Below are 288,358 nucleotides of genomic sequence, written 5' to 3' on the forward strand. Positions count from 1 at the left end.
GGAAAACACACTTCAAGATATTATCCAGGAGAATGTCCCCAACCTAATAAGACAGGCCAACATTCAAATTCAGGAAATACAGAGAACACCACTAGGATACTCTTCAAGAAGAGAAACCCCAAGATACATAATTGTCAGATTCTCCAAGGTTGAAATGAAGGAAATAACGTTAAGGGCAGCTAGAGAAAAAGGTCAGGTTACCTCCAAAGGGAAGCCCATCAGACTAACAGCGAATCTCTCTGCAGAAACCCTACAAGCCAGAAGAGAGTGGGGGCCAATATTCAACATTCTTAAAGAAAAGAATTTTCAACCCAGAATTTCATATCCGGCCAAACTAAGCTTCATAAGTGAAGGAGAAATAAAATCACCTACAGACAAGCAAATGCTGAGAGATTTTGTCACCACCAGGCCTGCCTTACAAGATCTCCTGAAGGAAGCACTAAATATGGAAAGGGAAAACCAGTGCCAGCCACTAGAAAAACATACCAAAATATAAAGACCCACAACACTATGAAGAAACTGTACGAACAAATGTGCAAAATAAACAGCATCATGATGACAGGATTAAATTTACACATAACAATATTAACCTTAAATGTAAATGGGCTAAATGGCCCAATTAAAGGACACAAATAGGCAATTTGGATAGCGTCAACGCCCATCTGTCTTGACCCATCTCACATGCATCAGGAGACCCATCTCACTTGCAAAGACACACATAGGCTCAAAATAAAGGGATGGAGGAATATTTACCAAGCAAATGGAAAGGAAAAAAAAAAAGCAGGGGTTGCAATCCTAGTCTCTGATAGAACAGACTTTAAACCAACAAAGATCAAAAAAGACAAGAGCATTACATAATGGTAAAGAGATCAATGCAACAAGAAGAGCTAACTATCCTAAATGTATATTCACCCAATACAGGAGCACCCAGATTCATAAAACAAGTTCTTAGAGATCTACAAAGAGACTTAGACCCCCAAACAACAATAGCGAGATACTTTAACAGCCCACTATCAATATTAGACAGATCAACGAGACAGGAAATTAACAACTATATTCAGGACTTGAACTCTTATCTGGACCAAGTGGACCTAATAGACATCTACAGAACTTTCCACCCCAAATCAGTGGATTATACATTCTTCCCAGCACATGGCACTTATTCTAAAATAGACTACCTAGTTGTAGGTAAAACACTCTCAGCAAATGCAAAAGACGGAAATCATAACAAACTGTTTCTTAGACCACAGTGCAATCAAATTAGACTTCAGGATTAAGAAACTCACTCAAAACCACACAACTACATGGAAACTGAACAGCCTGCTCCTGGATGACTACTGGGTAAATAACAAAATTAAAGCAGAAATAAACAAATTCTTTGAAACCAATGAAAACAAAGACACAATGTACCACAATCTCTGGGACACAGCTAAAACAGTGTTAAGAGTGAAATGTATAGCATGTTAAATATATAAATATAGATATACATAATATATATAAATATAAATATAGCACTAAATTTATAGCACATCAGAAAGTGGGAAAGATCTAACATCGACACCCTAACATCACAATTAAAAGAACTAGAGAAGGAAGACCAAAGAAATTAAAAAGCTAGCAGAAGACAAGAAATAACTAAGATCAGAGCAAAATTAAAGGAGACAGAGACACAAAAAACCCTTCAAAAAAAATCAATGAATCCAGGAGGTAGTTTTTTGAAAAGATTAACAAAATAGGCCACTAGCCAGACTAATAAAGAAGAAAAGAGAGAAGAATCAAATAGACACAATAAAAATTGATAAAGGGGATATCACCACTGATCCCACAGAAATACAGACTACCATCAGAGAATACTATAAACACCTCTACGCAAATAAACTAGAAAATCTAGAGGAAATGGATAAGTTCCTGGACACATACACCCTCCCAAGACTAAACTGGGAAGATGTTGAATGAATCCCTGAATAGACCAATAACAAGTTCTGAAATTGAGACAGTAATTAATAGCCTGCCAACCAAAAAAAAAAAAAAAAAGCCGAGGACCAGATGGATTCCCAGCCAAATTCTACCAGAGGTACAAAGAGAAGCTGGTACCATTCCTTCTGAAAGTATTTCAAACAATAGAAAAAGAAGGACTCCTCCCTAATTCATTTTATGAGGCCAGCATAATCCTGATACCAACCTGGCAGAGACACAACAAAAAAGGAAAATTTCAGGCCAGTATCCCTTATGAACATCAATGTGAAAATCCTTGATAAAATACTGGCAAACTGAATCCAGCAGCACATCAAAAAGCTTATCTGCCACAATCAAGTCGGCTTCATCCCTGGGATACAAGGTTGGTTCAACATACGCAAATCAATAAACGTAATCCATCACGTAAACAGAACCAATGACAAAAACCACATGATTATCTCAATAGATGCAGAAAAGGCCTTTGATAAAATTCAACACCGCTTCATGCTAAAAACACTCAATAAACTAGGTATTGATGGAACGTATCTCAAAATAATAAGAGCTATTTATGAAAAACCTACATAGCCAATATCATACTGAATGGGCAAAAGCTGAAAACATTCCCTTTGAAAACCAGCACAAGACAAGGATGCCCTCTCTTACCACCCCTATTCACCATAGTATTGAATTTCTGGCCAGGGCCATCAGGCAAGAGAAAGAAACAAAGGGTATTCAGATAGGAAGAGAGGAAGTCGAATCGTCTCTGTGTGCAGATGACATGATTATAAATTTAGAAAACCCCATCTTCTCAGCCCAAGGACTCCTTGAGCTGATAAACAACTTCAGCAAAGTTTTGGGATACAAAATCAGTGTGCAAAAATCACAAGCATTCCTATACACCAATAATAGACAAGACAGAGAGCCAAATCATGAGTGAACTCCCATTCACAATTGCTACAAAGAAAATAAAATACCTAGGAATACAACTTACAAGGGACGTGAAGAACCTCTTCAAGGAGAACTACAAACCACTGCTCAAGGAAATAAGAGAGGGCTCAAAAAAACTGGAAAAACATTCTATACTTATGGATACGAAGAATCAATATCATGAAATGGCCATATGCCCAAAGTAATTTATAGATTCAATGCTATTCCCATCAAGCTACCATTGACTTTCTTCACAGAACTAGAAAAAACTACTTTAAATTTCATTTGGAACCAAAAAAGAGCCCCTATAGCCAAGACAATCCTAAGCAAAAAGAACAAAGCTGGAGGCATCATGTTACCTGACTTCAAACTATATTACAAGGCTACAGTAACCAAAACAGCATGGTACTGATATCAAAACAGAGATATAGACCAATGGAACAGAACAGAGCCCTCAGAAACACCACACATCTACAACCATCTAATCTTTGACAAACCTGACAAAAACCAGCAATGGGGAAAGGATTCCCTATTTAAACAATGATGCTGGGAAAACTGGCTAGCCATATGCAGAAAACAGAAACTGGACCCCTTCCTTACAACTTGTACAAAAATTAACTAGAGATGGATTAGGATTTCAACATAAAACCTAAAACCATAAAAATCCTAGAAGAAAACTTAGGCAATACCATTCAGGACATAGGCATGGACAAAGACTTCATGACTAAAACACCAAAAGCAATGGCAACAAAAGCCAAAATTGACAAATAGTATCTAATTAAACTAAAGAGCTTCTGCACAGTAAAAGAAACTGTCATCATAGTGAACAAGCAACCTACAGAATGGGAGAAAATTCAATCTATACATCTTACAAAGGTCTAATATCCAGAATCTACTAAGAACTTACACAAATTTACAAGAAAAAAACAACCCCATCAAAAGGTGGGTGAAGTATATGAATAGACACTTCTCGAAAGAAGACATTTATGTGGCCAACAAACATAAAAAAACGCTCATCATCACTGGTCATTAGAGAAATGCAAATCAAAACATAATGAGATACCATCTCACACCAGTTAGAATGGCAGTCATTAAAAAGTCAGGAAACAACAGATGCTGGAAAGGATGTGGAGAAATAGGAATGCTTTTACACTGTTGGTGGGAGTGTAAATTGGTTCAACCATTGTGGAAGACACTGTGGTAATTCCTCAAGGATCTAGAACCAGAAATACGATTTGACCCAGAAATCCCATTACTGGGTATATACCCAAAGGATTATAAATCATTCTACTATAAAGACACATGCACACGTATGTTTATTGCAGCACTGTTCACAATAGCAAAGACTTGGAACCAACCCAAATGTCCATCAATGATAGACTAGATAAAGAAAATATGGCACATATACTCCATGGAATACTGTGCAGCCATAAAAAAGAATGAGTTCATGTCCTTTGCAGGGACATGGATGAAGCTGGAAACCATCATTCTCAGCAAATTAACACAGGAACAGAGGACCAAACACCACATGTTCTCACGGATAAGTGGGAGTTGAACAACGAGAATATGTGGACACAGGGAGGGGAACCTCACACACCAGGGCCTGCTGAGGGGTTGGGGACAAGGGGAGGGAGAGCATTAGGACAAATACCTAAGGCATGTGGGGCTTAAAACCTAGATGATGGGTTGATGGGTGCAGCAAACCACCATGGCACATGCCTGTTAGAATGGCTTTTATAAAAAAGATAGGGAATAATAGATGCTGATGAGATGTGGAGAAAGAACCTTTTATACCATTGGTGGGAATATAAATCAGTATAGCCATTATGGAAAACAGGATGGAAGTTCTTGAAGAAACTACAAATGGAACTACCATATGATTCAGTGATACCACCATTGAGTATATATCCAAAAGAAGGGAAATAAATGTATCAAAAAATATCTGCTACCCTGTTTATTTCAGCACTATTCACAATAGCCAAAATACGGAATCAACCTAAGTGTCTATGAACAGATGAATGGATAAAGAAAATGGATCTGGAGATCATCATACTAAGTGAAATGAGCAAAGAACAGAAGGAAATATTGCATTTTCTTACTCATATGTGGGAGCTGAAAAAGTGGGTCTCATGGGGTAGAGAGTAGATTGGTGGTTACCAGATGCTAGAAGGGAAGAGGGAAGTAGGGAATGAAGAGAGGTTGATTCATGAGTACATATGTACAATTAGATAGAAGAAATAAGACCTGATGTTCAATAGATCAGTAGGTTGACTATAGTTAACATTAATAGAATGCATATTTCAAAACAGCTAAAAAGAAATAATTTGAATGCCCTAGAATAAAGAAAGGTTATTCTATTTAAGATGATGGATATCTCAGTTATTCTGATTTGGTTATATGAGTGTAGCAAATTGTTACATGTATGACTAAAATAGGTACAGCTATTATGTATAAAGAAAAAAGATGTGTACTTGAATATGGCGGGCCTTAAAATTCAGTGATTTATTTCCAAATTGTTATTCAGACAGTATCAAGGAGTCTATATTTGTCAGGATAATCTAGAGTTAGATCCCATTTTAGAGTTTAATTAGAGGCTGAAACGTGAGCTTCCTGATGACATATGCACAGCCTTGAAGGGCAGAGTAGAGGAAAATCACCTTTCGCAGGTTCCTATCATCTGCCACAAATTCCTAAGAATTGGATGCTCTTCTATAGTATTGGTATCCTTTTTCCTCTCATAGTTATAATACCAAAATCACTGCATAGATGGAAGTTATACCTTGTCAGGAGAAACCCTTTGTATATTGTCTTAAAAGTCTATAAAATTAATGTGAGCTTTACTTGATTCACTATGTTAATTATGATAATTGTTTTGTGCCTCTAGAAATCGTTTTTACTCTCTGAAAAATAATGTTTCGAAACGAAAATGGACCTTGAATGATTTTATCTTTCAAATCCTTCATTTTGTAAACGAGAATTCGATGTTCAACAAAGTTAAATAATTAGCTCAAGGTGTTAGCAATTTTATTAGACTAACAGTATTTCTGGTTTTCTGAAAGAGTGATTGAGAAACAGTAGCTTAGGAAGTTTGAAAAATTAAGTAAATGTTTTTGATCTAGTTTTACATATACTTACAACTCATGAAAAAATATGAACAGTTTTAGTAGTGTTTATCTTTGGGCTTCTCATTTCCTACTATGTAAATTTCAGTCTTGTTTTGTTACAACAATCAAGACTAATTTCTATTTCAGAAATATCTTTTGCAATCTCTTTGAATGTTTTAAAATAAAACCTCTACTGCTTAATAAGATTAACTTCTTTTAACTATAATTGTTCACAGATAATTAATGTTTTTTATTTATTAATTCAAATGGTAAGAAAGAATTGAGTAACATCAAATATGCTAATAGTGTGTGCGGTATACTATAGGCTGAATGTTTATTGCTAATAGCATTTGCCATATTCTATAGACGGAATGTTTATATCTCTCACGAATTCATATATTGAAATCCTAACCTCCCATATGATGGTATCTGGGGGTGGATCTTAGGGAGGTGATTAGGTATGATAGCAGAGCCCTCATGAGTAAGATTAGTGTCCCTATAAAAGTGCCCAAACATCTCCCTCACTCCTGTCATGTGTGGACTCAGTAAGAAGACCATTGTCTACGAACAAGGAAATAGGCCTTCACGAGACATCAGATCTTCTGTGGCCTTGATCATGTGCTTCCAGCCTCCAGAACTTTAAGAAATAAATTTCTGTTGTTTTTAAGCCACCCAGTCTATGGTATTTGTCGTAGCAATCTGAATGAACTAAGGCAGAAATTGATACCAAAAAGTGGGAGTGCTGTTGTAATAAATACCTAAAAATGTGGAAGCAGTGTTGGAACTGGGTAATGGGTGAAGGAGGCTGGAAGAGTTTTAAGGTGCATGCTATAAAAAAGTCTACATTACTGTGAAAAGGGAATGTCATAAAATTCTAAGACATACCTGACTAGTTTCATACTAAATTTAATACTATTAATGCCTAATGAATTTTATTGTAGCAAATCATAACATATAATAAATAGAAGAAGCTCTGCTGTAATAATGTCATTCCTCATTCTCTTCTCTGAGAGAAATATTCCTAGATACTTTAACCATTCCCCATAAATCCTATTATCACCTTCTTACATATTTATACATTCACAATCTTATGATTACTACATTTTGCTCTAGCATTTCACCTGTCTCAGGTTATCAATCAGTATAACTCAATAGACGTTTCCCTTAGGTAGGGCAAATGGCTGCACTTATGACTAAGTCTGATCAAAGGCACAATCTGTTTGCCTTTAGAAATTTTTGTTTTCCATGACTGCAAGAAATACTGCTGAACAAGACATTTCTTCATCATCCTTGATGAAAGATGAACATTAATAATGCAGATAGAAATCAGGCCAAGTAATGTTGAAGAGAAAACAAGGTCCAGTAGCACTACTTCCTTTTAGAAGATAAGAATAAACAAATTTAAAATGGCAAGCTCAATAATTTCACCCTAACAAAAAATGAGGTGAGTACTTAATAACCCTTGAATTCTAAAGAGTTTAAAACCAATTTATGTACTCGTATCTTGAAAATATTTGTGTATAAACATATCTATACTTATCTACATCTATGTCTGTTTCTTTATAGGTAACAGGTATGGTATGCACTGTTATGCATGTAACATATGCTCTTTTAAATATGAGTCATATGTATCCAATATGACTGAAATATACCAAGGTCAATTTTCATTTGTAAGTTTTGTGATATCTTATTCTTTTATGTATCTTATATATAATGGAAGCCCTCTGATATTCTGTATAAGTAAAGAAAAAAGATTTTAGAGGCATAAAAACTTAAAAAAATAACTATTTAAAGCAATACTAAAATTTAATTCAATTGCTCATTTACTAAATACTTACTCATCATTTTGTGTATGCCAAGTACTATAGAAGTTCATTTCTGCCTATCAGGCAGATGGTATATATTTTCTTGTGATAGCATAGAAGTAAGGGTGATAAAAGGGAGAAACCTACATTCCAAAATACACATAATGGTGGATTAGTAACCCTCTGTCCTGATACGCCTGTAAGAGTCCTAGATTGTGCCTGTTTTAGCACAATGATTAATATTGTCCCCTTTCACTCTCAAAAGTGTTTGGGTTTGAGTATCTGGGTACATGTCCAAACCCTGACACTTTTGAATGAATCCCACAGAGATTCACAGGAGAAAAAATTCTTTTCCAGTAATAAGAAACAAAGAAGCTGTCTCCGAATCCTGAAGAATGGGCTTGCTTTCACTGGGTAGAAAGAAAGAAGATATTCAAGGCTTATGTCTCATCATTGCTTGTGTTTTCCCAGTAGCTTCCTAAACTTTGTCCCTGATTTCTGTTTCTTTTGTCTTTTTGTTTTCAGCAGTTGCTTGTTATTTATTTTATTTATTTATTATTTCCATTGCTTTAGTGGTACAAGTTTTTTGTTGTTGTTGTTGCATGGGTGAACTGTATAGTGGTGAAGTCTGAGCTTTTAGTGTAGTGATGTAGTGATGAATAGTGTACATTGTACCCAATAGGTGATTTTTTTATTCCTCATCTCCCTCTCCCCCTCCCTACTTCTGAATCTCCAGTGTCCATTATAGCACTCTTTATGGCTTTGCATACCCGTGGCTTAGCTCCCACTTGTAAGGGAGAACATGTGGTATTTGGTTTTCTATTCCTGAGTTACTTCACTTAGGATAATGACCAGTTCGTTCCATCCTAGTTGCTGCAAAACATGTTTCATTCATTTTTATGGCTGAGTAGTATTCTGCCATAAATACTACTATTTAGTCTTCAAGCTTGTCCCGCCTAACTTTATTGTTCTTGTTGTTCTGTTTTGTTTTGTTTTAGACTTTAGCAGCCTGAGGCCATGACTTTTAGTTTCTGTCCCTAGTGATAAGCGGAAAAGGGAGATGAGCAAGGGGCTTTACTGACCCAAGCAGAAATAGAAACTAAGAACCCATGACTGTATTGTCTACCTTGGACACCCCTGATTTTCTTTATCCACTCTTCAGTTGACGGACACTTATGTAGATTCCATATCTTTGCAATTGTGAACTGGGCTGTGATAAACTTGCAAATACAGGTGTCTTTTTGATATAATAACTTACTCTCCTTTAAGTAGATACCCAGTAGGGGGATTCCTAGATAGAATGTTTAGATCTCTTTTAGTTCTTTGAGAAATCTCCATACTGTTTTCCAAAGAGGAAACATAAATTGTACATAAATAGTACGTAAGTTGTACTAATTTATGTTCCCACCAACAGTGTATAAGCCTTTCCTTTTCACTGTACCTCACCAACATTTATTGTTTTTTTACCAATGTCATTTTTCCCAGAATTAGAAAAAACAATTATAAAATTCACATTGAATGTTTCCTTTGTCTTGAAGTCAAAATCTGCTCTCACCAACTTTTGCTTCTTTTACAAATTTCTAAATGGGTCTTCATCACCAAGGCCCCCACCCTGCATTTAAGGCCCTTTATCATCTGAGTCCTGCTTGTCTCTCAGTCACTGTCATTGCTCACTTTTCACATTAGCAACAGTGAACTCTTGAAAATGCTCTGAACTGTCCATGTGTTTCTTATTTTCACATGTGTCTTTGATTGTCATCATTAGAACAAAGACTTATGTAGTAATTATATGCCTGGAACTGTTGATCTGAAAGCTTTACTTCCGTTAACTCATTTAGTCCTCATAAGAATTATTATTACCATTTTTACAGATGATGAAATTGAGGCAATGAGAGGCTAAGAAACTTTTGTAATATCAGTATAGCTGATATTTGAATCCAGGCAATCCGACTCTAGAGCCTGTGGTTTTGGCCATTGGTCTGATATTTTTGCTGTCCTGGCTGTCTTACACCCTTATTCTTCAAAACCCAGATCAGATGTTATCCCATTATAGGCTCGGCATGGTGGCTCACGCCTGTAATCACAGCACTTTGGGGGGCCGAAGCGGGTGGATTACTTGAGGTCAGGAGTTAGAGGCTAGCCCGGCCAACATGGTGAAACTCCATCTCCACCAAAAACACAAAAATTGGCCAGGTGTGGTGGTGGGCGCCTGTAATCCCAGCTACTTGGGAGACTGAGGCAGGAGAATCGCTTGAACCCGGGGAGTGGAAGCTGCAGTGACCCGATATTGCGCCACTGCACTCCAGCCTGGGTGACAGAGGGAAACTCTGTTTCCAAAAAAAAAAAAAAAAGTTTTCCTATTATATAACCTTTCCCTGTATCCTCACATAGCATTACTCATTTGTTCTTCAATATATCCTGTAATTGTACTTATTTCTTTTGCTGAATTAGAAAGATAAGTTGAACAATAACAGATATGGGGAAAGCTGCTTGACTTCTGGCTAGTTTTGTTGATGGCTGATAGGGATAGACTATAAAGGGACTAATTTTGGACATATTAAGTTGAAGGTGATAGCTGAATATGCAAGTACAAAAGTCCAACAGACGTGTGGAGATGCAGCACCAACTCAGCAAAAAGGCTGTTGCTGCAGTACAAATCTAAAAGGGGAGAAAATATTGATAGAGAGTAAAAGCAAAGAATCAAAGATACAGGCCAGGCGCAGTGACTTAACGCCTGTAATCCCAGTACTTTGGGAGGCGGGGCGGGTGGATCATGAGGTCAGGAGATCGAGACCATCCTGGCCAAAATGGTGAAACCCCATTTCTATCAAAAAATACAAAAAATTAGCTGGGTGTGGTGGCGTGAGCCTGTAGTCCCAGCTACTCAGGAGGCTGAGGCAGGGGAATCGCTTGAACCAGAGAGATGGAGGTCACAGTGAGAGGAGGCTGTGCCACTGCACTCCAGCCTGGCAACAGAGTGAGACTCCATCTCAACAACAACAACAAAAAAAAATAAAAAAAGAAAAAAAAAGAAAAGAAAAAGAATCAAAGATACATTAAGAGGCCTAGGGTACTCTAGTTTTATGGAAGACACAGTAAGATGCAATTTAAAGAGGGAGGTGATGATCATCATCACCATTGAGTTCTAAAAAATCTGCCAGATACGATGAAGACTGAATAAAGATCAAATTTAGCTAATTTAGAGTGATAAAAGTAGGAGCCAGGTTTGAGACCATGAAGGAGAGAGAGAAGGTGCTCTTGAAGAATAAGATTCAGCATTGGGCTGGTATTTGAATTTGTTTGAGTCACAATTTATTTCAAACAGCTTGAAGAAGAAAAATAAGACTTGTATCTCAATGGTTTCCAACAAAATATACACATAATAATGGCAAGTTTAATTAACACCCCGGTAGTCAGTTCATAACAACTTAGAGGAAAACTTAAACTTTCTATAACAATATTTTTTATGATGAATTTATCCTTAAAATTTTTTTTTTACAAATTTATTTTAGGGACTTTCTGGTCTCCATATTCTCATAAATAAAAGTTGCATTCTGTGAGGAGAAAACAAAAAAACTCACCACAGTGAACAATTGAATTGCTCTGTGGACATCATGCCTTTCTAAGCAAGCATTGAATATAGGAGATGTATTTGTGATAACCAGAGACAGAGTATGTATAGCTTGGCTCCATAGGGGTAATGTTCTCGGTTCCTATATCTACCTTTTGTATTTTCCAGCCCTTCCCTCATAATGTTACTGGGAAAGTTAACAGCTAGCATAACATTTTGAAAACCTAAAGTGTTTAAATCAACAAGATTATTCACAGTCAAATTTTCTCATAAATATCACTGGAACCTATATTTCTTTTAATTTTAACCAAGAGTGAAGGTGGTGAGTATAGAGCTCTGGTTTTAGAAACTAACCTTTAAAAATAAAGAGATAATGACACAGTGAATAAAGATGCATCAGGGTTGAGCAAAGTTTTTTTTAAGATTAGAAAAACTGATTTTGAAAATGCAAAGGCAGACAAAAAGGATCAGTCAAGAGGGAAAGAATAAAGATACAAGAGAAGTAGAACAAGTCATGGAGCAAGGTATCTGAGAATGTAGAAATGAATGGGAAAAACTGATCTCTGAAAAGATATAAAAGGACGGATTGAAAGAAGGAAGGAAGGAGAGGGAGACAGGAAGGAAGGGAGAGAGGGAGGAAGGGAGAGAGGAAGGGAGAAAGGGAAAGGTAGGAGGGGGAGGTAAAGTAAGAAAAAGGAAGGAAAAAGGAAGAGAATGGAAGGAAAGAAAAGGGAAGGGAAGGAAAAGGGAAGGGAAAAGGGACTTAGATATTTTTCACTGGATAGGAAAGAAATTGAGGAAGTTTATAATGATGTCCTCTTGTTTCTTGCTGAGGTGAGGGGATAAGTTATCTGCAAATATGAGGAGTGTTCTAACGGAATGATAAAGGACTCAAGCAGTTGAGTAAAATCAATTGATATTGCAAATTATCCACTTGTGATTTTAAGAATTTCTTGGTGATGCAATTTTCCCATCTATACTTGATTGTCTAGAGTATTTTCCTCCTCTAGTGCCTTTGCTGCCACACTGATTAAATCAATATTGATTGACAACCTCAGTGGGATATTTCCATGTGCCAGGAAGAATAGTACTATCAGCTGTACCCAATTCATGGTGATTTAGAAACACATTTATTTTCTTATATAATAAGAAATTCCAGTGCACACATGAAGACTATGCAATTACCAGACATATTTGCTGTCTTCAGTGCGACAAGTTTATATAGTTCGAGTGTCTGGGCTTTGTGATACATATATACAAACATACAAACTTATGCAGTAGAGTTGTCTATCCCAATGGTTACTAGACTTTTGAATTTCATGCACCAGTAAAATACAAATGGGAGGACCGACACCAGGTTGCCAATTTTCCATTTGGCTAAATAAAATATTAAAACCAATAACCCATTATCACGTATTCTCACCATCATTTCAAAAGAATATTTAAACATTAAATGGTATTAGTCTTTAGAAAATAATCTAAAAGACACAATTTCAGGATAAAGGTCTTTAACTTGGATATGTTCAGCTTTATAAATATTTATGGCATTATTCTTAATTTTCTGGCTTAACTATAGACACGTGAAAACGTTGTCATAAGAATGCTGCTCTGTGGAGCTGTGTTTGGAATTACTGTTTATACCCACAGTGTCTGGTCCCCAGCTTAGACAGCAAAGCGCCACCTTCTGTTATCCAAATCAGATCTGTTTAGCATCAAATACTGGGGTCTTAACCACTATGCCACAGATCTTTTCTAAAATATTCTTATTTTAATTAAACAGTGATTATTATGAAGAACAAGGAATGTAATCATTTCTGTGACTTTTCAGGAAGATTACTGCTAGGAAATGAGAATAGTAGTTAAAAAACCAGTATACAATGAATTAATTACAAAGTGTAGATCTAATTTTGAAGAAAGAAATTATAAAGTCCACGGCATATAAAATATGATAGTGTGAACATGCAGACATAGGCACTTCAATAACACACAGCAAAAAAAAAAAAAAAAAAAAAAATCCTCCCCTTTCTAAAGACACACACACATCTATACTTTTATCTATGTCTGTTTACATACATACATATATATATAAATGTAACTCATTTTTCTTTGAACTGATTCAAGAATGAGCTACAGACATTGTTGCATTCACCCCTAAATACTTTAGCATGCATTTTCAGAGAACAAGAACATTTTCTATTTTCATGGAATAGGCACACTAGTCTTAACAAAATTAGGAAAATTAACACTATTATAACACTAATAACTAATAAACAGTCCATATTCAAATTTATTCAGCTTTCCCAATAATGTTATTTGTCTGTTATTTTTTAATTTGATATTCCATCCTGAATTGTGTTTAGTTGTCATAGTTCTTTGACCTCATGGAATTCTTTAGCCTTTCTTTGTCTTTTATGACATTGACATTTTTAAAGAGTTCGGTCCAGTTATTTTATAGAGTGTCCTCAATTTGGTTTTCCTCGTAGTTAAATTCTGGTCTTAAAATTTTGACTGCGTACCAAGAAGTAATGTGGCCCTTTCAGTATATCTTATCAGGAGGCACATAGTATCAGTTGGTCTCATAATTGATGATATCTTTGAAGGTATTGTCTGCTGTGTTTCTCCAAAGTATACTTTCTTCTTTTTAAATTTTCTACTTAATAGAGAAGAGATACTTTAAGATGATACAAATATCCTATTCTTCATCAAACTTTCACCCATGAGTTTTAATACTCATTGATGATTCTTGTATGAATCAATTGTCATTAGAGTGATTGCCAAATAGTGATTTTCTAACTCCATTATTTCTTCTACAATTGTTAATTAACATTCAACTGCAAGAAACAGATTTGTATTTTTCCTTATTTACTTACATCAGTATGTATTTGCTGATTCTTATTTTATTCAATGAATTATAATCTTTTACTATCATTTATTTTGATGCTCAACTTGCCCCAGATTTGGCCAGTAGGAAGCCTCTTCTGGTTGGTTCCTGTGTCTTACTGACATGACCTCATCATTCTTTGAAGAATAATTACTTTTCAGCACAGAAAATATCATGCCAAATATGTCAAAATGAATATGGAGATTTATATGATTATGTTTTACCAGTTCTCTTTGTATTTGGAACGGTAACAGTGAGTAATGGCATGGATGGGTAGTATAAAAAGTCTGCAGGGTTTATCCTATAATTCTGACCTACCTTAGTTGGAAATGGGAATTTTTTTCATCTACTAATATATCAGAATTAATTGTTGTGTTGTTTTAGGATTGTGATGTTATGAAGAGGCAAAGTCAGTCCATTGTATAAGGATGGGAAAAGCACTTTTAATTACTGTCCCTTTTCTGATTGAGGCTATATTCCCTCTTCTGGCTTCACCTGATGACAAGGGAAGGCTTCTCATTCCTCAGAAATTTAGATAGATTAATTTAGACTGTTAATTTTACTATCTGGACCACCCGAGTAACCTTTCCATGATATCTGTGAATTCTGCACTGGACTTCATTGTGGTTCCCCCAGTAACTGTTTTCCTTTATTTGCAAAAGTTAGCAAGATTAAGACCCCAAGCTGAAGCAAGGCACATCTTTGCTTCCTGCTGACTTTCATGAGCTATTGAATCACCTTGTATCAGCCAGGCAGGAGACAGATGGCATGCTGAAATGAGGCATATGGAAGAATTTCATGAAGGGGACATTTACAAAAGTGTCAGGCAATGTTAGGAGAAAGCTACAAGGAATACAAAAGCACTCTCAATGCAGCAGCAGACCTGAAGGAGCAAGGGGAGGAGTGATTACCAGACCCCAGAGAAAGTAGCTTCAGTTGTATGAGGGGCAGTCTGATTGGAGTATGACTTTTGGGGGAAGAATGAGTCCAGTGCCAACCCAGGGCAACCCAGCAAAGAAGGAATTGGAGAAGAAATATTCCTATGTCAATCTTCTCTCTCTGGTGTTTTCCCACTGGTGCTTCTCATTGGCCAAACCAATTGGGAGCTCAAAGCTAGGAGAGCCCATTTTTGCAATGTGTAGAAGTCACCCTTCTGGGACACACAGAATGATGCAGAAGCATAGAGAGTGGCTCTGGAGGAGCAAACACAGTATCCTACACACATGGCAATTCTAAATTTTTAAATGATGATTTAAGGGTTTCTTTTCATAGCTCAAGGGGTCATCCACCATCACTCTGGCTCCCATACTTCTTCTCTTCCTCCTAGAATCACTAGCTATCCTCTGACACCAGTTCTTCCTCCTAACAGAGAACACACCTGCTGTTTGTAATTCTGGGAGATCATTACACCCTACCTCCAGTGACATATCTACCCTAGGTTTTCTTGTCAACCTGGGTATGCCTCTGTGGGGTGTGTGTGTGTGTGTGTGTGTGTGTGTGTGTGTGTGTGTGTGTGTGTGTGTGTGTGTGTGTGTGTGTGTGTGTGTGTGTGTGTGTGTGTGTGTGTGTGTGTGTGTGTGTGTGTGTGTGTGTGTGTGTGTGCGTGCGCGCTCCCCTTCTCCCCCAATTTGTAATGTAAAAAATCTCCATATCATTAGAATATTCTGTTAACAAAAAGTGACTGGGCAAACAATAAAATAAAAAATGTAATCTTTATTAGTTTTGCACATTTTAAATGTTGGTTAGCATTATTTAGCATAATAGTAGCATTTTCCAGCATGCAGTTCACGAATACAGTTTATCTAAGTAGTTTTAAGAAAAAGAGGAGCCTATGGTTTGCTTCTGTAAGAAACACAAAATGTCCTGATGTAATTGACTATATAAGTTGACTACTCAGTTTTTGTGGAAAAAAAAATTATGAAGCCCACATTATATTTAGAACAATCTAGAGCAGCATTACTCCAAAGAAATGAAAACATAAACCGAAGTCAGAAAAAAAGAACAAAAATAACATAAGCACTACCTTCAATTCAGTTAGTACAGGTACTACCAGAAATATAAATAAAATTTTAAACCCTTTTCCAATTGCAAAGCATAATTTGGATATGAATCATGAACCTATTTTGCTCCTTAAAATTGTGAAATAATCTAAAATTAGCAAATGTAATTAAAAAAGCAGAAATCTACAACTACCCAGTCTTGTTTTCATGTCTTATTTAGCAAATTTCTTTCATGAAAAAGTACTATGGACAGAAAGTAAGAAAAGTGATTGTGATATCAACCTGAAGATAATTTCCTCTTCATATTTATGTACATAATGCTGAAAAATAAAATAAAATGACTTTTTACAGTATTTATATTTGCTTATAAAATTCTAAACACATTTTTAACAGGTTAAGCAGTGTGTTTTTTTAAACGTGTCTGTACAGTCTGGCTATATACCATATGTTATCCACTTAAAATGTAAAAATAACCAAAAAGCTGTTAAAGTGCTGCAAACTATTGCTTAATGACTTAAATAAATGAGATCTGTTGAACAATTTCCTTGACTTTACCACTGACATACGGTTTCTCATAAATGAGATTCTGAGCAGTGAGAGAAACCAGATACAGCAGCATCGTAATATAAACATGCATTGATAGCATCCAAACTATCTATAAATGGTACAGAATACATTTTATTACCTGTGTAAAGCTTGCACTCTACATTTCTTGTGGTACATATTTGATGCAATAAATACTGTGCTTAGGTCATTATTTGTTTGCTCAAACGTGCACCACAGGGTAAAATGACTATTTACATAATAAATAGCATTTCATTAACATATACAGTGTCAACCTTGCTGAGAGCCGAAGATGGCTAAACAAAGTGCAGGATAAAGCAGAAATTTATAAAGAGTAATTTTGGTCAATTCAGTTTTCTGGCGGTGGAGGGTGAGGGGCAATATTCACTATTCAGGTTTTTTTTTTTTTTAAATACAACAAAAAGAAACATAACATTTATGACTCCAGACATTTGAATGAAGTTTGCACCTGCTAAGATTTACTGGCCTACCCACAAACAATCTACTTGGTCTAGGGGCTGGATTTCACAAAACAAGATCAACAAAGCACCTCCACTTATCACCCAATTACCCCTCCCAGAAATATGGTGAAATTTAAGAACCTGTTTTTCTTGTGACTTTTTCTCATGCATGATCTCTAAGTGCAGCATGCCCTCATGCAAACCACGACTTTGTGTAGCTGGGAGGGCCATGTGGTTGCCATACCCTCCAGGTGGCATACCTGTTATAGAGGTCCTTAGCCTATTTCTCAACAGAAACTTCGTTTACAAAAATAGTCACATATAATAAACACATGGATTAACAAAAAGATGAATCCACTAACAGATTCCGTAAAAATGTGACAAATGTGGCAGTTGAAATGCAAACAGTGGATACAATTACTACACTAAAGTGTTTCATGTTAAACAACCCCAAAATTATAGGTTTGCACCCCTTGAAACTGGTCCCTACAGTCTGACTAGCCATTGTGTATCTTATCTTCAGCAGTGTCAGCTGGTAGTGAGAACAGTAACCTCCTGTCAAGGTCGTCTCCCCTTTACACAGAGTCACAGTTTGCTGACAAGGGGTCACTGTCTTATTGTAGGCACTGACCTTAAGGAGATTTGTGTAAAAACAGTCAGTTTGGCATTGACCTCCTAAAGGAGTCCTGTTGATAAAAATACATCACCTTCACAGGCTGTAAACAATTTGTCACCCAATTATTTTTATTTATTTTCATTTATTTCCCTTTGGCTTTTTCATCTTTGCCTTCTTGCTCATGTTTTTCCACAATTGGCTTTGTCACCCGGTCATAGGAAGGTGGACAAACTGCAGTGGACATGGTCAGATCAGTTTTTTCTGTAATAGAGTTTTCATTTATTCTGTCAATTATCATGTCTTCTTTTATAAGAAGATTAGCCCCACCTTTGATTTTGTTTTTATTGTACGTAAAGGAAGCTTGTTTTACAGTTCGCTTTAAAAGGTGGCGTCTGTAAGCACGCTGAATAATAACAGCAGATACTTCCTCTTGTTTTCGTTTTAAAGTAGTAGTGATTGGCTGATAGGAGACCTTGGAAGGATTGGAAGCCATGAATCGCTCTTCCATCTGTATTCGTAGAGCATCCATCTCTCCACTCTCTCCTAGAACCCGCTTTGTAAAAGCAAATAAGATATCAAGACAGTGGATCCGGTCACCACTCACCATGGGCAAATCCATGGCAATGAGCTGGAGTTTGTTTGGTTGCGGCAGATTGAGAGGCGGTTCAAGCGCAGCTGCAAACTGAGATAATTTTTCAAATTCCATGAACTGAGTTGCATCGGGATCAAACTTCTCCCAAACCTCATAGAACATCTCAAAGTCATCCTCACTCAGAGGCTCTGCACTTTCTTCAGTAGCAACACTGAAGTTCTCCAGGATTACCGCGATGTACATGTTCACCACAACCAGGAAGGATATGATGATGTAACTGACAAAAAAGAAAATTCCAACAGATGGGTTCCCACAATCTCCCTTAACTGAGCTTCCAGGGTTAACTTTATTAGGGTCACAGTCGGGTGGCTTACTGTTGAGAATGGGTGCTAACAATCCATCCCAGCCAGCAGAGGTTGTAATTTGGAACAGGCAGATCATGCTGTTGCCAAAGGTCTCAAAGTTGAACATGTCATCGATCCCAACTTCCCTCTTAACATAGGCAAAGTTGGACATCCCAAAGATGGCGTAGATGAACATGACCAGGAAGAGCAGGAGGCCGATGTTAAACAACGCAGGAAGGGACATCATCAAAGCAAAGAGCAGCGTGCGGATCCCCTTTGCTCCTTTGATCAGACGTAGGATTCGGCCAATCCTAGCAAGACGGATCACTCGGAACAGGGTAGGGGACACGAAATACTTTTCTATCAGCTCGGCAAGAAACATACCTATGAATAAACAATGAGAATAAACAGTGAAGAAATCATGCATTAAAATAAACATATGTTTCTTCTAAAGCTTCAAGGTGTAAGGTTCAGAGTCCTGAACCCAGTTATATTATCTTAAATATGACAGCTGTATATGATATATATATATATATAAAATTGTACATGATATATTATAAATAAATCTTAACTTTGAAATTCAGCAATAATTTCAACTATAAGGATTATAGTACTTTTTTATCTTTAAGAGATGTTTATAAACTACTTTTAGTTTATGTAAAGTCCCAAGTCAGAATTTAAAAAGAAAATAAGTTAAAAATGCACATTTGGCCAAATAGTAGCAGCCCAGCAGTATAGGTACAAGTTTATATGTATACAGTGACTTTTCTGAAATTGCCATATTCTAAATTCTCTATTTACTCCTTTTCCATCTGAAAGTATTGGCAGCTTTTGATGCTACTTTCATCTCCCCATGATCTTGGTACTTAGTTAAGTTCCACTCTAATATTTTTATATTCTTATTTCTGTATGTTCTGGTGCATTTCTAAAAGGATCCCAGGTTGATGCTCTTTTTAGTATCCTGTACTTAATGTTGTATTTCAATTCTTTTTGGTCTCCTGTACCTGACACTGTAATCTCAGTCTTCTTATTTTCAGCTTCTCTCTCCATTTGCTTTTTAGATAAAAACAATACTTGTAAAGTTAAGAAGAAGAGCTCAAGAAACTAAATGCCTTCAAGTTTAAATGCCTCATTCTGAAAAAGACGAAGTGTAAGAGTGTGTGTGTGTGTGTGTGTGTGTGTGTGTGTAAGAGAGAGAGAAGGAGACGTGTGAGAATACAACTTTTATACCTTGGCCACGCTAGTTATAACCAAGGATTCTAATTAGTGGGAATCAAAGGCTATATACAATGAGTTGGATATAAGGCCAGTTTCTTCAGAGTGGGGAGTAGCATGAAAATCTGTCCAACAGAGGTGCCTCATTTTGGATAGTAAAATATTGACCCAATCATATCATCCTGTTTAGGGAAGAATGAATAGTTTAGGCCCAAGAGACAGATGCTTTTCACTTTACTAGAGCTTTAGTTTTGTCTAATGAAATGAGCTATTGCTCATGAGACTAGTTATATGTTCCAGGCTTGGAAGTATAGTACTGATGATGTCCCATGCCACCTTATTTCCCTTGTGCATCATTATGATAAACCCATTTTTAAGGTAGTCTAGAAAATCTCTACATGACACTTGCAGAGAACCTACTGTATGCATTTGCTAATGTTCAGTCCTTGTCTTTATTCTCTTTTTATGCAATACTTTTCCTTATCTTGAAACCACTTTCCACTAATATCTATATGCTGGTGACTCCATGTCTATTCTCTAAAGCAATTTTCCTGAGTACCAGACTACATTTCTAGTCTTGTTAACAGAACCATCTAGATACTGTATTGTTCTTCAATCTCAACATGTCAAAAACATTTTTATTTTAGTTAATAGCACAGTTCTAGTTCAAATGAATGAGGTTTTACTACATTTACACTAAGTATATTATTCTAAATGGATAGAATAAGAAACAATACTGACATATAGTAGGAGACATTTTGTTAAAAAACCAAACACACATGGATAAAATGTATCAAAATATTTACAGTTGATTATCTCTGATTGCTGGGATGATCTTGAATCTAATCTTGATTGTTTCAACTTTCACTTTTATTTAACTGAATTTAAGAACTTTAAATATTTCTTACCTACAATGGAGAGAATGACAACCACAAAATCAAAAATATTCCAGCCAATGGTAAAATAATAATGGCGTAGAGAGATGAGTTTCAGTACACACTCTCCAGTAAACAGCACAATGAACACCAGATTGATTCGTGACAAAATGGTAGTCACATATTCACTCTGGTCATCTGTTTCCACCATCATTGTGACCATGTTAAGACAGATGAGAATCATGATGCTTATGTCAAAAACTTGTCTGGTTACGAAGTCAAAGACCATTGCTTGAAATTTGTTCTGTAGAGAAATAGAAATGCTTTTAACAAAGGAGTTTTCTCATGTGCATTAGCATTAAGTACTTTCTGCATTAATTGACTTTCTAGTTTCTTGCAAAGTAGTCATTGGCCCTGATTTTTGTAAGAATGATTTATAGCATATTAATTGTTAAAATTTAGTTATTTAAATTGCCATTTACTAATGTGTATTTCTCAGAATAACAATCCCTTGTCCAAAGAGGGTTTCTGATAAAAACAAAAAACAAACAAAAGAAACATTCAACACTGTATACTTCTTCCAGAGGTATGCAACGCATATCAACATTTTAAGATTATGAAAAGGTAAGAAACCCATTTAATTTTTTTTCAAGACTTTCCAATGATCAGCTGGACCATACATCCATTTTAAAATATAGTACTATTAATATTTCACTTGTTGTATTCTCAAATAATTGTTAAGGAGAATTTGGAATTTCCAGGACACATCTATAACATTATGCATTTAAATACCACATATGGCAATATTCATATTCTTCTACCAAATAGCCTTGGCTAACATTGTCAGACACAGAATGCTGAAACTGCACAAGGATAATGAGACCAGAATGACATTTCCTATATGTTTATGTCAAAAAAAAATTCACGTTCTTTGTCATTGATCTGTGATTCTGCTTCCCATTTCTGCCACTGCTAGTCACTGAAGGCCATCTGCAGGCTTATTTCTTTGAGCCACTGAGGAATTCTGAGGGCATTTTGCAACTTATATTTTTCCTACAAATTGTTGGTTCATTTCTACTCTTAGTGCTAAATTTTAATGGAGAAAGTACATATTTCTCATCATTCTCAGGAAGGGAATATTCAATCATCACAATATGAATATTTGCTAGTATTTTCTTCCTTGATGCACCCTAGGAATTACTGAAACCTCTCAGATCATCATAAAAATATTTATAATGTGGGATAATAGCTGTCCATTTTCATAGCAGTTTGTTTGTTTCATCATGGAAGCATGAGTACTGTTATTTATCATCATAAACTGTAATTACTGACCCTGACTTCTGCAGACATTAGTAATATCTAACTCTATAGCCATACATATGAATAGTAGATACTGGAATTCTTTCCTCCTTTAAAACACTTAGTATCTCTAGTGAAAAATAAAATAGAAGGTGTTATTTCACTCAACACTTCATCCATTTCTTAAAATATTAGGAAATTGCATTTCTTATAGCCCCATCCCAAGGTTTACTTCTTTCCCTGATATTACTTGGCAACCGTTCTTGAGTTGTGTGATTAACCTTCTCCTGTGCACATCACATTGTCTATGTGTCCATTGGCCAATTAATATGGATTCTAATGGGGTGCTTCTGAGTCTCTTGAAGTCAAGGGTGTATCTTCTATTTCTTCGTGTTCTTTTTTGGTCTTTATTTTTTTTTTTTTGTTACCATTACCATAAAAGATACAAACTAATGATGCTCTAAAAGTGAAAGAAATTTTTTCTACTGGAAATGTTAGCTACTTTCTTTTTTGTGAGACAAGCATGCTAGTTTTTGTTTTTATATTTTTCCCCCATATCATTTGGTATTTCTTACTCCTGGTCGAGGTATAGGCTTTTGCGGTTTTTTCGATCCTAATTTTTTCATTGCATTATAGTATTTCTTCTGTTCTTCTGTCATAAAGATGTCTTGACCTCCAAAGTATAGAAAAGAAAAATCAAACTGGTTAAAACTGTGTCCTTTTGCAGATTTTTTTCAATGTTAAAATAGAAAATGGATGGCTAAAAAAAGAAATACAAAATTCAACTGATTAGCATAATTATATCTGGGATTTAAAATGTAAAAAATTAATTGTACTCTTTAGGTATGATAATATTTAATTCCCTAAATAATTCAAAATTGACTTTATTATTATTATCTTATGAAGACAAACACCCCCAAATCTCAAAAAGGTTAAGTATTTTACCCAAGACCTTATGCTTAGTGAGTAGCGAAATTTGGTTCACTGAGATAATAAATACTTGGTACCTTATACTATACATACTACCTTTATGATGTTAAAGGCAATAATTTTCTTATTTAAATGTAGCAAAGAGTTAGAGTATGTATACTGCAAGACAGTTTGGAGTTACTCATTTAAAAAGTCACTCTAACTCTGTCAAGAATTGGAGCAAAGGGATAAAAAGAAAACTGGATGAGTTAGTGAGAGATTTAGGGGATAAATCAGAACTCATAGCATAGTAAGTATGGGACAGACCAGTAAGGATAGAAGATTGGAACACTGGCAAGTAAGTGAAATGGAGTAGCCTGATATTGACTACAGAATACTACTGGTAATAAGAAAAGGGAATTGAGGGGAGAATGTTCTGTAGTGAAAGAAAGCACTCATTCATTATACAAAAAGCAAACATACTGAGCAAGTGAGATGAAGCAACAGTACATAAAGGAAGAAATACAAATGGCCAACGAGCATTTAAGAACATGTTCGAATGTAATAAAATACATAAAAGTCATAACAATTAAGGTGATAAAAGTCATAAAAATTAAAATTAAATACAGTTTTCACCTATTAAATACCAAATATTCAAAAACAGAATGTTTGGTGACAGTGAGGGAACAGTGGCATGGGTGTTCCATACACTGTTATTGGGAGTTTGAGTAGTTATATTACTCTAGGGGAGTAAAATACTTCATTGTGGGAATTTATTCTAAGGAAATAATTAAAGCCTTATTTTCTCTGCCTCTCTCTTTTTTTTTGTACGAAGACTTTCAACAAGGTACTATTTAAATCATTAAAGATTAAAAACAATCTAAATTATCAACCTACTGGGGAATGAATAAGTAAGTTATGATAATGCATATATGAAGACTTAACAAAATGAGAAAATACTTATGTTAAGTCAAAAGTGGAATTTATAATTATAGATAAAAAGTACAACAATAAGAGTATGTGTGGAAATAGTCTGAACAGAAAAACAAAATGTGAATGGCAGCAGTTACTTCCAAGTGATGATATTTATTTACTTTCCATATGTTCTATAATGTACATAGGTAATTGGGACAATCAAATGAACCTTATAAATGATAAATAATAGTCATACAATTCAAGACTGAAAGGGATAGCTTATAATTAAATATCTTGGAGAAAGAAGTGGGAATATATAAAAGAAATCAATGAAAGAAAAAAGCATAACAATAAACACTGGAGGAAGCTTACATCCAGTGCCTAATTTATTGCAACGAATTAGTTGGAAAATATATTTTCAAGGGGGAGTGGGTAGTTGTAGGGATAAAATAACAAGTTGCTTTTGGGAAAGATGCATATTCGGTTGCTTTCTAGTTTTATTCTAATTATTATTTTTTAAAAGATAGAAAATGTTTCTTGATAATGAATAAGAGGAGGAAAAACTTTATGAAACTATGAACAAGAGTGTGGAACACAGTTATTCTTAGCTTTCTATAGCCGGAAATATATGGATAGTGAATGACAGAGGAAGAGGAAGGAAAAATCAGTTATAATATATACTCCCATTTTGTTTCTAAATTCAAGTACTCATTTGGCAGAGAAAACACTCCAAGGAATAATTTTCTATCTCAGTGGGAGAGAAAATGTTAGAAATACTTATCTTCTTTTTCTGCTGGTTGAAATTATCTATGATGACACCAATAAACAGGTTCAAGGTGAAGAAGGACCCAAAGATGATGAAAATAACAAAGTAAAGATACATGTACAGACTTTCTTCATACTTAGGCTGGAGTTCCACCTACCAAAGGGGAATATTTTGTAAAATATTACCATACATTTTAGTGCTGGAAATGTCATTGGTGCTTTTTCATAACAATAGAAAAAATTATTCTTACTAATATGTCAGCATTTTTTTTTCTGAATCAACTACCTCTAAAAAACATCCCTGAAATTAGCCTTCAGGGATGTCTTCATGTGAAAAATATGGCTACTATGACATTCTAAAATCTATTTTTACAACTATAAATACAAATAATATTCTTCCATTTGAACAGTAATGTGCTAAATTTGCAAGCCTAGGTACTGAATTTTAGTAATTTTAAAATTATTAATAAAAAATTTAAAACTGTAAATATCTATAGGCTAGGTTTAGAAACAGTCATTCATGTATACACGAAATAATGTAGCAAATAAGAAATGAGTTGTTCATTCAGATGTTTGGCACTATACCCTAAAGTAACAGTCATTGAATTTTTCAGATTAAGTAGACATAAACGGACAGTCCATTTTATAAATCCTCAGTTGATTATTTAATTCCTAGATTGTGCTTAAAACAAATGGGCTATTACTTATAATTTAGTAATGGACTGAAAGGGTTACTATAGTTTTTTAACAGATTCATGTCCTTCTAAAGGCAACAAAGTTAAAAAACAACTAAACACACAAAACAAAATATAAGTGACAAAGTGAAATAAAACAACTCTGGAGGTTATCAAAACGATATTCAACATAAAACTGAAGCTATTTGAAATGCACTTCAAGAAAGATAACACCAAACTCTATCAGGTTGAAGACTGCAGGGACAGAGGTTATTCTTTATGATGATAAACAGATGGGACTTCAGAATAGAAAGATGAAGGTTGATAGAAAATACTACATCTTACAAAGTTTTGAAGAGCAAAGTTGGAATGAGCATGAATTTCAGTTTAGGTCATGGAGCCTGAAAGAGGCTGAAATCAAATAAAATAGGTTTATACTTTGGTGATATACACTTAAAGGAATCTGTTGGCCGCAGAAGTGATTGCAACATTAGTAAAGATTCCAGTCAATTTATGAATGCTAAAATCATATAAAAACATTATTTTATATGGTTTAAAATATGATTATTTGAAAGAAATCATCACAGTGATCTAAGGCTGACAGAACAATATCCATAACTTTTCATGCTGTCTAATATGGAGGGTGACTATACATTTCAACTAATGATAGAAATCATATATTTCTTCAAATTTGGTCCTGCACACTAAAATTACTACTAATTATATAATGTGTGGATAAATAGGAAACAAAATAGAAAATATTTAAAAGAAAAATATTTATAATATTCAAAATAATTCATGTGTTGAATTATCTTAGTAAGATCTTTCTGATAAACATTGCTATGCTTGAATATTTACCTGTCACACTTTTTCCCAAATATTTTAAATCAAGATAGAATCATTTCATTTGGTCGTTTATGCTTTATTCGATTAATTTTACCACCTGATCAATATTGTAAAAAGACTTAGAACACAAGGAATACTTACATTTCTGGAATCAACTGCTGCATACATTATATCCATCCATCCTTTGAATGTGGCCTATTAAGAAGGACATGCATGTTTTACTTTGGAGTAAAAATAATTTAGACCTGATGTTTAATAAATATTCTTACTGATATAATTTTCAAAAGGGAATATTTTTGAAAGACATTTCAAAACAAATTTTACATAGATTTTGGACCAAGACAGTATCTTAGTATGGCTTTTCATTTCTAGAACACATATTGAACAAAATGGCCATTTGGTATATCCTCCCCCTTGATAACCAACTCACAAGCACTTTTCAATTCTTTAGAGTTCATGGTATCATGATATTTAAAGCAGTATTAAAATTTGCTGGAGCACTTTTTAGAATGTCTTACAAATGCCAACACATGTGTCAATAGCTCTGTCAGCCAAATAATTACAACTTAGATCTAAGGATCATCTGCTAAAATATATCTGCAGGGTGATCAAAGTGATTGAAAATTTAAGGTTTCTCTTTATTGTAACAATGTAAGGATGGTACCGGGATACATAAAGGCAGGGTTGCAACTATCCTTTTAAGAATTTTGCAGCAAAACATTTAGAAATACAATCCTTTGAAGAATTTTGGATCAAAACATTTAGAAATAACCACCTATTCTATTTTCTTTCTGAAATTCTTGAAGACAATAAGTTAATATGAATAAATGTGAACAATAGTACAGCAGACACTTGGCACTCACAGGATGAAGGATACTCCGGCTAATAACTTACAGTAATTTGTTATTTGTCCTGGGGCATGAATTTTGAGTCCTGTGGGCCTAAAAGGATTATCCCTTAGCTAGTGAGGGAGGCTAGCAAAGCCTTTAGCATCTGTATCACAATATATCTTTGTTTTGATAACACTAACCCTTGTGAAGTGGTGGATATCATGAGACAAAAGCTAAGCAAGGGTGTGGGTGACAGCAGTGAAAAGAAAGTAATGACTCCTTGCTAGAAAGTACAAGGCTTTTGTATATGAAAGAGAGATGTGTTAAATATGTCAGTGGCTTAGGTCAATGATAGAACAATTCCATTATACACTTGGTATAGAAACAAAAAAGTGATTCAAGGGACCATTTCAATGACTTACTAATCAATAGAGAGGTGATTCTATAAAAGCCAAATGTGAAGCAGTATTTTAGAGGGTTTTTTTTTTTTTTTTTTGGTGGCAGAATTTATTTAATAGCTTTGTGCAGGACCATCACTATATTTTCAGAATTGCTTACATTTTAAAGGATTGCTTAAAATTTTTAATTTTTCTTTCCTCAAATTTATGGAGGAAGTGGTTGCTTTAGTGATATTTACAAGTATGGTAATTAGTTAAGGGTTAGAATAAGTGCCCAAATAAATATCATCATGTGTCGACAATTTTTAAAGAAAGCATTCTTGCTAGATATTTTTAACTTTTATTTTTATTTGTCTGTAGAGACAGGGTCTCACTATGTTGCCTCCACTGGTCTAGATCTCCTGGCTTCAAGCAATCCTCCAGCCTTGGCCTCCCAAAGAGCTGGGATTACAGGCATGAGCCACCATGCCCCACCCGTTCTTACCAGATTTTAAAAATCTCTATTTTAATTGCATGAATATTATTCAGAGTAGGTCAAAAATGTTAAGAAGAGAAATAAGAATTTCCAACAAAAAGATGGGAAGAATTTGTAAAGTAATCATAGTAGACACCTCTGGAAAAGCTGCAAAAGGGTTTTGACCAGTGTTGGTTTGTTTGCTTGGTTAGTCTTCTGGTTGAACAGTTGAAACCTTGGTGAGCAAAAATTGATTTCTGCCCTAAAGACACTGTAGAACCACAAGGCAAGAAATAAATTGTACAGTCTTTTTTTTTTAAGCTGAGTTTTCAAATAATCTGGACTCTATTTTATTCCCTGCTTTGTTGTGGTGCTGCTGCAGCTAGAAGCAGAATCAAATGAAAATGTTTAAAGGGCTACCTTTTTTTTATATAAATTATAAACTATTTTTCTTGGAGACCCAGTCTTAGAGACCTAATAGTGAAAACATTAATATTTAGGATAAAATAGACTTAAAATAATGGTGCTGAAAGGTCATTTGAGATAAGACAACAGCTGCTTGCGCATCATTTTTGTTTCTAGTTGCTTCCAGGTATTATTTCCATTTCACTATGGGGATCTAATTCTCTTTTTTTGTTGTTTTTTGTTTTTTTTTTTAGATGGAGTTTTGCTCTTTGTTGCCCAGGCTGGAGTGCAGTGGCACCCACCACTATGCCCGATTCTAATTCTAAAACCTAAATGTCATTCCCCAAACTTTGATCCAAATAATAGAACTCAGCAGCAGTTAATCCCTACCAATTAATTACAATCCAATTAGGTGTATTAAGTGTATGTGTTTTGGAAGATGATCTATCTGTTAAGTGTATTCTGTTTTGGTAGCTGATCAGTGAAACAAGCCTTCTAATCACAATAAAAAATGGCAAAGTTACTGATTTATTAATTTACTTGTTTACATAGAAAGAAAGAGCAATACGGAAACAAAGAAAATACAAGAAAAAAGACAAAGAGGTCTTTGTTTGGCCTGGTCAATACTGACTATATCTGCAGTCCTTACATGTAATAAAGTTTTCACCCATCTGGGCTCATAAACGTGTACTAACAAATTGAAATTTTTTAAATAGAAAGAAATATATACTTTTTTTAGGAACTAAATAATAGATGTATGTCATTATTTTGTTATTATTGCAAACAATAAAAATATTCAGAGAAAATAGTGTTCACTTACAACTTGAAGCAAAGAGAGATACCCAAATCCTACATTATCAAAGTTTACTTTCACATTTTTCCATCGAGCAGTCTCATTTCTTTCTATTAGTTTTAGGCAATCAGTATGATTATTCACGTCTTCGATGTCAAACCTGTCACCAGTTGTGGTATTAATACAGTGGTAGAATTTGCCAGCAAACAAATTTACGCCCATGATGCTGAAAATTAGCCAGAATATAAGACAAACCAGAAGCACATTCATGATGGATGGAATTGCTCCTAAAAGGGCATTCACAACCACCTAATACACAAATGGAAAAAAAGAAATGTCAGAATTCTTATCTGTTAATAAAGAAAAAAAAATTCCCCTAGTAATCTCTGGTCTTTCCATTTTTTTTTTCTATCAAGGCTATTTATTCTAGGATATGTAAAAGCAAGGTTTAAAAAAAAATCTTAAAATTCATTTTTTTCTTAAGCAATACACTTAGGAAAACAACTATAGGCAATATAACCAAGAAATGAAACGAAAATGTTTTTTAAAAAAAGGGAGGGAGAAGCAGTAAAAGGTTAAAAGAAAAGGAAAATCAGAGGAACTTGCTGCCAGATGAAGTCAGAATTGTGTTGTTTATCAGAAAAAAGAAAAGTTAAAAAGCCTATACAGAAGTTTAACTCATTTTAAAAAGGCAATATATTAAAGAACAAAACTAAAACATTTGGACCTGAGTTGATTTGACCAATATATTTTTAAAATAACTTAAAAATTCAGATGATAAATATAAAAAATATTATTAAATACCTAATATAATTGTCTTTAATTATTCATGCATTGCTATGACTAATAATTTTTGCATAAGAAGCAAGACAATTTGCATTATGTATTTCATTAGATCATCACATCGTTTATTTCAAGCTCCAGTCATGTCAGTTGTTTCATTTACTGAGTTTAATTCAAAAAACTTATTTCAAATGAAACATAATAGAAATCATTTCTTAGGAAAATAAGAAAAAGAGGGATGCCATACATAGTTTTCAAATCTGTTGTGATCACATGAAGTTCTGTGTTCAATTATTATCTACTTTTTTTTTTTTTTCTATAGAAGGATGTTTTCCCCCTCTTTATTTCCGGACCACTAGTTAAAAATCTGAGTGTTCATGTTTGGAAACAACATAGGGATGGCTTCCTTGCTTTCTCCTCCATACCTCCCACTGGAGCTGCACAGGAGTGGCTAAGAGGGAAGGTAAAAACAGACCCTAAAATGCTTATAAGGGGCGGCTCCCTCAAACTTGGACATTAATAGCTAAGTTTAATTCCACTTATGTGCTTGTATTATTCTTGTCAGTCTGATCCAAAGGAAGTAGTCGTCAAAACATCTTCTATTTGCCATTTGATGCCAGTGTATTTTTAGAACAATTTTTTTTTTAACTGCCTGTCTGAAAAAAAAATACATGAGCCAATTTCTTATACTTCTGAGCCCTGTTTAAAGTCTGTAAAGAACTCTAGGCCTTCTGGGGAACATAAAACAGTGTGATAAGTGGCCAAAGAAAATAAGAATACCAGTAATGACAAAGGTGGAGGGGATAAGTATGAAAAATTAATTTGGTTGAGTTATCCAGGCAGAACCAAATGATGTGGGCCTATGCAACTACCAAGCTGACACGTGACACTTTGCCTTATCTCATCTGACTGTCTGCAACAATACAGTGGACTTCATAAATTCTCGTTTTATAATTTATTTTAAATGGATGAATAGAATTAGATTTCTTTTAGGTTAGAGATTTGGAAATTGAAATCAAGTTACTATTTATTTCCTTTCTTTTCTGAATATTTTGTCCGCTATCCAGATTACAATGCTGTTTCTAGTGTGTATACACAGAGTACTAATTAAAATATGTATTTTGCCTTCAACACTCAATTTAGAGTATGAGCAGAACATTGATTATCTATACCTATTTCTTGATTTTCTTTTCACATTACCTGTCTCACATTTTTTCTTCGAAACATTTCTCAGCTTTGTCACCTCTTTTCCATTCTCACAGTCACCACCTAGAACTGCCCTCTGTTATTTCATACTTGCACTATCATCTGTCTCCTAACCTTCTCCTTCATTTAATCTATGTAAGATGAATTAATCTTCCCCAAGTCCCACTTGAAAGTTATTTATTGGCTCTCTGGTAACTACCAAATATTTTTCTTACCTTGGTATTCACATCACTCCACAATCTATATTTCCAGTTTTAACTTCCCTGGTCATCTATACTTCATGCCACTTCAATTAATGTAATAACCATATGCTAATATAATTGCCAGATAATTGAGGTGCCATTTACGTTGAAATTCCTTGTCTAATAGCTCCTTTTCTGAAATACTCTCCCCTCTCAAAGGCTTTAGTTCAAATAGCACTTCTTTCATGGAGCCTAACTTTGCCCCCCAGTTTAGCCTCCTAAATAAAGAGGAATGTTTTCCCCTTTGAATTCAAGAATCAGAATTCTAGTACTGAACAGAACTGTACAGATAATTCAGTATTGTGTTCTCATTTGGCATATGAGAAAAATGAGGTTAAAACAAGTTAAGTTCAGAAAGTAGCCTATAAATAGCGTTTAGTGCTGTTTCCAGTCTATGTGGAAGAGTTGCTCCCCTTATCTGGTACCCATATTACTCTGTACTAGAGTTCAGTGTAATCCTGACAGATGGTAAGATTTTCTAAAAATTTAAGATGCAAAAATATGTTCGTGAATCTTCCAGGGCCTTGAGTGTCTTGAATATAAGAACATACCAGAGAGCTTTGAATATAGGAATAAAATAATGGTTGACAAAAATGAATGGATTAATGAAGCAAAGTTTAGCTTAGTATTTATTGCTCAAAGCATAATTTTTAAATGTTATTTCTGAATATGGGATGAGAATAATTAAGGAACTGAGCACAGGGAGAAGTTTGTGCTTAGGAAATATGTTTGAGAGGTTTACTTTGAAACTGGGGATTGATTTAGAGTTAAAACGAACTCTATGGAATTTATGATGCAAGCATGTACTCTGCAGCAGTGCACTCAGGATATGATTTGCAAAGTTGGCATACATTTGGCCCAGAGAAAAGTTTTATTTTTTTTGTGAAAATAAAAGAACCTTATCTTAGAAAACATCTGGCACAGTATTGGGGAGTTTATTATACAAAGCTATAGTCATATTTATGATGTATTAAATTAGACAGTGAAAGATCATAGAAAAGATTTCCTTTTCCCAAGAGTTCCAAGCCATTCCTTGGTTCAGCAGAGAAGGAGGTGTATTAACTTTTTTCAGTCTCAATAAAGCTGCAGTAATTGGTTCTCATGGGGGGAAGAAAGTAGGCAGAATTAGTCTGAATAAATTGGAAAGAACAAATTGAACTTTCAGGCTACATGAAAGGAGATGTCTGAGAAAGGAACTATCTTAATGAATTAATACTGTACTAGAGGTTGTTTCTTCTCAGAAGCTTTTTTTCAAAACAAACATCATCAAATAAAGTTTCTCTACTCTAGCACAACCAATTCTATTTCTGGTTCACTACCTGCGTTTTTAAAAATAAGTCTACACTAAATGAAGGATTGATAATTAAATATGCAAATTCACATTAGAAATTTTCATATATGCAGAAATGTCTTTTTATCTGAATTAATTACTTTGAACTTCAAATCAACATTATTCATGAATTCTAGTGCTTCTCTAATAGAAATAAAATCCATGTGAATAAAAATAAAAGTGGGCAAAGTAGGCATCATCCATTTTTAAGTATGAAGAAGAATAATAGAATCTTTCTTAAAAATCTAAAAAAATTATGTTGTGGGTTTTAATTAAGACAATTATTTTTGTAAGCTATGATATATTGGTGATCCAAACAAAAATTCTGACTTTTTCTGTCTCTCAAGTATAAAAGCTCTTCTTCTGGTATAATACACTTAAACTTTAAGAATGAATAAAATGTAGAGTTATGTTTATGTATGTTTTCACTGTGATATCTTTTAAAATCCTAGAAAGTTAGTTGGGAGTTACTTATTCTAAGAAGTGAGTTTATGCCTTAAATTTTATCTTAATAGTCATGATAAATGTTTTTGTTTTATTTCTAGGTATGTATTCTATTCTGCATAATTCAAATAAGTGGATTCTTTTACATTAACTTTTTGTTTACAACACAATTCACATGTGCTTAAGCATTCAACTATTTCTTAATATATTTTTGCCTTGTTAACATTTTGAAAATAACCCCATATGAACTTACACAATAAAAAATGAGAATGGTCACAATCAATACCAGTCTTATGAAACCTGAAATATTGCACCCTCATATCTGTTCATACATATCAATAATCAACTGATGGTATCTAACTGGTAATTTTCAGGACCCACACCAATGTACTAAACAGCAGGGGCTGTATGCCTCAAACAGTATCATGAGCTTAACAAGTTAAATTGTTTTTTCACATAATCATTCTACACCAGGGTCCCCCGCCGTCACCAATCCAGTAATCTCCCCAAAAATGGATAACTCCATATACACATAACTAAATCATATTCAATGAAACTTAATAATGATATCAACCATTGGGGTTAAAATCCACAGAGGGTAAATTCATAAAGGTTTTTTTTTTTATTTTTCAAATGAAATTTAAGACAATTGAAAAGAGGGGATTAAGATGTAAATACTGTATTTTCCCTACTGTGGTGCAATAATAGAACCCTTCCCAATCCCTCCCTCACCCCACTACACATAAGTCACAGTGCAAGGATTAAAGGTAGCAAAAGGGGTAATACAGTACCCATAATAAAGGGCTCAGGGGAGGAACCAGCGCTCCACCCCATCCAAGTTGGAGCAAGATTATCCTATACAAAATAGAAATATATAGTTTGTTATTAGTTAGAAATCTGATATGACAGAACATTTGGTGTTACTTTTGTTCATGATGCTCTCCGTCTGTTTCCCTATCCATTAAGACTTGAGTTCTTTTGAAAAAGAAGGTATTTAAGATTTCCTAGGTTAGGAAATTAAAAATACAAATTTAAACACAAATTTTATTTTACCCTAGATATTCACGACATCAATTCACTCAGTTTAATTTTACAAGTTGAAAAATTTGGACTGGAAATTTGAAATACAATAAATGTTTAAAAGCTGTCAGCCAGAAATGTGCATAAAACATGCAAAACACAAAGTGCAACGTGATGATAATTTATTCGTTACTTTCTAACTTCTTATCAAGCACTGTACAACATGCTTTATTCAGTAATGTTGCATAAAAGCACATGCTTTGAAAAAGTAACAGAACAACAAAAATAAAATGAGTGCCTGAGTTACGCTTTGACGCAGCTATTGTGATTTTATGCTGCTAGGGCAAAGAATTAAATGAGAGTTTCTGAGTATGTTCAAATCTCACTTCCCAATCATAATCATCATTCTTATATCCAACCTCACCATCATTCATGATTATATTTTTACAAAGTAAAACATCCAAACACTAGAAGTATAAAAAATAGAATCAATTATAAGGTTATTTTGACTCTACAATGCCAAACAGGTATTGAAGAGATTAGTCATTTTAGTGCTGTGTGTATGCTGTCATTATGAGGAATAGAGCTATATTCATAAATCTGACCATTTAAATTATTAGTTTTATCACTATCAGCATTTATAAGGATTTTATGTCTAAAACTCCAAGTTTCAAAAGCTAACCTCTTTTAATATAAAAGGCATTAATGATTAATAATTATAGATATGGTTATTTCTGAGAAAATTAAAAGTATACCCACAAGATCAACTTTTTTATAGAAATGAAGTGTAATGTATGGAGATATCTGAGCACTTGACCAATGAATTTAATAAACTTCCAAATGGTCAAATGTAAAAGGTTTATAATATTTTCAAATGTTTAGCATTGTTCAGATTTCACAAGCCATATAAAATATATTATTTTGATTCAGGCAACATGTTTTCAAGTAGAATGTACAGAAATGACATTTTTTCTCCAGAACTGAAACTGCCAGTCTGAAACAAAACAAAGTGACATTTAATTGGAAAACAGACTTAATTTTTATATACCCCAGAGAAAATTTCTGATAACATTTTGGTGAAAATTTGAGGCTCTCTGTGAGAAATAAAAGAGGACTACTTGTATTATATTGAGTTGTTGATAATGAGGACAAAGTTTTCATATATGTTAGGGAAATCGAAGACAAGTCCTACGTTCTTACAAAGTGACATTTATAATAAGATTTGATAAGAGAACATAAGGCTATAAACAATCTACAAAGTGCAAATGGAAGTCTGCAATACAGCTTAGTTTCCATAAAAGTAACTAAACCTTAGGAGGTGAAAGAGCAATGTTTTCCTATTGGAATCACGCAATTCAGTGTTTTGTTTTGATAATAATTTTTTTTAAAAAAGCAGAACTAATTTTTTATATTATACATCTATAAACTAATGCTTTAAAAAAAGGCATGGAAAATAACAAGTCTATAATGGCAAAATTTCTAATCTGTTATGAATGATGGAAAATGATTATTGGGTCTTTAAAAAGGATAAAATAACATTTTGTGTGACTCTGACCAATAAGATGCAAGTTAAGGTTAATTTATAAATTACCTATAGTAATGAGTCAAAATTATATTTTCTGTTCATTATAAGTGTTTTACTTTATTGTTATAAAAATGATGTGGATTTGTATGTAATCTTTAAGTTAGTATTACTACTTTCATAAATTCAGTCAACACTTAATATCTAACCATCTAACCTTGAATATATTCAAATAATGCAAACTTTGGCATTATACAGACAAAAGTTTTAACAACTCCTTTCATTTTTTTCTTAACACTCATACTTAGGCACATGTGTGATTCACATTATTTTCAGGAAAACTCATTAAGTACAGTATATCATCACAAAGAATAAGTACCTGATATAGAATTTACTTTAGATTACTATTATATCATTACACATAGTACTTTAATAATGCATCTGCTTTTTTTTGTATATAGATTTGTAAGGAAACTCCCAAGATGGATTAGGAAATAAAGTCATTTAAATAAGCACAGCAGATAAATGATATTATATCATTTCAAGAGAGGCCTATTTCTCTTGCATATCACCTAGAAGTAAATATGCAACAGATAAAACAATAAAGTAGCAATTTTGCAAGAATTTGCCATTCCTTTTGCATGCATGGATTTTCCTTTTTCTAAATTTAATTTAGTTTAATTTTGGCTATATGCAATACTTCAGGTTCTTTCATTTTTCTTACCCTCATCCCTTCAAATCGAGATAAGGCTCTTAGAGGTCTCAGAGCTCTTAGTGTCCTGAGAGATTTGATGGCTCCAAGTTCTGAGTAACCCAAGGCATTTGCTGTTAAACTGACCAATGAAACCTGCACACACAAAAATAATAACAGTTAATAAATAGAATTATCATTCAATGTGTAGTTGCTGTATAATATAACAAGTATAATTTTTGCTTATAATTATTCAGAAGATAAATGTTCAGACATTTTCAGTAAACCTTTAAAAAATTAAATATTTTCAGTTTGATGTAAAGGATGTAATTTTTGGACATTAATTAAAAGCTAGTTGAAAAAAAATCCTTAAATGTCATATAATTTATCAACTGAATAATTAGAAAAAAAAGTAAAAGTTAGTAAAAGAAAAGAAGGAATCAAGGTGGAAAAAAATTCATTGGCTATTCTTCCTTTATTTTATTAAGTTGCTGTTGAATTTAAGGCTTTTCTTGTAGCTAGTTATAAAATACAAAAACTGCTGTTGTACTAAAAAAAGCAAGAAGTTTCTACCGTGCATCAGTATATTCAACTGATCATAATTGGTATTCTCAGAAATTAATGAACCACATCACTTTTGAAGGTGATATTTTGTCTTGGTAATACCTTGCATTTTCACTTGTTTATTCTTACATAAGTAACTTAGAAAGAAATTCCATTACAAAACTTCCTAAAAATTTTTTATACTAATTTATGGCTTCTGCCATGATATCTGGCCCCAAATGGCCAATGAATGAATATTTACCAAATACACACAGCAATAAATTTACTTCATTTGTATTCATTTGTAGGTAATATACATGACTAAAGGAAAAATCTTATGTCTCTAATTCTCTAAATAAGGAATTTACCAAAACTTTGTATTCAAGGAAGATTACAATTTATTTGGCTAGAAAGAGGCTAGTATTGGACAATTCCACATATACTGGACACTATTTTTGTAAACTTTTCTTTTTTAAAATGTATTAATTGTATCATATTTAATATACTTCTTACATTATTTGAGATGTGCTGTAATTAGTCTTTTTATAGAGTGCTATACTGATCTTCATTAAAGAATTAGAACAGAATTATTGTTACAAACTACAAAATTCTCTATAAAATTATTTTCTTAAAATGTTTCAAAAATGACACTAAAAAACTTCCACCAAAAAGCTGATGTGTAATAAACATAATAGAAAAAAAACCTCAGGAAGTTTTAAAGGGTTAAATTACATTTAGATTTAAATTATAGTGTAAACAATTCTGAAATTGAAATATAATGTAACTTCTAATGCTTGAAACCTCAATATTAGAAACTTTCTCCCTTATTGATGTGATAAAGCAATTCTTCCTTTGAGATTTCTCTCAATTGGCTCATTTCACAGTAACATTGTTAAGTTTTTCAAATAGCTTAGCTTTGCCTTTGTTCAGAATCAAGGAGATATGATGCATGCATGATTCTTAGCTCAAGAAACACTTTCCACAAGAAACCCTCATAGTCTTGCTGGGTTAGTATCTTTTTGGGGTAAAACTACTCAATATGAAGTCAGGATAGTTTTGCTATAGCTTTCTAAAGCTGAAACTTTGCCAACTTGATAATAGAAAACATGATGCTTAACTTTAACACATCTTGAAGTCAGTCACTTGTTTTCAGTAAATGCAGTATTAATCATTGGGGATACAAATTCTACAAAGGGCTGTTTGGGCTTGCCCTAGAATGTAAACTAGATTTACATTCTAGGAAAACTTTCACTGCTGCATAAAGTAGACTTATCTTTCCCTACACTCTGCATACCTTACTCCCTATAATGAAGTCATAATCCATATAATCTACTATTTAAATCTACTCTTTAAAAAGTTTGAGTAAATCAAAGAGAATTTTTTTAAATGACTGTAGCACCCAACAGTATCACTGTTTTTATTGATTGCCTTTAATACTGTACAAGTTTGGGGTCAAGAGTTTGGGGCCAAGGAACTAACTCAGTGGCACAAAGTCAACAAGTGATGGTCCTGGGATACAAACTTGAGTCTGTCTGACTCACAACATAAAGGATTTAAGCAACATACCTTTTAAGTTCCCTGTTTCACTACTTTCCCTACAAACTGCTGATGTGTTGTTTTTTCTTTAGCTTTCTCAGATAACTAGAGAACTACCGTAGATTCCATCCCCCAATGCTATTTTAAATCAGAATTAAATTAGCCCTTGTCTTTCAGAAATGACACTCTCATTGAGTATATGCGTTTAGTGGTTATTATAGTCTGTCAACATAACATAGTGGTCTGAGACTCACTATTGTAGAATTTGAATATACATAAGACAAGCTACCTTGAACAGAGACAAAAATAGGAATGATACCTACATCAACAATTAAGAAGTCCAGCCAACACCAGGCATTGGTGAAATATGTTTGATAGCCATATGCCACCCATTTTAGAAGCATTTCCAGAATGAAAATGTAAGTGAAAACCTTGTCAGCATATTCCAACATCGTCTTAATCGTCTTTCGCTGATCAATATATATATCTTCAAATGCCTATAAAGAAAATGTTACACATTATTAGCTTTCAAAAATAATTATACTCTATAAGCTATTTTAAAAATCTAATCATATATGCATATGACATTTCATTGGAATAGGAGGGCAGAGAAACAGTAGTTACTGTTACTTTTTTTTTTTCCACTCAAAGGTCTTTTACTTATTAGAGACTATTGGTGAAATAAATAGGGGAAAGACTATTGGTGGAAGAAAAAGAAAAGTATGATTCCAATGAATTAATTTGACTTAGCAAATAGTTCCTGATGTTGTATCCTGATGTGGCCATCCCAACTTGAAGTTATATATTCCTTTTGTTTCATTTATTTTGCTTCCTTCTATTGGCTTTTTTTTTTTTTTTTTTTTTTTTTTTTTGCTATAGAAAGGAGGTTGAAGAAATAATGAAAGCTTATGCTTTTGTAAAGCAGAAATTGTGATTGATCTTCGCAGTCTCCAATTTGACTGAATAGTTGGGTTCATCTGCTTTTTTGTTGTTGTTTGTTACTTTTTAATAGTTTGTTTCTCAACAGACATACAGCGTGACAATGATTAAATGAAATTACTTTTCATTTAGATTCTAATATATATTCTTCTATTATGAACCTCTTGATGTTTCACTTCTAAGTATGCATTCCTTTCAACGGTGAAAGACTTCTAAAGTAGCATGTAGAAAATATTTCTTTCTTCAGAAAAATTACAGGTAAATATATGTCTGTGTTAGAATTATAAAAAGTTAAAGAAACTATAACACAGTTGCATTTCAATCAGGCAAACTCTGTTTCTCTCTCTTTCTCTCTCTTTTTCTTTCTATGGTATTTCCTTTGTGTTAGTGTTTCCCTAAAATGCTATCTGTATGTTTTATTTATATTTTTATAAATAATTTTCCTATAACAGTAAATTTATTCTGATGAAATGAACACGTTGTTATAAAGATAAACCCATCCTTAAATGAATCTCTTGGGCATGCTGCCCAATATTTATTGTTACCAACTTTCATTATTTCCTGAGTAGCACAAAAATAGTGAGCACACAATTGGAAAAAGACAGAGAAGTGGTCCCTAAGGACTTACTACTGTTCATCAAAAGATAATAATAATAAATACTATTTAGAAACAAAATTTATCAGAACTCAGAGAATATATATTCCCATCCCAGGGCTTCCAATAACTTTTTTTTTATTAAATAATTAGTAATTGAATATTCACGTCCTTTGGTGTTAATGAATAAGCTGAAGGGCTACACTTTCTGGGCTATTTAATAATAAGCAAAAATTAATTATTAGCTTCTTAAAATTATATTTACATACATAGTAAAAGTAAATCCAGAAATACAGAGTTATAGAGTAAATCTATAGTCTAGAAGATACAAGGTGGGATAATTAAAAATGCATTGGATACTAAGACAATGAAACAGAAAGGATTAATAAGTCATCAGTATTAGAATGTTCTAAAAATTAGTGCTGTATCACCTTTTCTTAAGCTCACTCACCAGAGCACCACTACTAAGGAGAATCATGAAAACAATGAAGGTCTCAAACCAGTTATGTTCAACTATTCGGAAACACGTCCTTCTCAAGTTCCACCATTGTTTTCCTCTGCCTTCTTCCACATTGATTTGACAACACTTGAATCTTTGTACACAGCCTGCAGAAATAGTGTTGAAATAAAAGTAGATAAAATATCTCTGCTTCCATAATATCCTTTAGCAATGTCCTTGTCTTGTCTTTTTATTACTATGCTCATCTTTATCTTGCTAGCATAGCTCTCTAAGCCTAGAATAGTAAGAGCACATTCATTAGCTGTGTGAAGTTGTGGAAACATTCAGCCTCTTTAAATGGTGCCCTAGCAGACAGTATTTGCTTTGTCTGCCTCACAGTGTTATTGTCCAAGAGAAACTTTGTAAATTACAAATAAATGTGAGATAGCTTTTCCTTGTACCATATCATCCTGTTGCACTCTGTTGAAGTCACTCCAGAAAAGAACTTTAAATTGGACATTAATAATGATAAGCAGAAAACTTCCCTTTTATAAAGGATATAGAGTAAAAATGTAGATCTCTTTCAACAATGCTGCATTTGTTACCATTTAGGAGTTTTTGTGATGTGCCTAGAAGGTCTTATGTAATTTGCATAATTAATTTAGTTCACTAAAATCTAATTTGTATGGTTTGGCTTTGACTTGTCATTGCCTTCCTCACACACTGCTTTCACTTAGTCTAAATGAAATCAACAGGTACTTCTGAGTACCATTGTAAGCACACACAAAAAGGCATAGAACATGTACCTTACTCCCAAGAACCTTACCAAAAAAAATCTGGTTTAAAAAAAAAAAAAGGTATAAATACAGGATCCCTGCTCCAAGGCAAAAAAAAAAAAAAAAAAAAGAAAAAAAAGGAAGGAAAGATACGTTTGAAGAAAAAGGAGAAAGGGAATGAAAAAAGGAGGGAAAGATACGTTTGAAGAAAAAGGAGAAAGGGAATGAATGGAGAAAAAGAGGAAGAAAAGAAGGGAAGGAGGAAAGAAGGAACTAAGGAGTGAAGGAATGGAGGAAAAAAAGAGAAAAAAGATAGTAAAGCAACATATAACAGTTCAAAAAGAAAGAGTTTTTGTAGGATAATATATGTTCTCAGGTAAATTAAATGGAAATATTTGTTACAGCCATTCAGAGGAACAAGCTGCTGTTCCACCATGGTCAGATGAGGGTAATTTTGAAAAGGACATTAAGTGACATGCATGATTTGTATAGGGAATAGAAGAAGACTGAAGGTATACTAGGCCTATGAAAAAAATAACATCAAATAGAAAGTATGCATATTTCCAAACCTCAAATTCCCAGGGATATCAGACCACAGGAAATATTAGTTGTAGGAAAAACATCTCTCTTCTATCTATTGCCCATACTGCACCAGGCTCAACTAGTGACTGTTTAGGTATAGAGTTTCAAGGGCAGTATTTATTCCCCATTTCATCCAACAATTATTGGAAACTGATGTTTTTATTAAAGAAACACAATTTAGCACTAGCAATCCATTTAGTTTTAGCAGTCAGAAAGTTACTTTTTAGGCAAATTCTGTGTAGGATCATTTTCACTAGTGTCTAAGATGCCAACTTATTGTGAAATCACTACTTAATTTAAAAATAGAAGTTTTGATGGTATTAAAACATTTTTCCTCCATGTTCTTAATCTCTTCCACATATTGGGCAGATATAATCAAAGCACAACACTAGACTTTAAGTATTTTGTCTGTCAGCATATTAGAGGTAATTGAATTATATCTATTACAAAGTGCCATTTTATTATATGTGATTTATTTTAGCTGACCAACAGCTAAACAAGCTGCACTCCAAATGAAAGATTAACATTAGGATTCTTTTCTTTACCTTCAGTGAAACAAGCTTCCGGTTCAAGGGTTTCTTCAGGTTCCACTACGGGCTGTTCTTCTGCAGGTGCGCCGATGTCCACAGTGCTACCTTCTGATGAGCTACTGCTTTCATTCAGTTTCTGTAAGTGAGATGGATATAGAAAGTAAAGTCCTTTAATTTTGGTAATAAATTGCCTGTCAAGAAAGGATTATTACTATGAATTTGTTTTTTATTCTTCTTGAGGTAGAGATATTTTTAGAGAAAGAGATTGAATAAGAGGAAGAAATAAGAAAATCATTGTCTATGCTAACCCTTTTACCATAATTCACAATGTAAACATGAAATCAGATTGCTATGTTATGAGGTTACAAAAGGCCATCAGTCACATGTACTGAGCAAAACACTGCCCTGTGGATTAGAGAATCAAGGGACAGAGGGAAGAGAAAAGGGAGGAAGAGAAAAAGGAGGAAGAGAAAGGGAAAAAGAACAAGAGAGTAAGGGAAAAGGAACAGGAGAGAAAGAGAAACCTTACCTTAGAAGAAAATAATGTCGTTAGGTTATTCTGCAGTTTAATGTTTGACTTTACATATTTCTTTAACAATGTCTTACCTGTGTGTACAAATACTACCTGTTATTTTCACTCATGTTACTAAGATTCATGGTTAAGGTGTTCAGAGTTATTTACTATAAACGTGCTCGTTTGGAGAGAAATTGTTATAAAATGTCAAAAATTACATCAATAAACAATCTTAGAGATATTAAATAGACATCTTCAATTTCTGGCAAATATTTTAGAGCCTGAAGTGTTGTAAAATGAGATAAATATTGTGTGGGAAAATTCAGTTTCCTCTGACAAATCATGTTTATGTTAATATGCCATGTGAAGCTGAAAGAACAAAATCTAGTTAAACAACAACAACAATAACAATATCCTTCATATTTTGACAATAGTGATGGGATACACATTTCTCTTTCTAGAGTTTCGGAAGACAAAGATGGCAGAGATAATAGAAAAGATTAACTAACATATTAAGATAGGAAAAACTCATGACACTCTTTCTGAAGACCAGCAAACTGGCTTATAAGTTTTTGGCAAGTGTAATTGATTCATTAATTTATTCAACTAATATTTTTTGAACACCAACAATATGCTACCAGCTGAGTATTCACTGATAACTGAAATATCTATTATCCTTATTGGAGTATCAAATCTAGTACAGTATTTTCCAAACTTTAGGCTTATGTAGACCCGACAATAGGCATTTAAGTGCACACAGCAACAAGCCATTCAACCCGTTATCGCAATATTGTAAATAGTAAAAATTAAACACAATATTAAAATTATTAATATGAATTTCACATACATAGGAGAGTGTTGATATTTCAGAAAAAGTTTCACCAAAATATTTGTATTTGCTTGAAGGATAGCTTATATGTCTGGGTCCATATCTAGTTGCCTTCTTTCCTTTCCTTTTAATTTCTTAAAATAGAAAAACTTACCTGACAATTACAGAAAATTAGGACCTATAATGGCATGTAGCTCTGTCATAGCTCTGTGAATTCAGGTTGAAGATGATCGTTGAAATTACAAAATATTTCTCACTGAAGACTAATTTCAACATTCTAACACATATTAAACAGGCCTGCATACTATGCTCAGAAGCTGAAAAGTTGATTGTTCAACATGATAGACAGTAGTAAATAGATTATAATCTACTTTTGGGTTGCATTTAGCTTTGACTATCTTTGTGTTCTGTTCTAGCATTTGCACTGAATTAAAAACATATCCAGGAATAAGTCATTGGTTTCTTCCTCTGACAAACGAAGAGAATCACCTAGTGGCAGGCGTTAGTCACAGTCTATCAAACTACTCATAACATCACATGATCTTCTGAAGAAATTCTTATGTCTTATCCTCAACATTACACAGATTCATCATTTGGCCATAAAGTGATAGGCCTAGGCTGAGACTTGTCACTTCAACAAGTGCCTTCATATTTTAAAAATGACCTTGATTGGCACTATCCGGGACATAATGAAATTCATTACATATTTTATAAAAAACATGTGAGCAACATTTCATCACCCATTGTTCTTCACTGTAGAAAAGCAAATGCCCATTCTTCATGAAACAATTAGAGAATGGAATTTGAGAATTTTAACAATTTTCACCAAAATTAATTAAGAACTAGAAAGGATATTATTTCCTGTGAATAAATTTGTGTGGAGAGGCATTCAGGTACAAAGAATTATAATAGCAAATCTACCTTCTATATATATAACTGTTATCTGCTAGGTCTGATCCCCACATAGTTTTCCAGTCTATATCAAGACTCACAAAATAATAGAATATTAGCATAGAAATCTACTCTTCATCAGTATAGGTTGTCAGTAATAAGCAGAACAAAAAGTTGCTGAGTAATTAATCTTCATGTAAGTGCCACACATAAATGACTGATTCTTTGCACATAAGTGTTTTATCCAATTGTAAGGTGAATTAGATCCTGGCATGAACATGTACATAAAAATTGTTCTTCCTTGATTACAATGGTTATTGCATGATATTAAAGTATACTGATACAGTGATAATAAAGTATTGCCAATAACTAGTTTTGCTTTCTTACCAACCATATTTGTTTTCTTATGAGGAATACTACTTTTAATGATACCTCTGAAGCATTGATTTTTATTCTGCCTTTAAGTGAAACCACTTATTCATTTTATGAATTAAAGCATTGTTTTTTACTTTTTCTAAGACAAAGACTTATCTGACTTACCTAAGTTGTGACTATTTTCTGTGAAAATTACAAGAACCGAAAAGACCTTATGTTACTTTTTGACACATTTTCAAAATGGCATTCTCTGAAGAAGACAAATAGATCAACAGTTCAATAAGCTTTAATATTCAGATATTTATCTTATATTTCTTATTTAGACATTTATTTTTAGGATGCTTACTTAAGATGGTCACTCTTACAGAATTACTTTTTAAAAATACATGTAGACTTATAGTTTTTCTGATGTTTTTGCATTAGAGTCTCAATTCACAAAAAAAGCTGAGTTTTAAGTTTATATGATTTCCATTCCTACTTTATCCCTTTGAGTTACTCAACCAAGATAGTGTAATGATGATGTAACACAATACGAGAATAACATCAAAATGGAAAATTGAACAGTGTAAGAGTTGGCATGCAATTGGACATACACGAACTCTACCCTGTCTACTAAATGTTAGGAAAGTAAAAGTTACTACTAATTTTAAGTACATGAGCAAGTGCTTGTAAGTACTCACAGTACATTGGTAACTCTAGAAGAATGTAGTGGATATTAATAACATAAGATTGTATGAACTGTATGATTGTATGAACATTACAAGATAATATGAACTCTAAATTAGCTTATATTTAAAATATGTTAAATGTTTCTGAATAACTTTGCTATTTCATGAGGACTACTTTATAAACAAACTGGGACCATGGGTGGGCTGTAGATCCAGGAATTGGTGAATAGTGTTACTTCTCCAAATTGTAAAACATTAATGGCAAAGCCAAAGATAGTCACAATGGATGGATACGATATACTTCTAAGTGTGCTTTCTTTTTTTAATGCATAGAGCTTGGAGTCACTCCATATTTCAGAAATTTTAAGGTGATTTAAAAGATGATCAAATGCCCTTATTAGCATTCCATTGGAATATCTGCACTTGGAAAGTTCGCAGGTCTAGACAAGTGATTGTCTACATGTTTACAAATTAATTTTAAAACATTTTTTAAGCAATATAAGTATGTTCTACAGTCTGTCTGAACTACTGTAGGAAAGTGGAGGTGTGCCTAATAATACTCAAATTTAGTATGCTCTCAATCTAAGTAATGACTTTTTAAACAGTCTTAAACATACTTCTTTAACCAAATTCCTGATTCTGCAATATCACTCTTTCAGCACCCAGACTCAAATTTTTTTTTTACTTTTACTTATTTCAAACATTGGCAGTAATCAAAAGTCAGTTTTCCTTGTTTTATCTCTGAAATAACTATTTGCTCAGCCAGATTCCAAATTCCTATGAAATTTCTGTTTATTCTTGTTACCTTTTCTTTGTTTAACTATAAATAAAAATGGCCATCCTCATTCTAGCCTCATGTGACTTAGACCTTTGTGGTCCACAAAGCTTAGTTTATGTATGGTGAATGACTAACAAACATTTGGTGAATGAGTGAATAGATGAATACCTCTGTTTCAGATATTAGTGATGGATGAAGTTTTTGTTTTCAACTTAGAGTTCCAACCAAATCTTCCAAATTTGTCTTTCACAGATAGAAGCTGTATGTTAATCAAGGCGAACTTCTTTTTTTTTTGTTGAAACGGAGTCTCGCTCTGTCGTCCAGGCTGGAGTGCAGTGGTGCAATCTCGGCTCACTGCAAGCTCCGCCTCCTGGGCTCATGCCACTCTCCTGCCTCAGCCTCCCAAGTAGCTGGGACTACAGGCGCCCGCCACCATGCCCGGCTAATTTTTTGTATTTTTAGTAGAGACAGGGTTTCACTGTGTTAGCCAGGATGGTCTCGATCTCCTGATCTTGTGATCCACCCGTCTTGGCCTCCCAAAGTGCTGGGATTACAGGCGTGATCCACCGCGCCCGGCCCAAGGTGAACTTCTTAATGTTCTCTGACTTTTTGTCATAGTGATTTTTCCTCCCATCATTGTGGAAGAGTAATAATTGCTCTCTTATTTAAACCCCTTTCAACACTTTACAGGCACTACTTTGGGCACATATTGCTTTTTTATTATAACTTCTCTTCATTCTAATGGACTTACAAAATTAATGACACTTGCAGTTTTCTCAGTAAAATACAATAACTGATGACCTTGATGTGTAAAAATTGCTCAGGTAGTTGGCTACTGCCTAGGATATCTGCACATTTCTCTTTTCACCAGCTGAATAGTATGCTTATCAAGAATAAGTTATGTTTATTTTCAAATCAACTTACACTATTCTAAAATACTGTAAGTGTGTAATTTAATCTTGTAGAATTTGAAAAATGCATTTAAAAAGTGTTGTATTTATAAAAACTAAGTCAGAATCATTGAATAAATGTAATACAGGTAAATCCCCCACATGGATACATGTACATTAAAAAACCATAAAATTAGGTGTGAATAATTACTTTTTAAATAGTTACAAATATAAATTTCTGGGAAGATACTAAATTCAGGTTGCTTTATATGATTCGTTAAGATATTTGTCTTCTGGGGGAAAAAAAAACTAAACAGAAATAATAGATGATGAATTACAAGTGCAGCTCATGCTAAAGCATTGGTGTAGCACTCCAAACAATGAACCCATGCTAGAACAAGGCACCTAAAGTGACATTTTTATATGTCATTTTTATTTTGTAAATAAATGGAGCAGTTGAATGTTTGGGGTCCAGAGAAGTGTATACATCTTTCAGGAACAATATATGATTAAAAATTAGATTTAAAAAATGGTATTCATATTTGGCTTAAGCTCTACTTCCCAAGTCAGCATTTTGCAAAGGGAGGCTGGTAAGCCACATCATGGCTAACCCTTATGATAGACCCTGATTCTCATAATAGTAAGAAGAATTTTCCCCTACTTTCAAATCATAATAACATCAGAAAAAGTGACATGTGACTATTAGAAAGATTAAACACTAAGCAATGGGGCTTATGTCAATGAATTACTCTAGATAAATTATGATAACCTGAGAGAAGTGTTAGTGCTTTTTCTAGAAATTTATATATAATGTAAATAAATGAGCATTCGTGTAAGAAAGGAAAGAAAAACAAACAAAATAAAATAAGTTCACAAGTGACTGAACTAAACTGTTTTTAGCCAAAACATGGGGAACAACAAGAGTTTTGATTGGCATGTTAAATAAGGAATACAATACAGAAATTAAAATTAAATTAAACAAATAGTAAAGCTTTTACATAGTCAATAGATTAAAATAAATAAAAACATTAATATAAAAGTCATCCAGACCTTTTCAAAGATGATAGTAAGTTTATAAAAACAAGAAAGGCATTAAGCTTAAACACATAATTTGTATAAATTATTTCTAAAATGCTATATGCTTAGTCTTTAATGTACTTTAGAACTTAGAGAAAGTCTATCATCTGCAGATAATAAATTGTACAGCTAAATTTCAATCAACAACTATACCAACATTCAGTATGTATGTTGCAATGAAAGGCATCTGTCCTACTAATATTACAGAAGAGGTGTTTCCAGCCAATGTTTTCCAGAGATCTCACTCCAGCCTTAAGTGGCTAAAGGCTTTAATTCGAGCAGGGAAGTTCCACTTTCATCTAATTTATGCATGATACATGAAAAAATTTGATTAAAATATTATTTAAAAGATTGGAAAACTCCCTATAGTCCCAACTACTTGAGAGGCTGAGGCAGGAGAATTGCTTGAACTTACAAGTTTGGGAACAATTTCAGCATTATAGCTGGATCCCATTTCTAAAATAAATAAATACATAAATGAAAATTTAAAAAATTTTGAAAATGTATAGGAAAGCCATAATTGAATCAAAATTTGGGGAAATGCATACCCAAATTTAAAAAGAGGATATTAAATGAAAGAAAAAAATATGTGTGGTGAATATAGGGGAAACTATGTGGAATTTAGTATCATGAATTTCAGTGGAAAAAAAGTGATAAAATGAAAAAAATCTGCAAGATTTAGCAATTTCAGATGAAACAACTTGGCACTAAGCTAATGCAAAGAGCCATTATTTTAAAAAGGCTCTTAAAGTTTAGAATTTGTCACCAACACCACTAGTAACTGGGTGGGGGGTGGGGTTATACCAAGTGAAGAGACAGTATCTTTGTAGGTATTTAAAAAGTTATTTCAGGGGTTTAATCTATAAACTTGAAGAAGAATTGACAGTATGTTGAATGACATGTAAGAATCTCTTCTTTATGTCTGCAAACATGCTTTCTTCATGACAGTCTGTAGTAAGAATTCTAAGATGGTCTCCAAAATTTCTGGCCACTGTTGTCATGCCGTTGTATAATCCCCTGCCCTTATGTATGGGCAGGACCTGTGACTTGTTTCTAGCCAATACAATGTGGCAAAAGTAATGGGATGTCACTCTGGTGATCATGTCACACTGAATCATTTTAGAAAAGTTATAATGTTTTCTTTTTTCTCCAAGAAATAAATAATTAGTAGTTCTGACTTTTTAATGCTAAGTACCAACAACCAGGCTTACAGAAGCAGCAAAATGTGAAAGCTTTGCTACGTGAAAACATATACTACCAATCAGGTAAACTTGACAAATTATACTCAGGTGTTTTGCTAGAAGCTGAGAGGGGTTGGAATTGAACATGACCTCAGAAAACTACAATATTCAGATTGGTAAAGTAGACCTGGATAGTGTAATTGATTTGGCAAAAAACACACAATAGGTTAAAAAAAAAAACACTAGGATGCAAAACTCTCGACTTTAAAGCTCTTTTTAAATTGAACATGGTGCCTCTATGAATATTTTATAACTATACCTCATAACAATAAGTATGCATATTGGTCATTTCATTTGCATATATGCAGAATATGTGCATACATTATCATGTGGTAAAATGATCCATATACGGAGTAAGTAGATGATATAAATTACTTTATACAGCCACTGTCACTCACCATTTCTGAACTGACTATTCCAAGAACTTTCAAAACAAGTGATGGCCTCCAGTGGAGCCAACAACCTTATTTTTTCACCCTTCTCCTGGCCCAGGCCCCAGGAGTGGAAAGAAAGCCACCAACAATGAATTGGAAAGAAACCCAGACCTGGTTTGACCTCTCACTTTCTGTGTGGCTTTGCTCAAATAATTCTTCCTTTAGCCCATTTTTTTTAATATGTAAGATGAAGAGATGATCTTTAAAGTTCCAGCTTTAATTTTCTATGACTTTGTAGTGTTTCAGAATTTGAAATGATACATTTGGACAGTCTTAAATCCAAGAGAGATGTGAAGTGAGGACTGATGAGAAGGTGATGAGGGAGCAAACCTTGACTCAGGAGGAGAAAAGGATGAGGAAGTTCATAGTGGGTATGGCTGCTGGGCCTGCACAGTCTGGGTAACATGCTGGGACTGTGGCTAAAAAAGTCCTGTGATCAGCCTGGTCAACATAGTGAGATCCTGCTGTCCCTACTAAAAAAAAGAAAGAAAAAAAATGGTGATTTTTTTTGATATGGAGTTTCGCTCTTGTTGCTCAGGCTGGAGTGCAATGGCGTAATCTCAGCTCACTGTGACCTCTGCCTCCTGGGCTCAAGTGATTCCCCTGCCTCAGCCTCCCAAGTAGCTGGGATTACAGGTGCCCGCCACCATGCCTGGCTAATTATTTATATTTTTAGTAAAGACAGGGTTTCACCATGTTGGACAGGCTGGTCTCGAACTCCTGACCTCAGGTGATCCACCTACCTCGGCCTCCCAGAGTGCTGGGATTACAGCATGAGACACCACGCTTGGCCAAAAATTTTTTTAAATAGCTGGATGTGGTGGTGCATGCTACTTTGGAGGCTGAGGTGGGAGGATGGCTTGAGCCCAGGAGGTTGAGGCTGCAGTGAGCTGTGGTTGTGCCACTGCACTCCAGCGTGGATGACAGAGTGAGGCCCTGTCTCAAAAAACAAACAAACAAACAAACAACAAATAAATAAAAAGAAAAATCCTGTGATCATCTCTGACCAAGGAGAAACAAATAGCTGTTCCCACCTTAGAGACAAAGAAACCATCCACATATAGCTGGGCTTTTAATTTCACTATTAGCTGTATATGAAATATTCAATTACTAAACATTTATTGAAAGGTACCATGTTCTGAGATTTGTGTTAAGTATCTGTCTCATGGATCTCCTTCATCAGCATAATGCATTATTTACCTGGGTTTTTGTTTTGTTTTCCTTTTCATGTGTTGCTTTTGTTTCTTCTTTTTTATTGGCCAAATTGAAAAGTAGAAATTACACTACCATTGTTTTGATATTAACTTATTTGATAACAATTAGGAGTAATATTTCTTAAGGTTTGTCTTCCAGTTATATTTTTTATGACTTGTTTCTTTTGACTATTATTTGTTTGTTTATTTGAGACAGGTCTCGTTCTGTCACCCAGGCTGGAGTGCAGTGATGCAGTCACAGCTCACTGCAGCCTCTACCACCCAGGTTCAAGCAATTCTGCCTCAGCCTCCCAAGTAACTGGGACTACAGGTGCATGCCACAACACCCAGCTAATTTTTGTATTTTTTGTAGAGACAGCATCTGATCCTCAGGCTGGTCTTGAACTCCGGAGCTCAAGCAATTCACCCACCTTGGCCTCCCAAAGTGCTGTGACTACAGGAGTGAGCCACGGTGCCTGGTCTTTTGCCTATTTTTCTATTGGAGTATTAGTGTTCTTGTTTGATTGCAGTTGCTCTTTATACATAGAAAATCATTTGAATTTTCGTAACAAGGATTATTTGCCAAATGTATTTGTTTTCTGTGTCTGTGTAACAAATGAGCATGCACCCAGCATCTTAAAATAACATAATATTCACCAACTCACAGTTTCTGTAGGTTGGAAGTCTGGCACTGCCTAGCTGGATTCTCTGCTCAGGGTCTCATTGGGATGATGTCAAGGTGTTGGCTGGAAATCCAGTTCTTTTCCAGGGCTCAGGATCTTCTTCCAAGTTTACTGTCGTTGGCAGAGTTCATTTCTCATAATTATAAGACTGGGCTTCCTACTTTCCTGCTGGCTCATGGCCCAGAACCACTCTCAGCAACTAGAGGCCACCCATAGTCTCTGGCCACATGGCTGCTGTATGCAGTTTACAGTATGGGTGTTTGCTTTTTTCTGGGCCAGGCAGAGCATATCTTTTCAGCTTCCTCTATGTGATAGCAGGAGAAATCACTGTGCATTTAAAGAGTTTGCCTGGCCTGATTAGGTCAGGCCCACCCAGCATCATCCCCCTTTTTGTCATAAATGTAATGTAGTTAAAGGGTGATACCATATCCACAAGTTCCAACCGCACTCATGGAGTGGGGATTATACAAGGGCAAGTGTATTGAGATCATCTTAGAATTCTGCCTGATACACCAAAGTTTGTGTGTCTTACTGATTTTTTTTTCCTAAGAACCACAACCTGTTATACCAATATTGTCTGCTACATTGATAATTCACTATTTTTTCTCTTTATGTATATCTTCTTTCTTTTTTGTTCCTTTTCTAATTTCTCAAAGATATTTGTCCCTTCTTAATCATATTGGTAATATTAAGACATATTAATGACTACTTGGTCTTCTTACACAAATTTTGACATAAAATGCTCTTATTTTTGAAATAGCTATTTAGGTATTTTATTACTCTTTTATTCGGTATTTGTTTAGGAGGAAATTTCTTAATTTTCAAATGGTTGGAATTCTTTCTATCAATTTATTATTAATTTCAGGCTTAACTACATTGTGACTGGATAACCCTATATGCCAGCTATTTTAAATTTATTGAGCTTTGCTTTGAACTCCAGTATATGGTTACTTTTATAGAAATATTCCATGAACCCTTGAAAATAAAAATTTTCTGTAAATATGTTTTTTGAGATAATATACAGTCATAATATATTTACTTTTGCTATTAATATTATCCAAATTCTAAATGTTGTCATCTATTTTTTAAAATATTTTACCATAGGCTAAAAAAGTTGTATTAAAACCTTCATAACCAGTATATTTGCATCAATATATTCTTATAATGGTTGAGATAAAAGATGAAGTGGTCCAATTCTTTATTTGATTGGGATAATAACACTATTATTATTAAATACTCAAAAAGGGAAGGAAAAGCTCCTCTTCAGATGTGTAGGAAAAGTCCACCTCTATGTTAGCACATGAAATACGAATTCAGATAAAATACTAAAGAAATTCAATAACGGCAAAACTAAAATATTCTCAAAGAAGTATTTTTACAGATTTAAAAATCAGTAAGGCCAATTAATTTTTCCTTTTTTGTTCTTAGATTGAAATTTAATTTCATTTTGAAATTTGCTATTCACTAATAAAGCAATTTGTTCTCACTGTTTTAGAGATTAATGGAATATTTCTCTTTTTTTTTTTTTTTTTTTTGAGACTGAGTCTTGCTCTGTCGCTTAGGCTGGAGTGCAGTGGCGTGATCTCAGATCACTGCAAGCTCCGCCTCCTGGGTTCGCGTCATTCTCCTGTCTTAGCCTCCCAAGTAGCTGGGACTACAGATGCCCACCACCGCGCCCAGCTAATTTTTTGTATTTTTAGTAGAGACGGGGTTTCACCGTGTTAGCCAGGGTGGTCTCGATCTCCTGACCTCGTGATTCACCTGCCTCGGCCTCCCAGAATATTTCTTAAAATCCATTTTAATATTTATTAAACCATGAATCAACCTTAAATTTTACTAATTTCTAAATAGGCTAGTTCATTTGAGAATATGTATATTTTCACACATGAATCTTAATAGCTAAATTATACACTTATACACTGACTTGTATCATCCGTGTATTTTTGGCAGGCTGACTTAATATGTGAGCTGACAGAATGCAGAGACGACCACGTTGTATGTGAAGCATCCACTTTGCCTTGTACACCAGGGCATTCAATAACCACTTAATAACTACAACCCTGATGGTAAAAGCATTTTTCCTCCGCAGCGGATTTATGCAAATTTCTTGTTTTTTAAAAATGTTCTTTACTATAGCAAATGATTTTGACCTTGAGGGTAAGGCAAAACAAAGCAAGGCAAAGAAAACTTTCTTCAATATTCTCTGAGAGTAAGTGATTAAATGCTTTTTTTCTTGTTCTCTGACTTGATCCTACAATGTTTATGTTTTTATTTTTAAACTTGGTTTGTTATAGGGAGCTTATTTATAGAGTTTAGTAGGAGTTCAAATTATAATAAGTAATATAAATAAATCTGGAATTTAAGGGTCAAACGCATACTTAATATGTGGTCATGCGATGTCTATATATTTGTATATGTATATATGTGTGTACACGTATATATTTAATATATATATTTAACATACACATATATATTTAAATGTAACATATGAAGAATATTACCCAAAGTACTTATTTTTAAAGCTGGACAGGTACTATTTTAATGCTGGGTACTTTTACTATTGTGACACATGTATCTCCTAAGTCATGCTAAAATGAGGTTCTCTACCACCTCAGAAATATTAGTATTAATATTTCATTGTGTACGCTGTGCACTAGTAAATATTTCTGTTGTACACTATGCATATTAAAAATTAAAATGACCGCTATTAAAGACTCTCAACAAAGGAACAATATAATATCAATGGAAAAGACACTGTAATGAGACTCAACATTTCCACAGGGCAGCTAGAAAACTCAAATATTAACTCATTAATTCCCACATTATTCCCAGTTGATTTCTTCATCAAATTGTATGTTGAAAGGACAATCTTCAGTGATTCTTCATATTTATAAAATGTCAATTGTTTCTATTCTTTAGTCAAACACTTGCCCAGTATAAAAGTGAAAGTGGAGGAATATGGCTCTATACACTGCTCTGAATTTTGCTTTCGATATGTCACACATAAACTTTTGTATCAATAATTAAATATAAGGGAACAAAAGCAACACATTTCAGACATATTCAGTCAATAGAAAATCATGGTAATACAAAAAAATTGGAAAGAAAACAAAAAAATTCTGAAAAATTGCATTTATAATCCCCAAGCTAGAAACCAAAATGCAAATCAAATGAGTAATTTTCATTGTTAAATTCATTTTGCCAAATTGAGCACAGAGTTTCTATAAAGTTATTTTGACATTGATTTTTAATGTTAAATTATAACATACTTAATAAGTGTCTACTGGGCAAATAAACTATATATCTATATAATGAAAGAGTTGAAAGTACTGCTGTTCTGAGGATCAGAGAAACTTGAGTTTGAATCACAGTCACTAGTTTTATGGACTTTAACCAATTATCCCGACCTCCTTAGGCTTTAGGTTTCTAATTTGTAAAATGGTTCTTACTTCACATCCTTGTTATAAGGACTGAACAAGATAACAAATAACGTTTGGCGTATGCTTATTTGATAAATGGTAACAATTTCCATCGCAGTATTGTGTTGTTTGTAATAGGTGTGATTATTGATATTTGAACTTTTTGACTACCAAAAATGTGCCAGGCATCAAAACTAGGACTTGAAAAATAAAATAGTGAACATAATAGACTCAGTATCTGCCCTCGTCGGTTCACAATCAGATGGAAGATACAGAGAAGCAATTGCCACACACTCTGATAGGAGTAGTATAGAGTATATTGAGAACACCACCTAGCTCAGTCTAGGAAGGACGGGGTAGAATAAAGTTACATTTGGGACAAGAAGGATGTGGTGGGTGAGGATGAGTCAGGTGAATCAGGATGGAGTAAGAGAGTATTCCTGTCAGAGAGAAAAGGTATAAAGATGAGAACTGATAAAGCATAGGGAATTCCATTGAATGAAAGATTAGTGTAGCTGGGTGGGGAGGTGTGAGGTGTACTATTCCATGATACTGAAGGAGTCAGCGGTGGTCAGTTTTACAGGGACTTGTAGCCGTGTTAAGTAGTATAGACTCCATACTGTGAGCAATGGGCAACTCCTGAAAGGTTAGAGAGGACAGAACTGTTACGGGATTTGCATTTTAGAAAGACCATCTATTGTTTTGTCAAGACTACACTAGTGAGAGGATACCCGTTTGGAGGCTGTAGCAGTAAAACTGGAAGATGATGGAGGTCTGACACTGGGTAAAGGCCTTGGGGATGCAGAGAGGTGGACAAAGATAGGTAGCTTTGGCAGTCCCTAGTGATCAATTAGAAGTAATGGAGATAGTACTCTTGGGTTCCATGGATAGTACTCTTCACAGAGAGTAGTTGCCATCTCTTAGAGACTATGTGCTTAGGTTGGAGATTATTGTATGTTCCTTAACCCATATAATGTAAGATAAAAGTATTAAATGGAAAAATATCAGCAAAGCAACAAGTATATTTAAAATGCATATATATCAGTGATATAATTGGGAAAAAATGGAAATCTAGAAGTAACTGCCCATCACCTATTTATTAATTCATTTAATAAATATGTTGTATGTGCTGTGGACTTAAGGGAAGACAGGGTTAGTGTTTTTCCTGTTCTCAGACCTCATAAGCTAATGATGCATCATAGAAGTTCTTCCTAATGATTTGGAAGACTCTTCGAGCAGCTTTAAACTCAGAAGGGGATGCTCCTTAAGCACAACTATCACACTCTGGGAGACTAAGTGCTCTCTAAGTAGAATTAGACCACCACAGGTCAGTGTGGGATGCAGAAGCAGATCAGCCTAAAGTGCAGGCCAGTACCAGAGGAACAGGACCTTTCAGGACTAAGCAGGAGGACTCTGAAACACTCCAGACTATGCCGTTAACCTATGCCCAATGTGCAGTGATTGGAAGTTAACACCAAATCTATAGTTGACACCTGTACCTAGTTCTTCAATAAATAGTATTATTTATTTCAGAACTGTGCCAAAGAAGTACATTTTCAGACACTATTAAGATTTAGTGTAGTGGTTAAGAGCGTGACTATGGAGCAGGCTATGGAGCAGACTGCCAGGACCAACCACTTACTATTTGTGTAACTTTGGCAAGTTTTCCTTTGTTTAAAATATGTTTATTTTTCTCATCTTAAGGCTGGAATAACAGTGTATCTTACGGCATGAAGACTGAATGAGACAATATATGCCCTCCAATAGTACTTTGTCCATGGCGAACATTTAAACAACAGCTGTTATTAACATAACTTGAATTACAGGGACTTAACTGACATTTTTACTCATTATTCTAGAGCTCACTCATCGTAAAAACAAGTGTATTTCTTTTATAATTACTTTAGTAATGTGCCTTTTTTGTTCCCAAAAGGTATAACTTTAATAACTCAATTTATTTAAAATTTTTATTTAAATGGAATTACAGTAGTAATTTTCTTGACATCACCTTACACTTTTGAACATTTTTAACTTCCAAATAGCTTTTAGATCTTCATAACATTTCTATAAGCATCATAGGACAGATATCTCATTTAATAAATTAGGAAACAGGATAATATAGATTTAGCGATTTGCTCATAGTAGAGTTAAGGCTTATAAGCTCTTAATCTAGTATCCATATTAATCAACCAAAATGCAAAAAATTATTGGGCAACTGTTATGCACCCAGCATTGTGGTAGGTGCTTCAGAGGATAGAAATGTTATAAAATACTATCCAAAACCAAAATAAATTTACTTTCTATTTGGGGAGATAAGATTTTGTATTGTCTTTTGCATAGTCTTGGTAGTTTTGCCCAGCCTTCAAAGCTCTCTCAGATCTGTCCAAGTCACCATTCTTTATTATTAATGTTCAATAAAAGTTCATGTTTCTAGCTTATCATTATTCCTACTATGGCATGAGTCAAGAAATTTTCTGAGGTTTTAAAAACCAATTCCTCAAATTACTTGAATGTACTTTGAAGGTTGAAGTCTCTTAGGACTTAAAGAGAGGACAAAATGTGACTCATGCTATTCCCTTTCTTCTTTTGGAGACCAATAGAAGGAAGATGTAGAAAAAACAGCCCTTAGTTTGCTCTGGAATGGAGGATAGTTAGATGTGAATTCACCACAGATGTAAGAGGCAAAATAAATGTGAGGTGCCAGTTCACCATATCTCTTCATACCAGTCTATTCTTGCTTCCTAGAAACCAAGACTCCTTACCTACATCTCATCCTCAGCTCCTGTGATTTACGCCCCAGGAATTCCAAACTACTAATTGTCTCCAAATACATCCTCTTGCTTCCTGTCTTTAGGTTTCTGCATGTTTGTATTTCCTGATTGGAATGCCCCTTAGAAAAGTAATTTTCTTAAATATTTTAAGGAGCTTACCAATATCAAGAATGTAATCAAAACAATTTAAAAATAAACAGAAAATATAAAATGTATCACCATCCCCAGATAAACTTATAAAACAATTTATTACAGAGGACAAAAGGCAAACAACAAAAAAAGACAAATAGTGGAATATGTTAGCAGGAGTAATTCTTGTAAGAAAACTTACTGGAACAGTGTGGAATGCAACTGGTAATAATAATAATGATGATTTATCAAATATTCTATATTAGGCACTGTGCTAAGTACTTCACATTTATTATCTCATTTAATACTCTGCCCCAGAAATGCAGTAACATTATGCACATTTTTGAGATGAGGAAACTGATTATTAGATAGGTAAAGTCACACAGTAAGAGGCTAAAATGAAAATTATATAACCCAGTATCTGGCTCCAGAGCATAACCATTTACCAACTTTATAACTGTGGCCTCACATGTCTAAAAACAAATATTTAGTGTATGAATAATAAACAGTGGGCACTTGTAATTTTAACACAAGGCATTAATATAATTTTGGAGGTATACTAATGATGCATTGTAGATAAGTCATTACTGGAATTCAGGAATGGAAACAATAACATGTTCAAATGAAACTAGTCTAATAGAGGCCATGAAAGGTAACATTTTTGCATCAGTAACATATGTCTCAATATGAAAATTCATACTTAAAGGTTGAAAGTCATACACACACACATACACACACACACACAGATGCTCCTCAACTTACGATGGAGCTAACTCATGATAAACCCATTATAAAGTCGAATCATTAAGTCAAACCATTGTAAGTCAGGGTCCAACTGTAAATACACAGAGAGAGAGAGAGAGAGAGAAAATCATTCCTTATAGGTTATTAGTATACTCCTTTATCTAGTCTCCCTGGCATATGATAACTGATAAATAAATGAAAATAGGCAAAAAGAATAAAGGCTAAAACAAAAACAACCAAAATGATGAGATTAATATACTACAGGCAGCATTCCTAATGTAGAACAAAGACTCTCCATCTATTGGGGCATCTGCTGTCAGCTTAATTCCTCTAAAAGCAGAATATCTCATAATTTGTGCCTTACTTTGATGAACAGAATACAGTATGAGACTGATGAAGCAATGAGGGCAAACAATATTGTGTGGGTTTATTTCTGACCAAGAAGAAAGGAATTGTGAAGTAAAAGTGCCAGGAAATTTGATACAATATGGTAATCTGTGAAAGAATATAAAAAGAAAGCCAGATTCAAAAATGAATAAAAGAAATTGAAATGTATCATTAGGGGATAAATAGAAGTTTCAGTATTTAATTACAAAATTTCATCTGGATGAGATACAACTGCATTTCAACAGCAATTCATGTGGAAAAGATGAGAGATTATTACTTTCTTAGAAGGGTGGTGTAAAATGACAAGGTAACATGGCTAACAAAAACAAAAACAACAAAATCTAATTCAAGTGAATCTTGAATCTAGAGAAAAAATTGGTCCAAAATAATTGGAATTAAAATGACAATCTCAAGTATGCTCTAATCAGAGAAAGTATTTATGAGAGCCCTTCAAAATGGTTTTATTAAGAAGAGTTGAATGAGCTGGAAAAGTTTGATCTGAGTGTCTACTTTGTACCAAAGATGTTTAAGTAGGTCACCACATAAAAGGAGAGACATGCACGCATATAAGTAGTTATCCTAAAATATGATAGTACTTTGTAAGATGCATGAGTCAAGAAGATGCATTATTTATTACTATGCTCTATGCCTTATATCTCTGGGAACCAAAAAAGAAAGCAATCTGTTCTGCCTAAGGTTGGGAAGGCTTCGTTACCACTACCTTCAAAAAGCTGAAACAGTCTTTCTGAAGCTTAAGAACTCCTGGACTTCAGACACTGTGCCCATGAACCAAGTGGGTGCATTCTAATTAGACAAGCAACACATTAAAGTTCAGCACAGGTGGCAAAAGCTTCATTTACCAGGACTTCTCCCTCTGATTGAAATGTACTTTAACGTTATTCTATTCTATTTCATTGGCTGGGTGCAGTAGCTCACACCTGTAATCCCAGCACTTTGGGAGGCCGAGGTGGGTGGATCACTATTTCATTAAAATTAAAAAACAAACAAAAAAAAAACAAAAAAAAGTGGCGTATTAAAGGGATTTCTCAAGTCTAACTAAACTATGACTCACAATTTGAGAAGCACCACATTAAATTATCTCTAAAGTTTCTATTACCCTAACATTTAAAATTTCAATTAATGCAATGTTCCAAGATATAAAATACCACAAAGTAGAAAGAAACAGAACTACCTCTAGTGCTTCAGTGGATAGTTGCTTTATAAATGGTTAGTGTTTCTTTTAGCCTTGATCAATATACAAAAACAATAAGAGTATGAATCATGTCAGATTTTTACAGAAAATGTATATCTTATGGATGGTCTTTGTAAAATAGTCTTTTTCCTTTTTAATATAATATAGCATATGGTAGCCATTAGGCCTCATCAAATGCTAAATGTAGGTCTAAAGATTCAAGACAAAGGAAGCTAGACTAGGCTATTACTAAATTTATTTTAACAGAAGTTCAGAATCAATTTTATAAATATAAAGACAACAATTTTTCAAAAAATTGGCCTTCATCTGATTCCGTAGGAAAACTCAAATAAACAAAGTCTGAACTGACATAATATCCAAATTAAAATTTCTGTAAAAAAGTCCACAATATTTGCTAAAAACAGTCTATTTTTTTTTGTCCTGAATCTATTTCTATAGACATGGAAATGTGACAGTATCTATCTACTATTACATCTCTGCACTGTATTTCTTTCCCTTCTCTCATCAAACAAATATGAATTAACTAAGCAGCTCTAATGCTAGAGTCAAGGCAGCTGCTTCCAGCTCCAATATTAGCCCCCTACTCCTAAAAGTGGAGGTTGACCTAGATTATTCAGAGACTCATTATAAATACTTGAAGCATCTTTTAAGGGATATAGTCACTAAATCAAAAGAATGTCACATACCTGTGGTATATTCCATGGACAACTATCAAAATGCAATGGACATGATGATATCTAATAGAATTGTATCTCTAATAAAATGTCTTTAATGTATTCAATCCTTTAAAATATTTAGACTATACAGCCTAAAAGATGGGCACCCTGCTGTTTTTGAGATTTCCAAACACTAAATGGGAAGTAAAGGTGCTTTGTCCTAGACTCCTTGTTAATTATCTTATATATCCATTAGACTTTTAACTTAATATTTTAAAGTAGGTTGCTATGGATTAAGTTTTGTCTCCACAAAATTCATATGCTGAAGCTCTAACCCTCAATATGACTGTATTTGGGGATAGGGCCTGAAGGTGGTGATAAAGGTTAAATGAGGTCATACAGGTTGGACTTTATTCTGATAGGGCTGGTGCACTTATAAGAAGAAGAATAGACACCAGAGTTCTCTCTCTTTCCATGTACATGCCTTGAGGACAGGCCATGTGAGGACGCAGCAAGGAGGTGGCTGTCTGCAACCCAAGGAGTGAGCCCTCACTAGACATTGACGCTGCTGGTATCTTGATCTTGGACTTTCCAGTTTCTGGACTATGAGAAAATAAATTTTGGTTGTTTAAGCCACCCAGTTATGGTATAGTGTTATGGCAGTCCAAACAGGCTAATGCATAGGGCGGTGTAATTTTAGTTGAAGGAGCTACAAGAATATTTCTTGTTAAGTTCTCTTCAATGTACATGAGCCAATGTGATGCAAAAAACAATAAACAGAACTTGTAAACAAGGGCTCTAAGTTCAACTCTCGGCACTCCCCCCACTAGTTATGTGACCTAATGCTCCCTAAGCTAATTTTCTTATCTGAAAAGTTAATAACACATTTCTTTCCAGGTTATTGTAAGGATTAAATCTGATGATGTTTGTCTATTTGTTGGATCGTTCATTCATTCATCTAACAAATATCCATTACTAAGGATGAGAAAACTCACACATATACTATATTACCCTTTAATTTATCAATCATTTCCGAGTTAAATCTTTTGTTCCTCAGTGAAATAAAATTTTACATGATGTCAAAAAAATCTATATGGAAAATATATAATAATAAATACAGGCAAAATAATGCATGTATTGTAAATGTTCCTCAATTTACAATGAGGTTAGCTCCTGATAAACTCATTGTGAGTTGAAAATATTGTACATCAAAACTTATTTAATACACCTAATTACCAAACTTTATAGCTTGTAGCTTACCCTAGTCTACTTTAAACATGCTCAGGACATTTAGATTAGCCTACAGTTGGGCAAAATCATCTAAAAGAAAGCATGATTTATAATAAACTGTTGGATAACTCAGGTAATTTCCTGAATACAGTACACTGTACGGTAAATATTGGTTGTTTATCCTTGTAATCACGTGGTTGACTGGGAGCTGCAGCTTGCTGCCCCTGCCCAGCATAATGAGGGTATATTGTACCACAAATTGCTAGCCTGGGAAAAGATCAAAATGCAAAATTTAAAGCAGGGTTTCTAGTGAATGGCAATTGCTTTTGTATTATCATAAAGTAAAAAAAAAATCTTAAGTCAAAACATCATTAAGCTGAAGATCATCTGTATGTGTGTTTATGTATATATGTATATGTATTCATACCTTCCCACACCTATAGAATCTTACCTCTTTGCTTTCTTCCAGATCCGATTCACTACTAAAGTCTTCCGTGTTTAAATTTTCAAAGTCAGATTCTCCTACAGCAATTGGTACAGTCACAGTAAGACTAGGATTGTTTATGAATGACATGTAATCACTTTCATCAATAATGTATTTTTCAACACTGCTGCCAGTTCCTATACCACTTGTAGTTCCATTTACATCTTTAAGATAGTCAAGATCTTTCCCAATTTCTGTTGTATGATTGGACATACAACTGTTTTTCTTGTTGTTTAGATCATCAAGTGGTTTAATTTCATCTAAAATCTTTTGTTTCCTAACGAAGGACTGTTGAATAAATTCATATATTTTTCTTTTCACATAAGCTACTCCTTTGTGCATCCTATCCACAGCAATTTGGAGATTATTCATTTCATTATCATCATCAGTGGCTGCAAGGTTGTCTGCACTAAATGAGCTCAGAAGCAAGGCCAGAAAGAGATTCAGGACCTTAAAAACAACAAAAACATGATTATAATTTTATACCGATGTAGGGAAGAGCAGATTACAGTCACTTATTCTTTTAAGTGTGGAAGAAACTCTAAGTTCTAAAACTTGATGAGAAGGAAACACCACAGCATAGTGATTAGAAGATGGGTGATCTGAATTTGTGACTGGCTCAATAGCACATCCTTGGACAAAGACATGATTTCTATTGCTCTCAAGTTCTCCCATTCGTAAAGTGAAATTGAATGAGCTAATCTAAGGTTTTGTTAACTCTAAAATTGTCTGAGTAAAAGAAAACAGATTTATATGTGTACTATACGAGAATTCTTAAAAATCACTAATGTTTCCAAGTATGCATTTAAATGCATTCTATAATTTTTTGATAAACAAAGATATTAAATTGGATGTCAATTGAAAAATAACCATTATGACTCAGAATGAAGATTAGGAGCTTAACATAGGCATTGACACTTGTTTTCTTAATCTGTTATATTTCTCATACTTCATTGTTGACTAAGTAGAGCTGTTTATGAATAATCTCTCATATTTCCATGAGACTGGCACATGAATGTACATACCTTTAGAATATTTTATATATTACTATACTATAAACAGTAACACTCCAAATTTAAGAGAGATAAAGATTGATCAGTTAGTCCATTAGGGTAATCTCAGGCATCATTAGCCATTCGAGAACTGACGAACTCAGGTTGGCTAGTGCATCTGCCATATGACATAGAGTGATTGAATATCATATGCTGCAATGGGGTAAAGAAATGGCACAAGCATTACGAACTCTTAAAGACACCACTTTTTAGTCCTAGTCTGGATGGTAATTTTGCACTTTCTCTCTACTTTTTTTAGACTTCTCTCTTCCTTGGCTCTGAATTTATAAAATGGTCCCAGCACATCCTTTTAGGCTCATCTTCAGTATGATACTCTATTGTAATTCACATTAAAAAATGTGATAAAGTGACTGACAAAATAGAATTTGGTATAAAAAATTCAGGGGCACTGCTGTATTGCTGTGTTGTTAAAGTGATAATATATCCAAGGTAATGGATTTTAAACCAGTAATCATAGTTTGTTTTTCTTTTTGACAGAACAGTCAGCATTACATTATACTCTTAATGTATTTCCAAAATGCATATCTTAAGTGGGTACATACCACTAGGTTTCCAATCACCATGACCATCATGAAGACAGTAAGGCACATGGCTTGACCAGCGACCTCCATACAGTCCCACATGGTTTCTATCCACTCCCCACACAGCACGCGGAACACGATCAGGAAGGAGTGGAAGAAGTCATTCATGTGCCAGCGTGGGAGTTGACAATCACTGGCGATCTTGCAGACACAATCTTTGTAGCTTTTACCAAAGAGCTGCATGCCGACCACGGCAAAAATGAAGACGATGATAGCCAAGACAAGGGTTAAATTTCCCAGAGCCCCCACGGAATTGCCGATGATCTTTATTAGCATATTTAATGTTGGCCAAGATTTTGCCAACTTGAAAACTCGCAGCTGGAAAATGAAAGATTAATATATATTTGTATGATTCTTAAAAGCATTATGTGTGTTGAGCTTTACCTAGAAATGGTAATTAGAATTCAATATCTTACAATATCTGATCTGCCCTAACCCTCTCAGGCTCATGGCTAATTTTTGGACTCCCTAGGAAAAGCTGGATTTTCCATATTTTAACCATGTAGATCATTTTATATGATGGTGAATTATTTTTCTTTCCTTTTCTTTTTTCTTTTGTCACCCAGGCGGGAGTGCAGAGGAGTGATCTCGGCTCACTGCAACCTCTGCCTCCCAGGTTAAAGTGATCCTCCTGCCCCAGCCTCCCAAGTAGCTGGGACTACAGGCACGTGCCACCACACCTGGTTAAATATATATATAGTGGAGATGGAGTTTCACCATGTTGGCCAGGCTGGTCTCGAACTCCTGACCTCAAGTGATCCAACTGCCTCAGTCTCCCGAAGTGCTAGGATTACAGGCATGAGCCATCAAGCCAGGCCTCTTATAGTGAATTTTTAATGAGTACTTGGAATCCAACTGTTCTTAATTTGTTTTATAAAGGTGATTCTAAGGCCGGACATTATAATATTAACATCTGAATCTGAAATATCTCTGCTGAAAGATATTAATTTGCCAATAGTGTGCAAAGTAACATCATACTGAGCCCTGATTATAAGTAGAGAAAAGTGTTCATTATTCATTAATGCTCCTTAAGGGTATTCATGTAGTTACATGCACCTGCATTGAAAAACTTGGAATATTTCCTATGATTCTACAATTATTTTCCTGACTTGTAAGGATATATGTGTGAATTAATGGGCATGCTTAGTCATCCTACAGACTTTCTCTCCTTTGACTCTTGCAAGATGCATATTTTCCAGAGACAGAATTAGAAAAAGTTTCTGCATGCACATCTTACATCTGATTTTCATCCACTGCTACAAAGGGCTATATATATTTTCAAGTTACTATTAAAAGGTGATGCATTTTCATTAAAAATATTTTCTTAGGTCTAGAAATTTAACTGTAGTAGTCTCTAGAAGCAATACTTAGTGAAAATAGCAACTGAGTAATACGTTAACCTTTATGTAACTATGTTCTTTGAAATAAAGGTTTTCGTAAATAATTGAGAATTTTTTTCCACGTAGGAAAAGTTTTTGACAATGCAAATGTTACAGAAAAACTTACAATGCTAATGGTTGTGTGGCAAAAAAACTATGACATTGCTGTGCAAGAACCCTGATTGTTAGAAAGGTTTTTGAATTTGGTGCTTTTTTTTTTTTTACCAATCGAAATGAACGGAGAACAGATAATCCTTCCACATTGGCGAGTCCAAGTTCTACCAGGCTAAGCGTCACAATAAAACCATCAAAGATATTCCAGCCTTCTTGGAAATAATAGTAAGGGTCCATGGCAATAATTTTCAGAAACATTTCTGCTGTAAAGATCCCAGTGAAAACCTAAGATCAAAACAAAATTAATCTAATTCCACCAGATAATGATAACATACATGACATAAGATTTGCTCTTAGAACATAATGCTTATGCTATTTTCCCACAATGATTCTATTACTTACTTAAATTTGTATGGCAATTTGTAGTTGATGAAAGACTCTCATATACATTATTTAATTTTATCCTTGTGGAAACGCTAAGTAGATAATATACAATTATTACTTTACAGATAAGGAAACTAAGATCTTCAGATGGGTGAGATGACTTGCTTGATATCATACAGCAAGAAAATGCCAAAACTAGGATTTGAGTACAAGTCATCTTTTTTTTTTTTTTTTTTTTTGAGACGGAGTGTCAGTCTGTCGCCCAGGCTGGAGTGCAGTGGCGCAATCTCGGCTCACTGCAAGCTCCGCCTCCCGGGTTCACGCCATTCTCCTGCCTCAGCCTCCTGAGTAGCTGGGACTACAGGCTCCTGCCACCACGCCCGGCTTATTTTTTGTATTTTTCGTAGAAACGGGGTTTCACCGTGTTAGCCAGGATGGTCTCGGTCTCCTGACCTCGTGATCCGTCCGCCTCGGCCTCCCAAAGTGCTGGGATTACAGGCGTGAGCCACTGCGCCCAGCCCAAGTCGTCTATATTTAACAGTGCTCTTTCCATTATACCAAACTACCTTTTTCTCCAGACTTTATATAACACAAGTACTGACAACATTTTGCCCATGAGCACTTTTATTTATCTATGAGCTTATTCCTATTTCCCTCAAATCAGAGTTATACATTCTTATCTGTTATTATACTAGGTGCATTACTATTGTCATTGTTTGTTATGCACATGAAAAAATAAATTTACTTCTGTAGTATAAATAGTAGAACTTCAAAAATATAACTAATAAAGTGCAGGTTGTTATGCATGATGCTTTTGCTTTCTACCATCAAAAATCCTAAACTTCAAATATTACAGGAAATGTATACATTACTTTAGATAGCTCTTTCCTTCAGCAAATAAAAGCTAATATTCCTAAGTTAAGTTGACTGGCAAACACTTTAATAATTTATGTTTTTGAAGCACAAAAAGGAAAAATTAAGTGGCAACTTTCACCAAAAATGACCTTCGTAATCATATAACACACAAAATGTACTGGAGGTTTTCAGTAGTTCATGGTTTTGATATAGAATAGATGGATAAACAATACATGTACTACTTAGATCCTGGAAGAAGAAAAGCTGGAGACATTTTTGAGTTGTTAAATTATTTCTTGCAATGATGGTGACTAAGAAGGATAAAAGAGATCCACAATTTTATTTTAGTCTTCTACAGTAAGGGAAATTGTAATAATATCTCAAAAAGTATGTTCTTAATATGAGCTACTTCTGGATCTTGGAAAGTTATAAATATTGCTGTTGACTTTTCAAGTAGTGCTGTAGGCCTATGCCTTTCTCAGTTTTTGTGAGCACATTAAGGGTCATTATTTTTGGCAAAAAGTAGAGTATAGCCAGCTAAATATAATTGTGATTTTGTGGGGGCCAGGAAGCATGAAGGGTGGTTGAAAGACTGCTATACACAATTAAATATAAACAGTTTCTCAAGCAGAAAATTTGAAGACTAAACACATTTACCTTCCAATATGCTTACCAAGTTTCCTACTGTAAGCACATTATTGAAATGGTCTGTCATTGGATAGTGCTCCATGGCCATGAAAAGAGTATTTAAGACAATACAGATGGTGATAGCCAGGTCAACAAATGGGTCCATCACGACCAGGTTGACAACATGTTTCACTTTTAACCAATATGGAGAACAGTCCCAGATTAAGAATATGTTGGAAAATTTATACCAACAGGGTGGGCATTTCTGCCTGGATTCTTCAAGTTCTAGATTAAGAAAAAAAAAAAAGAACCACCAAAAGGTGTATTTTATACACACACATTTATTTCATATCCACTAAACTTATTTTCAGTAATCAGCACATTTTTGTTACAGTGACAACCATTTTTGTACTTGTTAAAAAAATTAGTTTACTCTAAACCTCCCAAAGATATTTCATCAGACACACACATAGAGCCCAGGTAACGATGGGTAGTTTTTTGTCTTATACACTGACATTGTGGCTCAGTGCTTGACCTCAAGTTAAATGAGTGGTCTTTCATGTGACGTCTCAATGGGAACATGGTTTGGGGTGGTGTAGATATTGTGTGTGCAACCCTGTGTGAGTGACTCTACATTGTCAACCTCAGACTATGAGAGCTAGAATAGGGATTGATGTGAGCCAAGAATCATCTTTTTAGCTCCTTTTTATTTTGTGAAAATGACCTGCTCTTCCTCTACAATCTTGAGAGTACTTAGGATGAGGCTGAAAAGGGCTGTACTGCTGAAGTCTTAAACTAATGGAACAAAAAGAGGGTCACTATGACTAATGAGATTAGAAACCCCTAACAGAAATGCTTTGTTCTGCATTTTCAAAGAGTTGCTACACGGTTAGGAAAACATTCTTAGTCCCAGTATCACTCATTTTAAAATAAATTGTTAAGGCTTCTAGAATATCTGAGTAGATATAAGAAATAACAGCTCTTGAATTAGACTTACTGTCTTTTCATTAGAATGCACAACTCACAGATATATTTGTTTGAAATGAGACAATATAAGTTTGGTGAAAGGAAACGAAAATGGAATTTGTTACCAACCTTCTACTGTATTTGTTAGAATGCTGGCTATACTCATTGCTCGTTGCCTTTGGGAAGGATCTTCTAGAAAGTCCATGGAAATGTGGAAAGAACTTGACCTTCTCTTTCTCATTTCAGTTTCAGTGGTTGTTCCCTGTAAAAAAAAATGCTAATGCATTAAACAATTAATTTGAGCAATATGACAAGCAAACAACCAAATGGTGACAGTGAATTTCATGAAACACATGCATCATGCACTTTCATATTCAATTGGTGATGGCAGATATTTCTGACTTATTGTATCATTAGCCTGGAATGTTCAAACTGTTAACCATTTAGACATACAGCAAAAACCAAGATTTTAACTTCCTGATTTCATAATTTTATAAAATATGAAATAATTTTAATATAGTTGATAAAACTCTTAAGAGATATATTTAACAGTTATTACCCTTATTTCTGAACTAATAATAAAAGCCTAGTAACTTAAAAGTCCTACAAGTGATCAAGGCACTTGATTTTTGAGAAGGTAGCTATTTAATTTTAAGGAAGTATAAATGATTGCAATACACTTAGCTGCCATCTTATTTTCTGGACACAAGATGTAGATGGTCATTGACAACACAAACTCTATGTTAAAAAGAACACACACATGCTGCATGGACAACAGTTTCATCCAGGGTACCAAAGCAATAAGTCATCTAATTCTGACTTAGTCATGCCTCCTCATGCTGATATATTTCCAAGTGAGTAAACAGTGTAAGAAGAGGCAGCATCTGTTTAGAAATTCCTCATCTGTGTATACATCCACAAACACATAACATACCTTTGTACACAGACAATTATTTTATCTGTCTGTATTAATAATGTATTTGTGTCTCTTCATTTAGATTAATTTTGAGAAGACCTATATCAGCACTTTTTAGTAAGAAAAATATGAGTACTAGGAGTATTAAGGTAACAATGAAGCTATCTACTTAAGCACAGTGTTTTTGAAAATCTAAACTAAAGCAGAGATATTGAAGAATCCATTGGAAAGATTTATTATACACCCTTGACACTTAAACATAGAATCATTCATTTACTTATACCACAGCCTTAGAGAATGTCCTGCTCTCTAAATTCAGTGTGGGTATATAGCAAATCCTCCAACTGGAGGCAGTAATTATTGTGTCTAATCAATCCTTAGCACTTTTAATAAGTAAATGCATTCAGGTTTGTGCAGGAGACTGCTAAGGTTTTAAGCTTTAGTTGGTTAGTCTATTAAAGATATTACAAGATGCAGGTGCATTCACAGCATGACCAACCAGGAATCATTCTCAAGGTTGCCGTTCTGTAGAAACACTGGCTGGCGCAGCAATAGTGGGCCAGCCATGCCTGAACTATTTAAAACTTCCTTACATTGTCATCAGTAGCTGGCTTATCTATTATCACCTCTGGCAGAAGCTGTCCAACAGGCGATGTAGGAACTGAAGGTCCACCAACCAAGGAAACCACACCATTGCAATCCACAGTGCTGTGCATCTTCCCATTCGCTGGAAACACTGCCAGCATCCGGGATGACCTACTGGTCTGACTCAGGTTGCTGTTGCGTCTCTCTCCATGTCGTCGGGGCACAAACAAGGAATCTCTACGGCTCTCGTTATCCTCAAAGGTACTGTGCTCATCATCTGCGAAGTCGTTCTCAGATCCCACATCCTTTGCTCGCCCTCTAAAGCTGAAAAGGCTTGTTCTGCTATTTCGCCTTGGTGAAAATAGGGAGCCACGGATGCTCAGCAAAGACTAGAAGTTTGAAAGAGCAAACCAATAAAGTCATATTAATATGGCCCTTTGAATGTGATTTCATTTTGCAAGATTAGGTAGAAGGAGATTTCAGCATTCATAACAGAATATGGTTCATTCGTTTTGATTATCATTCTCATGTTATGTGCATTCACATTAAATTAAATTACCTTGATAAAAGAAGGTTTCTAGCCCTTGGGATTAAAGAATGAGGAGATAGATTGCAACCTTAACATATTGAAACACACACACACACGCGGAACCACCATTTCTCAAGTTCAAAGGGAAACATCCTCAGAATATGGCAATGGACGTGGTAAACATTCAGTGAACACTGGCACCATGACCTTAACAAGGCCACCTTGCTTTTTATGGATCTTGTCTTTCAAAAACTTTCAACACTCCTCATGATTTACTTTAGTCCACCTTTCTAAAATCACTTTAATTATTATTTCTTTTTCACCTATAAGGCATCGTATTGTTGGAACTTGAAGTTCATACTTCTGAAATTCAGAGTCATGTGCCTTTTGATCAAGTGTACCATGACTAATATTTTCAGAAGCATGCATGGTGACTTATAAAGAAGTTAGGAGGAAAAACAACATAAAATCATAAAATAACCTAAGGACATTCCTGATCAACTATCCTCACTTCCACATTTTTTTTTTCTTAAAAGTGCTGAGGATCAAAAAGATTAAATGTCATTAGTTGTAGACAAATATCAGCAGACAGTATCAGAATGACAATCCAGTTCTCCTGACTGTCAATTTGGTGTTATCTTAACTACACCGAGCTGTAGACTTACATATCTGTGGAGTAAAGTTTTTGCATAACTATGTGAAGAAGGGATGGGTTTAAATATAACACAACAGTGGTCGATTCAGTTGATAAAAATTCCTGAGTCCATTTTCTAATTCTCCCCCTCTCTCCCATGTTTTAATTTTCAACCGTGCATCAGTAAACTCAACAGTGCCATACCTGGTGTGGGGAAGAGTACCTCTTTTCATATGTCAATCGGTTCCCTTCAATGGAGAAGCGAAAACCTTTCCTCCTGATGCTGTCCTCAGATTCAGATTTTTGGAATTCATCCTCATCTTTCTCTTCCCCACCAGACTGCTCTTTCTGTTTTCTTTTCTTCCTCCGATTTCTTCTTTCCTTAGCACTCTTGGAACTCAACTTAGAGGCTTCAGATGAGCTGTCTGAGAGCCTGCCTGCTGCACTGGGCTCTCTGGAATGTTCTGAGGCAGTTGCCGTTGCTGCCTGCTATATTGAAGAGAAATAGTTTTAACATAGCACCTGAAAAGACTGTATCTTTCTTTGAAAGGGCTGAAGTATTTGCATGGCTTTTAAAAAATATATTGAACTGACTGAAGATCATCTCACAGAGAAGATTCTCTGCAAGCATAAGAGATTTTTTTTTTCTTTCCACCTAATGAAGGCTTTCAGAGATAATTTGGTTTTCTCCATGGTAACATTTATTATGTCTGTGTTAATGCCCCACAGACCACACATTCAAAAATATCCATCATGTATCAACAAGAAAATAAATTCATTAGTTTTTGGGATTTGATTTACTTTCAAAATTGGTATTTAATTAGTGTTGTTTTCTTTTCTCTGAAAAAGAAACTGGAGTATGGAAGAAAAGCTGATGAGTTTAAGGCAGGGGAATGGGATAAGGACCTGAGGTCCTTTCTCTAGTTATTGAAATTGGATTGTCCAATACCCTCAAAATATTATTAATCCTATTTATGGACAGTTACAAAATCCCTTTATCACCCATCCACAATATCCAGAAGAATGGGGAAGGAAGAATCAATAGTTTCTGCTGAGCAAGATAAGACATCCAGTTCTCCAAAAACTGTCCCCACCATCTTCAAATCAGTACTGGTTCTTAAGGAGCACATGGGCATGGAATAAAACAATGCTTTTTGATTATAGCTTGTACTGGTACTAAGTTGACACTTTTTTATTATTATCATTGTTCCCAGGGTAACCTTGATAAATTAATTACTCTTGCATATAAATTAATATTTCTGAAACAACTTTCTTCTTTAGTAAAGACAATAAGTTTGTATGCTAAACCGAAAGATGAGAGAGATAGGAGAGGCATTTTATGATTTATCACACTGTGAGGACTAACACTTCACTATAAAAACAAGTAATCCTTTTTAGATGGTCAGTCTCTGTAAGATTGGTAACATTCATATGTCTATTGGATGCTGCTATATCAGAGATCGTTATATTATTTGATCACTTCCTTATAAAGGTAATAAAGCAACCACGTTAAAAGCCAACATATTTTTAGTTAAAGAAAAAAGGAGACTATGTTTAAGAACTGGAGGAGCAACTCTTCATATGATAACCAATAATTTCTTGTTCTAAGAAAAGATGATTTTCTCCTAATGCCAGTTTACTCATTGAATAAAAGTCTGTCACTTGAAAATACCCCAAAATAACATTTTCCCTTTACTTTGAGAATCTTAAGGTGATTAAAATAGCATGAGAGAGTTCTATTGTGATTATTATTATACACATCTCAAAATAAATAAAATAATTAAACTAAATAAAAGTAAGTGGATGATCAAAATATAGAAATCATTATTAATTCCTCATATCACCACCTGCCCTTAGGTACTCACTTTCTCTTCAATATTATTGTAACAATCAGAACAATAAAAGGTCAGTGCCATAAGACAGGGCAGCTTTACCTGAGCTGCCTCCTGTTGCTTTCTAAGCTGTTCGATCATCTGCTGAAATTCGGCCTCTTTCTGTTCTGCTTCTTCCAAGGTGGCCTGATTCTGTTCCTCGTAGGCCATGGCCACCACAGCCAGGATCAAATTTATTAGGTAGAATGAGCCCAAGAAAATGACCAACACAAAAAATATCATGTACGTTTTCCCAGCAGCACGTAATGTCTGCAAACAAAAATATCAGAATTATTTCTCAATATTATTTCACTAAGTGGTGGCTTCAACTTTCAGTTTACTTGTGTGTTTAGCAAAACTCAGATATAAATAGTAATTATGTTGGTCATAGCACCCTGTACTTTTTTTTATTGTTTCTTTATCTTCAGCTTCTTCCTTCTCTCCTAGCTTATGCATTCACACTATGATTTCTAGGGGAGAATTTTTGTATTCACCAAGAATGAAACAGTCAATAAAATGCCATGGAGTCCTCCATTAAAGATCTGAGCCTTAAGGAAAGTCAAGGAAGAGACCAAAGTTATCTTTCTATATCTGCTTCTTCATTTTCATTACTTCCCACCTGAGGGATAATATTTGAGGGGGTAGATAGGGCTGAAGGGAGAATGTGCCTTCTGTTTAGGACAATCTGTGTCTGAGAAGGGTCGGGAACAGCTTTTCAGCCAAGAAGAAATGGGAGAGAATTGCAATCCTTGCCATCACTCTGCTCAATATGTGTTATAATCAATAGGATAGAGGAACTCAAGTCTCGTTTCAAGTTCTGCTCTTTCTACTATATTATCCTCCAGTTTTAATTTCATAACTCAATTGGTTTTCTTGTATACTTTTACTTAAATGGAGAGTGTGGCTCTTTAGTTTCTCACCAGTTGATAAAGATTTTCCCAGAAGTCCTGAGTCATTAGTCGAAACAAGGACAAAAAAGCCCAACTGAAGGTATCAAAGCTTGTGTAGCCATAATTGGGATTTCTACCAGCTTTCACACACATATATCCCTCTGGACATTGGCTGCAAGTGGGATAAAAGAAAGTATTACAAGTCGTTCTGCTGCCTTTTTACTCTGATACTATGCTATAATATTGCCTAGTCAGAAAGATTTGGTATTTCAAAATAAAAGTTTGATAAATAAGTAACTAATCTATTTCCCAACTTTTGACTGCATATAGTCTTATTAGCTACTTGGTGTCATCATTAAAATATGGTGCAGCGTTTCTAATAAATAATTTTTGTTGATAATTTGCATTTTCAACATCTCCATTTCATTTTTACTACTATGGAGTCTCCAGAGTTTATAGCTCAATATACTTATCTAAAAGAAACAACATTGTTATTATTATATACGTCTAGAAAAGTAGGAACAGGATTACTCCTCTTTTTGTATTTTTGCTGTTATATACAGTAGATGTTTAATAGATATATTTCTCTTTTTTTATACTTTTATTTGAAGTTCAGGGGTATGTACATGTACAGGTTTGTTATATAGGTAAATGTGTGTCACGAGGGTTTGTTGTGTAGATTATTTCATCACTGAGGTATTAAGCCTAGTACCCACTAGTTATTTTTCCTGATCCCCTCCCTCTTCCCACCTTCCACACTTTGGTAGGCCCTAGTGTGTGTTGTTCCCTATATGTGTCCATGTGTTCTCATCATTTAGCTCCCACTTATAAGTGAGGACATGTGGTACTTAGTTTTCTGTTCCTGCAATAGTTTGCTAAGGATAATGGCCTCCAGTTCTATCCATATCCCTGCAAAGGACATGATCTAATTATTTTTTATGGCTGCGTGGTATCCCATAATGTATATGTACCACATTTTCTTTATCCAGCCTATCATTGATGGACATTTAGGTTGATTCCATGTCTTTGCTATTGTGAATAGTGCTGCAGTGAACATACGTATGCGTGTGTCTAAAAGTATTACTTCTTGTTTTAGAAAACATAAATCTTACCTAATATTTACATAATCTCATACTTTATCAAAAACCTTACATATAGCAAATTAATGTCAATAAAATTAGTTGGCTGTTGTCTTCAGTTTCTATAAAAAGAGAGAAAAGATACACATATGTATGTGTACATACAAAGATACACAGATACACACAAATTATTGACTTACCCTGCATCAGAGCTATTTCCACATAGTAGTGCATCTAAAAAACCCTCCAGGAAATAATGATATCCTATTTGAAAAAAGAAAGTCATATGATGAACATTTGCATTGTTAAAAACACTAAAATGAGAACAGGAAGGTCAGGTTCTACTTTTAAGTTTATTGAGTAATTTTAAATATATAATTCATTCAAAGGCACAAGTATTTGTCTCTTCTCCCTCCAAATTCTAGATATTCTATCTAGATACTTTACAGTGCAAAGTATTTCTTCATTATGAAGAAATGGCATTAAATTGGAAACAGTGCAAAGATACTTTACTATAGACACTTTACAGTGCAAAGTATTTCTTCATTATGAATGTAAAGTTAGTGATAATGACAGGTACTAACATAATCTTTCAAAAAGGTATTAGTGTTTGTTCACCATTCTCACGAAAAAAATTCATTCAGTAAAAATAGACAGGAATGACAGGAATTTCTTTGTTTTCACAAAACAGCCACATATTTCAAAATAAAAGAATAGTATATTTTCTGGTCCTTCTATATTTTTAACACTATACATTTTAATAATTAAGTATAACTTATATTCTCACATTTTCCAGAATATAGGCAACTTATAGTAAAATATGCATAAATCATATCAACAACTGAAATGAAAGCAATTTTAAAAAGTCTTAAATACTAAAGCTAAAATAATGACTGTAGGTGAACACTACATTCTCTCAAAGATTCCTGTTTCTTGCAAACTCCTTGGCTTCTTGCAACGTCCAGTTCTTCTATAACTTTTTCCTTGGTATTTTCAACTTTCTTTCTACTAAATATTGACATAATGAAGAACTCCCCTCACTGTGCTACCAGTAACCTGTATATACTTGAATTATTCTTAGGATGACACTACTATATTGTAATTATTTATTTACAAATATTCCTTCTAGAAAGTCCTGATCATTAATTATTTCTATATTAGTGTTTGTTTGAGACCAGGTAGCCTTTCTGTAAAGTTTATTGAATTAATAAGTAAATAAAAGACAAAAAAAGAAAAACATGGAATTAAACAATCAATGTTGGATTTTGTAAGAAGATATATTTTCTAGATGCTAAGTTTTCTGAGGAATTTATTCCATACATAGTTCCGTACAGGACACAGAAGCACATAAGGAAAAATATCATTTTTATTTCTAATATTCTGACTTCCTTGAACCTAGACAGGAAAGTTGACATAGTATTTCCTAACTTTCAATTAAAATTAAACAAAGAGAAAGGACTATAATAGTTTCTGGATGAATTTTTGATATCTCATATTTATAAATGAAGTTTTGCCCATTAAATTCAATGATCTAACCTTAATGATCAGCCTTAACCTGAGGAAAATATAATTTTTCAGTTATAATATTTATCTTTAATTTTAATAAATTTAATTTTCTATTACTTTCAGAAATGAACCATTTTATTTATATTTGCATTTGGTTTAAAATAAGAACCATAGATGTTTAGAGCTGAAAATGACCTCAGATATTACTTATTTATTTTACTTCAAGTATTGGAAAAATGCAGTCCAATAAATTTTCCCTAGAGAGAATAAACCCTAAATAACCCTCATAGTCAGTATTTTGAACTTAGATAAAACAAACAAACCACAGATTTCAGGGAGCTGGTGATTGAAGTGGACCTACTGGCATCGTATCAAGTGAATAAGGAACATTTGTGTATTGCTCAGACACTGTTCTTAATCTAAAGATTGACAACTAAAGATTTACAACTAAATCTAAAGATTTTCAACTGTTTGTAAATTATTTATTAGCATATCACTGAATGTCATGGAAGAGTTTATTCGTATCAACCCAAGGTATTTTCCAGATTTATAACTATAAGAAGACACTGATTAGTACTTGCTTTTTAAACTATGCTATCATTACTTTCATAAATATCGAACAGCTAGTAACTTTCTGTAATTAATTCTGTTTGTTCCACACAGTCATTGAAGTTTTCTTTTTTTCCAAAATATTATTCATCACCTTAAAATAATAAAGATACACTATATTCAAGAACATCTAAAATCTAAGTTGTATAGGTTTAATGTTTTTCCTTAAAAAGGACTTTTTCTTTTCTTATTAATCATGTTCTAACTCTCCTTGCTTTTGAAATATCACTACTGGCAGATTCTAAAATTAAAGAGAGAGGAAACTTACACACTTTTTATTGTCACTTTCAAAAGAGAAAGGGTATTAGCACAATTATTATTTGTGAGACAGAGTCTTACTCTGTCACCCATGCTGGAGTTCAGTGGCATGATCATGGCTCACTGTAGTCTTGACCTCCCAGGTTCAAGTGATCTTCCCATCTCAGCCTCCTTAGTAGCTGAGACTATAGGTAAATGCTACCACACCCAACTCATTAAAAAAGTATATATATATATATATATTTTTTTTTTGTAGAGAAGGGGTCTCACTATGTTGCCCACACTGGTCTCAAACTCCTGGCCTCAAGTGATCCTCCAGCCTCAGCCTCCCAAAGTGCTAGGATTATAGGTGTGAGCCACTGCACCCAACTAACATTTTCTATTACTGTCTCCTGAAGCTTTATTAACTGTAATTTTCTTCTTTTTGATGTAATACTACTTTTTAAATATAAGAATAAGATTTACTTTTAGGTATCACTTTATTTCCTTAAGGTAATAAAATAATCTATTAAACTATAACACTCTGAAGCCACGCATTACCTCCATTATTTTCCCCAGTGTACTATACAGTTTCTGATACATAAAAGACGTTGTGTAATTAATGTATAATGAGTTATATTTGCATAGTACTGTAGAATTCGCAAAGGGCATTCACATATTTTATCTCCTTTCATTATATAATTACCACAGGAAGAATGTATAGCAACCAAGGATCCTAGGAAAATTCTTCCTAGCTGAATTCTTCAGCCTTCTAAATGATGATACAATAGAAAGTGGCATTTAGGAGTCAAAACTAGAGTAGTTATGAACAAAATTGTTAAATGTATGTGTAAGCCATTGATAAGGTGATTAACAAAATTCTTCTTTTAGTTCCAGAAATATAAATAATCTATTATTTAAAATCCAGGGGATAGAAATACCAAATAAAATATAATTTTAAATATTGTTAAATAGTTTGATTAGGTAATTTTCTAAAAGATCACGTCTTGTTACGTAATCATTTAAAAATATTTTTCATGCCTAGATGGAAGGCACATTAGCAATGAAAAGACTAAATATACATGATAGTAATTCTTTTTTAGAGGGTGTTTTATTTATTTCATTAGTTTTAAATTTTAAATTTTAATTTTTGTGGGTACATGGTAGGTGTTTCTATATATGGGGTACATGAGATGTTTTGATACAGGCCTGCAATGTGTGCTAATCACATCATGTAAAATGAGATATCCAGCCCCTCAAGTATTTATCCTTTGTGTTACAAACAATCCAATTCTACTCTTTAAGGAAATGTACATAACAATAATTCTTACTTGAATCTTGAATATATGACTTCCAGTCAAACTCAAAGACAGTTTCATTTATAAGTGTACCATTGTAATTCACAGTTATATTCTTTTCTATACTATGTTCCTCCAAGGAAGCATTGGTGGGAGGCCATTGTATACATTTATTCCTCAGGTTGCCCATGAACAGCTGCAGCCCAATTAGAGCAAATACGCTCAGACAGAACACAGTCAGGATCATTACATCTGAGAGCTTCTTCACAGACTGGATCAGGGCTCCCACAATGGTTTTCAGGCCTGAAAGAAAGAAGTCTATTACTATGAAGACTTAACACATGTGAAATAATAAAAGCTTCACACAATTTTCTTGAAAACATAGATTTCATTCATAAATCCAAGAATGTTTGCAACGCTAGTGGAGAAGCAACACTTCATGGAAGGGGAAGAACTTATGAAGATAAACTCCAGAAATGTAATGATTTAAACAATGAAATGAAGATTCATATCCCATTATGTCGAGATAGAGTAATGGAAGGTTCATGTTCTTCATGGAGCCTATATTAAGGAAAGGGCCTTGTCTTTTTCCTTTTTGCTACTGAAACTTGTCTCACATTTTCATTAGGGTCAGGGGTCAGTTTTATAACAAAATACCTGAATAAATATTTTTAAATTCCTATTTATAAGTAGGAAAGATTTTGCTGTACAACTGAAAATGGTCTTCAGTATAATTGTGCCTTAAGATAATAGATCCTCCATGCAGACTACACTGTTCTTTATTGTCTTATTCCCTTCTCTTTTGTTAGCAAAAAACTTAGAAGATTTGCATTGTATACACACAGTCATTAATGACTCTAATGAATAAGAAATTACAGATTGGTACATTTAAAAGGGAGCAAATTCTCGATAAAACTAACATGGTGGAAAAAAAAAAAAAAACCCATGATATTTGTAAGTGCAAATCACCTTGACCTCAAATTACAGTATCTCACATAAGACATTGTTAAACTCCAAGGCTGATAAAGCTTACGTCTAAACAATAAGAATCATTTTCTTTGAAACACCTAGTCTTATGATTCCTGATTTTCTGTAAAACTGAATGTCAAGCAAAGAGAAGGATGCTGAATCACATGATGGGTCCATCTCGTTGTCTAACCTTGCTCTCACCTGGAATGACTGAAATCGTCTTCAATGCTCGGAGAACTCTGAATGTTCTCAATGCCGAGACATTGCCCAGGTCCACAAACTCTGTGACGTACCTGTAATAGGGAGTTCACACACAAACACAATAACAGGATACAAAGAAAAAGCTGTAGGTACAAGGAGCCTATGCTTTACTCTAATCACTTCTTACCTGGAATTACAGAAATAGTTTTCAAAGCTCTCAAGACTCTGAAAGTGCGAAGAGCTGAAAAATTGCCTAGGTTTACAAATTCTGTTACAAACCTGTAGAATTAAATCAGAATTATTCAAGATTTTAGCAGGATTTATATTACTTGCATGGGTCTTTTATAAAGACCTTCTTGGTGATTTTAAATGATAAATATTATAAGTGGCAAATCAGGAATTAGATTCCATCAATCCTTTGTTCACATAATTTAAGGCCATTAGCTAAATGTAAACTTCATAAAGTAGGCACCCTTGTTGTCACTCTGGAAAGCAATGCAACCAACATCATGTGTAACTTGTAAAAAGAAAGTAAATCTTGGCTATGGTTTAGGGTTTTAGTCAGAAAAAAATATATGAAATCACCCAACAGAAATTTAGGCATTAAAAGGCAATTTGCCTTACTGCTTTTATATATGAGATAAGATTTTCCTAGTGTAACTTTTAAATAAAAGTTAAGCAAATTAAGAACAATACTTTATGAGGGTCCAATGCTGCCCCTATTATTATTGCCATTTTGTTCTTAAGAAATAGAAGTCCTGTAGGCCTTTTGAGCTGTGGCCAGAGAGCCTAGCAAAGAATTGGCCCAACCTGATCAGATAGGAAATTAAGACGAGACATTCGGAGTCCTGAGTATATCAGTGCCACCTCTCCTGCTCCTATCCGCTACATCACAACTGTTAGAGGCCAAAAAATCAGCTCCTGAAGGAAGGATGAGGGTGTTGTTGGGCTGCCTCCTTCTACACCCTACTTTCACTTAGTCTGGAATGGTTTTCTATTATTGTTCTGGGTCTCTTCCTGAGGAAGTTTGCCACTAGAAAAAAAAGCATGGGGGTGCATAAACTGTACATATTACTGAGTGGATATGAATAGGAGATAAGGATAAGGAAGTTTCTGTTCAGACTAAAGAGATGAAGAGAGCCATAAAAGGAAAGAAGAAAGAAAAGGGGTCAGGAGAGAAACAGAAAGAGGCAGAGAGAATGTATTCCTCTACAGGTCTTAGAAATCAGTAATTTAATATATTAAAAACATAATATTTCAAGTATCTTCTTTCTTCTCTTAGTTTGATTTGTCAGATCGTTTTGATGCTAGTAGATACTTACTTTCGATTATTCTACCAAACCAATAAAAGAAGCTGTGTGTAATATGAGCAAGGTCATTGCAAATTTGTGTAGCCAATAGAACTGTTTTGTGGCTGTAATTTTTAAAGTGATTTTCACAGATGTATTACAAATATGCTTGTGTTTTGACATTAGATTGTGTGTGTTCATATGTGTTTGTGTGTGTGTGTTTGTGCATGTGTGTGTGGAAGAGTGGCATATGTGAAATTTTCTGACAGATGCTACGTGTGAAAATTGTAGTTCTCAACTACTGCAAAGCCTTCATGCTATAGTGGAATTCCACTTAGACCTTTGTTGTGCTAAATTGAAATCCAGAGTTTGAATGTATAAATCACACCAAAATATTCTACAGGTAAAGCAAGCCTATTCTTAAAAGCATAAGCACTGATGGAAAACCAAACTATGTTCTCTCTTAAAGTTTCAAAAAAGGCACTTACGCAAAAGTAATGACAGTGAAATCGAGCCAGTTCCATGGATCCCGAAGGAAAGTAAAATCTTCTAAACAGAATCCCCTTGCAATAATTTTTATAAGTGATTCAAAAGTATATATTCCTGTGAAGGTGTATCTGAAAACGAGCATCCAAAAAATTTGATAAAGTAATAGTGTTTTTTCATAGCATACCAATTTCTTATCACTCCATCAGTGGAATAGATAAATACTAAAAAAGAAAACTAAGCAGATGGATTTTATTTTCATACAAATGAAACGTAGCCCTAAATTTAAATTCAACTTCCTAACACAAAGAGTTGTTTTGTAAAGTGTCTTAAGAGCAGTGTGAGAAATACAAGGTACATGAAATCTATTTAGCCGTTGTCTGAAATGTCTTGGTATTTACGTAAATACAGTCTCCTGAGAAATATTTAGTATGCTTACATGATGGAATAGCCAATCAATAATATTACAGAAGCATGAAATGATTTTCTTTTAGGGAAAAAAATCTCAAGTTTAATGGTGTTCTAAGAATGAGAGGAAATTGACAAATTAGAATGTCTTCTTTTTTTTTCTACAAGATAATTTAACTTGCTTGGAACAAAGACTTCTTTAAAATCAAAGTAAATATTTCTAGGGTTATAAGAAGTAAAAATTTAATTTAGAATAAAATTCTTGTGATAATTCAGGAACTTAGGTGTTGGCAAAGTTTAAATCTTCTACTCAGAAATTGGGGTGTGAGAGTGGCATAAAATCACAAAAAAACTAGGGCGACTGAAAACCTGTGGGGCCTCCCATATTAACTTCAATACTTCAGAATTTTTTGTAAATAAAATTTATTATTTTCTTCAAGATGTCATTTTTCTTATTGGTTTCAGCCTGGAAGTGTCTAGGAAAGGAGACACTCTTGGAAATAGGTTGGTGCAAATGTTGGTGGACAGTCTTGGAAATAGGTTGGTGCAAACATTACCTCCAATTGAAGGTAATGGCAAAAACCACAATTATGTTTACACCAACCTAATACTTCTGTAGTTGCTATGGGTCAGCAGCTGTATAGTAACAGGCATTACAAATAGGAAGTGTGGGCAGGTGAGCAGCTATGGTTAGGGTAGCCCAACTTCAGTTATCACAAATCTGGCCTCTGTGCTTCAAAGGTATCCCCAGAACAGAGAGATCATCAATATAGTTAGTAATGCTTCTGGTTTCTGAAAACTCTACAAAAAGTTCCACTTCTGTTAGTTTAGTCTTCAGTCTACTGAATTTTCAAGTTCTACAACCCTGAAACTTTGGATTATTTTTCAATTTGTTGGTGACTACGCTTGGAACTATATTGGCCTGACATGAAGTGAATGTGCCTGATGGAAATGAAAACTTTGCGAGGTTCAATATTGTCTTCACATGGCATTTGTAACTAACCCTTTTTGATTCGTGATTCAATGTATTTATCTGGAATTTAACTGGAACCAAGGTCTACCATATTGGCTCTTTTCTGCAATTGCTTTGACCACATTTGGTTTGGCTACTGTAGATTTTAAAGAAAAAGGGGTAAATGTCCAAGAGTGGTGGTCTTCAGGTGAACACCAGGTACAGGCAAAAGAGAGTGATAATCAGTATAACGCCAGCAGGCCTGAGGGCCAATGAGCATTGTCCTCTTGCTGCGTAATTTTGTCTAGGAATGACTTTAATAAAATGCTCTTCAGTTTTATTTTAAGACTACATTAAGACACAGTTTCAAAATCCCAAATGTATATATGTTATTAAAAATATAAGTTGAACTTACTCTACATTCTTTGTCCAATCAGGAGGGTTACTCATTGTCATAAACACACAATTTGTCAAAATAGTGCACATAATTAGCATGCTGAATAATGTAGGTTATTGTTAAGGAACACACAAAAGAAAATCGAAATCCAAGTGTTATATTACAAAAAGCTAACATTGAAAAGCCCAAACTGCAGCTTAGCCAAAATTCAGGCATAAATGCATTATGGGCAAGTCATCTAATCTCTTTAAATTTCAATTTCTTCATGTGCAAAATGTGGGTAATAATATCACCTTCACTGAGTATTTGTATAGATTAAATAAGGTAATGTATATGAAAGCATTATATCAGTATAAGGTGTTGTTTTTACAACTATTATTAAATCAATATATTCACCTCCCAGAGAACTTCAGTGGGAAGACTATTTTTGTGCTACCTGGAGTTGCATAGTTTTTCAGCAGAAAGTATTGACTTGAGCTCATTCAGGCGAATAAACTAGTAAATTGTTGAGGAAGGCCGCTTATCTGCAATATTGTAATTTCTTAAACACATCTTATCCAACATAGTTCAATGCATGAAAACAATTTGTAGTCAAAGTACAGCACGATGCTAATTGTTGGGTTGCTCTATTTTGACTGAGTTTATACAAGTGCAGCAGCGTTCGATAACATTAAAAGTGAATATTCTTGAAGGTTGGCACTTAACATGATGGGAATGTAATTAAAATTCAACATAGCAAAGTGATGTTGGCCAAGAGACTCAACCTCTCTGTGCCATTGCCTTGTATCTCTTCCTACTTCTCTACAATGGAGCTAATAATGTACTCATTTTGTAATGTAACCATTTTTACATGCAGATTAAATGAGTTAATATATTGGAAATGCTTGGAACAGTCACGGTACATAAGTAAATATACTCTAAGTGGTAGCTAAAACAAATGAACAGACATAACAGAATTATAAAACTGAAAGGGACCCTAAAAATTAGTTTTATCACTATATTTTAAAAATCAGGGAAATAAGGCCTTACTAAGCTCTAGAGGAACCAGATAAAGGGTCCAGGACTAGAATATAAGTTTCCTGCATTAAGATCCAATATTCCTTCCACTATAGTTTACTGCCAAAACAAAAATTTTCCATAATTGAAAAAGAAAGTTTTCATCAAATGACCACATGATGGCGCTAGGAATACAAACTGGGACAAGGAAACTTGCGTAAGTGTAAAAACCCTATCATATGATTTTTATGTTTCAAATCTTTTAATTTTAGTAATAGCATATTTATACCACTAAAGAAATTTCTTGCTATCATATTAAAATTAGAATGGTCGTTTAAATTTTAGAATCCTTTAAGAAAAGTAGTATGAGCTTATGATAATTATAATGGTATTTTAATATCTATTATTGTCAAAGCTATTAAACAAGATACAATCAGAAGTGAATTGTTTTGCTAAATTGATTAACAAATGAATTTAGTCGTAGAGTCCTTTTTAACACCAATGGGAATCATGAAACCAAATCCCTTAAGACCATTTGGAAATATATGCCAACTTCTCTCATTAAATTCCAGAGTCTACTAAGCAAACAGTTTTGCATGGCAGCATCATAACTTATGACTTGAATTTGAAATTCAGCCAATATTCCAGTACTTCCTTCACAAAAATCATCAGGAAATTTCAAGAATTAACTAAGTACTGGCCAAAGACTCCTGACATTCTCTGACAGAAAATATACTTAAAGGTTTATTCTAAGATACACTGAAGTGTTTTATATCATAACTATGGATAAACTTGAGTCTGGTTTTCTGTTATTATATCATTGCTCACTGCAAATTCTACATCATCACAAACTTTGTATAAAGATGGTAGAGGTAAACATGGTTATCTTACTTTAGATTTGTAGGATTCAATACATATAAGTGTTTTTAGAAAGATAACAAAAGTACATAAATACATCTTTATATATAATATATAAAATGTTAAAGACTGCATGTTTCAGTAATGTCTGTGTGATTAATGAACTTTAAGAATGAGGCTAATATGACAAAGATGCAAAATGAGAGTGATGAAAACTATATAATATCGACATTTCCCAATTTAATTTGATATTTAGCTATAAAGTGCTTACAGATCATGTACAAATAGTTAATATTAATCACTTGAAAAAGGATATGAATGTACCAAAATCTTAATAGCTATTTTCCTAAGAGGATTGAAGGGAGTTAAAATGTACAGGGCAGAGGTGGCACTGAACCGGAAGATGGCCTTCCCTTTATTCAATACTATAAAAGTCTGTAAGACAGGAACACAACATAGAAGTATGAAAGTATAAACCACTTAAACTCTATTATCTACTTTCTGTTACTTGTCATAATAAATTATTCTAAAGTTAAATGAGAAACCAGCACAATCACAATTTCTAAAGTGCACCATGAAAACAAACTGTCACTGGATCTCTTCTTAATTAGAGAGGAAATCCAATGATACCACTTACCTTTTACCTAATACTTACCCTCAATTTTATTGTACATAAGACTATTAGCCAAGAGACGTCATTTATTTTCTTGATATTTTAAGTGTCTGAGTTAAATGAAAGTCTTAAATGGGTGCACATTTCATTTCATTCCAAAAAACTTAAGGCACTACATGCTTTTTATAGTGATTTCAGCTTTCCCAATTCAAATATCTTGAAAATTAATCCTGTGGAATGCAAAATCATTCAATAGAACTGATACTATTTTTGAAATAAAGATTGTTTTTACCATCTGTTCTCATAAAATAAACATTATCACTCTCTTCATAATAGAAAATAAAAACAGCCACCATCAAACCCACTCTTGGGTTAGATGGATGTAATCCAATAATTGATTTCTGGAGGCCAAGATCCCTGGAGAGTACCCGTTGACCAGGAGTGCTAAATTCTGTACTGGGATTTCTGAGTTAGCTGACATACTGAATTCTAATCCCAATTGACTTCCCATCTTATGCAGTGCTTTCTTATCACAGAGGAAAAGCTCAAAGCCCCTGAAGAATCCAGGATCCATGAATGTGAATGAAATTCCTTCCAAAAATTAGACTTATTTGAGATCAATTGGCAGTGGGCAGACAAAACATTAAAGAAGCAACATGCAAGGGTGTAAAAAGGACCCTGACTCAATGTTTTCCAAGGTGCTTACTTATATTTAGACAGAGCCAGGGAGAAAGCCTTTATCTCTGTGAAGAACATATTTGGGAAAGGAAATTTAAACTTCTTCATTTTAAATTCACCCGTTCTTCAAAAGCTCTCTTTTCTAAGCCTTAGGATGCATATCTGCACAGATCATGTTATGATATAGCAAGCATAAACTTTATTTTCTACTAAGAATCTTTGTATAGTCTTAGCTCATTAACAGATTTCCCCTATACTTGCAGGATTTTCTAAATTCAAGTAAAGCAAACCCACCCTCCCACACCCCTACCCCCTAAATATTTATGGAGCTGGTTTTTTAAAATTAGCACTTTCTATCTGGTATGGGTAGAAGTGTCCTAAACTGGCTGTGAAAGTATGGTCCCCCAACCAGTACTGGTTAAGTATAGATATGGAGAGTCCATGTTTAGAAATTTGTAAGGCAATTAGACCAATTAATGTTGTGTCTGTTTATTCTAATAATAAAAAAGTAGGGGGATGTTGTTGTGGGCCTGTTTTTCATTTCAGTTCTCTAGAAACTAATTTTTACTTCATTTTATAGAAGAATAGAGACCTCACATCCTCAACAGAGTTTGAGAAGCACTGCTCCAAGTCTCACCTCTGCCTGCATTCCCTCTATCATCTTTGAAGGAGTATGAGTCCAGAAAACAGATAGAACTTTACCACAAAGTGCATTTGAAGGAAGGGAGAATTTCACCTGTGCTTACTAGAAGAACAATCACCTGTGCCAACAATACTTAGCCCTCTTTTTCTCTGATTCATTGAGGGATTCTGTCCCTGAATGACACTGTGAGATCATCATAAATCTGAACAGACTTGTGCAATGCAAATGCCTTTGCTGTGGGGGAATATGAGCATGTAAGGACACAGAAAGGCCCAAAGTGAGCTAGCTCAGGAATAAATATGGTCCACCTTTCAAACATACTGCATATACTTCCTTTCCCCCCAAATATGCTGAGTAAAATCTGATAGAAATATTAGGGGCTCAGATGGCCGGGCACAGTGGCTCACGTCTGTAATCCCAGCACTTTGGGAGGCCAAAGTGGGCAGATCATCTGAGGTCAGGAGTTTGAGACCAGCCTGGCCAACATGGTGAAACCCCATCTCTACTAAAAACACACAAAAAAATTATCTGGGCCTGGTGGTGGGCGCCTGTAATCCCAGCTGCTTGGGAGGCTGAGGCAGGAGAACAGGAGAATTGCTTGAACCCAGGAGGCGGAGGTTGCAGTGAGCCAAGGTCGCGCCACTGCACTCCAGCCTGGGTGATGTGAGCAAAACTCCATCTGAAAAAAAGAAAAAGAAATATTAGGGGCTCAGGTAGGAGAACCAGTAAGGATATAACACAGAATATATATATTTTAAAATAAGAATCTGTTGATTTCAAATAATATTAAAAGCTAATTTTGAAACAAATACTAGTGATTCAAAGAGACGATGAGAAAGAAATGACAATCCATAGATGGCCTAAATCTTGGGCTGGAGTGTGAGGATAATCAAGATGGTACTGTTTGTACCTCCGGGGATAAGGAAAATAACCAGGCTCATCCTAAGGAGACAGGACCTTACTTAGAAGAGAACACCTGTGATGCTGGCTCCTTGGTCACTGTTAAGCCCAAACCATGACCAGAGGTAATAAATGACCAAAACAGAAAAGATAGACAAGGAGTGGTAAAGTAAAAGGCAAAGCTAGAGGTCTAAAAGAAGGGAGGGGAAATATTTCTGCCCTGAGTACTAAAAAGTAAAAGAGGCAAGATTCAGAAACCAAACACAACAAGGGTCCAAAAAGGGAGTCTGCCTAGAAGTAAAAAGAGCAGAGGATTCTAGACAAAAATCAGGGAAAGGTGGGGACAGAGAGAAATCTGTTAAAGGACACAAAATTACAACTAGATAGGAGGAACACATTCTAGCTTTCCACACCACTGTAGGATGACTATAGTTAACAATAATTTGTTATATAGTTTCAAATAGCTGGAAGGAAGATATTGAATGTTCCCAACACAAAAAATGATAAATGTTTGAGATGATGGATACGCTAATTACTCTGATCTGATCACTATACATCATATGTATTGAAACCACTATATGCCTCATAAATATGTACAATTATTATGTGTCAATTTAAAAAATAAGATAAAAGGAGGTATAAAGGGCTGAAACTCAGGCGAGTTTAATGAAACCAAAGCACTCCCAATGTTTATATGTGATTCTAAATCTAAAAGTCCTTTGACATAGAGAAAATTAATACTTTGACACAAAAGTTCAAAACAAATGGGCATAATTATCAATTGTTCAAGCCTTAGATGAAAACATTTACTGATTTTACAGTGTATTACCTTTATTCATTTAAAAAATTTAAAGAATGTGTAGAAGATTATTTTGTAACAAGATTTATATGTGTAATGGAAAATACTTGCAAGCTGAATTTATAAATGGAACTGGTAAGGTTTTACTGAACAACAGTATTTGTTTTGCCTTAATTTTTCATAAGACATACTGTTGTGCAAGACATCCTTGCTACCCAGAAAGCTAACAATAAGGCCAACATTAAAGGACCATTTTTCATAGGATTTCTTCTGTGAGAACTCCATTTTTCTTAGATTGAAACATACATGCTTATGTGCAAACTTCATAGATGTAGCGTTAAGGTGTTGATGGATTTTAAACAGCCTTCCAATAAAGCAAAAGTACCCAGACTTGTATAGCAAACCAATATGTGTAATTTTAAATATGATAGCACTTTCATGTCAGAGTAAGTTCCATTTGTAATGTCAATCTTATTATATGTAATTGATCTTATGTTTACTTCCTCAACTGTCTGTATCTTACCTTCTTGTAATTGCTTACATAGCCAAGAAGCCAATCATTCAGTTTATAAGTGTTAAGAATTAATAAAAGGATACTTGTTTCCAAGTACTCTCAGATACAACTTTCTCCCAAAAGTGGTATTGATGATATTGAAGGGAGGGAAGAGTCTGAAGGAAATACTGTTTACTTACAACAAATACTTAAGTAGCTCTAGAGTTTTCAAATATATAGATATTTGCCTTCCCCGCTGTACATATAAGAAAGGGCTCCAAGAGGGAAGAGTTCAAAGACTAGCTAAGATATTGCTGTACCTTAAACTGTATAAACAAATATTATGTAGCTTTAAGCTAATCAAGATTTATGAACTATTAAATTGGGTGACTTTTTAAAAACTTTTTAAAAGAATGTATTGGTTAGCTTATTATAGTGAAGTATCTTAGCATCCTTTAAATCTAATTAGTTCAACAAAGATTTCATTAATACAACTTATCAGGATAACTTTTATTGCAGTAAGTCATTTGAATAAAAAAGAAACAGTTCAAAGTTGGTGGTGGAGGAGAAAAGTTTTATACAGTAGTATCTAGCCCAAAACAAACCCCTCTTTACCACCCAAGGCTCATAGGAACATTGACATGACTGGCTCCACTTACAAGCAGCAAGACTTTGTGGTTTAGTACAATTCAGGCACATCTATGACTATTCTTAATATTTGTCCTTCAGTTCGTTTGTTATAGGGCTAAAAGAAATGCTTTAATTGCAGTTCTACAAAGAAATAGAGCTGTTTGAAATTAATAACATCATTTTAACACGTGGATAATTTTCTGCTTCAAAACAAATTTTGAAGCATGGCATTGTAACTGAGGTAGCAACTAGATTTTACATGTGAAAAATCACTTTACAGACTTATTTGCAGGAATGTAACATTCATACAATAGGGGTTTTTCTAGCTTGTCACTTATGTCTTCATATACAGGTACCAAGTTTATTGAGCATATATACAATAAGTTGGTAATTATGTATGAGCATTGCAGACATCCGGAAATGAGCAGGGACCTAGTTTAGGACCAATTGTTAATTTCAATTGATGGCAATTCAAAATACTTGTGTGAACTGTTTAGTACAATATTTGCAATGCCCTGTGCTACATTCTAAAGAGAAAACAAAGATACATAGGTTATAACACCAAGACATTTATAAACTAGGAGATGCTCAACTATTTGTTTTAATAGAATATAGAAGAATTGATGAGGGTTTACCTTGACCAGCACTTTCCAACAGAAATATAATGTAAGCTACAAATCTGAGCTACAGTTATGATTTTAAATTTCCTGAGAGCCACATTAAAAGAAAAACAAAGCAGGTGAGATTAATTTTAACAGTGTTTTCTTTAACCCAACATATCTGAATTATTATCATTTGGAAATGAAATTGATATAAACATTTTCGAGATATGTATATTTTTATACTAAGTCTTAGATCTTTGAAATCTGGAGTTACACTTAACATATTTCAAGTACTCAATAGCTACACAAGGCTAATTAACCTCTGCTGTATTGGGCAGCACAGACCTAAACTTAAACCATCCATTGTTCAGCAAGCTCATACCTTCTTCAGCAATCCTTGCCATGTAAAAATCATTTATGGTTTTAAAGAAAAAGCAAGAAGGAAGTTATATAGAAAAATTGGTAATAACCCTGGTAATTAACAGTTTAATAATCTGGGAAGCAACATTATGAAAATATAAGTATGATTTGTTTTATCTTATGTTAAGAGTGCAAACTCTGAAATTAGATTTCTGGTTCAAAAGCTAACTTTGCTGCCTTCTAGCAGTGTGATCCAGAACAGGCTTCTTAACTTTGTGTGACTCAGTTACCTCACTTGAAAACAGAATAAATGTACTTAGCTCACAGAGGTGATGTGATTCCAATTTAGTCGGTCAGATTTTGATACCTAGTTTTTATACTTTAAATAAGTAATCCAGATGATTCTGTCATAGCAGAGCTGTTAATGTTTGTTACCTAATGGTTATAAAAAATCATAAGCCATTGCCAAAATTATCAATGATTATGTTGTACATGTGGATTGAAATCTTGCCTCTTGATCTAACTGAATAGTTACTAAGAAAATAATTATGTTATAATGATTTGGTAGAAATTGCTATTTATGAAACTATATTTGTTATTATCTAGTAATCTTTTCTTGTTTCTGGGCTTATAGAAAGTGATTTGTTTACAATTTTTTCCCAGGATGGACATTGAATTTATTAACAAGCCATGGTTTTTCAGTTTCTTTTTCTCATTTAAATATAGCCATTACCTTAACATTTATTTCAATCTAAGGGCCATATTCTTCAAAGTACATAGTTTAAACATAAGCTCAAACTTTGTGTTTCATCTAAACATTTTTGAAACATTGCCAAACAACAGGGCTGACTCCAAATTTATTGCACTTTCTTACTCTTAAAGTAAATCTACTGGCAAAGACAAGAAATAACACAGGAAGGTGAGCTATGATGATGAAAAATACACAAAATGTAGAATGTACTACTGGTTGGTTAAATTTATCCTTTAGCTTCAAAGTTTAAAACAGGCAATTTCCAACACTTACATGAGCTGTGCTCCAAAAATGCATTTGGAAGTCAATTGTTTGGAAATGTGAACATATATTCTCACAGATACACATATATTTCTAGACTCACAAGTCTATCAAACTGTTAATGAAGTACAATTCTGAATTAATGGCACTGCGAAACTTTATCACTGTGTGTAAGAAAGTGTTACTCTGAAAATGGCGGAGTTCTCTCCTTGAAATAGCCTGGAAGTCAGACTAGGAAAATTATCTGGCTCTAGCTCCTACCCAGAAGTGCTATTAAGTTTTTCATAGCTCTAAGCTGCTGGCTTGGAAAGAGGTTCCAGCATGAAGGCGGAGAATTAGAGCCATGTTGCAAGAGGAGAGATGCTTCAAAGTTTTGGGTGTGAAGAGCAGCATAGATGGTGAGGAGATTCCATTAGTATAATACATATCTCTGGGGACATTTCTTATGCTGGGCCAATTCCATGGCATATAATTTTTTCCCAAGGACTTTAAATGGTCTCACCTACTTCCCTTCTCATTTATCATAGCCTGTGAGTTCAAGCCAAGATTTTCTTCCTTTTCTGGCTCACTGGGGGATGAAAAGTTTTCTTGCAGGCTTTCTACCTGACTCTGAAAACAGTATGCCATATTTAATATTTTTTCATCTCCTAGTCTCATTCAGTTTTTTCCTTTCAACCAGGGATAACCAGACTAAACAATAATCTGTGTCATTTGCCTACCCGTGGGCCACCAAGCTTTAATATATAGCCTTCACTTAATGACTGATGTGGTCCTTAAGCCACAGATTACAAACTAAAATGCCCACAGAGGCTAAGTGACAATAGGTACCTGCCAGTTTTAGGCATATAAGTCAGTATGCCTGAACTGATATTTCAAGAGGAATCCTTAGGTGTATAATTTTATGTGTGTGTGAAAGATTTTCTGATTTATAAATGCCAGAAAATAATTCAAAATTATAAATAATTTTGTTAGTTTAACAAAACATGTCTGTGGACTCCATGCCTCGTAGTCAGTTTTTAAACATTGTTGCCATAAGCTCACACAAAAGAGAAGAATTTGTACCTAGAGAAGAGTCTGTAAAATTGCTTGTTCCTATGCTTTAGCTGGGTGGGATGGGGGAGGGTTGGGGCCAGTGGAGGAGATAACTCAGCAGAAGGTGCCTCCCTAGAAAGTGCCTAGGTAGGCTTTTGTCAGCCAAGGCTGCAGAGCCCTCAGCCTCTTCTCCAGCAGAGAGAAGAAACTATAACAATAAGGAAAAAGAATAAAATCTGGAGCTGAAACAATTTTCAGCCTTATATCATCAGAATGTACATACCATGGGTCTGCTACACTATTATATGGTCAGTTAATTTTTCTTTGACTGGAAAGAACACTTTTGAGCCCAGCTTGATTACAAGCTTGCTGTGTGAGAACTATGAGCAAACTATTCCCCTCAATTTCTCCATCTCAGTGGAGAAGATTATACTAATACCAGTCTCAGGATTGTTTTGAGGATAAAGTGAAATAAAACATGTCAGTGCCCTTAGTGAATTCTAAAGTGTCAATAAAAATATAAGGATTAAAATATTTAAAATGCATCTCTGTATTCTAACTCTTAAATATACACATATAAGAACATTTCTGTTTCTCCAAAGCATGGCCAATTTTAGTATTGGCATTTTCAGGTTCAATATCTTTCTTCTCAAACTTCCTATCGAGGAAAACGAGGCCATCAGCTTCCTTCTATCTGACACCTAAACACCTCCAAAACCAATTCTGACTCTATCCATTATTCTACATCTCCATTGTCAAAATGCTAGATCAAGTATAAAACTCCTAAATTTCTCATAGAGAAGTTGAGTGATTTTTAACAATGTAAAGTGGACCATGTTACTCCTGTACCCAAATACTTGATGGAAATTTATTTTGCTTTGAAAATAACCTTCAAACTCTTTAAGATGTACTGAAAGATCCCTTTTATCTAGCCCCAGGTTATACCTCCCCAACCTCACCTTATTCTCTTCTTACCTATTACAGGTCAGCTTGATTATATGTCTTATTCTATGCTGTTCTCTTTCCTTGGAAGATTCTCCTCCCCCTCCTCCTTTTTAACCTTCAGATCCCAATTTAAATGCCATTTCCTTATAGAGGCACACAATTTAGATTTCCTGAATTGATCCTCTTTGAAAATAGGTGCTTATCACCCTACTGGAATTTAGTGGGGAAAAAAATTTCTAATTATTTTAGAAGCTAATCTAGATCACTGAGTGTCTAAGATTTTAGTTTTTCCTTTGTCACCTCCCTGTCTCTGTCTCAGAAACAGTCCCAAGATGGTGATGTTGATAAATAAAATGAGTAATAATAATAAATAAATAAGTTTTTACAAAGGCAGGAAATCGCCAAGTGTTGAAATGACCAGTAAGGGTTTGGGAAATACTGCCAGCCTGGGAGACAAGAATCACATCTTGCAAAATAGCATGAGTAGGAAACAGGAAGGACAGCTATAGGCTTATTTAGATTCTATCACTGACTTCTCTTTTTTTCCACTGCTGTGATTAGTGCTATGACTGCAAATCCAAACTAACATGGCAATGGGCCATGGAAACTCACTGGTCTAGTTTTAAAACTAGTCTCTGCTACTTAATAGTTTTGTGATCTTAGGCAAGTTATTTAAACTCAGTTTTATTATTTTTAAATAAAGACAAGAGCTATCTTGAAAGAATCTGTGGATTAAAAAAGAACAGTAATTATACTGATATTATATGTAGCATGTAGAGTACATAGCTTTTTTTTTTTTTTTTTTTTTTGCCTGCTTGGGACACCTTTTCTAACAGTTCCTCTTCTCTTCCTTTTGGAGTAAACCTCTGCCCCACTGTCTTCCCATGTGGCTTGGTGGAGCTGACCCACCCCTTGGCAACACAGGTTAGTATGTGACAGAGACCATCCCATACCAAGGAGACCATCACATACCACTGGCCAAAGTGAGTGGTTCAGAGGAGGCCATGTGCCCTAATTAGACTCAATTCTAGGACAACTGCTAGAGCTTTTGAGGAAAACCTGAGCCTTTTTTCTTTCTTCTTGTTTTAGTGAGCAGAAGATAGTAGTTACAAGGCTGTAAGATGTTATTTTAGCACCACTGGTGGCTATTTCTGCCATCTTGTAGAAGAGCCAGCCTGCAAATGAAGCCAGCATAGGTGACAGCAGAGCTGACCATGGAAAAGGACTACCCTCATGACATTGTCTGAGGTATTGGGTATTTTGATATTAAAACCAGATTCACTAGGCACATTTCCTTTATTTTTCCCCAAAAGTTGTTTCTGTTGGGTTTTGGAAACTTTCAGTTGATGGATCTCCTATTGATATGGCAGATACTCTAAAAATGCCAGGCATCATTTTATTGATCAACATCACCATCTTGGGACTGTTTCTGAGACTGAGACAGAGACAGGGAGGTGACAAAGGAAAAAGAAGCACAAGGAAGAAATAGCGCATAGGGAGGAGAAAGATTGGGAAGTCAACTACAGGGTCGTGGATGTAAGGGAGAGTCTGGGTGACTTGTAGTTTTACAGGAGCTGATGATAAGCAAAGAACAACTACACACTGGGGACTGCCCATATGACAATTCGTGAAATTATAAGCTTTTAATAATCATCCTGTTTTCTGATTTCCCATTAATTACTTTTGCAAGAAAAACTCCATAATCCCAATTAAAAACAAAACAAACTCTCTCCACCCAATTTAACAACTAAAAACTCCTGTGGCAGTGATAGACCAAACATGAATTTGAAATCACAAATTCATATATGACTTCTCATGGAGCCCAACAAAAAGAGAGTGTGCATCTTTTCAGGACAGTTGATAGCAAGAGAGAATAAGGTAGCAAGACAGAATAAGCAAGAGAGAATAATGATCTATAGGACTTTTTAAAGATGAATACATTTCTGCACTCCATAATTAACAAACATCCATTTTTACTACAGATCTAAAATATCTCATTCTATTTCCAGTAAACTGTCACATTGTTAAAATGATATTTTCTTCCATGATAATAATGAGTCATCTGTAATTTTAACAAGAACATGAGAAGGAAGACATTTTCTGTAATAAAAAGTGGGTAAAGAATTTGAATGTAGGGCCAAATGGTACAAAATCAGCCCAAGCTATGAAAGGAAACTGTGAAAAAAAGTCCCATGAGGGGAAAAAAAGGTGTGTTCACAAGCTAAAATGTGCCTTGCTACACAGCTAAAGTAAATAAACAAACAAAGGGAAACCAATCTGGAATCATGTTCTAAAGACCACTGAGTCAGAGCTAACACGATATGAAAAATACTGTCGCCATGTTATGATAGCATTTTTGTCCCCTGAGTTTTTAACCTGGAACTCTGAAGGCTTAAAACATCTGAGGATCTAAAAACCTTCTAATGCTTCTATGCATCAGGAATGTTCATGAGATGGTTGCTACTATTTCTTTAGTTACTACTACAATATTACTGAACATGGATTAAACTACTTTAGCAATTTTAGTAGAATATTTGAACATTACATAATTTGTACATCTTAAACTGGGACAAAGAGGATAAAAATATGTGGGTATATGCCATTGGAAAATATACTCTCCGCAGTGACATTTTTATAAGCTCACTGGCATTGCCTTTGTAAAAGATTACAGAGAGCTTCAGTGTGGTAGTTGTGTTTTTTCTATTCACATAAATTCCTTGCATGTACACTACTGCACTTTAACATAAAATATAACATAAGGAATGGATTCTGCAAATATTTTTACAATTGGCTTGTTTTGTCTATTCCGTATAGTTGAGAAAGAAACCAGAGTCTTTGTATACTGATGCAAATGACACATTAACTATTGTACTAGAGTCCCACTTTAGGGAAATCACTAGTCTAACTGCATATTCCATTTCACTCAGGCAAACCTAATCCACACCTCCAATATCAGCATTAGTGGAAAATCTCATCCTAATAAACATTTTCCCTGGTGACATTTCCACTATTCGACCATTTAGCTGTGTCAAGAGTACTGTGTATGTGTACTGCATTGTTTTAATGAAGATCACCCAGCCAATCTCAGATAACCCAGTCACTAAAATAAAATTAGTCATCGAATATTGAAAGAAGTATTCATTATTTTTAAAAGGTTCAGATTTTTCCAAGCATTCCAACTTTAGTCAGAGCAAATTAATTCAGTTTAAGAATATTTTTCAATACTGAAATAATCCAATTAGAAAAGAAAATTAAAGGCAGAAAAAAGTGTACAGGCAATTTATAAAAGTCTTAAGACATAAAAATGTAGAAGAAGGAAATTTCAAACACATAACTCAATCATGTGTTCTAAGCACACCATGTTAGTTTTTAAGGATTTCAGCCCTGCAAAAAGCTTCATGTGCATTGCTGTTGAATGACTTACATTTGAAGATTTGCTTGGTGTCAGCTCAATGTAAAAGCCATGAGTATACCTTACCTTGGGGAAAACTCTTTCCTGATAACAATATTTCTCTTATCAGGTTGTTCTACCTGCATACTGTGATTTGCTCCAAAATGCCAAAATGCTTTTCTTTCCTCATACCATGTGCATTTGAAGATAAGAACAGAAGATGTTAAGAGCAAGTTTAGACGTGAGCCTAACAAAGTTTATAAGGGTTTCCTCGACACAAGAATCTGGCTGTCATTTCATCAGAGTTAGCCTTTTACCCTCAGTTTTAAGATGTTTCCTTTGAGTATTTTGAAAATGTTTACACAATTTTGTTTTACATCTGTCTTTATATCCTTTGCTATATATAATTCATTATAAACCAATTATGGACCATTTTCTTTAGGGACATCCCCTCGAGACAATCACTTTTATCAGTCTGAAAGCTTTTTAATTAAAAAAAAAAAAGATTGATTGGATGTTCTGGTTTCCAGATGAAGAATGTCTACCTTTGTCAACATGCACTAGTTTGGTCTTTCTCAAAACATTCATTTATTATTTCACAAATAAGGACCCAGCATAGGAGCAGAGATACTAAATTTCTTCCCTGTTTGATTAAGGGATAGGTGTGGGGTGGCTTTAATAATTTTTAGATGGTGATTGCTACCAAAGAGGTGAGGACTGGGTGTCTGGGGGCAGCAAAAGGCCTGTTGAGGATGGAGCCCACTAACACATCCCAAGAGCAGCCTCTGAATAAACTGGAAGTATCCAATGGCTATAAATACAGTAGCATACTCTATGCTGTGAATGAATTTCTGCCTGGAACACATCAGAGTTTTCACTTCAATGCTGAAGTCATTTTAAATGAATTAAAATGTTTAGGCAATAGGATTATCTGCATTTTTACTTTTCTTATACAAATAAAGTCCTCGTAGTTTGCTTAGTTTGGGCTTTGGCTATTCAGATACATTAATTTCCAAAGAGCTGATTAAATAATAAAGTGCAACTTTTCTCATAACTTAAATGGCAGTTATGAGATTAATAATCTCTTATCAACTAAGATTTGACAATATGGTGTTCAAAAGCAAAGTTAGAGGAAAATGAAATACATGGAAAATGATCCATCCCTTCCTCTACTGTAAAATGAATAGATCAGTTTTTAAAAAGGGAAAATATGTAGTGATTCCTAATGTAAATCCTAGTACCACTGTCAACTGATAATTTTAAATGTAATTTAGATTTGTAGATGGTGTAACATTAAAGTTGTATAATGTTTAAAAAAAAAAAAAAAAAAGGGAAAATACGGGCTGGGCGCGGTGGCTCATGCCTGTAATCCTAGCACTTTGGGAGGCCGAGGCCGGTGGATCACGAGGCCAGGAGATCGAGACCATCCTGGCTAACACGGTGAAACCCCAACTCTACTAAAATTACAAAAAATTAGCCAGGCGTGGTGGCAGGCGCCTATAGTCCCAGCTACTCGGGAGACTGAGGCAGGAGAATGGCGTGAACCCGAGAGGCGGAGCTTGCAGTGAGCCGAGATCACGCCACTGCACTCCAGCCTGGGCGACAGAGCGAGACTGCGTCTCAAAAAGAAAAAAAAAAAGGGAAAATATGTTATACTTAAACTGACTATATCCTGAAAAGTTAAAAAAAATCTGAACCTAAGGCTAGTCCACCTTTTGTGACGCTCTTGCCTCTGAAACTGTAACTGTCAATCGGAAGTGATTTCTAAAACTGCCTCAAATTCACATATTACAAATGCCAAACTTTTGCATGCATTTGGCAAGGACTAACTTCATACAGAACTGGGCCAGAAACAGAGTCCCTAAAAGTTTAGCGGGTATTTTAAGGTCCAGGTCCAACAAAAAAATTTATTTAATTACAATCTTTGTGCCCTACCTTTCCACTAAGATTCACAAACGCATTGTGTCAGGTGAAAAAGAACAAAATGTTACGAATCACCTAACGTCATACATTTAATTTAAAATCAATGCAATAATCTTAAAAAAAATTTTTATGCTTTTCTTTTTGGTTTGGTGAAATGACAGTCATAATGAACGGTTGGATGCTTAATATAAGATTAATTTCAAGCGTGGATATTAAAAAAGCACGCATTCAAATATTGTTTATAGGTTCTTCAGGTTATGACATTTTTGTTAATTCTTGCCAATATTAATACATTAATACCAAAATATTAAATAACTTGTAAAATTCTAGTTTATGTAAAAATGTTATTTTACAGGTAAAAAAATTTCTTCAGGAAATTAATTGATTTGTTGTTTGTAACATGACATAGAAATTGCAAACCCTTGTGGCATCAAATTTGTTTGCATGAAAAATTAGTACTAATATTTTCTATAGTCTTTATAACTCATGATTTTGAGATTTCCAAGTATTTCCAAGTACAGAAAGTACAAAAAAATTGTATAGTAAATCGAATCTGTGGAGAGAATCTGTCAATTTGTTAAATTAGCTGCCTCTTTTTTTCCTTCCTTCCTTCCTTCCCTCCCACCCTCCCTTCTTTCTTTTTTTTTTTTTTTTTTTGACACAGTCTTGCTCTGTCTCCAGGTTGGAGTGTAGTGGGGTCATCTCGGCTCACTGCAACCTTGGCCTCCAGGGTTCAACAAGCGATTCCCCTGCCTCAGTCTCCTGAGTGACTGGGACTACATGCGCGTGCCACCACGCCCAGCTAATTTTTTGTGTTTTAGTAGAGAAGGGGTTTCACCATGTTGGCCGGGATGGTCTCAATCTCCTAACCTTGTGATCTGCCTGCCTCGGCCCCTAAAAAGTGCTGGGATTACAGTCTTGAGCCACGGCACCTGGCCTCTTTTTATTTATCATTGTGCATTTGGGACAGTTGCATATGTTATGATATAATCAATTCATTTCTCATGTATATGCATAAACCACCCACAAATGTGTTTCATTTCTTAAACAGAAGGATACTTAAGATTTTGTGCTAATTTGGCATGTGTTGGTGCTACAACAGTCCAAGGAATGCAGTAGGCAATTAGCAGCAAAATATGCCTGATAAAAAACACTCACTTTCTTATTGATATAGTAGGGGTCCAGGTCCTCCAGGGGCTCTGACACCATCTCTGGAGGAATGTCTCCATAAATAAATGGAAGGTTCTTTCCAGCTTCCAAGTCACTATTTGGCTTTGGGCCATTTTCATCGTCATCTTTTTTGTCTGGTTTGGGATTCTTAGCCTTTTCTTCTGCAATGCGTCTTTCAATAGCCGCAAGAGATTCTCTGGTGAAGAAGTTGAAGCTGTCAGGTCCTGGTGGTACAAGCACTGTTTGCTCCATCTTGTCATCCTGCACATTTTAATTACCATTTATTCTGCATATGAAATTCCTAAAATAAAAGGAATACAGATATTTTAAAGAGAGGACTAAGAGATGTTAAGATAAATAAATTCTTGTCATGAAACATGAGCTAGAGGATTTAAAGTCTGTTTTCTCCTTAAATTGAAAGGTGATTTCTAAAGAAAAAATTTTAACACAAATGGTTTCTGTGTTGAGTTTAGTTAAGCATCACTTATTTATTAATTCTTGTGCTTTACTGATACAGGAACTGTGCCATGAGTTTTAAAAGTGGTTCAAATATGGCCTTAATCAAAGTACATTAGGCTAATTACCACTATATCACTAATGAGTTATTCAGTCTGTGATACACCCAGAAGACGGAGACTGTGCGTATAAAGACAAAGGATAGCTCATTTAACAAGGATGAGGGGAAAAGGAATTGTCTCTGAGAGGACATAAAATCTAACCCTCTAGGTCTGAGAAGTGATTACTGGCCAAGTTAGCCAGGATAATTTGCAGTGACCAACTATTTGACTGGGCTTTCACCTCTTCTAAGATTTGAGACAACTGGAACTATGTCCTGCTCACTTCATTGGCCATGCATGGTTAGCTTACTTGAACACATAAAGGTAAAGACAGTCCACAGTTGGACAAATGTCATTTATGTGAGTAAGAAGGAGAGGAAAACTAGGCTGTAAAGAAATTACTAGATGGAGGTGGGGGTGGAAGAAGATAGCTGTAGGTGCAGGAGACAGCAGGATTCTCCTGTTTCAAGAAAAATGATTAGAAAGAAGTCAGGGTGCCATAAACTCAATAGAAACTGAAGTATTTTTCTTTACTGAAGCAATAATGAAATTCTTGCTGATTCTATAGTCCTATAGTGCTAACCATATTATGAAGGCCTGAGGCAAAACCGTCAACCCCATACAGCAGAGTCAGACCTGATCTGATGCCAGACGCCAAATCCCAAATGTATTGTTTTAAGGCATATTTAATATGAGCTCAGATTTCACAGATATTACTGAGCCAAAACATTCCAGAGCCTAAGCTGCCACTTGGCCGTGAATTTTATTTGGAGACTGCATTAACTCATTTAAGGTCAGCAAGCTATGGTACAGTTAATTACAGCTTTGGTATATATGAACTACAATAAGAAAATTGCAGGCATAATTATTTTGTGAGGGACAGAGACCTCAAATTTCAAGGAGGTTCTCATTGCTGTGAGGTTTATAACCATATTTTTCAGAGTGGATGATCAAAAGAAGGGAGGACTGAAGTTTAAATTTGTACCCTTAGTCTATTAAGTGAAGTTTTCAGTGGTTCTTAGAACTTAACCTGCAGTTACTTAGTACCTGCAAGAATAGGTTGCCTGTAAATCAGTGAAAACTGAATGTTCTGTCTACAGACTCTGGTTCCCATACAAGGCATCAGGAAAATACTAACATTTATTTTTTGCAAATAAAAGTTTAGGGATAACAAATATAGTAACTTTTCTCAAAAGGGAAATAAAATATTCTGATGTATATGTATAGTTTTTATTTTAAATAGCTTTTTGATAGAAAATATATGTAAGTGATATAAATGCAAACATCTAAAAGAAAATGCAGTATAATATCTTGTTTTTACCTTGTTTCCCCAGGCCCAATTCCCCTTACTAGAGGCAACCACTGCTACTTATCTCCCATATATATTTCCAGGTATGTAATAGGTATGTGCTAGAACATGAGTGTACGTATACATATTCTATTTTAAAATACATATTCAAATGGTATCTTATTATACGAACTGTTTTACACCAGCATTTTTTACTTAAAATGTATATTAGAGTTCATTTATCTTAATTTTTATAGATTTGACTCCTACCTATTACTGGCTACGTGGGTTTCCATTGCATGTTATGTGCTGTAATTTATTTAACCAATTCCCTGAATGTGAGTATTTGGGTTGTTTCCAATCTTCAGCTAATATTGAATAAAGTTGCAAGTAATACATTTTTACACACATACTTTCAAATATATGTGGATATATTTATAAAATTAATTTTTAAAGGTAGACTTGGTTTTGCACAGAATGAATATTTATTTATGATAGTTACTGCAAAACTACTTTCTATGGAGTTTGTATGAACTTATTCTCCTGACAGCAATGTAACAGAGTGCCTATTTATCCTCACCAATATAATATGTTATCATATTTTTGATATTTCCAATCTGACAGGGACAAAGATGAGAGCATATTATAATTTTAATTTGCATTTGTCTTACTATGAGAAAAGTGGAACATATTTTTCTTATACTTAAGAATTATTTTTTATTTTCTTTCCTGCAACTGCTTATTTAAAAACAGCCCATTTTTTTCCTTTTATTTTTTTCAATCTATAGCATCTTTTAAGACAAAATATTAGCCACTTGATTTTTTGATGTGTGGTCTTTTAAAAATATATGTTTTTTGACTTTATGGTGCTTTGTGTTACAGATTTTAAAAGATTTAATTAAAAATGTTAAAATTGTTAGGTGATTATCTAATTCTTCTTTGGCTTCTGGATACTGTATAATGCTTAGAAAGGCATACAGAGGGATGGGCAGTAAGAGGTAGGAAAAAGGATATAAAATATATACATACACACACATGCATCTGTATCACCTTTTCCTCTTGTATTTTTAGTCTTTTGATGGTTTAATGTTATAAGTTTAAATATTTGATCTATTTGGAATTTATTTTCTATATGGAGTGAGGTAGAGATCAAAGAACAACTAAATAAATGCAGAGATAGTCCATGTCTTTGGATAGGAGTGTTCAATATATCAAAGACACTAGTTCTTCCCAACTTGAACTAAAGGTTTAATTTAATCTCTGTCAAAATCCCAGCAGTTATTTTGTGGATATTGATAAACTGATCTTAAAGTTTATTTGGAAAGGCAAAAAACCCAAAAGAGCCAACACAATGTTGAAGAAGAACAAGGTCGGAGGACTGACACTAACCCAACTTTAAGACTTACTATAAAGCTGCAGTAATCACAGTGTGGTACTGACAAAAGAATAGATAAATGGATCAATGGAATAGGATAGTGAGTGTGGAAGAAGGCCCACATAATTACAACCAACTGATCTGTAATAAAGAAGCAAGGCAATAAAATGAAGAAAAGATAGTCTTTTCAACATGTATTGCTGGAATAACTAGACATCCAAATGCAAAAAAAAAAAAAATGAATCTAGACCTTACGCCTTTCACAAAAAATAATTCAAAATGGATCACAAATCTAAATGTAAAATGCAGAACTAAAAAACTACTAGAAGATAATATTGAAGAAAACCTAGTTGACTAAATTTGTTGATAACTTTTTAGTTCTCTGTTTTTCTTGGAACTGTCTCATCTTCATATTTGAGTTCTGGAATATTTCTGGTGATAATCTCAGTGCTATATATTTGTTTTTGGTTTTCTAGGAGTGATGGTGAGGAGGAATTGTGCCAGCTTGCTTCTTCACTGCCATTTTGGAACCAGAACTCAGGTGATGACTTTTGAGATATAACACCAAAGGCACGATCCATGAAAAAAAAAAGAATTGACAAACTGATATCATTAAAATGAAAAATTTTACTCTGTGAAAGATATTATCAAGAGAATAGGAAGGCAAGCCATATACTGAGAAAAAATATTTGCAAAAGACATATCTGATAAAGGAGTGTTACCCCAAACATGCAACAAATTATTAAAACTCAACAATAAGAAAATGAACAATCTGAATAAAAAATGGGCCAAAGACCTGAACAGACACTTCACCAAAGAAGACACACAGATGGCAAATAAGCATTATGAGAAGAAGATGCCCCACATCATATGTCATTAGTGAAATGCAAATTAAAACAATAAGATAGCACTACACACTCATTAGAATGGTCGAAGTCCAGAACACTAACAACATTAAATGCTGATGAGGATATGGAGCAATAGAAGCTCACATTCATTGCTGGTGGGCAAGCAAAATGGTACAGCAACTTGGAAGACAGTTTAGCAGTTTCTTAAAAACCAAACATACTCTTACCATATGATCCAGCAATTGCATACCTTAGGATTTAACCCAAAGGAGTTGAAAACTTATGTCCACACAAAATCCTGCACATGGATGTATACAGCAGCTTTATTCATAATTGCCCAAACCTGGAAGCAACCAAGATGTCCTTCAGTAGGTGAATGGATAAATAACCTGTGGTACATCCAGACAATGGAATATTACTCAGCATTAAAGGAAATGAGCTATCAAGCCATGAAAGGACATGGAGAAACTTTAAATACATATTACTAATGGAAAGAAGCAATCTAAAATGGACATACAGTATGATTCCAACTATATGACATTATGGAAAAGACAAAACTATAGAGACAATAAAAAGATCAGTGATTGCCAGGGCAGTGAAAATACTTTGCATGACACTGTAATAGTGGACACATGTCATTATACATTTGTGCAAACCCATAGAATGTACAATACCAAGATTGAATTATAATGTAAACTATGGACTTTGGGTGGTTATGATATATCAATGTGGGTTCATCAATTGTAACTATATACAATACCTAAACACTGTCTTTAAAATAGCTCTTGAATCAAAGAGGACTTTGACTCTAATACATATAACATAGCACATATGTTAAAATATACCTATATATACAATATAGGTATATTTGAACTGCATTTAATTTGTTAATTTAGGGAAAAAATTAATTTTCTTCCACAGTATTTTTTCTCTTCTAAATAGATTATTTTTACAGTAATACATATGTGCTACTCTGGCGCAAGATATTGATAGTGGGGGGAGGTTCTGTGTGTGTAGAGAAAGGGGAAACTATATTTTTGGCTTAATTTTGCTGTGAATCTAAAACTACTGTAAAACTAGTCTATTTCAAAGAGAAAAAGTACAATGGAAGAAATGTTTCTAAATACAGTGTAAGCATTTTTTAAAAGCTTTGAATAAACCAAAAGTAAATATAAATGGATGGAAAGGTATATCCTATTATTAGATAGGAATGCTATATCATAAAGATATTAATTTTCCCTAAATTAATAAATTAAATGCAGCCTTTGAAAAATAATCACAAAATTCATATAACTAGAGAAATCTATTTGAGACTTCATGTGGAAAAATAAGCAAACAAGAATAACCAGAAAATTCTTAAAATGAATTTTGGTTTCAAAGTCCTCACTGATGCAAGAACTATTAAAAAAAAAAGTGTTTAAAATTTTCAAATGATAGATTTTCCTCCTAAGTTTTAAATTTATGTTTAGTTTTATTACACTATGCTCTGATAATGTAGTTCGTACCATTTCTGTTTCTTGGAATTTATTGTGATTTCTTTTTATCCTAATAGAGGTTGTTTTTAAAATGACTTTTCTAAGAACATTAAAAAGAAACTTATTCTTTATTTTAAAGCAGTAGAGTTCATTATGCCTCAATTATATTGATCTTATTTCTTATCTTATGTAGACCTTCTATGTCTGTACATATTTTTTTTCTACTTGATTGTTCCAAGTTGAGAGAGGCGAATTAATGTCTATTTAATGTGTATTTATTTATTGTGGTTTCTGTCATTTTTGTTCTATGAATTCCAATGCGGTATTGTTTGATGTGTAGATAACACTTATGATCAGATCTTTGGAGTGAATTGAACCCTGTACTTCCTTAAATGGCCCTTGTTTATCTTACTGTAGTTTCTTCCGTTTAAAGACAACTTTGTCTCATAGCATATAATGACTTTAATTTCTACTTATTTGCACTTATCTAGAATGTCTTTTTCCATCAATTCGGTTTCATCCTTTTCATTTCACTGTCTTAGCACTTTCCTTAATAGGTATATGTTTAGATATCATATATAGGTATATTTTAACATATGTGATCATTATGACAATCACCGTCTTTCAAACAGAGTGCCGCACTTGATGTTATTGTCTGTGAAGTTGTGTGAATGGACAGAAACAGTTACTAAAAGACTTTCTATTCTCCAGAAATACTGCATTTGAGAAAAGCTCTCTAAAGAAAATCTCCCTGGTCACTGGCTATCATTTACTGGAGAAATAAACAACCAAGAAAGTAGAAGACATGAATTCTACACTGACAAATATGATCAGTTCAAATGTATTATATATAATTATAAATTAGTGAAGATACAGGAATTATATTCACATGTGAGCAATATAACCCATATTATAATGAAATCATACTGATACTAGAAAAAGTATTTTTTTAACTCTAAGTAGATCTTCCATTCAAATGCTACCTAAAAATAAATTATGTTACATTAGTTATAAGAATAAAACCCATTAAAAATCTCATAAGGTTAATTACGAAATACCTAAAAAACTGTCAAATGTCATTCAATATTAATATTTTTCAGTAATATTATGAAAAAATGTTCTAAATTACATTTGAAATCTGTACTTATTCTATTAAAATACAGAAATAAATCATGAATTTTCCATTTACACTTGCAAAGGAGATTTCACCTCTTTATTCTAAAAATTTATAACAGAAGACTTAATTGTCCTAATTTATGAAAATACATGTCACTAGATATGGGGTAGTAACCTCATAGAATCTGCAGTTTTGGCTTACAGCTTTCTCTTTTCATAAAAACTAGCATTTAAATATTTGGTTACATAGAGGAGACCTTGCTCCTTTCAAAAGAGATAAGACAATGAAACTTTCCTAACAAGAGAAGACTTCAAAGAGAGAGGCCTTTTCAAGATGATTATGGTTATGCATTTGGACAAAATAAAATTAAGAAGAGAACAAGAAACCATAGCTAGGAAGAAAAAGTAACAAAGTGCATGTTAGCAAACTTCAAATCTGAAGGAATTTTAAAAAATATTGGAAATAAGTAGAGTAGTGGGCAATAGAAAACTGGAAGAAGAATGATTCTTTGGAAGACAAGAAAAACACATTACAAGTGGAATTCAATTAGATAAGCAATCCTAAAGAAGACAGGAAAAAAATAATCCAAAAGAAAATGAAATTGAAGTGAGAGACCATGGGGGAAAAAAAAAGATTGTGAGAAAATGAAGTGGAGGGGGGAGGAGCCAAGATGGCCGAATAGGAACAGCTCCGGTCTACAGCTCCCAGCGCGAGCGACGCAGAAGACGGGTGATTTCTGCATTTCCATCTGAGGTACCGTGTTAATCTCACTAGGGAGTGCCAGACAGTGGGCGCAGGTCAGTGGGTGAGCGCACCGTGCGCCAGCCGAAGCAGGGGCGAGGCATTGCCTCACTCGGGAAGCGCAAGGGGTCAGGGAGTTCCCCTTCCAGGGGTGACAGACGGCACCTGGAAAATCGGGCCACTCCCACCAAATACTGTGCTTTTCCGACGGGCTTAGGAAACGGTGCCCCAGGAGAGTATAGCCCGCACCTGGCTCAGAGGGTCCTACGCCCACGGAGTCTCGCTGATTGCTAGCACAGCAGTCTGAGATCAAACAGCAAGTCGGCAGCGAGGCTGGGGGAGGGGCGCCCGCCATTGCCCGGGCTCGCTTAGGTAAACAAAGCAGCCGGGAAGCTTGAACTGGGTGGAGCCCACCACAGCTCAAGGAGGCCTGCCTGCCTCTGTAGGCTCCACCTCTGGGGGCAGGACACAGACAAACAAAAAGACAGCAGTAACCTCTGCAGACTTAAATGTCCCTGTCTGACAGCTGTGAGGAGAGCAGTGGTTCTCCCAGCACGCAGCTGGAGATCTGAGAACGGGCTGACTGCCTCCTCAAGTGGGTCCCTGACCCCTGACCCCCGAGCAGCCTAACTGGGAGGCACCCCCCAGCAGGGGCAGACTGACACCTCACACGGCCGGCCAGGTACTCCAACAGACCTGCAGCTGAGGGTTCTGTCTGTTAGAAGGAAAACTAACAGAAAGGACATCCACACCAAAAACCCATCTGTACATCACCATCATCAAAGACCAAAAGTAGATAAAACCACAAAGATGGGGAAAAAACAGAGCAGAAAAACTGGAAACTCTAAAAACCAGAGTACCTCTCCTCCTCCAAAGGAACGCAGTTCCTCACCAGCAACGGAACAAAGCTGAATGGAGAATGACTTTGACGAGCTGAGAGAAGAAGGCTTCAGACGATCAAATTACTCCGAGCTACGGGAGGATATTCAAACCAAAGGCAAAGAAGTTGAAAACTTTGAAAAAAATTTAGAAGAATGTATAACTAGAATAACCAATACAGAGAAGTGCTTAAAGGAGCTGATGGAGCTGAAAACCAAGGCTCAAGAACTACGTGAAGAATGCAGAAGCCTCAGGAGCCGATGCGATCAAATGGAAGAAAGGGTATCAGCCCTGGAAGATGAAATGAATGAAATGAAGCGAGAAGGGAAGTTTAGAGAAAAAAGAATAAAAAGAAACGAGCAAAGCCTCCAAGAAATGTGGGACTATGTGAAAAGACCAAATCTACGTCTGATTGGTGTACCTGAAAGTGACGGGGAGAATGGAAACAAGTTGGAAAACACTCTGCAGGATATTATCCAGGAGAACTTCCCCAATCTAGCAAGGCAGGCCAACATTCAGATTCAGGAAATACAGAGAACGCCACAAAGATACTCCTCGAGAAGAGCAACTCCAAGACACATAATTGTCAGATTCACCAAAGTTGAAATGAAGGAAAAAATGTTAAGGGCAGCCAGAGAGAAAGGTCGGGTTACCATCAAAGGGAAGCCCATCAGACCAACAGCGGATCTCTCGGCAGAAACCCTACAAGCCAGAAGAGAGTGGGGGCCAATATTCAACATTCTTAAAGAAAAGAATTTTCAACCCAGAATTTCATATCCTGCCAAACTAAGCTTCATAAGTGAAGGAGAAATAAAATACTTTACAGACAAGCAAATGCTGAGAGATTTTGTCACCACCAGGCCTGCCCTAAAAGAGCTCCTGAAGGAAGCGCTAAACATGGAAAGGCACAACCGGTACCAGCCACTGCAAAATCATACCGAAATGTAAAGAACATCGAGACTAGGAAGAGACTGCATCAACTAACGAGCAAAATATCCAGCTAACATCATAATGACAGGATCAAATTCACACATAACAATATTAACTTTAAATGTAAATGGACTAAATGCTCCAATTAAAAGACACAGACTGGCAAACTGGATAAAGACTCAAGATCCATCAGTGTGCTGCATTCAGGAAACCCATCTCACGTGCAGAGACACACATAGGCTCAAAATAAAAGGATGGAGGAAGATCTACCAAGCAAATGGAAAACAAAAAAAGGCAGGGGTTGCAATCCTAGTCTCTGATAAAACAGACTTTAAACCAACAAAGATCAAAAGAGACAAAGAAGGCCATTACATAATGGTAAAGGGATTAATTCAACAAGAAGAGCTAACTATCCTAAATATATATGCACCCAATACAGGAGCACCCAGATTCATAAAGCAAGTCCTGAGTGACCTACAAAGAGACTTAGACTCCCACACATTAATAATGGGAGACTTTAACACCCCACTATCAACATTAGACAGATCAACGAGACAGAAAGTCAACAAGGATACCCAGGAATTGAACTCAGCTCTGCACCAAGCGGACCTAATAGACATCTACAGAACTCTCCACCCCAAATCAACAGACTATACATTTTTTTCAGCACCACACCACACCTATTCCAAAATTGACCATATACTTGGAAGTAAAGCTCTCCTCAATAAATGTAAAAGAACAGAAATTGTAACAAACTGTCTCTCAGATCACAGTGCAATCAAGCTAGAACTCAGGATTAAGAATCTCACTCAAAACCGCTCAACTACGTGGAAACTGAACAACCTGCTCCTGAATGACTACTGGGTACATAACGAAATGAAGGCAGAAATAAAGATGTACTTTGAAACCAACGAGAACCAAGACACAACATACCAGAATCTCTGGGATGCATTCAAAGCAGTGTGTAGAGGGAAATTTATAGCACTAAATGCCCACAAGAGAAAGCAGGAAAGATCCAAAATTGACACCCTAACATCACAATTAAAAGAACTAGAAAAGCAAGAGCAAACACATTCAAAAGCTAGCAGAAGGCAAGAAATAACTAAAATCAGAGCAGAACTGAAGGAAATAGAGACACAAAAAACCCTTCAAAAAATAAATGAATCCAGGAGCTGGTTTTTTGAAAGGATCAACAAAATTGATAGACCACTAGCAAGATTAATAAAGAAAAAAAGAGAGAAGAATCAAATAGATGCAATAAAAAATGATAAAGGGGATATCACCACCGATCCCACAGAAATACAAACTACCATCAGAGAATATTACAAACACCTCTATGCAAATAAACTAGAAAATCTAGAAGAAATGGATAAATTCCTCGACACATACACCCTCCCAAGACTAAACCAGGAAGAAGTTGAATCTCTGAATAGACCAATAACAGGAGCTGAAATTGTGGCAATAATCAATAGCTTACCAACCAAAAAAAGTCCAGGTCCAGATGGATTCACAGCCGAATTCTACCAGAGGTACAAGGAGGAGCTGGTACCATTCCTTCTGAAACTATTCCAATCAATAGAAAAAGAGGGAATCCTCCCTAACTCATTTTATGAGGCCAGCATCATCCTGATACCAAAGCCTGGCAGAGACACAACAAAAAAAGAGAATTTTAGACCAATATCCTTGATGAACATTGATGCAAAAATCCTCAATAAAATCCTGGCAAACAGAATCCAGCAGCACATCAAAAAGCTTATCCACCATGATCAAGTGGGCTTCATCCCTGGGATGCAAGGCTGGTTCAATATACGCAAATCAATAAATGTAATCCAGCATATAAACAGAACGAAAGACAAAAACCACATGATTATCTCAATAGATGCAGAAAAGGCCTTTGACAAAATTCAACAACTCTTCATGCTAAAAACTCTCAATAAATTAGGAATTGATGGGACGTATCTCAAAATAATAAGAGCTATTTATGACAAACCCACAGCCAATATCATACTGAATGGGCAAAAACTGGAAGCATTCCCTTTGAAAACTGGCACAAGACAGGGATGCCCTCTCTCACCACTTCTATTCAACATAGTGTTGGAAGTTCTGGCCAGGGCAATTAGGCAGGAGAAGGAAATCAAGGGTATTCAATTAGGAAAAGAGGAAATCAAATTGTCCCTGTTTGCAGATGACATGATAGTATATCTAGAAAACCCCATTGTCTCAGCCCAAAATCTCCTTAAGCTGATAAGCAACTTCAGCAAAGTCTCAGGATACAAAATCAACGTGCAAAAATCACAAGCATTCTTATACATCAATAACAGACAAACAGAGAGCCAAATCATGAGTGAACTCCCATTCACAATTGCTTCAAAGAGAATAAAATACCTAGGAATCCAACTTACAAGGGATGTGAAAGACCTCTTCAAGGAGAACTACAAACCACTGCTCAAGGAAATAAAAGAGGATACAAACAAATGGAAGAACATTCCATGCTCATGGGTAGGAAGAATCAATATCATGAAAATGGCCATCCTTCCCAAGGTAATTTACAGATTCAATGCCATCCCCATCAAGCTACCAATGACTTTCTTCTCAGAATTGGAAAAAACTACTTTAAAGTTCATATGGAACCAAAAAAGAGCCCGCATCGCCAAGTCAATCCTAAGCCAAAAGAACAAAGCTGGAGGCATCACACTACCTGACTTCAAACTATACTACAAGGCTACAGTAACCAAAACAGCATGGTACTGGTACCAAAACAGAGATATAGATCAATGGAACAGAACAGAGCCGTCAGAAATAATGCCACATATCTACAAGTATCTGATCTTTGACAAACCTGACAAAAACAAGCAATGGGGAAAGGATTCCCTATTTAATAAATGGTGCTGGGAAAACTGGCTAGCCATATGTAGAAAGCTGAAACTGGATCCCTTCCTTACACCTTATACAAAAATCAATTCAAGATGGATTAAAGACTTAAATGTTAGACCTAAAACCATAAAAACCCTAGAAGAAAACCTAGGCATTACCATTCAGGACATAGGCATGGGCAAGGACTTCATGTCTAAAACACCAAAAGCAATGGCAACAAAAGCCAAAATTGACAAATGGGATTTAATTAAACTCAAGAGCTTCTGCACAGCAAAAGAAACCACCATCAGAGTGAACAGGCAACCTACAAAATGGGAGAAAATTTTCACAACCTACTCATCTGACAAAGGCTAATATCCAGAATCTACAATGAACTCCAACAAATTTACAAGAAAAAAACAAACAACCCCATCAAAAAGTGGGCGAAGGACATGAACAGACACTTCTCAAAAGAAGACATTTATGCAGCCAAAAAACACATGAAAAAATGCTCACCATCACTGGCCATCAGAGAAATGCAAATCAAAACCACAATGAGATACCATCTCACACCAGTTAGAATGGCAATCATTAAAAAGTCAGGAAACAACAGGTGCTGGAGAGGATGTGGAGAAATAGGAACACTTTTACACTGTTGGTGGGACTGTAAACTAGTTCAACCCTTGTGGAAGTCAGTGTGGCAATTCCTCAGGGATCTAGAACTAGAAATTCCATTAGACCCAGCCATCCCATTACTGGGTATATACCCAAAGGACTATAAATCATGCTGCTATAAAGACACATGCACACGTATGTTTATTGCCGCATTATTCACAATAGCAAAGACTTGGAACCAACCCAAATGTCCAACAATGATAGACTGGATTAAGAAAATGTGGCACATATACACCATGGAATACTATGCAGCCATAAAAAATGATGAGTTCACGTCCTTTGTAGGGACATGGATGAAATTGGAAATCATCATTCTCAGTAAACTATCGCAAGAACAAAAAACCAAACACCGCATATTCTCACTCATAGGTGGGAATTGAACAATGAGAACACATGGACACAGGAAGGGGAACATCACACTCTGGGGACTGTTGTGGGGTGGGGGGAGGGGGGAGGGATAGCATTGGGAGATATACCTAATGCTAGATGACGAGTCGGTGGGTGCAGCGCACCAGCATGGCACATGTATACATATGTAACTTACCTCCACATTGCGCACATGTACCATAAAACCTAAAGTATAATAATAATAATAATAATAATAAAAGAAAAAATAAATAAATAAATAAATAAATAAATAAATAAAAAAAAAAAAAAGAAAGAAAATGAAGTGGAAATTTTGAGTGGAAAGAAATAGTAAAGTAATAGCAATAACATGACCAATATCAAATAACGTGGACAAAAGAATTATAAGGAAAAATTTGTTAGAATATACAAATAATAAATAAATATATAATATAATGTGGTAATATCTAACTGAAAGAAAAAGAGGGAGGTAAATCTGTAGCACTATAATTACAGATTACATTCTCGGGAGACTTTACAAGATCGGAAAGTTAATACTGATAATATTCAGTATCATTTCTAAGACTTTACTAATTCATTACTTATAATAAATGTTCTAGTACTGGATGAGGTTTTTGCTTCTGGGCATTATATATCTCTGTTTCCCATAGAAGAGGACACATGTATTACATTCCGGACTTGAGGAGGCGTTTATCACCGCCAAAAGATGTTTACACTTGAGGTGACTGGGACTGGTGAACCATATGGCTTTGGTGACCCTCAAAGTGCAGATGGAGGAGCTTTATTTAAAGCAATCCTAACGCATGAAGTCTTACAGTTAAACGCCCTTGGGCATCTGCTTTTCTCCGGTCAAACAGAAATATGTACAATAGCTCACAGTGAAGTATTTCATTTTCCTTGTGGCATTTCATGCAGAAGTCTTAACTGTAAAGGCAACCTTATAAATGCTTTGTACCCGAAGAAACTGGCCTTTTATAAGTAAATCATTATGCAGTTTCTTCCTTTGGAGAGCAGCTCCGTGTGGCTACTTGGGCCTCTGTGGTTAGATCTGTTTGGTTAATGGGCTTTTGGGCTTTCACACAAAGCTATACTCTCCACAAACTTCTGTGAGATAAAAGGGTGATATCTGTCTTAGTCCTCTGATTATTTTTTCTTTGTTCAGAACCTGAGAAAGATGAATGAAATTTAGTGTTTCCCATCCCCGAGAGACACCCAGCATCCACAACTTCACACTCTGATGCCATTGTGTATTTATGCAAGGAATACCATAACTAAGGTAATGTCTTGAGATTTTTTGGTTCAATAATGTCCTTAAATTCTATGTTGTTTGTAAAGCCTAAAAGAAATTCCCCCTCCTACTCCCCCGGTCTCTCCCTACAACCTGGTGAGATAATTCTTTCATTTTCTCCTCCCAGTTTCCACTGCTATTGTTATGATCTATTAGAATAATTGCTATTTTTTTTTGCCTTATCTGACCCTAGAAGTGATTTACAGGGAAAAAAATTACTAACCAATTGATTAGCGAATTGAATATAAAGTGCAGCTCTTATGGTTTATTCACAGACAAGAATATATATAGTCCTTAATGTGATAGTATTTTGTTGTTGATGTGGAACAGTGTTAGTCTATAATACAGGCTTTCAGGCAGAGAAGACCTAGTTTACCTTGACCTCTGAACTTCTGAAAGGTTGAGTAAGTTATTTTAAGAGAATTAGACAAAGATAAGTAAATCAAAACCAATAAATGGCAGAGATTTAAAAAAACAGAGATTAGTCTATTCCTCTCATTTAATAGAAAACAAACTGAATCAAAGAAAAATGGGCAATTTCTTTGTTTAGAACTTATGTGCTTCCTACTTTCAAAATAAATATGTCATTTGTGCCAGGTTACACAGCTTATTAATGGTGGGACTTAAATCAGAACTTTTATTTTCTAACTCCCAAACCAGTGTCTGCCAGGTCCTAATAGTTATGAAATATGTTTTTAAAGCTAAATAAAATATATGAAAATATAAGTACTGTGTTAAAATAGTATTTATCTACTGTAATTGATCTAGGTCTCTCCAAGGAATTTATATTACTCGGACAGACCCAAAACAAATACAGTAAGTAAAGCATTCTGGCAAAAATGGAGACTTCAAAATTTTGAAAAATGGGAGACTCCAAAATTAAAAAAGAAGATGATTGTAATATTCAAGTTTAGAATTATATGATGCAGGTTTTAATCCTGCTGAACTATACCTCCACTGTCAATTTATGTTTTACTTCCATTATGTTTTATGTGTTGCTAAACTGGATTATTTCTAGTTAGTAACAGAGCAGATGGCTTTATATAATTTATCTGTAACTCCAAAGTTTGATATAGTTATGCAATATTTATATATCTTCACCACCTTATAATATATAATCTGATGTGGAGAAAAATTATATATCTTCAATTCTGTCTATAAAGTAGATTAATATCCATACTGAAGAGAAACCAAAAAGACTTCTGCCAAAATGCTTGCCATCTCCTTGTAAAGAGCTATTACTATTCTGGGGACATAAACCATCTGGGCACGACAATTTGTGAAGTGTTTCAGTTCGTTTTGTAGTGTTCTTGCCACCTACTTTACAAAAGAATGTTACGCCAATAATAATAAAAATAACTAGGTAAAGTGTTATTCTTACTGTTGTGCTCTCGCATAACTATTTTTTAGCAGCCAAGAAAGAAATTGGTTTTTACATAGAAATCCCAAACCTAGAAAGTATTGTTTTATAAATTTCTTTTCTAGAAATAATTTGATTTGGTGTAATTATAATTACAAAAATATTTCATTTGATTTCTCAATAAGCCAATTTTTAGCAGGTTGGGGTTAACAAAAACAACATATTTCAGCCATATGTTTAAAACTTTTACATTTAAAAATAACTTTATTATCTACCCTTAGTTTTTCATGCCTTATGCAAACTGCAGTTAAAATAAGGTCAGATATCTAACATATGTCTGTATCTATATTTGTATACTTCAGGGGTATTTTTCAAGACACCCTAAAAATAAACTAAGAAGTAAAAAAATCACTCAATCTACTAGTGACTCTGTCGACCTGATATAAAAAAACTACTTTGTTCAAATTGAGTGCATCACTTATTACTCTGTTGTATAGATGGCCTATATTTACTTGAGATGCTAATGTGAAGCTAATACAAAGAGTGTGATAAAAACATTATATGTTGAACTAAAATAAAACATTGCATTCTAGGCATGTTTGGAATCAAGAAATATAGAATATTTAAATGTCTTAAAAAACTGCACAAATATTGGGACTCTTTTGCTTTGTTGTATTATTATTGAGAAAAATCCCTAGAAAAATAAAATAGGACATAAATTTCTAATCCCGTCAGTTGAAGTTAACTTTAAACATAATCCCAGTTTGGCAATATGTGTGGGGCAGTACTGATGAATACCAAATAGAAATATGTAGCCTCCTTTATATCAGCTGTCATCTGCTTGAACATACTCTTGTAGCCCAAAGCCTTGTATTCTTGCTGGGGAGAAAACTTTCCTACTCAAAAATAGTTCTAATAGATATTATTCTATCTCTAATCTTATTTTTCTTTGCCTTATGATAATTTTTTTTTTTTAAGAGATGGGTTTTTTCTCTGTTGCCCAGGCTGGAGTCAGTGATGTAATCATAGCTCACTACAGCCTCAAGCTCTTGGGCTCAAGTGATTCTATCTCAAGCTAGAACTACAGGTGCACACCACCATGCCTGATTAATTTTCTTATTTTTGCAGAGAAAGGGTTGGGGGGGGTCTCACTATGTTGACCAGGCTGGTCTGGAACTCCTGACCTCAAGTGATCCTTCCACCTTGGCCTCCCAAAGCTTTGGGATTATAGTTGTGAGCCACTGCACCCAGCCTGTGTTAAATTTTCTTTGGCCAAACAGTTCATTGAGTCTAGTCTTTTGGGCAATTATTATTTCCAAAATATGCCTTTAACTATACTATCATTTCTTCAATTGATGGCAATTGAACTTCAGCAACAGTTCCACCACTGAGCAATATAAGATGTATCTGAATGCATTCCTGAATAAAAATATGTCTTGACAGTATGAAGTACTGAAACATGTATGTTCTAGACTTGGGCTGAGAGTCTTAGCCACTGAAAAATTTATTTTGTGACGGCATAGCTTATTAAAATATACATTTATGTGTGCTTTGCTTATATTTTTCCCCCTTTTTATTATTTCAAGCAAATTGTGAGGTCTTTATTACCTCAGGAATTTTAGTATGGCAGTAAACAGAAGCTGCTTGAAGTCAATGCTTTCTTTTCTCTCAGTAAAATCTTTAACGCATTGCAAAAATGATGTTAGAAATCTCAGATCAGGGGAGACAATTGTATGGGTAAGCAGTGAGACTCTCTAGATGAGGAAGGGGATGGCAGTGACCTAGGCAGGTGATAAAATCTCAAATAGGACAACTGCGAAGCTAGATCCTAGAGAGGGAAGATCCCAGTCTTGCCAAAGACTCATAGATGCTAGGCATGACAGAGAAACAGCAGATCTTACAGACTTGAAGGGGTGAAACGGGCACCTTAGTGGCATTTAGTCATGGTAGACATCCAATCATTTGCTCTTCATAAGGGACTTACACATCTCCACTAACTGCCACGTGACTTGCAGGCCCTCTCAGTAGGTGGCATTCCTAGACTGTACTTCCTTGCCCCTTTGTCAGTTTGACCATGAGACTTGCTTTAGCCAGTGAAATGTGAGATGACACACATAATCTTCAACTACACAGATGATTCCCATGCAATATTGTTGTTTCTCACAGCTTCTTGTTCTTTTTCCTCTGCCCTGAGAATGGGAGGTCTCAAATAGGGATTGCTCCCTCAGCCTGGATCCTGGAATAAGAAGACACATGGAACAGGGCTTCTGGAGCAACCAACAGCTACTAGGAGTTGTGAATCACTGAGATTACAGGGTTGTTTAACAGCAAAGCTAACTAGTCTGTCAGTGTGCACCACTAATCAATGACCAGACTGCTAAACAGATTAGACAAATAAAGAAATACAATATCTTGGCTAGGCATGGTGGCTCATGCCTGTGATCCCAGCACTTTGGGAGGCCGAGGTGCATGGATCACTTGAAGCCAGGAGTTCGAGACCATCCTGGCCAACATGGTGAAACCCCAACTCAGCTAAAATTACAGAAATTAGCCGGGCGCGTTGGCGGGCACCTGTAATCCCAGGTATTTGGGAGGCGGAGGCAGGAGAATTGCTTGAATCCGGGAGGTGGAGGTTGCAGGGTTGCGGTGAGCCAAGATGGCACCGCTGCACTCCAGCCTGGGTGACAGAACCAAAAAATAAAAATAAAACAAAAACAAAAACAAAACAAAACAAAAATTCACGAAAAAATACAATACATAGTTTTTGCCTGAGATTCAGATCTGCCATAGTTTATTAGGCTCTGCCTGTAGTTTTCTCATGAAACACGTCAGTATCATTAGGATGATTAATTTCATTTTTTTTCCTTACAGAGAAGATTGTCATTAAAGAGTAAGACCATGGATAGCTCACATAATAAATCATGTGAAATTTAGGATCTCTTCTAGACGATCATAGTCAGAATAATTTAAGGGAATTCCTTTGAACAAATATGATTAGTTTATATCAAGAATATAGTAATGACTGTCATTGTAAGTAAATTATTTAAGTTAACCTCTTTCCTCTTTTAGTAAAGTTTTCCTGTTAGAAAATAAGTAATCTTATTGTGTGGGTGAGTGGTCACTAGGCAGAGATTTGGGAGGATGTAGAGAGTGAAGTCTAATCCTCATGACTGTGATTGTGGTTGCGGATTTTGAGATACCAAGTGTGAGGTGATAGGCACTCAAAGCCCAATGTGGGCCTCCCTGGGCTGTTTAGCTGGCAATGAGAGATGCACTGCCTATATCTAAGTTGTATATGGCAGGTTTTGCACAAAGTGGATTACTCAGAGAAGAGAAAGCCTAATGGCCAGTCTGTTCATCTTCCCCTTTCTCGATGTTCATCTTTTCTCTCCCAGCTCTCCTTTATTCTCCATTTTCTTTTTTTTTTTTTTTTTTTGCTCAGCCTCCATCTCACTTCCGTTGCTGTCCTCTCCCCACCCCTTCCCACTCCGGACTCTGCCTCTCCTTTTTAGACACTTCAAGAGTCCATTCTATTTCATTCAAAAACCATGGTCTAGAAGTAACTTAATGTAAACCCACAAAGATGGAGACAGAATGAATGCCATTCTTCTTGCTGCTGTCTCAGACAATGCAGGTCATTTTTGCCTATGGTGCTGGTAAAGGCAGGAGTTATGTAGCTATAAGTAGCAGCCAGAGGAAATAGTGCCTGAGTCAGCAATTGTCTTTTTATTGCTGTGGGGCAATAATGGGAGAAAAAAAGCAGGCTTGGTACAATTCCCTTTGAAGGAAAAAGATGCCAACACTAGCATTTTAACACAAAATGCTGGTTGGGGGTTGGCGGGAAGGATGCTTACATTCCTTCTTTGGAAATATCTACTTTGATAACCATTTCAGTAAAATAATGCAGTATTTTCAGTGTGCAAATCCTTTCAGGACTCATGGTTGTATGGCAGATGCACCTGACAGCAATAATTTAAGGGTACCCTGAGAATGACTCTGTGGTCTAAAAAGAATGTGTGTTTGGAAGTCTGAGGTAACAAATCTGGCTGGAAGTGGCCAACCTGGAAATTTGCTCCTTATTATTAAGGATTTCCAAAGCCTGGTCCATTCCTCAGAATGTGGGCCATACAGTGGATGAAGCCCTTTGTTTGGATTAAATGAATGTTGCTAGGTGGAGAGTGCTAAGTGAAAATGCTATATAAACTGCATGCTTTTTACAAACATTAGTGGTTCTCCCATCCAGCCTACTGCCACTGGACCACCCCTGTATATGAGTCCTAGATAAATCCTATGTCTCCCTTGCTGGCTTCAAGTCTCTTCTTTGGTCTCTTGGCCATGATGCCATCCCTATTGGACTCAATGGTGTTCCAGCAAAACAATGGTATGATTAGACTCTGTTCCTGGAAGACATACAGTATACTCCTTTGGTAGGATCTCTGTGGAATGTTTAGTCATTAGTGTTATTAAGAAATCATAGTTATTTAATTTATGTTTTAAGACTTTCACCTTTCATTCTCTGAGTGTTAGTTAGTTCAGGGTGTGAAATGGTTCAAGAGAAATACTTGAGCTGCTGCAGCCAGAAGGATGTTTATGGTGTTATGCAGGAAATATCCTGCAGAATTCTGTGTGGAATTCTGCTCAGAGGGGTTTCTCTTTAGCATAGACTCAATTTAAAAATACTCTTCTGCTCAAAAGCATTCTTATGAAACCACCTCATCACAAAGCAAAACTGTCCAGGCATAGTTGCTGTATGGAGAGATACAGCGTAGAACCCATGGACAGCGGGGCTGAAGCAGAGAAAAACTGCAGGGGAAAGAGAAACAGATCCAGGAATGGGGAGAGGAGAGTGTTAAGCACAAATTAACTACCCTGGGGAATGAGTATCAGGTGTTTGACACTTTCACTTTTCCAAATAACCTGAAGACAAATGGAACCTCCCTGAGTTATGAAAAATTGAGACTAGAAGTATCAGAGCTGCAGAATTCATTTGGTTCAGATTCTGTATATATAAAATCTAGACATAGAACAATTCTAAGCAAAGGCTTATTATCTGCAATGGTTACTATGGATTATTGTTCAGAGAAGAACCATTTTAGTATAGAGAAAGCTGAAAGAACTTACAGAAAATAGGTCTTGAAAGATGAAAGGCAGAGATAATTTCCTGATTCAGAAACTCAGTATATTAAATTTTCTGTATGTTATTTATCATTTATGATATAAAATTATGCTTAATTTATCATGTAAACTGAAAATAAAATTCTAAGCCCCCTGACTGAATTGACCTTCTCCTGGCCAAAAGGATCCCAGAGTAACCTTGAAGACTAAATTCTCAGCCATGATGGGATCGGGGAGTCAGACATACCTCTTTATAACCCCTCCCTCACTAACCACTATGAGGCTTTCTTCCCTAAGGGCTAAACAGAAACCAGCGCTTTCAAAAGACTCCTCCACTGGCATGGACCAACCACCTGACACTTTCCCTCCATTTGTGCCTCATAAGAGACCACCCACTAGGGAATGATTCTAGCCATTCCACTGAGAATGTGCAGTAAGGATTTTTGTGTCCTCTGCTTCACCTTTTAATGTCAGAGGACCGAAAACTCTACCCTCGGATCATGCTAATGTCGCCATTTTTTCCACATGGATCCCACGAAGGGGCATGAAGCTCAATTGAGGATGTGCATGCTTCCCCTCTCATAAATATTCATGACTCCTCCTACAACTTATTGAACATATATATTTGGCCACCGTGCTTAGCATAAATTTCTGTTTCCTTTTTCCCTCCCTTGAAGTGTCTGTTTCTGGCTTCTGGCTGGAAGTTATGCTTCCCAACCTGTCGGAAGGTCAGTCTGCAGGCTGCAGCCCTTTATGAGAAATAAAGCTCTCCTTTCCAAATTTATGAACCTCATCATTCTTCAGGTGATAATCATATAAACGTCTACTTAAGTTTGCTTTCAGTCTGTCATGTGAAGTCAGTCATTCTCACTATATTCCTTTTGTGGTATACTGGTCTGGGTTAAAGAGACCCTCTAGGGATTATTATACAGTTTCGTCTTGTTTGAGAGCTCAGCAGCTGATGATTATCACAGATTTGTATAGAGTGGACACTACCAGATGTCCAGCACATCTGTCAAGCAGATGTGACATTGAGCCAGGTCTATTTCTGTCTAGGTGTATGACACTTGGTGCTATAGTTTGGGTACGGTTTGTCTCCATCAAATCTCATGTTGAAATTTGATTCCTAATGTTGGAGGTGGGGCCTAATGGGAAGTGTTTGGGTCATGGGTGGATCCCCCATGAATGGTTTTTGCCTCATTCTCACTGTAACGAGTGAGTCCTTGCTCTGTTAGTTCTCATGAGAACTGGTCGAAAAAAAAAAAAAAAGCAGCCTGGTGCAGTGGGCTCACACCTGTAATCCCAGGACTTTGGGAGGCTGAGGTGGGTGGATCACCTGAGGTTGGGAGTTTGAGACCAGGCTGACCAACATTGAGAAACCCCGTCTCTACTAAAAACACAAAATTAGCTGGGCATGGTGGTGCATGCCTATAATCCCAGCTACTTGGGAGGATGAGGCAGGAGAATCGCTTGAACCTGGGAGGCTGGGAGGCGGAGGTTGCGGTGAGCCAAGAGCATGCCATTGCACTGTAGCCTGGGCAACAAGAGCAAAACTCCATCTCAGAAAAAAAAGCCTGGCACCTCACCCTGTCTCTTGTTTCCTCACTGGCCATGTGGTCTCTACCCACACAGGCTGCCCTTGCCTTCTGTTATGAGGGGAAGTCACCTGAGGCCCTCAGTAGGAGCTGATTCTGGTGCCATGCTTCTTGTACAGTCTGAAGAACTATAAGTCAAATAAACCTCTTTTTAAAAAAAAAATTTACCCAGCCTCAGATATTCTTTTATAGCAATACTAAATAGACTAAGAAACATGGTCTATACAGTCAATTTTGTTCATTTCTTTAGTATTTATTGAATATAGACAATGTGTAAGGCACTGGTTAGAGATGTGGAGACTATGAAGTTGGCAAATGGAGAATAATAATATTGAGAATCCTGCAAAGTAACCAAATTCATTTTAGAAGCTCCTTTATGAAATAGACTTTAGGCTTTAGGCTTCTTGGATCTTTACTTGGAAATTTAGGTATTCCTGATTTTAACAGATTCATTAAGTCCCAGAGTAGAAGAAAATGGAGGTTGAACACTGAAACATTAACTTTGAAAACTGAACATCTCTGTCAATCCCACAATCTGTGTGTGTGTGTGTGTGTGTGTGTGTGTGTGTGTGTGTGTGTGTGTAAGGGTATGAGCTGCAACACAATCTTGAATTATTGTCACCAAACCATTTTTAAAATAATTGGTCAACCGCCCATCACAACACTTGTATTCACAATCCCATGAAGTTATCAGACCAGAGTGATTTTTCTTTAATCTAGATGTACATTAAAATGTGCGTCTCATTTAAAGATATTTTTGGTACATCAAACTGAATGTTGATAAACATGTAAGACAATGGAATATAAAGTTCAATGCATGTCCTGCTTTCTCTCCATCTAACCATTTTTGTGGTGCCAATGCCTATTTTCAGGTGTCAATGATGAAGAACTGGAAAAAAATATAGTTAAAACAAAATTTGCTAAAGAAAAAAATGCATGCTTTTTTGGACTCATTTCTACTCTTTCATATCAATATGTTTTCTAACATTTCTTAAGTGCTGAGAAAATTTTCCTTTTTGTTACCCTCAATAGCAGGTGGCAGCTGAAATTGTTCAATTATATGCTTTGTTAAAACCTTATAAATAATTTAAATACTGTTATTACAGTCAGCTAAAGCCCACGCTCAAATTATATTTTCTTTTGTTTAAATTCCCAAATATATCTCACCTGCTACCCTACATTCACCCCTAGTAAAGTCCCAAAGCCCCTGGGCTAGGTAGGGCATTATTGTTTTAGAATGTTACCAAGTTGGCCTGGAAGAGTACTTGATTTGTTGCGACAACTGTTGTTGTTCTTTAGGTAGAGTGTTGGGTAAAGGAAACAATGATGTCCAAAGGGGCTGGACTGGCAGATTGGAGGTAGGGAGACACAAGGTCAGCGTTATGACATGGAGGCTATGAGTAACCACCATGATGATTTAAGATATCTGAACAGGGTTGCCAGAAAAAATACATGCCACACAGTTAAATTTGTATTTCAGAGAACTGATTTTTTAAAGCATAAGCATACCTCATACAATTTGTTTTATATTTACTATACTTTAAGTTCTGGGATACGTGTGCAGAACTTGCAGGTTTGTTACATAGGTATACACGTGCCATGGTGGTTTGCTGCACCCATCAACCTGTCATCTACTTTAGGTATTTCTCCTATCCTTCCCCTAGTCCCCCACCCCTCAATGGCCCCGGTGTGTGATATTCCCCTCCCTGTGTCCATGTGTTCTCATTGTCTATATTTGGGGCCCACTGCTAGTAAATATTATTCATTGTTTATCTGAAAGTCAAATATAAATGGACAGTTTGTACGTTTAGTTTCCAAATGTAGCAGCCCTAAATATGAAGAAAGTCTTCTCTGCTAAAAAAATTAATTTCCTGCTTCCTGAAATTCAATTAATTAGCATTTTCAGTTCAGTTAGCAAGTGCTCCCTTTTAAAAGACAAGTATCCCTGGGAGTACATGAGTCATTTATGCATCAATGAGACTACTTACTTCTCAATGTAAAATGCATTTCTCATTGTCAAAGTGTGGGGTGGGGGGAGGGGGGAGAGATAGCTTTAGGAGATATACCTAATGCTAAATGACGAGTTAATGGGTGCAGCACACCAGCATGGTACATGTATACATATGTAACTAACCTGCACATTGTGCACATGTACCCTAAAACTTAAAGTATAATAATAAAAGAAAAAAAAAGTGGGTTAATCAATCAGAGAGAGGGCCTGAGAGTTCTTTTTTTGGTTGAGTAGGTAGGGGGTGGGGCTGGCTGGGACCTGTTAATTTCAGTGGAAGAATACATGTGGATGAATTACTTTTAGTGGGGATTTTCTGATGGAATGAATTCTCAACGTGCCAGGAAGAGACTATATAAAAAGATGGAATGGGGGTAGAGAGTGTAAGGTGGTACTGCCAGAAAAAACTCACTCATTCTAGGATTTTTCTTGAACAATTAAATACTCATGAGAGGAACCAGTGTTGGGTTTTATTTTTCAAACATGGATGAGGGTAAATGTTAAAACCAGTGGCAAGAAGATTTTCACGTTTCTTTCATTATTAAAAGTATTGATGTAAGATTATCCTCAAATATATGAGTAGCGCATCTTTCCACATTAATGACTCCTCCTTTGTTTATCACTTCGCTTTAACTCAGTAGGTCCTATACAAACCAAAGAAATTATCTTCCTTCCTTCCTTCCGTCCTTCTTTCCTTCTTTCTTTCTTTTTTTTTTTTTTTTTTTTTGATATAGGGTATTGCCCTGTCACACAGGCTGGAGTGCAGTGGTGAGATCATGGCTCACTGTAGCCTCAAACTTCTGGCCCCGAGTGATACTCACACCTCAGGCTCCTGAGTAGCTGGGATGCATACCAGCATGCCCAGCTGATTTTTAAATTTTTGTACAGGCAGTGTCTCTCTATGTTGCCCAGGTGGTCTCGAACTCCTGGCCTCAAGTGATCCTCTTGCCTCAGCCTCCCAAGTTGCTGGGATGACAGGCATGAGCCATTGTGTCCAGCAAGAAGGAGAAAAGAATTTAAACTTCTAAAGATGAAACTGCTACACCTGGACGGCCATAACAAAGAGAAGAGTGCTCTTAAGCATTTGTGAAAGTCAGAAACCTATAAACTTTTGGGAAACAAAATAAGTATATTTTCCCTTTAATCTTACAGGTGATGCAATACACTTCTAGCAAAAGTGAAAGGGCAAATAGGAATTTGGCAACATTGAGCTCTCTTTAAGCAGAAGCCAGGCCATAGGTTCTTCACTAGTCACCATGGTCTACAGCCTTTATTGTCTTTACCAGTCACTAGGTATGAGACATTTTCTCATAAAATGTAACTACTATACATTCGCCACAAACTTCAAACGCCCTTTTCACCTCCCATAGTACCCAGAAGAGTGATAGGTACTTAATAGGTCCTCAGAAATTTTCAGTTAATGAATAATTGTTAATTAAAACTTATACTAGAAGCAAACTCTTGAAACATATTCTAAGTACTGAAGTCTAGTATTTTATATCTATTGTTTTATTCATATTCTTGTTTGTTACTCCTAATCAAATAGTGCAAAGTTTAAATTTCATTTTCCTAAGATTTGTGTTTTAAAATAACACGATTTACCCAAGTGATTTCAAACCACAATTACATTCTATTTAAATTACTAATATTTTATTGCATCACAATCTGCATGAAACAGATGTCAGGATATAATGAACTAACCTGCATTATATTTTTATTTTTGTCTCCTGTGGAACAACGATTTTGTAGGAAAGAGAACTACACAGCTGACTGACTGATGGGGAAAGTTACACAATGCATAGCTTTGCAGCAACATACTAATGCGGTAGGGAGATGCTGCAGAGAGGCTAGAAATAAAATCATTTCTTTCTGGAGCAGCACTGCTTGCTGTTGGCTGAGACAAAAAAGAAATTTCCTTTTTTCCTTTCTTTTTTTTGAAAACTCACATAACTAACATTAATTCTGTTAAGCACTGGATACACGGAAATGTGTTTACCTTAGAAAATCATTTAGCAATGTTTAGAAACTAGACATATAACAATTTTAAATCTTTTTAACTATAATGACCAAAGCAGAGGGTCCTCACAAGAGGGATTTAGGTGCTACTCAATTGAATAAAGAAAATATGGATACATTTATTGTATGCCTTATTCAGTTTGAGGTTCATTTCGAGTTTAGAAATAGGGATATAAAAACATCAGGGGTTAAACAGCATGGGTAAAGGACATGAACCAAGCTGCAGAGAAGAGGCTGACTGCCTGCTACATTTGCAGGCATTACTCAGCACTTTTCTTAAACCGATACATCTTGCTGGCTGCATAAGCAAGGCAAGACCCTTTTCCCTACGGCTCAGGAAGGCAGAGAAGTCAACTTCAGCCTTGAAAAAGGCAAATACTTTAGTGCAATAATGAAATGAACTAAATGTCTTGTGCTTAATGTTTCTTCCCCCGCCCGCCACTAGAATTGTATGCATAATCATTCTATGCAACATATTGAAGAAACCAAAATGTTTGCCGCAATGTGCTCAGTAATTTTGTTTTGAATGAATGAATAACTGAATTCATGATCAATGCCTTTTCCTAGGTCATCTCCTCAGTGCACGGGCTATAGGAAGGGCAAATGTCACTGTCCTTCCCACCCATCTCATTCTAACACAAGTGTTACCATCAAACTAAGGAAACTAAAACATGTAGCCATAAAACAACTGTTTAGAGCTTCATTCAGATAATATTTTTTTCTTTAAAATCCAAGAATGTAATAGTAAATTTTAATTAAATGAAGGTGTCTTTGTGGAGAACTTAAATAATATGGCATATTGCTTTCTGTTTATCTAGTAGAGACTACACTTTGAAAATATAGACCATTGCATTCATAAAAATCATGTGGAGATCTTTTTGAAAACACATAGTCTAAGGTCCCACCCCAAGATTTTGTTTCAGAGATCTGAGGTGGACCTAGAATCTGTGTTTAAACTGCTTGTCCAGGTGATCAGGATGTAGCATTCATAGTTAATGAATGGGAAATTTTGAGAAACACTGTTACAGAGAATGGTCTAGGAAAAGCATCCATTACAAATATAAAAAGCAAGCCTTTGGTACCTAAGGGACTGAGTCGATTCATGCAGGTATTGGTTTGTTGATTAAAGATGCATCCATGATTCAATTAATTTAAATGTTAGAATGGGTCATCTCTTTTGGTTTTATTTTTAATTGTTTTGTACAAATGAGGTCTCGCTATGTTGCCTAGGCTAGTCTTGAACTCCTGGCCTCAAGTGATCCTTTTGCCTCAGCATCCGGAGTCACTGGGATTAAAGGCATGAGCCACCGTGCTCAGGTAGGAAAAGATCGTTTCTGACATGGAGATTTATTTTCTCAACCAGGTAAGCTTTATGATAAGATCATTAAACTTAGAATAAGAATAGTCAGGTTCAAAATTTGGTTGTAGTCCTTAACAAAACTGTGATATTAAAATAGTGCCCTGGCTTTGCTTAGCTTCAATTCTATCATTTATAAAATGTGAATAATTTTGTTTGTTTGTTTGTTTGCTTTTGTTTTTGTTTTATTTTTGAGACCGAGTCTCGCTCTGTCCCCCAGGCTGGAGTGCAGTGGTGCAATCTCGGCTCACTGCAAGCTCCGCCTCCCGGGTTCACGCCATTCTCCTGCCTCAGCCTCCCGAGTAGCTGGGACTACAGGCGCCCGCCAACACGCCCGGCTAATATTTTGTATTTTTAGTAGAGACGGGGTTTCACGGTGTTAGCCAGGATGGTCTCGATTTCCTGACCTCGTGATCCGCCTCTCTGGGCCTCCCAAAGTGCTGGGATTACAGGCGTGAGCCACTGCGCCCGTCCAAAATGTGAATAATTTTTATAATAACACATGATAGGTGCCAACTCAGCCCTCACTCCTTTTTTGAAATTGTCCTCCATGTAACCCATACTGAAAGTATAAACTATGTTTATACCATGTGACTCTTTCACCCCTTTCCCATGGCCACAGCTTGGTAGGTTTTATGAGGACACTGATGACAGGGGGACTCATCTATAGGCTTAACTGAAACAATAGAATTTGCTTTCTGGGTGATGTTTAAATGAGGTAAGAGTGAGTGAGTCAGAATGTTATGAGAAGATGTACTGCATGACCTAGAGTTGAGGATGAGGAAGCTATGTCTGGCCATGACCAAGCAGAGGATATCGGCCAAAGCAGAAAAAAAAACAGAAGTAACAGTAGCCATGCAAGCACTCAGAAAGAATGTAGGCTGTTTTGATATGTTTCTGGACTTCTCATTTCCAGTTTAATCTCTTTATGGCTTACTTGGTTTTTGGCCTATGGGATTTTCAATTGAATTCTTCTTTTTTTTCTTTGAGACGGAGTCTCACTCTGTCGCCCAGGCTGGAGTGCAGTGGCGCGATCTTGGCTCACTGCAAGCTCCACCTCCCAGGTTCACGCCATTCTCCTGCCTCAGTCTCCTGAGTAGCTGGGACTACAGGGGCCCGCCACCACGCCCGGCTAATTTTTTTTATTTTTATTTTTAGCAGAGACGGGGTTTCACCGTGTTAGCTAGGATGGTGTCGACCTCCTGAACTCACGATCCGCCCGCCTCGGCCTCCCAAAGTGCTGGGATTACAGGCGTGAGCCACCACACACGGCCTGAATTCTTATAATAAATAAACCATTTTACTTATACCTGCTTAAATGTGCCTTTATGGTTTGAATACAAGTGTTCTGACAAAAGCACAATGTAAAAACACTGAACATAACATGTTCTTAAATTTTTGTTTTAAAACAAAAAAAATAGAGGTTCAGCAAATTTAAATAGCACAGGTAATAAAGTGATGGCCATTGTCAGACAGTTTGGAGGAAGTTTGAGATTTAAATCCGGGTCTAATCTTTCACAGTTCAATGCTCTTGTTTTAAAACCAGAAATTCAGGCAGCAAGACTGGTATTTCATTAGAAACACTTACGACCCCAACATGTTTTCACATTGAGAAATTGAGTCATTCCACTTTTTCATGAAAATAGGCTAAAAGAATCCTTATCGGTCAAATCTTTCACACACACAAAAAATGATCTTTAACATTATTTCAAGCACTTGGACAAATACCAAGTTGGGATACCAGAGATCTATGTTATGAAGGATGGATAAAACATCTAATAAGAAAAAAAGAAAGCCATTATTATTACACCTTAAATATTAAATGAGAAAAAAAGGAATGACCCTTGGAGAATGACTGATTTTGAGAATTGTATACTGATAGACGTGTTGGAATGGACTACTTGCAAACAGAATCACTGAGCCACTTAATGAGTTGAGTGGTTGAAAGTGTCCTTTTAAATGATCAATTTAGACCCCAGAGAATATCTGCCAGACAGAACAAGTTTTAGTGTAGTTGATAGTAAGTTGTGCCCAGAATATTAAATTGAGTCAAATTTATTTTCCACATAAAGTCACAGTTTTATATGTCATTATATAATCTCTTGGCAGAAATAAGGAATAACATTCTGAATGTTGCACTCCAAAATTCAAAGAATCTTAGTATAAAAATATCTAGCATTTTAGATGTTTCAAAGTAGGGCCAAATGCAGAAAATAAGTTGGATATGATAAAAATACCAGAAAGTTCTATTCAGTTGGCATCTCACTAGCAATTTCATCTTCTAATAATTTAGTTGCTACGCATGGAGTAGAATAGAGTTTAACAACAACAAAAGATCATTAAATACCAATCAACCAACCAACCAAACACCAAAGGACCTATTAAACTTCAACGATGCTCAGTTATACTCTTGAGGGTACAGGGCTATCAGAGATGGGCAGTGTGCTCCTTTCCTGTGTAGTCTATGGAATCTATCTATGTAACCCTCCATGTGCTCCTACCCTTCCCCTTCAGCTGTTAAAAACACAAAGCCAAATTCAGGATCAAACAAAAATTGCAGTTATACTTCTGAATTTGGCAACATCTATTTCACCACTCCTTTTAGATCATTTGGTCTTTATTATGCTGCTTTATATTGTATTTGATTTTGTAAGTCAGATCAAATAATTTTTGGAAATAGAAAATAAATAAGCTCCCCATTGCTACAGGTTATACCCATTTTAAATGATTTATCTTTCCATAGGGATAAAAATTCAATTACGTACCCTCCTGGTGACAAGCCTCCGTACAATTGAAGGCAGTTATTATGTCTCTCTTTAGTTTTCTCTTTTCCAAGCTGAAAAATTTTCAATATTTTAACCCCATAATATAGGTATGATATAATTATTTGTATTCTTCTTTTGCTCCCTTCTAATTTCTGCCCAACTTCACTAATCTCCTTAGGGTAGAAACTGTAATAGAATAATGGTGATAAGAACAGTAAAAAGATGATGTCTGATTTTTGTATACATTTCCCTTAGTATGAATTACTGTGTCAAGTTTTTTAGTAATATAATACCTTTATTTAGCCTTTCTCATTGTGCAAGCCAGTTTGACATTTTAACAAAGGGGGATTGAAACAATAAAATTGATCTTTAAATATAAAAATATCCCATGATTCTCCCGTTCTTCCTGCTGTCAGTAAGAAACAATGATTGCCTGTTAAATAAAAGAGCCTTATTGGTTCTACCAAATTTGTGACTAATTAGCTTCTCTGCCATTCTGTAATTTGTATAGTTTGTTCTTGGTTCAAAATATACTACACGCTAACCAAACTTGACACTAGAGTCTCACTTGCCTTGATGGGCCAATTCCTAAAGGTTTCAAGGTTATTCTGTTTCCTATTTATACATTCCTCAGAGCTATTAATATCAATTTCACTTAAAATTTATATTTAATATCAATACCCAGCATGAAAAGCTATTAAATGGTAATAGTCTTTAGATTAATTTAGATAAGTTGTAATTAATATATTTTTCCAGGATGTCATAAAATCATCATTACTTATCTTGAACCACTTGAACCCTCCCCTAAAAGCAATATGATACAGATGAATAATTGCAGAAAATTAGGCCCAGATTTATTCTAAAGTTTTCAAGAATTCATAATGTTCCACTCCAGTTTTGGATTCATGTTAAATACATGTCTTACAAACATTCACACTATATTCTTTTTAAATTATACAAATATAAGTATTTAATAAAATGCAAATTCTCTCAAAGAGTTATTGACTCCACAGAAGACTTTTGAGAGTCAATGTCTATTGTTACTATCAACTGACACTGAAAGTTCAATTTCTTTCATTCATATGGTAGTCCATAATTCTCATATGAAAGTTGGAAATCAGGGATGAAAGATCACTTTTTTTTTTTTTGTTTGTTACAGAGTCTTGCTCTGTCGCCCAGGCTGGAGTGCAGTGGTGTGAATTCGGCTCACTGCAAGCTCCGCCTCCCTGGTTCAAACAATTCTCTGCTTCAGCTTCCCGAGTAGCTGGGATTACAGGCACCCACCACCACACCCAGCTAATTTTTGTATTTTTAGTAGAGACAGGGTTTCACCATGTTGGTCAGGCTGGTCTTGAACTCCTTACCTCATGATCCACCCACCTCGGCCTCCCAAAGTGCTGGGATTACAGGCGTGAGCCACTGCGCCCAGCCTGAAACATCACATTTTTTATAAGAACATATACATGTATAGATGTGCAAATACCTTCTTAAAGCACAGATAAGTGGTATCCATTATTTTTTTCTTGATCAACATGACATTTTGCTTTAACTCAAAAGAAAATTATATTGATCTGACAATTTCTTTTTACAAGGTCATAGTAATTTTATTCTGTGCTATTCTAGGTGACTGTTAATTTTAATATATGTGTGACTTTTTGTTGTTTTTGTTTTGTTTTTATTGAAATTTGAAGATACTGAGTTAAGATGAAAGTCCTAAAGTTCTTCAATCACTTTTCTGAAATCCAGACCTCCAAATTTGCCCTTTCATAAAGTTTACCACTAGACTTAACAAAACACTCTAAGTATTCACCATTAGTGATGTAAATCTAAAATACTATATACTTCTTTCTTCTTTGTGTGTGTGTGTTTTTTTTGTTTTTGTTTTTTTTTTTTGGAGATGGGGTCAGGCTCTGTTGCCTGGGCTGTAGTGCAGTGGCACGATCTCGGCTCACTGCAATCTAACCCTCCCAGGTTCAAGCAATTCTCCTGGCTTAGCCTCCCGAGTAGCTGGGACTACAGGTGCATGCCACCACGCCTGGCTAATTTTTTGTATTTTAGTAGAGACAGGGTTCCACCGTGTCACCTAAGCTGGTCTTGAACTCCTGAGCTCAAGCAATCTGCCCGCCTTGGCCTTCCAATGTTTTCTTTTTTAACAATTTACAAATGTACAGTGATTACACTTTGTTTCTACTTTTGAAACTTTTTTCACCTTCCTTCCTAGAATGGGAAACCTATTAATAGTTCTAGAAATCTCAATGCCTACCTCATCCTTTAGACTTTATTAATTTGTTTTTTCTAAATGCCAGGGCTTGAAAATCAGATAAACACCATCTCTAGAGATCTGCTATATGTTTAAAAAATGATTATACGTGAGATTATCTAGACTTCACTTTGAAATGAGAGATATAAAATTATATTTGGTATGTTCAAAGGTACTTGTATTCAATTAAAAAAAAAATAGGGTCTTGCCCTGTCACCCAGGCTGGAGTGCAGTGACATGATCATAGCTCACTGCAGCGTTGAACTCCTGGGCTCAAGTGATCCCTTCCTCAGCCTCCTCAGTAGCTTGGAGTACAGACGTGTATCACCTGACCAGCTAATTTTTAAAAATATTTTGTAGAGACACGGTCTCACTTTGCTGCCTAGTAGCTTCAAGCAATCCTTCCACCTTGGTCTCCCAAAGTTCTGGGATTACAGGCATGAGCTATCACACCTAGCCTCTATTTGAAGTTGTATTCTAGAGTCTCGTAGAATTAGAAAACTTATATCTAGATAAATAGAGGTCATTGTAGAAATATTTGTGTGCAATCTGCCTTGTTTGGATGAAGTTTTCTTCTCTTGCATTTGTAACAATTCACAAGAAATATCTATCTGTCTATCAAAATCTGGCGGAGACACAATGAAAAAAGAAAACTTCAAGCTAACATCCCTAATGAATATAGACACAAAAATCCTCAACAAAATACTAGCAAATTGAACCCAGAAGCACATCCAAAAAGCTAATCCACCATGATCGAGTAGGCTTTATTCCTAGGATGCAAGGTTGGTTCAACATATACAAGTCAATAAATGTGATTCATCACATAAACAGAACTAAAAACAAAAAAAACACACGATCATCTTAATTAAGATGCAGAAAAGGCTTTCAATAAAATTCAACCTCTCTTCATGTTAAAAATCCTCAACAAATTAGGCCAAAGTATAAGAGCCATCTATAACCAACTCACAGCCAACATCATACTAAGGCGGCAAAAGATGAAAGCATTCTCCCTGAGAACTGAAACAAAACAAGGGTGCTCGCTCTTACCAGTCCTACTCAACATAATGCTGGAAGTCATAGCCAGAGCAACCAGGCAGGAGAAAGAAATAAAAGGCATCCAAATACGAAGAGAAGAAGTCAAACTATCTCTCTTTGAAAATGATATGATTTTATACCTAGAAAACAAAACCCTACAGTCTCTTCTCAGAGGCTCCTAGATCAAATAAACGATTTCAGGAAAGTTTCAGGATGAAAAATTAATGTACAAAAATCAGTAGCATTTCTATACATCAATAACATCCAAGCTGAGAGCCAAATCAGTAATGCAATCTCATTCACGATAGTCACGAAAAGCCTAAAATACCTAGGAATACAGCTAACCAGGGAGATGAAAGATCTCTACAACAAGAATTATGAAACACTGATGAAAGAAATCAGAGATGACACAAACAAATAGAAAAACATTCCATGCTCACGGATAGGAAGAATTAATATTGTTAAAATGACTATACCACCCAAAGCAATTTACAGATTCAATGCTATTTCTATCAAACTACCAATGTCATTTTTCACAGAATTAGAAAAACTACTTGAAAATTCATATAAAACCCAAAAAGAGCCTGACTAGCCAAAGCAATCCTAAACAAAAAGAACAATGTCTGAGGCATCACACCACCCAACTATAATAGAAGTCTACAGTAACCAAAACAGCATAGTACTGGTACAAAAACAGACACATAGACCAATGAAACAGAAGAGAGAACCCAGAAATAAAGTCACACACATAAACGTTCTGATCTTGAACACAATCTATAATAGCAAGCAAGGCAGAAAAGACTCCCGTTAAATAAACTGTGCTGGGATAACTGGCTAACCATATGCAGAAGATTGAAACTGGACCCCTTCCTTTCACCATATACAAAAATCAGTTCAAGATGGATTAAAGACTTAAATGTAAGACCTAAAACTCTAAACCCTAGAAGAAAACTAAGAAATACCTCAATTAAGGTCTTGGCAAAGATTTCATGACAAAGTCTCCAAAAGCAATTGCAACAAAACCAAAAATAGACAAGTGGGACCTAATTAAAATAAAGAGCATCTGCACAACAAAAACAAAACTATCAATAGAGTAAACAGACAACCAGCAGAATGGGAGAAAATATTTGCAAACCATGCATATGACGAAGGTCTAATATCCAGTATCTATAAGGAACTTACACAAATCAACAAGTGAAAAACAACCCCATTTAAAAATGGGCAAAGAATTAAAAAGACAGTTCTCAAAAGAAGACATACACGTGACCAACAAGCATATGAAAAAATGCTCAACATCACGAATCATTAGAGAAAAGAAAATCAAAACCACAATGAGATACCATCTCACACCAGTCAGAATGACTATTATTAAAAAGTCATAGGCTGGGCACGGTGACTCACGCCTGCAATCCCAGCACTTTGGGAGGTTGAGGCGGGCAGATCATGAGGTCAGGAGATCGAGACCATCCTGGCTAACACGGTGAAACCCCGTCTCTACTAAAAATACAAAAAATTAGCCGGGCGTGGTGGTGGGCGCCTGTAGTCCCAGCTACTCAGGAGGCTGAGGCGGGAGAATGGCGTGAACCCGGGAGGTGGAGCTTGGAGTGAGCCGAGATCACGCCACTGCACTCCATTCCAGCCTGGGCGACAGAGCAAGATTCCATCTCAAAAAAAAAAAAGTCAGAAAATAACAGGTGTTGGCAAGGTTGTGGAGAAAAGGGAACACTTATACACTGCTGGTGGGAATGGATATTAGTTCAGCCACTGTGGAAAGCAGTTTGAAGATTTCTCAAAATAAATGAAAACAGAACTACCATTTGACCCAGCAATCCCAATACTGGGTATATATCCAAAGGACTATAAATCATTCTACCAAAAAGACACATGCACGCATATGTTCACTGCAGCACTATTAACAATAGCAATGACATGCAATCAACCTAGATGTCCATTAATGGCTGACTGGATAAAGAAAATGTGGTACAAATACACTATGGAATATTACACAGCCGTAAGTAAGAACAAAAGTATGTCCTTTGAAGCAACATGGGTGCTTCAGAGAAAATACCATCCAACAAAGTTTCAGTAATATTCGAGTTATTTTGTGGATAATGCACAACTTTTGTACCTTAAGGCATGGTTCAATTCTGTTTAAGAATAAATCATTTTTAGAAAAAGAGGGAATCCTCCCTAACTCATTTTATGAGGCCAGCATCATCCTGATACCAAAGCCTGGCAGAGACACAACCAAAAAAGAGAATTTTAGACCAATATCCTTGATGAACATTGATGCAAAAATCCTCAATAAAATACTGGAAAACTGAATCCAGCAGCACATCAAAAAGCTTATCCACCATGATCAAGTGGGCTTCATCCCTGGGATGCAAGGCTGGTTCAATATATGCAAATCAATAAATGTGATCCAGCATATAAACAGAACCAAAGACAAAAACCACATGATTATCTCAATAGATGCAAAAAAGGCCTTTGACAAAATTCAACAACCCTTCATGCTAAAAACTCTCAATAAATTAGGTATTGATGGATGTATCTCAAAACAATAAGAGCTATCTATGACAGACCCACAGCCAATATCATATTGAATGGGCAAAAACTGGAAGCATTCCCTTTGAAAACTGGCACAAGACAGGGATGCCCTCTCTCACCACTCCTATTCAACACAGTGTTGGAAGTTCTGGCCAGGGCAATTAGGCAGGAGAAGGAAATAAAGGGTATTCAATTAGGAAAAGAGGAAGTCAAATTGTCCCTGTTTGCAGATGACAAGATTGTATATCTAGAAAACCCCATTGTCTCAGCCCAAAATCTCCTTAAGCTGATAAACAGCTTCAGCAAAGTCTCAGGATATAAAATCAATGTACAAAAATCACAAGCATTCTTATACACCAATAACAGACAAACAGAGAGCCAAATCATGAGTGAATTCCCATTCACAATTGCTTCAAAGAGAATAAAATACTTAGGAATCCAACTTACAAGGGATGTGAAGGACCTCTTCAAGGAGAACTACAAACCACTGCTCAATGAAATAAAAGAGGATACAAACAAATGGAAGAACATTCCATGCTCATGGGTAGGAAGAATCAATATCGTGAAAATGACCATACTGCCTAAGGTAATTTATAGATTCAATGCCATCCCCCTCAAGCTACCAATGACTTTCTTCACAGAATTGGAAAAAACTACTTTAAAGTTCATATGGAACCAGAAAAGAGCCCACATCACCAAGTCAATCCTAAGCCAAAAGAACAAAGCTGGAGGCATCACGCTACCTGACTTCAAACTATACTACAAGGCTACAGTAACCAAAACAGCATGGTACTGGTACCAAAACAGAGATATAGATCAATGGAACAGAACAGAGCCCTCAGAAATAATGCCGCATATCTACAACTATCTGATCTTTGACAAACCTGAGAAAAACAAGCAAAGGGGAAAGGATTCCCTATTTAATAAATGGTGCTGGGAAAACTGGCTAGCCATATGTAGAAAGCTGAAACTGGATCCCTTCCTTACACCTTATACAAAAATTAATTCAAGATGGATTAAAGACTTAAACATTAGACCTAAAACTATAAAAACCCTAAAGAAAACCTAGGCATTACCGTTCAGGACATAGGCATGGGCAAGGACTTCATGTCTAAAACACCAAAAGCAATGGCAACAAAAGCCAAAATTGACAAATGGGATCTAATTAAACTAAAGAGCTTCTGCACAGCAAAAGAAACTACCATCAGAGTGAACAGGCAACCTACAAAATGGGAGAAATTTTCGCAACCTACTCATCTGACAAAGGGCTAATATCCAGAATCTACAATGAACTCCAACAAATTTACAAGAAAAAAACAACCCCATCAAAAAACGGGCGAAGGATATGAACAGACACTTCTCAAAAGAAGACATTTATGCAGCCAAAAGACACATGAAAAAATGTTCATCATCACTGGCCATCAGCAAAATGCAAATCAAAACCACAATGAGATACCATCTCACACCAGTTAGAATGGCAATCATTAAAAAGTCAGGAAACAACAGGTGCTAGAGAGGATGTGGAGAAATAGGAACACTTTTACACTGTTGGTGGGACTGTAAACTAGTTCAACCCTTGTGGAAGTCAGTGTGGCGACTCCTCAGGGATCTAGAACTAGAAATACCATTTGACCCAGCCATTCCATTACTGGGTATATACCCAAAGGACTATAAATCATGCTGCTATAAAGACACATGCACACGTATGTTTATTGTGGCACTATTCACAATAGCAAAGACTTGGAACCAACCCAAATGTCCAACAATGATAGACTGGATTATGAAAATGTGGCACATATACACCATGGAATACTATGCAGCCATAAAAAATGATGAGTTCACGTCCTTTGTAGGGACATGGATGAAATTGGAAATCATCATTCTCAGTAAACTATCGCAAGGACAAAAAACCAAACACCGCATGTTCTCACTCATAGATGGGAATTGAACAATGAGAACACATGGACACGGGAAGGGGAACATCACACTCTGGGGACTGTTGTGGGGTGGAGGCGGGGGGAGGGATAGCATTAGGAGATATTACCTAATGCTAAATGACGAGTTACTGGGTGCAGCACACCAGCATGGCACATGTATACATATGTAACTAACCTGCACATGGTGCACATGTACCCATGTGTAATAATAATAAATAAATACATAAGTAAATAAATACATAAATAAAAGAATAAATCATTTTTGAGCTGCCTACTAGATTTCAAGCCTGACTTTAGATTTGGGATATATATATATATATGACAGTTTCTGTTCTAGAGGAGCAGGCAGTCTGTTAGGCCAGACACAGTTGAATACCAATAGATTATAATATTGAGGAAGTAGGCTGGGCGTGGTGGCTCACGCCTGTAATCCCAGAACTTTGGGAAGCCAAGGAGGGCGGATCACCTGAGGCCAGGAGCTCAAGACCAGTCTGGCCAACATGGCAAAACCCGGTCTCTACTAAAAACACAAAATTTAGCCGGGCATGGTAGCAGGCACCTGTGGTCCCAGCTACTCAAGAGGATGAGGCAGGAGAATCACTTGAACCCGGGAGGTGGAGGTTGCAGTGAGCCGAGTTCGCACCACTGCACTCCAGCCTGGGCGACAAAGCAAGACTCTGTCTTAAATAAATAAATAAATAAATAAATAAATAAATAAAAATACTGAGGAAGTATAACAATAAGTTATCTTTGAGACACGGAGGAAGCACAGAAGAGGATATAATCACTTCTTTTGGGATGCAATGAGGGGGAAAAATGTTAAGAGAAGCTTCCTAAGTAGGTGAGAGCTGAAGTGGATTTTGTAAAATAAAAGGAAATTAACCAGGAAGATAAAGGTAAAGGACTGAGGACATGTGAGGCATGTAAAATTAATATGATCTTTTAGTCACTTAGAAAAAATACCATAAAGAACACTAATAGTGTTTAAAAGCATCTACTCAGTGCCAGGAATTGCATTATGTATCAGTGAACATAACTTTAGACTTTACTATACAACGTGAAAATATATATTATTATCACTATTTTACAGATGAAGAAACAAAAGTCAGAAAAAATGTAGCTAATTAAAGTGATACTGTGTATAGCTAGAGCTGGGATATGAATGCTGATTTGTCTGACTCTAGCCCTAGTTTCTTTCCATTATATCAATTTCCTGGAAATATATCTCTGTTCATGGCATAGTGCCTGATACTATGCTTATTAATATCTTTTGAATAAAAGAACCACTGAGTGATTTGAAATAAAACTAAATTTAGTTAATTTTATTGGTGGTATATAGAGATAGTAGGAAAAATAATTGAAAAGAGACATAAACAGATTTGCGAATACTTTCTAAGAAAAATTATGGAAGTAGACTTTAGTTAAAATGAATGCTTTCATTGTTAGAATTCAACTTTAATCTTTGCAGAATACAAACAAAGACCCATTTTTCTAGAAGAAGTAACGGGGAAGACAGAGTAAGAAAGAGATAATGATGAACATTGTCTAATGTTACAGCATAATCTAGTAAGGTAAGAACAGAAGAGAATTCATTGACTTACCAACACAGTTGTCCCTAATCACCTCTGTGAACCTAGAGTGCTATGATATAATAATGATTGTGGTGGTTTAAAAAGTAAATGGGGCTGGGCATGGTGGCTCACATCTGTAATCCCATCACTTTGGAAGGCTGAGGCAGGTGTATTGCTTGACCTCACAAGCTCGACACCAGCCTGGGCAACATGGCAAAAGCCCGTCTCTACAAAAAATACAAAAATTAACCAGGCATGGTGGTGCGTTTGTGTAGTTCCAGCGACTTGGAAGGCTGAGGTGGGAGGATTGCTTGAGCCTGGGAAGTGGAGGCTGCATGAGCCGAGGTGGCACCACTGCACTCCAATCTGCGTGACAGAGCCAGATCTTGTCTCAAAAAAATAAAAAAAGTAAATTAAGGTGCATTTTATGTATGAGACTATGAGACCGCCAAATGATATTTCTCAGCCAACAGCCTTCACAGACATTTGTCTTAGAGCTGATTTGGCTACTCTGTGTTGCCAGTATGCTGTTGTAAGAAAGCACAGGAAAGCTTGTAAAGAAGAAAATAATTGGTATCATGGTCCTGAAAAAAGTTATTTCCTCAAGGAATAAAAATAACAAAAGAAATGATGTAATTTCTCAGCTTCTGTTTCAAATAACCTCAGTGAAGTCCTAGGGGAAATAGCTTATATCATATGTCTTACTCCTTAGGATTTTTGCTATAGAGGAAAAAGTGTGAAGTTTTCTTAATTTAATGTTTTATACATATTTGCTTGGTGTACCTGGACCTTACAAAGTGGATACTCTTTAGAAAGTGATGAATATTTTCACTTTTAAAAGGTTTCAGAGTTTAAAAAGGTTGAAAAGAATCATTCATAAAAGTTTAAAAACAACTTCATCAAGGGTTTCTCTTTTGCCAAAGTTATAAGTTTAAAATGAGAGAATGGATTTGGTTATTAACAGGGTTACCACCAGGCCTGAATGTAAATTAAACCTTTGCCAATAGAAGTGAAACAGAAAGAATCAACCAACAATTTTGTGAATTACAGACCTCATACATATTAAAACTTCTACATATGTAGTTATGCTTCAGTGAAACCCTTTACATTGTAGTTATACTTCAATGAAACCCTTTACATTAAAATAATCATCACGTATTTGACCACATGAAAATAGTTTACATCTACCACATTTGGTTTATCTTGGCCAAAAACAATTAATCCTTAGAAAATCTACTATATGAATAACTCAATAATAATCAAAGCATTTGAATTAGAAATAGGATCAAACACACTTTTTTGAATGAATGCCAAATTTTTATTTCTCAGTGGAAATGCTAGGGCATATCCAATATTCACTAGTGAAAAAGGCTATTTTCCATGAAGCCCAGTGAGAAGATGACATGTTAAACTTGTCCAATTCCTTTTCAGGGATAGCATCAAGAAATTAAGTCTTTACCCCTATAAACTGAAGCATTTGAAAATCAGTAATATTAAGTGAGCAAAATAACTTGTGGCAACAGGTGTCAGCCTGGGACACAATCAAGATGCAGAAACCGGGCCGGGCGCGGTGGCTCACGCCTGTAATCCCAGCACTTTGGGAGGCCAAGGCAGGCAGATCATGAGGTCAGGAGATTGAGACAATCCTGGCTAATACGGTGAAACCCCGTCTCTACTAAAAATACAAAAAATTAGCCGGGCATGGTGGCGGGCGCCTGTAGTCCCAGCTACTCAGGAGGCTGAGGCAGGAGAATGGCGTGAACCCGGAAGGCAGAGCTTGCAGTGAGCCAAGACTGCGCCACTGCACTCCAGCTTGGGCGACAGAGCGAGACTCCGTCTCAAAACAAAAACAAACACAAACAAACAAAAAAGATACAGAAATCACATGCTAATTTAAACAGAGAAAGTTTAATATATGAAGAATTATTAAGTACTGATAGGAGAGTAACTATAAAGATGTAAGAGAATCTAAAGGGTATCCTGGAGCTAAGGACTCGAAGAAGAGTGAACTGGAAGGATTTTCCATCCCAAGGCTGGGGTCCAAACTTCATTGGGAAAAGTGTGGTGGGAGCCCTCTTTCTCTACAGCAGAATAGTTTGCTGGGGTGTCCTGGCCAGAGCTCTGGTCCACAGTTGGGCCACAGTTGGACAAGCAGAAACAATTCTTTAGGGCACAGGTGAGCTAAGGGTGGTGGGTGGGCCTTCAGGAGTGCGGTAGTGAAGTGAGGATGTGTCTGTGTTGGCAGTGTGCAGTGTCTGTGTTGGGAGAACTATGGCAAAGTGGTCACTAGGCCCTTATATAGAGGCTGTGAAGTCACCAACAGACTGCCCCATTTGGGCATGTGGCTGGGGAAGAACACCACCAGATGTCATTACACAAGCACGTTGCCAATGGTCCATTGCTAATGGTCCACATTGCTAATGATCCAAGTAAAATCAAAACGTAGCATTAGAACCAGGAAGAGAAGCCCCTTCCTCCTGCAGTGACCCTTCACTGCCCTCTACTGACAAAGAGCAACGTCATGCTCACGGTCTAAGACAAATGCTTTAAGTGCCCAATACACTATTTCTGGTTAGCTACCAAAGAGAGCTAAGAGGCAATACACTGGTAACTGTCATGTCTTGTACATGAATATTATTATTCATTTTTTTTAAAATCACAGACTATACTTCTTAACGGCTACATACATTTTATTTATATTCATCAGAAACTTACTGCTTATTCTTCGCCCTTAACTACTTTTATAGACCAACATGGAACCAAATTTGCTGTCATATAGGCTGTTGATCTCTTCATCCACTAGCACTTTTCTGAAACAAAAAGCAAGTAATCTTCGAATTCACATAAGCATTTATCTGCAACTCTGGTGTTACTTGACGACTGACTTCTACCTTCCAGTATATTTGCTTGTGAATATGTCTTGTTTTTTGCTTTAGTCCATAAGCACCTTGAGAGCAGCATTTACCTTTGCATTCTTCACTGTATCATGCAGAGTACTTTACCCATAACAGTCACACAATAGTTGCTGAATTAATTAATAAAATATTTGGAATAACAACACCTAAGAGTGAGAGGTTACAAAACACAATAGTTCAAAATTCAACAGTTATAAAAAAAATCAAAAGTTAAAATACAGAATATGTTACAGTATTGAACATTGTATGGTAAATGTAACTTACTGGAAAGTATGAATTTTATAGTGATCAAATATTTTTCTTAATATTTAGATATCTGACACATGTAAAGTAGCAATGGTTCTTATTCTGAATCATTCTTGAATAAATAAGAAGAGAATACAACTTGGCTAACAATTTTTATCAATTCAGCTTTGGGTGCTAAGATAATTTAATTGGGAAAGAATAATCATTTCAACAACTAGTACTAGAAAAACCAGATATCCACATGCAAAAGGAAGGATTTGAAACTGTGGATAACAATGTACAAAGATTAATTCAAAATTAATCATAAATTTAAATGTAAGAGCTAAAACTGTAATTCTTTAAAAATATGAGTAATTATGGTGCACACAGATGAGGCAATAATTTCTTAGCTGCAACACCAAATGCATAAGTGGTCAAAAGAGAACATTGATAAATTGTACTTCATAAAAAATCATTTGCCCTTCAAAAGACAACATCAAAAAAATGAAGACAACCCACAGATTGAAAGAACGTATTTGCAAATCATATATCTGATAAGCGATTGTATCTGGCATATATATATATATTTTAAAACTCTTACACGTCAATAATAAAAAACCCCAAAGAACCTAACTATAAAAATAGGCAGAAGATTTGTGTAGATACTTGTCCAAAGAAGATAAATGACTAATCAACGAGCACATCAGAAGATACTCAACATCATTAGTCATGAAGGAAATGCAAATAAAAAACCCAATGAGACATCACATCACACACACTGGAATGACTATGATAATAATAATAAAACAGATAATCACAAGTGTTGGGAAGGATATAGAGAAACTGGAACCCTCATATATTGTTAGTAGGAATGTAAAATGGTACAGCCATTTGGAAATACACTGGCAGTGTCTTACAATGTTAAACATAGATTCATTATATGACCCAGTAATTTCACTCCTAGGTATCTAATCAGGGTAAATGAAAACACGTATCCATATGAAGACTTGTATGGACATGTTCATAGCAGCCTTATTAATAATAGCCCAAAAGTGGAAAGCACCCAAATGTCCATTAGCTGGTAAATGGATAAACAAAATGTGGTATATCCATATACGGGAGTATGATTGGTCAATTAAAAGGAATGAATACTGAAACATGCTGTTAGGTGAATGAATCTCAAAGATATTATGTTAAGTGAAAGAAGAAAGTCACAAAAGATGACACATTGAGTGATTCTATTCATATAAAATGTCTAGAATAAGCAAATGTACAGAGACAGCAAATAGTGATTGCCTAGGACTGGGAGTGGGAATAGAGAGTCACTACAAGTGGGCATCAAGTTTCTTTTTAGCTCAATGGAAATGTTCTAAAATGAGATTGTAATGATTGCTGCACAACTCTGTAAATACACAAAAAAGCACTGAACTAACAAGGAGCTAAAACTACAATGATAATCATGTAAGAAGTGATAATTATTTGATTCCCTTCTTTTTCTGTTTGAATCAGAATGCCTTGATAATTTTTTATTCTTTTCTCCTCTATAGGATTTCGAGGAGTTTAGAACTTTACAGAGATAATAACAAAAATTACAGCATTTGATTAATAAATCCATCTTTTAATAATTTTCTTTTTGCCTAAAGTCAAGAATAATTGTTCATCTTAGTATGTTTATTAATTACTCTTGGTGTTATGTTGGGCATTATAATAAAGAAAAATATTTGTTTCATAATTTAGGTTGGAATTTTGGATCCTACTCTGACTAACTAGGTACACTACTGAATTTACATTAAGATAACAGTACAGATAGATAAGAACATTGATTTCCTTAAGATCAGTAATTTGAAGCTTAAACATAGTATGCAACACATTGAGAGTCTCAAAGAAGTAACAAGTGCCATCTTTAGAAAATATTTTACATACCTGGTGTGGTCTTATCATAAGAAGTATATGCATACATACCTTGACATACTGTACTTTGCTTTATTGTGCTTCACAGATACTGTTTTTCACAAATTGAAAGTTTGTGGCAACCCTACGTCGAGCAAGTCTATTGGTGCCATTTTTCCAACAGCATGTGCCCACTTCGTGTATCTGTGTCACATTTTGGTAATTCTTGCAATATTTCAAACCTTTTCACTATTATTATATCTGATATGGTGACCTGTGATCAGTAATATTTAATGTCACTTTAGTAATTGCTTGGGGATGGCAAGAACTGCACCCAAATAAGAGTGAACTTAATTGGTGTTACGTCTGCTCTGACTGCTCCACCAACATGCTGTTCCCGTCTCTCTTCCTCTCCTTGGGCTTCCCAGTTCCTTGAGACACAAGAATATTGAAATTATTCCAATCAATAACCCTACAATGTGGGTGGTGGGGAGGTGGGAATGATTAATGGGTATAAAAATGTAGTTAGATAGAATAAGATCTAGAAATGTAGTTAAATAGAATAAGATCTCGTAACACAACAGTTATCACAGTCAACAATAATTTATTGTATATTGAAAAATAACTAAAAGAGTATAATTGGAATGTTCGTAACACAAAGTAATGATAAATGCTTGAGGGGACACATACCCCATTTACTCTCATGTGATTATTGCATATGATACGCCTGTATCAAAACATCTCATGTAACCCATAAATGTATACACCTACTATGTAGCCATACAAATAAAAAAAAAGTTTTTAATCCCTGCAATGGCCTTTAAGTGTTCAAGTCAAAGGAAGAATTGCATGTTTCTCACTTTAAATCAAAAGCTAGAAATAATTAAGCTTTGTGAGGAAGACATGTTGAAAACCTAGATAGGCCAAATGCTAGGCCTCATGAACCAAACAACATGCCAAGTTGTGCATGAAAAAGAAATATTCTTAAATATTCTTGAAGGAAATTAAAAGTGCTACTCCAGTGAACACAAAAATGATAAGAAAGTAAAATGGCTTTATTGCTGATATGAAGAAAGTCTAAACAAAAGATTGAACCAGCCATAACAGTCCCTTGAGCCAAAGCCTAATTCAGAGCAAGGCTCTAACTCTCTTCAACTCTATGAAGGCTGAGAGGGGTAAGAAAGCTACAGAAGAAAAGTTTGAAGTTAGCAGAGTTTGGTTTATGAGGTTTAAGGAAAGAAGCTGCCTCCATAAAATAAAAGTGCAAGGTTAAGCAGTAGGTACTGATGTAGAAGCTGCAGCAAGTTATCCAGAAGATCTAGCTAAGATCATTGATATGGTTTGGCTATGTCCCCACCCAAATCTCATCTTGAATTATAGCTCCCATAATTCCCACATGTCATGGGAGGAACCCAGTGGGAGGTAATTGAATCATGGGGGCAGGTCCTTGTCATGCTGATCTTGTGGTAGTGAATAAGTCTCAGGAGATCTGATGGTTTTATAAAGGGCAGTTCCTCTACAGAAACTTCCTTTGCCTGCCACCATGTAAAACATCCCTTTGCTCCTCCTTCATCTTCCACCATGATTGTTTGAGGCCTTCCTAGGCATGTGGAACTGTGAGTCCGTTAAACTGCTTTCCTTTATAAATTAGCCAGTCTCGGGTATGTCTTTATTAGTAGTGTGGGAACAGACTAATACAATCATTGATGAAGGTGACTACACTAAACAACAGATTTTCAATGTAGATGAAACAGCCTTATATTAAAAGAAGATGCCATCTAGGACTTTCATAGCTAAAGAGGAGAAGTCAATGCTTGGCTTCAAAGCTTCACAGGATAGGTTCAGTCTCTTGTTAGGAGCTAATGTCACCAGTGACTTTAAGTTGAAGCCAATTTTCATTTACTAGTCAAAAATCCTAGGGCCCTTAAGAGGTATGCTAAATCTACTTTGCTTGTGCTCTATAAGTGGAACAGCAAAGCCTGAATGGCAGCACATCTGTTTACAGCATGCTTTATTGAATGTTTTAAGCCTGCTATTGAGACCTTCTGCTCAGAAAAAAAAAAAAAGATTCCTTTCAAAATATTACTGCTGACTGACAATGTTCCAAAGAGCTCTGATGGAGATGTACAAGGAGATTAATGTTATTTTCATGCCTGATAACACAACATCCACTCTGCAGCTCATGGATTAAGGAATAATTTTTATTTTCAAGTCTTATTATTTAAGGCATACATTTTATAAGACTATAGCTGCTATAGAGAGCAATTCCTCTGATGGATCTGAGCAAAGTAAATTGAAAATCATCTGGATAAAATTCACCATTCTAGATCCCATTAAGAACATTTGTGATTCATGGGAGGAGGTAAAAATATCCACATGAACAGGAGTTTGGAAGAAGTCGATTCCAACTTTCATGGATGACTTTGAGGGGTACAAGATCCAGTGGAAGAAGTAACTGTAAATGTGGCAGAAATAGCAAGAGAACTAGAATTAGAATGCAGCCTGAAGATGTGACTGAATTGCTGCAATGTCATGATAAAACCTTAACAGAGGAGGAATTGCTTCTTATAGACGAGCAAAGAAAGTGATTTCTTGAAATAGAACCTACTCCTGGTGAAGATTTTGAGGACATTGTTGAAATGACAAAAAAGGATTTAGATATTACATAAATTTATTTGATAAAGCAGTGGCAGGGCTTGAAAGCATTGACTCCAATTTTGAAACAAGTTCTGCTGTGGGTAAAATGCTATCAAATGGCATCACATGCTACAGAGAAATCTTTTGTGAAAGGAAGATCAATCAATGTGGCAAACTTCATCGTTGTTTTATTGTAAGAAATTGTCACAGTCATCTCAACTACCACCCTGATCAGTCAGCATCCACCAACATCAAAGCAAGACTCTCCACCAGCAAAAAGATTATATGACTCACTGAAGGCTCAGATGACTGTTAGCATTTTTTAGCAATGAACTATTTTTAAATTAAGGTATGCACTTTTTTTCAACATAACACTATCACATACCTAATAGATTATAGTATGGTGTAAACATAACTTTTATATGCACTGGGAAATCAAAAAACTTGTGTGACTCACTTTATTGCAATATTGGCTTTTTTTGTGGTGGGCTGGAACCAAATGTGCAATATCTCTGAGGTGTGCCTGTATTTGGTCTTAGTCCTTGCTGCCTGGCACAGAGCTCCTATAACCCTTGTTATTTCCTGATTAATATGGGTGATAGCAGCATCTTTCTTATATTTGGCCTTAGTTCCAGTTTCTGACATAAGAGCTTCTATAATCTTTGGAATCTCTGGAGTGCCTTTTTGTATGCTAATGAGATGACAAGTGGCTGAGGGCCCCTACATAGCTACAGGATTGAGGCTAGTCACTAGAAAGACCTGCATCTGCAAGGGATGGGCTAGGGGCTGAAGATTAAGCTAACCACCAATGGTCAATGTTTTAATCAACTATGCCTACATAATGAGACCTCCATAAAAACTCTAAATTATGGAGTTTGGAGAGCTTCTCCTACACTATACTTTCTGCTATATGTCTCTTCCAGGCTGTTCCTTTACAATAAACTGGAAATAGTAAGCTCTTAAATTCTGTGAGCTGTTGTAGCACATTATTGAACTGGAGGATTTATAGCTGGTCAGTCAGAAGTTCCAGAGGCCTGGGTCTTGCAACTGATGTTTGAAGTGGGGCAGTTTTGTGAGACCGAGCCATTGACTTGTGGTATCTGAGGATAATGCCAAGTTATTATTGAATTGAATTGTAGGACACACAACTGGCTGTCAGACAATTGAGTGGTGAGGGAAACAAAAACAAAACAACCCACATATTTGATGTCAGAAGTGGTGTGGTTAAAACAGTAGTACTTGGCTTTTTTAAAAAATTTAGAATCTAAGTACTTAAGAGTAGGTATCTTGGCACCTAGTATTAAATATACTAGGTTCTCAATACATATTGTTAAATGAATGACTAGTAAATGAAAAAAGAATGAGAAAATTATTTCTTGCTCTGACCAACTTCCTGACTGTTTTACTCTAAGGCCCAATAAATATGAATATTACCATAATAGCTAAAAGAATGCTATTGATTAAAATGTTTCCTGTCATTTGTCTTTTGGCTTGAACAACCGATATATATACTAATCATAAATATAAAATAAAATAACAGGTGTGCTATAATTTTAAACAGCTACTTTTAAAGTTTTGAAATTGTAGATTACCCTCTGAGAATTAGATGCATACACCAAGGTTATTGCTAGAGGGCAAGAATTACTACACTTTAATATAAAACACAGTGGAGACTTGGAAGGGCGGTAGGTGCAAGGTGGGTGGATGATAGGAGGTTGCTTGGTGCTTGGTGGATACAATGCACATTGCTCCAGTGATGGATGCACTGAAGGCCCTAACTTCACCAAAATGCAATATATCAATGTAGCAAAATTGCACTTGTACCCCACAAATATACAAAAATTTTAAAAATTGATAAAATAATAATTAAAATTGTTCTTCACACTCTAATGTTACCTTGGTTTGAGATATAATGTGATCCTTGGATTTCATGGAGGATATTAATAATTCTCTTTCTTAGATAATAACAAACCTGTAACTATCCATATTTGAAAAATAAATAAGAACTTTAAAACTGTTACCACTTCCTTACCTCCCTTCCAGCTATCATATTATTTAGTATGCTCATCAAAGACAGATTTTAATGTATATTTTAAATTTCTTAAAAAGTTTGTATCAAGAACTCTAAGAAGAAAGTTGTTTTCTGCTGTAAAGTGGTAGAAAAATCAGAAATTAGTTAAACAATGCAATGATTTTCAGAGAGTTGTTCAATGTTAATATATAAATTATTTTGTCCCTGTTTCTGAAAGCAGGAAAACATCTGAGAATATTAAAGAACTAGCCCAAATGGGTTCATTTTGAACAAACGACGAGAGAAGGAGAGAGTGAATGAAAGTAGTGAGCCAAGCTCTTTGTGTGATTCCTACTCCCAGTGAGGACCAGAAAGGAGAATCAAAAAGAAAGAGAACAAGCCCAGTGCAAGAAACCATGCACTGGAATTGTTTCCTTCAGATTTAAGTGTTAATTGACTATATCTTGTGTGTACTGCATGGACTTTGTTGGCCTTCTGTTTTCCTTAATCAAGAAAACTCTAAGTTTTGGGCTCTGTTTATAGAACGGATGATCTTTTGGCTATTAATAAAAATGTAAAATGCTTGGTATTTTTAATGTGTTATTTAAATTTACTTCAAAAGTAATGATCCAACTAAAATGAAATAAAATTTCCATGATTATCAGAATAATTAAATAAATGTAAAACTACAAGGAAATATTATGAAGCCATTAATATTATACTATTGAATTATTCTGATGGCATTAAAAAATGTTTGAGATGTAATGTGTGCTACAAAATTGAAAACACCATAGGAATCCCATTATTCAGACAAGAAGAGAAATGGTTTAGAGCAAAATATTAACATATTAAAAGCAATATTTTATTATTGTGGGAAAAATCACATAGATTATGAAATCACAAATATTATTTTCTTCTTTATGTTTTTCTAAATATTCTGTTTTCTATAATATCATTAATGCATTCCATAACTATAAAATATAGTACTTGAATAATTTTCTAATAATTAGACTCAAGCAAAGACCAAAGAATGCCTCAAAATGAGCTAGGCGCGGTGGCTCATGCCTGTAACTTTGGAAGGCCAAAGCAGGTGGATCACCTGAGGTCAGGAGTTCAAGACCAGCCTGGTCAACATGATGAAACCCCATCTCTACTAAAAATACAAAAAATTAGCCGGGCATGGTGGCGCATGCTTGTAGTCCCCGCCACTTGGTGGGCTGAGACAGGAGAATTGCTTGAACCCAGAAGGTGGAGTTTGCAGTGAGCCGAGATCGCTTCATTGCACTCCAGCAGCCTGGGAAACAAGAGCGAAACTCCATCTAAAACAAACAAACAAAAGAATACCTCAAAATGATAAAAGGAGAAGTAATCAAATTTCTCAGACATTGAATAAGTAAAAACAGCTGAAGGTAATAATTTGAAGAAAAAATGCATTCAGAATTACTTTGAAAAGCAGTGCTTAATCATAGTATATATAAGTAGTTCAATACTCATAGTATATACGAGTTTAGAATAAGAGTTTGGGATTTGCATAAGAAATAAAAGAATTATTTAAATTATTATATGCTTCAAGTATATTTCTACAAAAACAGTATTTGCAAAAGCATCCCATAAAATATAAAACTGTCAGGTATTAATATTAAAGGTAACCCTAAAAATGTTTTTGTTTTGTTTCATTTTCAAATAACAATTTCTATTGAGAACCTAGACACCGAAAACGGAAGTAGGCAGTGGTAATGAGACTTAGTCACATCAGACAATATGCTGCACCATATTGCAAAGAAGGTACAGTATAGCAGAGGAAGACAGGGGAATTAGCACAATAAAGTGCAGTGGGAGAGATGATAGAAATCTATACAGGACCTAGGCACAACACAAAAGGAAATTAATCATACTTGGGGAAGAAGAGGTCGTGGCTATTCACCAAAAAAAGAAGCAGTAGCAAAGGCCTAGAGATAGAAACAGCTTTAGGTCTTCACAGAAATGCAATTAGTTCTTTCTGAAGGACTAATGGTAAGGTAGATCGACCATGGGGTAAGAAATAAATCTGGACAGCTCATGAAAGCCAGCCATGCTGAATAACTGAATAACTTTTACTCCAGGATATAACTTAGAGTCTTAAAAAGTAGAGATTTGGCCCACATGTTTGAAAGGTCACTGGTGGTAGTATGGAGATCAGGTTCTAATTGAGGGAAGGGAGTGGGTGAACATTTAGAAAAAGACCAATAGAAACTTCTTACATTGGTTTAGGTGACGAAAGATGAAAGTCCTAACGAGAGTATTAGAACATTTATATTTTATAATCCTCTGATTTGCTTTGCAACAATTTTTACTCACTTTTCACAGAACTTACAGAACTAAGCTGATATGTGCAGCTCATATTACAGTAATGAAAAATGTACTAACTTGTGTAATGTGACAGATATTTTCTCTATCCTGCATAATTCTGGGGGACTCAATTATCTGCATTATAGTAATCTCAACTAATACAGTGCAACAAACTTAATCTGAATAATCTATCAGATAATCTGATAATTCATCAGCTTCAGTGTCCCAGAATCTGATGAATTATCAAATTCATCCTTGTCATAATTTTTTTGTCTCAGGACTCCTTTTGATTGTTAATATTATTGAGGAAACAAAAAATTCTTCTTTATAATGAGTTCAATGTATTGCCATTTACCATGTTAGAAAGTAGAAAAATCACAAGCACATCAATTAATAAATTTATAAATTGTAATCATAAATCACATGTCAACAAAATAAATTTCAAGTGAAAATAACCATATTTCTAAAAGAAAAATATCTAATGAGATGAGTGCTTGGCTAAGTTATGCAGGTCTTCAAAATATTGGAAGATTTCATTATTCATCTGTTAATATTACCACTAATCACATCAGAAACCCTGTAAGTTTTGAGAAGCTGTTGAGCTCATGGTGGCAGATACATCTTTTTCAAAATAATAAATTTTCTCTTGAAAGGCCAAATTTTGTCACTGACAACAAATATTGTCAAATGTATTTTTAAAAAGACAGTCTCCATTTATTTTCAAAAATTTGTCTTTTCAATATCTGTTTGAATAATCACAATTTGTCTCTCAGTCATTTTTTCAAGTAAAAATAGTATTCTGTGGAAGTACAGCTAGTTTAGCTTGCAACTCAAACAACTACACAAGTGCTTTACCTTGAGACAACCAGCATCATAGTCGATATACAGCAGATGTTAATCATGTATACTTTCCATTTCTTCATGTATACTGAATATTAAAAATATGTGTACTTAATGGTATAGATTAAATAAAATTAATTTTTAGTATTTCGTCAAAGACATTCTTTTAGTGCAACTGGCTTTAATTTTATTCATTTATTTATTTACTTATTTTTACTGGGAATGAATTACAGTGAAGGATACAATGACAGTATAGTTTGTTGTCACTGTCTTAATAAGTGTTAAGGCTAGGGGTTTCATTGTTCTTCCAAATGTCAACACAGTGAAAAAGGTAAATAATGTTTTTGTGTCATTATGAAAATAGGTTGGACCTAATGAATCATTTAAAAAGTCTCAAGGCAATGCAAGAGCATCTGTGGACCACATTTTGAAAATAACTGCTAAAATCACATTAAGAATTTTTTGGCCGGGCACAGAGGTACAAGCCTGTAATCCCAGCACTTTGGGAGGCTGAGGGAGGCGGATCACAAGATCAGGAGTTCAAGACCAGCCTGGCCAACATGGTGAAACCCCGTCTCTACTAAAAATACAAAAATTAGCTGGACATGGTGATGTGTGCCTGTAATCCCAGCTACTCAGGAGGCTGAGGCAGCAGAATCGCTTGAACCCAGGAGGTGCAGGTTGCAGTGAGCCGAGATCGTGCCACTACACTCCAGCCTGGGCAATAGAGTGAGACTCCGTCTCAAAAAAAAAAAAAAAAAAAAAAGAGTTTTTTGAATTTTTGGATTATATTCTATATGCATCAAAGACTGAAAATTCTGAGAACATGACTGTGAAATTTTTTTTTATATGTTACTGAATGGAAGGAGGGTTAGAAATCAGCAGAGTATGCAAAAACAGAGTAAAACAAAATGCCTAGGAATGAAAAAAAAAGAGAGAGAGAGTCAGGGAGAGTAAGATAAAGTTTGGTCCTAGACAAGATACAGTTAAGATTCCACTTTTTGCTATTCCACAGAGATTTCAGGGAGAAAAATTACACTCCTATTTTCTTTTTCTTTGCTTACTGATTTCTATTTAGCTTCTTTTTTTTTTTTTTTTTTTTTTTTTGAGACAGCGTCTCACTCTGTTGCCCAGGCTGGAGTGCAGTGGCTAGATTCTTCTTAAGTATGCTCAAACTTCCTTTTTGGAATGTCTTCCAAAGGCACTCTTGCCTTCATTTGTACAAGTTGATTGACCCTTTAAAGGCTTTAAATATTATTGTGCGACCTCACAGACTCCTCAAATCACCTGAAACCTGAAACGCTGAGGCCCAGGTGGCACTGAAATGATGGTATTCTAGACCTGACACCGGACTGTTTTCTCCTTGGTTATGTCCCAACACACTGACATACACAGCCCAAAATACTACTGGCCTTTTTAAGTGGCATATCACATTCCAGGGTAATATCAAAACTGCTGCCTGGTAGCATTTGTGAAGTCTCAAAGTAACTCTTTCCAGGATTTTCAAATCCACTGAATTTCTTAGATTGAAATACGTATGCGACAGAATTCTCTTAGCTTTCTTCCCTCTATGAATATGTAATTGGAAACTCTGAGATCCGGTTTCTCATCTTTATTGGATTTTTTCTTTAATCTTAAAATTATGAATATTTGCTTTACAATAATCTAGATAAGGAGTCCCCAACCTTTTTGGCACCAGGGACCGGTTTTGTGGAAGACAGTTGTTCCATGGACATTGTGGGGAGTGAGGGCTGGCATTAGAATCTCATAAGGAGCGCACAACCTAGATCCTGTGCATGCCACGGTTCACAATAGGGTTTGTGTTCCTATGAGACTCTAATGCCGCCACTGATCTGACAGGAGGCAGAGCTCAGGCTGTAATGCTCCCTGGACCACTGCTCACCTCCTGCTGTGTGACCCAGTTCCTAACAGGCCAGGGACCAGTACTGGTCCATGGCCCAGGGTTTGGGGACCCCTGATCTGATGTTACGAAGTTACATCATTAATAATCTATTTCTCCTCACACAGATTTCTTTCCTCACATCCTCAACACATATAATTTCACATCTCCAAATGCAGCGTTCCCTAGTAATTACCCTTCTTACTCCATTCTGCCACCTCTGGCCCATTTTCACTTGCCGTTCCATTTGATAATCTAGTAGCTTCATTTTGCCAGCTTGATGAATTTGGTTCTAAGTAGTTTAAAAATTTAAGGACATACTATGTCAGTATTTACAGATGCATCTTATTTATTCTTCAGTATTCTCAAGTGTTCAATTTGAGGTCAAGTTTTGCTAAAAACAACCCATTGCAAATAGATGTTTTATATATATAAGATAAATTTCTTAAAATTCATGCTGAGTTCTAAAGAGAAAACTTAGGTTACCAAGTAACATGATTTTCGGAACACCACCAATTTGCTATTTCAAGTCTAATTTTACATTAGACCGATTCCCAAAGCTTTTCCATTCTTACAAAATTTTCAGAAATTTTTATTATACTGTACTTTTATTATACAAGGTTTGTGGCCTAATTTTATTAATATTCCAAAAGATAAAATATTCAGACATTCAATTGTTTCATCAATAATTTAAACTAAATTTACTATTTTCATTAAAGATACAATGAGTATCTTTGCATGAAACAGATTTACTAAATTCTGTTTGAAAACTAATGTACACTAAATTTTATTCTAGTTTTTAAGGCAACATATGTTTATTTTGGACTTTTTTTTAAGAAAAACATACCAAAACAATACCAAATTGGTAAGAAACAATACCAAAGAAACAATACCAAAGTATTTGAAAAAATAAATTGTTAACAATAATAATTTTGTTGTGTAAAATTGTGAGTTATTTCATCATCTTTATTAATTTATATTTTCCTTTTTGCTTTATATATTACTTTTGTCATAAGAAAAATGATATAATATTCTATTTTAAATTTTTTTTGTTTTATGCATTTTATGCTCCTTTTTTATGTACTTTATGTTCATTTTCCTTTATGTATTACTTTTGTTATAAGAAAAAATAAGATGTAATATTCTATTTTTTAAAACAAAAACTTTATAAAGAAGAAAACAGAAATCCTAATTCTATAAACCAGAGATAACTATTATATTATCTGCAGGGCTTTTTCTAAGCAAAAACATGTTTGTTTTTTTTTCCATAATTGGGGCCATATATATATATATATGTTTGTATGGTACTTTTTAATATACCGTTATATCCTGGTCGATTTTACATAGAATTAAATATTCCTTGAAACATTATGTTTAATGGCACTATAATATTTCATCATTTGCATAGACTATGATTTATTTAGCCATTCTTTCAACCTTCCAACATTGTGTATGTAGACTGCTTTCTTTTTTCTTTTCTTTTCTTTTTTGAGACAGAGTCTTGCTCTGTCATCCAGGTGCCAGGCCAGAGTGCAGTGGCATGATCTCGGCTCACTGCAACCTCCACTTCCCGGGTTCAAGTGATTCTCCTGGCTCAGCCTCCTGAGTAGCTGGGACTACAGGTGCACACCACCATGCCTGGCTAATTTTTTTGTATTTTTAGTAGAGACAGGGTTTCACCATGTTGACCAGGCTGGTCCCAAACTCCTGACCTCAGGTGATCCGCCCACCTCAGCCTTCCAAAGTGCTGGAATTACAGGTTTGAGCCACTGTATCTGGTCTATGTAGACCGTTGTTAATCTCTTCAATTTTGTTTGGGTTGAATTAGTTTTCCTACATGGGGATAGTTTGGTGGAAATGTCAGTAAAGGATCTGTTAGTTAAGTTTACTCTTAACTAAAAGGATCAGATTCATGACCCGAACTTGACCAACTAGATGTTTACTTCCTGGAATTTTGGTGTTAAACATGAATGTCAGGAAAAAAAAAAAGAAAAAGAAAGAAAGAAAGAAAAAAAAGGAGCCTAAAAGCAGTTGAGCTGATTCATTCTAGATTACAGCACCTTACAGAAACCACCAAAAAGTCCACCAACTGGGCTATCTGCTCTTATAACTTTCTCTGCTCCTGGCATTTTTCAGTTTAGATTGTAGCTACCCCTTAACTCTGTGAACTGTAATATCTTTTGAAGACATTGCTTTTATACTTAAATTAACCTGAGTCAGTTTCAGTTACTTACTGTAATACTTTAATTTTTTTTTACCAATTCCCCATGAATTCCTAATTTTATATCCTTTTCTGTCACTTTCCTCATTGAAATAAATGAGCGTCTTAATTCTTATCACAGATCATGAATGAAACTGTGACATTATAGGCACAGCAGTGGAATCAATGTCACCATCTTATTTTATTTCTGCCCTCACTTTGTTAGTCATCATGCCTGTAATTACAAACCTAATTAATTGCCTTTATTAGAATCTTAACACATACACAGATAACTCATTATTATCCAGTAGGAGGAGGGTATGAATAATGAAAATCCATCATTTATAAAATAACCACAACAGTTTCATCAACAAAAAAAAAATCAATTTAACCTTCTTTGCTTATGATTTTAGTAGTCATAAGTATTGCCAAAGACAACTGTTAGGGGCCAAATTGTATCCTCCCCAAATCCATATGTTGGAGTCCCAAACTCCTATACCTCAGAATATGACTGTGTTAGGAGTTAGAGCCTTTGAAGAGGTGGTTAAGTGAAATGAGATCTTTAGGGTGAACCACAATCCAGTATGACTGGTGTCCTTAAAAGAAGATGAAATTTAGACACAAAAGAGACACCAGGAATGCACATGCACAGAGGAAAAGACAGACATCAGCAAGCCAAGGAGACGGGCTTTAGAAGACACCAAACTTCCCAGCACCTTGTTCTTGGACTTTGAGCCTCCAGAACTGTGATAGATACTGTTATTTAAGCCACCCAGTCTGTGGTACTTTGTCATGGTAGCCCAAGTTGACTAATACAGAAACCAACCCTATTTGAATGGCACACTTCTGTCTCAAGTTCAATAGTTTCCCCAATGGTATCTGCGAAACAAAAGCATACTAGCAACATATATCACAAAGAACATGGATAATATTTGTGTAACTTTGGGAAAGCACGTGCAATACAGTAAATATGTTTCTTTGGAATAAATATAAACCTTTCCCTGGAAATATTTGCTCATTATCTCCTTAAATTTTCAGTGGAGTCACAAATGAATATGTTTCTAATAATGAGAAGAAACATTTTGTTGTGAAGTTAGATCAATAAAGTGTTTAATAGTTAAGGGTATATGGACCAATTTTCTGATTCTTTAAAGCTTTGTGGATTCTCGAGAACAAAGAATCTCACTGACCTTTTCTTAAAAGATATATCCCTAGTACCCACTGTAAGAAATAATTGATGCTAAAATCATAAACGCATGGATAACAATGTTAATAAGACAATTCACTGGGGAAAGAATTGTCTTCTCAACACATGGTGTTGGGACAACTAGATATGAACAAACAAAAGAGTAATGCTGAACCGCTACCTCACATTATATGCAAAAAGTTGACTCAGAATGAATCCTAGATCTAAATGTAAGAGCTAAAATTATACAACTAGTTGAAAAATAATAGAAGTAAATTTTTATGACCTCAGATCAGGCAATGGTTTCTTATACATGAGACTAAAAGCACAAGTGACAAAAGAAAAAAAATTAGAGTAGATTCTTCATCAAAATTAAATCTAAGTTTGTAGGTAGAGCACCAAAGGAGAAACAGGCAATATGAGAAGGCAAAGATTTTTGACCATTTACAGAGAAAAGCTAAAACGTCAGGTTGATTCTAAGTTAGAAGAGAAGCAAATTCACATTTTCTAGAGAAGAACTACAGTGTCCATAGGTAACTGAGAATAAGGGGAAGCAAATAGTGAAAAAAATATAAAAAGATAAACCATTGGAATATGAGTCTTGAAGGAATAAAAATATGATAACAAAAGTTTTAACATAGATGAAAATGAAAGCTGATGTTTATCAAATTATTTTGAAATCACATTCCTACTCATTCATTTGCAAAAAAAAAAAAAAAAAAAAAAAGATTTGTTCAAATCCCTCCGAGCAGCTCCTGTGTCCTGGCCACTATGGGGGATGTAAACACTAGTTTTCATCCTTAGTGTCTCTTTCTTGCCTGCACCTGGTCAGTTTATCATTTCTGGAGGAAGAAAAACTGACTGGGTGACTATATCATTCTAACCAATGATCTCATTCAAACAATTTTTTTTCATCAAATAGTACCTTTTCAACATTTTTTAATTTTTAAAAAAGTTTTTAGACAACAGCAGTAGTGAGAAGAGGGGAAAGAGTAGAACAAGGAGTTTGATGTGTAACTGACTGTGAACAATCAACTGAGATAACTCACTACCTTTGGACCAGTCCCTTTCAACATTTTTGAGGCAATTTTTTTGCATTCTAGGAACTGCAACATTTTTTCAGAGAACTTTACAAACTCTCAAAACTTTTTTGTGAAAATGACTGATTTATGTTTTTTTAAACCTAATAACTTGTTAACATTAAATGTTTTAAATTTATTTGACATAACTCTTTGATTTGTTTTTTTAAAAGTCAGGGGCAATTAGAGCCCTAAGCCCAATCTCTGAGACTCCACAGATCTGGCTGCACACCTCTATGGTGCTATTTCTGTTCGTTTCTTTTACTTTCAGGATCACCCACAAGGTTTGTGCCACTCTTCATACCTGTGAGGCACTTCACCCTTTAGCACCTTTGATTCACTCCATCATTGGCCTCATTAGATTTCTGCTTAAAAAAACACTTTCTCCACCTCTTTCATTATTTTCTCTCTGCATGCCCCTCTCATCCTCACTATCTCTTTATCTTGCATTATTTTTCTTCAAAGAACTTACATTTACTGACATTTCTTTGCACATTGATTTGCCTACTGTCTAACTCTGTCACCAGACTGAAAGCTGCATGTGGGTAGGAATTTTGCTTTATTCACCACATTCCTGCACTTAGAACACAAACCCTTCTATCTTCTATTGTACAGGAGAGCTTTTTTTTTTTTTTTTTTTTTTTTTTAAAAACAAATATCCGGGTGTGATGGCTCACTCCTGTAATCCCAGCACTTTGGGAGACTGAGGCAGGCAGATCACTTGAAGTCAGGAGATCGAGACTAGCCTGGCCAACATAGTGAAACCCCATCTCTACAAAATACAAAAATTAGCCAGGCATGGTGACACTCGCCTGTAGTCCCAGCTACTTGGGACGCTGAGGCAGGAGAATCACTTCAACCCGGGAGGCAGAAATTGCAGTGAGCCAAGAACGTGCCACTGCACTCCAGCCTGGGTGACAGAGTGAGACTCTGTCTCAAAAAAACAACAAACAAACCAACAAAAAAATGGAGTGGATTTGGGTAATCATTCTAAACCAAACTATTTCTGGAATTTTGGCATGGCAGAAAGCAGATGAATTACAGCTTGCATGTACAACTGCACCCAACTTGAGTCCTGAGTCTCTTGGCTAAGCTGTAGCTGTACCATCACATGGATGATGAGCAAATGTCAAGAGCACAGACGCCATGGCCACGGTGTGGCTGGACTGCTTGGATTCTGCCACTTACTAACTGTATAACCCAGCAAGTTAATTGAACCTCACTGTGCCTTGGTTTTGTCACCTGTAAAATTAACAGTAGTACCTACCTCATAGGATTAAATGAGGTCATATTTGCAAAGTACTGCTTAGGATAGTGGCTGGCACAGAGTAAATGCTATATGTTTTTGATAAATAAAACAATTAATAAATGGAAATCTAGGAATGTGGACAAAATTTAAAAGTTGGAAAAGCAAACTTTGGGGCAGCTTGGGGAATTTTGTCACAACTTCTTTTTCTGATCACAAGTGCAATGAGAATAAATTTCTTCCCACCCTACCCTAAACTAAAGCAATCTCAATTGAGTTGGGGAACATGCTTCATTCACTAATTAGAATTTCAAAAGGAAGTGATAACCTCATGGAGCACAGCCCCATTGACCCTGAGGGTGACTATACAGGACCTTCAATTGCTGATTCTCTCCCCACCCTTCTCTGGGATCTGTTTCTCCCACCCTCCCCATTCTGAGGTAGCTGGAAGAGAGTAGGCTTTGTGCCCTTTGGCGAGTATGGGGAGAAAGTAGTAGGTTCAGCCTCTCCAACTGCCCAGGGAGAAGACAATACCTTTCAAGGTCCCCAGGCTAAATTTTGGAGGGATGCTTCTGTGTGTCACTGTCAGGCTCACACCGACATAAACCCTTGAGAAATGCCTGGTCGGTGATGTCCTAGAGGTAACACCAAGCAAGCCCCAGATTTTCTCTTCTTCGTCAGCAATTCCCAGATGAGGTGCTCTTGTGTTTACCCTCTCTGAATCTCTGGATTCCCTGATAGTACCCTCTAAACAAGGAACTAGAATGTTTCTTACTGGATTCCTCTGTTGGTGGTGATAGAGTTTACTTTGGGTCTCTAGTGGGTCTGGTTGCCCCTAGTATCTCTGGTTGGTACAGCAGAATCCTGACTGAGCTCCTCAGTGCCTTCTTGAATACTGTATAATTAACTAGGCCTCCAATTGTGCCCCCCCTTGCCCCAACCCATAGATGGACAATCCTTCCTGCCATGTCTTAAAGAGAAATTACCATAATAAATGAATCTGCAGACAGCACATTTCCCAGCAAAAGGGGGCATGTAAACCAAGTCTATTAGTATTGGCAGCAAAATCCAATGTGTTATTTTTACCAGTATGAGCACTCTGGGTATCCTGGCCTCCTATATAGATATTGGAAACAAAACAGACAAACAATGTGAAGGGAGGAGGAAAAACAGCCACACAAATGAGTTACAGTGAGTTTAATGAAAACTAATTCCATTGCTGGGTCCATGTGATATAACCAGCCACTTGTGCTCTGTTCTAGTGGTTTATAATGTTACCTCACCCTCTCCAAGAAATTGGTTTCCCGTAAATCTCTGTGGCCATTCATTCCTGTCTACACATTATGTTCCTAAAATAGACACCAGCTAAAAATCTCTTCCAGGAGCTTTGTGAAGGAAGGCCTAAATTGCAAAACTCCTCCTAGAAGAGAGATGTGATTTTGTAATTGCTTCACAGCAATTACAAAAGCAACAATCATAAAAGAGAGTTTTAAAGGAGTTTTTCACCACAGTTATTCTCCTGAAATGCACAGCTGAGGGAAAGAACAGTGTCAGATGCCCCGCGAACGTGCGGAAGCTCCCAGTTGCATCACCCCGGCGTGCCAGGTATTGCAGCAAATAGGAAAGGTAAGCTACCCACTTCTCTGGGCAGGAGAAACTAAAGCAGGAATCACCAACCTCAGCATGGAATTTTCCTATTTCTGTCTGGCAACATCCTCTTGGGGTGATTTAAAGTGCATTTTGGAGAAATATATTCTGTTACTATACTAGCGCATCAGAAATACCACATGAACCTGCAAATCCATAGAAGAAGAAGCCACATTTTATAGGTGTGATAGCAACAGAACTTGGCAATTTGCAAGTTTGCTACTGCACTCAGAAATATTTAGTCACATGCACATATTGACAGTAATATACCCTGCCTTGACTTAATCGTTGCATTGGACAGGTGAAAAGCACCTACTCACCACTCCAGACCGATTTGTTAACAATCACCAGTGAGTAATCAAAGAGAACAAAAAGAAAAGAGAAGTAAATGCAGCAAGTGGGTCGGGTCTTTAACACATACCTCAAACAGGTAGTAGTCAGGAAACATGACAGCAAAGACATTTGGACAAGCCTCACCTCCATCCAGAAATAATTCTTATGCTGTTCTGAAAAGCAAGACAGTTCACACTAGGAACTGAGCAGTATCTGCAGTATCATTGCTGATTGTGACCTCTGTCTAAGTAAAAATAAGTCAATGTTTCCTATTTGGCATTGCATGGAAAAGGGGACTCTTTACCACTTCGTTCAAACTGCTTTTTTAGCGTGGCTCAATAGGAGTTGGGGGGGAATAATCATTGCCCCTTCCTTGTTCAAGGCATGAGGCATTTCTTCTCAAAAGCCCAGCCTCAGCCTCAGGAAGCTGAATACCCCTGCAATGCTAGGCTCCGGCAGCAGCCCCGCTGCCTTCTTTCTTCCTGTGGAGTTAAAACTGAGATCTAATTTTTGCTCCGTCCTTAAGAACAATATGACCTCTATTCCCAGCCAGCTAGTCCACTTCCAAATCACCAGTGAAGGAGGGGGCTTCAATAGGATCAAAAGGGACCTTGAATAGGTTGAAGGCAAGCAAAGGCAAGAACTGGCCAGATGCCAAGCTATTTCAGGCCAAAGAATCCCATCTTCTATCAAAATGCTGAATTGCAAAACAAACCTGATTTCAGTTCATGGAAGGTTGAGAGAGGAGGGGGGAGGGGAGGGGAGGAGAAGAGGAGGAGAGGGAGGAGGGGGACAGTTGTTCTGAATACACATACAAAAATGGACTTCCTGCTCTGCCCAAACTGAATTTCCATGGACCCTTTTTCCAAAGGAATAACTAGAATGAATAAACTTAAAATCAAGATGAAACAATTAGATGGCTTACCTGATTAAAAGGAAAATTATCCATCTGCAGTGAGGAACAGCATCACCCAAAGACGAGATGATAACAATGTGCCTTCAGTTGCAATTGTTCAGATTCCTTCTTGCAAAAGGTGACAAAGTATTTACAAGGGCTGCAGTCTCACTGGGGCAGAACACACAGACACACAAACACACACAAACGCACACATACACACATGCACCAGAGACCTCTGCAGTATCCTCTCGGCTTCATCCTTGCCTCACTCTATGGTACCTAATACAAATCAGCAAATAGCTTGTTTCAAAAAAAAAAAAAAAAAAGTCAAGACAGCACCTTACATTACATCGCCATCTAGTGGCTAAATATTAAACACTTTCTCACAATCCAGATCTTTGATTTCTTCCTCAACCTCTTTTTGCTCAGCCTTTTTTTCCTTTCTTCTCTGTAATCTCCCACTATTGCTTCTCCTTGCTTCTCTTTCATTCCCTATTGCTGTATAATATCATGAACCTAATGACTCAAAGAGGAAAAAGTTTGAAAGTAAATATAGCTATTTTCAAGTAGTATGTGAAAAACTTTAGCATTATTTTAGTTTGAAACTGTTACTTTATTCCTAATATGAATCGTTATCTATAAAAATGATATATCTTATAAATAAAACTTTTTCTTTTTATTCCACCAGGAGACAATCAGGTGGCCCTTTATTACAGATCTATGGCTTCAAATTTTTCTGTTTTAATATTGTGTTTTAGGAGTAGGTTTCATATTATAGTGAAGAGCTCGGAGTCACAAAATGTGAGTTTTACTTCAAGTTCAACACTGATGAACACATGCCTTTAAGAAAGCCACTAAAGTCTTCTATGGACATTTACATTCTTACTATCTTCATCTGTAATTAGAGATTAAACAAGACTTTCAACCCACTCTAAATTTCTATGGTTTTACTATATTTTACTCCAATGTTTTCCCATCCTGTGGACACAACCTAAAGCTTAATTATAATAAATCATTTTAATAAGCAAATATATATAGAAAGAGAGTCCAATTGCCTATTACCAAAAGATAGAATTATAAAAACCATGAATATCAGTTTTTTCTAAGACAATGAAAATCCATGCTAAACTAATTATAACTCTCGGAACTGAGAGTAGAGCTTTTTATGTTATACATTGTATTCTAAAATGGAATCAGCCTTAAACATTCAGTCATACGTAAAATCATGATTATGTGTAGATTAGTCATTGGAAGTAAATATTTCATCCTCATTATTTTTCTTTTGCCACCTAACACACTTCTTATTACAATCATTGCATGTGTTTTATCATTTATCAATATAACCTTCAATATTTAATCCTTCTCTTATTACAGGATGGTGAGATAAATACTATTAATGTTATTATAATTATAATTATTCCTATTTATACTTGAGAACACTGAAGCTTTCTGAGCCTTATTGAGGTTTATTCAAGACCACATAGCTTGCAAAGCAATAAAACTAAGGCTGTTTTTCTCAAGAGCCCAAAGAATAATCCATTGTTCTTCGCAACATACCTAAAAGTCCACCATTTTTTTCCTGTTCTAGAATCATAGAAAAGTAATTTTGATTTCTATGTTTACAAAACATTTACTGGCCCTTAATTATGGACCAATGGGTCCATCTTGTGGATCCATCTTTTTATCCATAAAAGAAAGAAATTAAGTAAGATAATTTCCTGCTCCAGCTCAAAAACTCTATCCAGTGCTTTCCCAAAAGCCAGTCGGAGTAGCATGAACACATTCATTTGAAGTTACTCAGTGTCTGGGAAATGATGTTGCCCAGTATCTGGTAGAGTCAGGGCAAAGTTGAAAGAAGCTGACGAGACAGGTGATCAACAACTGGTAAACGATTACCAAGATGTTAGAGATGAAAAGAGAGTGGGAACTGCATGAACTAACAGGCAATTTTTTTAGAATAATATATTCCATATGAATAGTACTTAGAGTTTAGATATGTAGAAATACAAAATAAGAACATCCCTGGCCACATGTTTTAATGAATTCTAATTGCATATTATAGGTGCCAATTTTTCTGAGTGTCTTCTCTTAACAATTCCCCCAATAGTCCTTCTCCCCCGATCCTTAGTGGTAAACCTACCCTCTTGCTACAGAGGACTGTACGCAGTCTACGCAGCTGACCTGGTCAAAGAGAGCCACTACATGTGATTCTGGCAGCTGTGGGGTCAGCCTTCCCTCACCATGGGGACTCAGGACCAGGTAGACCAGGATACTGTGATAGCAGCCAGCCACACAGATGTGGAGGAAGAAGTGACAAAAGACAGAGCCAGAAAACTCCCTGTGTTCCCAATGGTGTTCCTGTTTCCATCTCCAATCTACTCAAGATCCAAACACTTTCTTGATGTTGAGTTCCATGATAAACTCAAACTCCATTTATGCTTAAGTGAACTTGGTTTCTGTTGAACTATGGAGTCCTAACCACTTCATTAGCTTCAAGAAAGTTGCCAGTACTGCATCTGTCAAGTATTATTCATATTCTGGGCATCTGACACTTCATTTATTCACTTCTTCATGCACCTGATATATGCCAGGCACTTTTCCAGGTACTTAAGTAACATCAGCAAACAAACCAGATCAAAACCCTCTCTTTGTGGAGTTTACATTGACATGTCAGTCATATGGAAAGGCACAATGCGTTCAGTGTGCACGCTACCTTTCTTCCGCCTCCATGTCTTTGTTCACAACCTTCACTTCTCTTGGCAGACCTTTCATCCATCTACATGTAGCAAATTCGACCGATATTTTAAATGTCTGGGTCAAATATTCTCTCTTCTCCAACGTCTTTTCTATTTTCTCAGCAGATAGAATTCTTTTTTCTTTTGTTAATTATGGAACAATTTTATGTTGTATCTTATGAAACATGGTCATTTGACAAGTTGAAAGCATTGAGCATAAGGAGATAAATGACTATTCTCATACAGACTCCTAGAAAAGGCCAATATCCCAAGCATGGGCCAAAGAGTACTATTAACTAACAACTCATCATTCTGTACACAGACACTTCATTCGTCAGAGCTGAAGCAGTTTTACAGTATTAGTAACTTTAAATATTCCATGTTTAAGACTGAGCATAAAGGCAAAATATGAAATTTTTATTAAATTAGTGTAATATGCACTTAAAATCACATATTTATTTTTAAAAGTTAGCAAAAGATATTAAAACAAAACTCTGTGCTACCCTATGTCGCTACTACACTTGTCCCATTTGACCTTGTGCTAAGAGTTTTATATATGTATCTTATTTGGCTCCCAGAATGTAAACTCCCTGTGGAACCAGCTTTGCATTTTATTTATTTTTTTGTAGATTAATTTATTGGGAGATAATTTTGTCTCTTTCTCACTGTTACGTTTCCAACTTCAAAAAACGAAAAAGTAATCTTCCTCTGCCCCCATTGGTAAAGTTAGCCATTCCAGGAAACCCTTTGTAATCTTGTTTCAGAAGTTGGAAAAAATTAGCTGCCCACTTCCTAGGTGACAATATTTCAATCTGAATGCATGGACTTGCTAAACAGGCTGAGGGGGCGTGGCTGTGCCTTTTTTATGAGAGTTCCTAACAAGGGAAAGAGAATGAAGGCGTAAGATGTCATTTAGTCTTTGTAAGACTCTGTCTCTGTCCTGAGAATGTGGTTGTTACTTTGTTATAGCTCTGTCGGTTGCACTGCTCAGTGCCAAAACATAAAAGGGAATATTATAATGGGACATCATCTCTGTCAATAGATTTTGGGTATTAAAGAGAGCGTGAGGTCACTCAGGTGGAAAAAGCTGTGCCAGGTAATTTTGTCTGTTAGTTTTACGACATAAAGGAGAAACTCTCGATGCCATTAGATCTTGAAAGAGTTCAAAGAGAGAACTACCTAATTATCAGAAGGCTGAGGAATTAGTGTAATTAGTATCTGAATATTCTTTAATATTTTCTTGCATAGAAAATAAAGGTAATTTGTTATCAAAAACATTCTTTCAAATATCTATCTCCTGGAGTTGTGGAGTTCTGAAACTTTAACCAGCTGCTTTATAAAGATAATTTATTAATTAACTTTATGCCTGCCAAGGAGAAGGAAGCCATTCTTAATTTTTAGCCAAAAATTTTCCAAAGTAATGGCCAAATCATTAGGTTTTGAGTTCCGGATTCCCTTGTTTAGAGTTATAAATGACATTTGAGTTTTAAGGCAGAAATGTTTATAAATTCCCCTGTCATTTGTTTGGGAATCTATAGTCACTGAGCAACATGAAGCTGGGTCTCCCCTCTCTTCCCACCACAGGAAAGGAATCGGAGGCTGGAGGCGAACTTGAGTGCCTTGAGGTGGTATTCCAAAGGAGATGTGGTGACAACAGACAAGTCTAGATGTTAGCAGGTCTTCTGATGAAGTCGGGGAGTGATCCCAACACAGATAGCAAATGCTAGAGTTTGGATTTAAACTCAGACCTTAAGATTTTAAGTCTACAGGACCACCGTATCACTACAAATCCTGACTTTGCCCCCTTTTGATTGGAATGATCACATAAAGCACACTACTGATGTGATCCTTGGTAAATGTAATTTACTACTTAAGTACTTTGCTTTTGTAGATGTCAATTTCCTAGTGGTTTTTTTTTTCTTTTGGTAAATGCAGCATTCTGCAAAAATCTACTACCAATTCCTTGCTCTCACAAAGCATTTACCAACAATGTGCCACTATTTTAGAAATAGAAACCATATCCTAGCCGAAAATGATAAACTCATATATTTCCTTTTGAGATTAACCTGCCCTTTTGAAAGGGAGTCAGAAATGAATGTGAAATTTATTTGCTATTAGACAAATAAATGCAGAAACTGCAACTAAGAACTCTCTTTTAGGACTAGAGCAAACTAGTTTTTCTGCAAGTTTAAAGTTACAATTTTTTGATGGCAAAAACTGGCCAACTGATTTCAAAATATCTTATAGGTACTAAAGTGGACTTTTGAAACTGTGGTAAAGTCCATACATTCCATAAATTAAAAAAGTAATAATCAGCCATTTTTTTCAAATATGATATAAAATATGATATAAAAATATCCCCTCCCTGCAACTGGAATTCACTGAATCAGAGCTGCTATAGGCTTGCATTTTTTGATGCACAGATAACCATTTTTTAAATCACTTGTAATATAATGAGCTTAAATAATTGAATTTTTTTTCTTACAGATTTGATTCTGAAGTATTTTTGAAGTATCTTTAAAACCAATGTGCTTGTGGGCACACATTAAACTATTTAAAATTTTATTAAATGTTTTTAAAAAATCCTTAAAAGAGAGAGAGAATGCCGGTTCTCTCTTTCTGGTAGTGGAGAAGAAAAAATAGTATAGGCTTTTCTTAACTCACCACAATGCACTAATTAAAAGTGATAGAGAAAGGAGGGAAGTTGTGGGATTATGATGGAGATAATCAGATTCCGCAGTTGCCCTCTGCCTTCCCGGCTATCGAGACAAGGCACAGAAGCCAGAATTATGTCTGCAGGTGATTATTTCAAGGAAGCAGTTACTCCTTGTTGGAAGATTCACTGCAATTTCCTTTCAATTACGTAGGCAGACATTGGTGTTGGAGAAAGAAATAACAATATTCCTAAACCAAATAAATAGGTTTTATGAACAAGGCAGAATAATACATGAACCTGATTTCTCAAAGGGAAATTAAGTATATGAATGTCAATCATCTGATGAGATTAGCATTACAATATAGGTTCAGAATGAGTATTAAATCACAAAATTACTTTTTATCACTTTATATAATAGCATTATTCCTCTGATTATGTCACCAACTGAGCAGCACTTCAAAAATTACTATAGTGATCTGTATATATCTTTAATTTTAAATCCTTTATTATTTGGGGACCTGGTTTATTTTTTATCTTTTCTTCTTCAGCTAATGTGTAAGAAGACATTATTAATATTTAATGAAGATGACACTAAAATGTCATTTTTCAAAACAACAAACTCTTCGCCTTTTCCTAAACAAGCAGGGAGCCATTATGCCTTCACTATTCCGCTTCCTTTGTTTCCTCTGTTTTCAGGACCTTCTCTTCTTTGGCCGCATCTTCCTCCACCCTCTATCTGTGCACCTCTCCACGGTCTGACCCCACTCAATAATCTCTTTGAAAGTAAGAACTATGACTTATTTTTTTTTTTTGTCATTGTTCCCCAAACATATCCCAAGTCTGTGGTAGAATTAAGGTAGTTTCTGGAGAGAACCTGATAACATCTGCTGAGTATTGATGAATAAAAATTCCATTATAGAATTCCAACAAAATCCTCAAGTGGAATAAAATAACTTTGTAAACCTCATAAAAAAGAATGTCAATTTACATAAATCATTACCATTGCTTTATGGATAGGGTTTTGCTAATCATTGAGAAATTGTGGAGCTGGAAAGGTCTCAGAGGTAAACCAGGCAAGGGTTCTTATTTTGGATATGAGGAAACTGATGCCAAGAGAGGTGCAGTAACTTGTCCAAGGTCACATAGTTTTATACCACAAAGGTCCATTCAAGTTTTTCCACAGTTTAACTCTAAACGAAATTAATATTGAGTGAGGTACATCAGCACATAAGAAGCAAAATGGAAGTGAGTGAAGTATTTCTAGATATGCCACAATTGATTTTCACTCATGTTTTGACAGAGAGATGGATGTGATGAAGGGTATGAATGCAGTTACTGTTAAGAAGGTGATGGACTAACCAACATTGGTTTTAGCAAAGAATAAAGAAAGTGACTGTCCTTCAATCTAGCTCCACATGCTGTTCTTAAATATTAACCACAAAGTACTGAAGCCCAAGGGCACGAACTCTGGGTACGCAGAGTGTAGCGTTGACAGCTTTCAGGAATGCAGGCCCAAAGACAGCCCCAGAAAATATCCAGGAAGCAAACTACCTTGAAGTTGTATACTTTCTTTGAAATGCCAAGATGTAATCTAAAAATATGTGTTGTGCTTTTTTAGTCTAATAAACCACATTTATATGACGGTTATCTATCATATGGAGAGACAAAATTCAACATTTCACATGCCTGAGCTTTATACCCCTCCTTTAAATGTATCAAGATTTCATAAAGCTTTGGTTCTTCAGAAAAGATCAAGGTACATCATAATATTTAAAGCATTATCTCCATATCTATTGCCACAGGAGGATAAAGAGAAAATAAACATAAATGTAAATAATGAAAATGCCTGAGCAATCATAAAGAATGAAGTTACTGTGTGGATTCTGTTCTATGTTTATGTGTTTTTTTCCTTTGCTCTTAAGTCAGTTAAACATAATGCTTGGGTTCTTTCCTGATTTATTTCATTCAGCAATCCCCCCTACCCCCCGACATCCCTTGCAAAGATGAATCAACAAAAGCTATTAGCAAGAACAATATGATTGATTACTTATTGGAACTCGAATACCAATTTTCCATTTAAGTATATATTTATATCAACCACCTCACTTGCCTACCTATTGAAGAGTTTCAATTAGATTTTTTTTATAAAGAGGACTTTCTTTACTCTAAAGGTTATCGCTGATATTTATGAAGACAACGCTTTATTTACAGAATAAAACTGAACTTTGCCATAACTTAGCATAAGCAAATATGTAGTTCCTGTTTCCCTAAAGGATTCCTATCAACATCTTTTTCCTTTCATGTTCAAAGGCAGAAAGCCATTGACTTTACCAGGAGCACAGCAAAGCCATCCGTAAAGTATGCAAGTGTCACTAGAATTAGGTGCTACCATATTTCTTGGGGAAATTAACACTTTTGACACATCTGTATGCAGTTCCAATCTTCGGATATCAATTTACAAACTCACATAAATTACATTTGGTTACATCTTTTCTTTTTGTTTCTTTCTTTGAGAAAAGCAAGAATTCTACTCTAGGCCAAATAATGGACAGAGATCATTAGGGTCCACTCCAGGGACTGAGGCCCATTAGAAGAGATTGGCAAGTGACTAGGGAAAAGGTACATCGAGGGTCAGAAAATAATGACATTTAACCTAGATCTCCTGGTGATTCCTTGGAAATTTTGGGGCCCATGAGCTCAGTTGCTGCTTCTGGGATTGCCCCTATTCATATCAAATAGCAGAGAACTGAGATGTCTTACCCAAATCTGAGAAGATTTGGATGCAAGCATGGGATAGAGGTGCTAGGCAGCTGCACTTTCATGCCTAAGTGCAGTCTCTCATACCTGTTCATCTGCAGTGGCATGAAAGGCAAACAGATTCCTCTGCTCGCTATGGGTTGTTGAAATGACAAAACCACTTTGTCTCAACATTTTCTATGACACTTGATACATAAGGAAGCTCAGAGACTAAAGTCCTTGTTTCCATGTTCCACTAGATCTTTTTGAAAGTCTCTTTTACATTCTGGTTGCTATCATGACATCGAAGTCACCTGTATTCCTCATCTTTGTGGGGAAGAGCAGGCTAAATAAAGTAGGTAAGGACACCTTCTGAGTCTGCACCCCTTTAATTGACACATAGGGAATGTGACCCTTGACTTTTCTGCTTCCCTTATTCTTTCTTCAACTAAGCAAATATAGAATGTGGATTTTCCCATGCTCTTAGCAAGGATGAAACTCAGCGATCATTTGCTCTACTTCACATGGTAGTTGTTTCTAAGATTACGTATCATACGTATGCATATGTATATATATGTTATGTTATGCTACACACACACACAACTGCTAATGAGTGTTCTATCTCCCCTTTTCTTGTCCCTCTGCTCTCTAGGACAGCAGTAGCTTTATATGTATCTCCATCTGCCCTAAGTCTCCTCTCTTGGCCATCACAAACAGAGTTACCCTTCCATGAACCATCTGTTGCTTTAAAATTATACCTCAGATGCAGTCAGGTTCCTAGCAGAAAGTAGATGGTACATTCAAAATGGTTAAAATAAAAATAATTATGGAGAAACTATTGACCAAGTGGGTTAAGATGGTTGATGAGTGCCCAGGAACTAACAATAGAGAGATCCAATGCCATTCCAGGCAAGAGTGAAAGAGTGGCACCAGATTCCAATGAGAGCTAGAGCTTTAGAAGACCCAACCAAGAGGTTTAACTAAAGATGAATGCAGCTGCTTTTTTAAGCTAGGAAGTGAGGTGTGATGGGGGAGACTCTCCAATTTTCTGCTAATGCCTGTCTTGGGCTGCATTCAAAGCCAATGGATAAAGGCCCCTAAGTTACTCAATCCCTGGAAAGTGGACTTGAAAGTCTTTCCCTGTACTTGTCCATTATTCCACTTCTAACCTACATTTTAATACTCCCAACACTCTTCCCTGGTCTGCATTCCTTGGAGTCCAGTGCTCCTGCTAGTAGCCCTTCTTCCAGGGCTCCAGCATTCGTTGGGCTCTAGGAATGTTTTTTCCAGGTTAGCAGATGTGAAGGGCTGGTGGGAACTGGAGAAAATAACAATGTGTCTCATCTTATCTCTAAAAACATCTATTTTTCTTCGTTTAAAAAGCAAAACACATGTGTTTAAAATATTTTACAGAGATGTACAAAAATCTTTATGATAAAAGATCCTATTTAATACCCTAACCCTTAATACAGTGCCTAGTATATGGTAGTGTATGATATGGTTTGGCTGTGTCCCCACTCAAATCTCATCTTGAATTGTAACTCCCACAATTCCCATATGTCGTAGGAGGAACCTGGTGGGAGGTAATTGAATCATGGTGGCAAGTCTTTCCTGTGTTATTCTCATGATAGTGAATAAGTCTCATGAGATATGATGGCTTTAAAAATGGGATTTTGCTGACACAGCTCTCTTTTTGCCTGCTGCCATCCATGTGAGATGTGACTTGCTCCTCGTTGCCTTCTGCCATGATTGTGAGGCCTCCCCAGCCATTTGGAACTGTAAGTTCAATAAACCTCTTTCTTTTGTAAATTGTCATGTCTCAGGTATGTCATTGTCAGCAGCTTGAAAATGGACTACTCAGTAAATTGGTACTGGGAGTGGGGCACTGCTAAAAAGATTCCCAAAAATGTGGAAGCCACTTTGGAACTGGGTAACAGGCAGAGGTTGGAACAGTTTGCAGGGCTCAGAAGAAGACAGGAAAATGTGGGAAAGTTTGGAACTCCCTAGAGACTTGTTGAATGGCTTTGACCAAAATGCTGATAATGATATGGACAATGAAATCCAGGCTGAGGTGGTCTCAGATGGAGATGAATAACTTGTTGGGAACTGGAGTAAAGGTGACTCTTGCTATATTTTAGCAACGAGACTGGTGGCATTTTGTCCCTGCCCTAGACATTTGTGGAACTTTGAACTTGAGAGAGATGATTTAGGGTATCTGGTGGAAGAAATTTCTAAGCAGCAAAGCATTCAAGGGGTGACTTGGGTGCTATTAAAGGCATTCAATTTTAAAAGGGGAACAGAGAATAAAAGTTTGGAAAATTTGCAGCCTGGCAATGCAATAGAAAAGAAAATTCCATTTTCTGAGGAGAAATTCAAGCTAGCTGCAGAAATTTACATAAGTAATGAGGATCTGAATGTTAATCCCCAAGACAATGAGGAAAATGTCTCCAGGGCATTCAGAGGCCCTAATAGCAGCTCCTCCCACCACAAGCCTCGAGGCCTAGGATGAAAATGTGGTTTCATGGGCCAGGCCCAGGGTTCCCATGCTGTGTGCAGCCTAGGGACTTTGTGCCCTACGCCTCAGCCACTCCAGCTGTGGCTGAAAGGGGCCAACATAGAGCTTGGGTTTTAGCTTCAGAGGGTGCAAGCCTCCAGCCTTGGCAGCTTCCACATGGTGTTGAGCCGGCAAGTGCACAGAAGTCAAAAATTGGGGTTTGAGAACCTCTGCCCAGATTTCAGAAGATGTATGGAAATGCCTGGATGCCCAGGCAAAAGTTTGCTGCAGGGGTGAGGCCCTCATGGAGAACCTCTGCTAGGGCAGTATGGAAGGGAAATGTGGGGTCAGAGCCCCCACACAGATTCCCTACTAGTGCACCACTTGGTGGAGGTGTGAGAAGAGGGCCACCATCCTTCAGACCCCAGAATGGTAGATCCACTGACAGCTTGCACTGTGTTCCTGGAAGAGACACACTCAATGCCAGCCTGTGAAAGCAGCCAGGAGGGAGTCTATACCCTGCAAAGCAATAGGTGTGGAGCTTCCCAAGACCATGGGAATGCACCTCTTGCATCAGCGTGACCTGGATGTGAGACCTGGAGTCAAAGATCATTTTGGAGCTTAAAGATTTGACTGCCCTGCTGGGTTTCAGACTTGCACAGGGCCTGTACCTTCTCTGTTTTGGCCAATTTCTCCCATTTTGAATGGCTGTATTTGCCCAATGCCTGTACTCCCATTGTATCTAGGAGGTAACTAACTTGCTATTGATTTTATAGCCTCATAGGCAGAAGGGACTTGCCTTGAGACTTTGGACTGTGGACTTTTCAGTTAATGCTGAAATGAGTTAAGACTTTGGAGGACTGTTGGGAAGGCAAGATTGGTTTTGAAATGTGAGGACATGAGATTTGGGAGGGGCCAGGGGTGGAGTGATATGGTTTGGCTGTGTCCCCACTGAAATCTCATCTTGAATTGTAACTCCCACCATTCCCATGTGTCATGGGAGGAACCCAGTGGGAGGTAATTGAATCATGTGGGTAGGTTTTCCCTGTGCTGTTCTCATGATGGTGAATAAGTCTCACAAGATCTGATGGCTTTAAAAACAGGAGTTTGCCTGCAAAAACTCTCTTTTTGCCTGCTGCCATCCATGTGAGATGTGACTCGCTCCTCCTTGCCTCTAGCATTATTGTGAGGCCTCCCCAGCCATGTGGAACTATGAGTCCAAGAAACTTGTTTTTCTTTTGTAAATTGCCCAGTGTATTAGTTCATTTTCATGCTGCCAATAAAGACATACCTGAGACTGGGTAATCATGGCAGAAGATGAAAGGCACATCTTACATGGCAGCAGGCAAGAGAGAATGAGAGCTAAATGAAAGGGGAAATCCCTTATAAAACCATCTCGTGAGACTTATACACCACCACAAGAACAGTATGAGGAAAACTGCTCCCATGATTCAGTTATCTCTCACCAGGTCCCTCCCACAACACATGGGAATTATGGGAGCTACAATTCAAGATGAGATTTGAGTGGGGCACAGCCAAATCATAGCAGGTAGAGACTCAGGAGTAAATATATTGATATTCAAGCAGTACTATTTTTAGATAAATTCTAAGAATAATTTTAGAATAATTGTTGTTAATTTTATTGAGGACTTAATATATTTTGGGACCTTCAAACCTCACAACAGTCTCATAAAATAGTTACTATTACTGTGTTATCTTCATGAATTTATAAATAAGGCAACTGAGGCTCAGAGTAGTTGAGCATCTTGGCCAAGATCACACAGTAACGAGGTGACTAAGTGTAATTCTGAAACCAGCATTGTATCTCCAAAGTACCTAATCTTACCAATAAGGCCATACTAAAACTCTCCACAATATCACATTATTAAAATTATGGTGGAAAGTCTCTGCAATTCAAGTTCACGGGCAAACAAACAGAAGACAATAGTCTTTCTTTACTGGTCAGGATTACATCGCATTAAGCTCATATAAGGACATAATGGGGGAAAGACATTTCTACATGTAGCTGACCCAAGATAGTTTTTAGGTGTATGATCAGTCTATAGCCTGGATTCTTGTCAAACATGTTAGGGGGCAGCATGTGGCAGGGTGGGAGGGAGGCAAATGGAGATCTTCCTTCTTACTTGTCTCAGATTCTTCAATCTTCCATAGCAAGTGAAAGAATATAACTATGTTTGGAAGTACTCTCACCAAGTTAACAAATACACTAAACACATGAGTAGTGAGGGGAGAAGCATGCCTCAATCTGGCAAAGCTTCAATCTCCAGAAGTCTAAATTTGTTAGAAATGAAAAAGCTAGCAAAGCAGAACTGCTGATCGTGAACACTTAACAGTAAGATTCCTTTGGTGGAAGCTTCATGTTGCAAACATCATATTTAATTAGGTGTTTTTGTCTCAGCTCATTTTCTAAAAACAAGTGCTTTTTGGCTCGCTTGATGTTTGTGAAGATATGGACCACACAAAACCAGGATACTTTCTGAATTTTAAAACCTTGCTTCTCAAAATGTGGCCACAGACTGGCAGCATCCCCACTTCTTGGGAGCTTGTTGAAAATGTGGACTCTTTGGCTCCACCCAGAACTTCTAAATAAGAATGTGCATTTTAACAAGATTTCCCCAGGTGATTCTGTGCACACTGGTGTTTGAGAAGCCCTGACTGTCACATCTGGCCTCAGCTCTTAAAGCCTACTTACTTCCTTCTGCACCTTGAACATGTAAATCAGCCATTCTGCCCTGCTCACCATTCCCTGGGTGTTCCCATTCCCCTTTGCAGCCCTGCTTGTACATACTATTTAGATACACCAAGCAAACCCAATCTACTCTTCTAAGTCACATTTCTAATGTCAATTGACTTGAGTGGCTCTTGAAGTAAAAATTAACTTTCCAGTTTCTCTTCTCTCAGGCCCAGTCTGCAGTAGCAATCACTGTTAATTTTTTTTTTTAATCTTCTCTAAAATTCTTGTGTATATCCAAGCATCTGAAATATACATGTTTTATATTTTTCTTTTTTTTAGACCAGGCATGGTGTTTCACACTTGTAATCCCAACAATTTGGGAGGCTGAGGTGGGAGGATTGCTTGGGGCCAGTAGTTCAAGACCAGCCTGGACAACATACTGAGAACCCATCTCTACAAATATTTTTTTAAAAAGAAAGAAAAACATCATACAATATATATGGCTGTAAACCTAGTTTAAGTTACATAATTTATCTCTAATTAGTTCATTTATTATTGCTTAAAATATTTTGTTCTGTGTATAGATGGATATACCAAAGTTTATTTAATCAGTTCTCAGATGATAAACACTTATGTTATTTTCTTTCTTTCTTTCTTTTTTTCTATTTCAAACAATGCAGATGTATACATTTCTTTACGGTTGCATTTCCCACTTGTGCAAGTTTTCCTTTAAGATCTAGTCTCAGGAAATGGATCTGTCAGGTGGAAGGGTATGTGCCTTTTAACCCAGTAGATATCAACAGATTTCCCTCCAAAGGTGTGGCACCATTTTATATTCCAGAACAGCATTAGAAGCCTGTTTCCATCACCAGAAATTATCAAACTTTTTTCTTTGTTGACTGGGAGGTAGAATCTAGGCTGTCTTAAACTTATCTAGGAATTTCTCTGAGGCATTTATGAGTAGACACAAAGAGGGTGGAGGAGAAAGAGGAAGTGCATTCTAAGAAGAGGAGATATCATGTAGGACATATGTAAAGCTGGGTCTGTGGAAGTGGCTAGAGTCTGGAGAGGTACGCAGACAGCCAGATCAGAAGGGCCTGGCACACCTGCTAAAGAGGGAAAACTGGAACCGCATTCCCAAGGAATCCATGAGAATATCGTGTTAAGAAGATAAAACCAAATAGTTTGTTTTTTATTTCCACAAGTTTGGAGGAGCCATCTATTTCTTGTCAGGGCATTGACTGATAATAGTTGTGTCTTTATAATTGGCTTATTTTCTCCTAAAACTCAATTTAGACAAAGTAAGTGTGGGTGTGGGAGGGTTGGCTAATTGTTAGGAAGCAACATTTGGTAAATCTGGAGGCCAAACCCAAAACTTTTAGATTTTTATATTCCTGGTTGTGCTTACTAATATAAAGTTAATTGTAATGCTTTTACTAGAAGCTGTACATTTGAAATCAAAACACTCTATCACTGCTACTTTCCCTTCTCCCAGTATGAGGTAACAATAATATTCTTTAGGAAATTTCATATGGAAGGTTGACAACTGTTGTACTTTCCTTATATCTCTGAATAAGATAATTCCAACAGAACATTGACAACTTTTAGAAACCCAATTTCACTGTCTCACTTGCTGATATGGTTTGGCTGTGTCCCTACCCAAATCTCACCTTGAATTATAATAATCCCCATGTGTCAAGGGTGAGGACAGGTGGAGATACTTGAATCTTGCGGGCAGTTTCCCCCATACTGTTCTAGTGGTAGTGAATAAGTCTCATGAGATCTGTTGGTTTTATAAATGGGAGTTCTCCTGCACAAGCTCTCTTGCCTGCAGCCATGTAAGGCATGTCTTTGCTTTTCCTTTGTTTTCTGCCATGATTATGAGGCCTCCCCAGTCATGTGGAACTGTGAGTCCATTAAACCTCTTTCCTTTATAAATTACCCAATCTTGGGTATATCTTTATTACCAGCATGAAAACGGACTAATACACTCCTTGAATATAAAACAGAAAGAAAAAGAGAATGCCACTTTATCAGAGAGCTATAATTTCATTTGAAACAAAACAAGAAAGATTAATTTTTTCAGAACTCAGCATTTTTTTTTTTTTTTTTTTTTTTTTTTTTGAGACGGAGTTTCGCTCTGTCGCCCAGGCTGGAGTGCGGTGGCAGGATCTCAGCTCACTGCAAGCTCCACCTCCTGGGTTCAAGCCATTCTCCTGCCTCAGCCTCCCAAGTAGCTGGGACTACAGGTGCCTGCCACCACACCCGGCTAATTTTTTGTATTTTTAATAGACGGGGTTTCACTGTGTTAGCCAGGATGGTCTCTATCTCCTGACCTCATGATCTGCCCGCCTTGGCCTCCCAAAGTGCTGGGATTACAGGCGTGAGCCACGGTGCCTGGCCAGAACTCAGCATTTTTATCAAACAAATTCCAGATCCTAAGACATGTGTGACTAAGGATGTATTTTGGTGTAAATGAGGAAAACAAAAACGTTGAGACCTTTACTTATCTTCAATAATCAATGCATCTCCAAAATGGCACTATTAAATCTAATCTTCTTGGATTTGGTTGATATTTGGATGGTCATATTGCCGAGCTAAACTCCTTTACACAGAATATTATAATTAGAAAAAAAGTCTGAGGAATCATCTAATTCAGGCTCTCAGTTGACAAAGAATTTACCTTACTTTGGTAAAAGTTTGCTTGGCTTTATATGGAGGTTTCTCAAAAAACTTTGAATAATTATTTTCTGAAATAATATTCTAAATTGGAAATTGGAATAAAAGATCATTCACGTTCATCTTGAGTATTCGCTTTAAGACTAAAGAGGGAAGTGACTTTGTGATCCAGGTTTGTGACATTGTATTTTAAAGGAGGAATTTATATTTGATGCTGGGAACAATTTTTCACGTTCAAAGTCTGAAAACATCTCTGTATCAAACCCAAAGAGATTTTCTCAAGTGAAATAAGTGAAACAAAGAAAGTAGCATTAGCAGTTTCTAAAGTTGCAGAGTTCTTTTTAAAATTTGTTTTTTGGTCCTTCTAGGCCTCATTTGCAAGTTGCTACTTAATTAACTAGGGTGGATAATGTTAGGTAAAGTCCAAAATGTAAAAGAACTACATAGCAACACCAATATTTCAGTATTTCTTCAATAAAAGTTACTGACACTCTCTATATGTCAAGCACTAGAGGGTACCAGTGAAAAGAGATGGTCTGTTGCTATGTTCTGCATTTTCGTTGGTGAAAACAGAGAAGTTGGCTGGGTCATCAATGTAGTACCTCTGGTAAAGCTCAAGTATAGGTAAATTTAATTCAATCTCATGTTTGAATTATTCCCTCTTAAAAGGGAAATAATCCTATTCCCATGGAGTTTTTTGAGGGCACTAAGTGATAGAACACATGTGACTATGACTAGTATAATAAATGTTGTATTAAAATCATTCTATAATACATATACAGGAAAAAATAAGCATATCATATGAATAAATGTATGATAAGTCAGGTAAAATGCATTAATACTAGGAATAAAGCAAAGCACTGGTAATCTCTCTGAAGGTCTTTGAGCAGGAAGACTCTTGAGACAGGTCTTTATAAAAAATCACTTAGAAATTATACTTACCAATGTGTTCAAACTACATGAACTATTGAGTTTTGCTTTGTAGGATAGTGGAACAAGAAGTGAATTTGGCATTTGGAGACCTTGAGCCTTTATTTTCTTACTGCAAAATGACAGAGATAATGGGGCCTATCTTTTAGAGTTGCTATGGGTCTCAGAAAGGATCATTGTTTTTTTTTTTGTTTTTTTTTTTTGAGACAGAGTCTCACTCTGTTGCCCAGGCTGGAGTGCAGTGGCACAATCTCGGCTCACTGCAACCTCCGCCTCCCGGGTTCAAGCGATTCTCCTGCCTCTGCCTCCTGAGTAGCGCAACACCATGCCTAGCTAATTTTTGTATTTTTTAGTAGAGACAGGGTTTCACCATGTTGGTCAGGCTGGTCTCAAACTCCTGACCTCATGATCTGCCAGCCTCGGCCTCCCAAAGTGTTGGGATTACAGGTGTGAGCCACTGCACCCGGCCTAAGGTTTTTTTTTTTTTTTTTTTTTTTTTTTTTTTTTTTTTTTTTTTTTTTGGGACGGAGTCTCGCTCTGTCGTCCAGGCTGGAGTGTAGTGGTGCGATCTCAGGATTTCACCGTGTTAGCCAGAATGGTCTCGATCTCCTGACCTCGTGATCTGCCCACTTCGGCCTCCCAAAGTGCTGGGATTACAGGCATGAGCCACCATGCCCGGCAGGGATCATGTTTTTAAAATTACTTGAAAATACATATATAGTCATTCAAGTATGAGGTATTATTATTTTAACAGAAATATAGCTACCTATGTCTTATATTAGGTTCCTTAATCCACATATATCTCAGAATAGCACCTAATTTGAATTGTAGAATAGTATATTGAAAAGAATCTTTAACTGTTGGAGAAAAATTGTGTGTGTGTGCATGTGTGTGTGTGTGTAGGCGCGCATGCATGTGTGTGAGGCTTGTCTACTTCTATCGCACATTTCAGGTCGAGAAAATGTCTGTACTAAATTGCCAAGTGGTTTAGGTAAAAATTCATGGAAAGGTATAATTTAAAATTCTGAGACTCTAGCTTGTAACATTTGTAATTTTAAGGCTAAAGACATGAAAATGAACTTAAATTCAATATTCCTTCCAACAGCCTATGATTTTATAACTTTATGATTATACCATATGACCCCAACTGCCTTCTATGTATGGTGAATGGTTCTAAATTGAAGGCCCTTTATCTTCTAAACTCATTGATGAGTTTGGGCATCTACATCTGGATATAAGAGCTGTGGAGAGATGGACTACTTTCCATACTAAGAAGAGAAACATTTGGAGTATTCAGATCTCTCAGGGAGGGGATGAGGAGCAGAGATGGGATGGGGAAGGGAGAAAATGCAGGTAGAAGCCCACATCTTTAATAAAATTTATTAAATTGAAAAGGTGATTGGTGTAGGTAAGTCTCTGTTAAAAACTAGTGACAGACAGACACTGGGTCACTTGACAGAGTCGTTAGGTGTAGTATACATGAAACCACGATGCCAGGACACAGAGGATGATGTAAGACTAAGTCCCTGATAAGTTGCAGAAGGTTTTGGACTTCCACTGACTGTGGTATTGGTAGATACCTGAGCAAGATATCTACCAATAGATATCTACCAATAGATCGTCACCTAGATCTTCAAAGGGGCAAACATGTCCCACCTTATACCTGAGTTATACAAATAAAACATATCTTCATTTATTTATAAGTTTTAACCTACCTGCTTCCAAAAGGATAAATGATGTGTTTGTTGTATTATTTATGATGATGGAACTTTTCATAGAGGAGCTAATCTAGGTCAGTGGTTCTCAAATGAGGAGGAGGTCAGTTTTGCCTTTGGTAGACAGGTATCAATGTCTGGAAATATCTTTGATCATCACAACTGAGGGTTTCTATGGGCACTTTGTGGGTAGAGGCAAGGACCCTGCTCAAAATTCCACAATGTCCAGGACAGACCCCACAGCGAAGAATATCTGACCCGAATGTCAATAGTACTGAGTTGAGAAACCCTGATGTAAGCCAGCCTCTCATCTTAATAAAGGAGAAGCTGAACATCAAAGTGGGTCAGCGATGTGTGCCAAATCATACAGTGAGCAAACAGATAAGTCCTCTAGTATTTTTCCCATTACGCTATTTAACTTCTAAGAGCTAAAGTTCTAAAATGGAACTGTTGGAAAATAGACCTTCTTATGGACATATTTAGACTTAAGATATACTAAATAATTGCATAAATCTTTAAAACAGAGTACTGCTTACAGTAGGGTATCTAGGCAAAGATGAACATGCAAAATTTAATGACAATATGTATTTAACTATATACAGTAAAAACCATTTTTATAATATTTAACCAAATTACTTCCCAGCACAGTGGTTCTCAGACTTCAGCATGCTTCACAATCACCTGGAGGAAAGGCTTACACAAACACAGATTGCCAGGACCCATCCCTAGAGCTTCTGACTCAGTAAGTCTGTCATGAGGCCCGAAAACCTGCATTCCTAGCAAGTTCCCAGGTAGTACTGATGTTGCTGGTTATGAGACCACACTTTGAAAACCACTGTCCTGGAATTTAGGAGGTACTTAGTAAATTTTGGCTTAATATTGTAAATATTCAAACAATATAATCTCACCAAAAAATGTAATCTCACTTTAACATAGATTAGTTAATAATGTTAATTCCCATTTAGAGGAATACAAAGATATATATGGTAGGATCAAAACTAATTTAAACCTCATTTAATTCAAATTCCCCATTTTAAAATGAAAAAATTAATATATTTTAAGCTTATTACAACAAAGAAGAATCCCTTTTAGCAATAGCCAAAAGAAACAATATTAAATGCAAATCAATTATAGACAATTTGAATACTGACATTGTTATCTGAAAGATATATAAACTCAAAGATTATAAGTACAATTAAGTATGTATCCACCATTTTTTAACTTCTGAGGAATAGTCTAAATGCCAAACTGAGTAAAACCTGGTCTGATGGGGCTCTTATCTCAAGCTATGTCTAGGGAAAATGCCTATTGACATCAGTAATATAAAATCAGGCCTCAAGGGACCACAATTGTCTCTTTAAATTATTTGGGAAATCATGTACATGTTTAATCAACTAAATACAGCATACAATTGTAAGTGGTATATTTTCATCATAAATAATCAATGTGCTGCTGTTAATATGGTTAATAGAATGAAAAGTACCTTCAAGGAAATTTATTTTACTATCACTCATTTTCATTCCTTTAATTTAATTTTTAAAATGCAAGAAATTTTAGATACCTTAAAACTACCTGTTTACCTAGAAAGTATGTGCTAAGTAACCTGCGTAATGCCAGTCATCACTGAGAGACACCAAAACAAATGATTGATAGTTAACTTTCCATTTTGCTCTTTGAGATCACGTAGACAGTTTATGCGGACTTTACTTTCCTAACTCATGTCATCCTGTCCAAGGTACTGAACTTCGCTTGCCAAGGACACACAGGAAGATAAACCCTCTCAAATATGCTACATTTGTCTTCAACTTTTAAAATATCCATCTATTTTTTAGATTAGATGCCATCTGTTGTATTATCGTATCTGGTTAAATCTTATTAAAATTCCTGGCCAATGTATCACTCTGCTGCGGCAATCTTACCCTGCTACCTCTCTAGGCTTTTCTGCAGCATTCAATAAAGAGCCTGCTATTTTAACTAATTGCTGAGGCAGGACACAGTGTGAGAGTCTAAAACAGAATCAGCGCTATATCGTTTCTACTTTTACCCACAGAGTGAACAACTGTTCATATCAAACCTGGAATCATCCCTTCAAGTCTCCTAAACACAGCACAGTTTGAGCCAATGCAGTTAATCCACCCTCCTTCAGTGCTAGTGTCGAATGGCGCTTTTGCTGCAGTATTCACCTTGGAACTAAGTAGGCAGTATTCATTATTTGTTGAAGTCACCTAACTACCAGTTTATTCTTATACGATCGCAAACAATCACAACAGAAGACAGATACAGGCATATATATAACTCACTTACAAGGGAAGCAAATTTGCAGCCACAGACAAGGGCAACATAACAGCCAAGAACTGCAGTAAATCTCTTTGAGCTAGTAGCCACCTCTAATAATGCTCTCCTACAACACCTCCAATCAAATAAATTGTATTCAGAGTTTAAATATCAAATCAACATTCATTCCTTTATGGTTACAGATGATGTCTGATAAGCAAGTTTGAATTTATGATTTATTTACTCCTTAAGTGTCTCAAAGCCAGGATTACTGGAAGACTTACTATGCTTATTCAAGCATGCTGACAGAACTGTAATCTCAGTAATTTCTCCCTGCACCTCTCAGCATGACTGACAGGCATCTGCCAAGAATGTAGTACATAAACCGCTGAAACATGCAAAAATATTTACCCCCAAAAGATGTAGTAAAAGCTCAGCTTCCTCCAGCTTCCATAACCCCTGAAGTGTTAATCTGGAGGAACAGTTCCATGAGTTTCCACGGGCCAGCAGTGTGTCTCCTACACTTGACCTAGACAGTCTTACATAACGAAGCACCGGTGCTGGGGAGCTCTCTGAATGTCATCACCAGCAAGAGCAAGAAGTATTGGCAGCAGCAGGCAGCCAGGAAGGCTGGGAGTTTGCATGGAAATCATGAAGTCTTTCTTGTCTTCCTCTTTTGAAATATTTTGGAAGGAGAGTTAAGAATAGCTCAGAAACTGGTCTCATTCTTTTTGTGGGAAGAATGACCAGAAGCATAAAAGCTAACTCTTCCAGCAAGTGCAAGACACCTCTTTCGATGTTTGCAGTAAACTTAACAAGAATGATTGCTATCAGTAAAGTCTTGTACCATGACACCTAAAAGGAAGGAAATGGTAAAGCAAAGTAATAACTCAAAGACTGCCACCGAGAGCTTTTGTCTACCTTTAACTCATTGTGGTGAGTAGAGGGAAATATGTGTATATGTAATGAGATAATTATTGGGGGTGTGAGTTGTTTTGCAGGATGATAACTAAAGGATTTGTAAAGAGTGTTTATGTTCCTTAAAGATCTTGTTTGTGAGCACGGTAATAGGATATCAAATTCAGAACATGATGGGTTAAACTGGTTGTGTTTAATGTATTTCAACTTCTGAAATTCTTATGCAACTAATAAGAAAGCAGATATCTGCCTATGGTGGGTTGCAGATAAATGTCAGATGTGTTAATTAATTACTTCTATTGTCTATACTGAAAAATAAGATCTTAATTTTAGCTTTCAGATTTTGCATATAATCAATCTTCTTTTAGACTCTGAAAATAATTTCTTATAATGGAGCAAGAGGATTGCTGTGCTTTTGAGATAATCTGTGTTAGACTTTCTCCTAGATATCTGGGGGATAATGTAAACAGTAAATTTAAAACAATGTACTCTCCATCTAATTTTCTTTCAATTATCCCAAATGTGTGCAATGCAAGTTATGCTTTTAAAAACTTGAAATGATAAAACCAGTCTTCTATTCTGATTCTGAGTATGGTGATATGGTATTATTAATAAAAGATGACATTATATTGTTTAATTATATATAAAATTGTGGTTTGATATGAGTTGTTGGCTAATATGTATAATTCCTGAGGTAACAGAAATAGAGAAGGAACCACGCATGATTTAAAAATAATCTTAATGTTCTGCTCTTAGCTGGGAAACCTATCTGCTAATGCGTCACACTAAGTAGAGTGAGGAAATAAGAGAATTTAGATCTATGAGGGAACACAGTGATCTAATTCCAACCCATTACTTAACTCATAAGGAAACTGAGGTAGAAAGAAGTTAAATGATACGCCTGACATAGAGGAAGAGGTGAGTGAACAATGGTTTTCCTGACACTAACTTGTTATTTTGTCACCCATACTGCAATGAATAATTGTCTTTTGATACTGGAATAAAGGCTTGATGTACAGTGATTTTTTTATATCATACAAATGACAGAAAAAAAAAGTGGAGTAGTACTAAATATCTGCTTTTAGCAGTAGTCTGATTTTGGAAAAACAAGTTCTGTACTGATTGGAATGAGAAACTTTCTTCAGTTATTTCTCACAACAGTAATGAACACATTGGTGCAACATTTAATTAAATATTCAATGATGAAATTGTGTTCTGAACATTAAGCTATGTACACCATGCTGTTGGCTCAGATCCTTTTATTTTATTAATGTTGATTATGGTGCTAGGCTTCTCTATCCCTTGGAGAGCTAATATATGTGAAACAAACAACCCTCAGGAAGCAAAGAACTGGAAAATAGAATGTTTTTAAAAAATATTCTGTCTTATTCTTTTCAAATAAACTAAGCCTTTTGTAATCAGGTGTGTGTTTTTCATTCTTGTATCCCTGCCCCTAGCAGAGTGCTTTCTGGGCCTCCAATAAGTGTTTGCTGAATGAATCAATGGAGGGATGAAAAGTATTCATAATGTGTTCCTCCCTGTATGGAAAGTGCATAGAGTATGGCCTAGTAGAGTTATTTGGAGGAGTCATTTTAAGAAGTGTATGAAAATGTTTTACTAATACATATCAGTTTAATAATTGCCAAAGTAAATGAATGCTTCCGAAATGCATGTTTGGAAATGGTTAAAAAATTTTTGGCACATTCTTCTAATTGGATCAACTTGGTATAGGTTTGGGTGCTTATAAGAGATAATCAAACATATACTAGCTTAACCAAAATAGAAGTTTGTTTTTCTTAAGTGACATTAGTCTGAAGGTAGGACTTCACAGTCCTCAGAGGTCTAAGCTCATTTTTCTTCCTCTCAAACATCCTCGGCTTGTGACTTTCATCCTTCTATTTGTTGCCTCATGGTCTTGAGATGGCTGCCTCACTTCCAGCATCGTAACTACATGCCAGGGAGAAGGATAGGAAGACCAAATGGCATAAGACACATGCCAGCTAAATCAGGTACCTCCAAGAGCTTTCCCAAACCCCCTAGAGATTTTAACTTATAGCCTATGGGTCATAACTGGGAAAATGCTGCTCCCTCCTGCAAGGGAATCTGGAATCACTGTGTTTTTAGCTGAGCCCATTGCCACCCCTAAATAAAGTTGGGTTTCTGTTTTTAAGACAAAGGATGTATTTCCCCCATATCCATTTTCCATTAATGTATAGTTTTGGTTACTGGTAAAATCTTTAAAAATTCAGTGTGATTGGTTAGTCTAAGCTGATTTGTATTCCTAAAGAGCAAAACATCTCCTCATTTTATATCTGAGCTTTCTATGGAAAAAAATTATCCTACTTTTAGAAGAGAATGTTACTTGTGAAACAGATGGGTTTATAACTATATTGTAGTCAGATAGATGTGAAGAGAAAACTGTAGACAGACTTTTCATAATGAAAAATGAAAATAATCCCATGCCCTATTTCATCTCACATTCACCCTACAAAATAAGGTTGTCTGAAGTTTTTTTCTGAAAAGATTCTGACTGGAAGAATAGATAGGCACTGAATTAAAGCTTCAACCTTTGGAATCTCTTCAATTACTAAGCAAAATTTTATGTCACTAATTTAGAAAGGAGGCCTTTAATGAGTTTTTTGTTTTTTTTTTTCCTTTCTTTTCCACTTGTTATCTTGCTGGAATCAGCTACACTGAATAGCATGTGGCTCCCCCTGGCTGGTCCGTGGAAGGTCTTTGTTTTTTGTTTTGTTTTGTTTTTTTTTTAAATTTATTTATTACTGTAAGTTCTCCTAATTCAGTCTCAACAATGCCTCTGTAGACCAGAACCTGTTCTTCACGTTGGCACAAGAAATAATTTGAAAGGTGCTAGAACATGATAGTCCCTCTATCCAAAAACTTACTTTAGACTTGGGGAATATTTATGGGCAGGCTGGAATAGCAGCTCTCTAATTTTAGAGGAACAAATGATGGTCTTCTTAGTGTCTATTAAACTCAATTTTTCTATGTAAGATAGTTGACTTCTGAATCCAGATTGCCATCACCTTGGAATATTCTATTCAAAACCAATTGCATATTAGGCTCTACTTCACTAAAAAGCTTCATAGAACATAGTATTCATTTCACCCTCTTAAAGAAATAAATAGGGAAAATTCTTTGTCAAAAATCAGACAATATCCAGACTAACTGGAGACTGCCAACATTAAAAAATACTTAGTAACTGGCAGGTATAGATTCTGTAAGTCACAGACTCAAGGTAGAACAAAGTATTAACTTTCATCATTTTCTTATAAATTAATTTGGTTTCTATTATTTTTTACCTAATTGCAGAAAATCTTATTTAATTATTTGTGAGCCCACTGAATGAAATTCTGCTTTTTCAGTTATTTCATGTTGAATACACTAAAATGTGAGATTTTTATTTTTGCCCTTTATATTAATTGGAATAACCCTTGTTCCAGCAGCAAATACACTCCCAAATCTTGATGGCTTGGTACAATGAAATTGTATTTCTTGCTCATGAAAAGTTCTACGTGGTTGTTCCCAGTTGGCAGGTGGCATTCATGTGATCATTTATGGATTCAGGATTCTTCAGTCTTGTGGCACCTCTTGCTTCTAGGTACTCAGAGTCAGTTGATGATGGAAAAAGACATCATGAAGAATTACACCTACCTCTTCATCCCAGAAGTGACACACATGGCTGGCTTATATTTCAATGGTGAGAAATAGTCATATAGCCCCGTTAGATGCAATGGAAGGCTGAGACATTCCCCTAGCTGGGCAGCCACTTCCTAGAAGGAGACATGAATTTTGGTGGTCACCAAGCTGTCTTTTCCTACCTTTCATCTTTGCAGTTGAAGCACTTTAAAAACATATGTTATCTTTTTGCCAATTATTGTTTAAAAATTAAATTAGAGAACTGAGAGGATTTAATTTGCAGGGGGGAGTAAATTCCATTATGTTGGTGCTATGATTGATTCTATTTTGCACCTTAAGATTAGATCACATACTTTTTCTTCTACTCACAGAGCCAAGAGAAACTTCAGTATAGATTTTCCAGTTGTTACATCATAGTATCTAGGATTCAAGTCTCTTTTACATTTTAAACAAAGCATCCTAAATTGCAACAGTTCTACATACTAGGAGGAGCATGGATGATCAATATGAACTTTAAAAGGGTTATTTCTGAACCCATTCTGATGGTAGCATCCAGCTAATATCCAGCTAACATTTCTGTATTTCAGGTAGGATATAAGAAGGGACAAGGAGAAAGGGGTAGAATCTATATCAAGAAAGAAAGCTGGTCGTAGTGGCTCACACCCACATCCCAGCACTTTGGGAGGCCAAGGTAGGAGGACGGCTTGAGCCCAAAAATTTGAGACCAGCCTGGGCAACATAAAGAGTTCCTATCTCTACCAAAAAAAAAAAAAAAAAAAAAAAAAAAAAAAAAAAAAAAAAGTCAGGCATAGTGGTGCATGACTCTGGTCCCAGTTACTTGGGAGGCTAAGGTGGGTGAATTGTTTGTGCCCAGGAGTTCAAGGATGCAGTGAGCCATGATCGCGCCACTGTTCTCCAGCCTAGGTGACAACAGAGCAAGACCGTCTCTCTCAATAAAAAATAAATTTAAAAAAGTTCTCATAAATCCTTAGTAAACATCTTACTATGTGTCTAATTGCCTGGAATTGTTATATGGCTCTTCACAGCAGCAGGAGAGGAGGCTGGAGAAACATAGCTTTTAAATTGGATTCATAGATGTTTCAAACAAAACTCAGTTCTCTTGGCAAGGAAGAAGGAAGGAAAGATATGTGGCAGGCAAATAACAATTTCGGCCTCAATATTAACAGCCCAATTAATCAGCCTGAAGTGATTATAAACTTGTTTTACACTTTCCAGAGGATTTAGTATTGTGGGTATGGGTGTGTGTGAGACAGAGAGAGAGAGAGAGACATACACATGCACACGCACACACACACACACACACACACACAGAGAGAGAGAGAGGAAACAATGGAAGAGACTTGATAGTATAAGAAAATTGGGGATGGAGAGGACAAAGAATAAGCTCTAGAAAAAGACAATTTCAGAATATTTTGAGATAAACCCTAAATAAATGATGAAGGGTATTCTAGAATAATGGAGAAATAGATTACAGTTCAATAGAAACACAAAGTGGTCTGAAAAATACATTACATCACTGGAGCAGGTATGTTTATGATTAGTGCCCTGTGTTGGAACTGAGAAGGACGAGGCTCAGGCAGGATGCTGTCCTTAGTAATAATGCCTGAGGAATCTGCTTATTCCAAGTGATCTATTTCATAAGGGAGCTGAGGAAAAGCAACTGTTCTTTAGTGATTCCACAATCCAAAATCCAGTCTGTCTATCTAAATATATGGACAATAAATAAAAAGATCAAAGAGGATATTTTACCAGACAGGCCAGCTAATGTGGTGACTAAGGTGGGTGGCCAACACAGATGAGGTCCTCTAGCTCTGGTCAGTGTTGGGGTTTTGAGTGTCAGTTGCTGTTTTACACTACATATGTTGCTTTGAATCAGACATCTAGCAAGAAAGAGGAAAGGAAGTGGAGAGAGAGAGAGAGAGAGTGAATGTTAATTGGTGTTGAGGATGAACCCCTAGGCAATCTAGAAACTGCTTTTATTTAAAAGAGTTATGTAACCTAGTGTTTAATGAGTCAGGGTTTTTGTAGATTTATAATTTTGCCTTTCTGCATTTTTCAGTCTTGGATTCTCTTCTGAACCTGCAGGGATATGTACAAAGTAGGTATTCTACTTAGTCCAGGAAGAAGCACCCCCAAAATTTTCTGTTCTCCTTACCAGCTGCTTCACTTCGTTATGCACACACACACCCACCACTAGAACTTCTCAGTTTTGAAATTAAAAGAGAATCATCTAGTTCAGGACATGAGTGTGGATGGGAGGATGCAGGGAGGCAGGCAACTGGAAAGAAGGAAGAGCTAAGTGTTCAATTTTTGTCCTTTCTGGCATTTTCTCTTTTCCAAGTTGGTTTCCCAAGTGAGATCTCAGAACACACAGTCCCTGGTTAACTCTCCAGTACATTAGATTATCTAATTTCGCCCTAAAAGGCCTAAATGGCTGGCCTAAATGTACTGTCGTTTCTTTTCTGGGATCCCTACATCTAATTTTTGGTCAATCTCCACATAGTTTGCCTTCTCAGGAACTCCCTTCTAGATCTGTGCATAAGTCTCAGACCAGATAAAGAGTTTGCTTTTACACCCACTTATTTCGGCCAGTGATCTAGTATCATTGAATTGCTTACAGGTATGAGAGATCTTTATGCTATTTCAAGCCTCTGTGAATATGCTCAGGCTGCTTTCCATCAAGGGCATTCATCTTCCCTCATTCTACCAAGACCTGGCTTCACCATTCCATCCTCAGTCCTTTCCCAAAAGTCAAAGGACACTGATACACTAATAAGTATCAATTACACCTATTATGGATTAGGTTTAAGAACCAGTTCTTTCAGACTGCCTTTCCTGATTTCTCTACCCCCATCTTAGTGGAAAGGATTCCCGCTCACTGGGATGTTGCTGTGGACTATAATAAAATTCTAATGTGCTTATACTTTGTTAAACATATTTGCCTATATGTCACCAATCTCAAGTAATTAGCTAATTATTTGAAAGCAAAGATTGTGGATTATTCATCTTTGAGTTTTCAGCACCTAAAACAGAGCCTTACGAGAACACAGTATGCATTCAACTATAGTTCTTTGCCATTAAAATTGTAATTATTGATAGAAATGAAGATGAACCCTATCTATTTTAAGAAAGCCAAATACATGCAAGCATAGATTTATTGAATAGAAAATACTAGGGATAATGATATGTCCTATAAAAAGATGCTCACTTTGTAAGAGATCACCAGGTTATCATCGAAAATATCATCTAAAAATTATCTTTACACTCACTTCACTCCAGAAAAAAATTATTTCTTAAAATAAGCAACATCAATACTTCAAAAATCTACTTGAAGGCAATTGCTTGATTTTTTAAAAAAAATTATATCTGGTTATAGTAGCAGCTCCAGTTTGACTACTATCTGCCTATTTTATTAAATCCATGTATAAGAATTTAAAATCACCTCTCTTTTGAGAAGCTAGACGTTGGTAGTCTATTTTATAAAATACCATAAAAGTTATAGAAATGACATCTAGACTTTATGACATATCTTTAAATTCGATATTTTTGTCCTATATTATATATGATGTTTTTGTTTCTCAAAACTCTGACATTTGGTTTATTATTTTGTTGCTATAGCAATCCTGTAATAGGTGTTGAACATATTTCATGACTCTACCCCACAGTTTCCTTTAAAAAAACATGGAGGAAGAGTGCACATGACTCTTCCCAAACCTCACAGTTAGATTACTGACTGTTCCCTTCTAATTTATTTACTTACTTTTGGAATTTATGTTTGCCCATGATAGGCCTCCATTCTGTTCAATGTGCTCAGTACATTTATTAGGGTATCAGCAATTCAAGCAGTCAACAAACACTTCTTCTGTGTCACCCTTTGTTTATTGTTTCTGCAAAATCTTCAGGCATTTTTAGTCAGATTTTCAAATTAAGCTATTGTACTTTGAACCCAGCTTTAGCAGTGCTATACTCAAATAGCAAATCTTAGCTCCCTTCTACATTTTTGTGTTAATATCTATGAGTACATAGAACTCTAAACCAGCAGAGTGCTCTCTGCTTAAGGCCAGAGTTCTCCTGGAGGTGGAGAACTAAGGTTATATTTTCTGTACTGCTTAATCCAGACCGAACTTTTTCTGTTTGTTCTTTTAGCCTCATCTCTTTCCCACGCCCTCTTCCCAGACCAAGCCCCCCACCCCGCTCCCAGGTTTTCAGTTGAAGAAAAGACCTAGAAAAATTAGATAACTTGCTTGAGGTCACAAAGCTAGTTGGCAGCAGGGCTTGGCCAATAAATAGGATTTCTTGACTAGAGTCAAATAAATGAAAAATCAATATAACTGAAATGAGCAACAAACAATCAAGATTTGTTTTTGTGGATACAGCTGGATTACAAAAATTTTAAAATGTATTCCACTTAGCAAAACCTCGAAATATGTTCTTTATAGTGACAATATATATTCTGAGACTTCCTCTTCTTGTTCTTGTAAAAGAAGTTGATGAGAACGTTGGGCTAATGGCAGATAAATGTGAATCATAATTTATATTTGTATAAGTATGTCAATAGTTTAGAAAGATTATTTGATCCTCTAGAAGCTTGGATTCTTACCAAATCCATGTGAGGTGGTGCTATGGTTTGGATATTTGAGCCTCCAGATCTCAAGTTGAAGTCTGATTCCCAGTGTTGGAGGTAGGGCCTAATGGGAGGTGTTTGGGTCATGGGTGGATCCCTCATGAATGGCTTGGTGCCATCCTTGCAGTAATGAGTGAGTTCTCATGCTATTAATTCCCAGAGAGAGCTGATTGTTAAAAAGAGCCTGGAACCCTCTGCTCTCTCTTGTTTTCTCTCTTACTATGTGATCTTTGCACACACTGGCTCCCCTTCACCTTCCACCATGAGTGGAAGTTTCCCAAGGCCCTCACCAGAAGAAGGTGCCAGCACCATGCTTCTTATACAGCCAGCAGAACCATGAGCCCAATAAACCTTTTTTGAAAAATAAATTACCCACCCTCAGGCATTCTTTTATAGCAACATAAAGAGACTAAGACAGGTGAGTAAGGCAGTCATTTACCTGATTCCATGCTCCTTTTAAGATGGAGCCCAGGATTCATCCCAGGTAGTGGAACCCTGTGTGTAGCACTCTATGCAACATTTCACACTGTAGGATTCTACTAATCCAGTGCAGTTCTACAAGGATGTGAGGTGAAAAATAGGAGAGAACATCAATTTCTAACCCAACCCTGCCACAGAGAATCTCTGTTACCACTCAGGCTCCCACTTTGAATTTTGAAAGTGAAGATCATGATTTCAAAGATGGGCTCAGACTTGTGAAATCTAGTGATGAACAGATATTCAGAAATGCCAAGCTCTGATATTATTGTGAGTAACAATTAGTTCCCAGATGATTTTTATTTTGGGGAAGAAAATCTCAGAAGTGATTAGTCAACTAGCCGAACAGCTGCAAAAGTCTTCATATTTGAAGACATTGCCCTCTTTTCAGAGGACAGGCAATAGAGCTCCAAATGCAAGCAGATTTTGCACACACCAGGAATTACTCTGTCAGCAGGCTTAACTAGGTAGAAAAAGTTTCCTCTAATTCCAATACTAAGGCACATTATAAATCAATGACTCACAGGATTTAGAGGTTGGAGGAAACCCTGATTTTGCCATTGCCCTACTTGGCTAACTTAGCAAGTACAGAAGAAGATGGAATTTGACTTCAATTAGTGTTCCTTTTAAAGAAAAAAATATTTCTAGAACACACCCAATCTTTCTTTAGTAATGTAAAACATTTTAAATTTAACACATTAGTGGTTTGACGTTTAATATTTTGAGCCCTAATAAATTCTGTTTTATTTAATAGACAATAACATTTGTTATGTTATACTTATGCATGCTTAAAACACATAAGTTAGGCCATTTTTTAATACAAACTTATTATACAGAACGAAGCAGAAAAAAATATCACTTATAACACCACATGCTGACCATACTCTCTCTATAATCCTGGTTCCTTAGCATTCAGGGCAAATTTTGTAGGGGAAAGTGGGACTAATGATATTTCCCTCAGAGAATTGTTGTAAACTTTACTGGGAAAATATATGTTAGTAACTGGCACATGATAGGTGGTCCATAATGTTCACTTCTAACCTTCTTGCTGCCCTCATGCAAAGACAGGAATTTTTATCCCTAGTAAGCCAAAGCAGGACTACTTTCAGCCAGGTAAATCTTCAGATTCAACTAGATTAGAAATTTTTTCTTTGAGTTTTTTTAAGAAAATTCCTTTGTATTATGATTTATCTGTTAAAGGAAAGGTAGGAAGGTTGGAAGTGTTCCTTATTCATATAGAAAGCCCACTTTCGTTTAATCAGATCCCATTTGTCAATTTTGGCTTTTGTTGCCATTGCTCTTCTGCACAGCAAAGGAAACTACCATCAGAGTGAACAGGCAACCTACAAAATGGGAGAAAATTTTCGCAACCTACTCATCTGACAAAGGGCTAATATCCAGAATCTACAATGAACTCCAACAAATTTACAAGAAAAAAACAAACAACCCCATCAAAAAGTGGGTGAAGGACATGAACAGACACTTCTCAAAAGAAGACATTTATGCAGCCAAAAAACACATGAAAAAATGCTCACCATCACTGGCCATCAGAGAAATGCAAATCAAAACCACAATGAGATACCATCTCACACCAGTTAGAATGGCAATCATTAAAAAGTCAGGAAACAACAGGTGCTGGAGAGGATGTGGAGAAATAGGAACACTTTTACACTGTTGGTGGGACTGTAAACTAGTTCAACCCTTGTGGAAGTCAGTGTGGCGATTCCTCAGGGATCTAGAACTAGAAATTCCATTTGACCCAGCCATCTCATTACTGGGTATATACCCAAAGGACTATAAATCATGCTGCTATAAAGACACATGCACACGTATGTTTATTGCGGCATTATTCACAATAGCAAAGACTTGGAACCAACCCAAATGTCCAACAATGATAGACTGGATTAAGAAAATGTGGCACATATACACCATGGAATACTATGCAGCCATAAAAAATGATGAGTTCACGTCCTTTGTAGGGACATGGATGAAATTGGAAATCATCATTCTCAGTAAACTATCGCAAGAACAAAAAACCAAACACCGCATATTCTCACTCATAGGTGGGAATTGAACAATGAGAACACATGGACACAGGAAGGGGAACATCACACTTTGGGGACTGTTGTGGGGTGGGGGGAGGGGGGAGGGATAGCATTGGGAGATATACCTAATGCTAGATGACGAGTTGGTGGGTGCAGCGCACCAGCATGGCACATGTATACATATGTAACTTACCTGCACGTTGCGCACATGTACCATAGAGCCTAAAGTATAATAATAATAATAATAAAAAAAAAAAAAAAAAAAAAAAAAGAAAGCCCACTTTCAGTGTATGTGCTAGCCAGTGATCCACTGATTGATTGAGCTTCCCAAGTATCCTTACTTCTGATGTACTTAGCCATCTGCTGTGTCCTAGCTAGCCCTAGATAAGAGCAAGGAATATTCACTGACCACCCAGTTCTTCTGCTCCTTCTCCCCCCACCTTCTAGAAGTAAGCACTCAACTCAATCCTTGTGGATAATTTAAGGTCTGGGGAATATATAACATGGACAATATTACACTGCATGATCAGTGTTGTATTAAGCCTTAAAAATGTAGCATATAAATTTGTTTTTGTCAAATGGAAAAACATCGGATTTTAAAGGAGAATAACACCACCTCCTTCTTTGGTGGACTGAGACATGTTTTTGGGAAAAGTGGGATTTGGATAGAAAAGTGGAAGTGGGGACATCAAAGAAAAGAATGTATAGTGAAGGGAAAGAGTGAACTGGTTAATCCTCCTTGAAAGAAAAAGAAAAGGAGAGGAGTATTCCAGAGAGAAGGAAATGGTCAGTTTATCTGGAGTTAAGCATTTGTGTATTATCATGATTAATCACAGGAACAGTTGCCAAGCTTTCATTATAAAAATATTCTCCAGGAGAATTCATCAAGTTCCATTGCCTATTAATTTCTGTCCATGCATTTTATTTGGCATCTTCAATGACAGAGGACACTTTTTTAAAAAAAGAAATGAAGACTAAAGAAAAAGTTCATTAGAGAAATAATTTATGTGTGATATTTAAAAATTAAGCCACGTCATCATCCTAAGAAAACTATGAGACTTTAGTTTTAGTATAAACTTGCAATGTGTTCTCAAGATTTCTAAATATAAGGCTTAACATTTTTCCTTAATACACATCGATGTGGCATCTCATATTTATTATTTATCAGGAAATTATAAAACAAAGTAAAATGATGTTGTGCCACATCATTTTTAGATATGGGATTTTAAAACTTGATTTATAATCCTACTTTTACCATGAAATACTCTTTTCTTGGATGACCTTGAATACATTTCCCATCTGTGAATCTGTGTAATCATGTACAAAAATAAATGAGACAAAACCTAAGTGCATTTTAACCTCTTCAAATTGTAAAAAGTGTATAATATTACATTTTCAAAAGAAAACACAATCCTTTTTTATTTATAGCTTTTTTGAAAACCGTGTTTAAATAATAAATAGAATCTGCAAAGTTCAAATCATTTTTTTTTGTTAGGTGGCATGAGAATTTTTCTAGGACTACAAACCAGCATCTATCCTAGTTAAATCTTAATTTCAAAACCAACTTCCTAAAAAAATTTAATGAGATAAAGGAAGATTTTAAAAGGAGATCTTCTCTCCGTTCCGGGTGGGGAATAGCAAGGACTCCTGAAATATGTATAATTTAACACTGATAACAACACAAGGCTTAGCAGTCCCAAAGTGTATCACAGATACAATCACACTTGAACCAAATGGCCTTATAAAAGCTAATGTTGTATTCAAGCCTCACCACTGAAACTGGTAAAAGTATGGCTCTCTTAGGAATGTGTGCCATCTTCCATGTGGAGGACATACCCACTGAGAGACAACTGCTGATGAATGGTTACTCCACTTCTGAGCATAGCCAAAGAGTCCCTCTGGTCAGGTTATCATCTCTTGTCAGTTCCTCAATAGGAAGACTGAGCTCCAACTCTGAATCAAAGTGCATTAGAGGGAACGTTTGCAGATATAAACTAGCTCAGACTACTGATTAAGCAGACTACTGATTAAGCATTACTGTTGCATCTCTAGCAATAGAAGTGATGGTTTGTATGTTTTTCTTTTTTAGAATCCCTTCAAGAAAGCCTATGGCAAGTTTCTGCATATTCCTGGTTTCTCACAGCCCTGAGAAACTCTTTCAGATGTTTTCTTAAGCCTGGGACCTATATGGGGATGAAATTCTAGCTACACATTAATAAATAATATCAGTGCTAATAGTGCATACACTTTTTGTTGTGAGGTAATTTTGTCCTAAATACCAATTGCTATACATTTTTAATTTCCCAGAATAAATCAAACTTTCCTTTACAAAGTGGCTAATGAAAGAGTAAGCCCTTATTCTGTTTTTCCATTTGTCAAAAACAAATTTTTATGCTACATTTTTAAGGCTTAAGAACATAGAAGACTCTCTATTTCCCGAAGCAGATGTGAATTTTCTAGTTTCCAGTACAACTTTTTAATATTTAAAGTTTAGTAAATTATGGAAACCAAAATAAAGCTATGATTTTACAAAACAGAATTCATAATAAATCTTTATTCCAAATCATTTGTAGTTAGCAATAATATAGTGACAAAATCATATGAAAACTCAGACAGATCTGGAGTGAGATCCTGGCCTTACCAATTAATAGTATTATGGCTTGCAGAACTTGCTTAAATTTTGTGAGCCTTTGATCTTATCTGATAAATGGAGATGATATTCTAAAATCATAGGATTGTAAAATAAGATAATGAGGTAATGTGTTCAGCATATCAAAGGTGTTCAGAAAATACTACTCTTCTTTTCCACTGTCCTCCTTAATCAAGTTGAAAGCATAGAGTGGGAATTTAATGAATGCATCGCTGAAAAACAAAAGCAATAAAACCTTTATGATCTTATCCTAGGCCTTCTATTTTTCTCACTTTATAAACTTCTAGGCCATATTGATCACTTTGTTGGATACAATTACCACCTGTGTGCTGATGGTCTCCAAATTCCTATTTCTGGTTCAAATAAATTTCCTGTGCTCTAGACCCTTATGTGTGCTTTTTAGTATATGTCTCTGTTAAACTTATTTTAAATTCAACATTTCCAGAGCTGAGTTTAACATTCACACAGTTGCGCTCCCTCCTACCTTTAAAAAAATACAATGGCAAACAATCGGCTTCTCTTGCTTTGTTTCTTAGCATAGGTGCCAAAGTCAGAAATTTGGGATACAACTTAGACTACTCCCTGTCTAAATTTTTTACATTCAGTCATTAAGTCCTGCCCCTTCTACTTCTTTCAGGTCCACTTAAAACTCTCCATTCTTCCTGTCACTACCCCACTGCAGGCCACCACGATCTGTTGCCTGGATTTTTGCAACCAATTTTCAGCTAGTCGGTCTGCCTCTAGTCATGCTTCTCTCCAGTCTGTTGCTCATATTACAGCCAGAAAGACCTTTCTTTCTTTCTTTTCTTTCTTTCTTCCTTCCTTCCTTCCTTCCTTCCTTTCTTTCTTTCTCTTTCTTTCTTTCTTTCTTTCTTTCTTTCTTTCTTTCTTTCTTTCTTTCTTTCTTTCTCTTTCTTTCTTTTCCTTCTCTCTCTCCTTTCTTTCCTTCTCTTTCTTTCTTTTTCTTTCTTTCTTTCTTTCCTCTCTCTCTCTCTTTCTTTCTTTCTCTTTTTTGAGACAGAGTCTTGCTCTGTCGCCCAGGCTGGAGTGCAGTGGCGCAATCTCGGCTCACTGCAAGCTCCGCCTCCCGGGTTCACGCCATTCTCCTGCCTCAGCCTCCTGAGTAGCTGGGACTACAGGTGCCCGCCACCACACCCGGCTAATTTTTTTGTATTTTTAGTAGAGACGGAGTTTCATCATGTTAGCCAAGATGGTCTCGATCTCCTGACCTCGTGATCCGCCGGCCTCGGCCTCCCAAAGTGCTGGGATTACAGGTGCGAGCCACCGTGCCTGGCCCCCAGAAAGACCTTTCTAAATATAAAACAGGTTGTATCTCTTCCATGCCTAAAGCCCAGGCCTTTCATTGTCCTAACCTGATTTATTAAGAAATATCTTTAACATGCTTTATTTACAACGAGGTGCATTTCCTAGATGCTACCCTCACCCACAAGAACTCAAACATTCATTGTGGTATTGCAGCCAAGAGCTCTCAATTGTGTCCCTTCCTGGGACTTTTCCTAGGCAGAAGAGGACCTACTTGCCCAAGGTCACGTCCTTCCTGGGGGGTAGCCTATATAGACTATGTCCAATGCATGCACCACTTGGGGTATAAAATTCTAGCCCCCATCCCAAATGGGAACAACTCTGAAGGTCCATTCCAATGTCAGAGTTCTCCATGAAATTGTCAGAATCCTTTGTTGTGACTATATTATAGCCAAATATCTGCCCCTGCACTTACAGAGAGAAGTTGAGCAGTTGGCTTTCATTGCTTCCCCACAGGTGTAGAACTTGGAAGCTCTCCCCATAAACATCCCATATGAAAACCTCAACCTCTGAGTCTGTTTCCAAGAGACTCTGCCTTTGACTCAAGACTTTAGACTTTTCTATGGACTGTTTAGCATTTAAGCATCATGCTGCATCACTTCTTCCCTTTGCATTCTATATTCTGCCCAATCTGAGCTAATTTCACTTCTTCAAACATATGGTGCTCTACCTGTGGGCCTTAGCACTTGTCCTTTCTTCTATCTGAGCACTCCCCTACCTCACTCTTCTGGTTTCTGCTTAACTGGTTTCAGAAGGCTCAGACCCAGGTACTAGTTAAGTGCCTCTCCTTTGTGCTTTCCTGGTACTTCCTTCTTTAGAGCACTCACCACTTGCATGTTGTATTGGCCATTTGTAGGCTGTATTATTGACTGGCTGTAGGCTCTGTGAGGAAAGGGAATTGTTCGCATTATATCTTAGTACATTTCACAACGTTTGGCAAATGCTAGTCTCTCAAAAATATTTGCTGAATGACTGAAAGGGTGAATGATTTATTTAAGACTGGATTTACATTGTTTGTAATTAAGAAATTTATGGAAGAAGAATTTACATGTTTATTTAAGAATGATCATGCATATTTTGCTTGAGAACTTTAGTCTTTGTTGAATATACGTGTGAGTGCTTATATGTTTGTGTATTAATTCAGACACAAATAATCATTAGCCCATATATTATTCAAACACAGGTATTAAAACAAATCTCATAATGCATAATCCTTCATAGGAGTTGCTCAAAATGTCAATTCAGTCTCTGCTAAGAGCTTAGTTTTAACTATGTTAATCGTATTTTTAAAATAGCTCTTCCATTAAAACCTGGCTTTAGAAAGTGTCAGAACTTATAGTTGTACTCTCTTTCTACTCTCCTTCTGCTCTTCCTAACAATAGATTTCTGGGAAATTAAGGGCCAAAATAGATAAAATCCTGTCAAGGAGGTTATAAAGTGGTCCAAGAAATTAAATGGCCCGGTAAAGATGTTTGAATTAGTAAGTCCCTAGTCTTATGCTATAAAATGGAAAAAAATAGGAAATTATATATAAATGCCATCGTCCAACCTGATTATCACAGTTGGGTTACCTAGAAGCAGGGCAGATTCTTGTACCAAACACCAGTTGGATTTTGAGACATCAGATGCTCCCCTAGGGAAAAGAGAAGGGACTTTCTACACATTTCTAGGTGACAAGGTTGCTCCTATTGGCCTATGGCAATTTTACAGAAGAGGGGAAGCTCTGAGCTATTGATATCAACATTGACAGGAGGGGGAAATCTGCACACTGTTCTAATAAAGGGGATTTAAATGGAGACCAACATACATTATGCTATTCCCATGCCTCTGTGCTGTGCCTTTTGATAACTACAGCCTATTCATGCTAATTGCTGGCTCCCTTATTTAGACTTTGGATTAGTCAAGATTCTCCAGAGAAACAGAACCTATATCTATATCTATGTATTTAAATATCTATTTATTTATTATTGGTTGACTTATTATGAGATTATGAGGCTGAGAAGTCCTGTACTTTGCCATCTGTAAGCTGGAGACCCAGGAAAGCTGGTGGTGTAATTTTGCCTGAGTCTGAAGGCTTGAGAACCAAAGAAGCCAATGATGTAAATCCCAGTCTAAGCACAGGAGAAGATGAAATGTCACAGCTCAAGCACTGAGGCAGGGAAAGAGGGGCAAGTTCCTCATTCTCTCCACCTTTTGTTCTATTCAGGCCTTCAAAAGGATTGGATGCCGCTCAACCACATTAGAGAGGGAAATGTACTTTACTGAGTCTATAGGTTTAATGCTAATCTCATCCAGAAACACCTCACAGAAACACCCAGAAACAATGTTTAATGTGGACACCCCTGGACTACTCAAGTTTACATATGTAGTTAACCATCAAAGTCCTTAAATTTTTCTTTTGAACAGAAATAAATCTGTACCAGAATTTTCTCCACTGGCAGAAATTATCACTAATTTTCTTAAAATGTGTAAGTAGTCTCTATATTGTTGACAATACCTTATTTCTAAATTAAAAATAGAAAATAGTGATTCTAGTCCAGGATTTAATGATAATAACATATGATTTAATATTATTAAATTTCTTATTTAGATATGAGAAGAGAATATTCAAATCTGGCAGATTCTTACAAGATGTGTTATTAAAAACAGAAGTTATTTCCTTAAGTCTCAATATTATCCTTGTTTTTAAAATACTTGGGGACACTGTTGGTGTCAGTGGGAAATTGGCACATAATTATATGTTCCTTTCCAACTCAAGAGAAAAGGAATGAATTGGTACCAAGGCTGTTAGAAGGTTCTAGAGGGAGGAAGTCATACCATAGATCCTCCTCCCATAAAGAGCTTTGCTTAAGACATTGTACACTTGTTCACAAAAATATGTCAACCTTTCAATCCACACATTTGATATTGAAAGCATAAGAATTTGCCCTTAACCATGATCCCAGAATACTTATACTTTAGACCCTTGTTAGAAACTATAACATCAAATTATCTGTTTTCTGACTCTTACCAAAAGTTAGAAAAGCAGAGTTTATAAGAGGATATTTGAGGGCATGCACTTCAGTCTTTTCAAAAGTTGTCCCACCATTACTGGATAAGCAGAAAGGTTTATCCTGGGATCACACTAGTTTTCTTCTCACTGAGTATAGAAATTAGAAGTATACAATGGACAAATTCTGGAGAGACCCACTGCAGGTTTGATTTGATTATGATCTGATTGTTTTCACTGATGTAGAATAAGAGGCTGTAGATAAGTTTCTGTTAATAGTCTGGCCAAACAGTTGTATTTTAAAACCAAAGACCATCTAAATATGCATCTTTTGGATAGGAAAGAAGGAAAAAAATCTAAATTAAAAATTGGCTTCAAACTAAAGTTTAGAAAGGATTTTAAGTGAGATCATGTAGCTCAAACTAAACATACACACAAATCACTATCTAAATAGTGACTATGAATCTTAGCACACAAATTACCAAACTAGAAAGTAGTTGGACAATTCTTTGCTCTCTGGGGAGTGCAAAAACCTCCAGGCCCATGTCCAATGGGCTGGATGCCTGGTTAACTTCAGGCTGGCTGGACACTTGCTGTCATTATTGAAAGCCTATCAAGTGGGTCAGAGCTAGCTCTGGCAGGTGGGATCTGGGGAAGAGAGAAGACCATGTGACCAAGTTTGTTCATTCCAGCAGGCTACTCCACCTTTGCCAAGATAAAGTATAGCTTATCTCTGGGAGGAAAAGAAAACTGTTTTAAGAATTGCTTATTAGGAAAAAAAAAAGACGGTTTACAGATTTTTAGGAATATATTTATATTCTATATAGAATATGTATGTGTATTTGTATATGTGCCATATACATACATATTTTTCAAATTTTAAAGCATTTTTGTTCTTAGAGATGAAGTATCTTTAAATTTTTTTATATATAAAACATCCAAGTTGACTCAAAAAGAACACTAGACCCTTAGGTTTTGTCAGAAAATGCTAAAAGTAGTTGGCTTCAGGGCTGTATTGTATGATTGACTCTTATAGTCATTTCATGCTCCCTTGTGCCATGAAACCTCAGCTGCTTGCTTCTTTAGGCTATTGCAGCTGCTACCGACACAGAATGGTAACGGAACATTGATACTACTGCAAGAAATCTCTTGCTCTGCTCACTACTTCTGGTCTCCTATGAAGAACTGGGCCACAGGGGCAAAATCTGGCTTCTTTTGAGGCTGCTAAAACACCAGTAGGCCCAGCCCCAAAGTGAGGCAAAGTATTAAATTTCCATGGAAAAATGTTTACCAGGGGGAGACAGGAGGGAAGAGGGAAGCAGCAGGATGATTTTTCTCCTTTTCCTCCACTTATGGACAGATCCAAAGCATGGTGTTATTATTTAGCCTGACCAAAGACATCCTTATGGATGTGCCTCTTCATGAAGCAGGCCAGCCTCATCATGTACCACTTGAATTTGTTTAGGCTCTTCTCCAACCCACCTCACGTTTCCCACTCATTTGTTCTTTTGTGATTGCCTCAGGCTTTGTTTTCTAGTCAACCATGGCCAAGGCTGGGGCATAATCCTTTAGCTACTGCTTGATAAAATAATTACCAAATCCTTTAAATTCCAACCACATACCAACATTTCCTAACTATACTCTTTTTTTCCAGGCTTTATTATCATTAGGAAAACACTAGATACAAGCAAGAGAAAAAATGGGGAAGAGTTCGTTGAAAAGTAGTACCAGTGGTTTTCTTTCATACATTTATTGATGATTTCTAATTTCTGGGGTTTTTTTCTTGCATATTTTTAGTTTCATTTTTTTTTCCTGTAGTGCAGGCATATTCTTTATTTTAAAAACTGTTAAGAGAAAGCAAATGAAAATATTTTATGCTTCATTTTTAAATATTAGATCTATTATTTATTCTTTCTAATGTACTTTAAAATATGTTTTACAAGACTTTTTGTTTTTCACTGTGGTATCTCTCAAGTACAAAACCGGAACTTAGAAGACATTCAACAAATGTTTGAATATGGAAATGTATTGAAGGAAGCTTATGAAATAGATATTTTACTCATTTCCAAAATATAATTTTGGTTTCAACATCTCTGCCATATTACCTCTTCTTCTATTTTAACACCCTAGTCCAAATCCCTATCATCTCTTGCCTAGACAAAAGCATCCTAATTTCAATCACTGCTTCTACACTTGTCCTGCTCCTACTCCAGCTGGCAATCAGAATAATTCATTAAAAGTTTAAATTAAGGCATCCATAGAGGAAAAAAAGTAAAACCATCTTTTTTTACTGAAAATGATTCTATATGCAGAAAACCCTAAAGACTCTAACAAAAGGCTACTAGAAATGATAAATGATTTTAGCAGGGTTTCAATATACCAAATCAATATGAGTAGCATTTCTATACTCCAATAATACACAGGCTGAGAGCCAAACCAGGAACACAATCCCATTTATAATAACCACAAAGAAAATGAAATAAGTGGGAAGACAGCTAACCAAGGAGGTAAAAGAGCTCTACAAGGAGAACTACAAAACACCGCTGGAAGAAATCAGTGATGACACAAATAAATGGAAAAATGTTACATGCTCATGGATTAGAAAAATTAATATTGTTAAAATGTCCATACTGCCCAAATAAATTTAAAGATTCAACGTTATTCCTATCAAATTACCAATGTCATTCTTCACATAATTAGAAAAAAAGACTCTAAAATTCATATGAAACCAAAAAAGAGCCGAATTAGCCAAAGCAATACAAAGCAAAAAGAATAAAGCTAGAGGCATCACACTAGTCAACTTCAAACTATACTATAAGGCTACCATAAGTAATCAAAACAGCACGGTACTGGAAAAAACAGATACATAGACCAATGGAACACAATATAAAACTCAGAAATAAAGCAACACACCTACAACCATGTGATCCTCAACAAGGCCCAACAAAAATGAGAACAAGCAATGGGGGAAAAACCTCTCTATTCAATAAATGGTGCTGGGATAACTGGCTAGTCATATGCAGAAGAATGAAACTGGACACTTACCTTTCACCACATGTAAAAATTAACACTATAAGCGTTGAAGATTTAAATGTAAGACTAAAATTATAAAAAATCCTAGAAGAAAACTCAGAAAATGTCCTTCTTGACATCAGCCTTGGTGAAGAATTTATGATTAAGTTCACAAAAGCAATTGCAACAAAAACAGAACTTGACGAGTGGGAACTAATTAAAGAGATTCTGCACAGCAAAAGAAACTACCAACAGAATAAACAAACAACCTACAGAATGGTAGAAAATAGGCACAAATTGTGCATCAGACCAAGCTCTAACATCCAGAATCTATAAGGTACTTAAATCAATCAACAGGCAAAAATTAACCCCATTAAAAAGTGGGCAAAATAGATGAACAGACACTTCTCAAGTGAAGACATATAAGCGGCTAACAAACATATGAAAAAATACTCATTATCACTAATCATCAGAGAAATGCAAATCAAAACCACAATGAGATACCATCTCACACCAGTCAGAATGGCTATTATTAAAAAGTCAAAAAACAACAGATGCTGGTGAGTCTGTGGAGAAAAGGGAATGCTTATAAACTATTGGTGGGAATGTAAACTAGTTCAGCCACTGTGAAAAGGAGTTTGGATATTTCTCAAAGAACTTAAAACAGTGTGCTACCATTTGACTCAGAATCCCATTGCTGAGTATATACTCAAAGGGAAACAGATCATTAGATCATTATAGGTATATGCACTCATGTTCATCACCACACTATTTACAATAGCAAAGACATGGAATCAACCTAGGGGTCCATCAGTGGTGGGATGAATAAAGAAAATGTGGTACATATACACCATGGAATACCATGCAACCATAAAAAATAATAAAATCATTTTGTTTGAAGAAACATGGATGGAGCTGGAGGTCATGATCCTAAGCAAATTAATGCAGGAACAGAAAACCAAATAAGGCATGTTCTCACTTATACGTTAGAGCTAAACATTAAGCACACATGGACATAAACATGGGAACAATCGACATAGTGCACTAGTAGAGTGGGGAGAAAGGGAGGTGGATTGAAAAAGTACCTATTGGGTATTATGCTTGCTACTTGAATGCAATATACCCATGTAACAAACCTGCATTTGTACCCCTGTATTCAAAATAAAAGTTGAAATTTAAAAAAAAAGTAAATTCAAGTATGCCATTGCACTGCTTAATACATCTAGAAAAAAACTCAAGCCCCTTATCAAAGCCCACGCAATCTAGCCCCTGCTTGCCTCTGATCTTATTTCCCCCCATTCACACCAGGTTTTCTTTCCTCCAATAGGTGGCGTTCATTTCCATCTGAAGAGATTTGCACATACTGTTCCTTTTGTCTGCAATGCTCAGACTCTGGGTCTTAAAATGACTCATTTTTCTGGTCATTTCAGCCTTACATTAGATATGACATCCTCAGCAAGGTTTTTCCCTAGCAAACCAATCCAATTTAACCCTCTCCCATCCTGTTCCTTATGGTCATTTCTTCTTATAGCACCCTGGCTTCCTTTCATCCTAGAATTTACTGCTATCTGAAATTATCTTGTTCATCTATTTGTTTAGCTTTTTAAGTATTTGGACATGGCTTTTGTTTCCTCACCCAGCATACAGACACTAGAATGTACACTCTGGGCAGGCGGGCATTATTTGAGTTTTGTACAGCACCTGGAACAGTGCCCTGCATGCACCAGCCGCTGAATATATACTTGTCTCTATTGGTTAAGGTAGCACTGGTATTTTGTAATTTCCTTTTAAAGTTCTTTCAACTTAGAAATGTTATTCTGAAACCTCACACAGCTTTAATCTGAATCCAGTGAAAGATAAAGAAAAGCTAATGAAACCCTTCCTTAAGAAGTGTGCTGCATCACAAAACTAAATAATATTCAGCTATTTATTTGGGGAAAAATGGGTTAAGTGGTAAGAAGACCCTTAGGATGAACTAACTGTTCACTGCTTAAAATTCTCACATTGTTTTGCTTGTTGACAACCTTTTTAAAATGCACATACAAATCTTTCTGGAATTTCAAAATGCATTAGTACTTTTACATTTTGTGGTCAGTGTTTTCTATGTCTAATGAAAGTCTTCAAGTTGAGATAATCCTGGTTCAGGTTTTTTTGGAAGCAAATACTTGATATATTTCTCTATAACATAAGACTGAGTTTCCCCAAAGCAATTTCATCAAGTTAATTGCTCCACCGTGATCTAAAAGATCTTTCTTCCCCATTGCTTTTATCAGGAACTTGACATCATCAGACAGTAAATCAAGAGGTACTGACAACTGAGACTGAGTGATGGTCCCTGCCTAGGATTTGGAATCTTTGCATGAAATAGGGACTCTAGCCACCAGCGACAAAGAAGTCAGGGAGACTGTTGTCTCTAGGAAGCACTTCCAGGAAACAGGAATTCAGGTCAGTAATCAAAATTACTAATAGCTTTGGAAGCTACATTAGCATTTTAATTTCTTCTAACTTATTTGCTTGCCACCCTCCCAAAGCACACAGAACTTTTATGCACCCTTAAAAGTAACACAAAGTAGAATTATATATATACCAGTTCATTGCCATGGGAATTTGCTATAAGAACATTCTCCTTAGTAGAAATAATTTTTTTATTGTGAAACCATCACTACAAAACTTCTTTACAATGTTTCCTTTATTTTTCTGTGGAAGAAGGTGCTCTATAGAGAGTCAGTAAAATTACTAGACTTCATATTGGTTTAATGTCTGCAGATGGAATTGAGACACTTTAGTGTGCCCTTCAGTCCAATGCTACCACTTCCTGGTCATGTTTAAATTGGTTTTAATTGCTTCAGTGTCTGCTAATGGCAATATCCATGTTCAACAATGATTGTGGGACATGTGAACATGTTTTTACCAATGTTTTTGTCTTGAGTCTCCAATGCTGCCTTTATGGAGGGGAAATAAGTATAAGATATTGGACGTGTTCTGTGTGCACTGAATAAAACATTTAAATGTAGTTGTTTTGGAGAAGGCATAATGTTCAGATGTCTTAATTGCTTTGTATTTTTACTTTTCTTTAGTGTACTCTGACTATAGTGAGCTTCACTTTGCAGTAGGGCACAACTTTTACATTTCCTTTTATATCACAGCTAGTTGGTAGGAAGGAAAGACAGATATGGATCTATCTTTCTATTTAATCCTTGGAGTATCATAAAAATAAAAACTTCCTAGTCTTATTCTTTAGTCCCTTTGCCCCACAAAGTAAAATAATTTCATAGACATTTGATCACTCCACAACAATAAATTAACAGGTACAAATAATCATTTTTAGAAGTCAAGTTCCAGGTATTTAATTAGGGATTTAAAGATTTCTGATCAACCAGTTTAATGATGTCTGTTCTCTAACTGAAGTACCATATTTACCTATAAAAATGGGACTTATTTATTATCTTCTTGTTTCTTGTGTTTATTTAAAAAATTGAGCAAATGCTCACTGTTTTCTGACTCTGTTTCCCCTACAAAGAAAAAAAGTACGATATTTTTGGTCTTCACTTCATGTTCTAGTAATCTTAAATTTTTTGGCCTAGGTTTATTATACTCACTAGTAAGATGAACTATCTTGCTCAGTTCTGAGCAGCATATGCAACCACAATTATTCTTTAAAATATGTAAATACTGAGACTAGCTCTCCTCACTCTAAAATAATCTTACGTTCTCAATAACTTTTCTCTGTCTTCAAGAAGACACGAGAATTTTGGGCCCCACTGCTAAGAGTAGAATAATTAGAATTTTCTTGCCGAGTAAGCTTCGTACTGACTATCCTTTAAAATAATAGAAGCAGTGAAAAGTAATGCAAGCATGAGAAATACATACTGCAGATAAATTATTCTTTTTAAAAACTTTATATGATCAAATTCTGCTTTATTTATTATTAGTCTTAAGGTATTATTCTTTTCCCAAAGTAAAATCAGTTGGCAAATGTTTTGTAGATTTATTAGTATATCTAGATACTGAATTTTAAAAACAACCATTTTAAGTACTTAGCATTTGCTTAGAGATGCCTGATGCATACCTGTGCAGCTTTATATCACCCAGTGCCTGTATCTTTGAGTACATTTCTGTGTAACCCATATGCCACTTGGTTTCACCAACTCTGGGCGTTAGGGATTTATGTTAGTTACCTCATTGCTATATTTGGTTAATTTGACTTTTTCCCATGTACACTGTAAAACACTTATCTTCCCCATACAAAGCTCTCATTCAGTGTGAACCAGTGGGAATAATTACCAATGTGACCTCAGAGGAGAATCTAAGTAGACAGTGAGGCTTGGATCCTGAAGGCATCCTCACCTGGCAAACTGCCCACTCCACATCTGTAATTGACTTGATTGTGCCTTCTGCCTAAAAGGTCATATCCATACTATGGAGCTGCCTACATCTGCCTTAAAGCCTCAGTATAGTATTCCAATTTTAAATAAGCCCTTCGCCCTATGCTCGTTCCACCTGCTTTATTTCTAAACTGATGATAGGATTCATTCACCAGAATGAACCCTGATCTATAAAACCTCACAGATAAATGGATTGGACTAAAATTTACATCAATTCTTCCTGTTGTGCTTTCTTCGGAAGCCTAGTTTCCATTATTCCCCTTTTGGTGAGTGCCAGATTTACTTTGGGAAAATTACTTCTCATTTTTGTATAGTCAAGATGTCTTGCTCTCTGCTGCTTGCTTTGTATTTTTACTTTTCTTTAGTGTACTCTGACTATAGTGAGCTTCACTTTGCAGTAGGGCACAACTTTTACATTTCCTTTTATATCACAGCTAGTTGGTAGGAAGGAAAGACAGATATGGATCTATCTTTCTATTTAATCCTTGGAGTATCATAAAAATAAAAACTTCCTAGTCTTATTCTTTAGTCCCTTTGCCCCACAAAGTAAAATAATTTCATGCCCCACAAAATAAAATGACTTAGGTGGGGCCACCTTGATTTTTTTTTTCTCTCCCAAGACTAAGAACTTGAGTAGAGTGAATACAAGGAAAAAAGTGGTGGCACTCAAACTGGTCTGCTACTTGGAATCTTTGTAGCCTTGTTTTCATCTTTTTTTTTTTTTCCTGAAGTCATCTTCTTTAGCCTTCCTATGAATTTTGAACTACAAAATATTCTTGCAGTACAGTATTTTCTGCTTAAGCAAGTCGGAGTTGATTTCTATTGTTCATATCGAAATTATCCAAGCTTAAGTATGTGCTTTCTTGAGTGTAACTCTGAACTGCATATACATTCTTTATGGAATTTATTCAATATAATTATGTCTGAATGAGCACTTTGGGGTAATTTTTGACAGTTTCAGAGATTGTTTCACAGACGGAACTGCCAACTTAGATTTTAGGCCTACTTAAAGAGAAGAGTGAATTAACAGAACATATTTCTGGTCATGCAATAAATAACTTTTGTTGTTGAGAATGATAGTAACAGGAGTTAAAAAATATAAATAAATAAATAAATAAATAAATGATAAATAAATATTTTGGGTGCCCATAAAGAGTATATTTTTATGTTTGATTAAGAGGAAGATATTATGTGATAAAAGAGATAAATCTCCATACTGAAGAAAGTATTAGACACAACTGTAGAAAGTTAAATAAAATGTATGTCCTTATAAATTATAGTACAAAAATGCAAAAAAAAAACCATAGGGCAATCATATGATCCATTGCCAAATGAAGGCTAGAGATAACAGATGCTGTGCTGTCAGAGGGAGCTATGACACCCGTGTGCTAAAGTTGTCTGGAAAAGTTTCATAGCACCCTAGAGGAGATTGGATTAAACTAGGCCCAAAAGGATAAGGTGTCCAGTGAGTATCCCCCAATCCTGCAAAGGATGCCAAACCACAAGAAGGGGACAGCTCTAAAGGGTACATAATATTATAACAATACCCTTGAACTGGCCTTTCTGATGACAAAGTGATACCTCATTTAATTTTTTCTTCATCCACCAATTTAACTCTCACATTTGCTTTGTGACTTGCTCAGATTGTCTGATTTGGTAAGCCATTTTATCAAATCTCAGAGTTCTTAATCCTCCCACTTTAGCTGCAAGTTGAGAATTGCCTTCTTCTTGCAATATTGATTTTGGAGTGTCCTCCTAGTAATGCCCTTCTCACTGGCTCCTCTCCTGAAATAATTGGCTCCTCTCTTTTTTGAGCAGCATCTCCTGGGCACATGCCAAGCTTCTCTCCTTGACAGTCTCCAAGGGCTGTACTCAGATAACTGGGAGGACTTGGGTAGACTGAGGGAAAGACACTTCAGAGTGATAAAGTAAAGGGAAAACTGCATAAGCCAGAGGGTAGATGCATAAAAGTATATAATACATTCAGGGGAGCAGCTCTGACTGATTGGAGTGACAGGATGGAATGCGGGAATAGCAGAGGATTAAAATAATAAAACAGGTTAGAGTTAGTTTCTGAGTCTAGCACCCAAATGATGTCTGGTTTTCATTCTGTAGGTAATGGGAGCACAGTCAATGTCTTTAATCAGCACCATCTATACGAACATTGGGCTTTAGAAAGATTCATTTGGAAATATTATGCCAAATAGATTGAAAACAGGAAGCTCTTGCAACGACCTAGATAGGAAGAGATGAGGACCTTGGCTGAGATAGTGACAAGGAGGATGAAAATAAGTGACTGACATTCAAAGGCATACTAATGTTCTTGAGAGCCCCAAATGGTTTTTATTGTGCTGTGCTTATGTACAATAAATTACCAATAACTATTCTGAAGCTAGTTATTTTGTAGTTTTAATTAAAGCTTTTCAAGATCCATTTATTAAGGCAAGGAAGGTACACAAATCACTGAAGGGAGCCTTGGAAAATAAGATAGTATTCATGTTGCTGCCATATACAGAAAGACAAATGCCATGTAATTTTCCATTGATCCTGAACAGGGGAGAGTTGGCAAATAAGCCTTACACAGTAGAGACAGGCCCGGGTGTGCCCCTCCCTGTATTGTCATCACCACTCTCATCTTCCACCTCCCACTTCTGGGTGCATGGGCATAATGTCCAGGGGAGATGGTCTGGTTTGTTTAATGTAATCTTGTAAAGGTTTTTTCTTTTTCTTTCTTTCTTTTTTTTTTTTGATAAGCTAGAGTATATCTCCTTTCTCTGCTGATAAAAGTAACTCATAATTAGTTTAATTTTTAAAAGTTTAGACAAAAATGAAATTCATAAAAGTATAAAAAATTAGAAAAAAAATAGCCAATCCTACCACCTAGACATATTAGTATATGGTATATATATTTCTAGATATTTTAAATGAATTTACCTATACACGAACTTATAAGATTTTTTAAAAGATGAAAAGTGCTTAAAATACATAGAAATATTTTCAACCCCCTTTTAGGAAATATTTTCAAAAACATATACATACACTTATTCTAATGATGATCATATGAATAGTACATAAATGTGAGGTAGCTTAGGATGGAACTTTGAATCTCATGGGGGCCTGCCCTTAGGACCAGAGAGCTGGTTTAATAAATGTTTGTAATTGAGGTTTTCTGTATACATTTTGTTTAGGAGTGTCTTCTCCAGCAGAATTGACATTTGGAAGTAGGACCATCTAATGGTTTTGTCTTTGGTACTGCTAAGAAGCAGCATGCAAAAGCCAGCTTTATTGTTCTGTTTGCCCAGTGAAATAAATAAAATAGCATACACCCCATCCATATCTGGCCCTGGGAATGGGACTCTTTAATCAACATCAAGGCCTTCGCTGCTGATAGAGCGAGTGAGAGAGAGAGAGAGACAGAAAGAGAGAGATATCTGTAAGATGAACCAAATATAGCACTGAGCTAACTGACAGCTGACAGTTTTAATAAATACATTCTTTTAAGTTACTGTATTAACACTACGTCCCTAACCAGACCACATGAAAACACAAACATCAAATTTATCTACATAGAAAAAAAAATGACTGGAAGGAAATGCAAGGGAATATGACTTTCTCAAGGGAATATTTCCCCCTTTCTCAAGGGAATATGACTTCATTTTTTTCTTCTTTTTGGGTTTCTGTGTTTTTCAAATTTCAACAGAGAACATGTTATGCTTGCAATCTGTAGAATTAATAGTTGACATTAAGGGAATAACAATAGACATTATGGAAATGTGTGTTTCTGCACCACAATATGTTCTCCAAATAGGCAATTCAGATCCCTTTGAAATGACTAGTGTGCTTTGTCTGGCCTGGTGTAATGTGTTTAAGAAGCATGCCTGAGCTGGCCAGACTGCAGCGGACTGGTTTGTGATCAAAGACTAGTGAACCTGTACTGAGATTTGATTCATGGATGCTCTAACTTTAGTTTATATCATACCAGCAACAAACAGTATAAAGGATAAAAAGCTCATACAGATACAAGTGAGTGAGAAGATGCAGCTCCTCACAGCCTTTTTCATTCTGGGCACACACACAATGAGCCACCTACAAGCTGAGTGTGCAACCCATGAGGTCACAGGAGTCCAGAGCTGTGGGCTGGCCGCCTCTCATATCTTTGGAAGCCAAATCACAATTTAAGACTTACCTACTGTCATATAGCACGTTCCTTCCTGTTGACAGGTACATACTTTCTAGATCAATTTCTTATATTTTCCATTTTTAATTTTTAATTTTTGTGAGGACATAGTAAGTATATATATTTATGCGGTACATGAGATGTTCTGATACAGACATGCAATGCGTAATTATCACATCATGGCAGATGGGTTATCCAACTCCTCAAGCATATATCCTTTCTGTTACAAACAATCTAATCATATTCTTTTAGTTATTTTAAAATGTACAATTAAATTATTATTGACTATAGTCACCCTGTTGTGCTATCAAACACTAGGTCTTATTCATTCATTTGAACTATTTGTCTCTTCCCCTCAGACCCCTCACTCCCCACTATCCTTGCCAGCCTCTAGTAACCATCCTTCTACCTCAAACTTTGTGGGTACAATCATTTTAATTTTTATGTCCCACAAATAAGTGACAACATGGATGTTAGTCTTTCTGTGCCTGGCTTATTCATTTAACATAATGACCTCCAGTTCCATCCATGTTGCTGCAAATGACTGAATTCATTCTCTTTTTTTTGTGTGGCTTAATAGTACCCCATTGTGTATAAGAACCGTATTTTCTTAATCCATTTATCTGTTTAAAAACATTTGGGTTGCTTCCAAATCATGGCTATTGTGAACAGAGCTGTAGCAAACATGAGAGTGCAGGTATCTCTTTGATATATTAATTTTCTTTCTTTTGCGTGTATACCCAACAGTGGGGTTGCTGGATCGTATGGTAGTTCTATTTTTGGTTTTCTGAGGAATTTTCAAATGGTTCTCCATAGTGATTGTACTAATTTACATTCCCACCAACAGTGTATGAAGGTGTCCTTTTCTCCACAGCCTCACTAACATTTGTTATTGCCTGTCTTTTGGATGTAAGCCATTTTAACTGGGGTGAGATGTCGTCTCATTGCAGTTTTGATTTGCACTTTTCTGATGATCAATGATGTTGAGTACCTTTTCATGTACCTGTTTGTCATTTGTATGTCATCTTTTGAGAAATTTCTATTCAAATATTTTGTCTATTTTTTATTCAGATTATTAGATTTTTTCAAATAGAGATATTTAAGTTCTTTGTATATTCTGATTATTAATCCCTTGTTAGATGGGTAGTTTGCAGAATAGAGAGCTCAGAACCAAATACACACACCTACAGTAAACTCATTTTCGATAAAGGTGCCAAGAACATGCAATGTGGAAAAGGCAGTCTCTTCAATAGACGATGTTGAGAAAACTGGATATCTATATGCAGACAAATAAAACTAGACCCCTATTCTTCACTATATCTAAAAATCAAATTAAAATCAATTAAATAATTAAATATATGATTCAAACTATGGAATGTTACAAGAAAAGACTTTGGTCCGGGCAAAGATTTCTTGAGGAATACCCCACAAGAACAGGCAACCAAATCAAAGATGGACAAATGGGATCACATCAAGCTAAAAAAAAAAAACTGCACAGCAAAGGAAACAGTGAACAAAGTGGAGAGACTACCCACAGAGTAGATCCATTTCTTTTCATCAATCCTACAGGTGGCCTTTTACAGTGAGGTCCATGGAACTTAAATGTGTTTACTGAGATGTTCCTGACTTGGCTTCTCTCACTGTTCTTTTAAGTACAGATATCTGTACTGTGTAAGTACTGTGTCAATATAAAATAAATCCCCAGAAAGCCAAACATTGTTAAGATGTGTCCTAACAATTCGGGGTGAGGAGAAGGATTCAGACACATGAAATTTAAACAATGACCAAAGTAAAATTCTCAGTGAAGAAGTTAGTCAAGTTTGTGAAAGTTTCTGAATAAAAAGTTTTGTTATTCTTTTTGACTCATACTAATTTATTTGTGCAGTATGAGACTTAACTGCATTTTGTAACATGGTAAGTCTATTTCAATGGCCAGAAGATGGAGCCATTATATAAAGAATTTTAAAAACTTACATCCCCAAAAAACCGACATTTCTCTTTTTACTAAATAATTATTTTAAAACATCTTATGGAATCAGAGTAGTCTGAGTATCTTTTTGCTTTTAACAATGAAAAAGAAGTAATATTTTATCCTCACATATGCAGAGAAGTAATATATTTTTAGTCAATTAGAACCTACATAAGTGAGCATATTTATGGAGGATTCATTGCTTCTGTCCTCAATGGGTGAATTATATTAGGAGAGATACCTGTAAGGTAATAATAGAATAAGCTGTTTGATGTTTATACTGTAGAATTATAATCACATTGGTTACTTTGGACCCTGGAAAACTTTATCAAGCAAGTGGCATATGAGCTGCTACTCTTTAACAATATTATTTGGGATTCTCATATAACAGGTAATCTGGGACTGTATTTTGACAATGAGAGATGCTCTAATTAAAAAAAAATCTATTGTGTACCATCTATAAGCACCATCTTCCTATACATTAATAATAATTCTTCTCTGTGACCTTTTGAGCATTTCCAAGCATTTTCCAAGTTCTTTCATATACTGCTCATAATAATCTATACTTACCTACAACAGGAGACAAAACAAAGAAGTTAAATGTCATATTTAACTAAGATCACACAGTCAGTAAGTAGCAGAGACTGAGACCCAAAGAGGCACTGACATAGAGGAAAAACTCATAGAGGCACTGTCTACTGGATTTCTCAGCTGGCACTCTAACTTCTACAGTTCAGCACATGCTTGAAACGAACTAGCAACTTGAGAAAATGAGTGCTTTCTGGATGGGTAAGTTTTAGGAGGACACATTGAAAGTTATATGTAAAGAATATAGAACCTATGAATTAAAATCCAGAGCGGATTGAGGGGAGAAGATGGCCAACTAGAGGGGAGAAGGTGGCCAACTAGATTGAGCCGGGAAGCTACGCTCCCAGCAAGAGAAATCAAAATATCAACTAAGCCATCACACTTTGAACAGATCTTTTGCGAGAAAACACTGAAAGTAAATAGAGAGGCGATGCAGACAACAAGGTGGAAGAGGGAGGAAGCTGGGACCCTGCACGGAGTTGCCAAATGTCAGAACCAGCTCCCAGCCCTGAACAGGTCCTAAGGAAGTGAAAGAACTGCAGGGCAACACACTCCCACCACTGACCTCTGAAATCCTAGCTACAAAAGATCCCACGACCCCCATAGGCATTGGAAAGCTTGTTTGGAGGTCCTAGCAGGGGAGCGCAGCTACTTGTATATCCTTGACTGAAGACTGGTCCTCCTCTATCCTTCTGTTGGAGATGGTCATCCTTTTCGGCAGAGCGGGCAGCTTTGGGAGGTTCGCACCTGGGGCGGTGAAGGAGGAAGGGGACACCTGCCTAGCCAGCCAGATCAACCAAATCAACCCTGGCGATCAATGGGCCTGGTCCCAATACCCAAACGTTTGAGCACACAGCTAAGGAATATTGAGCTGAAATCTGTCGCTGAAGCTCAAGGGGAGGAGGAGCCCCTACTCTCAGAGCACTAAGAAAAGAGAGGCATATATGCTCGTGGGCCGGCGCCGTAGCTGGGTGTGCCTCCCTCCACAAGACCAGCCCGGGAAGGGTGTAGCCTGCTTGCGAGCTCTGCGTGAGGGAGCCCCCACAGATGGGAACAATTAACAACCCAGTGATCCGGGTGCAGAATGCTTGGGACAAAACTAGCTGGTTTGGTCCAGCTACTGGGGCAGATCCCGGAAAGAGACCTGTTTAGGGGAGCGTGAGCTGGGCAGACCCCACAACTGTCTGCTGGGCAAAAAACCCTGGGCCAGGGGCGCCACACCGGTTGCACAACCATGGCAATCCTGCCCTACCCAGGGATCCTCCACCTTTGACCCACTGCATCAACACATAAACCACAGATGTACCCTACAACCTGCCCTGACTCTGCCAAGTACAGAGGACCAATGGGCACCTAAGGTTGTTAGGTTGCTGTGAGATCCAGGGAGCTGGATCATAACAACCTAATAACCTTCGGTTAGGGCCACCCCTAAGGAACGGAGGAATGCAGCCCACCAGGGTCCTTCACTAAGGAAAGAAGAGTGCCGCCCAATGATTGGAGGGGGTCCCCGCAAGGCCCATGGACTTGGTGACAGGGTCATGTCTTGCCTCCCCCATCTCCCACACCCGAGAGTACTGCTGCAAATGCACTGAAATACAAAACAGGTGAGGGCCTAAGTATCTGCCAGCCCTTACTATTAATGTTACGCGCCGTCGCCATCTACTGGATCAAGCCTGGATTACACCACCAAATAAAAATTCTCCCAGCGAACATTGCTGGTGAAACCCAATGCAGGAATCTAGCCACAAAAAAAGATCATGCACAAAACCTCGGCCTTTGAAAGTACCAAAAAAAAAAAAAAAAAAAAGAAAACAAAAAATACGAAGCCAGTAGACCATACTCAACATAAACCAAAGTCAAACCCTCTAGGGATATAATATAAAAACAAAAGCTTCGTTTAAGTGACAGCAACTTCCAAAAGCTATAGGAACATCAGCCCTGACAGATACAGAATTCAGAATCTGGATGGCAAAGAAGGTAAACGAGATTCTGGAGAAGCTGAAACACAATCCAAGGAAGCAAGTAAAACATTCCAAGAGTGGAAAGATGATATAACCATTTTAAGAAAGAACCAAATGGAATTTCTGGAATTGAAAAACTCACTACAGGAATTTTATAATATACTTGGAAGTATTAACAACCTAATAGACCAACATGAGGAAAGAATATCAGATCCCGAAGACTGGTCCTTCAAATAAACCCAGTCAGACAAAAACAAAGAAAAAAAAAAGAATTTCAAAAGTTAACAAAACCTCTGAGAAATAGGGGATTATGTAAAGGGACCAAACCTGTGACTCATTGGCATTTCTGGGAGAAAAGGAGAATGTAAGCAACTTGGAAAACACATTTGAGGATATAGTTCACAAAATTTTCCGCAATCACTAGAGGCTGATATGCAAATTCAAGAAATCCAGAGAACGCCTGTGAGATACCATACAACAGTGGCCCCCAACCTCTTTGGCTCCAGGAACCGGTTTAGTGGAAGGTAATCTTTCCATGGACTGGGGAGGTGGGTATGTTTTTGGGATGATGGGAACACATTATATTTATTGTGCACCTTATTTCTATTATTATTACATTGTAATACATAGTAAAATAATTATATAACTCACCATAATGTAGATTCAGTGAGAGCCCTGAGCTTGTTTTCCCTGCAACCAGAGGTCCCATCTGGGGATGATGGGAGACAGTAATAGATCATCAGGCATTAGAGTCTTAAACGGACCATACAACCTAGATCCCTAGCAAGCACAGTTCACTTCTGATGACAGGTTCAATTGTACTCTAAACTTCAGCATCACACCATACACCTTTGTAAGAAAACTTTGTGCCCTCAGAATCTAAAAAGTTGAAAAAAAATGAAAAAATTAGAGCAATTTCCATTGGTTATCAAACTCAGCTGCACATTAGAATCACCTCTGGAGCTTCTAAAAATTTCAATACACTCAGCTACACCCCAGATTAATTTAAGTAGACTCTATGGGAAGAGACACAGGCATGGGTTTTAAGGTCTCCAGGTGATTGTAACATGCAGTAAAGTTTGAGAAACAAGGCTCTTAAGCAGCATTTTCTCAGCTGTCATGCATATACAAATCCTTGGCATCTAGAGAGCCCCTCTTAAGTATGGTTACTAGACAAAAAGCCTCAGCATTACCTGGAGATTGTTAGTTAGAAATGCAAATTTTGAGCCCCACTGTATATTTATTGAATCTGAATCAGAACCCCTGGGGTACATGCCAGCATTCTGTGCGTTAAAGTTCTCCAGCTGATTCTAATGTGTACAAATGTTTGAGAATTAATGGTCTCACTTGGGCCCATTCTTCTCCTCCGCCTCCTTTTTATTGCTGGCAGGTGGAAGTGACACCATCTTCCAAAGGCATGGAACTTTATTACTTCATTGACAGTTTTATCCTGGAAACTGATCTATCTTTTGTTTTTCACCAGAATTTCTAAACAAATAGGCACAAGCTGTTTGATATTGGGTCACTTTTTCTTTCAATGGCTGGTGCCCTTGATGTCTAAAACGTTCGTGTTTTAGGAGGATGTCGAAAAAGGGAATTAGCAAAGAAGGGAAAAAAGAGGAGAGAGCATTTCCAAGACTTTGTTGGTGCACTGAACTCTAATTAATCTACTTTTAGAATTCTCATTCCAACTAATTATGTACTACACATATAGTTGACACTAAAAATAAAATTTGCATCATCTGTGGGACATCTAGGATGTTCGGAAAATAACTGTGATCTTACGAAGCAGCTTGACACTGACAATACTCTTGTTTGTTGCTTTGTTTTTGGTGGTTTCTTTACTACTACTCCCTGAAACAAATGAAAGATGTGGTATCTGGAGTCAGATTTGAATTTGAACCTTGATTTTACCCCTTTTGTGATGTGTATCTGAGCATGTTACCCAAGTTTATTTCCTCATCTCTCACAGATAACTGACAAATTAGTTTTTAGCATTGTGCTAAGATAGGAGAGACTGAACATAAAATGCCTTACATTATTCTTGGCACCTAGTAGATGTCAGTGGTGTGCTGGAGCCTTCTTGGGCCAGCTGGAGAGAGCAATGGTGCACGGCTCCTTCCAAGTCTATGTTCAGTGACTTGAGATTGCTGGAATTCAGCCATGGGATGAGTGTTTACACCACAGAAATAGGCAAAAGATACATACAGAAAAGGCCTTATCCTCCAGGAGAGCCAGTTGCTTTACATTTACCAGTACACCATTGGTAGACATTCCTTTTGTGGTTATCTGTTGATGGGTAGATTTTAGAAGGTAATTTGTTTTTCTCTCATGAAACAAAAATAGCAAAGCATAGCCCAAATAGAAGGATGTCACAGAAGGGCTCCAGGAAAGCCCTTCCTGAGATCACTCTCTTACCATATATCTATTATGTATTCTCAGGATTTCTCTCAAATTCCCAGACTCACGGAAAAGATGACACTCAATTATGAGCAGACACTGACATTTTTTGTGAGATTAGTTCGTCAGAGGTTTTCCTTCTAAGCCAAACTGACTGAGTTCAGGGATCTGAAAAACACAATTTAACTAATGAGCATCTGTTGGCTGTAAGGCCATCTAGGGATGAAGATAGCTAAAGCAAACAATGTCTGTAGTTCATGGGGTTACATTTATCAATGCAGAGGAGACAAGTAAACACATAATCAACTTTCCATAATTTTAGATAATAGTAAATGGTAGATGAAAATAAAACAGTTTAATTTGGTAAACAGTGAGCAGGGCAGTGGAATTGCTTCAAGTAGACTGACCAGGAAAGGCTTCTCTAATAAGGAAATATTTCAACAGAAATCTAAAAGGATGCAGCTGTGTTCTGAGTCAGAGGCACATTCCAAGTGACGAAGAGCAAGAGAAAGGCCCTGAGGCAAGAATAAACTTGTTTTCAAGAACAGAAAGCAGGTTAGTAGAGCTGAGGCACTGTGAGTTTAAGAAGAGATTGGTGTGACATGGAGCAGCAGCACAGTCAAGCAGGGAACAGATCACATAAAGCCCTTTAGAGAGTGAAGTCTGCTTTTTACGCTAGGTGCAATTGGGAGTTCTGAAAACCGTAAGAAGCACTGGGGTTCAGGGAGACAGTAGCCTGATCTCCAATAGAGTTTATTATTATTATTATTATTATTATACTTTAAGTTTTAGGGTACATGTGCACAACGTGCAGGTTTGTTACGTATATATACATGTGCCATGTTGGTGTGCTGCACCCATTAACTTGTCATTTAACATTAGGTATATCTCCTAATGCTATCCCTCCCCCCTCCCCCTACCCCATAACAGGCCCCCATGTGTGATGTTCCCCTTCCTGTGTCCATATGTTCTCGTTGTTCAATTCCCACCTAGGAGTGAGATCATGCGGTGTTTGGTTTTTTGTCCAATAGAGTTTTAAAGGATCACTCTGATCGCTCTGTGAAGAATACATTTTAGAAAGTCAAAAGTGGAGCCAAAAGACCAGTTAAGTGGCTACTACAATAGTCTAGGTAAAAGATATAATAGTGGCTTGGATAAGGGGACAGGTGATCTAGATGAAGAGAAAAGGGTAGATTTGGGATATATTTTATAGGTTGAATCAGTAGCGTTTGTTGATGGATTTGATGTTTATGTAAGGGAAGAAAACAAGAATGTGCATATATATATATAAAAAAATATGAGTTTTAGAAACAGTGTAGATACTGTTCCCATCAGTTAATTTCTAGTCTGAGGTAGGTCATAAACGAAATGAGCTATCTAAGCAATAAGGGAAAGAAAAATGTTTATACTTATTGCAAGTTAGAAAACATAAAGCTGTTCATAGTGCATCCTGTTTCAAGCCATGTCTCCAAATATAAATGATTAATGTATTTGTGGTGTATTTAAGTTCTCCCATGGCGTTGTATTGTTGGTAAAATGCAATTACAATGCAGTAGGAAAATCATGTTTCAATTACATTGGCATATAAATTAGTCTTACATAAAATAATTAAAACATTATCTAAGTTTGCAAACTTAGGTCTCAGATTTAATGAATCTTTTTGAATATTTATTTTCTGTCTCCCTGCTACTTTTTTTCTGTCCTTTATAGTTTTGCTCTGGGAGGCTCTAGAAAAGAAGGAGAAAAAAATATTTTGGAAGCCCAAATTTTATTAAAATGATCTTAGTTTTTATGACTCTCAAGCAAAGCTATAGGAGATTCCTAGCCAGGAGATCATTTAGTGTACATTTAGTACCTAACAATTAGGTGTTCAAGTATCCTGAAAAAAGCCCTGATAAACTGTTTGTTGGGTAAAATTTAATAAATAATTTTACAAATGCAAAGCCAAGCTTATAAAAATTAAAGAAAATTTCCAGGAACAAAAAAGCAAAAGAGAAGCAAGAAACAGAGTGGTAAGATGACGTTATAGCTGTGACTCCCTGGGGATGGTGGCTGATTTCAGTAACTCAGGAGCTTGTTTGTTATTGTTGTTTATTACTTTATTGGGATATAATAAGTACATAGTACATTAAGAAAATTGTACAGTTCAAATTTACATATTTATACTCCTAAATAAACACTACCTAGGTTAGGATACAAAACATTCCTATTAATTACCTAAGAATTGTCCCTTATGCCCCTCTATGCCAATAACTCCTCCAAAGTTACCACTCTTCTATTAGCATTAATAAGTTTTGCCTGCCTGTCATTAAGCTTCATAAATTAATTCAAACAATATGTAATCTTTTGTGTCTGGCTTCTTTTGCTCATAATTATGTTTGTGAGATTCCCTATGTTTTTGCATGTTTTACATGTATCAGTAAAATGTCTTTTCTTACTGTTGTATACCACTTTTCTTAAGAGCTAGGATCACGGCCCGGCGTGGTGGCTCGCGCCTGTAATCCCAGCAGTTTGGGAGGCCAAGGTGGGCAGATTGCCTGAGCTCAGGGGTTCACAACCAGCCTAGGCAACATGGTAAAACCCCATCTCTACTAAAAAAAAAAAAAAAAAATTATCCAGGCGTGGCGGTGTGTGCCTGTAGTCCAAGCTACTCGGGAGGCTGAGGCAGGAGAATTGCTTGAACCCAGGAGGCAGAGGTTGCAGTGAGTGGAGATACTGCCACTGCACTCCAGCCTGGGCAACAGAGTGAGACTCTGTCTCAAAATAAATAAACAAATTAATTAATTTAAAAAATAAAGAGCTAGGATCACATTCTGTCACTCAGGCTGGAGTGCAGTGGCATGATCATAGCTAACCGCAGCTTCAAACTCCTGGGCTCAAGCAATTCTCTTGCCTCAGCCTTCTGAGCAGCTGAGATTATAGGCACAAGCCTGGATTCCCTTGTTGTATACCTATACCTCAATATTTATTCTTTCTAATCTTGATGGATGTTTGGATTGTTGCCAGTTTGAGACCATAATGAATATATCATCTGTGAACATTCACATACATGTTTTTGATGACTATAAATACTCTTTTCTGTGCATATATACCAGTGATAGAATTTCTGGTCGTGAATATATATGGCTAGCATTAATAGATACTGACAAACATATCTTCAAAGTAGTTGTCCAGGTATATATTCTTACCAGGAATATGTGGGAGTTTCTTTTGCTCTACATCTTTGAAAACACTTATTGTCAGGTTTTTTTTTTTAATTTAGTTATCCTGGTGGTGGTCTAGCAATATTTCATTACTATTTTAACTTGCATTTTTCTGATGAATAACTCAAAAAATAAGAAAAAGACTGACATCCCAATGCACTAAGTTAGCATTTACGTTTGTCATTTTACTAAATATTGTCTTTCTGTCTTGGTTCTTTTTCCTTCTCTAGTTCCCCCATTCTTGATATTGTATAAAAAGATACTGCTATGTATATGTTTGTATATTGACATTTTTTAACAATTCCTAAAGACAAAAGATTGCATTCCAAAAAGCAGGGCTTAAATTTTTAAGTACTTTCAATGTCATGTCTAATATGCTTTATTGATCTCATAAAAAGGAAGAGATTAGTTTTGTTGACTTTAGGTCCCAAGGAGACAGAAGCAGGGAGGAAGTTCTCTTACACTAGGAGGAAATAACTTGACAGGAAGAAATGCAATAGGGGAAAAATCCTGAAGGCTACCATTTGAAGCTGCCAGAATGGTTCCTCAGCTTTGTGCAGATCAAAGTGCTCCAGCTCAGTGTCACGAAGCTAAAGGCAATTGCTTCTCTTATTTTTCCTGGCTCCCTTCTGGATTCCTTTTTGCCTATAACGCTGCTCTAAGTAGTATTCTGGCTGAGGCTTGTAGGGGGCAGACCTACTTGTCTTTAAAATAAATGGACAATGCATGATTCTTTAGAAATAAGCATATCTTTTAATTGCAAGCACCAGGCCAAATTAGGTGACTCTAAACCATTTATTAATCTTTGTTCTGAATTTAAGATAGAAATGAGGTGATTAGGATGAGTAAATAAAAGAAAATAAATTGGGCAGAAAATGAAGCATGGAAGAATTCTTTTCCCACTTCTATTTCCTCCTCCTCCTCTTTTATCAGAGCTTTATCAGACTGATTCTATTAAGGTCATGGACAAGAATCAATATATCAAGATGAGCTGAGTTGTTCAGGTGTTACAATTTTATCTTTATTATTTTTTAGAGGGAGTCAAAATTAGATTTGATATTTAGAAGTTTGGCAGTTGTAAACTTTACAGGATTTTTTTAAGAGAAAAAGATATTTTCTGTGGCATTTCATACTTTCTTTTCATCCATAAAATTTTGTTAGCTCATAATTTCTCAAAATGAGAAGAACATCACAGAAAATTATAATAAACTATCTTCAGTCAGAAGCATACACTTATATTTTAACTGTAAATTTTAATCCTTGTCTCATTCATTGTCTTTGGCCAGAAATATTAAAACAAGATGAGTATTTTAATATTTAAAACAATTTTTTTTAAATTGTACTTTAAGTTTTAGGGTACATGTGCACAACGTGCAGGTTAGTTACATATGTATACATGTTCAATGTTGGTGTGCTGCATCCATTAACTAGTCATTTAACATATCTCCTAATGCTATCCCTCCCCCCTCCCCCTACCATAGACTGGATTAAGAAAATGTGGCACATATACACCATGGAATACTATGCAGCCATAAAAAAGGATGAGCTCATGTCCTTTGCAGGGACATGGATGAAGCTGGAAACCATCATTCTCAGCAAACTATCGCAAGGACAAAAAACCAAACACTGCATGTTCTCACTCATAGGTGGGAATTGAACAATGAGAACACATGGACACAGGAAGTATTTTAGTGTTCAAAAAAAATACACTTAGGGAAGTGAGAAATCAAATAACTATTAAGAATAAAAAAAGTTAGTTGATGAGTGATGTTTCTCTGGAAAAACACCTTATATATTATTGAAACAAATTTCTAGAGGGGAATACATCTGGATTAGAGAATTGTGTAAGTCTCAGGCCCTAGAAAACTTTTATCTGCCTCCTCCTCCAATGTAGAATTTCCTCTGACTTGCTTTGAATCACAGCACACTCAGTTTAAGGGATGTCTGCTTGGTGGGCCTATGCTTAATACAAAATTCTATTCAGAGAAAGTTGAGGAAAAAGTTACAATTTTTTTTCAACTAGCAGCATGAGAAAACTTAAATGTAATGAAATGAATGTAATGAAATAAAGCCCCACTTATTATTCATTCAGGATATGATCTGAAAAAGCTGACCTGAAATATTATGTCTGAATTATTTTTCTTGGAAAAAAGTCCTTTGTTTCAAAGTGCAAATTGTAAAAATGCACTAACACTTAGCGTGTCAAAGAAACTCCACTTGAACAAGTGATCCCATCTCTGTGACTGTTCCATGTAATTATGATAAAAATGGCAACCCAAACTCTTGAATAACCATAGGAAGAATTATCATGTCTGAATGTACCCAAAGCTTACCTACTAGCCAAAAAGAAACACCTGAACTTAAAGATAATTGACTCAATTTCTCACAGAAAGACATCATTTTGAATTTGCAGCAATATTTTAAAAGAGAAAATCGAGAACACGTAATGTCCCTAGGACAACTAGTTAGTCATTTTTGGGGTAATGGTCTTCACTGTTGCTATGTGATTATTTTGGGGCTCTATCCAATTCAATAGATCTTGGGTAAGTCTCAGTATTTTTTAAACTAATAGCTAAGGTAATGTCGGTTATCCATGATTCATACCTTGATAGACATTGTCAGAGATCAGTCGTTGTAACTGGGGAAGATTTTGTCCCCCTGAGAACATTTAACAAAGATGGGGACATTTTTATTTGTCATAACTGTGGAATTAGGAATGTTTATTGATATCTAGAGGTTAGAGACCAGTGATGGTGCTAAACATCCCACCATGCACAGGACAGCCACTCACAACAAAGAATTATCCAGCTCAAATATCAAGATTGCCAATATTGAGAAACTCAGGCCTTAGAGAAATAAATGTCTGATTTTAATGTAGATTGTATATGAAAGTTTTCAGTTTTCAATCCCTTTGTTTCCTACTTGACATTATCTCTGTTTTTTTCCTACTCCGTTAAAGCTATAGAGGAAAAACACTTTTAACTTAGTCCTTCAAAAATGCCAGTTTTCTATCCTAATTTTATTTTGTGAGCAGTGGGACAGTTTCAAACATGCACTCAACTTATGATGTGAAAGACATGTATAGTCTCTCTCAGGACAGAAAGCATTGGCACTGTATAAGAATATAAGAATACACTATACTTTTGTTGAGAAGATCCTGCAAACAGAAAGAAAACTATTGAGGCTGAAGCACACAGATTGAGATAGGGAAAGAGGGAAGATAAGAGCAGTGAGGCTGACATGGTGTAGGGCTGGAAAGCTTGTAGAACTTGTAGACAGTAACAGTATAGAGTTTGTAAAATCTTTGCTGAGGATTTTAGAATTTATCATAATAATAATGGAGAAATATTACAGAATTTTATGCCGGAAAATAACCCAAAATTTTAAGCAGGGAAATGTCACAACCTCATAAAATCCACTCTGGCTACTGTACTGAGAATAGATTTGGAAGTCAGGCAAGAATGGATTTAGGAAGATAAAACAAGTAGGTTATTACACTGTCTTATAAAGAGGTTAAAGGTGGTAGTGGATTAGATTGGGGTTGACAGTGGAAATTAAGAGAAGTTGATGGATTTACGTCACATTAGGTGGTAGAATGAACTGGTCTTGGTGAATAAATGCGGAGGGTTAATGAAGAGGATTACTAGTTTGGAAAACTGGATGAATGGTGGTACTAATCAATGAGAAGGAAGATGTAATTTATTTACCATGATATACAGTTGTCCCTTAGTATCTGTTGGGGATTGGCTTCTGGACTCCCTGAGAATACCAAAATCCACAGATGCTCAAATTTCTCATACAAATGGCATAGTGTTTGCTTATAACCTACACACATCCTCCTATATAGTTTAAAATTACCTACACGTCACTTCATTTGCATGGATTCAATGTAGTACTCAGCATATGGAAAATTCAAGTTTTGCTTTTTGGGGCTTTGTGGATTTTTTCCCCAACTATTTCTGATCCAGAGTTGGTTGAATCCACAGATCAGAAACCATGGATATGGAGGACTGAATGCATATATATATATATATATATATATCTTCCACCATGAGATTAGTATTCCTGTAGAAAAAAGAAGAGAGACCAGAGCTCACTGCCTCCTCCATTTGAAGACACAGTGAGAATGCTGCCCTCTGCCAGCCAGGAAATGAGCCCTCACTGGGGAACGAAATTGGCTGGCACCTTAATCTTCGACTCCTCAGCCTCGGGAGCTGTTAGAAATAAATTTCTGTTGTTCTAGCCACCCAGTCTATGGTACATTATTATGACAGCCCCAGCTTTCTAAGACCAACACAAAAATGATAATACTCTGGCTCCTGCTATTCTTTAAGTAATAATCTATTATTGTCTCTGACTCCTGAGTCTCATGTCTTCTGCAAGCATGTAACATGCTAAAGTGAATTATGTTACTCTAAGAGTGAAATATATAATGCACCCTTCCTTAAATGTATTGACATAGAAACTTTTTATGTTCCAAACGAAACGTTTTAGAAGACATTTGCTGTAGATTTTCTTGGCCTTCATTTTAAAGGCATGAGTGGGACAAGTATACTTCAGATTCTCTTTGACTTTGAGAAAATTACTTAAGATTGCCCATTTTCTTTGGCTTCTGGGTAAAAATTTGTAAGGTGCTTTGCCAAGAATAAGGTGCACTGAATGGTAAACACGAATAGGATAGTCAACAGGGAGGAAAATCTCCTCCTTTAAATTTTTGATAAGATAACAATTAACCTTTGCTTTCTACATCAGTCTTTTGCAGGCGAGATCAGTGTGCCAAACTGCCTCACCAGTGTCCCTCTCTTTTTACCTCCACAGTCTGTATGAGCCATTGTGGTTTGATAAAATAACCTTTCTAGCAGCATTGCTCATCTGTATTTATACCTTAGCATGGTACATTGGAAAACAGGAGCATGCATTTGTGTTTGATCCTTTGTAACAAATGATCACAAATTTAGTAGCTTAAAATAATACAAATGTATTATCTCACAATTTTTGTGAGGCAGGAGCCTGGGTTTAGTTATCTGTGTTTTGTATAAAGACACACGTAACCCCATCCATTTATTTTTTCTGTTCTGTTAGAAGGAATTAGTGTATCACAGTTGGTTTATATCCTTTTCTTATATGAGCAAGATATCGTTCTTTCTCATATAAAAATGAGCAGTCCTCAAGAGTAGCCTAAGAACAGGAGAAAGCACATTTTAACATATTGTCAATGTACAGAGTAGAAGACACAAGATATTTAAAGAGAGTAAATCCGGAGGCTCTTCAGATGAAGGGCCAGCCATAAGTAAATGAACGTATTTCTTTAAAGCAGCACATGCAAACCCGGATTATGTTCTCACATATTTAGAAATAGTAATTTAATGGGAGTGCATTCTTAATATTCACTGGATATAATTTTCCCATAAATTCTAAATTTTACATATCACTAAAAATAGAAATGAATCATGATGGTATATTAGAGAAGAATTATATTTTTATGAAAAGAATATGACTGAACTAACTTGAAGACATTTTGTTTTGTAGGAAATAAAATAAAAACTAGGTCATGCCAGCAAATATTACAACTTAGGAATAACTTTTGCTCAATTCTACTAGATTTTCAAAATTTTCAACAAGCTCTGAACATTTTCTATATACTTATTGTGCATTGCTTTTATCTATTGTTTCTAAAGATATATTTAAAAAGATTCAAGCTAAAGCACAATGATGCAGTTGTTACCAATGTCTCATAAATCTCTTCAAATTACCTTTTCGCAGACAGATCAATTATTAATGTAGGTATGGCTCTCAGAGTAATAGGAAGTCAAGCTAAGTGTAGCATGTTCGCTCTATTGCTTGTTTATAACTATCAATTATTCATGTTTCATTTCCTGTGTGCATCAAATACTATTGCAGCAAAATCCCCCTCTGCTCTAGCTAGTATGTAATTTCTGCCTCCCTTGAGAGAGATTACCATGTATCCTGCAGCTCATTTTGCTTGGGTTATGGCATAGCGTTATCTACAATGTGAAAGAATTTAGCTTTGTTGTTGTAAAAAATTTACATGTATGACAATCACTTATGTTGAAATGGATTACAGTATTATTCAGTGATTATAATTCTATTTTGCAGAGTGGCTATTGCAACTATCAGTACAGAAGTCCCAAGGACTATTTTACACCTTTTACATGCTATTATGGTAACATAAAAGTTGAAATAATGGCCTAGTATAGCAATTATTTTTAGAATATCTTACCTAATGACCATCAAAAGGACTTGATGCTTATAGCTAAAGTAGAGGGTTGTATTAATTACTCAGCTAAAAATGGTAAGAACCACCTCCGCTTTTTGGAAATAAGCTAGACCTTTATAAATGTGCATATTTCCTGATTTTAATATGTTATTTGAATTCATAAATCTAAAAAGTAGCTAAATTTTGAAATATTTGGTGCATATGCCACATCACTAAATATTTACTACCTACCAATGGGAGCACAAAACTCTTTTGGGCACTATAGTTATACTTACCTATATAAAATAGAGAAAATATTGTCATTATTTAACATTCATGGAGAGTGCATTGTTCCTGTATGATACAGAGGTAGCCTGGGTTCTTAAATTTTTAGTAGCAAATTAATTGCCATACTAACTACTCTTACTACTAATATAAATTTTCAATGTGTTTTCAGTCATTGTTCTAATTTCTTCATGAAGCTTGTCTCATTCTATCATTACAACCACATAATGAAGTAGTACTCTTCTCCTCATTTTATAGATAAGAAAGTTGAGGCCCATATAGGTTAAAGAATGTATTCAGTAAACTCATAGGGTCATGGCTTAACTGGGATACAAATATAGTTCTAGTCTTAGAACCCATGCTCTTAGCCATTATGTATGCTATATCACCTCTTAAGAGCTGGTACAGCTTTCCCATCTGTAAAATGAGAAAAAGAGTAATACTCCATGATGTGGTTGTGAGGGTGGAATGAGACAAGCTACACAAAGAAATTAGAACAATGACCATACAGAATCAAGAATTTATATTAGTAGTAATAGTAGTTAGTATGGCAACCAATTTGCTACTAAAAATTTAAGAATCCAGGCTACTTCTGTGTCATACAGGAACAATGCAGTCTCCATGAACCAAAGCTCTTAGCCATTATGTATGCTACACCACCTCTTAATGCTATTACACAAAGATGTAGACATCGCTGTGTGGCTAGATGTTTGCATATTTTTGCTTCCTGTCTCAATTTTCTCCCTTTGCACAAACCTTGATGTGGATTTCAAGGAATTACTTTGGAACTCTAGATTCTTTGTCCTTGTCTTTGTTTCCCGGGAACACTTCTTACGGAGGACGTTTGAAGCTGTCCTTGCAATGAAAAGGAAAAAGCTATCAGTTGCTGCAACTTATTTAGATATCCACTGACTTTACCTGCCTATGGTTATTCTAACTGAAACAGAAAATACTTGTAAACGTAATTTTATTTTGTATAACTTTTATTCTTAGATTATGTTACAATGTGTCAGTCTCAAGTATAACTACAATATAATTTATGGCAAACTCAAACATTTTGAGCATTCATAGATCTATGAAATTTGTAAAGAATCCTATGTAAACAGCTTTATTATATTCATGGCTATTTATTTATTTTCATGAAGCAATTCTTGATTGTTTCCCTCAAGAAGATAATAACATAATAAACCACAGATATTTTTTAAAAATTGGTGGCCTTTATACATAGGTCCTAAACCCAGGCCAATTCTCTGGCCATCCTAATTTAGTTGGCCCTTCTTTCAGCACTTCTATTAACATTTCTCTGAAATAGCTATTTAGAACTGCTTTATTTACATATGCGTTTTATTTTCACTCTTTTTAATAAAGCTATCAAAACTCTATAAAATCATGCTAAATATTTTGGGTTGCGATGTTCAACAATCAGCATTTAAAAACAGCTCACAAGTCACCCAAATCTTTTGCAAACTAGGTAACTATCAAAAAGCTAAAATTAGATTCTCTAATTTTCATCCGAAAGATTTGTGTTCAAACCTGTTTGGGGCATGGTGGCTCATGCCTGTAACCCCAGCATGTTGGCAGGTCATGGCGGTAGGAACACTTGAAGCCAGGAGTTTGAGACTAGCCTGGGCAACATAGCAAGACCCCTTATCTACAAAAATTTAAATATTAGCCAGGCATGGTGGCATGTACCTGTAGTCTTAGCTACTTGGGAGGCTGAGGCAGGAGGGTTGCTTGAGCCCAGAGTTGAGGCTGCAGAGAGCTATGATCATGCCACTGAACTCTAGCCTGGGTGACAGAGTGAGACCTGGTCACTTAAAAAAAGTTTTTAGAAAACCTGTTTGCTTCCATTCTATTCTAAGTTAAGTTCTTCAGTGTAACTGCCATTCTGTATTGTTGGGTGTAATAAGTTCAGCGATTATAAAATTTAAATATTAATATGACAGTGCCTTCTGAAGGGTGAAACCATCAGTACAAACAGTAATCTACATGTAAAGAGAAGTCTAATTTTACTTCAAGCTTATACTTAATAAGCTCTTTCTTCCAAATAAATATTATTTTTAATTGATAAAAAGTCACAAGTAGACATTCCTGAAACAAACATAAATATATGTAAAACTTAACCATGTTATTTAAAAAAAAATCATAGTTCATGAAATAGGAAAAAGAACAACTTTATATATATATTTGAAATGCTAAGAAGAAATTGTGTTAACAAACCAGTTGCCCATATTTTTTATTTTACATAAAAACAAGGCAATGTAAAAACTTTAATAGAAAATTACACACGAACCTGTCAAACATCTTTTCTTACTACATTATGTAAGTATTCATAATGCAGTTATATTTGTGAGTTTGAAATAATGGTAGATTGAATTCAAATTTAAGGTGATGTTAAATTCTTAATTTAATGTATTTAAAAATCTGATGAATGGAATATATTTTGTATAGGTCCCTACTTAAATTATCAAAACCTATTTCCAACAGGCTTGGTAGGTATGTGATAAAATGATCTATATAGTCTCAGAAAACACTGCATGGTGTCTTTCATATTAAATTAAAAAGTGGTTCAAATAGCCTAAGATGAATGAACCTAAGATGGTATAAAGAATCTTTAGCACTAGATTGAGTTTTATACTTACATTAGAACAAATGTCTCAAAGTAATAATAGATGTTGTAAAATATATCACAATTTAAAAACATTCTAGACTTCTGATCTCATTCTTTAACCATAATTCTTTGTTTCTATAGGTATGTTTAAATCCTCTTTCTTTTTAAATTGCCAGAACAACAAAAAATATGTGCTTTAAACATTTATTATATAAATGTAATTTATTTTTTTAAATATGAAAAGCAAATTAGTGAAAGTTGTTTTATATATTTGCTTCAATATCTCCCACAAAAATCTTCTAAATAAAACTACATTCTACCTGTGTAGCTCAATTTTTGCCTGTGCATGAATAACTTTATTGAAGAAAGATCTCATATTCCTGAAATAAACTCATGAAAAAGAGCATTATGGTTATTTCTTTTCAAATTACTATTAATAGGTGTTTTCAAAAAACTAGATGTCTACAGCTAATGCAAAATGAATATGTGCTTGATAAATTAGAAGCCCATGGTACTGTGTTGATTGAGGCAAAATATATTTCATATCATAGAATTTTAAGGAGAAGGTGACATCTTCCTCATTGTATACATTGAAGTATATCCAAAAGATTACTTCCATAATTTAGGAAAGTAAGTTGGTGGCAAGAGAGCAAATTGGCAAGAATCCCTATTTAAATGCTTTTTTATTCATACTAAACACATAGCTGTGTTGAAAGTCTGTCATATTACATGATTTGAAAGCTTGCCAAACACGGGATTGTATACAAGTGATGCAATAAATACTGTGCCCAAGTTATTATCTGCTCAAATATGTACCATGGTCAAACAACTAACTGCATATCAGGAAGAATTTCATCAACTTTGCTTACAGCGAAAGGATGACTAAACAATACTGCATAAGAAAGCAGGAAAATTTGACAAAAGAGTTTAAGAGACTATTATCAGTATTTTGGACTGCACAGTCAAATGTTAGGCTATGTAAATAATAGCAAATAGAACTTCTGTCAATTATTACTTTTTTCTCAGTTATCTTTGTTTTTTTGAGGAGTGTAATATATACTTAGAATAATTTTTCAAGTTCTGTGGTTATTATATGAACAAAAAGGGATATGAAAGAAGAAAGGCTATGAAACACAATACTCTAAAGGTAAGTCTTATCCTTGTTGGCATGTGAGTCAAGATGAATGAAAAACATTTGTAGAAATGAACAGCCTACATACATTTTTAATCCCATGGCATTTTATAGGCACATATAAATTGGTTCTGATGCAATGTAGAATAAATTTAAGCACCTCAAAATATAGACTAACCTCTGTACATTGATAAAAAGTCAAGCTCCCTAATAATGCATTTTAACTAAACATTTATAACTAATGTCCATTACTTCTATCAAGCATTTCATTGCAAAGCCAAGGCAAAATACTTTTGTTGATTTCAAAATAATAGATAAATAATAGATTTTTCTGTGTGTGTGTGTTGTTTATTTACATGGGAAACAAGACTAATTACAATCCTGTGAAAAGATGACAAGGCAGATGTAAAAGTTTTCTACGTGGTCTTCTGATTTATTAAAAACCAAAAAACTGAGTCACCTTTGTATGCTATAATCAATAATTCCTACAGAGTTCTCTTACGATTCTTAAAGAATCATCGGTGCAAAAATAACCATCTGCTAATGCTGCCCACCTTTCTTAGGAAATCAGAGTTAGTGACTGCACTGCCTTTGAGAATATTTTGATAAAAAGGATTTTGGCATAGACTTCCTCAAAAGAGTTTTATTAACACATATAAATCACTTTCACAGGCTGTAAACAATATATCAAAAACGAAGCTCTATTTTTTGCTTTCCTTGCTGTCTTTCCCTTTGTCTTCCTTTTCTGTTCTGTCTTGTTCATATTTCTCTTTGTCTGGCTTTGTTACACTATCATATGAAGGTGGAGAGGTGGTGGATGAAGTGGCATCTGTTTTTTCTGGACTTGAGTTCTCATTAACATTATCAAAAGCCATATCTTTTTTATTGAGTAAATCATCATCTCTGTCTCCATCTTTTATGTATATACTTGATATATTTTTGACATTTTGCCTTAAGCGGTAACGTCTATAAGCACGCTGAATGACAGTAGCAGACACGTCCTCTTGTTTCCGTTTTAGTGTGGTTGTGATGGGTTCATAGGACACTTTGGAAGGATTTGCAGACATGAACCTTTCTTCCATCTGTGAACGAAGAGAATCCATCTCCCCACTCTCACCCAAAACACGCTTTGTAAAAGCAAATAAGATGTCAAGACAATGGATCCTGTCACCACTGACCATGGGCAGATCCATGGCAATGAGCTGGACTTTGTTGGGTTTTGCTATGAGAAGAGGAGGATCCAGGGCAGCTGCAAAATCAGAGAGCTTGCTATATTCTATAAACTGAGTTGCATCTGGATCAAACTTCTCCCAAACTTCATAGAACATCTCAAAGTCATCCTCACTCAGAGGTTCAGTACTTTCTTCAGTGGCAACACTAAAATTCTCCAGTATGACTGCAATGTACATGTTCACCACAACCAGGAAGGATATGATGATATAACTAACAAAGTAGAATATTCCAACAGATGGGTTACCACAGTCTCCTTCAACTGAACTTCCAGGATGAACTTTTTTTGGGTCACAGTCGGGTGGCTTACTGTTAAGAATAGGTGCTAGCAATCCATCCCAGCCAGCAGAGGTTGTAATTTGGAACAGGCAAATCATACTGTTGCCAAAGGTCTCAAAATTGAACATGTCATTAATTCCATCTTCCTTTTTAACATAGGCAAAGTTGGACATTCCAAAGATGGCGTAGATGAACATGACCAGGAAGAGCAGGAGGCCGATGTTAAATAACGCAGGAAGGGACATCATCAAAGCAAAGAGCAGCGTGCGGATCCCCTTTGCTCCTTTGACTAGACGTAGGATTCGGCCAATCCTGGCAAGACGGATCACTCGGAACAGGGTAGGGGACACAAAATACGTTTCAATCAAATCAGCTAGAAACATACCTGTATGTGGAGGAATATAATAGAAATAAAATATTTAAATATGTATGCTACCTAAAATGATGACTCTAAACAGTTTTATCTGTCAACTCTTTTCTTATAAATTCAAGACAGTTATTTTATACTGAATGCAATTACTTAAAAAAGGATTAAGAAATTCCAAAGAAAAATGACTAACATTACCATTGTGACATTTTCTCCTTTTTACTAAGCTCATGGGCCATTTTTTTCCTCCATAATAGTGTTTTAAATTTTAAGAATAATACCTACTCACATAGAAAATTCAAGCAATACCGTTAAATGCTAAAAAGAAAATATAAATCACCTGAAATGTCAACAATAACTATTATGAATATTTTTTTGAGTATCACTTCAGACATTTTTCTGTGCAAGCACATGTACACACACAAACAAATGTATTCAAGTTATATAAGCTTTTTTTGTAACCTATTTATTTACTTATTTTTCAAGACAGTCTCACTCTGTCGCCAAAGCTGGAGTGCAGTGGCGTGATCTTGGCTCACTGCAATCTCCACATCCCGGGATCAAATGATTCTCCAGCCTCAGCCTCCAGAGTAGCAGGGACTACAGGCATGCACCACCACACCTGGTTAAGTTTTGTATTTTTGGTAGGGACGGGTTTCACCATGTTGGCCAGGCTGGTCTCAAACTTCTGACTTCAAGTGATTTCGCCCACCTTGGCCTCCCAATGTGCTGGGATTATAGGTGTGAGCCACGATGCCCAGCTTGTAACCTATTTTAATTACTTTATTTGTCATGGAGATAGTTTCATAAAAATGACAACAAAATAATTTATTATAGTGGTATAATGCTCTCTCAAAATAACCACAAATTGAAGACTAGCATTTATACTGTTTCCATTTTGGTTACTGAAATGAATATTTAAATAGGTATGTTCTCCTAATTGCATGAGTACTTTTTAATAATATATTAATAGAACTTGGGTCAACAGTATATATATATTTATATATATATACACACACTATATATACACACATACTATATATATATAACATACTATATATACTATATATATAGTACTATATATATACTCTGTATACATACTATATACTATCTATAGTATATATAATATGTATACACTATAGTGTATACTATATATAGTATATAGTATGTATATAGTATATAGTATGTGTATACTATAGATAGTATATAGTATGTGTATGCTATATATGGAGTATATAGTATGTGTATATAGTACTATATATACACATACTATATACTATATACATAGTATGTGTGTGTGTATATATATACATACAATATATAGCTGAACCTATCTCCAGAAAGCCTGTACTAATTAACATTTCTAATGGCAGTATGTGATAGTGCTCGTACCTTACACGTTCACCAGTATTGAGTACTACCGTTCTTCTTTATAGTTTTTTACCAAAAAATTTTCATGACATTTGAAAACATCTACTATTGTAATTTATTTACATTTTTTGTGAACATAATCCACAATCTTCATTGTGTTTTGTTATTTTGTATCCTTATTGGTTATTTTTAACTTCTGTTTTTGGCTTAGTTTGGTATTTGCCCGTATGTCTGTTGGGATTTTTACTATATTCTTATTAATTTATAAGAACAATTTTCTATTTAAAGTATTGATCCTTTCTTGGCCTTAACTGTTACGTAAACATTTCCCCTATTTTTTATCTTTCGACCTTTAATTTATGATGATTTTTTCCCCAAAGAATATTTTGTTTTTTTGTGCAGTCATTTCTTCTTCATTTTTTTTTTCGGCTTTACAAATTTGTGTTATGAATAGAAAGGACTATAAGAGTATATGGTTATACGTCTATTTCCACATATTTCCTACTAGAATCTCTTTTTTTTAACTTTAGATTTTGATTCATGTGATCTTTTCACTCAGTAAACTGGTAATTATACGTTAAAGTTTAATTTGGACTCTCTTCAAACCCATTGAGCTTTTATATTTGAACAATTTTACTTAACATAAATATTATAAGTCTTAATATTTTGCAGAATAAGCCACCTCTTGTCACCCTAATTTTCTTCCAGATGAATTTAGAATCATTTGGACTTATATTGTTATTGTCTATTTATTACCCCCACTACATAAAAAGACTCATTGATATTTTCCTTGAATTTATAGATTAATAAATTTAAAAGTCTTAATTACAATGAGAGAAGCTTATCTAAGTACGTGATAATCCTTTCAATTATTTCAGCTTTCTTTTATTTCCTAAAGTTTTCTTCAGAAGTCTCATATGATAAAGTTATTATTAGATAATTTACTTTATTTTTATTGCAATTGTGAATCAGATTTTCTATTTTTTTTCATGTATAAGATAATTATTAGTGTTGGTACATGTAATTTAAAATTTGTACCTTTTGAACTCTAATTGAATTTATTTTTAGTTGATTCTCTTTCATTATATGAAGAAGGTCATTATATGAAGTTCTTGCATTATATGAAGAAGGTCATTATATTAAGGATCATTTGCTCCATTGTTTGTATATATGTACCTCTTTGTTTTCTTATCTAATTGCATTGGCCAACACTACTAAAAACAGGGATGATACAGGCACACTCTTTTCTTTTTCCTGACTTAATAGGAATGCTTTCAGAATTATTTTTGTTAGTGTGAAATTCTCACCTAAATTTTAATTCATTTTCTTACATCAATTTTGGTATGACTTCTGGTGATAATATGCTTTTCCAAAAATATTGATTTTAAATGCTTACTCTGTTATGTGGCACTCAATTTTATGATTCTAAGTCATGCAACCTTGAACCTTTTCAGATTGATAAACTGTTGATTAAATTTGTAGTAAATAATCCCTATAATCTCTATTAAAAGTTTATAATTCTAAAAAGAAATACAATCCTAAAATACTTTGCAAGATATGTGAAAATAACAACAACAAAAAAAACTCAAGAAGATAGAAAAAGAACCATGACAATGAATGTATAGGAAGTATAAAATCATGTGCTGTTATTCACAGACATGACCGTGGCTGGTTGAGGAATGATTGGCATTTTATACACTTATGAAGTATTAAGCCTTAAAAAATAAAACTGGCATTTCTAGAGACCTTAACTTCACTTTAAATTCTGGAAGAATTTTCACAAATTCACAGATACTCTGGCTATTAATATTATCATTAATCAAATGACAAGTCTCACATGTGCAAAAACCAGAAGTTATTTCAGATTCAACATTGTTTTTTCCAAGACACAGCTATATATAAACATGGTAACTAGCTTTGCAAAGGTAATAGTGGAAACTAAATATCAACAAGTATAATTTCCTTCTAACAGATAGAAATATTTGGCTTTGGGGCCTGTAGTGTAAACCCAGAAACACTGTAGTATGAGAGACAGATATTTTTGTTTTGCTTTTTAGGATTTTTTCATTCTTTCATTGTACTGACTTACTCAAGAGTAAATTTGCATTCAGGAATTCAGAATATACTTCCTTGAGCATAAGTGAAGTTTAGCTTTACTCAAAAAATAAAATCTGAATAATAAATATTCTTACCTACAATGGAGATAATCACAACCACAAAATCAAAAATATTCCATCCTACAGTGAAGTAGTAGTGTCTGAGGGAGATCAGTTTTAGCACACATTCTCCAGTGAAAAGGATTATAAAAACTACATTTATCCAATATAAAACTTCAGTCATATGTTGACTTTGACCCTCCTTTTCTACCATCATGGTTACCATGTTGAGACAGATAAGAACCATGATACTAATATCAAATGCTTGATTTGTCACTAGGTCAAATATACATCCTTGGATTTTGTTCTGCAAAGAAACGAGAATAATATTGAATGCAGAGTAAATTTTTCAAGTAGAATCTAGAAATTAAAGATATGCATTAAAAATGAATTAGAAATAATTTGAAAATCTATATGCTAAAGATATATATATTTTTTTACCCCTGGTCGAGGAATTGGCTTTTGTGGCTTCTTGGACCCCAGCTTTTTCATTGCATTATAGTATTTCTTCTGTTCTTCTGTCATAAAGATGTCTTGACCTCCAAGGTAAAGAAACAAAAAATAAATGTAGTTAAAACCAGGATCATTGTCTACATCTTTCTACAGATCACTAAGATAGGTTAAAATGTGTTAATATAGAAATAAAATGTATTTTATTATGTTCATGATAGCTATACATAAAATATATCTTAAATAATTACATATGTGTAGAAACATGGGTCTCCAAACACAGTTAAATGTGCATATATAAATATTTGTATTACATATTATAAGGATTGGCTCAATTTTCTTTTGGTGTGCTAATCAGTGTTGTTTTAAACTATGTACTTGTATCTTTTTTTATCTGCTAGCTGTCTTACCATGACTTTTATTGCTAAGAGAAGTTGTAAGAATTAAAAGTAATGAATGTCTTCTTTGATGATTTGGCTAATATTTAGAACTTTTACAAAGAACAGGGAGCCAAATCATGAGTGAACTCCCATTCACAATTACTACAAAGAGAATAAAATACCTAGGAATCCAGCTTACAAGGGATGTGAAGGACCTCTTCAAGGAGAACTACAAACCACTGCTCAACGAAATAAAAGAGGACACAAACAAATGGAAGAATATTCCATGCTCATGGATAGGAAGAATCAATATCATGAAAATGGCATTACTGCCCAAGGTAATTTATAAATTCAACACTATCCCCATCAAGCTACCACTGACTTTCTTCACAAAATTGGAAAAAACTACTTTAAAGTTCATATGGAACCAAAAAAGAGCCTGCATAGCCAAGTCAATCCTAAGCAAAAAGAACAAAGCTGGAGGCATCACACTACCTGACTTCAAACTATACTACAAGGCTACAGTAACCAAAACAGCATGGTTCTGGTACCAAAACAGAGATATAGATCAATGGAACAGAACAGAGGCCTCAGAAATAACACCACACATCTACAACCATCTGATCCTTGACAAACCTGACAAAAACAAGCAATGGGGAAAGGCTTCCCTATTTAATAAATGATGCTGGGAAAACTGGCTAGCTGTATGTAGAAAGTTGAAACTGGATCCCTTCCTTACACCTTATACAAAAATTAACTCAAGATGGATTAAAGACTTAAATGTAAGACCTAAAACCATAAAAACTCTAGCAGAAACTCTAGGCATACCATTTAGGACATAGGCATGGGCAAAGACTTCATGACTAAAACACCAAAAGCAACGGCAACAAAAGCCAAAACAGACAAACGGGATCTAACTAAACTAAAGAGCTTCTGCACAGTGAAAGAAAGTATCATCAGAGTGAACAGGCAACCTACAGAATGGGAGAAAATTTTTGCAATCTATCCATTTGACAAAGGACTAATATCCAGAATATACAAAGAACTTAAACAAATTTACAAGAAAAAAACAAACAACTCCATCAGAAAGTGGGCAAAGGATATGAACAGGCACTTCTCAAAAGAAGACATTTATGCAGCCAGCAGACATCTGAAAAAATCCTCATCATCACTGGTCATCAGAGAAACACAAATCAAAACCACAATGAGATACCATCTCACACCAATTAGAATGGCAATCACTAAAAAGTCAGGAAACAACAAATGTTGGAGAGGATGTGGAGAAATAGCAGCGCATTTACACTGTTGATGAGAGTGTAAATTAGTTCAATCATTGTGGAAGACAGTGTGATGATTCCTCAAGGATCTAGAACTAGAAATACCATTTGACCCAGCAATCTCATTACTGGGTATATACCCAAAGGATTATAAATCATGCTACTATAAAGACACATGCATACGTATATTTATTGCAGTACTATTCACAATAGCAAAGACTTGGAACCAACCCAAATATCCATCAATAATAGACTGGATAAAGAAATGTAGCATATATACACCATGGAATACTATGCAGCCATAAAAAAGGATGAGTTCATGTCCTTTGCAGGGACATGCATGAAGCTGGAAACCATCATTCTCAGCAAAATATCACAAGGACGGAAAACTAGACCTCACTCATAAGTGGGAGTTGAACAATGAGAACACATGGACACAGGGAGGGGAACATCACACACCAGGGCCTGTTAGGGGGTGGGGCGCTTTGGGAGGGATTACGTTAGGAGAAATACCTAATGTAAATGATGAGTTGATTGGTGCAGCAAACCAACATGGTACGTGTATACCTATGTAACAAACCTGCACGTTGTGCACATGTACCCTAGAACTTAAAGTATAATAGTAAAGAAAGAATAGGGGCTACATACAATAACCAAAATTGTATTAATTTTATATTCATTTTAATATACCATTATTCCTTTACAGAAAAATGAATATAAACTAAAACAATAATATACATTTCTATATCTCTATTTGAAGAAACTCTTTGACTACCTTTTTAATTCTAAATAAAGGATTTCAACATAAACACTTTTTTGGATGTCAACATTATGCTTGATAGATTTCTAGGTACTGAGGAAGTTATCAATCATCAGACCCAAACTGAAGGACTTTCCAATTGATTATGTAAAAGAAAATATAACTTTTAAAATTCAACAGTAAATAACATAACATCTAAATGAGGTTTTTGACTGGAAAAGCCTAAATCTTACAAAGGAGGCTAGAAGCTTCAGTTGCTCCCTTTGTTCTCTGCTAATTTCTTAAGTTAGCTGTAAGTTTTACAGATTTATGTATATTCTACATTAGTCTATAATTTCACCTTTTTTAGTCACAGCATAAATTAGTATAATCCATATAATTAAGAATTTATTTTCAAGGATTTATAGTTCTGAGATCATTACTTAACTTGTAGGGTGCTGGAGTTAAAAATGACCTGGTTATGGTTTCCCTTTATTCTCTTGGATTTGGTAATATTCAGCTTCCTCTTATTTACTTATTTTTTTAATTGTTTGCTGTTGAATGGGAAGCTTCCCATTATACTGAATTTTCTTATTCATCAAATACCTAATGTTAACCAGACTTCCCTTTCTGCCTTAGAGTGTTTTTGTTGTTGTTTTTGAGGGGGTCTTGCTCTGAGGCCCAGGCTGGAGTGCCGTGCCACCATCTTGGCTCACTGCAACCTCCACCTCCTGGGTTCAAGTAATTCTCATGTCTCAGCCTCCCAAGTAGCTGGGATTACAGGTGCATGCCACCACATCAGGCTAATTTTTGTATATTTAGTAGAGACAGGGTTTCGCCATGTTGGCTGGTCTGGTTTTGAACTCCTGGCCAGCCTTGGCCTCCCAAAGTGCTGGGATTACAGGCGTGAGCCACCATATCCAGCCACCTTAGAGTGTTTTAATTCAGCTTTTCTCTATTTAATATGCAGTCTTTATGTAATTTTCATATTCATCTCACCTACTGACAAGGCATGAGAGAGAGAGACTTCATGTCAATGTCAAGAGAAGCCCAGATCCTTTATTGTTCATTAATGGGGACTGAATATTACAGCATGCCAAGAACTTAACAGAAGAAGCTGGAGAAAAACTGAGGAGAAAACTCCAACTTTGAGGAGAAAATCAAAGTAACAGATTTTGTTTTCCCCTAATGATAGCCTGGTTTGTCAATATGATAAAGAATGGGATAAAACTAATAGAAGATTATGAATTACTTCAATAGAGAAACTTGTGTGGGTATTTTGTTTTCCTATAGCTTATTTAGGCCTTGTGCAAAATGTACCCCTTTAAAACCTAGGTGGAAGGAATTCTGTAAGTCAGGCTAATTTTTTTCTATGTTACAATCTACATCGAGTCTGCATTACACAGCAATACACTTCACTTCTGGTGTCAGATCATCTTTGCTCAAGTCCTTTCTTTTGTCCTTGGGTAAGTTTCTTAATTCTTTAAGTAAAACCACCTCATCATTATAAGAGTAGTCACTGCATTTGTGTTTGCTGAGAAGATAAATTGAGGTAACATATGAAGAATACTTAGCATAATATCTGGCACATGGTAAGTCTTCATTAAATTTTAGTTACTATTACTGTTGTTCTTATTAACCTTCCTGATAAGATTGGAGTTAATGAAATGGGGTTATTGTTAAAATTTCCTCCATAGTTGCTCAAATATGTAATTATATATTTGTATAACTATATCATGTAATCTTCCTTTTTATAGCTTGAACTCATTAATGACTTTTGTTCTAATAGTCAGTAGTATGTTTTATGATTATTAAAAACTAATTTCACATGAAATCATTAGAGGTGAAAAAAGTACCTATGAGGATGATGAATAGTTGGAAAAACGAGTAAAATTGGGTTGGTTATTAGAAAGAGGCATGGGTTGTTGATAGAGCCATAAGCTTTGATCAAATTATTGAAGTTAAAAAGCAGTAAGTGGCAACATTGCATTGTGGAAAAGATATGGGGTTTCAAATCAAACAGGTATTTCAATCACAACTGTGCCAGTATCCTGTTACTTGGTTTGAAACAATTTATCCACCTGTTCTAGGGGCTAATTTATTCATTTGCATCAAGATACCACTTTCAAGGGAGGGAGAGGAGTGGAGCATATCAAATGTCCTTGCCGTTCAGTGTGCTGCACTAGGGTCCAGTTTCACTCTTGCCTCATATGGAGCACTGAAAGAACCAGTATGATTAGAATAATTGATACAGCTACAAACATAGGAAAAGGGGAAGGTAGATTAGCTGTTTGAGAGACTCTCAGTATCTCTAGCCAGGCTGATTGGCAAAGGTTTTTCTCTGTCAAAGTCAGTCTATAAATCCTGGTGGCTGTTTTGTGTCATTTGTGACATTGCGTCAGATGACTGACAGGTGGCTATTCTTCCAATGCACAGACACCAATGCAAAGCACAAGGAACACAAATAATTAGGGAAACAACAAAAAGGGATAAAAGAAATCCAGTTACTGACCCTAAAGAAACAGAGATTTATATCTCTCTTCAAAAGAATTCAAAATAATTATCCTAATGAAGTTTAGCAAAATACCAGAGAACAGAGATAGACAACTAAACAAAATCAGGAAAATGATACATGAACACAATGAGGATATCAATGAAGGGACAGAAACTACACACGCAAAAAAATAAACGTCAAATATGAATAAAAACTCTGGAATTGAAGAATACAATAACTGAACTAAAAAACTCCCTAGAGGGTTCAATAGCAGACTTGATCAAACTGGAGAAAGAATCAACAAACCAAAAAAAAAAACAAACAACCCCATCAAAAAGTGGGCAAAGGATATGAACAGACACTTCTCAAAAGAAGATATTTATGCAGCCAAAAGACACATGAAAAAATGCTCATCATTACTGGCCATCAGAGAAATGCAAATCAAAACCACAATGAGATACCATCTCACACCAGTTAGAATGGCGATCATTAAAAAGTCAGGAAACAACAGGTGCTGGAGAGGATGTGGAGAAATAGGAACACTTTTACACTGTTGGTGGGACTGTAAACTAGTTCAACCATTGTGGAAGTCAGTGTGGCGATTCCTCAGGGATCAAGAACTAGAAATACCATTTGACCCAGCAATCCCATTACTGGGTATATACCCAAAGGATTATAAATCATGTGACTATAAAGACACATGCACACGTATGTTTATTGCGGCACTATTCACAATAGCAAAGACTTGGAACCAAGCCAAATGTCCAACAATGATAGACTCGATTAAGAAAATGTGGCACATATACACCATGGAGTACTATGCAGCCATAAAAAATGATGAGTTCATGTCCTTTGTAGGGATATGGATGAAGCTGGAAACCATCATTCTCAGCAAACTATCGCAAGGACAAAAAAACCAAACACTGCATGTTCTCACTCATAGGTGGGAATTGAACAATGAGAACACATGGACACAGGAAGGGGAACATCACACACTGGGGCCTGTTGTGGGGTGGGGGGAGGGGGTGGAGGGATAGCATTAGGAGATATACCTAATGTTAAATGATGAGTTAATGGGTTCAGCACACCAACATGGCACATGTATACATATGTAACTAACCTGCACGTTGTGCACATGTACCCTAAAACTTAAAGTATAATACAAAATAAAAATTAAAAAATAAAAAATAAAATAAAAAAACCCTCAAAAGATGGACACCAAAAAATAAAAAATAAAAAGGTAGATCATTTAAAATTATCCAGTCAGTGGAGCAAGAAGAAATAAAAAAGAAAAATGAATGAAGATTTATGGGACATCATTAAGTGGAACAATATATACATTATGAAATCACAGAAAGAGAAGGCAGAAAGGGGTGTAAAAATATTTTTAAAATGGCTAAAATATGTTCAAATTTGGGGAGAGATATGAACACCTAAATTTAGGAAATTCAAAGAATCCCAAATAGGACAAATCTAAAGAAGTCTCGGCTGGGCGTGGTGGCTCACACCTGTAATCCCAGCACTTTGGGGGGCTGAGTGGGGGTGGATCACCTGAGGTCAGGAGTTCAAGACCAGCCTGGCCAACATGGCAAAACCATATCTCTACCAAAAATTACAAAAATTAGCTGGGCGTGGTGGCGGGTGCCTATAATCCCAGCCACTCAGAAGGCTGAGGCAGACAGAACTGCTTGAACCCAGGAGTTGGAAGTTGCAGTGAGCCAAGATCACACTACTGCACTCCAGCCTGGGCAACACAGCAAAACTCTATCTCAGAAAAAAAGAAAAAAAAGTCTCCACTGGAGACATAATATCATCAAATTGCCAAAAGTGAAAGGGAAGTTTGAAAGCAGCAAGAAAAAACTGAATTGTCATGTACAAAAGAGCTCTCATAAGATGAACAGCAGATTTCTCAGCAGAAACTTTAAAAGAGCAAATAAAGTGAAAGTATATATTCAAAATACTTAAAGAAGAAAACTGCTGACCAAGAATAATATACCTGGAAAAACTGTCCTTTAAAATTAAGGAAGGATAAAAACTTTCTCATACAAACAAATGCTGAGGGAGTTCATCACCACTAGAGTTATCTTATAGGAAACGCTAAAGTGAGTTCTTCAAGTTGAAACGAAAGCATGGTAAAGAGCAACACAAGGGCATATGAAAGCACAAATCTCACTAGTAAAGGTAAATACATAGACAAATGGAGAATACTGTAATACTCTAATAGTATTATATAAATCATTTATAATTCTAATATAAAAGTTAAATGTCAAAATAATTAAGAATAACTAAAATTACAAAAATGTGTTTGTAGAAACACATTATAAAAAGATGTAAATTGTGACATTTATAGCAAAAAGCGTGAGGGAGGTATTAAAAGTGAAGATTTTTGGTGTATGATTGAAGTTGTTATCAGCTTAAAGTAGACTATTATAAGATATTTGTGATTGCCTCATGATAACCACAAGGAAAATCCATGTAAAAATACAGAAATAAAAAAGAGAAATCATAGCATATCACAATAAAATATCAACCAATCACAAAAGAAGACAGTTAAGAGAGAAAAAGACAGAAAAAAATTACAAAACAGAAAAATTTAACAAAAAGGCAATAGTAAGTCCTTACCTACCAATGATTATTTCAAATACAAATGGATTAAACTTCCCAATCAAAAGACCTACAATGGCTGCATAGATTTATGAAAACAAGATCCAGTTATATGCTGTCTTCAGATACTCGCTTCAGATTTAAGAAAACGTAGTTTGAAAGTTAATTGATAAAAAAGATACATTTTGTAGAAATGGTAACCAAAAAAGAGCAATGGGCTATGCAGTTGTCCTTTAGTATCTACAGGGTCATGGTTCCAGAACCCCAAGGGATACCAAAATTGAGGATGCTTAAGTCCCACAGTCAGCCCTGCAGGACCTGTGGATAAAAAAATTTGACCCTCTGTATCTGTGGATTTCACATTCCATGAATACAGTGTTTTCAATCAGCATTGGCTGAATCTACAGATGTAAAACCTACAGATACAGAGGACACCCTGTAATTATATCAGCCAAAATAGACTTTAAATAAAAAACTGTCACAAGAGACAAAGTAGGTCATAAAATAAGATAAAAGAGTTAGTTCATCATGAAGATATAACAATTATAAATATATGTGAATCCATCATCAAAGCATGTAAATACATAAAGCAATCACTGACAGATCTGAAGGGATAAACATGCAGCAACACCATAACAGTAGGATACATCAACACCCGACTTGCAATAATGAACAGAACAGCCAGATATGGAATCTATAAACAAACTGTGGATTTGAACAATGCTATAGACCAAATGGATCACAATCACACAGAATATGCTACCCAACAGCATCTTAATACACCATCTTTTCAAGTGTGCACGGAATATTCTCAGGATAGATCACATATCAGGTCATGAAGTTAGTTTTGACAACTGTAAGAAGTTTGAAATCATACCAGATATCTTTTATGACCACAATGGAATGAAACTGGAAGTCAGTAATAGAAGGAAAACTGAAAAATTCACAAATATGTGGAAATTAAACAACACTCTCTTGAAAAAGCAATGGGTCAAAGAAAAAAATCAATAGGAAAATTTAAAAGTATCTTGAAGCAAACAAAAATGAAAGCACAATTTCCAAAATTTATGAGATGCAGCGAAATCAGTAAAAAAAGCAAATCTTATAGAGATACATGTCTACACTATAAAAAGAAAGATCTCATATAAACAATATAGATTTACGTGTCTAGGAACTAGAAAAAGAACAAACTAAGCCCAACATTAGCAAAAGGAAGGAAATAATAAATAGTAGAGCTAAGTAAGTGAAATAGAGAATAGAAAAGCAATAGAAAAAGTCAACAAAACTAAGAGTTGGTTTTTTTGAAAGATAAAATAGACGAATCCTTAGCTAGGATAACTAAGAAAAAAGATAGAAGACTCAAATATGTAAAACCAGAAATGAAAGAGGAGAAATTACAGCTGATTTTATGGGAATAAGAAGGATCAAAGAGACTACCATGAACAATTATACACCAACAAATTGGATAACTTAGAAGAAATAGGTAAATTCCAAAAATATACAACCTACAAAGACTGAATCATGAGGAAATAGAATAACTGAATAGACAAATTGAACCAATAATAATAATAATAATAATGATAATGATAGTAACTCCCAAAAAAGAAATATACAGGACCAGATGGCTTCTCTGGAGAAGTCTAACCAAACATTTAAAGAAGAATCAACATTAATTCTTCTCAAACTCTCTTAAAACTTTGAAGAGGAAAGAACACTTCGAAAGTCATTTTATGGGGCCAGAATTACTCTCATATCAAAGCCAGACAAAGACACTGTAAGAAAAGAAAATTACAGCTTTTGAAGGAAGTGACTTCAGCAACATTGTGGAATAGGAGGTTTATGACTATTTTTTCTCTCACGGACATACCAAGTAAACATTTACATACACATGGATCAATTCTCTCCAGAGAAACCCAGAATCCAGTAGAAAAACTCATACACACCAGAGGACAGAAAATATCCGTATTAAAATGGGTAGAAAAAGTGGAAAGACACTCATGCACTAACCCCACCCTGAGCACAGCGCCTTACATTTGGGAAGAAAACTAAATTTGCAGCTACTTCCCAAGGGTTGAGAAACTATAGCACACATATAGAACCCAACTTTTTTTTTAATTTGAGGAAATGTATTTATTTCTAGAAAATGCTTTTTCTAGAGTGGAAAGAGAGAAGATATGAACTATATTATAAAATCATCTTCATAATTGCCTTAGTTTTCCATTTTGTAGAACCCAACTTTTATAGTCCCTGACACAGAGCTTGGCTTTTAGATCACCATGCTTGAGGAATGGCAGAGATAAGCCACTGGAGTTTTCTCTCAAGTACAAAAAACAATGGGGGGTTTTGAACTGCCTGAGCACTCTCAGAAGCTTTAATTCCTGGAATCAGACCATCTTCCAACTTCCCCATGGAAACCATTAGGCTGCACGTTTTCCAGCCGCTCCCTGTGGTTCTGGCCTCTTCCAGTACTTGGAAATCTACATAGCAAATGAAGAATAAACCTTCTTCAGCCTAAACAAGAGGAATAACATTCCCTATGCCTTCTTCCCTGGCTTCCTCCAGAGACAATCCCAACTCTACAGTCTTTCTGTTAAAAGAGGTGGAAGGTCTCTACCACCAAGAACAGGAGGGTGGCTTCTTCCCTGGCTTGCTCCTGACATAATTTATGCAGTCTCTTATTAGAGGAAGGCTTGAACTACACTTCAATCCAATAGATCTAACAGATATTTATAGAACAGTTCATCCAACAGCAACAAAATACATATTCTTCTCAAATCACATGAAACACTCTCCAGGGTAGATCACATGTTAGGCCACAAAACAAGTTTTAACAAATTTAAGAAGATTAAAATCATATCGAGCACCTTTTCTGTTCATGATGACATGAAACTAGAAGTCAATAAGAATAACCTTGAACAACTCATAATTATGTGGAAATTAAACAACATGCTCCTGAACAACCAATGGGTCAAAGAGGAAATTATATGGAAAAACAGAAAATATTTTGGGATCAATGACAATGGAAACACAAGATAACAAATAGTATGGAATGTGAAAAAAGAAGCCCTGAGAGAAAAATTTATAGTCATAAATACCTACATTAAAGAAAGAAGGAAAATCTCAAATAAACAACCTAATATTACATCTTAGAGATTAGAAAAAGAAGAAGAACAAAATATCCCCAAACTTTGCAGAAGGAAGAAAATAACAAAGATAAGGATAGAAATAAACAAAGCAAATACTAAAAAGTTGTTTTTTTGAAAAGATAAAATTGAAAAACCTTTAACTAGACTAACCAAGGGAAAAAAGACAACTCAAACAATATCTGAAATGAAACAAGGGAGACTAACACTGATAACGTAAATACAAGGAATCATAAACTATTAATGTGAACAACCATACACCATCAAATTGAATAACCTAGAAGAAATGAACTAATCTTTAGAAACACGCAACCTACCAAGACTAAATCAGCAAGAAATATTACGTCTGAACAAACCAATACTGGATAAAGAAAATAGATCAGTAATAAATTAGGTCTCCTATCCAAAAAAAAAAAAAGGAAAAGGTCACTGGTGAATTCTATTTAAAGAAGTAATATGAATTCTTCTCAAATTCTTCCAAAAAATTGAAAAGGAGGTCCAACTCATTTTATGAGGCCAGTATTATACTGATATGAAAACTCTAAGAGTATGCTACCAGAAAAGAAAACTGCAGGCCAATATTCTTGATGAACATAGATCCAAAAATTCTCAACAAAATACTAGCAAACTGAATTCCCTAGCACATTTAAAACATCATTCACCAAGATTACTTGGGATTTATCTGAGGGATGCAAAAATGGTTAAACATACATAAATCAATAAATGTGATATGCTACATTAACAAAATAAGAACAAAAATCATATGATCATCTTACTAGATGCAGACAAAGCATTTGATAAAATCCAGCATATATTCATAATAAAATCTCAAGAAAGTAGATATGGAAGGAATGTACCTTAACAAAATAAAGCCATATATGACAAGTCCACGGCTAACATTATGCAAAAACTGAAAAGTTGGGAGCTTTTCTTCTAAGATCAGGAACAAGACAAGGATATTGACTGTTACCACTTCTTTTTGACATAGTATTAGAAATCCCATCCATAGCCATTAGGCAAGAAAAAGAAATAAAAGACATCCATGTAAGAAAGCAAGAAATAAAATTATCTCTGTTTGCTAATGACATGATCTTTATATGTAGAAAACCCTGCACACTCTACCGAGAACTGTTAAAACTGATACATAAATTCAGTAAAGTTGCAGTTTGCAAAATCAACATAGAAAAATCAGTAGCATTTCTATACATTAACAATGAGGTATCCAACCAAGAAATTAAGAAACCTATTTAAAACAGCATCAAAATAAATAAATAAAATACTTTGAAGTAAATTTAACCAGGAAAGTCAAAGATCTGTACACTGAAAACTACAAGTTGATTAAAAAAAACTGAGGAAGACACAAATAAATTGTAATATATTTCATGTTCATGTGTTGGAAGAATTAATATTGTTAAAATGTCCGTACTACCCCAAATAATCTACAGATTCAATGAAATCCCTATCAAAATTCTAATGTCAGTTTTCACAGGAATAGTAAAAAATCCTAACATTTGAATAAAATAAAAAAGACGCTAAATGGCCAAAGCAATCTGAGCAAAAAGAACAAAGCTAGAGGCGCAATACTCTCTCATTTCAAAATATAAAGCTATGCTATTGGCATAAACACAGATATATCGGCTAATGGAAAAGGATAAAAAGCCCAGAAATAAACCCAATTATTTATAGTCAATTGATTTTCAACAAAGGTGCAAAGAATAAACAAAGGGGGAAAGGACGATCTCTTCAATAAATGACGTTGGGAAAACTGAATATTCCTTATGCAAAAGAATGAAATTGGGCCCTTTCTCATACCATATTTTAAAAAATCCAAACAAGTAGAAGACTTAAATATAAGAAATGAAACTATAAAGCTACTAGAAGAAAACATAAAAGAAAAGCTCTATGACATTTATCTAGGCAAGGATTTCTTGGCTAGGACTCTAAAAGCACAGGTAACAAAAGACAACAAGAGACAAGTTGGATGAGATCAAACTAAAAAGGTTCTTTACAGCAAATGAAACAATAACAGAGTGGAGGGAGAGCTCATAGATTGAAATAAAATATCTGCAAACCATACATCTGATAAAGGGCTAATATCCAACATTATACATAAAAAGCTCAAGCAACTCAACACCTAGAAAATCAATAAACCAATTGTAGAATGGGCAAATAATCTGAACAGACATTTCTCGAAAGAAGAGATATGAATGGCCAATAGATATATGAAAAAATGCTCAACATCTCTAATCATCAGGAAAATGCAAATTAAAATCCCAATGAAATATTACCTCACACCTCTTAGAATGGTTGTTGTCAAAAAAGATGAATGATAACAAGTATTGATGAGGATGTGGAGAAAAAGGAACCCTTATACGTTGTTAGTGATAATGTAAATTAGTACAGCTGTTTGAGAAAAATAGCATGGAAGTTCCAAAAACAAATACAATTACCATATAATTCAGCAATTCCTCTTCTAGGTATATAGTGGTATATATTTAATTCCTTTAGAGGAATTAAAATCATTATGTCGAAGGTATACCTGCACTCCCATGTTCATTTCAGCATTATTTACAAGAACCAAGACATATTAGGTTGGTGCAAATGTAATTGCAGTTTTTACCATTACTTTTGCTGCAATTAAAAGTAATGGCAAAAACCGCAATTACTTTTGCACTAACCCATAGATGCAACCTGTACCCATCAACAGGTGAATGAATAAAGAAAACGTGATAGGTATGCACAGTGGACAACTATACAAAACTTTAAAAGAACAAATTTTGTCATTCATCCCAACATGAATGAAACTAAAGGACATTATGCTAAGCAAAATTAGCCAGGTACCAGGTACAGAAAGACAAATACCACATGATCTCACTTACATGTAAAATGGGGTGGGGGGAGGAGGGAGGGATAGCATTAGGAGATATACCTAATGTAAATGACGAGTTAATGGGTGTCGCACACCAACATGGCACATGTATACATATGTAACAAACCTGCACGTTGTGCACATTTACCCTAGAACTTAAAGTAAAATAATAAATAAATAAATAAAAAATAAAAAAGTGAGAAGTCAACATTACAGAAACAGTGTATAAAGGTGGTTACCATAGAACTGGGGGAAGACGATGTGGAGAAAGTATAAATGTTGATCAAAGGATGTACATTTTTCATTTAGAGTAGAGGAATAAATCTTAAGATGGATTAAAGACTTAAATGTAAAATCTAAAACTATAAAAACCCTGGAAGACAACCTAGGCAATACCATTCAGGACACAGGCATGGGCAAAGATTTCATGATGAAGACACCAAAAGCAACTGCAACAAAAACAAAAATTAACAAATGGGATCTAATTAAACTAAAGAGCTTCTGCACAGCAAAAGAAACTATCAACAGAGTAAACAGACAGTCTACAGAATGGGAGAAAAGTTTTGCAGACTATGCATCTGACAAAGGTCTAATATCCAGAATCTATAAGGAACTTAAATGAGTTTACAAGAAATAAACAACCCCATTAAAAAGTGGGCAAAGGATATGAACAGACACTTCTGAAAAGAAGACACACATGCAACAAACAAGCATATGAAAAAAAGCTCAATGTCACTGATCATTAGAGAAATGCAAATCAAAACCACAATGAGATACCATCTCACACCAGTCAGAAGGGCTATTATGAAAAAGTCAAAAAATAACAGATGCTGGTGAGGGTGTGGAGAAAAAATGAATGCTTACACACTGTTTATGGGAGTGTAAATTAATTCAACCATAATGGAAGACTGTATGGCAATTCCTCAAAGACCTAAAGACAGAAATACCATTCAACCCAGCAATCCCATTACTGGGTATATACCTAAAGGGAAATACGTTGTTCTATTATAAAGACACATGCACACATATGTTTATTGGAGCTCTATTCACAATGGCAAAGACATGGAATCAATTCAAATGACCATCAACGATAGACTGGATAAAGACAAAGTGGTAAATATATACCATATAATACTATGTAGCCATTAAAAAAAATGAGATCATATCCTTTGCAGGGACATGAATGGAGCTGGAGGCCATTTTCATTAGTAAACTAAGGCAGGAACAGAAAACCAAATACCACATGTTCTCACTTATAAGTGGAGCTAAATGACGAGAACACATGGACACATAAAGGATAACAACACACACTGGGGCCTATGGGAGGGTGAAGGGTGGGAGGAGGGAGAGGATCAGGAAAAATAACCAATGCATACTGGGATTAATACCTCAGTGATGAAATAATCTGTACAACAAACCCCCATGACATGTTTACCTATGTAACAAGCCTGCACATCCTGTACATGTACCCCTGAACTTAAAATAAAAGTCAAAAAAGTCACACATTAGGAAATGAAAAAAATAAATGTATCGTATATTTCAAAATTGCTAAAAGAATAGCTTTTTAACTTTCTTGCCACAAAAAAATGATAAGTGGGTGAAGTGATGGTTATGTTAATTAGCATGATTGAATCTTTCTACAATGTTTATATAGATCAAAACATTGTTTTGTACCCCATAAATAAGCACAATTTTTGTCAATTAAAAATGAACAAATTTTTAAAAAGAAAAAAGCAACTACAGAACAAGATCCCTGATGAACATAGATGCAAATAACTTCATCCAAATATTAGCAAACTGAATGCAACAGCCCATTAAATGATCATGTACTACGACCAAGTGGGAGTTATCCCTAGGATGCAAGGATGGTTCCACATATGCAGACCAATAATGTGATACACCACATGATCTGAGAAGGATAAAAATCACAGGATCATCAAAAGAGATTCAGAAGAAGCATTTGACAAATTTCAACACCCTTTTACAGTAAAAACTAAAAAAAGAAAACAAAAGCTAGGTATAGAAGTTGCTATAACTTGAAGGTTTGTCCCCTCCAAAGCTCATGCTGCAATTTAATTGCCATTGTGACAGAATCAGGAGGTGAGACCTTTAAGAGGTGTTTAAATTATGAGAATTTTACCCTTTTAATGCATTAATACTGTTATCTCAGGATTGAGTTCATTATAAACAGGCAGGTTCTGCCTCCTTTTCTCACTTACTGTCTCTTTGTGTCATGTGATACCTTATAGCACGTTATGATGCAACAAATAAGACTTCAACAGACAGCCCCTCAATCATGAACTTTCCATCCTCCAGTACTGTGATCTCATAAGGTTTATGTTCATTATAAATTACCCAGTCTGTGGTATTCTGTTATAGTAGCACAAATGGATGAGAACAGAGGAAATATACCTCATGATAACAAAGACTAATTGAATATCCCACAGCTAACATCATATTCAATGGTGAAAAACTGAAAAACTTTCCTGTAAGATCAGGAAAAAGACAAATATGGCTACTCTTGCCATTTGTATTTAACACAGCACTAGAAGTCCTAGCCAGAGAAATTAGGCAAGAAAAACAAGTAAAAGACATCCCAATCTGAAAGAAAAAAGTGTTTACAGATGACATTATCTTATATGGAGAGTACCCTAAAGACTCCACACGTCAGGAAAATCTGTTAGAACTAATAAATTTACTAAATGTTGAAGGATATAAAATCAACATACAAAAATCACCTGTGTTTCTATACACTAACGATAAACAATCTGAAAAGAAGATTAGGAAAGAAATCCCATTTATGATAACATCAAAAGAAATAAAATACCTAGGATATGCTTAACCAAGGCATTGAAAATGTATGCACTGAAAACTACAAAATGTTCATGAAGGAAATTAAAGAAGACACAAATAAATGGAAAGATCCAGTATTCACAAATTAAATGACTTAATATTGTTAAAATGCCCATACTACCCTAAGTGATCTGTGCATTCAATACAGTACATATCAAAATCCCAATAGCATTATTTACTAAAATAAAAAAAAATCCTAAAATTCATATGGAACCACAAAAGACCCTGAATAGCCAAAGCAATCTTAAGAAAAAAGAACAAAGTGGAAGAATCACATTTTCTCATTTCTTATTTATTTATTTATTGAGAGAGAAGATCTCACCCTGTTGCCCAGTCCAGAGTGCAGTGGCATGATCATAGCTCACTGCAGCCTCATATTCTTGGGCTTGAGTGATCCTCCCACCTCAGGCTCCTAAGTAGCTAGGACTATAGGTGTGTGCTATCATGCTTGGCTAATTTTCTAATATCTTTGTAGAGAAGGAGTCTTTCCATCTTGCCCAGGCTGGTCTCAAACTCTCGGCCACAAGTGATCCTCCAGCCTTAGCCTCCCAAGTAGCTGGGATTATAAGCATAAGCCACTGCACCCAGTCCCCACAGGTCCTCGTTTCAAAATGTATAACAAAGCTACAACAATTAAAATAGTATGGTCCTGGCATAAAACAAATATATAGGCCAAGGAAACAGGATAGAGAGCCCAGAAATAAACCCATGCATAAATACTTAACTCATATTCAACAGGGGTGCCAAGAATACACAATAGAAAAGAGGCCACTCAACAAATGATATTGGAAAAACTGGATATTCACATATAAAAAAATAAAATTGAATTCTTATACCATACACAAAAATAAACTCAAAATAGATTAAACACTTAAACCTAAGACCTGAAAACTGTAAAACTCGTAGAAGAAAACATAGCAGGAAAGCTTCATGATACTGTTCTTGACAATGATTTCTTGGAAATGACTCCAAAATTCAAACAAGAGCAAAAATAGACAATTGAGACCATATCAAACTAAAAAGCTTTGGGAAAAAAAGGAAGCATTCAAGAGGGTGAAAAAGCAACCTACAGAATGGGAGGAAATATTTCCAACTATATATCTAATAAATGGTTAATATCCAAAATATATAGTGAACTCCTGCAACTTAAGAAGGCATGCAAATGGCCAACAGGTATATGAAAAGATGCTCAATATCAGTAATCATCAGAAAATTCAAATAAAAACTGTAATCAGGGTTGGGTGCAGTGGCTCATGCCTGTTATCCCAGCACTTCGGGAGGCCAAGGTGGGTGGATCATGAGGTCAGGAGATCAAGACCATCCTGGCCAAAATGGTGAAACCCCATCTCTACTAAAAATACAAAAATTAGCTGGGCATGGTGGCACATGCCTGTAATCCCAGCTACTTGGGAGGCTGAGGCAGGAGAATCACTTGAACCAGGGAGTTGGAGGTTGCAGTGAGCCGAGATCACACCACTGCACTCCAGCCTGGTGACAGAGTGAGACTCCTTCAAAAACAAACAAACAAACAAACAACAACAAAAAACTGTAATGAGATATCATCTCATACCTGCTAGGATGGCTATTACCAAAAACAAAAACAAAAAGCACCCAAATCAAAAGATAATAGGTATTGGCAAGGATATGGAGAAATTAGGACATTTGTACATTGTTGGAATGTAAAATGATGTAGCTGCCATAGAAAACAGTATGAAAGTTCCTGAAAAAATTAAAAATATAACTACCGTATGATCTAGCAATGCCACATCTGAGCATATTTTAAAAATTTGAACTCAGGATCTCAGAGTCCACACTTCCATGTTCACTTCAGCACTATTTACTATATCCAAATATGAAAACAATCTAAATGTCTATTGATGAATGATGGGATAGAAAATGTGGTATTTGTATACCTGCGTGTGCGTGTGCACACACACACAAACACACACTATTCAGCCTTATAAAGAAGGAAATCCTGCCATATGCAACAACTTGAATGAACCTGGATAAATTTATGCTGAGTGAAGTCACAGAAAAAATATTGCATAATTCCACTTCTGTGAAGTAACTAAAATAGTCAAACACATGGAAACAGAGAAGAATGGTGATTGCCAGGGCATGAAAGGATGGGAAAATGGAGAATTGCTATTCAGTAGGAATAAAGTTTCAATTATGCAAGATGAATAAGTTCTAGGGACTTCCTGTAGTACTTTGTAACTATAGTTAACAATATATATAGTATACTTAAAAATTTTGTTGAGCAGGTAGATCTCATATTAAGTTTCCTTACCATAATAATTAAAATTAGGAAAGGCAAAGAAAAGGATACCACTTTCATTTGTTTTTTTCCTTTGGAATAAATGAGTTCATCACAAAGCATCTACTACGTACTTCTACGTAGCATGTGTTAACTAATTGAAGTGTTGGTCATGTTTTTTCAGGGAAGAGTGGAAAGAAATTCTAAATCATTCAGAAAAGGTCAGAAAATAAAAGCTATACTTAGATTGTAAGATGAAATACTGGAAGAATGATAGAGGATATGAGTTTTTGATGCTTTTAAATCAGTAACTCTTTCCTGACTTTAGTGGTGATAGTATCAACCCATTCTATTTTACTTCCTGCAGTAGAAATGTTGTTGTAAGAATAACATTAACAAGCAGGAAGATTAAAGTCAATTGGATGTTGGCTGTTTTATTCATGCTCATACTGCTCTTTCTAGACATGTTTAATTTATCCTATGCAGGGAAGACTGAGGAATTACTTGTGTGTGCTTATATATTACATATATGTATATATAATGCTTAAGTTGAGAAAAATAAATTGAAAATAAGGGTACACTTTATAAAATGTAAAATGGAACATGAGATTTAAAAATCTTTAAAAATAAACATCTGTATTTGTAAATGTCAGGATAAATAATGCAATATTTACTAAATTTTTGTCTACTTGTGAATAGTCAATCATGTACACTAATGACATTTTGGTACATGAACATCTGTCTTCTTAGATGCTAAGCCAGACCCGAAATTATTATTCTCTTTTGTAATTCTACCATTTAGTTTCCAAAGATCTCTTTTTGTATAGGTGGTACCACAACCAGAGTATCTCAGTTAGTTGACAAGAAACTCCAGAGTTAGACTCCTTTATATCTTTCAAATCACAAGCAATACTGTAGATTCTACCCTCTAAAATGTTTTAATGGAACATATTTCCTATTCTCCATTGCCACACAGGACTAATTTGGAGACTAAGTGTGGTCCAGGTGGCAGGTCAAGCAGGGTCTGAAATAGTCTTTGGTCTTTCCCTAGTCATTTTGTGCATCACTGCTAGATTAATTTTTTTTAAAGCTCAGTCTCAGACTCTAGAAAAGCAATTCTGGAGCTAGATCCATAATGAAACTACTTTTTAGCTGTCACCTCATTTGCAAATAAGATAATTTTTCTGAGAGGTTAAATGAGGATACTATGTCTTTTAGATTTGTTGTAAAATTTGACTACAATTTTGTTGGAAGTATTTTACACAGGATCTGACATATCATGGAGTCTTAATAAACATCAATCTCCTGCTTCCATGTTCTTCCCTACTCAACATATATGAATGAAACACCAGCTGCTACTAAAAAAGGTCTAATATGGCTTTTTATATCTACTCTCAGGCAGGTCAAAACCTCATCTTTTACTATTTCTCCAAATCTTAAATTTCTTCAAAACCGAAAGCATTGCTATCCCCCCTGAATTACTGCCTCTTTTATCAACAAAATTCATTTGCTCATTCATTTCTGTTTCCTTCCATGTGGCTTAGCCATTCTTTTGCCTCTCAGTTACTACATGCCTACTTTCCCACCTTCCAAAGCATTCTCAATTGTCACATATTTCATAAACCATTCTATAGCAGCATCTATTTTTACTCTGACTGTCATGTATATTTTTTGTGCTTGTTAATTTTTCTTATTGTATTTATCATGATTATAGTATTTGGGGATAGATCATAGTAGGGAGTTTAATAGAGTACAAGATAAATCGAATTTACTACTGACTCTATCTAACCTTCATCACATACTCGATATATGACCTTGGGTAAGTCACTTAACCTCTGTGTGCCTTTCCTCATTTATGAAAGAGACTCTGTAATAATACCTTTTGTGATTGATGTTATGGGTTGGATTGTGTGCCCTAAGAAGGTACATATAAGTTCTAACCCTTAGCACTTCAGAATGTGACCTTATTTGAAAATAATATTTGAAAATAATGTGGTTGCAGATGTAATTAAGATGAAGTCATACTGGAGTGGAGTGAGCTCTTAATCCAGTGTGACTGGCATCCTTACTAGTAAAGGAGAAAGACACACAGAGGGAAAATGGCATGTCACTATGAAAGGAGAGATTGGAGTTCTGTTGCCATAAACCAAGAAACACCTGGGCTACCAGAAGCTGGAAGAGGCAATAAAATATACTTCCTTAGAAGCTTTAAAGAGAACATGGACCTGCTGACACTTTGAATTTGGACTTCTAACCTCAAAAAGTGTGAGAGAATATATTTCTCTTGTTTTAAGCCATCAGGTTTGTATTATCCTGTTCTTGTAGGTCAAAGAAACTAATACGGTTGATGTGAAGATTAATTAATTAAAAATTTCAGAAGACTCTCCAAATTACAGTATTCAACAAATCTTAATTTTCATTACCTGTATTATTTATTCTGCTATGATATAAACTCCTTGAGCTCAGGAACCGTATCTTACGTTGGTCTCCCCCAAGCTCCAACCCAATATATATCACACAAAATAAAATATGTAACTACTTATAAAATGTATTTTGAGTAAATAGTGTATTGATTTTTCTTAATTATTCAATCGTCTATAGGAAACATTGGAAAGAACAGATTAGTTGATATATTGCTCAAAACCTATGGGTTTAACCTAAATCATAGGTTAGCCAGAACCTATTATTTAGAAAATTGTTTTCTGTGCAAAAATGAATAAGATTAAGCATATTTGTAATTGTATACTAGTCAATTATTTGAAAAATAAATGAAGTTCTAATAAAACTAATCATGAATTGATATCAAGTTAAACTTTACATGATCTTTTTTGGAAAATAATTGTTCATCCCTTTCATTGCAATGAAAAATATTTGAAATACTTATCTTTTTTTTCTGTTGGTTGAAATTATCTATGATGACACCAATGAACAAGTTCAAAGTGAAGAATGACCCAAAGATGATAAAGATGACAAAATAAATATACATGTAGAGGCTATATTCATATTTGGGCTGCTTGTCTACCTATAAAATTTACAAAAGTTAGCATTATATGGACAATAACATTCATTATTTTCTTTTTCACATGGTTTGACAAGGTAATTCAAATAGTGCTATCCCAGGTAAACATAGGATTTAAGAAGCCGTAGCATTGTTGAGGTTTAACATAATCACTCTTAACAATTTATTCAACATGTATTCATTACATACTTACTATTTAATTTATTACATACTTATGTAATAATATAATCTTCAAATAACTACAAAGGGCTTAATCATATGCATATTTTCGCTCATATTGGTAGGAAAATTCAATAACTTAAGTGACATACTATGTGTATGTTATTTCCAAAAGTACTGTAAACAAGACATTATCATATTTATATACATTTTGCCATGTATTTTCATTTGATTCCAAATATGTCTTTATTATTTGTAAAAGTAATATTTACAAATTTATTTATTATTTGTAAAAGGTAATATTTTGTAAAAATATTACCTAGAGAGTAATCATTAAAGTTTCTTAGCATGGAACTGATTTCACATAAACTCATCCAACGTGTTTTAAAATGTAAAAAGAGTAAAAGCTGTACATTAAAATTATTTTATTTTTATTTTGATAAGTGAATATTTACTGAGCATTTAGTAATGCCAGCCTGCACTAAGTGCTCTGCTTCTATTTTCTTGTTGGGTCCTCACAACACTATGGAGTAGGCATTGGATGATTATAGACATTTATTAGACAAATGATAGATTCATTAAATTATAGATTAGACAAATAAACTAAGTCTCAAGAAGGTAAGGTAATTTGCCCAAAGTCAGTTGTAGAGCTTGGATGATGTGGTACAGCTAGAATTTGAATCAGGCTCTATCTCCAACTGCTGTACTCACAACCACTAGGCTACTATAAGGCGGATGTTCTTCATTGTCTGTGTGAGTCCCAAGGGCTTCATGAAGTTATAGTGTGGAAATCACTGAAATAAACTAAGAAGCTTTTAAAAATAAAGTTTAGTGCTAAGATAATCAATACTTACATTAACAGAATCCACTGCTGCATACATAATAATCGTCCATCCCTTAAAAGTTGCCTTTAAGAATAACATTAATAGAATTTGAATGTTAAGCTCATATTCTAAAATAGCCATAAACATAGTTTTGTCTGTTTAATGTTACCACAATTATTAAGTAATACTAGTAAGTTTTGCTGTATTCAACATGTCCATTTAATATAAAGATTTTTTTTAAAAAGGACATATTCCCAAGTAACATTCTAAATCTTAGTCCTAGTTAATTATTTCCAAATTGTTACAATTGCCTGTGAATTTTGCACATAGCCTTTTATTTTATAAAGGCGAAGGAAAATTTCATGAATAAGACAGGAAACATCTTTTCTCCATTTTTTAAAGGGTTCTCCATGCCTGTGGGAAGTTCCTCTCATCCCTTCATAGTGTGAAGCAGGAAGTCCAAAAACGTTCATTTTTGAAGCAATATTTGAATGGTGCAAGATGGGAGTCCACATGACACCAAAGAGTCAATTATAAATGAATAACTCAAATGCAACAGAACTCATGCTTCTTATTCATGCAGGAATATGTTCTAGGAAAGACCAACACTTTTTTTTTTTTTTTTTTTTTTTTGAGACAGAATCTCGCTCTGTAGCCCAGGCTGGAGTGCAGTGGCGCGATCTTGGCCCACCGCAATCTCTGCCTCCCGGGTTCACGCGATTCTTCTGCCTCAGCCTCCCAAGTAGCTAGGATTACAGGCGCCTGCCACCACACCTGGCTAATTTTTTTGTATTTTTAGTAGAGATGGGGTTTCACTGTATTGGCCAGACTGGTCTTGAACTCCTGACCTCATGATCTGCCCACCTTGGCCTCCGAAAGTGAAGAGATTACAGGCATGAACCACTGCGCCTGGCCAAGACTGGCACTGTTTTAAAAACCACACAGTATTTTATCTTCAATTTATAATTAATAGCCTATTTAAAGAATAACTTATATCCTTTGTCCAATATCTATTAAAATACCAAGCATTCATGAAAGGGGACACTTACAACTTGAAGCAGAGATAGGTAACCAAGTCCGACATTATCAAAGTTCACTTTCAGGTTTTTCCATCGCACATTTTGACTAACATTCATAAGGGCAAAACATTCGGAACGATTTGGAACTTGACTTGCAGGAAACCGTGACCCATCTGTGGTGTTAATACACTCATAGAACTTGCCAGCAAACAAATTTACTCCCATGATGCTGAATATCAGCCAGAATATAAGACACACAAGTAGCACATTCATGATGGAAGGAATTGCTCCTATGAGTGCATTCACAACCACCTAGTATTCAAAAGAAAGAAAAGCATGATTAGGATTAGTAAGATGTTAAATAGGCAACATGAAAGAAATGCCATGCAGACATAAACAAATTAGAAAAGCCGCCCTTAAATATCTAAGACATCAAACCAACCAACCGACTCATGTCTATTAAATGCCTACTCTACACTCAGCAGTATTCCAAGCAAGACAAAATAAGACATGAACTCTGTGATCACCAGGCTTACAAATTACATGATTATCACACAATAAAATTATTAGCAAAATATAAGACAAAATAACTAAGATAATATAATAGCTTAAATAAATGTAAAATAACTAAAAATAGTAAACCAAAACCTGTTATTGATAAGGTAAACTTGTAAAATCTGTACACTCTGGAAATAAATGTATAAACATAAATGAAAAATATATATTTATATACATTTAAATGTTCATGATCCTATTATTACCAGCATTAAAGATTCCCCCATAGAGAAACTATTGGTGTATATCAGGTGGAATTATGACTGGACATCATTTTAATTAAATTAAATTATTTTCTTTTCTTATTCTCTTTTTTTGAGACATTCTCTACAAAAGGATTGAGAATCTTTAAATGGTTTGAATCCTTTAGATTTGGCTGGTTCTACGAAATAAGAGCAATCTTTTAAAATTTATTATTATTACTCTACATACTTTATGCGTAAGCCTTTGACTAAATATGTATAGTGCTGGCCACAGTTAAGGCAAAAATTAGGAACAGTTTTTCTTTAATCCTTTCTTTATTTCTGCTTTTCAGCATTTGTACTGCTATTGATCACCAGTTTGTCTTGCCACTCCAGTTTTTCTCTAGGGCAATTGCTGTAGCATTTAACACTCTCCAGATTTTCTCATTTACTTAATCCTTCAAAACCTACTTGTCATCTTACACTTCAGCTTGAGCTCCCATTCAAGTACAAATGTGTTAAAGATTAACCTGTTAGGGAAGGAGCATTGGGATCCTTCTTTTCTGCAATGTATTAAGCAGGTTCTCAAGATGCTTTAAAATAGAGAAATACTAAGGATCTCTGACTACTAATCAGATCATCTAGGGAGAACGTTTGCAAACATTTTTATAAATATTTTTAGGCTTTGTGGGTTATATCTCCGTTGCAACTATTCAACTCTGCCATGGTAGTCATAGGTCATACATAAACTGGTATGGCTGTGTTCCAAGAACATTTTCTTTACAAAAACAGGCTGGGGTTTGTTGACCTTTCGTCCAGAGCAATGATTATTTGGAGTTCATGGACTTGTAGAGGTTCCCTGGGGGCATGAAATTATATAACAAACATTATGGTTGTGCTGTCTTTCCGGAAAGACAATTCTTACTTTCATCAGATTCTTATAGTCTATGTGACCTCAAAAAAGATTAGGAGGAATAGGAATAGAGAATGAAGTTCAAAGTAGCCAGCTCTTAATAGAGCCTACCTTTTCATGCTCATTTCCTGCTGCCCTCCCTGCTGTGTTTATCACCTAGGCACACTGATAAATCTAGTCACTGACCAAGCACACCTTGCACACTCTGTTCTGTGCCTCCCTACCCTGTGGTATCACTGCCTGGAATGCCTATCTGCCTATGACTTGAGGCTTACTCTTCAGTTATGAAATGTCTGAAATGTCACCTCCTCGTGATATCTTCCCAGACTTCCCCGGATAGCCACTCTGTACTGTATATTCCTGTATCATTATGTGCCCTTGTCTGTCTCTCTTGTAACCCTTGATCCTACTCACTCTTTGGGGACCGGGGTCTATGTACCACTGTACTCTGTGTTTTTTATATCACAACACCTGACACATAGTTGGTGTTTAAAATGTTTTTCTAAAAAATGTGAGTAATGATGGAATCATGGGTCTCTGAGAAAGACAGGCACCTATTGGTCTGATGAGAAGCCAGTTGGGAAAGCTAAAGAGCCTAAGGACTCAAAAAAGCTGACTACAATATGCCTCAAATGCATTATTTCATTATTTCATTTATCCTTTAAAATAGCCCTGCAGCATGAATAAATTTCTCTTTTTGCGTGGTTAACAAATGTAACTAAATAGACAGTTGCCCCTCAAAATATACTAAACTATTCTTCTGCATCCAATTCACCTGTAATACAGATAAAGAACAAAGAGCAAACAGAGTTAAATAGTGGGCTGGCTTGATCTCTGAAGCAAGTGGTTTTGTAGGGGAAAGTTCTGATAGATTGTAACATTCTATTAATGCTCAAAAAATTAAGTTAATGTCAATGAATTCTAATACCACCTTTCTGCACAAAATGAAACTTGTAATTTTCAACTTGTAGACAGAATATTTTTGAATTGTGCTTATGAACTTTTTTGTATAATCATGATCATGATCTTTCTTATATACTTGGAAACCATTATACACTGGATACTTAAAATAGCAGAGATTGCAGTCATAATTAGGTTTGTAGGGATAACAGTGAAGATTTGGTAGGCTGAAAGATCTCTAATGTTCACTTGAGGCTGGTTAAAACCCAAATTTCTTATCCCCATCCTGGAGTTTCTGACTCAGTAGGTCTGGGGTGAGATCCAAGAATTTGCTTTTTTTTTTTTTTGATACAGAGTCTTGCTCTGTTGCCCAGGCTGGAGTGCAGTTGCATGATCTCGGCTCATTGCAACCTCCGCCTCATGGGTTCAAGCGATTCTTCTGCCTCAGCCTCCCTAGTAGCTGGGACTACAGGTGAGCACCACTATGCCCGGGTAATTTTTTGTATTTTTAGTAGAGATGGGGTTTCACCATATTGGCCAGGCTGGTCTCGAACTCCTGACTTCATGATCCGCCCGTCTTTTTAATAAGTTTGTAGATAATGCTAATAGCTGGTCAGTAAACCACACTTAAAGTATCAGTAAGCTGGACTAATGTCCATGTTCAATTGCTCAGAGATGGTAAGGTAGGGAGGTAGTTAAGTAAACAAATAAGTATAATACAATATAATGAGGATTTTCGGTGTCTGAACAGAGAGAGAATATCCAGTTATGTCTGCTGGTGGACGGACAAGGCAACTTTAAATTGAGCCTTAAAGGACAGATAGGTGTTTGTCTGCTATACAGACGGGTTAGGGTTGGGGCAAGGCAGGGGAAGCATTCCAGAACAGAGGCATAAAATAGCAGGTATAAATCTGGAGAAGAAATTTTAGAAGAGTACCAACACATGAGGATATGGACTAATTACAGAAAATAAAGTTGTTGTCCTCCATGTGTTTTACAAAGTTGCTGGTTTAATACAATCCTTAAAGCTAGGTTGTGGTAGTTGTTATTCATTATAACTTGTTTGTCTCTGCTAACTGAGTATCTTTTCAGGCACTCTGCAGCCTAAGTGCAAATTAAGTAAACTCTCTGAGCTTTAGTTTTCTCAAATATAATTTAGTTATAATTCCACTTACTTTGCAATGTTATTTTAAAGGTGAAATTAAATGTGATGGCTGATGCTATCTCACTTACCTATCTTTTCTAATGCTCCTTACCCAGGTAGTTCCTTAAACAAATATTATTTGAACACCTGATATAAGTAGGTCCTTGATTACTTATGTATGAGAGATGATGTTAGGACTAATAGTTTCCCCTTTCACTTGGACTTCCTAGCACAGGGAAGATTTCCATTTAATATGGAAAAAGTCATTCATTTGGATCATTCTATTGTTTGACAATGTTAGATAAAGGCAGGATTACTGTGATTAACTTATTCCCTTGTTAAACAATATGCACTGAAATACTGTGTATGTATATATATATATAGAGAGAGTATGCATATATATACTAATATGTACAGTAAATGAAATGCTATATATACATATATTATATATGCATATTTTATATATAGTATTTCATATTCTGTACATATGAATATATACTAGTATATACTAATTAGTATTATACTATTTTTAGTAATATACTAGTATCTACTAATGAGTATTATACTATTTTTAGTAATACACTATTTAATTAATGCTATAATTAGTATTTATATATTAGTATGCATATATACCATTAGTATATATAATATGCATATATGCTATTAGTATATGTAATATGCATATATATACTATTAGTATATGTAATATGCATATATATACTATTAGTGTATGTAATATGCATATATATACTATTAATATATATAATATGCATATATATGCCATATATATGCATACTATATATAGTATATATGCATACTATTATATGCATAATATACATATATATGCATATGTATATATGTATATGTATGTACACACACATACATAAACAGCCCATGTATTTATGTAAATAGAAACAACTCATAATTTCTACAAACCCATTATTTTTATATTTTAAACCCCATTAAAAAATAAGAATATTATGAAGTTTAGTATTTTCTTACCCTCATTCCTTCAAATCTAGATAAGGCTCTTAGAGGTCTTAAAGCTCTCAGTGTCCGAAGGGATTTAATGGGGCCAAGATCTGAGTAGCCAAGAGTGTTTGCCACTAAAGTAACCAAAGAAACCTATAAAAATAACATTTTCATTAATTGCATCAATAAAATGATGAAGCATAAAAGGAAAAAGTCAATTTTGAAACTCACTAAAAGCAACTCAACAGGAACAATAAAATTGTTTATATGGAGCTGTGTAGTCAATGCCTAAAAATAGAGTAAGGTGGATGTTTCTGTAAGGAAATAGATTTAAAAGAAGGTTAACCAAAATAAGAAGAAATAATGTAAGCAAAGTAAGTTGCTTTTATTCTATTTGAATAGAAATCATGCTTATGCTTTTCACACTTTTCTAATCAATTGTTTTGTAATTGCTTATTAAATCTAAAAATTTAATTAGAACAATGGTGAACATTTTAATTATAAAACTCAGGTCAAAATGAAGTGTGTGATTCTGAAGCTAAGCCCTACAAATGTGGTATTCACTCAATTAAATCTATGTCTTAGTATAAATCTTATTAAAAAACATTTTGAAGACTCATGATTTTGAGTTGGGGCAAATTCTCAACGAGATTGCTTCTGCCCTACAATTTCTAAGGATTAGCACCAAAGATCTACCAAATAGTTTTTCATGGGAGAAAAATCACAATTGTACTGAAGAGAGAATGAGAGTAGCTGATCTCATTGGCTTCACAATCAATATGGATAAAATAAGAGCTTCATCATGTTAGATAGATCAGCTACAATTACCATAACAAGTATCCAAATGAAATTTGAGTTCTTATCGTAAATGATCCTTAAGAAAGAACATGAACAGCAATACAATCAATACACATTTTAGTTACAAAGCAATGAACTTCTCAATGACCTTAGATCTGGATCTATAAATGCATTTACTCTCTGAATTAGTTCCATGGAAAATATTCATTTGCCTCACATCCTGTGTAGCAGGAGACGATGTCTAAGAAAAATGTCTGGAATGCAGTTCTTCATTACGAATAAGTTAGTGACTGAGAGATTCAAGTTTTCAAGGGAAGAATAGGAACACATGAGAGCCAACTTTATATATTTATCTATTTCAGGAGTAGAAAAAGTCATTGTTCACAAAAAGTTCATTGCTGTTACCATCAGAGACAGGTAAACTGATTTATGAAGCAGGAGGTGTTTTAAAGTACTCATCCTCATGTAGTATTTCCAAATGTCTCACTAAATGTAACATGGCTTTTTAAAATTCCTAAAGCTATGTATTTAGCAGAATAAATTGCTCCTCCTGCCACTCTTAAATTTGCCCAGTCATTCACATCCATTATTTTCCACTTGAGAACACTCAAAAATACGTATGCTCCCTCTTTAATCAGAAAAAGAAAAATTTTTAATGTTTTGCTGTGGTTTGAATGTTTGTCCCTTCTGAAACTCATGTTGGAACTTAATTCCCAATGTAACAGTATTAAGAGGCAGAGCCTTTAAAAGGTGATGAGGTCATGAAGGCTCTGCCTTCATGAATGGAATATAGAGTAAGGGCTTAATGGGTTATCATGGGAGTGAGTTAGATATCACAAGAGTGGGTTTGTTATAAAACCCAGTTTGGCTCTCAGTGAACACCCCTCGCCATGTGATGCCATGAGCTGCCTTGGGACTCTCCAGTGTGCCCACCAGCAAGAAAGTTCTCACCAGATGTGGACCCCTCACCTTAGACTTCCCAGCTTCCAGAACTTTAAGAAATAAATTTATAGAATACTTTAACCAGTCTCAGGTATTCAGTTACAGCAATAAAAGGTAGACTAAGATGTGTCTGTTATAATTGATACAGCCCCTAAAATACTAATAGGTCTGTTCTCCAAGCCACTGTTAAGTGAGTTTTATGACACGGAATATATGCATATTATTAAGAAGACTATGGTATAGTTTGTAACTGAGAATATATATGCATATGTATTCATATCTTTCTATAAACACACATGTATATATACAAATATACGCCTGTACTGATGAACACTGTTTAATCAAGTAAGTTTCAAATAACCCAGAAGCCTGCAGAAATCAGACGAGTCCATTCTCTGAGTAGCAAATAATATAAGTAGTTCTGAAATCTGAATATACAACAGAATCATATGTAGGTCTTGTTACAACGATTTGCCGCATCCAACCACAGAGTTTCTGGTTCAGTAGGTCTTGGGGTTGGGGGCAGAATTTGCATCTCTTAGGAGTTCTCACCTACATGTGCCAATGTTTTCAGTTTTGAGACCATGCTTCAAGAACAACTGCTGTAGATAAGTTTCTATACTTTTCAGAAAAAAAAAAAAAAACAGCCACTCCCCCAGATGTGCATCCCAAAATTTGCATCTCTATCAGCAAGAATATTGTTTGGAGCTTTACTCTCTGTGCTTTGCATTATATTTGTTCATTTCCAAAATATTAAATAATATTTCAAATTGGAGTTGTTTATCTCCCTGATTTCTGCACATTACATACCCCTGAACAGGAGGTTATACTCATTGAGAATCATCACTTTAAATTTTCAAATATAAAACAATTTCCATTATTAAACAGCCATATCTCTTAATTTAAAATAAGTTCAATTTTACTTGTAAACCTTCATTTCTTACACTGGATGATGAAAATGAGTATATTTGTGATAATATTTTAAAGATTTTAAAATATCTAAAATATTGTATAATTTTTTAAGAGAGAGACCCCGTCACATTTACAGTTTAAGAGAAAAGAAAATCTACATTCCTTCTATAATTTCTTCTTATTTGGGGCAGCCTTTCTTCAAAACGACTATATTACAAAAATACCCATTTTATCATTTTTCATTTTCTAGGCAGTAACTAGATAATTTGATATATGAGTGATTAATTGAAAAACAACAAGAAATCATTACTATATCAGAAGTTAGAATTCTCATAGAGGAAACCTAAGATAACACATACAAGGTGTAATACATAGCTATGTTAAAAATTTTTTCACATTACATATTATAGAAAAAAGTTATTGTTTTAAACATTTAATATTGTGTGATTAGGAAAACAAAAGTTATTGTTATTATATTTTTTTGAGATGGAGTCTCACCCTGTCGCCCAAGCTAGAGTGCAGTGGCGCGATCTCGGCTCACTGAAACCTCTGCCTACTGGGTTCAAGCAATTCTCCTGCCTCAGCCTCCTGAGTAGCTGGGATTACAGACACCTGCCACCATGTCCGGCTAATTTTTTGTATTTTTTAGTAGAGACGGGGTTTCACCATGTTGGCCAGGCTGGTCTCAAACTCCTGACCTCAGGTGATCCACCCACCTCGGCCTCTCAAAGTGCTGGGATTACAGGCGTGAGCTACCGCGCCTGGCCAGAAGCCAAAAGTTTATGAAGCTTTGAATAACAGTTGAGAAATTGAACTTTTGAGTAAATATGACTAATTTGGTAACATTTTGCAGTCAGATTTTACTATTTGTGATCATGCTTACTTGTGATTTTCTAATCCGTGTATGATGCTGTATGAGTTCAACTTTTCTTAAAAGCTCGATAATGCAAACCCTTGGTTAAATTTTAAAGCACTTATTGGCATATAAAAATTTGCATGTTGACCTCTAATTATGTCAGGCATCATATGGAAAACAACTCTCTAAAAACTATGACTGATTATAGGATGTTTCTTCCCTAAACACAAAGGTTAGGATTCTGAAAATCTAGAAAAATTAGTAAAAGATAAAGAACATATCATTCTGAGAAAAATAAGACTGGGAGATTGAGGTTATAAAATAATGTAAGAAAGCCATTTTAATTAATACAAAATATGTCATATATATTATTAAATTATATTATTAAAATATAAAATAATTAGAGTACATTCAATGAAATGATAATAATGGGTATTGTACCATTGGTTTCTATTTGAGAGTCCTTGATCTCACCGACTGTTTTAAGATTTCTTCTCTATATCAATCAGAAGCCTGTAAAAATATTTCTGCTTTGTTAAAATAATATGTAAACTAAAGAATTATTATGTACTTTCCATCATCGAAGTATTCAACAGTTCTTTGAATTTATTATCTAAAATTATTACATTAATAATAATGCCTACTCCTCTGCCCCACTGCCATTCTGCAGATGAAGGGCAAGTTGCATATTTGAGATAGAGACAATTGTGTCTCATTTTGGTTTTTCCTATAATTGGGTCTGAGATAGATATTTTAAAATTTCATGACTTCTCTCTCCCCGAATACAAAGTTAACTTTGTTTTTATATAATGATTTTTAGAAAAATTTTAGCTCACATATCAGCCAACTTGATATACCCCTCATCCTCTCTTATCTTCCAATTTTACATTGTGAATAATCATCATTTCCTCTCTTTAATCTGTGTCTCTGCCCTTTTATCATCTCCTACTTCTAAATTTTGTTTTATTCTTAACAGGAATGACATTCAAATCATATTTTTTTTTTATTTAAAAATCACATCTCTTTTGCAGAAAACATAAAAAACTCAATTATAAATGTTACAATGTCACAGAAATAATTTACATTTGTTGAATTATTTCTGTTCTAATATTCCTCACAGATATATTTCCACTGGCTGTGCTAATATTTCTAAAAGAATAAACCTATAGCCTGAAAGTATATGAAGCTTAACAAAATTAAAATATGGTAATATACAATACTGGTGAAGGTTTTTTCACAACACACAGTAAGAATAAATCCTCTTTTAAAATGTACTCAAAAGTACCTACATCAACAATTAGGAAATCCAGCCAACACCAGGCATTGGTGAAATATGTTTTATAACCATATGCTATCCATTTTAGAAGCATTTCCAGAATGAAGATGTAAGTGAAGATCTTGTCTGCATACTCCAGGATAATCTTAATGGTCTTTTTCCTTTCAATATAAATATCTTCAAAAGCCTGTGGAAATAATATTCAAGTTTCAATCATGCACAACTTAAGCTTCATGATTCATAAAAAAACAGGAAAAATACAATTCTAATGCTAAGACCACTGAAACGTAATATTGACATGGGCCAGCTGACATTTTTTCTGGTTTACAGTTATGACAGAACAGTTAGTTCTAGCCTTCTCACCAGTGCTGCTGCTGGTCTTCAGAGGTCAAGAGAAAGTGCAAAAGAATGAAATTACTTGTAATCCACAAAAAGACTCATGATCTCTGACACCTGATCATTTCCACCTCCATCTGATTCCTCCTCTTTCTCCATTAAAATTGGATAAGTCCTAATAATTTCAGACATGATCCCATGGCCAGCCACTGTTATAAACTTTTCACATCCTACACTCCCCTTTTTCCCCACCAGTAGGTTGTGGAGCCTCTCTTTCAGCTCTCAAATGCTTGTGCATCCCAGTGCCTAGCACCATGTTAATAACAGCAGCAGGAAAGGAAAGATTTGCTAAATGAATGACTGCAGTAGCTTAATAGGCCTATAGAACACAGAGGGTGCTTTTTCCTTTGACTATTCATCCATATATTATCCTTCAAAGCTTCAGCTCTAAAAATCACTGTTCTATTCTCTCCATGAATGCGGTACTTCCTATGCTTTCCAAGAAATTTTAGTAAGTGATGCACAACAATATTATGTGACAACATTAGGTGAGCTCTATCTGATTTAGGGCTTACACTTTACTGTTACTAATTTTGGTTATCACTCATTTACTTCTATTTTGTGTATGCTCTTCTGTCTGAGGAGCCACAACACAGTGAAAGGATAGGGTGACTTTGACTTTAGACTTCAGCCACATGTCCCTTGACAAAGAATTTGAATGGACTGAAAAATTGGGCTCATTGTTGCAGTGAGCCAAGATCACACCACTGCCCTCCAGCCTGGGCGACAGAGCGAGACTGTCAAAAAAAAAAAAAAAAAAAAAAGGCTCATTGAGACACTGAAAATGATTGCTGATCTCAACAGGTCTAAAGTGTTAGAACTTTCTCTTTCAGATCGAAACACTATTAACCCTGTTGGATAAAATGAAAGTCAAAGACCTGTATCCTTCGTGGTTAATATTATATTTATTACCTGTCTACAGTCATGAACTTGTGCCATTCAGATTCTTCTTATTCTACGTTCTGCTATCAATACTCTAAAATTACCCTTAGCAGTTTTGGGAAACTGTTGGTATCAATATTGAAGAAAAGAGACAAGTTGGGGCAGAAAGACTGAATGGACCTACTAAGATGCAAAAAGAAGGTCCCAGCAGTTGGCAGAGGTTCTGAAATTTAATGGAATTGAAGTGCAGAGAGAGGCTTCTAGCCCTCAGGATTTTCCTCCCTGCCATTCCGCCCCCAAGTTCTGGAGGAATCAGGCAAGCCATCTGAACTGAAACTATGGCAATGACTCAGTCCTTGAAATACAAAGACAAGGAAGGGGCTTAGTCACAAGGAAAAAGAAGCCTGTTTCTAGAACTGGTGTACAGAGTCAGAGCAGAGCTGCAGGAAGTCTTGATGATGAGAACCTCTCTCTGACTGGTCCCAGAGCAGGAATTAGAATTCAGCCCACAGGGGTTCTAGCTTCCAGAACCAATTTTGTGGATGTAGGAGTAAGGAGTCAAGAATGACCTTACGTGAGCTCTATCTGATTTAGGACTTACGCTTTACTGTTACTAAATTCAGTTACCACTCATTTATTTCTATTTTGTGTATACTCTTCTTTCTGAGGAGCCACAACACAGTGAAAAGATATGGTGACTTTGACTTTAGACGTCAATTCAGTGATAGCTCTGTCATTTACTAGCTTTGGGACATTAAGCAACTTTTAAAACTGTACCCAGCTTCATCATTGGTAAAATAAGCAAAATATCATAATCTCGCAGGGTTGTTTGAAAATTAAATGAGAAAATCTAAAAGAAGATTCTGAAACACAATAAATATAAGCTAAATGAGAGCTATTACTTCTTTTTAACTTTTACTTTAGGTTTGAGGGTACATGTGAAGGTTTGTTACATAGGTAAACACGTGTCATGGGAGTTTGCCATACTTTTAGAAAATCTAGTTTAACTGGCAACCTCTCTAAGTACAAACACCAGCTTCTTGAAATATCTTTCCCTTTTCTTCCTCATATGATTTACTTAAAATACAGTTTTGAGGATGCCCTCCCCAAATGTCTTCCTCTGTTTTAGACATTTTGAACAAGGAATTACTCCAAACTTTTCTTTAATTTTTTTGTAACCTCCTCTCTGAAATTCTCAGTCACATATGTGAGTCAGCATGGGATAAACTTCCTTAGTTACTAGGAATACATTGTATGGTAGACACTATCAAGATTTCTACTTGGACGACTCCAGATAAGGAAAATAGAGCTTTTCTGATCACATTTTCTGTTTCTGAGAGTTGGGACTTGTTAGGAAAGGAAAGCCACAGTGAGTCCCTGCAGATTGTTGGGGAGTTTGCCAAGAATGCCAGGCTCTGCCTGCTCCTTACCTAGGACATTCCTCAGGGTTGTGTTTGCAGTGAGCAACCTTGAGACATGAGGTAGGGTCTCTGGGACAAAGAGCAGGGTTGCTTATGTTGCTTGGTATAAAAGGATGCGTTCCCTAAGCTCAGTGTTCCTCAGCTGTGACATCAATCCACTATATGTGTACACACTCATTCAGGCTCATTTAATGCCCCCATGAGACCTGGGTAAAGGGGGAACCAACAGAAACATGTCGAAACTCATGCTACTTTCCATGCATAAGTAATAAAGTCCTTTATCTCTGACACAAGCACCTCATATCTTCTGCCAGCATCCATGAAACAGTATCAGGTCAACCTATTGGCACATAAGTACAATAAAATCAAAGTCCAAACTCATGAAGACTGTCTATGAAGCAAGTCACAAAGTTCTTGAGTATTCTATTTTTAGTATGATGAAACTTCCAGTGATATATCTAGCCAGATCTGGGCTCCTAATGGCTTCTAGTGGCTCATCTCTGTCAGCATCAGCAGGAAAAATGACAATTAAGAAAAAGGTTCCAGTTACTTACACCTTATACAAAAATTAATTCAAGATGGATTAAAGACTTAAACGTTAGACCTAAAACCATAAAAACCCTAGAAGAAAAGCTAGGCATTACCATTCAGGACATAGGCATGGGCAAGGACTTCATGTCTAAAACATCAAAAGCATTGGCAACAAAAGCCAAAATTGACAAATGGGATCTAATTAAACTAAAGAGCACACCAAAAGAAACTACCATCAGAGTGAACAGGAAACCTACAAAATGGGAGAAAATTTTTGCAACCTACCCATCTGACAAAGGGCTAATATCCAGAATCTACAATGAACTCCAACAAATTTACAAGAAAAAAACAAACAACCCCATCAAAAAGTGGGCGAAGGACATGAACAGACACTTCTCAAAAGAAGACATTTATGCAGCCAAAAAACACATGAAAAAATGCCCACCATCACTGGCCATCAGAGAAATGCAAATCAAAACCACAATGAGATACCGTCTCATACCAGTTAGAATGGCGATCATTAAAAAGTCAGGAACAACAGGTGCTGGAGAGGATGTGGAGGAATAGGAACACTTTCACACTGTTGGTGGGACTGTAAACTAGTTCAACCATTGTGGAAGTTAGTGTGGCGATTCCTCAGGGATCTAGAACTAGAAATACCATTTGACCCAGCCATCCCATTACTGGGTATATACCCAAAGGACTATAAATCATGCTGCTATAAAGACACATGCACACGTATGTTTATTGTGGCACTATTCACAATAGCAAAGACTTGGAACCAACCCAAATGTCCAACAATGATAGACTGGATTAAGAAAATGTGGCACATATACACCATGGAATACTATGCGGCTATAAAAAATGATGAATTCATGTCCTTTGTAGGGACATGGATGAAATTGGAAATCATCATTCTCAGTAAACTATCGCGAGAACAAAAAACCAAACACCGCATATCCTCCCTCATAGGTGGGAATTGAACAATGGGAATACATGGACACAGGAAGGGGAACATCACACTCTGGGGACTGTTGTGGGGTTGGGGGAGGGGGGAGGGATAGCTTTAGGAGATATACCTAATGCTAAATGACGAGTTAATGGGTGCAGCACACCAGCATGGCACATGTATACATATGTAACTAACCTGCACATTGTGCACATGTACCCTAAAACTTAAAGTATAATAATAATAAAATAAAAATAAAAAAATAAAAACATAAAAAAAAAGAAAAAGGTTCAGGAAGCTTGTAATTCTACTAGATCTCTTTCAACTCTCATGGAAGCTGCTTGTATGTGTTCAAGAATGAGAAACTTGTCCTACTTTTATCCTAAAACTACCATCTGTTTTCCCTTTTTATAACACACAAGATGCTTCACAAGCTGACCTTGCTTTCTCATAGTATCTCTGGCCACCTGTACTTGTTCTTCTTCCCACCACATTTGCAGTTCAGCAGTTTTTAATTTCCTGAATATCTGATGCTGTTTTATGCCTCCTTACCATTGTGTACTTGTTCCCCTCAGCCTGCCTTGCCTAACTAGAAAATTCCTATTTGTCTTTCTAGACCCTGAAAAGCACCATTTATGTTTCTGAAATTGCAAGCAGACAGTTGTTCTCCTTGCTACAGAACTTTGTCACATTTACACTTCGCTTACAAACACATCCAAGCTCTACAGTTACTCATTTGTATTCTTCTCTTCTCCATTGCTCTTAGCTCCTTAAGAATAAACAGTACCTGGATCTCATTTATCTTTGTATTGTGAAAGCTGATCATACAAATTGGGTCATTCTTGTGCTACTCAACTAACAGTCAACTAAGAGTCAAGAAGGCAGGGGGAAAAGCTCTCAGGGTACACAACATTACTCCAAGAATTGTAATTCTCTGCAAGACTGACTGTTGAAGCTGCTTGTTGTAACTTGAAATTAGTTTTATCTATAGCTTCTGAGGAAACCTGTTACACTCTAGGACTAATTGTGCCAACCACTGTTGCTCGCCAGTTGGAGCTTACCAGCTCCCCAGATCATTACTAGAGCCAATGAACTTTCTCAAAGAGCAATACATAACATTTTCCCATTTTAATAAAACCTCTAACCTTCTCTCTTTGTTCTACAGGGAAAGTGCTTTCAGTTTACGCCACAGACTCTCTCCCTGTTTTGCAAACTGATATTGCCAGTAAAATTCTCTTTTCTATTATAGCCATCCGGGTGGTCCTTTGGACAACAGCATTCAGGGCAGCAAGGATAATGCCTGGCATGTAGGAGTGCTCAGTAACTATTTACTGAGCCCAAGTAAAATTTTGTCATTAGCACTAATCACAGGGATTAATTCTAGGTAAAACGACTTGCCATGATATTTTTATCTTTTAGCTCATTTTAAAGAATATTGACTTAATCAATATATTGACTTAGGTGTCAGATCATTTACCAGGGCACCACTGCTGAGCAGGATCATGAGGACAATGAAGCTTTCAAACCAACTGTGTTCAACAATCTTGTAGCAGGTTTTCCTGATGTTCCACCAGATTTTTCCTTTCCCTGACTCTATGTTAACTTGGCAGCATGAGAACCTCCGTACACAACCTGACAAGAAAGACATGCATGTTAAATCTTGATATTCAGAACAAATAAAATTGTTAATACATTATTTAATGCAAACTGTTTTCTGTGATACTCCCTCAACCAAATAATTTCAAGACCTATACTTGCAGTTTCAGATAAATTTAATTTGGATGCTGCCTTCCTTCATCTTCTAACTTTGCATGATGTTTTGTTAATACTTGTTAGTTAGTTTTAGCTTACAATGTATTCTTGTCTTCTGTAATCCCCAATTTCTCTTCAGTCTCCTCCACAGTCTGTAAACCACTTTCATTTGATGTGTGAATGAATGAATGAACTAAAATCTGAAGATGAAATGAATTTTAGGGTATTCTTTTCTGACAGACAGATTTTTCTAATCTATAATTTTAGATACTTCCACTCCTCTACGATAAAAACCCTCTGAAATACACCTTTCTAAACAATATTGAGAAAATTAGTGGAAAGTCCTGAAATTAAGTTCAAAAGAAACTCATCTTGATTAGAAGATCCAGATGAAACTGTTTCAAGTATTCTAAGTTAAAACCAAATCTGACTTTAAAATTTCATGTATAAAATATACTGCTACAAAAAAATTGAAAATTGGACTTAAAAATGGTTAGGTTTATTCATTCACTGACACATTTTTTTGTCCATCAAACCCTTGTTACATATCTTCTATGTATTCACCTCTGTACATGATTTCCTTTCCTCAGGGAATTTATGTTAGGTTTTGGTTAGGTAGATAAAAACAGAAATAAATGACTGTGACTAAATACGGCAACTAAAGTGACAGAGAGTCAGGGTTCATTTTGATAGCATGGAAGAAATCAATCTCACCTGGCTTATTTCTTGAGAAAGAGAGATCAGTAGAGGCTTCCTAGAAGAGATGGAGCCTGGGTTGAATCAAAATATCAGTAAAAAAGAGTTTGGGTGGAATTCCAGGCCAAGAGGGCAGCAAAAATTGTTATGCATAGAAATTTAAACCAGTTTAGAGTTGTGATGCAAGCAGAATGTACACAAGAGGCAAGGGTGAGAGGTGAGCTTAGAAAAATTGGTCAGATTATGGAAAGCATTGGCCTTTACGTTAAGGAGTTTGGCTTATATCCTATAGAGGTTGAGGAGTAAGTAAAGGGTTATAGGCAGGGAACGAGATATGCAAATTGCAATGTAAACAGATGTCTCCACGCTACTTGGAGGATAAGTTGGAAGGGGTGAATAGAGAGGAGTAGGGGTAAAGAAAGTTTCATACCCCGAAAACCATTTGGATTCTGGGCCAGTATCCCTGTCTGGAGGGAAAGATTAGTTAGGAACTAGAGTTGTAACAGATTCAAGACATTTGGCAGATAAAATCAGCAGGATTTGGTGATTGATTGGATATCAAATGTAAGAGAAAGGAAGGAGCCCAGGACTACCAGGTGGATGTTAGCAGTGAATTGAAAACCACAGGAGGAGGAGCTGACTTGGCAGGTAATGATTTTGAGATGCCAGTAAAGTGTTTAAATACAGATACCCTATAGATTTTAAAAATGGGGGTGGGAACGTGAAATGGGAAAAACCCATCTAGAAAAGAATACTTAGTAATAATTAGCATACATGTATCTGCTGAAGTCAGAACAGTTTTTGAGGTCATATAAAAAGAGTACTTAGGGTGAGGAGGAAAAAGGGCCAACTCCGAAACATTCTGAAACAACAATATTAAGGGAGAAAATTCAATGGTGTGCTGAAAGCAGACCATACCAATTCTCGTTGTTAAACTGTCAGAAATTCCTGCTAGTCTGTTGTTAAAAGCAGCCATTATTAAATATTTGACTACATAAACTTAGAATTCTATAACTTACCTTAGGGAAATGTAATAAATACTAACACGTATCACTTCCTAGTTATTTTACTGTATTTTATTATTATTTGTCTATTCCGTTTGAATGGCAGAAGTATAGCATACTGTCGGGCTATTGTGTGTCTCTTCTTTCTGGACGGTGGTCTATTCTCTCTGGATTATTCTCTCTGGACAGTAGTAATATGCCATACTATTGGACTACTGTGCAACTCTTCTTTCTGGATGCTGGTCTATTCTATCTGGCCTATTCTATCTGGATGGTGGAAGTATGTCACACTGTTGAGCTACTGTGAATCTCTTCTTAACTCCGCATTTAGCAACTTCACATCAGTAGTTTGAAATCAGTGATGGTGGGAATCTTTACAAAAATCTCCAAGCACCACAAATGAGAGCTTGTTGATTTTCTAGAGTAGAATTAAGAAGGTGACGGAGGAAATACTAATAAAACAGATAAACAGTCAAGGTGTATTGTGTTTGTAGCCATTACACTGAATAGCACAAAAATGAAAAAATATCCTTTCATGATTGAAATTCTGTTTTTTGATTTGCAAATAATTGCTTACATCACTGATGAATGAGTAAAGTTCTGACATATAGCTTCTTCAATTCTTTTTTATTTCGCTGATTAACATAAATACCAAGCAGTCTTCATGTTAAAACTATACTTGTTTATTAGCTGCAAAAATAGGTTGCCTATACATGCAAAAGTTTGGCAAAGTTCAAAAAAAGCATTCTTTGAGAAACAATTTGATATACAGAATGTTCAATAAAAAGTTGTAATATTTTATTATTTGTAAATTGTGTGTCATATATCCTAATATCAGTAAAATTTATAGTAAATGATATAAGTACACATTTTTTATTTTCCTTGGAGAACCAGTTTATAAAAATATTTACCTACACATCACTAGGACAGGTAGAGGAGAAAACTTTGAAGTAGATGAAATGAGAGATGAACAAGAAGAACCAAGAGGGTGCAGTAAAAGAGAAACCAAAGAGTAAAAAGTTTTACAAGAAGTGATAAACAGAGCTATGAACATAAGAGGCCAGAAAGAGAATGATTGAAACACTGAAAAATTTTAATCAATTTAAAGTTTATTAAAGCAACTAGAATTACTCTGAAGAAAAGAGAGAGTCTTTAAAAAGTAACTACAATGAATTCTTCCTCATAAAATTTTAGATGAAAAACCTCATTTTAGATGAAGGCAGGAGGTGGGAAAGTAAGAATGGGCAGCAGTTTTTTGATACCTGTTTCAGAAGTTTGAATTTTAGATATTTCTAAAAGATTGATTTCCTTTTCTGCAAAACAATATAATTCATTAACAAGTATTGAGCCTTTCAAGTAACAACTTCAGATAAGCATAAGTTGTATGTTCTAAAACAACAAAACTAGAATCCTCTTGACAAGGTGCACCTGGTAGATAATGTTTTGTAATGGATCTTTTCATGTTTCTGAAGTCTGATTAGTGCATTGATCCAGTTGATATGAGGTTATTTTCTAGCACTTTAATTTCCAGCTCTATAGAAATACACCAAACAAGGTGTTTCCCTCTCCCCCTATGTCTCTGGTGTTTTTGTTATCATGTATATTTTATGTGTTCCTGTTTTTTCTCTCTGGAAGCTTTAAGTTCCCAGAAGACTCAAACTGAGTCTGTAATGCTTGCCCTTTGTACTTACAGTACTCATCATAGTCCTCTACTTGGCTTAATAGGCCATTTATAGTTGATTTTTAAAAGACTTGATTCCCCAAAAAGAGTTATATAATCTTCTAAGCAGTTAGTCATAATCTGAAAGGTTGCATCTCTGTGAATTCTATACTTTTCATAAAGATTGGATGAAAAAGAAAAAAAAACAAGATGAATGGAAAATCTAAACATAGCTTCATTTATACAATGTTAATTACAGTGAATATGATCTCAGATCTGAAATTATTCATCATCCTGTACTTAAATAATTATTATCTAAATGCATTTAGTTAAGAGGGAACATTCGATAAAATGATATAAAAACAGAGTAAAAGGGTAGGGTTAAAAATTAACTCTAAGTTAATCTTTTTCATGGCAAGTAAAAATACCAGAGAGAGTGAAAAAAATGAGATGAATTTTTTAATATTAACTTAGTGCTTTAGAATTTGTCTTAAACTTAAAAACAATGATCACGTACAAGAAAGAATCTATCTTTCTCAGGGGCAAATCATTGGATAAGAAAATTATCCCTTTGGTTAAGAAGATTTTGCTCTCTGGGATTTACTTTTGTCAATCTTAAAATTGAAGGGAAACATTATTCTTATGATTGAGGAAATAAAAACACTAAAAATCCTAATTAGAAAAGTTAGTAAACTTTCAATCTGAAATGAAGTTTCATAAATATTGCCCTCAGGGTTTATCACACCTCAGAGAGTTTATTTCTCTTATTTTGAGGCAAGAGTGATGGAGCGCCTGTCTGGTTTTTGTGCAAAGGTATATCCCAAGAGATTTCCAACCAAGCCGGTTAGCAATGTTATCACACCTTCTCTTTAAAAGGACTATTAATTAAATGTAAACATAACAGAGAATCTCTCAGACATTTTAATGGGTCCCAGTGAGTAAATGCTATTTCTTTTGGGTGGTTTCACTAATGTGCTCTCATGGTGCATTACATAAAGTCTATGCTGAGTTTCATCATGTTAAACCAAAGCTCTCAAAAAAAAAAAAAAAAAAGAAAAAGAAAAGAAAAAAGAAACCATTGGCCACTTCAGAGACAGACTATTCATTAAAAACTATAACAGCATGATCAATATAATTAATGTAAAAATTGATTATGAAAACAAGCTTTTTTCACCATTTCTTAATGTCTAATATAACTAAAACAAATATTTGTTAACATTATCTTTCCAAAAGAAAGAAAAAATAAAAGTCACAAAGGAGTTGGTTATTGTGTTACTAAAGTTAGAATTAATTATTAGTTATTTTATAGGAAGTGGTTGAATACAAAACATTTTGAAAGGAAGATGATTTGGCTCCTCCTACCAAGTTAACAGAAAAATACATTACTATTATTATCATTATTATTTTTTGAGCGTCTCACTTTGAAGCCAGGCTGGAGTGCAGTGGCACGATCTAAGCTCACTGCAACCTCCGCCTCCTGGGTTCAAGCGATTCTCCTGCCTCAGCCTCTTGAGTAGCTGGGACTACAGGCACTCACCACCAGGCCCAGCTGATTTTTGTATTTTAGTAGAGACGGGGTTTCACCACGTTGGCCAGGATGGTCTCGATCTCTTGACCTTCTGAAAAAGGTTATTTTTTGCTAACTCTAATCCAGATTATGTAATTTACTAATTTGATAATCTAAAAGCAGCACAATATAAAACCACATAGACCCGAAGAGTCACGTCATGTTCGTAATTATATAGGTTGCCAAGTCATGTAGAACTAAGGATAGTAAAGAACAGGGCAAGATATAAGGAAGCAGTCTGAAGTCTTCAAATACAAAGTAATAGACACGGAGCTAAGGAACAACCTTGCATAAGAGGGAGAGAAAAGGTGAATAAGAGGAATCAGATGCAATCAATGAAATACATTAGTAAAGTGATAATTATGAAGCTGAAATGAATCAACCAATGTGAGACTATGAACAACAAAATCATTTTAACATTTGTCTTCAGTAAAAACATGCTACTCAGATTTAATTGTTTTTCATACTTCCTTTAATTTTTTCTGTTACCTTTCAGGTAACAGAGCTCTCTGGAGGTGAAACATTGCTCTGAACTGGCATTGATTCTAGCTCAGCTCTTGTAGACCAGTTACCAACTTGTAAGTAAACATGTTCATGATTCTTCATTCTGACAAGCCCATGCTTCTCAGTCTTCATGTGGAAACTATGCATTTCCAGTTTTTAAGCACCCCATGTTCAATCCATCAACAAATACCTTCAGCTTTAACTTTAAAATATACTCAGCATGTCACACCCTCACTATACAAAACTCTACCATACTGGTCTAAGCTCCCATCACCTCTCACCTGGATTTATGCAGAAACTCCAAGAAATCTCCCAGCTTCTGCCATTGCTATTTGCCCTTCCACTCTTAAGATTTCACATTGTGAGATTTTAAAATCACATCCTTATAATGTTCTTCAAATGTCTTATAATCTGGCCTCTACTACATCTCTGATCTACACTTTTTAAAAATAATGTCATTTGTTTTATTCGTTTGTTTGTTTGTTTGTTGGAGACAGAGTCTTCCTTTGTTGTCCAGGCTGGAGTGCAGTGGCACAATCTTGGCTCACTGCAACCTCTGCCTCCTGGATTTAAGTAATTCTCGTGCCTCAGCCTCACAAGTAGCTGGGATTATAGGCATGTACCACCAAGATCAATTTTTTTTTCATTTTCAGTAAAAATGGGGTTTCGCTATGTTGGCCAGGCTGGTCTTGAACTCCTGGCCTCAAGTGATCGCCCACCTTGGCCTCCCAAAGTACTGGAATTATAGGTGTGAGCCACTTCACCCAGCCTCTGACCTTAACTTTTAATACTGTTCCCATCTCTCATTATTCTCCATCTATGTTGGCCCCTTGGTTTTTCCCAAATGTTATGCATATCCTCACCTTGGGGCATGTGCCTTCATTACTCTGCCTAAAATACTTTTCCTCCATATATTTGCATGGCCCCCTTCAATTTTCTTTACGTCACAGAAGAAACGTCACATTTATAGGCAGTCTTTCTCTGACCATTCATTCATAGCATATTTATGTGCTAGTAAGTTCTTCCCCCCTCATTCTTGGTATTCCTCTTTTCCATATACCTTCTCCATAGCACTTTTCACTTATCTGACCTGCTACATCTTGATATATTTCTTCAAGTAGGGGCATTGTTTTGTTCACAGTTCCATCTCCCTCCAGTGCCTGGAACTGGACCTGGCACACAGGTATTTAATAATTATTTGTTTACTGGAATAAAGAATGGTTATGTGAATACATGGTGGAAAGGCTAAGCAAATTGGCTGCTTCACTGAATTTATTAGGCTACAGATCCAGAGACTGTATGAAGTCTCTACTGGAGCACATAAAATGGATGTGACTCAGAGATATATGCTCCCTCAGTAAATTTCAATGGTCCAAGCCCAGGCTCATTGGAAAATGTGTTTCCATAATATTTCTTCTATACTGGCCTCAGTTTGGAAGCAATGAATAATCTCAGAGTATTCACAAAAGTATTTTCATTGATGTTTATAGGATTAAAAAAAACCTTTGTGTTATATCTTATTATAACAGCACCTACAGTCTGAAATAGCATAGTATTAATACTTTCTGTAAGAGTTTAAGTTTTTTGAAGTCATTTTTTGATTTGAAACTTTAAGTTGTTTGATAAGCCCAACTTCTTTCTAGTTATCCTAGAATTTTCAGTCATGATCATTCATAAAATGGATAGGGAAAAGCTTGGTAGCATCAGTACAAATTTAAGTCTATATACTGCTAATAAATTTCTTGAGGAGCAGGCCATACATGTTGATGAAATTCTTAAATCCCTGTAACATGGACACTTTTAAAGGAAACTCTGCATTTGCTTATAGCACTAATTTCAGCAAGCACAAAATTTATATTGACTGGATGTCGTACACCTTTGCTCCTTATATAAAATGATATTTGGTGTGTATTTAAAGAAAATCCATGCACTTGTTGTAGTTTGCTGATGTCTTTATTTTCCAGTCATTTTGCTTAATGCATGAGTGTTACAAGAGACTAGTTGAGAAAATATTGGAGATTGAAAGCAAGTCGATGATTTTTCAAAAAATACTAATGCTGAGGGTAAGCCCATGACTAGATAAGTCATTAGCATCTGTGCTATCATAGCTTCTGTATAAGATTGTTAACAGAATCCCTGAAGAACAAGAAAAGTAGAAGAAGGAAGATAGGCACTGTGCTAGTAAGTTTATAATCATTATCTTATTTGATCCTCTTAGCATCGCTCTGATGTGGATGCTGATATCCCCATTACACAGATGAGATATCCGAAGGACAAGATTTTAAATTGTGCACAAGTTCTCATAGGCAGATAATAAGTAGGCAAATTAGAACATATGTTTA

The 288,358-nt window shown here is 35.6% G+C and overlaps 2 protein-coding genes across 12 annotated transcripts in view; both read right to left on the reverse strand.

Annotated features, from left to right (window-relative positions):
- Window positions 1-15,715: 15,715 nt before the first annotated feature.
- SCN1A (sodium voltage-gated channel alpha subunit 1) lies at window positions 15,716-164,527 on the reverse strand. Of its 5 annotated transcripts, XM_009237789.4 has the most exons (27): window positions 164,184-164,527; window positions 100,852-101,164; window positions 85,989-86,107; window positions 83,837-83,926; window positions 82,064-82,192; window positions 80,287-80,378; window positions 79,150-79,419; window positions 75,667-75,730; window positions 74,418-74,559; window positions 73,561-73,767; window positions 71,831-72,115; window positions 70,472-70,852; window positions 69,092-69,224; window positions 68,043-68,281; window positions 66,242-66,415; window positions 64,599-64,955; window positions 62,951-63,433; window positions 42,393-42,513; window positions 40,502-40,656; window positions 38,840-39,013; window positions 36,471-36,593; window positions 29,227-29,508; window positions 26,461-26,514; window positions 24,816-24,953; window positions 22,786-22,890; window positions 20,945-21,215; window positions 15,716-19,205 (listed from the first exon to the last, which is right to left on the reverse strand). In XM_009237789.4, the coding sequence occupies exons 2-27, from the start codon at window positions 101,113-101,115 to the stop codon at window positions 18,028-18,030; spliced, it is 6,030 nt and encodes a 2,009-aa protein (XP_009236064.1). In that variant the 5' UTR covers window positions 101,116-101,164; window positions 164,184-164,527; the 3' UTR covers window positions 15,716-18,027. The 5 variants fall into 5 exon arrangements, with proteins under 5 accessions (XP_009236064.1, XP_009236066.2, XP_054405406.1 ...); XM_009237791.4 differs by lacking the exons at window positions 85,989-86,107; window positions 100,852-101,164; window positions 164,184-164,527 and having other exon boundaries at window positions 70,505-70,852; window positions 71,831-72,112; window positions 83,837-85,063; XM_054549431.2 differs by lacking the exons at window positions 85,989-86,107; window positions 100,852-101,164; window positions 164,184-164,527 and having other exon boundaries at window positions 71,831-72,112; window positions 83,837-85,063.
- Window positions 164,528-232,936: 68,409 nt separating this feature from the next.
- The window catches only part of SCN9A (sodium voltage-gated channel alpha subunit 9), a 178,853-nt gene continuing 123,431 nt past the window's right edge, over window positions 232,937-288,358 (reverse strand). For 4 of the 7 annotated variants that reach the window (XM_024243378.3, XM_024243377.3, XM_024243379.3 and 1 more), the window contains 9 exons: window positions 280,311-280,465; window positions 274,668-274,841; window positions 269,901-270,023; window positions 265,235-265,516; window positions 264,216-264,269; window positions 263,068-263,205; window positions 241,559-241,663; window positions 241,154-241,424; window positions 232,937-237,608 (listed from right to left, as the gene is read on the reverse strand). In XM_024243378.3, coding sequence (XP_024099146.3) covers window positions 236,416-237,608; window positions 241,154-241,424; window positions 241,559-241,663; window positions 263,068-263,205; window positions 264,216-264,269; window positions 265,235-265,516; window positions 269,901-270,023; window positions 274,668-274,841; window positions 280,311-280,465 — 2,495 coding nt within the window. In that variant the 3' untranslated portion in view covers window positions 232,937-236,415. The remainder of the gene's footprint in view (window positions 237,609-241,153; window positions 241,425-241,558; window positions 241,664-263,067; window positions 263,206-264,215; window positions 264,270-265,234; window positions 265,517-269,900; window positions 270,024-274,667; window positions 274,842-280,310; window positions 280,466-288,358) is intronic. The other 3 variants (XM_063712844.1, XM_024243381.3, XM_063712845.1) reach the window with 2 other exon arrangements.

The sequence above is a fragment of the Pongo abelii genome, chromosome 11 (assembly GCF_028885655.2).
Source record: "Pongo abelii isolate AG06213 chromosome 11, NHGRI_mPonAbe1-v2.0_pri, whole genome shotgun sequence".
NCBI lineage: Eukaryota > Metazoa > Chordata > Mammalia > Primates > Hominidae > Pongo > Pongo abelii.

What these genes read in the sequence shown, in the direction of transcription:
- SCN1A (XM_009237789.4), bottom strand. Translation starts at nt 101,115, where the DNA reads ATGGAGCAAACAGTGCTTGTACCACCAGGACCTGACAGCTTCAACTTC. An exon ending in CCTACTATATCAATAAGAAA is followed by an intron (nt 86,108 to 100,851) that starts GTGAGTGTTTTT and finishes CCTGTCTTACAG; the next exon opens with ACTTTTATAGTATTGAATAA. An exon ending in GATTGGACAAAGAATGTAGA is followed by an intron (nt 82,193 to 83,836) that starts GTAAGTTCAACT and finishes GCTCGTTTTCAG; the next exon opens with ATACACCTTCACAGGAATAT.